The sequence below is a fragment of the Rhinolophus ferrumequinum genome, chromosome 19, assembly GCF_004115265.2.
Source record: "Rhinolophus ferrumequinum isolate MPI-CBG mRhiFer1 chromosome 19, mRhiFer1_v1.p, whole genome shotgun sequence".
Taxonomy (NCBI): Eukaryota; Metazoa; Chordata; class Mammalia; order Chiroptera; family Rhinolophidae; genus Rhinolophus; species Rhinolophus ferrumequinum.
Window position 1 is genome coordinate 8,342,959 of NC_046302.1, and position 251,572 is coordinate 8,594,530.

The 251,572-nt window shown below is 37.9% G+C and overlaps 2 protein-coding genes and 2 pseudogenes across 8 annotated transcripts; 3 read left to right on the top strand and 1 right to left on the bottom strand.

The window, feature by feature from the left end:
• Positions 1 to 59,127: 59,127 nt before the first annotated feature.
• On the top strand, positions 59,128 to 60,132 carry LOC117038765 (histone-lysine N-methyltransferase SETMAR-like; annotated as a pseudogene).
• A 3,738-nt stretch (positions 60,133 to 63,870) lies between these two features.
• PPP4R1 (protein phosphatase 4 regulatory subunit 1) lies at positions 63,871 to 132,189 on the top strand. 7 transcript variants are annotated; one of them, XM_033087248.1, is made up of 21 exons: positions 65,018 to 65,098; positions 65,307 to 65,351; positions 66,856 to 67,046; positions 85,367 to 85,502; positions 86,521 to 86,627; positions 92,517 to 92,659; positions 93,125 to 93,271; positions 98,369 to 98,476; positions 98,619 to 98,684; positions 99,781 to 99,939; positions 102,793 to 102,920; positions 110,366 to 110,889; positions 116,475 to 116,647; positions 117,939 to 118,034; positions 120,408 to 120,593; positions 123,227 to 123,388; positions 125,775 to 125,875; positions 129,138 to 129,258; positions 129,350 to 129,484; positions 129,987 to 130,128; positions 131,039 to 132,189. In XM_033087248.1, the coding sequence occupies exons 3-21, from the start codon at positions 66,968 to 66,970 to the stop codon at positions 131,200 to 131,202; spliced, it is 2,877 nt and encodes a 958-aa protein (XP_032943139.1). In that variant the 5' UTR covers positions 65,018 to 65,098; positions 65,307 to 65,351; positions 66,856 to 66,967; the 3' UTR covers positions 131,203 to 132,189. The 7 variants fall into 7 exon arrangements, with proteins under 7 accessions (XP_032943137.1, XP_032943138.1, XP_032943140.1 ...); XM_033087250.1 differs by having other exon boundaries at positions 85,418 to 85,502; XM_033087246.1 differs by lacking the exons at positions 65,018 to 65,098; positions 66,856 to 67,046 and adding an exon at positions 63,871 to 64,782.
• A 7,190-nt stretch (positions 132,190 to 139,379) lies between these two features.
• LOC117011817 (tubulin-specific chaperone A-like) lies at positions 139,380 to 141,090 on the top strand (annotated as a pseudogene).
• A 135-nt stretch (positions 141,091 to 141,225) lies between these two features.
• RALBP1 (ralA binding protein 1) lies at positions 141,226 to 204,115 on the bottom strand. Its single transcript, XM_033087521.1, has 10 exons — positions 203,940 to 204,115; positions 164,261 to 164,559; positions 161,852 to 162,310; positions 158,542 to 158,891; positions 156,938 to 157,099; positions 155,845 to 155,976; positions 151,775 to 151,882; positions 145,490 to 145,611; positions 145,120 to 145,243; positions 141,226 to 143,158 (listed from the first exon to the last, which is right to left on the bottom strand). The coding sequence occupies exons 2-10, from the start codon at positions 164,502 to 164,504 to the stop codon at positions 142,892 to 142,894; spliced, it is 1,968 nt and encodes a 655-aa protein (XP_032943412.1). The 5' UTR covers positions 164,505 to 164,559; positions 203,940 to 204,115; the 3' UTR covers positions 141,226 to 142,891.
• Between the last annotated feature and the right edge of the window lie 47,457 nt (positions 204,116 to 251,572).

Sequence of the window (251,572 nt, forward strand, 5' to 3'; positions counted from 1 at the left end):
TAATGGATACATGGGGATTCATTATACCGTTCTCTCTACTTTTGTATACTCCTAAATATTTCATAAAAAGTTTTTTTAAGGAAAAATAAAATTATACCAAGTAGAAATATGGATCTACACAAAAGAATGAAGAGCAGCAGATATGGTTTATTATATGAGTAATTACATAATTTGTTCTTACTTTTTAAATATATTTCAGAGATAATGGACTATTTAAATAAAAATAAGAACAATGAGATAAAAATGTAGGTGTGAGGTAAGCCTCTTGAAATTTCCCCTGGAATTTACAACAAATTGAACAGATATAATTCCACAGATGACTCCCTGTACAACAAACAGGCAAGACTAAGAGGCATGCAACTGAAATCATCTAAAGGTGGGCAAATTGGGCAAGTGGGAAAGTAGGGCAGGGGGAAGTGCGGAGACACGGGCCGCAGTGCTGGCTGCAGAACATAGATGGAGAGAGGAGCTCCGAGCTCCCTGCATTCTGCTCCCTGCATTCCGGAGATACCACAGTCCCAAGAAAGGGAAGAATTCACACTGCTAGTGCTCCCCTTATAGCCTACAGTCCAGCCTGAGGGATCAGCATATAACACTGCTGAACCCAACCCTCATGGCAGAGACCTCAGAGCAAAGACTGGGGGAAGAAGGGTGAAAACAGTGATTTAAGCCCTCACTACCAAGCGAAGGACAGAAGGCTTAGTCACAGAGCCTAGCCGACCCCTCCCTACCTTCCCACAGCTTGCCCCACCCCCACCTGCCTGGTGCTACAAGTGGAACAGTAGCAGTGTCAGAACAAAAAGAACAGAGTATTTGCAGTTCTGAGAACTGCGACCCACACCCACGGACTTGCAGCCCAACTAGTTCTGGCGAAGGGGAGGGAGTCTTGGGTGCAGGACTGGCTGTGCTGATGATGGTTGCCGCCATTGCTCTGGGTTACCTCTCACAACTCACCCCACCGCAGTCCCCACCTATCTGGGTGGATCCCTGCAGGAGTAAACAGAGCTGCTGAAACACACACAGGCTCTGAAACTGGTGCAGGAAGAGCTTTGGAATGTCAGAAGCTCTTCACATCCTCCCATGTAGGTGGTGCCCTGTGACTCACGTGACCTGTTCACAGAGGAGATGCCCGCCTTCCAGGGAACCCCACATTGTGTGAGGAAATGTAACACTACAGCGTGAGAGAGAATTAAATGCTGCAGTCAGACAGAAAATAAAACATTCTACCAATACCTACTGGAAAATTAAAGAAAGACCTCTTCCCATCAACCTGTTGCAGAACCCACTCCTGTAGATGTCTAAAAAGAGAAACAGTAATTCATTAACTGCCATGAATAACCAAGGTAACAAGACAGCTCAAGAAAAAAATGAAAAGTCTCCAGAAAATGAACTTAAAGACATGGAAATATGTGACTTAAATGACAGAGAATTCAAGATCACAGTTCTTAAAAAACTCAACAAGATGCGAGAAAACACAGACAGGCAGTTTAATGAACTCAGAAACACAATCAAGGAACAAAAGGAACATTTTACCAAAGAGATTGAAATTTTAAAAAAGAACCAAATAGAATTTCTGGAGATTAAGAACTCAATATAAGAAATAATGAAACAGCCAGCTTAGGTAATAGAGTTGACCAGGTGGAGGAAAGAAACAGTGACATCGAAGATAGAAATCTGGAAATGACAAGATGGAAGAAGAGCGTTAAAAGAAATGAAAGAACTCTACAAGAACTTTCTGACTCCATCAGAAAGAGCAATATAAGAATAATGGGCATACCAGAAGGAGAAGAAAGAGAGAAGTGGACAGAGAGTATATTCAAACAAATAGTTAAAAAGATCTTCCCAAACTTGCGGAAAGAACTGCATCCTCGAATCCAAGAAGCAAATAGAACACCTAATTACCTCAACCCCAACAGGCCTTCTCCAAGGCACATTGTATTGAAGTTATCAAAAGTTAATGACAAAGAAAGTATCCTCAAGGCAGCCATGGAAAAGAAGATGGTAATCTACAAAGGAACCTACATTTTTCAGCAGAAACTCTATAAGCCAGGAAGGAGTGGAATCAAATATTCAAACTATTGAAAGAAAGAAATTATGAGCCAAGAATAATATATCCAGCGAAGATATACTTTAGATATGAAGGAGGAATAAAGACCTTTCCAAATATACAGAAGCTGAGGGAATTTTCTAACACATGACTTCACTATTCGACTAGCACAAATAGGGATAATTTGTGAAAACAAAAACATAAAAGAGGGGAGAGTAAAGGCCTGAATCAGAATATGAGAATGGAGAAAGTAAGCATGTTGAAGAAAATGGAATACTCTAAATATGAAACTTTTTTTTACATAAACTTAATGGTAACCACTCAAAAAAAAAAAAATCCAGAACAGAAATATACAACGTAATAAAAGAAGAAACACAGGGAAAAATCATAGAATACCACCACACAGAAATAACGGACAACAAAAAGGGAAAGAAACAATGGAGACACAGTCTTAGCAGAAAACCAAAGATAGAAGAACAGGAAATCCTCACATATCAATAATCACCCTAAATGTAAATAGACTGAACTCACCAATAAAAAGTCACAGAAAAGCAGATTGGATCAAAAATCTAAACCCACCCATATGCTGCCTCCAAGAGACACATCTCAGCTACAAGGACAAACATAGACTCAAAGTGAAAGGGTGGAAATTGACACTTAAAGCAAATGGTATCCAGAGAAAATCAAGTGTAGCCATACTGATATCAGATGAAACAGACTTCAGGATAAAAAAGGCAACAAGAGACAAAGATGGACATTTCATAATGATAAAGGGGACTATACAACAAGAAGACATAACAGTCATCAATATTTATGCCCCCAATCAGGGAGCACCAAAATATACCAAGCAACTACTAACAAACTAAAGGGAGAAATTGGCCAAAGCAGAATTGTACTAGAGGACCTAAATACATCATTGACAGCTATGGATAGATCATCCAAACACAAAATAAATAAAGAAATAACAGCCCTAAGTGACACATTAGATGAAATGGACATAATTGACATATATAGAGCACTTCATTCTAGAACATCAGACTATACAATCTTTTCTAGTGTACATGTGACATTTTCAAGAATAGACCATATATTGAGACATAAAACTAGCCTCAGCAAATTTAAGAAGATTGAAATCATACCAAGCATATTCTCTGATCTCAAGGCTTTGAAATTGGATATCAACTGCAAAAAGAAAGCAGGAAAAATCACAAACATGTGGAGATTTAACAACATACTTTTAAAGAACAACTGTGTCAAAGAAGAAATAAGAGGAGAGATCAAAAGATACGTAGAAACAAATGAGAATGAAAATACATCCTACTAAAATTTTGGGGATGCAGCGAAAGCAGTTTTAAGAGGGAAATTTATATCATTACCAGCCTATCTCAAGAAACAAGAAAAATCCCTGATAAATAATCTCATGTTACACCTTAAAGAACTAGAAAAAGAAGAACAAATGAAACCCAAAGTCAGCAGAAGGAAGGAAATAATAAAAAAGAATTAAATGAAATAGACAACAAAAAGACAGTAGAAAAAATTAATGTGACAAAGACCTGGTTCTTGGAAAAGATTAATAAAATTGAAAAACCCTTGGCTTGACTTACTAAGATAAAAAGAGAAAAGACACAAATAAAGAAAATCAGAAATGGAAGAGGGGAAATTACCACAGATGCCACAGAAATACAAAAGGTCTTCCAAGAATACTATGAAGGACTATATGCCACCACATTCAATAAACTAGAAGAAATGGACATGTTCTTAGAAACATATAGCCTTCCTAGGTTGAATCACGAAGAATTGGAAAATCTAAATAGACCGATCACCAGTAAGGGAATTGAATCAGTCATCCAAAACCTTCCCAAAAGCAAAAATCCAGGACCAGATGGCTTCACTAGTAAATTCTACCAAACATTCAAACATAATCTAATACCTGTCCTATTCAAACTCTTCCAAAAAATTGAAGAAGAGACAATACACCCTAACTTATTTTATGAGGCCACCATTACCCTGAAACCAAACCATGGTAAGGATATCACAAAAAAATAAAATTACAGACCAATATCTCTGATGAATACAGATGCAAAAATCCTAAACAAAATTCTAGCAAATCAAATGCAGCAATGCATTAAAAAAATTACACATCACTACCAAGTGGGGTTCATCCCAGAGGCACAAGGATAGTTCAATATATGCAAATCAATCAATGTGATACACCACATAAACAAAGTAAAAGACAAAAATCATATGATTATATCAATAGATGCAGAAAAAGCATTTGACAAGATACAACGTCCATTTATGATTAAAACACTTAATAAAATGGGTATAGAAGGAAAATACCTTAACATAATATAGGCCATAAATGACCCTCAGCTAATATCATAATTAACGGTGGAAAACTGAAGCCCTTTGCTGTGTGTTCAAACACGACAGGGCTGTCCCCTATCACCTCTACTTTTCAACACAGTGTTGGAAATCCTCGCCAGAGCAATTAGGCAAGAGAAAGAAATAAAAGGCATCCAAATTGGGAATGAAGAAGTTAAATTGGCACTCTTTGCAGATGACGTGATGCTATATATAGAAAATAGTAAAGACTCCACCAAAAAGCTATTAGAAACAATAAACGAATACAGTAAAGTTGCCGGCTACAAAATCAATGTACAAAAGTCCATAGCATTCCTATATATTAACAACAAAATCTCAGAAAAAGAAATAAAAAACCAAGTTCTTTTGCAATTGCAACAAAAAGAATAAAATACCTAGGAATAAATTTAACCAAGGATCTGAAAGAGTTATGTAGTAAAAACTATAAGACATTTTTTAAAGAAATTGAAGCAGACACAAAGGAATGGGAAGTCTTTCCATGTTCATGGATTGGAAGAATCAACATAGTCAAAATGGCCATATTACCAAAAGCAATGTACAGATTCAATGCAATCCCCATCAAAATCCCAATGACATTTTTTTAAAGAAATAGAACAAAAAGTCATCAGACTTGTTTGGAACCACAAAAGATCCCGAATAGCCAAAGCAATCCTAAGAAAAAAGAACAATTTTGGAGGTATCATACTCCCTAACTTCAGCTTGTACTACAGGGCAACAATAATCAAAACAGTAGGGTATTGGCAGAAAAACAGACACACAAACCAGTGGAATAGAATTGAGAACCCAGAAATAAACCCACTTATATGTGGACAGATAATTTTTGACAAAGAAGCCAAAAACATACAATGAAGAAAAGGCAACCTCTTCAAGAAATGGTGCTGGGAGACTTGGAAAACAACTGTGCAAAAGAATGAAACTAGACTGTTATCTGTCACCATGTACCAAAATTAACTCAAAATGGATCAAAGACCTAAATATAAGACCTGAAACAATAAACTGCAGAGAGGACAACATAGGTACTAAACTTATGGAAGTTGGGTTCAAAGAGCATTTTATGAATTTGACCTCAAAGTCTAGGGAAGTAAAAGCTGAAATAAATGAATTGGACTATATCAAACTAAAAAGCTTCTGCACAGCAAAAGAAACCATCAACAAAATAAAGAGGCAACCAACTGAATGGTAGAAAATTTTTGCAAACACCTCCGATAAGGGGCTAATATCCAAAATATATAAGAAACTCATACAACTCGACAACAATAACAAAACAAACAATCCAATTAAAAAAATGAGCAGAGAACATGAATAGATATTTCTCCAAAGACATGTAAATGGCCAATAGACATACGAAAAAATGTTCAACATGACTAATCATGAGAGAAGTGCAAATAAAAACCACAATGAGATATCACCTCACACCAGTTAAAATGGCTATCATCAACAAGATTAATAATAACAAGTATTGGAGAGGCTGTGGAGTAAAATGAACCTACACTGATAGTGGGAATGCAGATTGGTATAGCCGCTATGGAAAGCAGTGTGGAAGTGCCTCAAAAAATTAAGAATAGTTACCATATGACCCAGCAATCCCTCTCCTGGGTATCTACCCAAAAAATCTGAAAACATTTATCCGTAAACATATGTCCAATGTTCATTGCAGCTTTATTTACAGTGGCCAAGTTATGGAAACAACCAAAGTGTCCTTTGATAGATGATTGGATAAAGAAGTTGTAGTATATATACACAATGGAATCCTAGTCTGCCATAACAAAAGATGAAGTAGCACCATTTGTGACAACATGGATGGATCTTGAGATTATTATGCTGAGCAAAATAAGTCAGACAGAAAAAGTCGAGAACCATATGATTTCACTGTTATGTGGTAAATAAAATTGAAAACAACAAAAGAACAAGACAAACAAATGAACAAACAAAAACTCATAGACACAGCCAATAGTTTAGTGGTTACTAGAGGGTAAGGGGGGAGGGAGGTAGTAGATGAGCATAAAGGAGATCAAATATTTGGTGATGGAAAGAGAACTGACTCTGGGTGGTGAACACACAATGGGATATATAGATGATGTATTACAAAATTGTACACCTGAAATCTATGTAACTTTGCCAACAATTGTCATCCCAATAAACTTTAATTAAGAAAAAGAACAATGCAGTGCAGGATATAACATGTATAAAAGCAAAATATATCACAACAATGGCACAAAGGTTGAGAGGGGAGAAATAGAAGTATGTACTATTACAGCACTATACATGCAGTGGTATAATATCACCTGAAGCAGATTGTGATAAGTTAAAGATGAATACTATAAACTCTAAAACAACTTTACTTGAATGACAGAAGAATTGTAGGTAATAATCCAACAAAAGGAATAAAATGGAATCATGAAAATACTCAGCCATTCCAAAAGAAGACAGAAGAGTGGGAAAAAGGAGCAAAGGGAAATGAGGTGTCATGTCGATATCTGAGTGGGTGGTATCCCCGGGGTAAGGTGTCTATGACTCTGAGAGCTGGAAGAAGATGCATGGAACCAAAGGCAGTGCAGACATGTTTTATTCACAGGCTTCCTCGGCACAGCCAGGGTTTCTGTCTCATTGCTGGGCACAGCTAGACATTTCGGGTTACAGCCCGCAGCCAGCAGCAGCCTTTGTCTCAGCAGCCCACAGCAGCAGCCCTTGGGCACGGCTCCCACAGCCCCATTTTTCAGCAGCCCTCACAAACTTTGGGCACGGCCCACATAGCCAGCCTCATCAAATGACTGGACCGTTTTATATGATACAGAAACAAAAGTGACACACAGCCAAGGTGCTTACATAAGTGTATACAAACAACAACATCTTTAAGATGGATGGCGCTTGCACAACATTTTATCTCATGTGTGCAGCAGGTCTCCTGGTCAGGGCCACCAGACAGCCAGGGAGGAAGCCTGACGAACTTTATTGTCCCTACATGAGACAAATAGAAAACTAATAGCAAGATAGTAATCAATCATCTCAATAATCACATTAAATGTAAATAGTCTAAACACTCTAATTCAAATACAGAGATTTTCAGATTGGATAAAAAACTATAGGATGCCTATAGCAAACACACTTTAAATATAAAAATAGAGAATTAAAAGTAAAATAATGAAAAAAGATACGCCATGCTAGTCTAAAGAAAGATGGAGTAGCTATGTTAATATCAGATAAGGTAGATTTCAGTGCAAAGAATATTACCAGGGATGAAAAAAGTTCATTTTATAACTAGAAACAACCCAAAGTTCATCAAGAGGTGAATGGATAAACAAATTGTGGTTGTGATTTGTAGTTTATAATAAGAAACATATATTTGGTCTTCATCCCTCTTCTTGGCACACAGTCTCTAAAACTCTTCTAATTTCCTAAGTGATAAGAGCCATAAAGGTGAAAGGAGAGTCTTCAATTATTAATAACAAGCCCCTTTCAAATACACTTGAATTTGTTAGTGAGGTGATGGAAAGCCCCTAGATAACTAAGGAGGGAATGGGGCTGGTTGCCAGAGGAACCAACCATGTGATTAGAGGGTTGGAACTTTCAGCCCCTCCACCCCTGACTTCCTGGGAGAGGAGATGGGGGTGGAGGGTGGAGGTTGACTTAATCACCAATGACGAATGATTCAATCAATCAAACCTATGTAATGAAGCTTCCATAAAAACCCAAAAAGACAGGGTTCCTCAGAGCTTCTGGGTTGATGAGCACGTGGAAGTGCTGGGAGGGTGGTGCGCCTAGAGAGTGCATGGAAGCTCTGTGCCCCTTCCTCATTCATTGTTTATGATTCCATCTGAATGTTCATCTGTATCCTTTGAAATATTCCAATAAATTGCCAATAGTAAGTAAAATGTTTCACTGAGTTTTGTGAGCAAAACTGATGAGTTAGAAGCACAGGTAACAACCTGTGATTGGAATCTGAAGTGGAAGGAATCTTGTGGGACTGAGCACTTCATCTATATAATCTGATCTCCAGATAGGTAGTCTCAAAATTGACTTAAATTGTGGGGCACACAGTTGGTGTCTGAAAATTACCTGGTGTGGGAAAAACATCCATTTGGTGACCAGAAGTGTCAGAAGTGAAGTAGTATTGAGAGTATAGAAGTAGGCTGTGAGTAGAATTGTGAGGAGACAAAGTTGAGATTTTCCTATTTAGTGTTATATATGCCAAATCTACTGCCCACTCCTCCTGCCTCCCACCCCAAATACAAGCAACCAATATTGATTATCCATCTGATATAAACATGGAGGCACAGCACTATTCGTTCATGCTATGCATAAATCAATTGCAAACTCTCGTGGACTTTCATTTATGTGGAAAAAGAGAATATTCAAACGTCATCAGAGTGTGGCATGCTGACTAACCAGTTTAAAGAGCATTTCAGAAGCTATTTCAAGTCTTCCACTTTGTACCATTTCAGGAGAGGACCTGTATCCCTTTCTAGCATTGAACATTCCCTTTTTCAGCTGGAATTCATTTTTCCCACATATTTTTGATAGATCTTCGCCTCACCTATTATTTTTAAAGAGGGAAAACTCACTGGGGCCAAACAATCTCCCTGATTTTGATCCAATCAGGGGATTTCAAATGCTATCTGTCAAATGAATATTGAAAAGTCACCAGTAACTACCCCAAGGTAAAAATCCTATCACCTTGATATTGAAATTCTCTCACTGACCTGATGTTGGAGGAATGGGGCAGTCTAGGAAATCAAATAATGGACCAGGGCTTATTATTTAAAACTTTGGTTAAAAATGAGTTTGATGCTTTTAATTGTTTTAAGAGAAATCACAAAGATGTTGTTCAGTGGTGGAAGAAAAGAGGCACACAGGGAGGGCTTCAGGTACCCCGGAATCTTCATGGCATTTCAGTGGTTAACCCACAAAGTGATATTTTTTTTAATGGAAAATGGAGCTTTACCTTACTGTTATATAAACTGAATAATGCTATGCTGTCTTAAATGATGTGCAAGTAGGTATATTTAATTAAAAACTGTGGGTTTACTATTAAATACTACTATGATGTCAGCCAGATTGCTACCTCTAAAAATTTCTTAGGCAAAAATGCTGCAGCAAGCCCATGGTTTCCATGAGATAAGTTAAAAGTACCTAAACTTCATAAATGATCAAAATTGATACAACCAATAAAAATATTAACAGGATTATTTAAAAGGAAACTACCTGATTCTAAATTTCATAGGAAAGATAAACAAACAATAATAGTCAGTAAAAGACAAAAAGTAAAAAAAAAACATATATATATATATATATATATATATATATATATATATATATATATATGAGAGTGGCCTATCAAATATTAAAATTGTGTGATACTGACACATGAACAGAGAGATCAATGGACTGGAACATTGTGAAGTCCAGACTAGAATCAAAGAAGTGTGAAAATTTAGTATGAGACAAGTGGCATTTCTAATCATGAAGGAAAGTTTTTTTTATCTAATACATAATGTGGGGGACAAAAATAATTCAAAGAAATCTTAAACTAAATTTATATTGATAGTAATAATGTTATTTAGTAGTATTGTTATTTTGAAATTATTTCATACTCATAGCAGGATATATATACATATATATACACTCGTATGTACATGCATATATGCATAAATACATACACATGTATTCATACGTATGATGTATGCACACATGTGCTAGTCAGAAATCTATTGGAGATGCACTTGATAAGTCCCAAGTCTCCCTTAGTCTTTTTTTCTTCTTTTTTTTATTGGGGAAAGGGAACAGGACTTTATTGGGGAACAGTGTGTACTTCAGGATTTTTTTCCAAGTCAAGTTGTTGTCCTTTCAATCTTAGTTGTGGAGGGTGCAGCTCAGCTCCAGATCCAGTTGCCGTTTTCTAGTTGCGGCCGGGGGCACAGCCCACCATCCCTTGCAGGAGTTGAGGAATCAAACTGGCAACCTTGTGGTAGAGAGCCCATGCTCCAACAAACTGAGCCATCTGGGAGCTCAGCGGCAGCTCAGCTCAAGGTGCCGTGTTCAATCTTAGTTGCAGGGGGCACAGCCCACCATCCCTTGCGGGACTCGAGGAGTTGAACCAGCAACCTTGTGGTGAGAGCCCACTGGCCCATGTGGGAATCAACCGGCAGCCTTCGGAGTTAGGAGCATGGAGCTCCAACCGCCTGAGCCACCGGGCAGGCCCTCCCTTAGTCTTTAATAATTTACTTCTCCTCTCCTTTTTAATACTACCATTTATTTGTTGAAGATGTTGGGACAATTTTCCTATAGAATTTCTCACAATCTGATTTTGATTGATTAAATCCTTATTGGTCATTAAATATGCCCCAAATTTCCTGTAAACTGATGGTTATATCCAGAAGTTTGTTGTCATTCAGGCTGATATGGATGGGATCAAAAATACTTCAAAGGTGGGACTGTACATTTCGTATTGTATCTCATGAGGAAGCACCCTCAGGTCTGGTTGTCTGACTCTTAGTCACATCAAGATTGATCAATCAGTGCTTCAAGTTTGGTCGACATGACCATCCAGTAGAACATTCCCCACTACTGTCCATCTACTGGTTTTAAGGCCATTCTTCATTCCCTGTCTCTATTATTTCATTAGAGGAGGCACATGGTGACTGTCTAATTCTACCTCCACCCTCACATCTCAATCATTAGCTTTGATCCTTCTATAAAGAACTCCAACTCCCATCAACTATTTGTTTACTATGTATTAAATGAGTTGTGATAAATGCTTGACCTTTTCCCTTATGTCTCAATTTTAGAAATAATGAATTGGTGCCTGTATCAAACTTAGGGCTATCTCACTTCTTGTTTTCTGTTTCCTGTTCCCTCTTCACCTAAGTTGACCCTTATTTATCCTTTAAAGGGATTACTTGGAGAAGTCTGTTGGTCAAATCCCCCACCATTTGGTTTCATAGTACCCACTGCTCCTTCTATGGTAGTTAAGAAACTTCTTTTGGTTGCAAATAAAAGACCTCAATTAGGGAAAGCCTAAGGAAAAAACATATACTTTATTAGAGATACTGGTTATTGCAGAATCAAAGGAAGAACTAACCCAAAAAGAGAAGGAATGAAGAAAGCTCTGAGAACCTCAGCAGCGGACGTTCGTGGACTTTCTCCTTATGTGACACAGCAACATTGACTCCCAGAAACTGGGTTCAGGAGTTTAGCTGAGTAGTTAGAGGGAACAGTCACCACAAGAGTTTGCTCTTACTTCTGACGCCAATTGCAAGTTTGATGGGGGTCCCAAAAACCACCCTCAGTTTTTATAATACTGATGGTTGTGGTACAGAGAAAAGAAACGCGTTAAGATCAGCCACAGAAGCAACACATTGGAGCAGAATCCAGCAGAGTCCAAACACGGAACTTCTGTCTGGCCATCCTCTTCATGTTTTTTATGGATGGCATTAACTCCTTCCAGCCATGATGCGACAATATGCATGGAGTACTATTAAACAGGGGAAGCTGACCGAAGCCTTTGTGTCCAGCATCTTTGTTGGAGCTTGATCACATACTTTCCACATGGCTAGCTGTTAGTCTCTAGCCCCTCCTGGAGGTCAGGCTCATATCTTTCATTTCCATCCCTTCCAAAGGCAGAACTGATACCACAAAACCCAAGGCTCCCATCATAAATCATATTGTTAGGCTGTCTGTGGCCAAAGCTTCCAGGAAAACAAAGACACTCCTATCGTGCAGACCATTCTGGGGGCCTAGAGATCACCTCCCAGTAGCAAAATGCAAAGGCCAGACCTCTCTTTGGGTTAATTCTTCACTGCACATTAGGTCTCTCCATTCCAAATTTAACATTATATAAGAAACAGAAACTGATTGGCCCAGTTTATACAAAATCACTTCGTTCAGACTTTGCCACTGGAAGAGACCATGAGAAAGAGCCTTCTATATCTTATATACACACTCTTTCCCTCCATCCTTTTAGAGATACTTATATCTAACACAGCTGAACTAACCTCCACTCCTCTTACCCAAGAAGACATAACCCCAAGTTTAACTCAGCAGCTGCCTGCGAAAGTCATTTCATGGAGCCACCTTCCCCAGGGTCAGCATCACAGGCCAGGCTCATGTAGTTCTGCTGAGATCCTGTTTTAGTGTTCTGCACCTTGGAAACACTTGTACATTCAGGCAACAATATCACATCCATTATCAAGTAGAAGAAAAATAAAATTTAAAAGGACAAATTATGATCACTTTTAAAAAGGGAAAACGGTAGTTTATTTTGGCAATAAGCAATGAAATACAGATGGTGTCATAGGTTGAACTGTATCCCCTCAAAAAGATATTAAAGTCCTAATCCCCAGTACCTCAGAATGCAACCTGATTTGGAAAAACAAGGTCGGACAATTAAGTTCACGAACTCATCCTAGAAAAAGTGCTACATACCTCATCGCTGAATATCACTATGGTTACCTTCAAAGTACTCCCCTTGAGAAGCTATGCACCGATGTCAGCACCTAGTCCCCCCTTCAAACAATTTTGGAACTCTTTTTCTGGAATGGCCATCAGAGCTGTCGTTGTATTACCCTTGATGTCCTAAGTGTCATCAAAATGTCTTCCTTTCAATATTTCCTTTATCTTTGTGTAAAGAAGGTAGGCACTGGGGGCTAGATCAGATGAGTAGGGAGGGTGTTCCAATACAGTTATTTGTTTGCTGGCTAAAAACTCCTTCACAGACAGTGCCGTGTGAGCTGGTGCATTGTCATGATACAAGAGCTATGAATTGTTGGGGAAAAGTTCAGGTTGTTTTCGTCTTTTTCATGCACCCTTTTCAGCACTTCCAAATAGTAAACTTGGTTAACTATTTGTCCAGTTGTACAAATTCATAATGAATAATCCCTCTCATATCAAAAAAGTTTAGCAACGTCACTTTGACTCTTGATTTGGACTGATGGAACTTTTTTGGTTGTGGAGAATTGGCTGACTTCCATTGTGAACTTTGACGTTTTGCTTCAGGATCATATTGGTACACCTATGTTTCATCACCAGTGATAACATGACCCAAAACCTCAACTGCCTCTCCAAAAGGTCTTGGCAAACTTCAACTCTCCTTTGCTTTTGTTCATCAGTGAACTCCTTAGGGACCATTTTTGTACACACCTTTCTCATGCTAAGATTTTCAGTTAAAATTTTCCTAACTGTTTCTCTATCGAAGTTTACTTGGTGTGTTATGCTTCTCACAGTCAGCTGACGATTTTGATGCACAATTTGATGAATTTTTCCTCAGCAATGTTTTCATCAGTTCTGCTCATTACTGGCCACCCTGACCTCTCTTCATCAGTAACGCATTCTCTACTCTCAGAAAAATGTTTAATCCGTTTGTGTACTGCCGTTTTCTTCATGGCATTACCCCCATAAACTTGGACTAGCTTGTCCCTGATTTCACTTCCACTCTTTCCAAGTTTAACAAGAAATTTAACGTTTGTTCATTGCTCTAATTCAAGCTCAGACATTCTCACGACAGCACACAAAAACACATAACAATAATAAACGCCACTCAGCAAGACACTGCCACATGTCGACCCGAACACAGCTGTGAGACACTGATATACCAAGGTTATGAAACCTTATTGAGCTGTTTGTACAGTGCTGCCAATGTAAGTGCACGGAGGCAAGTTCGCAAATGTAATTGTAAGACCTCGTATATAAGATGTTTTATTCAGAGAACCAAAAAACATTAAAAAACATATTGTGGAAGTAATACATATGAAACAATGTTTAAGTTATGATCATCGATGTATTTTTTTCAAATAAAGCTTTCATATTTATAACAGCAATAATAAAAATGTACATGTATATAGTGATTTACATCTAAGAAGAATATTCATAATCATTGTGTTAATTAAATGTTCTGATACTATTTTTAAAAAGAGTGGGCCGGCATTCAGAAGTCTATATTGATCAGGACAAATACAGCACAAATATTTAAAAAATACATTGCAAACACAGTGTCAAAGCCTAACTGTACTATAACCAGATTGTACTATAATCAGCCAGTTTTATATCAAAGGTCTTCAGGATTCAACATCTTAGAGGATAGACCAAAGAAAGACAGATGAGGTAAGCATCTATGTATGCTTCTACAAACAAACGAACTTTCTGGAAGGATGCAGAATTGAGTGCTAAGAGGAGTTACGGTAGTGAATATGAGGTATAAAGTGGAATAGAAGACTTTTTCTCTTATGCTTTTCTCAACTGTTTGAACTTCTGAAAATAAATATGTATTAGTTTTATAATTTTACAAAGGGTTTCTCCATTAATGGATGAATGGATAAACAAAATGTGATATATTCATACAATGGAATATTAGTCAGTCTTATAAATGAATGATATTCCAACCCATGCTAACAATATGGATGAACCTTGAAGACATTATGCTAAGTGAAATAAGCCAGTACAAAAATAGAAACACTGAATGATTCCACTTAATGATATACCTATAATAGGCAAATTCATAGACAGGAATTAGAATAGTGGTTGTCAGGGCTGAAATGGGGAATTGTTGTTAATAGGTACAGAGTTTCAATTTGGGAAGATGAGAAAGTTCTGGAGATGGGTGGTGGTGATGGTTATACAACAATGCAAATGTATTTAATGCTATTGAACTATACACTTAAAAATGGTTCAAATGGTAAATTTCATGTTATGTGGCATATGTGTTATGTATTTTATCAAGCTTTTTTAAACAATAACGTTTTTTTGTATTCCCTCTATAGTGAATTGTCTCATCTTGTCCTTTTCCATTAGTCCATTCATTTGAATGAACTCATATATGAGAGGATATTAAGGTTTTTCTCTTTCATATTTATTTAGAGTATATCTCTAAATTTATAATTTATTTCCTTTTTTATTTGGAAAATTTGATTTTTTTGAAACTTAGAAGCTTTTCATAATCATGTAGTTACTTAAAAACCTTTTCCTTTAGGATTTCTCCTACCACTTTAAGCTTCTGAAGTGCCCCAGTGTTTTGATATTTTTTTCAGATTTCTATGTTTATTTATTTTTTTATACTTAATTGTTTAATTCATCAATTGTCACAACATAATTAATTAAGTAACTTTCCTTTCCTATTGATTTGAGATGATTCTTTAATCATATATTTAAATGGATAATAAAATAAAATTTATAATAAATTCAGTTGTTTAGCTTCTTATTTTGTGCTATTGATAGGATGTTTTGTTTTAACATCACTACAATCCTTTTTAATTATTGTACTTTTATGTGGCAGATTATATTTTGCAAAAAATGATTACAATAATATTTCCCACCCCCCATGGTCTTCTAGAACCTTAGCATTCTTCCATTAAGAGGTAGAAGCTATGTTCCTTCCACTTAAAACTGGGCAGACCCTTGTGAATGCCTCAAAGAATACTATGCAATAGAAGTGACCCTTAGTGACTTTTGAGAATAGGTTAGAGAAGGCCATGAAGCTTCTTAAACTCTATAGAGACACTGGTCTTGGGAGTACTGAGCCATGCATAAGAAGTGCAGCTATCCCGAAACCACCATGTTGGAGAGACCAAATGGAAACAGAGAGAAATGCCCAACAGCTCCATAGTTCCAGCCTCAGCAATTTCAGTCTTCCCAGCCCAAGTACCTACCAGAACTGGCAGTGAGCAGTTCTTCAGATACTGCAGCCCAGCCATCATCTGACTGCAAAGTCATGCAGAAACCCAAATAAGAACCACTTACCATAAGCCCAGTCAACTTCCAGATTCATGAGAGATGATAATAAAATGATTATTGTTACTTAAGCTGTTAAATTTGGGATGGTTTACTATACAGCAATAGATCACCAGAACATTTTATAATATGTTTTGAAGCATTTCTGGCATTTTTTAAATTGTCATTACTGTTTACATCTATTTATTCTTCCCGTGAATTTTAGAATTATTTCATCACATTCCTACTTCTTTCTAGTTTCTTTTCTTGGAATCCATTATTATAGTTGTAACCATGTTTATATAGAATTTTATTATCTTTTTAAATAGTACATTGAAAATTTTTTTCTATAGCTACATAGCTTCATAATTTTACTTAATTAAATTCTATCTCTATTATTGGACATTTAAGTTACATCATCTTTTTCACAATTTAAATAATTCTATAACAAATAACTTCATGCATATAATCTTTTCAAATAGTGGTTATCTCTTTAGACTAATTTTTCTGAAGTGGAAATTGCTGGGTCAAAGAAGTAGGAGTATTTTTCAGGGTTTGGCACAGAATTCCAAGTTGTTGTCCAAAAAGGTCATAATAATTTATACTCCACACTAATAATGTATACAGATAGCACCATAGTTCCTCTAAAACTGCCTGTTTATAGTTTGTATATTTCAAATAGCAAAAACATTTATTTTATATTTTTGTTTGACTTGTACTTCTTTGATGTTGGATATTTTCTCATCTGTGAATTATGGATTGTCTATTCACATCCTTTATTAATTTATTCATTGGGGTCTTTTTTCCACTAATTTTGTGAATCCCTGAGTGTTTAGCTCTTTTCTTTTTTAGTGTTTAGCTCGTTATAGTGAATGTTATGATGCGCCACCTAGAACCCCAGGAAGATGGGAGCTCTCATTCCCCCACTGCAAGGAAGGCGGTCTAGCTGCTGAGAATTTACAACTGCTTCCCTCTCTGATTTTCAGGGAAGAGAGAGCCTCACCCGAGGTCAAGCTCCCCCTATGGGGGCACCCAAAGATGAATCCAGTGGAGACCAGCTCCTTTGCCTTAACTTGAGACAATTCTGAAGGGCCATCTGAGGCCTCAGCTGCTGCTGCCTCCCTGCTCATCTCCCCGCTCTGTCCAGTCCTGCCGCCCTCACTCCTCCATAGGTACTGTTTCTAGAACCTTCCCTAATAAACCTTTACCCCCAGCTTAATTGAGGTATAATTGGCAAATAAAATTGTAAGATACATGATGATTTGATAAATGTATACATTATGAAAGGATTTCCTTATCAAGTTAATTATCATAGCCATAACCTCACCTACAGAGGGCGCCAAAAAATGTATACACATTTTAAGAAAGGAAAACGATTAAAATTTGTGATACTCAATATATAGCAACAACAAAAGATGAATACAAGTCACGTTTGACTTCTGCAATTACAAGAGGTGCACAAAGTGGTTACCATCAGGGTCCAGACACTTCTGATTATGGCGAACTACTGCTTGGGCAACGTTGACGCAAGTGTCCACTTGTATACATTTTTTTGGCCCCCCTGTATTTACCTTTTTTGTTTGGTGAGAACATTAAGTTCTACTTTCTTGCAAATATCAATTATACAAATGCAGTATTATCAACTATAGTCACCATGATATACATTATATCCTCAGACCTTATTCATCTTATATCTGAAAGTTTGTACCCTTTTACCAACCTCTTCTATTTCCCTCACCCCCCAGCCTGTGGCAACCACTTTTCTACTCTCTGTTTCTACGAGTTTGACATTTCTTTTCTTTCTTTCTTTCTTTTTTTCAGATTCCACATACAAGTGATACCATACAGTGTTTGTCTTTCTCTGCCTGACTTCACTTGATTATGTCCTCCAGTTTCATCCATGTTGTTGCAAGTGACAGGATTTCCTTTTTTTAATGCTGAATAATATTCTACTATATATATATATATATATATATATATATATATATATATATATATAGTATTATTTCCCAATCTTTTTCTTCTTTTCTTGGACTTTTTTGTTATTTGCAGATGCTGGATTTCAAAATATCATACAATCACATCTTTTTTCTGTGTAATTTCTTCTAAACTTTAAAGACCTCCTCACATACACACACCAGAGTTTTGATTAACATTCACTTCTATTTTCTTCAAGTCTTCCTGTGGTTCCCATTTTAGTCTTAACTTCTAATTCTAATGAACTTAATTTTAGTGAAGGATTTAAAGCAAATGAGTAAATGCTACTTGTTGACTAGGCCTCTCTCCCTCCCTTCACTTGCAATGCCTCCATTATATTTTAAATGGAGGCTGTATTCTTACCATATTTGCAGCTGTAAGAAGACTACTGATGAACCACCTCTTGGAACTGATTTCTTCTGCTATCAACAATTTCCTCCCCATGCATGGGCTTCTCAAGTGTTCCTGCCCAGTTGATGAAGAGTTTTGGCCAAGTACCCCCTCTGCTCCCTTCAGCACAGCACAGCACGATACCATGTTTTAAAAAAACGCTGAATCCCAACACTGACCCTCGTTTACCTTCCAGGAAACTTACCCATACATTAATGAACTGGATGGAACTTTAAATTCAATACAGATGTCCATGTTTATTGACAAATTGCCAAGAAAACATTCACAATTTCACTTCTTAATTAAACCAAATATTGTAAAGGAGGGGAAAACAGAGTATTAAGGTCAGAATTTTATTGTCCAGTAAGTGTACTTTTTGTGCGTATTGCCAAGTGAGGATAATAGGCCCTTTTATCACACAGTCAGCATTCATGTTTTGCCAACCGGGCATGAGGCTTATTTCAAAAGATCCTTGTTATTTTGTGCCAACCAAGAAGTTTTTATTCAGATTTGGCTGCAGAGCCTTAGCCAATAGGTATGTTTTCACTTGTGTGTTTCTTCCTCATAAGTGTTCATGAGAACCTATTTATAACTTTTCCCAAACTAAGATTTCAGAACAGACCTGAATGGAATTCACACGTTCAAAGCTTAGGTGTGGTCTAAACAACCCCTGTAACCAAGTAAAGAGCCATAATATTCAGGGAGCTTGGTTTTCCACAAAGCCCCCTTGATGAACTGTGCACACCTGTGTAATTCACAGACTGTGTCCTAAGTGCTCCAGGAATGGAAGATTTGGTAAGGGGATGTGTAGTGCATTCAGACCCATCTGTGGGGACAGAGCCAGGAGTGCAGTTTCTAGGCTCTTGGCCTCACGTGGAAAGGTGCTCACTCAGGTAGTAAATGGCCATCAACTGTGATTGGATGGCCATAAGCTGTGGCTAGTTGGCCGTCAACAGTAACCAGTGAGCCATTGGCCACTAATATAACTGCCATGGCTACACTAGCAGAAAAAATAGGGGCTAGCAATAAGATGGTGGCTGAGCTAGCAAGAGCGGATTGCAGCTAGCGAGTGAGGTTGGTTGGTAGAGAGAAGTGGATGGCAGGTAGTGGATCGTGTGGCTCCTACCTCCTGTGTCTCCAACGCAGCCACCAGCGAGACTATAGTGATGTGACTCCCCTATGTATGGCTGCACGGGTGTGGGGACAGAGCCCCAGAAAGCAGTTTCCAGGCTCTCGGCCTCACATAGAAAGGTGCTGGCTCAGGCAGTAAATGGCCATCAACTGTGATTGCATGGCCATCAGCTGTGGCTAGTTGGCCATCAGCTGTAACCAGTGAGCTATTTGCCACTAATATAACTGCTGTGGCTATGCTAGCAGAAAATGGGGGCTAGCAAGAAGATGGTGGCTGAGCTAGCAAGCGCGGATTGCAGTTAGGACGGCGGGTTGCGGACAGTGTGGCTCCTTCTTCCTGTTTCTCCAACCCAGCCACCAGCGAGAATATAGTAGTATGACTCCCCTACCTATGTCTCCGTGGGTGTTCCTGTTTGGCCTCACCATGTCCTATGTTCTTATGTGGGGAGCGGGAGCAGAGACCCCACAGGCCGCCCTGTGCGACACATGGCTCAGCGAGCAGTGTGTGGTGCCGGACAAGGCTCTCCGAAGAGTGGTAGAGCAGTTAGTGTGTATGAGCACTCAGTCTCTAGAAGACCAGGAGGAGCAGCTGCCTGAGAGCTGGACCCTCGTGGAGGGGTGGGAAGACGTGGACGGTTCCCCAACCAGCAGAGGCCGGAGAAAGCGAAGGTCCTTGCCGCCCTGTGAGCTGGGAAGTGCTTGCTGAGGCAGCCCGGATGCAGGACTTGTAGTCCTAGGAGGAAACGCTTGCTGAGTCCTCTGTGGGTGATGCGGGTGAGGTCAAGGTCATCCCTCACCCCCAGGACAGCCCTGACGATGACTATGGACTATGGGGAATTGCCTTCCATCCCTAATTTAATGGACCGCTTGACTGTTTGGGAACATACCACCATGTAGTGGAACTGGCGGATGTTTGCTTTTGTTTCTTGACTCGCCGCCCTGCACGACACAGGGCGCAGCGAGCAGGGTCTCCCGCAGGCTGCCCCACACGACAAATTTTATAAACACACTGTTTAGGTTTTGTCACATCACACTTCACAGGATCTAGAAAATGTCCAGATAATTTGGAAGCTCATTTGTCGTGCGGGGCAGCTTGTGAGGTCTCTGCTCCCGCTCCCCACATAAGAACGCAGGGTATGGCTAGGCCAAAAAGGAACACCCACGGAGCCATAGGTAAGGAAGTCATACCACTATGGTTTCACTGGAGGCTGGGTTTACACGACGTGCAACCTGCTGTCCGCTTTGCTGCCAACTGACCGACTCTCCTCCACTCTCCTTCAGTGTCCTCCTCTCTCCTCGACTTCCCTCTGTAGCCGCGACAGTTGTAACTTCATGGATCCGTCGCCCTACATAAGGTGTAAGAATAGCAACCAAGGATCCAAAAGCACTCGCAGGTGCAGTATCCAAAACCAGATCTCTCATGCTGGCTGTAAAAAGCTCGTCATCCGGCCCCTGCATGTTAAAGTTAAAAATAACATGTCTCATACCCATTTCACGGATGATTTGCGTAAGTTCCGTATATGACTGCCATTGACTCACAGTGTCTGGCAGCTCGCCAGCCTGTCCCCATACTGTGCGTACCGCAGCAGTGAGCCACTCCATTAGAGAATGGTTACCCTGCTCGCTGTGCCATTTGTCATGCAGGGCGGCCTGCGGGGTCTCTGGTCCCGCTCTCCACATAAGAACGCAGGACATGGTGAGGCCAAAAAGGAACACCCACGGAGCCATAGGTAGGGGAGTCACACCACTATACTCTCGCTGGCGGCTGGGTTGGAGACACAGGAAACAGGAGCCACACAATTCTCAACCCTCACTGCGCCGCTTGCAGGCTCAGCCACCATCTTCTTGCCAGCCTTTTGTCCTGGGAAAGGAGGGTTGCTGCCACAACCTACCGAAGCATGGTGGAGCGGTTTGTGCATGTGACAGCCCAGCTTCGCGGGAGGCCCATGAGGAGTGACACCGGGAACGGGAGGCGCGGTCTGCCTGGGAGACCCAAGCCTCCAGCTGGCACACCACCTTCTTGGCCATGGAAGGCGTTGCCTTCATTTTGGTGATCTGCTGCGGCCTTAGGCTCCGAGGGTTGTGGACATCTTCCGCGGAGGCCTCCACCCACTCAGATGCCCTAGCACGGGTCCGATGGTTGGGCCTATAGCCCCATAGGGGGCCGGTTTGACTCATGATTTGCAAGTGACACCAGGGGTGGTGGCTGAGTGGCCACCGCAAGTGACTGGAGTATACGGAGGTCCCGATACACGGATGATTTTGCGGGTAGACTATGTGCTCTCACTATGGCCTATTATGGGGTCCCCTGTTCTGTTACATGTTGAAACTATGCAAGGGACCCCAAGCAGTGCCATAAAGGTCTGGTATCACAAACCAGGAACGGTGCCAGTGGCAGCAACCCTCCTTTCCCAGGACAAAAGGCTAGCAAGAAGATGGTGGCTGAGCCTGCAAGCCACGCAGTGAGGGTTGAGAATTGTGTTGCTCCTGTTTCCTGTGTCTCCAACCCAGCCACCAGCGAGAATATAGTGGTATGACTCCCCTACCTATGGCTCCGTGGGTGTTCCTTTTTGGCCTCACCATATCTTGCGTTCTTATGTGGGGAGCGGGACCAGAGACCACGCAGGCCGCCCTGCGTGACAATGGATGTTCCTTTTTGACCTCACCATGTCCTGCGTTCTCATGTGGGGAACAGGAGCTGAGACCCCGCCCGACGCCCCACATGACACCATCACGCAGAACTCAGGCAACTCAACGTCTCTAGCATTAAAACCCACATGTACACAGTTTGGAGGCATTAGGGAGAGGGTGATAAAACTGTTCTCACTTTAGAAAGCCATGTCTCACTGCCCAGATTTCCCTTAATAGAAATTCACCGGGTAAACACATTTTCTTCCCATGAGCCCCACTTATTCCTTCTCAGTGCCATTTGTCCTTTCAATTCCTTTTCTTCTCCCAAAATTCTGCCTTCCTTATTTCTTGGTAGCACTATATTCCCCTTCTCCAACAGATGTTAGCAGATCCCAACCGTTCTTTGGTGTCTTAGAAATTTTCCCAGGTCCCTCCTTGAGTTGTGAATCATAGCTGTTCTCATCCCTGCCTATATCTGCTGCTGAGTAGAGGGGAGGGACAAGCACAGGAGCCTGAGATTAGATGGGGTAGGGAGATTAAGGGGTTTGGAGTGATCCTCCACTTCCCAGATATAGTCTGGCTTTTTGCTCTTCTTTGGTAATTTCCAAGTATACATATATTTAAATTACACATAGCTTACACTGCAAGATTTAATCGTTTTATCATTGCCCTCTTTCAGTTTTCATATGGACTCAAATCTCTATCCCAACCCCTGCTGGCATGTGTGAATTTACTTATGAAAAAAGACCATTGGTTGCTCTATGAATAGACCTTGAATTACATGACTGACAAAGCCACTTCTACCAATTTGGCATTGATAGGAGCCAGGCCAAATTACCCTATCCTGATTCCTGAGTAATCCAACCATGTAATTTTGATGCCATCTGTATATAGAGGGTGCCAAAAAAAAAGTATACACATTTTAAGAAAGGAATAAACTGTATTAAAATTGCAATACAATGAATGACGCTCGCATTCATTTGGTTAATGCCATCTTTTGAGCAAATGTCATACTACACACTGTTACCATAATTCAATTCAACTTCAAAAAGTAATACATACCTAGATAACATCTCTTAAAATGTGTACATTTTTGGGCACATTTTTTGAAATGTGGCACATTTTTTGGTACATTTTTTGGAAATACCCCCGGTGTTTCCACTGAAAGACATATTCTCACTTCTTCCCACCTCATCATTTGCTCCCCTCTATAACTATTGTTTAAGTGTGTGGACTGAAGAAATTGGGGCAGCTGACTTTCGCTCACAGGTATCTGTGGGTAGCCACTGTACCCTGCCCAAGAAGTGGGTAAAAGCCATATTCATGGATGACCCAAGCAAGAGGCCTTGGTTGAGACACTAGTATGACAACTTCCTGGAAAAGTTTCAACATGCTTTTGGCAATCCTGTTGAAGAGTAAAGTGCCACGCGAGGTATTTGACAAAGGCATAACTCAGCCACCGGTACACCAACACCTTCAGCATTCTTCTCTAAGACCCAGTAAAACTACTTACCCTTGGGTCATGCAGTGACTTATTGACACATCTAAAATATGTCATACATCCGTTGTTGGAGAACCTCATGGACCTGATCTCCTTCTGTGTTTGCAAGCTCACATTAAGGGCCTGAAACCAGTGCTTAATTTCCCCAGGAGACTGCCTCAGACCCCAGCAATATACTGCTGGAAAGCAGGACAGAACAGCTAGGTCATTGACCCTGGGTGGAAGTCCATTTATGCAGCTGTGAAAGTTTACTCCACGAAAAAATTGCCAGGACTGTCATTACCATCTTGTGGTGGAGACTGCTAGTACTCAATCACCCTTACTTGTATGTTATTAGAATTTAGGCTGAGCACATTTACCAGATACCCAGGAGGCTAGGTATGGCCAAGTGACTAAGTTACTAAGTGACTAAGCAATGAGCAACTTCCTCCTTATTCCTTGAAAGGAAGTTGCTTGTCTTGAACTTCTGCTTTTTTGTACTAACCTTGAGTTGGAAAACCAAAGTTCCTAGCCTTGACCGGGCTTTTGACCAGGTCATAGTTTGACCAGGAATGTGATCAAATTCAGGAGTCTTAGAATCTCTTCTTTGAAAGTTTGGTGACACATATGAATCCCTAATAAGAAAAGTATTTTCAAGTGCATAAAACAAAATACACCACAAAAGAGCCACTAGAGTAGCTAAAGTTTAAAAGACTAATAATCCCTAATATTTGCGACAATGTGGTGCAACTGGAACATTGCTTGCTAGTAAGAGCATAATCTCATTCAACCATTTTGAAAAATAGGTTGGCGGTAGGTACTAAAGCTAACTATATGTTTATTCTATGACCCAGCAATTCCACCCATACATTTATACCCAAGAGAAATGAGTGCATAGGTATACCAAAGATATATCTAAGAATGTTCATAGCAGCTTTATTTATAATAGGCAAAACAGGAAGTAATTCATATGTTGATCAATAGGAGAATAGATAAGTCAATTGTTTCCATTCATAAAATGCAATACTACACAACAATTAAGGGAAGAGATTACCAATACACAAAACTTGAATGATATTAAAATCTCAGATATTATGTCTAGTGAAAGCAACACAAAAGTGTATACATGTTAGCTAGCTTTATTGTAGTGATCATTTCACATTACGTACAAATATTGAATCATTCTATTGTACACCTGAAACTAATATAATGTTACATGTCAATTATATCTCAATAAAAATTATTCTAAGTTCAAAGGAGAGATGAATAGACAGAGCACAGAGGATTTTGGGGGCAGTGAAAGTGCTCTGTATGATACTATAATGATTGATACATGTCACTATACATTTGTCCATGTCCTAGGATGTACATCACCAAGAGAGAACCCTCCGGTAAAACTATGGACTTTGGGTGATTATGTGTCAATGTAGGTTTATCCTTAGTAAAAAATGTGTCATTCTGGAGAGAGATATTGATAATGGGGGAGGCTATGCCTGTGTGGGAAGGGGGAATATATGGGAAATCTCTGTACCTCCTTCTTATTTTGTTGTAAACCTAAAACTGCTCTAAAAATAAAGTCTTTTTAAAAGGTATACACACTGTATGATTTCATTTATATAAATGTTAAGAATAGATACACTAATTAATGGTAAAGAAATCCAAATAATAGTTACCTTTGTAAGAGAGGCACCACAAAAGAACTGGGAAGAAACACAAGGAACTTTCTGAAGTGATGAAAAAGTTCTATATTTTGGTATCATGAAAATGTATAATTTCACCTAGCCGTACCCTTACCATTTGTGTGTATTTTGTTCACCTTACCATGTATATAACTCAGAAAAAGTATAATATACAAATAAATAAATAGAAAATAAAATTCTTAAAAGTATAAAGAAATATTGAAATAAACTGTTAAAAATATTATAAATGTTTAAAAAACTAATTTGTGATATAGTAATATATATGCTTCTTTAATGATGCATCAAATATTAATAAGTAGCAGCAGTTTTGCAATTACCATAATTTCAAAGCAAAGATGAATATAAATGCCCTATACATATAAATGTATCTTCTCTCTGAGAGAATGTTTTACCAGGTGAGACCCGTAGTGTCTGTGCCCGTCCTCCCCTTTTTATGCTTTCTCCCCATCTCAATCCCCAGGCATGGCTTCAGATATAAGACCCTGTTAAAGAGCTCTGGCTTAAAATTACGATACCACCTCTGAATGTCTAAAATTATTTCAAAATAAAAAGATAAAATATATGTAATTTGAAAAATTATAATCCCCCATATTATCTTCTGGTGCCTAGATCAGGTGGCTCAGACATACAGCCCTCCTATTAGCTAGTGTATCCAAACCCTGGGTTCTGTCTCCATATCACTACCTGTAGCAATGGTGATTATCATTGACCAAACAAGGACTAAGAGCTCTAGGTAAAAGTTTAAACACACACACACACACACACACACACACACACACACACAGAGTGATTGAAATTTCAAATGTATAACTATTTGATTTGTCATTATTTAGTTGAAATCTCACTATACTTTTACTCTAGTAGACTATTGAAGAGAATGTAAGTTTAATTGTTAGAATTTTCTTAGCTATTTAAGAACTTGAGAATGTTTTCTTCTGTTAAAGTTCGAGGTACTTTTTAAAATCAAGTATAATATCATTATACAGTTTGAAATATCTAAGGAAATTTAATTTGTAGAAGCCCCTCTAAAGGCAATAGCTAAAATGTAGTAAATTAACACATAGGGTACAATACGTAAACTGAATGTAAATGCTTGAGAGCTAGGTATTTACAAATTTTAGTTAATTACAATTAATTTTTAACATCAGAGTAAACCCCTGAAAGATCAGTAAAAACTCTTATTTAACTAAGACCAAATCCAGACACCATTCGTGATGACTAATGATTTGTTGCCCAAAAACTCCTGTTTGTGCGATTCTCGCACAGGGCTGGTTCTCAACGTCTCCTGGAAAGCTTTTTAAAATACAGATTGCTCAGCCTTCACTCCAAACTGAATCAGGAATTGGGGTGAAGTCTGAGAGCTGTGGACTTCCTTTTCATCTACCAAGGATGAGGAAACCTTTAGGGCCTTGAAGTCTATTTAATATTCGTTTCATTCATCACCATGCTTTCAATGAAGAACTTAAAATGTTTTGCATATGATATCTAATTTATGCTAACATCTGAATGTGTGGTAATCGTAAATCCAGGCGTGGTGGATTTACAAATGTCTCCATGGCAATAATTTACTCTCTGGTCTCCATAGTGAGGTTTATAAGGACCCTCAAATTTACTTTATTTAAAATTCTAAATTATTTTTCTGTCGATCAGACACACAAAATAACTCTACACCTTGTTCAGTTCTATGAAAAAGAAAAGGCAAAAAAGGAAATAGAAAGAAAAGTAATAGTAATAAATCAATTCCTCTCATGATCGCTCATTTTATGTGGCAATGAATTAGAATATCAAGGTCAAATGATGTAAAACTGAATTACATAGCCTACATATATTTTTAATCTGACACCTGTTTGTCAAAATTCATTTTATATTATTTAACATATAAAATGATTCATTGTTCAACTAGACATCACTTTCATGCATTAAAAACATATAAATCATTTCAACATCCTTTATGCAAGAAACAGATTTCTCTTTGTATAACACACATCTTACTCAGATATCTGATCATGGAAGAACCAAATGAAAAAAATGCTGTTGCATTAAAATGCCAGTCCTGATAGGGAGAATGCCTCACGATGAAGTACACGATTTAAAACAAGAAGTCGTACCATGAATTGTTACTTCAAAAATGTCACAAAGTCAGAGTACCATTTTTTCCCTTTTGTTAAGATTTGGGTTAATTTACAAATGGAATTGTTAAATAAGGAAGCACCCAGCACATTTCAACCTCAGGCCCCAATACACCAATAAACACGTATTTATTTATTGCTTGCCTGAGGATTGGTAGGATCTAACTCACTCAAAAGACCAAAATGCACAGAGTATAAGTGATTCATTGAGTTGTAACAACAGTTTCCAGGAGATGATGAAGTAGCCCTGAGCAACATGACAAACTCGTACTTTACTCTAAAAATCTGACCAACATGCCTGTCTAGATCCATCCTCTCAGGGTATTTGTCCCAGCATCTGCCTTCTTTCGGGATTGCCCTGGGGAGGATGTTCTGCCTTCTGCGCACTCACACATTTCCGAGGCTGTGTTTACCTCTGTGGATTATTTGACAAAATTCTGTTGTGTGAAAGTTTAATACTGTGAACGCCTGGACTGGACATTAAGGCTCGGTAAACCCACAGGATTATTCATCTTCTAATCATCTTCAGTCCCTAATGCACTACTGCACTGACTCTCAAAGCAGGTATTTATTACATGTTTGTTGACTGAGAATGAATGAATGAATGAATGAATGAATGAATGAATGAATGAATATAGACAGCATGAGCCAAGACATGGGGAGAAGTATTTGGATAATCTGTGTGTCACTATTTCCTTGGGCCAGCTGTTGGGACCATCAGTACTGGGGACAGCTGGCCTTATGAGTCCCCATCTCATACCAATATCCAGGGGGAGGGACGCACCCCTTTTTGGCCCCACTGCCACATCTGGGAGAACTCTTAGGAGGATGTACCACCTCCCTAAGCTTGGCCTGAGCCTGTGGAAGTAGTTTATTCTGAATACAGGCTTTATCATTATCTTCACTGTGTTACTTTTCTTTGCTTTATTTTACCACATCTTATCTTGCTTGTACTTTTGGAACAAAGGATTTTCATCCTTATGTTATCATGAGGCTGTAGTCTTGTAACACATAAATGACATTAATCTTTTTGTTAAAAACAAGTATTTTTCTAAAAGAGTTCTAGGTGTTACCAGTGGTGATTTGCGGGGAAACAACAGGATAGGCTCTGTCTGGCCCCTCAAAGATCTGATTCTGGTTCTGGTCTCTGCCATTACATACATGTCATTTTAAAGTCACCTGCATCCTGAAGCCTCATTTTCTTCATCTATAAGATAAGGAGAAAAAAAAATAGATCATCTCTAGGTTACCGTCCAGCTTCAGAGTTATCTGCGTGTGGGTTTCCTGTACCCATCACAATGTTGGACACTGAAGTCACTGAGGTTGGACTGGCTTGGACACTGAGGCCATGTCCCTGGGACATATGCCCTCAGGCAGCACAGCTGGTGCCCTGGGGCTGAGCAGAGAACAAGTCCAGGGTTGTGCTGGGCCAACAGCAATTAATGATAAGTGTATGTCATTTATTCTGTTATCTACAAGGCAGCATCATAAGGATCAGGAAGGAGTTCACGTGGAATCACAAGGTGCTCTTCTTGAAAATCTGGAGCCTATGGAAAAGCTGAGTTGGAAATCAACGGTGTTGGGAGCATGAATGGTTCAATCAACAATTTGTTTAGACAAATTTAACTGAACAGTATCTTGGTCATCTGTATGGTATTTATTAAAGCAAGCACTTCATTCCTGGGATAACTTTTTCCCTGACATTTAAATTGACACTTAATCTCTAATATGGTATCTGGTAGGCAGAATAATGCCTCCCACCACCCCCCCAGAAAAGATGTCCACATCCTAATCCCTGGAAACAGTATACTTTAGGTTATGTGGAAAGGGGAAATTAAGGTTACAGATGGAATTAAGATGATTAATCAGCTGACCTTAAAGAGATTATTCTGGATTACCCAGCTGGGCCCAATGTAATCAAAAGAGTCTTTTAAAGTGGAAGAGGGAGGCAAAAGTGCTCAGAATCAGAGAGATGCTTGAAGATGCTACACTGCTGGCTTTGAAAGTGGAGGGAGGGGACATGAGCCAACAGGTGGCCTCTAAAAGCTGGAAAAGGCAAAGTAACAGATTCTCCCCAAAACCTCCAAATGAACATGGCCCTATTGACACCTTAATTTTAAACTCAGACCTATTTCAGACTTCTGACCTCCAGAACTATAAGAGAATAAATGTATGTTATAAGCCACTAATTTTGTGGCAATTTTGTGGCAGCACTAGGAACCTAGTAGATGGTATATATTCTAATGCTCCAAAGATTTACTATAATGATTTCATTAAGATGGCTAAAAATTGATACATTTAAAGCAAAAGAAATAACTAAATTTAAAATTCCAGAATAAAACTACAAGGAAATGAAATGCTCATTATTCTTTTGAATTGAAAAAGTTGAGTTGTTTCACCTTTCATGATCACTATGAGCTATGAGCACCAATTGATCACGGAAGCAGGGTGAGGTACCCAAACTGAGAGAAAGGGGAGAAAAATAAGCACCTGGTATGACTGAACCTGCCTCCAAATTTAAAAGAGAACTCAGAAGGTAGGAAACATATGGGTACCAGAGATCTCAGCAAGGCAACTGGCTAAGCAGGTGAGACCATGAACCTGATCATACAGGAATCCTGAAGCTCAAGGCAGGGCCAGAAACTTGGAAGAAGATAATGACAGCAGACACAGGGCACCCCCACAGGGAAATCTGTAAAGTAAGGGGCTGTCTTTGTCAGCCAAGGTGCCTCTGACATGCTTCCTGCTGGGTCAACAGCCATTCTGGGGGCACAGAGGTGGGACCAGGTAAGAAGTGTTGGGGAGACACCAGTCAGGTTAGCCTTGCTGACAGGGAGTGTGGGGCCACAGCAAAGGACACATTTTGATATTTGCCCAATTATAGAATAAGTGATTTTATTTGTTTGGTCATTTTTAAAAACTTTTTATTGTGAAAATTTTCAGACATATACCAAAAAGGAGAGATAGCCAATTTTATTTGCACCCGGGGAAGTAAGTCCCAGACTATAGGAACCTGGTCCTCAGGCAGATAAGCTAGTAGTCAAGGTCTCCTGGCTCCATGGGAACACTGCTTATCAGACAGCCAGTTCTGCACGCTGGCCAGCAGTCAAGGTCTCCCAGCTTCTTGGGACGCTGTGTGCATGACAGCAGGCCTGCGGGGCCTGCCAGATGATTTCTCCCACGGAATGCTCTTTGTTTTGCTGTACCTACACAACCTTGCTTCTTTTCCATCTGGATGCAGGTCACTATGCCTGGGGCCCGCAACCGCGGGAGACTCCCCAGTCAGTAAGTCTCAATAGGCCTATGTCTCACACTCAGCCAGCTGGGGTGTTCTTTGGGCTTGCGGCTTTTCAGGCACAAATCTTGGAAGAACTCGGACTCAGTCCGAACACAGACATCATATCACTTCATCTGTAAATATTTCAGTATTTGTCTCTAAAAGGTAAGGAATCTACCTGGCCAGTTCTTAATATAAATACTCATGCTAAATTGTTTCAACTGTCTTGCTCAACCCGCTTCTCCAGTCCCTGCTCTCCCAGTAGTCTGTCTGACTTAACTTCATCCTTTGAAAACACTGTAATTATCTAGTGGCTGGGAAATCTGTGAACCGTCTCTGACAGCCCAACTCACATGAGCACTGGAATTTATAATTTACAAAGAACTTAGGCATATGTACATTCACCATCTCCAGAATGCTTTACATTACAGCCAACACTTCTTGCAGTCCCTTCATTTCAGATGTAGAGACAAGTGAACTAGACTTATGGGCAGGAAAATGGGGTTTTGCAAAGCTGTTTGAAATAGGTACATCACAATTTCCAGATGACTCGTCCCTCCACGTTGTTAAACATTTGTGGTGAGCCAGGGACTGAGCTAGGTATTTTAGGCATGTTCTTTCAATGAAACTGTCCTCTGAAGTTAGCACTGTTACAAATGATAATGACATTTCCCCCCTTTTTACAAATAAGAAACCTCAAGATCAAAAACTTAGAATCACTTGTCCAGGATCAACTCTGGAACATTCTGGATTACCAGCCAGTTCGGTCAGGCTCATACACCTGGGCTATCGTTGACTATACCCGGCCCCCTCCCACTTCCCAGTCTTCCTTCCCTCACCTTCATCACCATTCTTTCCCTTTACCCCAGTGTCAGCAAAGCAGTTGGCTGCTGGAACTGTAGTCCCTTTCCCCCCTAATACAAAACACTTCACCATATTTTAGTGAAGAACAGAGGATAAACAGGTTCCTGGTCTCCAAGCATTTCAAATCTCAGAGTCTGATTTTTCAGAAAGTTAATGAAACTTAAACTACAGGGTATCTATCGCATGTGCTGAGACTCTTGCAAGGCCTGGGAGGCACCCTATCAATATGTTCACACAGACTTACGTTTTTGTAAAATTGGCAAAAGGAAGTGATTTTAAAATTCTTTTTCTTAAAAAAAGCCCCCAAAGTTATGTAAGCTCCCTATAACCTGGATTCTCTGTTGCAAATCACCATCACAGAAGCCTTCACTATCCTTCTGTATTGGCTTGAGACCTGAGGGAGCTCCAGCTAGGAGGGAAGCTGAGGAGGGGGCCCTGATCCCAAGATTGGGCAGCAGGAAGTGGTGCACCTAGCTTCAACATTTGAACAACCTGAATTTTCCCATGGGAACCTTGACATAATATCTATGGGTCGTTGAAAGAATTTATTTATAATATTCCTCAGGTAACGTTGTAGGTTAACTGAGCTTTTGTGGACAGACCAGGGAGACAAAATACCAGATGGAATATTGTTTCTATGCAAAACATGTTCCAAATACCAATGGTCAACTTGAAAAAACTTGTCTATGCAGCACTGATGGAAGTGATTTTAATCAACTCTGCATATATGGATCCTGCCCACTCTTCAAGGCTCCGTCTAAATATCTGCTTTATTAGCCGTCCTAGATTGGCTCCAGGCTGAGTTATCCCTTTGTGTTCTGAAATTCCAACACATTTATCTCTACCTCTCTTGTGGCACATATCACCTTCTTCCTTGCATTATAGTTATTAGTGTGCATGACTTAGCTTGTCTACTACAAGTCGTAGGGAAAGGCCCCTTTCTTATTCATCTTGAAATCCCCTTAGCACCTGAATACTCACTCACTGAGTGAATGAATGAATTGCAGATTGAGTGAATGAAATTTGTTAGGGGGCCATCTCTCTTCTGAACTTCTAAATTACATTTCTCCTCTATCAGTTAATTATATTACATATTCCATATGACAGCTCTTGGTGTATTCACTTCCCCTCTACCCCCAAGAAATTAAGGTTCTTTAAAAAGGAATCATGACCTCCTTTATTTTTTTGTATATTCCACAGTAATGAGCACTGGGGCTTGTGCAGTGTAGGAGCTTAGTAAATATTGATTGGTACTTAAAAGTATGTAGGATCACACAATTATTAAACATAAATAGGCACTGACGTATCAGTCATTCATTCACTTTCAGGAAAAATGAGCTACTAGAAATTTAATACTGAGCAGCATAACTGAGAGTATCCCCCTTCTATTTAAATATCTTTACTGCCAGGTCTGGAGCAAGGTTGTCCTGGAACCCCTTGAACTGCTAAAAATAAAAGAGTAACTCCTTTAACTTTCAAAATGAAATTGGAAGTGAAAAGATAAATATCCATTATCAAAAAATTTAAAAAAAAAAAAGGTACTTATGTTGGCCTATGTCATTATCTTAGACTGAATTTGTTTCTTATAAGGAATTGGTACATTTCTTGTAGGGAATAGATACCTGAGTTTTCATCCCAGCAGGCACAGTAAGGTGTTGGCCGAATTAATTTCCTTTTTATGCCTTGTTAATTTTAAACACAGGGAGTCCTCCTGATCTTTGCCTGAGGCCCCTCCCACTACTATTTGAACAAGGACACGTGGGGATAGTTATAATGCCAAAATGAGGGCACCACAGGGCTCATGACCACAGGCCTGAATCACTGTCTCTAAGCCATTACCAGAAACTTCTTTTGCTTTAAAGTGGTCTGAAACAAAATTCCATACATTTCTAAGAACAAGATAAGAGTTGGTTAAACAACTACCCAGTTCAAGTTCTATAATACAATGTTCCAGGGGTTTCAATTAGTGACCCATGGGAGTGTCTCTATGTAGTCCAACAAGAATAGAAAACCCTGGGAGTGGCCGGTTATCTCGGTTAGAGCATGGTGTTGATGGCACCAAGGAAAAGAACAAAAAACTGAATCAGTGCCACAGAGTGTTAGCACATAGCTTGTCCATATCAAAGCTGTGGGTGGGCCTCACTATGCCTGGCTTACACTTGGGTCAGTGCTACCATTTTGTCACCTCAGTTTATAGATGAGGAAAGTCAGGTCCAGAAAACTTGAGTGGATAGCTAAAGATCCTGCCTGAACACTAAAAATGCTAGAGAGAGGAAAGAGGAAATGAAGACGAAAGAAAGATGATGGATAAGGGAACTGGAGCGTCACCTACACTCTGTCCATTTGAGGTCTATCTTTTCCATTCCCCTAGTCATGCTTCTAGTGATTAAAGCTGTTAAAGCTTCATAATCAGACAGATTTGGGTGAGAATCTTACTTCTGACTCTTGTGTACTTCTGTAACCTTGGGCAAGCTGCAATTTTCTCATCAATTTTCTATAATTGGAGGTAGTACTTCTTCATAGTATTATTGTGAACACTAAATGTAATGTGCATAGAGTCTGAGTTACGACACTCGATAAATGATATTTTTATCTCTTCATATCCAAAATGGTATTTCAAATTTGGAATTGTATATCCCACAACATCCAGCTTCATATATTTTTATTGAGTTTTTAGCCTGGAAGGATTTGGGGTTCTAGGGTATCAAGAAGTAGTGGACAGCCCCAGAATCACTTCTTTCTTTGCATTAGCACAATTTGCCATTTGTAGGAGCCAGGAGGAGACTGAAAATGACTGCAGTGGCTTCCCCTTCATTTCCAGCAGCCCCTTCAGTTTCTCCAGCCAACTTACTATTCACTGCCAATTCTGAGTAACTTCAAGTTTGACTTTCTGTTAAGAGATGATGGAGAAGCAACAGTGTTGCTCATTCATATTATTTGCCCTAGACTTTGAGATTTCACAAGACAGCCACATGGCACAGCCCGGTGGCCTTCAGTACTGCTCCAGACTGGAATTTCCTGGAGCACACTAGTGCCAAGCATTTATGTTCTGGCTGGAAGGGAGTAAATATGGCACAAGAGATACCCAGCAATTTAATTGTCCTTGCTGCCCAAGTTCACTGGACTTTTGAATTCTTCAGTTACTGACGCAATTGGAGCAGCAAAAACCTGATACAGTTGTGCAAAGAACCATTATCAACCAGGGTTTAAAAGAGACAAAGGTGCACAAGCAAGTGCAATAGGTCAAAGGAAAAATTTAATACAGAGGACAAATCAGATAAGGTCACTGTGAATACTAAATAGTATCACACATTTTAAAGGGACAAGGGTCAATATTCTTTTATGGATGATATAAATGGCTTGTTTTTGGTGTCCCAAGTTACAGCATGTTGGTGCCAGTCTATCATCTATGATAGTGCCTAAGTTTTACTTTACAGAAATTAAGATGATTGTATCTTGCCTACTTTCTTTTATCTGTTATTTGAGAGAATCTCATACGTATTAGGAACTTCCATTTTTTAACATTCTAAAAGATGGGCATCTTGAAATTACCTCGTTCAGTTCTGACATTCTTGGGCCTGAATTCTGGAAGCAGAGGTTGGGGGCTGGTCAATGAGAAACAATGATCGTTTGTGAAAGAGAGGGCACTGGTAGCTAGCTCAGTATGTTTATAACAGGAGGCAAAACCATGTTGACCAATAAGATTTAAAACCTTTATTTAGTGAAATGAATTGTTAGGAAACACAGAGTAGGTTTTTAAGAGAGTATACATCCATCAGAACAGAGCCACACCAAAAATTTAGCATAAAAGGAAGTGTGAGAAGAGAACAGCAAAGGGTAAGAGATTCCTCAAATACCATGGCTTTGTGTAAGTATGAATATATAATAAAGAAGTCTGGTATTCTACTGTAAAGTTATTTTAAATTGTTAAAGAAAATCTTGTTGACTTACAATGGGTACATAGTTCTGTGAGTGGTTCATTAAACTTCTAAATGCATTACTTCCAAAATAGTTGTATTTGTGCCTAGAAAATAATGTTTGTCGTACTAATTTTAGGCACATTTGCTTTATAGATGCACCCTTGAACATGTAGCATATAAAGCGTTCTTTATCTTGAAAAAAGGGCAGCATCTTAACACTAAAAGGTTGACCTTCTTAGGGGAGGGGAAAGCGTTTCAGTCTTTTCATCTCAACATTTTAATAGATTTGATTTGATTTAAAATATAAACACAAGAAAACTACTTGACCTCTAATAGAATTTTTTCTGATTCATAAAAATTCCCATCTATATAATCATTTTACTTTTCAAATCTCCCGTATACAAATTTAAAATTCCTTAGGATGAGCAACAGAAACTAATACTTGGAGAGTGTTGAAAATATGCCAGGAATTTTTGGGGGAACTTCAATGTATTTTTCCACTTAATTTTTACCACAACTCTAGGAGATGTGTGGTTAGGAGCTGCCCCAAAGAACGTGTTATTGTACTGCTTCTGGGTGTATCAAAGGTAAGACACTCATTTCTATCTATCAATTTCCAATGTCTCTGTTACCAAAAAAAATTGAATTAGGGCATGGAAATCCTTTTCTCAGAGAATATGACTTTATCACTATTAAACCATTTATTTGTACTTTGAGTGACTTTAAAACTAATAAAATATTGCAAAATTTTATCTGAGAAAGGGAACCAAACAGGAGTTTTGCTAGTCAAAATGCAAGTTTATGTATATCATCTCTGTGCAAATCTTGATATATTTTGTGTAATATCTGGTATATAATTTGAATGATGGATATTAAATATATTCATAATAGTCCTTAACATTCAAATAGGGAACATTAAACTATTCCTGTAGGGTTTTGGCTTATTTATTTTTAAAATTACGTTTCCCAGTGTAATATTTGCTCAAATGATAATATCCTATCAGAATCCATTAGTACAACTGTGAATTTATATAAACATTTCTTGGTTACGTTTTCTGTTAAATATATGGTTTTGACTTTGGAAGGTCTGATGAAAGAAAAATCTAATAGGTTTGTGAAAATGATCACCAAACCCCTGAAGTACTTGTACTCGTTCTTCATCCCTTAGGTCATTTTTTATATAAGAGTATAAACATATGGGTGAGTACCCTAGCAACCACAGAGAGCATGTCAGCAGAAAGTCATCCAACAGCATTCCACAGCCATGACTCCTGAGCATCAGGAGCTCAGAACATTGCTCTTCCTTTTATAAATGTGGAAACAATTAAATGATTTCTAATGTAAATCTAACTAAATGTATAAGAGGGAAAAAGAGAAATATACTAAATATAAACTCTATGGCTTTATGGGGTTTGAATCCTCTACTGTTATAAGGGCAGAATTGATGATGGAAAAATTAGAAAAAGTCACCACTATGGAAAAGAAACATGGGACATTTACTAACTGATGAGTTGGTTGTTAGATTGAGTTGATTTCTAAAGCACTAAGATGATTTAACATATTATCTTTTGTAAGATATTAATATTTGCGTTTTGATTGAGATTGCTGGAAAATTAAAATCCCCTAAAGATTCAAAGGAATACACCCCTAATGGTGGCACTTCAGGTATTTTATGCCCTGAGATCACAGTCAGGGAGATATTTTGGGAAAGGCAGTCCCACACCCCGTACAGTTGCCCACTAGTAAGCCCCAGGGCTGCTCCACTGAGAACTCTCACTAGAAACCGTTAAATGATTTCAATGTCTGGCATGTCATTCCATCCATATGAAAGATTTTATACATAATGTCTTTAAGCATGATCTTCATATTTTACTTAACAATTGCTACATCAATAAACCGGGTCTCCAAATGTCCAGGCAAGAAGTAAAATGTTTCAGATTAAACTGAAGTGGAATTTCTTCTGTGCATGTGGACGGATGCATATCATAGAATGTATACAGGTGATGTCTTGATCACACTTTACTAATTGCACTTTATATTTCCTGAGTGCCCAGCCTATGCCAAGCACTGCCCTAGTTACCAAACCTATAGTAGTAATGGAAAAAGAAGACCCTTGTTCTCATGGATCTTACATTCTTATTATTATGGAAAATAAGAAATTTACTAGATTCTGTTTGAGGGTAAATTTTAGATAGGAAGTTATAGGAAAGACACCAATTAAATTTAGGTATATATTTTTTTAAACCACTAAATATTTCTTGCTGGTTGGAAAGTTATGACATTGAATGACTCAGAATGGCACCAACAGCAGGCAGCTTTTGTGCAACTGCACAGAATTCTACAAAGCAAAACACTAGATACCTCACTAACCGATTATTTATTAAACACTGTGTTGATTAATTTTATGTGTCAATTTGGCTAGGCCACAGTACTCAGATATTTGGTCAAACATTATTCTAGATGTTGCCGTGAAGGTATTTTTAAGATGAGATTAACATTTAAATTAGTAGATGTGCGAAGCAGATTACCTTCCAAAATTTGTGTGGGCCTCATCTAATCAGTAGAAGGTCTTAATAGCACAAAGACTGAGGTCTGCTAAAGAGAAGGGAATTCTGACTTTGAACTTGAACTACAGCATCATCTCTTCCCTGGGTCTTTAGCCTGCCAATCCTGCAGATTTTAGACTTGCCAGGCTCCACAACCACCAATTCCTTAAAATACCTCTCTCTCTCTCTCTCTCTCTCTCTCTCTCTCTCTATATATATATATATATATATATATATATATATATATATATATATACACATATATATGTCATATATATACATATATATGTCATATATATACATATATATGGCATATATCAAGATACACACACACACACACACACACCATATGTCCCTCTGATAATTAAATTTGTGAACTTTGTTGCAATGATGTTACTAACCTTTTTTTTGATATCAGAGGGATTATTCATTATGAATTTATACCAACTGGATTAACAATTAACCAAGTTTTACTATTTGGAAGTGCTGAAAAGGCTGCGTGAAAAGTTGGACGACCTGAACTTTTGCCAACAATTCATGGCTCTTGCATCACGACAATGCACCAGTTCACACAGCACTGTCTGTGAGGGAGTTTTTAGCCAGTAAACAAATAACTGTATTGGAACAACCTCCCTACTCACCTGATCTAGCCCCCAGTGACTACCTTCTTTATCCAAAGATAAAGGAAATATTGAAAGGAAGACAGTTTGATGACATTCAGGACATCAAGGGTAATACAATGACAGCTCTGACGGCCATTCCAGAAAAAGAGTTCCAAAATTGCTTTGAAGGGTGGACTAGGCGCTGGCATCAGTGCATAGCTTCCCAAGGGGAGTACTTCAAAGGTGACTGTAGTGATATTCAGCAATGAGGTGTGTAGCACTTTTTCTAGGATGAGTTTGTGAACTTAATTGGCAGACCTCGTATATGTGCATCCTATTGGTTCTGTTTCTCTGGAGAACCCTGATTAATACACAAGCACCTACATCACTTTGAGAGATGATCACTCTCCTTTCAATCCAGAGTTTATTTCAAGACTTTAAAAAACGGTGTGTATAAACAAGAAGGGGAAAACTTGTGAGCTTTGCCCATTCATGAAGCATTTTCACATGCCTATTATTAAATCTTCATGAAACTTTGAATTTATTGGTATCATCACCAATTTACAAATAGGAATCAGAGGCTCAGAGAATTTAAATGACGCGCAGTCTCATACAGCTAATAAATGAAAAGGCCAGGAAAATCTTTAAACATAAATTTGAAATCTCATATATTTTAACCTTTTATTTTGAAAGATTTCAAACATCAGAAAAGTACAAAGAAGAATATAATGCAAGCTACCCATTACCTAGTTTTAACAATATTCAACATCTTTGCTTGTTTTTATTTTCTTTTTCTGCAAAATTTTCTATTATTGACATACCATCTTATCTTTAAATACTTTGAATGTACCTTTGAAAAACAAGGACATTTTCTTATAGAACTCTAGTAGCATTATCACACCAAACCTGATAAGCAGCAATTCCCCTCTCATCAGCAGATACTCAGCCTATGTTCAAATTTCGCCAATTGCACCAAAATTGTCTTTGGTAGCTGGTTTATTCAAACCAAACTCCAATTGAGGTTATGCCTAACACTTGGTTGTTTTAAAGTTTTTTCTTTTAATCTAGAACAGCACTCCTTTCCTCTGCTTTTTATGTTGACAATGACTTGTTGAAGTGACCTGCTATTCTGTTTAATCTCCCACTTTTCAAACACTCTGCTGTCTAAACATGCTGTTTAACTTGCTCCTCTGTGCCCTGTATTTCCAGTAACGGGGAAGTTAAATGTTAAAACTTGATTATATTCAGGTTAAACATGTTCTCACTCTACTATATCACCCTGATTTCTCTGCAGATAAATCTTACCCATAATAGTTATCCATTTAGATTTGTCAGTGACTTTTTCATTTTGGGAAGTTGAGAAACCAGGAAATACATTGTTAATGAAGACTGGGCATGCTGTGACAGGCTGTAGTGCTTATATAGATAGTCATGTCAGAATGGTTCTCTCCCTCTTGCTGCATTATCCACAAGTCTTGGTAACCTAGTGACAATCTGAACACTACTTATGTTCTAATCATTTTATATAATAAAAGAATAAGGCTTGAGAATCCATTTATGAGAATGAAAAGAAAGTGCTACTAATCTGCCAGCAAGTCGTTGTTTTCAGTCTAGTTGTGGAGGGCGCAGCTCATTGGCCCATTTGAGAACCGTGACTGTGGTGTTATAAGCACCGCGCTCAACTAAGCCAACTGGCCGCCCACCAGAGTCTCAGCTCCAAGCTCAAACCATTGCTTTCAATCTAGTTGTGGAGGGCACTGTTCATTGGCCCATTTGGGAATCGAACCAGCAACCTTGTTGTCAAGAGCTCATGCTCTAACCAACTGAGCTATGCAGCCGCCCGATAGTCAATCATTTTTATCATTAACTTAGTAAAACTCTAAAGTTTCAAGTTATCAAAAGAATTTGGGAAAATATGTTTAAGCATATAGGAGGTCTGCCAATTAAGTTCGCGAACTCATCCTAGAAAAAGTGCTACATACCTCATTGTTGAATATCACTACGGTCACCTTTAAAGTACTCCCCTTGGGAAGCTATGCAACAACACCAGTGCTTAGTCCACCCTTCAAAGCAATTTTGGAACTCTTTTTCTGGAATGGCCATGAGAGCTTTCATCGTACTGTGTTTCCCCGAAAATAAGACCAGGTCTTATATTAAGTTTTGCTCCAAAAGACGCATTAGGGCTTATGTTCAAGGGATGTCCTCCTAAAAAATCATACTAGGGCTTATTTTCCGGTTAGGACTTATTTTCAGGAAAACACCGTATTACCTTGATGTCCTGAATTTCATCAAAATGTCTTCCTTTCAACATTTCCTTTATCTTCAGGTAAAGAAAGAAGTCATTGGGGGCCAGTTCAGGTGAGTAGGGAGAGTGTTCCAATACAGTTATTTGTTTGCTGGCTAAAAATTCCCTCACAGACAGTGCTGTGTGAAGTGGTGCATTGTGATCATGCAAGAGCCATGAATTGTTGGCAAAAAGTTCAGGTTGTCTAACTTTTTCACGCAACTTTTTCAGTACTTCCAAATAATAAGCTTGGTTAACTGTTTGTCCAGTTGGTACAAATTCATAATGAATAATCCCTCCAATATAAAAAAAAGTTAGCAACATCGTTGCAACAAATTTCACAAACTTAATTGTCAGAGCTCATATGTATCATGTAACATAATTATTACTGAAGTTTTATCAAAAACCTTTTAAAGTTACATTGATTTATTAGTTCTTAACTCTATAAGCTTTCGAAGTTAATTATTACCCAAGCTATTCTCTTGACAAATTTCTGTAACAGAGATAACATAAACTTATTTTTGTAAACACAGGTAAAACAAAAATATATTATTTACTGTTAGTAACTATAAAAAGCAATGTCTATTTAATGAAACTAAACTTAAACTAGTTCTAATGTCGAATATTTTCTCATATCATATAATCTTGAAAAGCATCTGGGTTAGTTTCCATTGTATTTTTGAGTATATTCATATAAGCAATTGTTTGTTTAAGCCAATTTAATAGAGGTCCTCTTTTATAAATTAACAATATCATCTGGAGGTAGAAAATACCACACAACACTCATGAACATACAAACAGACGTGAACAGAAACCTCCTAGTCTCCGTTTTAAAGTTTTTGTCATAGGATGGATAAGATCATATAAAGGAACAGTTGGATCCAAACTGTTTCTGGCGGAATAAATTAAGGTTACCTGTGTAGCTTTTTCTTACTAGTATTCATGGAGAAAATGCTTAAGATTTGTATTTGTCCTTGGCAAAGATGCCTTGGAACAGAAGCAGTTTTTACTTTAAAAAACACCCTAATCTCCCTTTTTTTCCCTTCAGTCTTAGGAATTGGGGATGATAAAGATACAGGTGGACTTAAACTGCCTCCAGAGCTGCATTTCTGGGTTCACAAAGACTTGCAAGATAATAATTGCTCTCAGAATTTGGGTTGAAACTTAAAAGACATCATAGATTGATCAACCTGTCTAACTACATAATGTCTAATTTGCTTCTTTCCTTCTGGGTATATCGTTTTATTTTACACTTAGAGGGAGTAAAATAGGGAGGGGGTTCAAAATTAAAAAAAAAAAAATCCTATCAGACTCTGGCATTAGTTTCCAGTGTGGCCAAATTTTTAATCAAAAAGTTATTAATTCCTTTAAAACCTGTTGAAATATACCATTTCTCATAATTTTATATCTCAATAACCTTTTAAAATTTTTCATCTTGTTAGGAAATCTCTTGATTTTCCCTTCTGCCTTTTTAAAAAATTCTTTTGTTAATTAACCTAATGTTTATTAGCACCTGTAAGACCAAAGAAGCTAAAAGCAAATTCAAAAATCTTAAGACAAGTTATTTTAATTTGTACTTTTTTTTTTTAAGTGCAGGACAATTGTACTTCTAATGTCCTAATTTCTCACGGTATCTGCAAATGTCTGAAGGTAAATAGAAAGGGGTCTGGGTGGACTTTGGTTTCTGTTCTAATTTCTGTCCATCCATCTTATTAAGGGTGTTTCAATGGCTAGCTATGATACCAATATTAAAGCTCTCTGAAATTTTTCAATTTAGAAGTTTTTCCAATTCAAAGTATCCATCATCTGTACAGTGACAGTAGAATTTTAATAGTGATTCAAACCAATACACCTTTTATGGCCTAACCAGGGAAGCAAAATGCTTCCATAAAATGAGCAAAGGAGGCAGCCTCACAGATCCAACAGTTCATTCCCAGAGATAGCCTAAGAAAGATGGGGAGCCCTGTCTTTCAACAGCCAAAACACAGGGAATCATGTGTTTCCCCTCTTTTGAACAAAATAAGTTCCAATTTCTCCACATCTTGCCAATGCTTATTACTTTCTTTCTTTTTTAATCATAGACATCCTAATGAGTGTGAAGTGGTATCTCATTATGGTTTTGATTTGCACTTCCCTAATAATTAATGATATTGAGATCTTGACAAATGTTCGTTGGCCATTTGTATATCTTCTTCAGAGAAATGTCTATTCAAGGCCTCTGCCTATTAAATATACAAAATAATTTTTACTGTCATTCAAGGGAACTCATTTCTTATAGTTCTTTAATATTTATCAAAATATTTTCATCTTATCACAGGCTAGTGTTCCTTATCAGCCCACATTGATTTGGGAGATTTTGAGGAAAAATATAGTAGATAACTTGTGTGGCATGCATGTAAATAGTATGCATATACATACCATATTTACTCATGATGTACGTTCAAGCAATGCACTGAATACATATCATAGCCAAACGCCATGTTACCAAATCTTAAAAAGAATATTTAGCCAAAGCTGGGAGAGTTCCAAATTCACTCAAAGCTGAAGCAGACGCTGAATATCACAGATTAACCTTCTGGAGTACAGAAATAAATGGCATGTTGTCAAAATTTAATTAGGATTATAATTTTAGCCTTAAATATTTTAGTAAACAATATTTTAAAGTTTGACATTATTGTGTAGGAACAAAATTTGTCAATGTTGTCATCTGTGAAATCACTTTTGTAGTTGCTCTGCTGCACATTCCTGAGACTAGATTGTCACCAGGACATTAAACAGCGAATGGCACTGATTTTTTATGCATAACAGAATGTAATTTGAGAAAATGGTTTTCAGTACCGTATTTCCTCAAAGGAATTGTGTACCTAGAAAAATCTCAAAAATATGTCTTCAGTTACCAAAAAAATGGTTGCAGACCATAGCAAATATTTGACAAGGTTTTTATTTTGTGGGGCCTAAAAAAATAATTTTCCTCCCATCTTCTACATTCTTCTAGCTGGACTAATACCGTGTTTCCCCGAAAATAAGCCCTAGCATGATTTTTCAGGATAACATCCCCTAAACATAAGCGCTAATGCGTCTTTTGGAGCAAAAATTAATATAAGACCAGGTCTTATTTTTGGGGAAACACGGTAATCAAATTAACAGACAGATTTACAGGAGAAAATTTCCAAAGTATATTACAGATATAGATGCTGAAGGGTGTCATAAGATATGAGACCCCAAAATGCATTGGGCAGTTGAGGTATATATGTCATTGTGGACAAAGGAGAAAGGGGGTAGAGGTCTGAGATTTCAAAGAAAACAGGCAATTTACAGGTAGTTGAGGAAGAGCTGAGCACATAATGGCAGGCAAATTCTTGGTAGGTAACCCAGAAACAATGGGGCACAGTGGGTAATCTAGTTAATAGGACCCTGCTTGGAGACTTCCTATCTACCAAACTTAATTCAAATTAGGCTAAGGGGAACATGCTAAGATTTCCTTCGTGGAGCAGGTCTTTCCATCTGAATCTCTTGGCAGGAAAGGGGAAGGGTCAAACGTTCTTTCTGAGTCTTTTGTTTCTAAAGAACCAGCTTAAAACCACTATCCCAAAAGACAGTTTTAGGGTGGCAAATCTTTGTTCCCTTCAGTTTTAATGTTGAGTTTCAATGGTATCAAATATATAAGGAATTTTTTCCTGTAAGTATTTTTGTGGCATCTGTTTTTAAGTTTATTAGAAGAAACAAAATATACTTGGGATACCTACTTTTTCTTTAATAGTTTTTTATCCCTACTGTTTATACACTTTAGTGTATCTATTTGGATTAAAGATAGTTCATTATGGAGTTACTGTACGTTGTTTAGAAGGTGGCAAGTTGACATTATGATTTTAATGTCATTCTCATAAAACGTAAAGAGTTTTCAAATGGGACTTTTTTTTTTTGAAAGATTCTTAGCTTAAAGGGTATTTTTTAGAACTTAAAAGCAAATGCAGGGGGCGGCCAGATGGCTCAGTTGGTTAGAAAGCGATTTTTTAACAACGGGGTTGCTGGTTCAATTCCCACATGGGCCAGTGAGCTGTGCCCTCCACAACTAGATTGAAGACAACGAGCTGCCGCTGAGCTTTCGGAGGGGCAGCAGGATGGCTCAGTTGGTTAGAGCTCGAGCTCTCAACAATACGGTTGCCTGGGGTAGATCTTCCCCTAAGGCTGCCTTCGGGGAAAGTTCTCTTTCTTCACATCCCTGCAGCGAGGGAGGGTTGTGTTTATCTTGCTCTCTCTTGGCCATTTCTAGACAATTACCCTTCCACTTTCTTTTAAAAATTCTCCATCTTTTGAGCTTCATACTGCCTAGCATTTCCTCCCTGTAAGTGTCATTATTGAGCTCTCTGTTTACTCACTTTTAACGATCAAAGACTTTTTAACCAACCCAATATAAACCTAGAATATTTCAACGTCCATACAACACACTTAAAAACCTAGTCATATTAGTTAATATAGCTGCTATACATTATAATATACTGCTACAATCTTGGTGGCTTAAATATAACATAAATTTATTCTATCACCATTGTGGAGACCAGGAGTCTGAAATCAGCATCACTGGGCTGAAATCAAGGTGCCCTCTGGAGGCTTTAGAGGAAATTTTGTTTCTTTCCTCTTTCAGCTCCGGTGGCTGCCAACATCCCTTGGCTTGTGGCCATATCACTCCAATCTCTGCCTTTGTGGTCATACTGCCTCTACTGTTCGGAGTATGTAAAATAAAATCTCTTTGCCTCCCTCTTATAAAGATCAGCATTTAGGGCCCACCCATATAACCCAGGATAATCTCCTCATCTCAAAATTCTTAATTCAATCACACCTTCATAACCCCCACTCCCTCACCCCTTTTGACACATGAGGTGACATTCACAAGTTCCAGGGGTTAGGATGTGAAAGATGTGAATATCTTTTTTTCGGCTGGGAGAGGGCATTTAAAAAAAAACACAAGGTTGCGGGTTCAATTCCCTCATGGGATGGTGGGCTGTGCTCCCTGCAACTAAAGATTGAAAACGGCGACTGGATTTGGAGCTGAGCTGTGCCCTCCACAACTAGATTGAAGGACGACTTGGAGCTGATGGGCCCTGGAAAAACTGTTCCCCAACATTCCCCAATAAAAAATTTTTTAAAAAAAAGCAAATGCAGTTCTTACATATTATTTTCTTTTTTGAGTCATAAAGTTAATATAAATATGCAAAGAATAATATAACAAATTTCTTTTAACACTGCTATATGTAGTTCAAATATAATTTTATATAAAACGTTAACTTGAAGCTTTCTTTATAGCCCATCCCTAGTCTTATTTCTTTCCCCATTCCAATAATAAACCAGAATGCATCCTTCCTAGCTACTGCTAATGTTTTTACATACATGTGCCTCCACCAAAGGTAAATTATTTCAAGTATAAAAAAAAGTTATTTCAAGTATAATACTAAAACCTACTTTTTTTGCATTCAACATTCTATATTTGTGGTATTTATATATACACATAGATCTAGTTCATTTTTTTAAAACAGTTAAACAGCATTCTGTCACATATAGTATATTTTATTTTTTCTTTTGGTGGATGTTTCAGTTCCTTTATTTTTGCTGTTTTAAACAATGTTTTAAGTGAGGCCCATATACACATTTCCTTATGCACATGTACAAGAATATTATTAGGCTACATACCCAGAAAATCAATTGCTGGGGAGTTGTCAAATTTTTAAATAGGTATCTCAGAGATCATCTGATATTATGAATTCACTTTTCTGAGGCACAATTAAACCAATAAGAAGCGTAGCTAAAAGTAAATTTCAAGCCTTCTGGATCTTATCTGTGCCCTTGATACTGTGTCACTACTTTTAATCCATCTATGTCTTTTTATTTGCTACAGAGGTGCTTGTGCATTTATTTTCAATTAGACCCATGAAAGTACCCCTTTTATCTGATTATATGATACCATAATGTCATTGACTAGGCATTTGCATGAGGTTGCAAGGACACAGGACTGGGGAATCAGGAGACTTCTGCTGTGCTATCAGAGTTCGATACTCTGTGGTCACTGCACACCTTACTTAACTTTCATGTTTCCACCTCCTCCTTAGACCTTTCTTTGGCCCAAAAAACTTCCCATTTAACATCTCTAGTTGGCTATCTCACAGGTATATCAGATTTAACACATACAGAATTGAACTCTTATTCTATCACATCCCCTTTTGCCTTCTCCCCAGACTTTTCCATCTCAATAAATAACATCTCAATAGAAACACCCAATAGCTCAAGACAAAAACCTGAGAGTAATTCTTTTTCTTTTTTGAGGTTTTGATATTTTTCGTCTTGTTTTTTTTAATTTTAAATTACAGTCAATATTCAATATTATATTAATTTCAGGTGTACAGCATAGTAGTACTTAGACATTTGTATAACTTGCAAAGCGATCCCCTTGATGAGTCTAGTACCCCCCTGACACCATACATAGTTATTACAATATTATTGACTATATTCCCTATGCTCCACTTTGCATCCCTGTGACTATTTTATAACTTCCAATTTGTACTTTTTTTTTTAATTGGGGAACAGTGTGTATTTTCAGGACTTTTTATTGGGGAACAGTAGTGTGTTTTTCCCAGGACTCATCAGCTCCATCCAAGTCAATTTGTTGTCCTTTCAATCTTAGTTGTGGAGGGTGCAGCTCAGTTCCTGGTCCAGTCGCCATTGTTAGCTGCAGGGGGCGCAGCCCACGATCCCGTGCGGGAGTCAAGGAGTTGAACCGGCAACCTTGTGATTGAGAGCTCGCGCTCCAACCAACTGAGTCATCTGGCCACTCAGGAGCTCAGCAGCAGCTCATTGATTTCATTCTAGTTGCAGAGGGTGCAGCTGGCTGTCCCACGTGGGAATCGAACCAGCAGCCCCGTTGCCCAGAGCTCGCACTCTAACCAACTGAGCCACCCGTCTTGCCCCCAATTTGTACTTCTTAGTCCCTTCACTTTCTTCACCCAGCCCCGCAACCCCACCTGGCAACAATCAGTTTGTTCTCTGTGTCTGAGTGTGTTTCTGTTTTGTTTGTTCATTTATTTTGTTTTTTAGATTCCACATATAGGTGAAATAATATGGTATTCGTCTTTGTCCGATTTATTTCACTTAGCATAATATCCTTTAGGTCTACTTATGCTATCACAAATGTAAGATTTTATTTTTTATGGCCAAGTAATATTCCATTATTCATATGTATCACCTCTTCTTTATCCATTCATCTATAGATGGACACTTAAGTTACTTCCATATCTTGGCTATTGTAAATAATGCTGCAATGAATATAAGGGTGCACATATCTTTTAGAATTAGTGTTTTGGATTTCTTTGGACACATATCCAGTAGTAAAATTCTTGGATCATACAGTTCTATTTTTAATTTTTTGAGGAACCTTACTGTTTTGCATAGTGGCTGCACCAATTGCAATCCCACGAATAATGTACAAGGTTTCCCTTTTCTCTACATCCTCACCAACACTTGCTGTTTGTTGATTTACTGATGATGGCCATTCTGACAGGTGTGAGGTGGTATCTCATTGTGCTTTTAATTTGTATTTCTCTGATAATTAGTGATGTTGAGTATCTCTCCATATGTCTATTTTCCATCTGTATGTCCTCTTTGGAGAAATGTCTATTTAGATCCTCTCTGCCCATTTTAAAAATCATATTGTTTATTTTTTTGGTGTTCAGTTGTATGAGTTCCTTATATATTTTGTATATTAACCCCTTATTGAATGTATCATTGGCAAATATATTCTCCCATTCAGTAGGTTGTCTTTTTATATTGTTGGTTTCTTCTGCAGTACAAAAACTTTTTAGTTTGATATAGTCCCATTTGTTTTTTTCTTTTGTTTCTCTTGCCCTACGAGACATATCCAAAAAAAAAAAAAAATGATACTAAGAGCAATGTCAGAGAGTTTATTGCCTATGTTTTATGATTCCAGGAGTTTAATGATTTCAATTCTTACATTTCAGTCTTTAATACATTTCAAGTTTATTCCTGTATATGGTATAAGAAGGTGGTCTAGTTTCATTTTCTTGCCTGTATCTGTCCAGTTTTCTCAATGCCATTTATTGATGAGACTCTCCTTTCCTCATTGTATACTTTTAGCTCCTTTGTCATAGATTAAATAACCATATAGATATGGGTTTATTTCTGGGCTCTCTATTCTGTTCCATTGATCTGTGTGTCTGTTTTTATGCCACTACTATGCCATTTTGATTAGTATAGTCTTATATAGTTTGATATCAGGTATCACAATACCTTCAACTTTGTTCTTCTTTCTCAATATTGCTTTGTGTGTTCAGGGTCTTTCGTGGGTCTATATAAATTTTAGGATTATTTGTTTTAGTTCTGTGAAAAATGCCATTGATATTTTAATATGGATGGCATTCAATCCACATATTGCTTTAGGTAGTATGGACATTTTAATGATGTTAATTCTTCTTATCAATGAGCATGGTATGTGCTTCCATTTATTTGTATCTTCAGTTTCTTTCCTCAAATCTTATAATTTTCTGAGCACAGGACTTTTACCTTTTTGGTTAAATTTATTCCTAGGATTTGTGTTTTGTTTTTTTTTAATTTTTTATTGGGGAACAGTGTGTTTCTCCAGGGCCCATCAGCTCCAAATCGTTGTCCTTCAATCTAGTTGCAGGGGGTGCAGCCCACCATCCCGTGCGGGAACTGAACCAGCATCCCCGTTGTTCAGAGCTTGTGCTCTAACCAATTGAGCCATCCGGCCGCACCCCCTAGGTATTTTTTATTTTATTTTATTTTTAAATTTATTGGGGTGACAATTGTTAGTAAAATTACATAGATTTCAGGTGTACAATTCTGTATCACATTATCTATAAATTACATTGTGTGTTCACCACCCACAGTCAGTTCTCCTTCCATCACCATATATTTGATCTCCCTTACCCTCATCGCCCAACCTCCCTCCCCCCTTTCCCTCTGGTAACCACTAAACTATTGTCTGTCTTGTCTATGAGGGTTTTTTTTTTTTCTTAGACGTTTATCATTTATATCCCTCACACTGTGGACCCCCTCCCCCCATCCACTATCTCTCTGACATCGCACCGAGCCATCCCATTTCCACTATCTCCATTCCCAATGCTGTACTCTGCCTCTTGTAAATGTATACATACCTATATATACATACATATATATATATATATATATATATATATATATATATATATATAAAATATTATACTTGGCATTCATTATTGTTCAGCTTCAGGTGTACAGTGCAGTGATCAGGCATCTACATCTTCCCTGAGATGGTCTCCGAAATGGGACACATGTCTATCGGATACTCTACAAAATCTTTACAACATTATTGATTATGTTCCCCAGATTAATTTTCAAAACCCCGTGGCCATCTTGTGATTACTGATTGTTTTCTAATCCCCTTACCTTCCCCCTTACCCCCACCCCCCCCGCCCATCTAGCAACCCTCAGTTTTTCCTCTTTGTCTCCAAAACCGTTTCTGATTAGTTCATTCACTTATTCTATTCTTTAGATTCCACATATAAGTGAGATCATATGGTATTTGTCTTTCTCTGTCTGACTTATTTCACTCAACATAATGTTGTCTAGGTCCATTCATGTTGTTGCAAATGGTAAGATTTCTTTCTTCTTTATGGCTGCGTAGTACTCCATTGTATAAATGTACCACAGTTTCTTAATCCAGTCATCTACCGATGGGCATTTCGGTTGTTTCCATGTCTTAGCTATTGTGTATAGTGCTGCAATAAACATAGTAGTGCATAAAGATTTTTGAATTGGAGTTTTGGATTTCTCCAGATAGATACCTAGGAGCGGAATTACTGGATCATAGGGTAGTTTCATTTTCAGATTTTTGAGATACCTCCATACTGTTTTCCATAGTGGCTGCACCAATCTGCAATCCCACCAACACTGCATAAGCGTTCCCTTTTCTCCACATCCGCGCCAGCACTTGTTGTTTGTTGATTTATTGATGATAGCCATTTTGACTGGGATGAGGTGGTATCTCATTGTGGTTTTTATTTGCATTTCTCTGATGGTTAGTGAGGTTGAGCATTTCTTCATATGTCTGTTTGCCATCTGTATGTCCTTTTTAGAAAAATGTCTCTTCAAGTCCTCTGCCCATTTTTTAATTGGGTCGTTTGTTTTCTTGGAGTTGAGTTGAGTGAGTTTTTCATAGATTTGTGATATTAATCCCTTATCAGATATATCATTGGCAAATATCTTTTCCCATTCGGTAGGATCCCTTTTTGTTTTATTGATGGTTTCCTTTGCTGTGAAAAAACTTTTTAGTTTGATATAATCCCACATGTTTATTTTTTCTCTTACTTCCCTCGCACGAGGGGATATATCAGTAAAAATCTTACTCCGGGTAATGTCTGTGATGTTTCTTCCTATATTTTCTTCTAGGTGTTTTATGGTTTCAGATCATACATTTAAGTCTTTAAGTCATTTTGAATTTATTTTTGTATATGGTATAAGGAGGTGGTCCAGCTTCATTTTCTTGCATGTGTCTGACCAGGTTTCCCAGCACCATTTATTGAATAAACTGTCTTTACTCCATCGTACATTCTTGCTTCCATTGTCGTAGATTAAATGGCCATATAGGCATGGATTTATTTCTGGACCCTCTATTCTGTTCCATTGATCTATGTGTCTGTTTTTATGCCAGTACCATGCTGTTTTGATTACTGTAGCCTTGTAGTATAATTTGAAGTCAGGTATTGTTATACCTCCCACTTTGTTCTTATTTCTCAAGATTGCTGAGGCTATACGGGGTCTTTTATGGTCCCATATAAATTTTAGGATTATATGTTCTATTTCTGTGAAAAACGTCGTTGGTAGTTTGATAGGAATTGCGTTGAATATGTATATTGCCTTAGGCAGTATGGACATTTTAACTATATTAATTCTTTCTATCCATGAACATGATATGTGTTTCCATCTATTTATGTCTTCTTTCATTCCTTTCTTCAGTGTCTTATAATTTTCTGAGTACAAATCTTTTACTTCTTTGGTTAAATTTATTCCCAGGTATTTTATAGTCTTTGGAGCAATTGTAAATGGGATTGTTTTTTTAATTTCTCCTTCTGATGTTTTATTATTGGTATATACAAATGCAACTGATTTCTGAATTTTAATTTTGTATCCTGCTACTTTACTAAATTCATCTATCAGCTCTAATAGCTTCTTGGTGGAGTCTCTAGGGTTCTCTATATATAGTGTCATATCATCTGCATACAATGATAATTTTACTTCCTCCTTACCAATTTGGATGCCTTTTATTTCTTTTTCTTGTCTGATTGTTGTGGCTAGAACTTCCAGCACTATGTTGAATAGAAGCGGAGATAGTGGGCAACCTTGCCTTGTTCCTGATCTTAGGGGGAATGGTTTTAGCTTTTCCCCATTGAGTATGATGTTAGCTGTGGATTTGTCATATATGGCCTTTATTATGTTGAGATATGATCCCTCTATTCCCACTTTCTTAAGGGTTTTTATCATAAATGGCTGTTGGATTTTATCAAATGCTTTTTCTGCATCTATTGATATGATCATGTGATTTTTATTTTTCATTTTGTTAATGTGGTGTATCACATTAATTGATTTGCGGATGTTGAACCACCCTTGCATACCAGGGATGAATCCCACTTGATCATGGTGTATGATCTTTTTAATGTATTGCTGAATTCTGTTCGCTAATATTTTGTTGAGAATTTTTGCATCTATGTTCATTAGAGATATCGGCCTGTAGTTTTCTTTTTTTGTGGTGTCTTTGTCTAATTTTGGGATCAGGGTGATAGTGGCTTCGTAAAAACTGTTTGGGAGTCTTCCCTCCTTCTGGATTTTTTGGAAGAGCTTGAGGAGAATAGGTGATAATTCTTTATTGAACGTTTTGTAAAATTCACCTGTAAGGCCATCTGGTCCAGGGTTTTTGTTTGTTGAGAGATTGTTGAATACTGATTCAATTTCCCTGATGGTAATCAGTCTATTCAGGTTTTCTGTTTCTTCTTGAGTTAGCCTTGGAAGGTTGTACGCCTCTAGAAATTTGTCCATTTCTTCCAGATTGTCAAATTTGTTGGCATATAGTTGCTCATAGTAATTTCTTAAAACTTTTTGTATTTCTGAGGTGTCCGTTGTCACTTCTCCTCTTTCATTTCTGATTTTATTAATTTGGGTCCTCTCTCTCTTTTTTTTAATGAGTCTGGCTAAAGGTTTGTCAATTTTGTTTATCTTCTCTAAGAACCAACTCTTGGATTCATTGAACTTTTGTATTGTTTTTCTGGTTTCTGTTTCATTTATTTCTGCTCTGACCTTTATTATCTCCTTCCTTGTGCTCCCTTTGGGCTTATTTTGCTGTTCTTTTTCCAGATCCCTTAAGTGTGACGATAAACTGTTGATTAGTGATGTTTCTTGTTTCTTTAGGTAGGCCTGCAATGCTATGAATTTCCCTCTTAGGACTGCTTTCGCGGCATCCCATAGATTTTGGGTCATCGTGTTTTCATTTTTGTTTGTTTCGACATATCTTTTGATTTCTTCCTTGATCTCCTGCTTGACCCATTCATTATTTAGTAATAAGTTATTCAGCCTCCATGAATTGGTGTGTCTTCCAGTTTTTTTCCTGTAGTTCATTTCTAATTTCATAGCATTGTGATCAGAGAAGACAATTGGTATGATTTCAATTTTCTTAAATTTATCAAGACTTGTTTTGTGGCCTAACATATGGTCTATCTTGGAAAATGTTCCACGTGCGCTTGAGAAAAACGTGTATTTTGCAGCATTGGGGTGAAATGTTCTGAAAATATCGATTAGATCCAAGTGGTCCAATGTATCATTTAAGGCTGTTGTTTCCATATTGATTTTCTGTCTGGAAGACCTGTCCTTTGTTGTCAGAGGTGTGTTGAAGTCCCCTACTATGATAGTGTTACTGTTGATCTCTGTCTTTATGTCAGTCAGTACCTGTTTTATATATTTAGGTGCTCCTATGTTGGGTGCATAGATGTTTACTAGGGTTATGTCCTCTTGTCGGATCGATCCCTTTATTATTATATAGTGCCCATCTTTATCTTTTAATATGTTCTTCATTTTAAAGTCTATTTTGTCAGATATAAGTATTGCAACTCCAGTTTTTTTCTCATTTCCATTTGCATGAAATATCTTACTCCAACCCTTCACTTTCAGCCTGTGTGTGTCTTTTGTTCTGAGGTGAGTCTCTTGTATACAGCATATACAAGGGTCTTGCTTTCTTATCCACTCAGCCACCCTATGTCTCTTGATTGGAGCATTTCATCCGTTTAATTTAAAGTGATTATTGATAGGTACATAGTTATTGCCATTTTAAAATTTGTAGTTAGGTTGTTTTGATCTTTCTTCTATTTACAGAAGTCCTTTTAGTATTTCTTGCAGTGCTGGCTTGGTGGTAATAAATTCCTTTAGCTTATTTTTTTCTGGAAAGCTCTTTATCTCTCCATCAACTTTAAATGATAGCCTTGCTGGATAAAGCAATCTAGGTTGTAGGCCTTTGTTTTCCATCACTTTGAGTATCTCCCGCCACTCCCTCCTGGCCTTCAATGTTTCTGTAGAAAAGTCATTTGATAGAGTTATGGGAGTTCCCTTGTATGTAACCCTCTGTCTTTCTCTTGCTGCTTTCAGGATTCTCTCTTTGTCTTTCAGCTTTGCCATTTTAACTATAATGTGTCTTGGTGTGGACCTGTTTGGGTTTATCCTGGTTAGAACTCTCTGCACTTCCTGGGCTTGTATGTTGGTTTCCTTCATCAGGTTGGGGAAGTTTTCGGACATTATTACTTCAAATATGTTCTCAATCCCTTGCTTACTCTCTTCACCTTCTGGTATTCCTATAATGTGCATGTTGTTGCGCTTGATGTTATCCCAGAGGTCTCTTAAGCCATCCTCATTGTTTTTTATTCTTTTTTCTTTCTGTTGTTCCGTTTGGGTGATCTCTGCTGCCTTGTCTTCTAAGTCACTGATTCGATCCTCTGCTTCATCTAACCTGCTGGTAATTCCTTCAAGTGAGTTCTTAATTTCGGTAATTGTGTTCTTTAGTTCTAATTGGTTGTTTGTTATGATTTCTACATCCTTCTTTATGTCTTCTCTAAGCTCCTTAAACATTCTTATCACCAGTGTTCTGAACTCTGTCTCTGAAAGGTTGGTTAGCTCTGCTTCATTTTGTTCCAGTTGTGGATGTTTCTTCTGTTCTTTTATTTGGGACGTGTATCTTTGTTTCCCCATTCTGGCTGACTCTCTGTGTTTGCTTTGATGTATTAGGTAGATCCCCTAGAGTTCTTAGTTCTTGCTAGGTTATCTTATGTAGTATGTGTCCTTTATATTTGACTTGCACTACTTCGTTCTTCTCCTCTGCGTGTTCTCCAAAGGTGACTCTTGTGTTGTGTATATTGTCCTGTTCAAGAAGATCTTTAATTGCTTTTTGCTTGTGAGTAGGTTGGGTTAACTCCTAGGCTGACTCGTTGTGAGACTTGGCTCTGCCCACCGCAGGGCGTTCTGCTGCGTGAGGGTTGACCACTTAAATGTGGTTTGGCCTCTATGGGCTCTAGTGCCTAAAGAGAATTCCCTCTGGGTGTGTGACTTGTAAGTCAAACCCAGTAGTACTCTGGTTTGGTCTGGAGTTGGCCTCTGGATATGTTCAATCTTAAGCTGGGCCCTGGTAGGGCAGTTTCAGAACAAAGCAAATCACCAAGCACAACAACAACAACAATAACAAAGAAACATATCAAATACATTCACATGTAAAAACACCCGATAACCCCCACTCACACAGGCAAAGATACCAAAGATATAAAGACAAAGCAAAACAAAGCAAAACAAAAAGCAGCGCCAGTCTTGGCTTAAGCCCACCAAGTAATGTCCAGGTTGTCCTCTGCTGTACCAAAGAGCCCCCTGCTTATTGCACAGGCAGAGCTGGTCACCTGGTGCCCAGAGTGACTTTGGGACTGTAGATTTAAATGTGTGAGCCTGAGGGGTCTGGATGATAGTTTTACAAAGTAGTGCAGTTTCTGCCCTTGCCTGCACATATGCACACTGAGAGTAGCCCCACGAGCCCCGTGTCCAGTACTCCTGAGTCTTAGGGCACTTCTTCTGTATGTGTGCGTATGGGGGGGGTGCAGGCGGGAGATTTCTGAGCTGCTGAAAGCCCAGAGCTGAGTCTGCCTTACTGCTGATCCCTGGGAGTGTCTCTGCAGTTGCACTTGCCCCGCCCTAGGCAGGCCAGAAAGGGTGGGGGCTGGGGATGGAGGGGTCTTCTCTCTCCCAGCCCAGCCGTGCGTCACCCTCTTCCCGCAGGCCAGAAAAGGTGGTGGCTAGGGGTGGAAGAGTCTCTTCTCTCCTGGCCCAGCCAAAATCATACTCTTCCCAGCCTCTTCCCTGGGTCAGGGCTTCCTGTCAGTCTTCCCAGAGCCTGAGCACTACTACGGCTCCTCTGTAATCTGACACTACTGCAGTTTAAGTCTCTGGAAGGGTGGGGGTAGGATTGGAAGAGCGGAGGGGAGGGGCCCAGGTATGGAGTCTGTGTTCTTTGTCCACCCCAGGGTCCACTAGCCACCTGCCCGGCGGGAGAGATCAGCGGTGGGACGCAGGGAAAGAGCCCACCTCCTGGTCTCTGTGCTCTCCGTTCTGCCCTGGGATCCCGTGCGTGCCCGCAACTGCGGGTGCTACTTCGCTGCTGCCGCCACCGCCGCTGCCGCAGCTGGCCGGGACCCCGCCACGGCCCGCGCCGTTTTCACTCCGCTCCCTTCCTTCCTTCCCTGCTCTCCCAATTAGCGCACCTTCAAGTAATTCTTCCACGAGTCTCTTAGCTGTTCTGTGTGATGAGCAAAGAGTTCTTTGATGGGTTATAGGTCCCGTTTGTAATAAAATCCGGAGGAGAACTCAGAAAGTGCGCCCCGCTGCCGCCATTCCTATGACGTCCCCCCTAGGTATTTTTTTAATGCAACTGTAAATAAGATTGTTTTTTTAACTTCTCTTTCTGATTGTTTATTATTAGTGCATAAAAATGCAACCAATTTCTGAATATTAATTTTATATTCTGCTACTTTACTGAATTCATTTATCAGTTCTAATAGTTTTTTAGTGGACTCTTTAGGGTTCTCTCCAGATAATATCATGTCATCTGTAAATAATGACAGTTTTACTTCTTCCTTTCCATTTTGGATGCCTTGTGTTTCTTTTCCTTGTCTGATTCCTGCGGCTAGGACTAGATTATTTTCTTTAATGATAGAATCACAAGTACTGTATAATAAACAATTCTGAAAAGAATGGAATCATAATATAGTCACTATTCTATTTCCTTATATTAGTAATTAAGTTTTTATAAAAAACTTATTGGCTCCAAAAGTATATAATGTTCTTCTAAAATTAACTATATAAAGCACTCAGTTTTAATAATATTCATTAATATTGCAGCATTTACTCTGGCAATTATAAATTTATGTAGAACTTTTTAATTGATAGAATTTCAACATAGGAAACACATAAGGAGATTTTCCTTTACATTACATTTAGAATGTTTAATTATATTTGAAAGAGTATCTTCAGATAATAATAACAAATCCATGCCACAATTTTTTCAATTATTGAGATTGTCACACTTATTAAATGTGATAGGAACCTGTGCACACATATGATCACTGAGCAGCATTATCTCAGGGATGCTACATATGACATTGAAGCAAACATTGGGCTTTTTGGTCTTCTAAAGGCTGAACTCAAAGCTGAAATTAAATAGCTGATTTGGGATGAGCACCAGGGCTGAAGTCAAGTGCCATTACATCTCTAATATATGCATTATTTATTTTTAAAACAGCAGAAATATAGAAATGAGAGCTCTGTGAGCATGGGGATACCAGTCAACCTGAAGTGTCATTAAATTTGGGAGACTGTTATTCCCATTTCCTGAAGAGCAGTGACAGCCAACAACAGAAAGTAATCAAAGGCAAAGTTAATTGGAGGTCCACTAGATCTACTAATGTTACTATTTACACCAATAATTTTGGATGCTCAGAACGAATGATTATTTAAAATGTTCTCTCTTGAATTTACTTACTGAGGTTTTACCATGTGCCAGCCACTGCGTCAGTACTTTACAGGTATTAAATACTTCAATCCTCAGAGCAATGCGTGAGAAAGGCACTTTTATTTTTTTTTTTCCCATTTCATAAATATAAAAACCAAATTAGAAAGTAGTCAGGCAATGCTCAAAATCTACGGACATGTAGTGTCAAAGCCAGGATGCAGAGCCCAGGTCCCGATGACGCCACTACAGGGCCTGGGTATGTGTGAGTCCAGGGATTGTCTCATGATTGGCATTGGGATTTTCTTTCAAGTTTCAGTCTTGGGAACCTTCACCAGTGGTTTTTGCCTAAGGAGCTTGGAGGTGCAGTGAAAGACTGAGATTCCTAAACTTGCAGCTGAGGGAAACAGGGTTGAAGACGTAAAGGAGAGGGTAGAAATTAAAGCTAAGAGAAAAACAATAGATAGGGATAAAAGAAAGGATGTGCACAGGCTTCTCTAATTTTCTTTGGGAAAGGCAAAGTTTACCTCGACTATAGAAAAACACTTTGCTTCAAAATGCAAAATAATTATTAAATAATCTTATTAAGTAAGGTAAACATTTTCTTTTCCTTTTTCCCCCCTCCTTCTTCTCCTCCTCCTTCTCAGAAAGTACACAAAAGCATTTATTAGGTTGGTGCAAAAGTAATTGTGGTTTTTGCATTGTTGAAATTAGCTGTTTGATACTGGAATACATTCTCAAATAAATGTGGTTATGTTATACATCTTTTTTTTTTTTTTTTTTTTTTTTTTTAGGAGGGCACAGCTCACAGTGGCCCATGTGGGGATTGAACCAGTAACCTTAGTGATATCAGCACCACACTCTAACCAACTGAGCTAACTGGCCACCCCTGTTATACATCATTTTAATGCGCATTTTTCAGTTTATGTTTTTTTTCTAATGACTTATTACTTGTGGTTTATTTTATATTTATTTTAGACTATGGAAATGATGGTAGGCAAAAAGCAAATTCGAGTGATTTTCTTATTCGAGCTCAAAATGGATCGTAAAGCAGCAGAGACAATGCATTTGGCCCAGGAATTGCTAACGAACATACAGTGCAGTGGTGGTTAAAGAATTTTGCAAAGGAGAGGAGAGTCTTGAAGATGAGGAGCGTGGTGGCAGGCCATCGGAAATTGACAACGACCCACTGAGAGCAATCATTGAAGCTGATCCTCATACACAAGAAGTTGCCGAAGAACTCAACGTCGACCATGCTACGATTGTTTGGCATTCGAAGCTAACTGGAAAGGTGAAAAAGCTCAATATGTGGATGTCTAATCAGCTGACCGAAAATCAAAAAAATCGTCACTTTAAAGTGTTGCCTTCTCTTATTCTATGCAACAACAACGAACCATTTCTTGATCGGATTGTGATGTGCAACAAAAAGTGGATTTTATATGACAATCAGCGATGACCAGCTCAGTGATTGGACCAAGAAGCTCCAAAGTACTTCCCCAAACCATACTTGTACCAAAAAAAGGTCATGGTCACTGTTTGGTGGTCTGCTGCCTCTCTGATCCACTACAGTTTTCTGAATCCCAGCGAAACCATTACATCTGAGAAGAATGCTCAGCAAATCGATCAGATGCACCAAAAACTGCAACACCTGCAGCCAACATTGGTCAACAGAAAGGGCCCGATTTTTCTCCATGGCAACTCCCAACCACAGGTTACACAAACAACGCTTCAAAAGTTGAATGAATTGGGCTACGAAGTTTTGCCTCATTTGCCATATTCACCTGACCTTTCGCCAATGAATTACCACACCTTCAAGCATATCGACAACTTTTTGCAGGGAAAACACTTCCACAACCAGCAGGATACAGAAAATGCTTTCCAAGAGTTTGTCGAATCCTGAAGCATGGATTTTTGTGCTGCAGTAATAAACAAACTTATTTCTCGTTGGCAAAATGTGTTGATTGTAATGGTTACTATTTTGATTAATAAAGATGTGTTTGAGCCTAGTTATAATGATTTAAAATTCACAGTCGGAAACTGCAATTACATTTGCACCAACCTAATAGCTTAATGCCTGGTACATAGGTCTCGAAATGTTTCAAAATGTACCATATTACCTATTGGGAGAAACTAGGTGAAGAAGTGTACACAGATACTCCCCGTATTTTTTTTTTTTTAACTTCCTGTGAATCTTCAATTATTTCAATATAAAAAGTTAAAAAATGTATTAGTTATCTTGTATGTGAATTGTATTGTGTCATTGTGCTAATATTTTTCTTACCGAATGAAGGCTCAAGGACCAAGAACACAACAATTTTGTTACAAAGAGATACACAGAAAGATGAAATTAGGATGGAAACAATTTCTTCTGAGTTATAGAACCATAGGGCAGCCATTAGTGTGAAAGAATCTTAGAATCAAGACAGTTTAATCACCGAGCTTTTCTGGGTTTTAATGTGTGGTTTACTTATGATTTTTTCCTGGTTCAATTTGACTCATCCATTCAGATTCAGAATAATAAGCATTTCTTCAGCACTCACTCTGCTGGACAAAGTTGGGATAGGCTCTTCCACATTTCTTTGAATGTGATTTCAATTAATGTTTTCTGTATTTTAAGAGAAAGATATTTAATGAAAATCAACACTGCCATTTTTATTAATTTAATGCTATTTTCACAACTTAGTTTTTCTAATGAAATTAAAATATGTGGAACACATTTTATAGGATGCCTCACCTCTGCTGGGATAACTGCAAAATTGCTCAGTGGAGAATCCTTTTGGCTCTGCTAATCTGGAGCACAGTGAAAAGCACTGGAGTACTTAACAAGGTGGATAAGAAACAAAGGATTTATTTTCCTTTATATTCGATTTACAGTGGTGATTCTAGTAACAGGATGCACTATTCTGGTCAGAACAAGCCTATGCTAAGAAACTTGCAGCTATGGCTAACCGTGGGACAGAGCTTATGTTCTACTTCATTCTATGGGCCACCTTCAAGTTCTGTAAATTGGGAAGCGCAGCCTGAATAGACACCTCTGGATGGGGCTCAGTTCTGTAGCTACTTTTTTTCCTTCCTTCCTTCCTTCCTTCCATCCCTTTTCTTCCTTCCTTCTTTCCTCCCTCTCTCCTTTCTCTTTCTTTTCTTTCTTTCTTTCTTTCTTTCTTTCTTTCTTTCTTTCTTTCTTTCTTTCTTTCTTTCTTTTTCTTTCACTTTCTTTCCTTCCTTTCTTCTCTCTCTTTTTCTTTTTCTTTTTTTCCCAAGTCAAGCTGTTGTCCCTTCAATCTTAGTTGTGGAGGGTGCCATTCAGCTTCAAGTTGTCCTTTCAGTCTTAGTTGTGCAGGGCGCAGCTCAACTCCAGGTCCAGTTGCCTGTTGTTAGTTGCAGGGGGCGCAGCCCACCATCCCTTGCGGGAGTCGAGGAATCGAACTGGCAACCTTGTGGTTGAGATCCCACTGGCCCATGTGGGAATCCAACCGGCAGCCTTTGGAGTTAGGAGCATAGAACTCTAACCGCCTGAGCCATTAGTCCGGCCCTCTTTTACTTCCTTTTTTTTAGGATTGTGTGAGAAAATGTATCTGTAGCTGGTGTGAATAAAAAGAGATCCAGTGTTTTCGAAAAACAAAACTAAATTATGAAAGCTATAAGAAAGGCTAAGATTTCACTTTTTGGAATGTCATCTTGACATGGAGCTTTAAAAGGAGACAAGAAGCATAGAAGAAAAGATAAGAATAATTTCACACAAATATTTACCTGTATACCATTTACCAAAGTATGTATGGGAAGCTTTAGGTAAGAGATTACCTAAAGCAATCAATCAAAAAAAAAAAAAGAAAATAGTTGTTCTTTTTACTTGGGAATGTCAGTCTGTGAGTGATGTTTCATAAATCTGGATCAAAAAAAGAAAACAAAACACCGAGATGAATGAAAATAAAGGTTAAAAAAATTTGTTTAAAAAGTATTTTTACCATATAAGTATTTCTCCATTTTCAGATTGATTAATTTTTGTATTATTCAAAACAACAATTAATAATCTGCCTTTTATGTACGTTCAGCTTTAGGAACGATCAAGCTGAAGAAAAAAAGTAAAGAGTCCAAGGGGTGGCGGGTTAGCTCAGTTAGAGCACGGTGCTCTTAACAACAAGGTTGGCGGTTCAGTCACCTATGGGTCACTGTGAGCTGTGCCCTCCACAACTAGATTGAAACAACTCCTTGACTTGGAGCTCATGGGTCCTGGAAAAAACACAGTTACCCAGTAAAACTTAAAAAAAATATATATATATATATAAAATAAATAAATATATATATACATATATATAATAAAAATTTTTTTAAAAAGGAATAGTATCAAGCAACGCCAGGCGGTTTTTTTTGTTTATTTGTAATACTTTCCCCATTATGTTTATTATGTTTTTGTTTGAAGAGCAAAATCATCAATTTCCAAGGTTCCTTGCTGCTAATGAAAGTTTTCACTATCATTTGGAAGAGGACTTATTCTGAAACATTCTGGCCTTAGTAGCTACATAGTGGGATAACACTTTTTTAAAAGGTAACTTGTGACATTTCCTCTATTTCACAGATTTGAATGGCAGAGCAAGTTAAGGATTAAGACTTTGTGTTGTGTTCTGACTAGATAATACACAGCTTCTGGTATCCACAGGCTACATTGTAAGTGAAAATGGGGTAAGGGTCCATAGAATAATGATTGCTATATTTTTAGATATCATTTTTTTTTAAGGAGGGAACAGAGTGCATTTTATAAATACTGGTTTTAAAACCGTTGATCTTATCTTTGAGAAAGGAGTAATGAGAGAAAATCAAATGTAAAAAACACGTACTTGTGCTGAACTGTGAATGAAGATATTCTCACTGAAATGTCTAAACACCATACTCCCTAAAGGGACATGCTATAATGTGTAATGCAGGTAAGATAACCAAATTCATAGGTCTTGAGCAATATGGACAAAGTTACACAGACCCTCCTTCTTTGCTGTCTTCCCAGAGAATACTGAGATCAAATTTATTGAGGCCTAGCGACCAAGGGCAGTTAGTCACTCCATATCCTACCTAGGCTATCATTTGGTAGGTAACCTCTATTTTATGATCACGGAGAATTATACTGGGTAGATCGTCCAGATAGTTTTGTCTTTGCATGTACAGTGGCTGAAGAATAGTTGACACTCTGTAAATTTTGTGTTGTGAGATCACCAGTTAGTGTAAACAGCCAAATCATCTTCCTTCCTCCTTCTACCCAGAATTACTAAAGTGGTAGGTGTCAACAAGCCAAGTACCACAGCAGGGCAAAACCCTTACAGATTGAGTCAGCTGGGGTTGGTTTCTGTTGCTAGTTTGTAATTTCTAATGCCCTGTCATTTTGAGAGTTAGTGTCACAGTGAATTCACATAAGGGCATTCTGCAAGGTCAGGAGAGAATTACGACAATTTAGCCTTCAGTTTTACTTACTCTGTATTTGAGAAAATTAGACACATAACTGGAGTCACAGATTGTATTCCAATTTTTATTACTCTCAGATATTTAGTAGATACTATACAATTTGTTCTATGTTGTAATATCTGAAAGGGAAGTTTTTGGAATAGCTATGCAGAGCCCATTTTATCACACAGACATGAATTTCAGAGGATCTGATACACACAGCAGACGAAAGCTCATTAACTATTTATAATTCCCTCTCCTCCCCAAGAGTCCAGATCCCCAAACTGGCATCAATTAAACAAGTCCTTGTTTTGTTCTCCACTTCAAGAGATTACCATTTTGGAGGCCTTGGATAGAATTGGAGATAAGATTAGTCATGGAGATAGGAGTGTGAAATGGAATCAGAAAACCTAGGTTTAGCCCCCACTTTGCTCTTTCTTGAGAGCTTGAGCTACTCACTTAACACATGTAAAAAAAGGAGAATAATACAGATTTCAGTCGAGTGCAAGTGCTGCCAAAATTATTTAAACTATTCAAAGAAAAGAAAGCTAATCATAGGCACCCTTCGTCGAGCACCTCCTAGATATCAAGTACTGTGCTAGGTTGCTGACATTCTTCATTAATCCCAATAATCCCAAGAGACTGTTATCATCCTTCATTTTACAAATGGGTCACATGCCTACTAAGTAAATGGCAGAATCGAGATCTGAACTGAGGCCTGCCAACACTCTTGCTGGAGGATCTCCGCTTTGTCAGCTCAGGATTAGCAGGACATGGAGGTAATACTCTGTGTCTAAGAATTAAACGTGCAGGGTGGGAAAGCCGGGTGAACAAGGATGACTTTCTCACTCCACGACCAGGAAACCGGGCCCTCGGCTTTGTTACCAGCCACTTCGCAAGTGTCCCCGGCGCGCTGGGAGGCGGCGCTTCCTCCACCCGAAGGGTGGGACTCGCGGCCTCTGCTTGGCCCCAGATCGCCGCCGACGTACGTGCAGCCCTGGGGAGGGGGCGCGGGACCGCGAAGGGCGCGTCGGCGAAAGGTTGCGGCCAGCGAGGTTGTGGGCGAGGCTGGTGACCCAATAAAGCGGGCCGGGCCGCGGAGGCCCCGCCCGGTCCCGGGCACACACCGCAGGGTCCCGGGCCGGCGGCACAGCTTGCGCGCCTTCGACCGAAGCGCTCGGCTTGAGGGTGCCTCCGGCCGAGCCTGTGAGCGCGCGCCGCCGGGCCGGGCCTGGAGTGAGGGAGGCGGGAGGAGGGATCACCCGCCACCCGGGAGCCGCACGGTGCGGCCGGGCAAGGCGGGGCGAGGCCCGGGGCCCGCCCGCCCCCGGCGTCCGGGAGCCGCTCCGCCCGCGCCCCAGTCCCGGGCCCTCGGCCCGCCCCGCGCGCGCGTCCCCGCCGGCCCGTCCCTCCTCCTCGCCGCCCCTCCCGCGCGCGTCCACCGGCTCCCCGGCTCGCGCCGCTCCATGTAGCCCCGGATACCCGGGAGACCGAGGAGGAGGGGGCGACCACAAGATGGCGGGTACGTGGCCCCCTGTTCTCTGGGTGGCGCGGCGGCGGCGGCGCCTCCCCGCGCCCGCCCGTCTGCCGCCGCCCCGAGTGGCTGCCGGGCCGAAGCCGCCGGCGCGGGGAGCCGCCGCGGGGCCGGGAGGGCGGGTGGCGGGCGGCTGGGGCGGCGCGCAGTGTCCCTGAGGCGCTGACCGGGCCTTTCTTCTCTCCCCTCGGCGCAGACCTCTCGCTGCTCCAGGAGGACCTGCAGGAGGACGCGGACGGATGTGAGTGCGCCCGCCCTGCCGTTGCTGTCGCCGGCGGCCCGCGGGGAGCGGCCGGGAAGGAAGGGTGGGTGGCGGCGGCCTGGGCCCGGCCCGGCGGGGGAACTGCCCGGCGAGGCGTGGTCCTGGACCGGCGGGGGTCCCGATTTTGAGAGAAAGTCGCGCTTTCTGGAGGAAACGGTGTGCCCCCGTTCCACTGGCGGAGAGAGATGCCCTGAGTAATATTCCAGCTCGGGTTCTGTCCCATCGCCCACCCCTCTCATCACCTCCAACTCTCATGTGGCCCTGGGAGCTGCCTGGCCCTCTGTTTTTGAAGAAAGTGGTAGACAGAAATTTGAAATGGGAATTTGGGGTGTGTTTTCCCCTCTGTGAGTGCCTTCCGGGGGCCGCCCCTTTCCCCTCAAGCCTCCTGAGGAAGAAGGCTATAAGGAAGGAAGGTGTGTTTCCTTAGAGTTGCTCGCAAGTTAGCGGCCAGCTGTAGGGACGCCTGGTGGTCCCTGTTATCGTCCTGGGTTCGCTGGTCCCGTTTCTGATTGTAAGGAGGTGACTTACCTGTAATTTCACTTTAGCTCTTAGCAGTTTTTACGTTGCTCCACATCATTTGATTTGTGATTTACGGGAAGCTTAGAAGGTGTGGCCTTGGCAGGAATCGTTAGGTTTAGAAAGCATGTTTCTTTAATGCAAATGTTCACAAGTTATCCATACCTCCTTAAATATTAAAATTTCAGCTTTCCTTTGAGATAGTGAAGTTTTACAAGAGTTGATTCTTTTGTTTTTGTTTTTTATTTTAAGTTGATATTGTTTCCAGAATAGTGTTAGAAAGGAATGTTCATTTCCTATGTGCTTTTTTAACAACAGAAGGTAATTTGGAAATTATTCTGAGTTGAAATGATAGCCGTGGTAGAATGTGTGGTGTAGTTAGTGGAAAGCCTGTCGGATACTGAGATTTACTGTGACTAACATCTGTATAAGTAATTCAGAAATAGCTACAGTTTGAAATAGCTCTTTTAAATACTGTGTGATTAATCCTTAGCATTGTCCAATATGGTTTCCCTTGCCCAAATTAAGCTTAATTTTTCAATTCCTGGATGTTTTGAGTGAAGTAAAGGGAATTTATTATTTAGAAAGATTCTATAAAAAGAGTGATTATTTTTAAAGTAATTGAACCATATGCAAGCTTACCTTTTGCTAAGTTTGGGTTTATTTATTAAGTAAAAAGCTCTCTTAAACGGAGCAGTACTCATATAGCAAAGGACAGCTTTTACATTTCATTTACTGTTTTTCCTTAGAGCACTTAGCGGCCTACGAGTAAATTTAAATTGTTATTTAAAGCAGCTATTGATTTATTGCAAAGTTAGGATTAGAGAGATAGCTCTGGCTTTCACCTCCAAACAGGGGCTTCTCATTGTTGTATTTTGATTCAAGACTTTGTAAATAGAAGATACATTCATTCAGCATGTGTTTAGGAATGTCTGGAGCTTCTGCATATTCATTTATTTTCACTTAGGTGCCATGCACTCTTAAAGGATGAGCTGCAGTGTCACTTATGTCATTGACCCTTAAGGAACATAGTCTGGAGGGGAAGGCATACCTGTGAAGAACTCAACAATGATTTATTCATGAGCCTCAAGACTTCTCTGCTCGGTTCTGAGGATGGTCACAATCCATGCCCTCTAGTGGTTTATAAGCAATTTGAATGTAAGTGTGATAATGAAGGTATTAGAGCCAGTATAGCAGAGTAGTTAATAGAAAAGAGCCAGACTGCTTTGTTCCAATCTTGGCATTGTCACTTTGGACAGACTCTTGTAACTCACTCAAACCTGTGTACGCTTAAGTTTTGTTATTTGTAAATAGACATAATAATACATACCTTATAGAGTTGTTCAGAGCCTTACATAAATTAATGCATATAAAGCCCTTAGAACAGCAGCTGGTAAGTAGTGAATAAATATTACGTTATTATATAAATAGTAAATAAATATTATGTGTTGCTATGACTAAAGTGTAAGGGAAGATGGAAGGAAAGAGCAGAGAGGGAACTACTGATTGTACATTATATTACAGAATTAATATAGATGTTGCTCATGCTTGCAGTTAACTTTTTTAAGGTTCTGTTCTCAGTGTGTTTTAATTTAGGATAAAACGTTAGACATTTGGAGGCACAAATAGTTTATTTGCATATTTATAATTTCATTGAAGACTTTGTTAGAATAATTGCTTACTTTTCTCAGTTGTTAGTTTTTATAGGTGGTGCTGTTGTGATGGAGGAATCTTTCCCCTTACCCTTTTTAGTTCTTATGGCTGGTCAAATAAGTCAAAGGACATACAGCAGATTAACAGGAGAAAATCACATTTTATTACCTGTGCACGGGGAATTCACATAAGCATGAAAATTCCAAAGACAGTGAGGTAGAAGGGAGATATAGATGTCATTTTGGACAAAGGAGAAAGGAGGGGCTGTTTGGGAGTTCAAAGGAGACATAGGTAATTCACAGGTAGCAGAGAAAGTCCAAACAAATTCTTACTAGGCTACTCAGAAAGAGTGGGACAGAGGGGAATCTAGGGAACAGATTTTTGCATGGATCCTTCCTGTGCACCACAATTCACGTTTTCTGAAGTGAATATGCTAAGGTGATTATGCTAAGGTTCCCTTCCTGGAACAGGTTTTTCTATTTGAATCTCTTTAAGAAGGAAAGGGGGAGGTAAAACAAACAAACAACAACAAAAAAACTTTCCCTGAATTTGTTGGGCATTAATTATTTACACTTGAAATAATCTGCTTGCCAGGATGGCACATACCTGGGAGAGCTCCCTGCCCTGATAATACCGTTACCTAGAAATTCAGAAACGAGGGATCTTTGAACATCGCCAATTGAAGGACCAGTTGCCTTCTATTGCAAAGGGAGAAAGAATGAGAAATTTTCTGATGGTGCCTAGGTTGAGAGCAAGATGTTTGGTAAGGGAATGGAGTGAAAAGGTTTGTCACATCCTAGAGAAGCTGGAGAAGGTAGAGGACCAGAGATGTCAGCGGGAATGGTGCTTGGGCTGCCTTTACAACTAGGTTGTATCTTATGAATCTTATTTTCTGTCTCAGGGAACACTGTATGGAGGCCTGCCTCTGGAGTGCACAAGGTCCTGCCACTTCCACCAAGCGAGGTCTAAGTCAGCCCTGGGGATGGGTAGAAATTATTTTCTAGCCAAGCTCTAGAATCCTAATTACCTTTCCTAAATGTAGAACCTAGACTAAGGCAGAAGAGAGGGTAAATACTATTGTACAGGTAATCTGGAGCTGTGGAGAATACAAGAGGACCTAGGTAGGGTCTAGATCTTGAAAGGAGGGCATTGCCAGATCTTGATAAGTGTCTCAAGTCTTTTGATTGGTTTTAAGCCCCAAAGTCTATGTATAGAGTGAGTAGAAAGTGGGTAGAATAGGGGAAAGGGTTGGTGAAGGACTGATTTGACTGATACCCTGGGAGAAAAAGAAACAAAATCCTAGTATGTAAAAAATGGTGCGTTGTATGTCCATATTAAAAGGTCATAAAGGTAAATAAATAAAATTATTATTGAGTAATATTAAAATTAAGTTTAGGAAAATAATGCAATGAAAAAGTATGCTTGTTTTAATTTAAAAATGATACTTGAAATCCTGTATCATGAAACATACTTCAAATTTCAAAGTGAAAGCAAGACAGTGACTCCATTTGAATAGGTGTCTCAGCAGGGTGACTTCAGAGTTGGGTAAACCCTTCTGTTCCTTAAATAATGGGAGGCAATGCAAAATGACAGACTTTCAGAGAAAGATATTTCAAATTTATATTGTCAGTTTTCCAGAGATGAGATTTTGATTTACATTTAAGTTGCTGGATTTCTAAAATAGGTGAGATAGGACTTAAGTAAGATACAGTGTGATTTGATGACTTAATGATTGTAAAAATAATTTCATTGAAGGAGTTTGATTAAAATTTACATTTTTGAGAAAACATTGAAGAATGTTGTAAACGAATGATTACATAACACTTGACAGTTTATAGCTTTTATAAACAGTATTCTTCATAGCAGCCCTGTGATGTATAGGCTGTGGTAGTCTGATATTAATCAACTGATACACAAAGGGACTAAATTGTTTTCCGAAGAACAACATTCCTAAGTACCAGCCAGAATTTTAAGCTAGGGCTCCTGATTCTAAATATTATATTTTAAATATTATCTCTTCTTAAATTGCCCAGTTTACAACATTGAGCAGCCCAAGCTTCTTGCATAGTCCATTTGTTCGAACCATGCTTAAAATACCCTTGAAGATTAATCTAGTATGCTGCATATGGTTTAATTTAACCTAGAGAGAGATAATTAGAATGAAGCTTGCGTGTAATATAGCTTATTTAGTCTTTATGTTAACTTTTCTTTCATTTGTAACTAACCTTTAGGTCAATATTTATGTTACATATTTAGGTGCTCCTGTGTTGGGTCCATAGATACTTACTAGGGTTATGTCCTCTTGTTTGATTGATCCATTTATCATTATATAATGTCCCTCTTTGTCTCTTATTATAGTCTTTGTTTCAAAGTCTATTTTGTCCGATGTAAGTACTGCTACCCCAGTTTTTATTTCATTTTCATCTGCGTGAAATACCCTTTTCCATCCCTTTTAGTCTATGTGCGTCTTTCAGTCTGAGGTGGGTCTCTTGTAGACAGCATATGCAGGGGTCTTGTTTTCTTACCCATCCAGCTACCCTGTCTTTTGATTGGAGTATTTAATCCATTTACACTTAAATTGATTATTGATAGATACATAGTTATTGGCAAAAGGAAGGGCTTTTGGAACTGTATTATGGATATACCATACCACAGGATTTTTCAGAATGTAAATTTTGGAATCCTTTTACACTATATTATTTTTTGGGTTTGAGGGCAGTGGTGAAAATAGAATGAATTAACAACAGATCCAGAACTAACTGGGTATAACTGCCTAGACTGCACTCCTTTCAAAGAATCTCTGGGCCCTCTGACTACTTTTAAAAACTAGTTTGGATAAGCTTCTTTAAGTCCTTGCGACATGGGGAAGTGAGAAGTAAAAAAATATTGGGGCTGTCCAGTACCAGCCTGGGAATCAGTCAAAAACTCTAGGAAGGTGCCCTTGAAAGTCATGACATGATATTTAGAAGTGTTGTTAAATAGGGATTTGGAAGAGTGAGACATGAGACTTGGGAGCATGTTTTAATTGCCACCAACAAGACTGGATAGAAGAAATTTTTATTTAGAGACAGTATAATTGATACCCTAGAAAAAAGTGCTTAATGATTTTAATGGTACATAAGTATAGAATCAGTTAATGATGCCTTGGGTAACAATTCCTCCTATAGAATTTTTTTTAAAAAAAGAAAGAAAAAGGGAGGAGAACCCTTTGTAAATTATACATGTTGGCTGCCTGGGATTGTAGCTGTACCGACAAAAACAAACAAGAAAAACCCACCTAGATACATAGGTTTTTGTTTGTTCTTTCTGTCTATGAAAGGTAAATAGCCCTTATTGCTAGGTCAAGTTCATTAGTCTGCCACATTTGTTTGATCACAGGTTTATTATTTTATTTCTGGTCCTTTTACCTCTCAGTTCCTCTTATCAAAACAAAGAATTTATATTAATTTATTAAACTATTGTTACTTCTACATTTGCCTTATATTTTGGAATTTTGGATTGTTTTTCCTTTGATGGCAGTTTTTGCCATCAACTGCATGATAGGGTGAGCAGACCCTAAACTCAAACTAAGGTGTTGTTTTGCTTTTAGCTTGGATCTGAACATAAAACTAATTTAATGTTTTGGGAAGAAGAGTGAGGTGGCACACCTGTGGGATTTTGACTAGAGAGGTTAAAAGGCCTTCGTTCCCTATAACTTCTAACAAGGTACTTTTGTACAGATCTTTCAGTTGGCAGATCACCTAAGGATCCCCCTCTCCAAATCCATCCCCTGACTCTCCTATGTCAAGTCTTCTTAGCTCCTTATCTCCCTAGACTTAGGAACAGACTTGTTTTCTGGCCTAATTGATGTCACTTTGGTTGGTATTTGAGCTTTTATCATGCTATAATTCTGAAATAATATGCCTGTATAGGGGAAAAGAGCACTGGGATTTGTAAATCTTTAGACCTGTGTTCAAATTATAACTCTTGCCATTTATTTATTGTATAATCTTGATCAAGTTACTTTTCTCAGCTGTTCTGTCTTTAAATTGTTGATGGGGTTTTGGATTGTTTCTAGCTTTTTACTATTACAAATAAAGCTGCATGAGCATTCATGTACAAAGTCTCTGTGGATATATATGTTCTTTCTCTTGGATATACGCCTAGGAGTGGAATAGCTGGTTATCTTTTTTTTTAATTTATTATTTTATTTCTTTCTTTTTAAAGAGGGCACAGCTCATAGTGGCTCATGTGGTGATTGAACCGGCAACCTTGGTGTTATTAGTACCATGCTCTAACCAACTGAGCTAACTGGCCACCCCAGGGTATCTTTTTTAAGAAACTGAGAAAGTGTTTTCTCAAGTGGCTATACCATTTTACACTCCCACTGGCAGTGTGTACTTCATCCCCTTGTCAACACTTGGTGTGGGCTGTCTTCATTTTAGCCGTTCTATTAAATGGTAGTGGTTTTGCTTTGTAGTTTGAATTTGCATTTCCTTAATGACTAATACTGCTCATCTTTTCATGTACTCATTTACCATTTATATGTCTTCTTTGGTTAAGTGTCCAAATCTTTTGCCCATTTTTTATCGGGTTATTTATTAAGTTTTATTTATTAAGTTTTCAGAGATCTTTATATATTTCAGATACAACTCTATCATTTTGTAGATATTATTTGCCATCTGTGACTTGTCTTTTCATTGTCTTAACTGTATTTCAAAGAGCAGAAGTTTTGGATTTTGGTGTTCAACTTATATTTTTCACAGATGACCTGCATCAGATTGAGAAAATTCCCTGAATTTCCCGAAAGCTTTTTTAAAATTAGGAATGGATGTTGGATTTTGTCAAATGCTTTTTCTGCATTTATGATATTTATTCTTTTTCAGATTTTTAATATGATGAATAACACTGATTTTTATTGTTAATTTTTTTAGTGGGAATTTCAAATATATACAAAAGCTAATGAGCCATCGTAGTATATAGCCACCACTTAGCTTCAAATTCCACTTTAACATCTGTACTTTTATGGGTAGTCAGAGTACTTTAAAGATATCCATCCCAGGTGTCATTTTATTTTAACTAAATATGTCACAATGGATATTCTTGAAGTGTGATGTTTTAGTCGGTGAACAGAAGGACACCTAAGGTTATGGTAAGGCATGGTAATTTATGAAAGTTTAAATGATTAAATTCTTTAGACATTTGCTTTGCTGGTTCTACTACTATATCTGTATAATTACTACACCCACTTACATTTTAATCATATTGATCACCAGATTAAGAGAAGCAACATCTTGTTTATTTTTATCTTGCTAAAAGATTGCTAAAACATTTCACCCCTTTCGGTCAACCTTAAATTGTGGTAAAGGAATATTGGTAAACAAAAGTTGACTTTTTTATATTTTAAATTGGTTTGCTATATCTAGAGGGTCAGTAAACTTTTAAAATTTTATCTAGAGGATCATATAAACTTTAAAATTTGAGTTGTGCTATGTCTCTGGTAAGCCAGTGATCCCAGAATTACCGAAATCAAGAGCTAGAGAACAGATAATAGATTCGTCTTTTTCATTTTAAACACAAGGAAGTTTAGCCTTAAGGTCTCACAGATAAAGGTGGTGTGGTGGCAGAGGCTAGAATACAATTGAGACCTTGTAGGTTTTAATGTTTTCCTAGGTATCATCTAGCATAGTTCTGTAACTTGCTGCAAAAGGGAGATGGGAGAAATTTCTGGATTTAAACAAATTTTTAAGTTACCATTTATTGTCATACTGTATATTGGACATTGTGCTGTAACCTTATAATATTCCCGTGAGGTATGTAGTCCCACAATCGTGGTACCTGATGAGGCTTATCTAACGGTTAAGTAATTTACCCAGTTACCTAACTTGAAAGTGGTCAGTTGAATTTAAACCTGACATAATATTGATTACTTTATTACTTTTTATTATTGTTCTCTTACTGCCTTCAATTTTGGCTTCCCTTAATTTATCACTTATTTAGATCATTTAACCTCCTAAAGTTTCTAGAGGATATAAAATAAAGGTAATAGCATGCTTTAAGTATTTGGTGGATAAAATAATTTTTGTCCTAGGTAGGTCCTGTCTGTCATGGGAATAGAAGCAAAATATACCCTTTTCTTTGTTTAAAACACTAGTGTATGAGGGAGCCCGTCATTGGAGTAAAAGTGGGTGAGAACATCTCCTCCATCTGATGTGTCTTAATCCTATCACTAGGAATGACTTGAAGTGGTCATTCCAACATCTTACTGCAGAATTTAAATTTATATACTGCTTTGAATTTATATTCAAAGTCAGATTTGGTATAAATAATTTTTACATTGAAATCTATCAACTTAGTTTTTGGAAGAATTAAGACCATCAAGACTTCAAATAAGTTCAAGACTTCATTTATTGGGGATTGGCGGTAATTTGGACCTGAATTAGCTCAAATTTTATATTTGTATTCGGTTGGTGCAAACGTAATTGCAGTTTAAAAGGTTAAAAATAATTGCAAAAACTGCAGTTACGTTTGCACCAACCTAATATTAACCTATGGAAAAAAGGATTACTAACCAAAATAATTGGGTTAGTAGACTATAAAGAAAATATTTACTCACTGAAGTAATGTATGGGAGTGCCACACCTGCAAGTGCTTTTATATGCTGCGTATTTCTGTCAAATACTGTTCAGAAAGCATGGTCTTGGTAACTAATTTGAAAGCAGATAAACATACAGCTGCCTTATTTATTTACATGTATACTTTAGGGAAATCTTTTTTGAAGTATTCATAGAGAACTTGAGCAAATTCTTGCTTGAACTCAATTGTGAGATTAAACATGCTATAGGACAATTTTGTACCTGATTAGTAAAGGTCATTTCTAATTTAGTAAACTTTTAATATTTATATTTAAAGAGAAGACTTTTTTTGAACGAAAGATTTCTGATAAACGTCACAAAATACAAATTTATCTTTTTCTATTAGATTTTTTTTCCCCAAGCAATGACTTAATTGCATTTCTGCTACATCAGTAGACTAAGGATTTGAAAATTTCTGTAAAGGGCCAGATAGTAAATATTTTAGGTTTTGTGGGTCATGTGCTCTCTGTTTAAACTACTCAGATCTGCCCTTGTAGAATGAAAGCAGCCATAGAGAATACATAAATGAATGAGCATAGCTGTCTTCCAATAAAACTTTTTATTTACAAAAACAGACGTGGGCTAGTTTAATCTGCTGGCCATAGTTTGCTGACCTTGCACTATAATGTAAGTCCAAGGTCTATAACATTTTTCTTCTTACCCATAGCTGAGTGCCCAGCACACAGTAGGCCTTCACATACTTGTTGAGATGAATCTTGTTTTTTTCTGACCAAGCTAAATAAGGCCATAAACCTAACTTGCAATCAAATAATGAAATAATTTATTTTTAAATTAAACTTGTTACTTTGAAAACTTTCAGACCTATACAAAGTTGCACAGGTGTTATAGTTAATTCCCAAAACTCACTTTCAGCCATTAGCATTTTGCCAATTTGCTATATTTTTCTCTATACAATTTTTTATATATACATACACAATGGAATATATACATTATTATTTTTAAAATTTTATTTATTTATTTTTTTAAGGAGGGCGCAGCTCACAGTGGCCCATGCGGGGATCTAACTGACAATCTTGGTGCTACCAGCACCACACACTCTAACCTACTGAGCTAACTGGCCACCCCAAATATACATTATTATTAATCTTCTTTTCATCTTTTAAATTGTAGAGATTATGACCTTTAGCCTGTTATCTCCTAAGTGCAAGGCCATTTTCTCAGTCAGCAACCAAATGCAGAAAAGGTAACATTGACACAATTGAATTATGTAATATGTAGTTCGTTTTCAAATTTCAGCAATTATCCAGTAGTGTTCTTTATAGCAACTATCTCGTCAATCCAGGCTCCAGCATTTTATTCATTTGTCATGTCTCTAATTAATTTGGAATAATTTCTCAGTTTTTTGTCTTTCATGATATCGATATTTTTGAAGAGTCAATTTGGTTTTATCTGCTTCTCATGATTTGATTCAGGTTATGCATTTGGGAGGTGGGCAGGAATGCTATGTAAGACTGATTTTTCTCAGTGACTCATCTCAAAAGGCACCTGATGTCAGTTGTCCATTATTGGTGGTGGTAATTTTAACCACTTGGTTAAAGTGATGTCTTCCAGATTTCTCCACTTAAAGATTCTGTTTTTTTCCTTTTGTAATTAGGAAGGGAAATAATTTGGCTGGGGAAATAGCCCATTCCCAACCAAATTTTTATGGAGTAGTGTTAGAATGTGTTGATGGTTCTTACCTGAAGCAATAACATTTACTGACTGGCGTTCTGCTTTACAGAAGAGCTTACCCTCCCTCTCTATTCATTTATTGGTTTATTTATTTGTTATTAATAAAATATTATTTTGAAGCCCCAAATCTTAGGTAGTGCTAATAAAAATGATTGCATCTCTGTGGTGTATCTCGTTATCTTTCATTTTCTAAAATATAAAGACTTGGGAAACAGAAAAGAAAATTTGGCAAGTTTATTGTGGTCTAAGCAGTATCAAGGGAAAAATTGAAGGGGAGATCAGACCTTCAGCTTTTTTCGTTTTAGGGGGTATTGTTAGAGGCAGTGTATGGAATAGAATGTTATTTTGATCAAGCTTGGTGAAAAGTTAGGTTGTATAAATTAATCAGTTCTTTTTGGTGCGGTACTTCTTAAAGGCATTTATAATTAATATGCTAATGGATTGTGAATACATATCTTGGAGGATAAAGCATGGTTTAAAGACCCTTGTACCCTCAAGTATCTCTAGGGACTTCTTTTTCATTAATAAATATTAATAAATGCGCATTCTTCAGAAGATGCCTTAGACTTTGCTTTTTAGGTAATAAAAAGATTAGCAAGACAGTCTTTGTCTTCAGGAAATTTATCTGCTTTGAGGTGAGGGAAGGTAGAAGAAAATGAGAAAGAAAAAACTAACTCAAACATTGCAGTTGCTGGCAGAGTGAAAGCAAGGGCCCCAAGACTAGGGAATTCAAAGTGTAAGAGCTAAAAAATTTAATACTTTTCCTGCCACCTAAGTGGTTCTAGCTGGCTAATAATCAAATTAGAAGAGACAGATTAATATGAGAAAATAAAATGTTTAATACATACGCATGTGGAATTCATATAAGCATGAGAATTCCAGGCAGTGAGGCATTTCACATTTTTGGACAAAGGAGACAGGTGGGGCGGGGTATTAGATTTCAGAAGTGAGAATGGGCAATTTACAGGTAGTTGAGGAAGAATGGAACAAACAGGACAGGAAAATTCTTGCTGGGCAACTCAGAAACAATGGGACACAGGGTTTTAGCTGGCAGGCCCCTGCTATTTCCCATATTTAATTCAAATGAGGCTAAGTCGAACGTCCTAAGATTTCCTTCCTGAAGCCGGTTTTTCTGTCTGAATCTCTTGGGCAGGAAAGGGGGAGGGTCAGAGTTTCTTTTTGAGTCTTTTTCTTAATAAACAGCTTAAAATCAATATCCCAAAAAGGCATCTTTGGATTGGCAAAACTTTGGTTCCTTGCAGAAGGACGAGATCTTCATTTGAAAAATAGAAAACGCTTCTTTGATGGTTTTGTAAATAGGTAAATTTAAACTGAGATCTCAGATGATAAAGAGGGCAGAAATAGGACAGATGGAATCACATGACAGGAAAGTAGGGGGCACTCAGACCCTAGCATGGACTATGTGCAGTGGAGGAAAATAGGTCGCAGCCGGATCTTGAAGACTCTTGAATTACAGCATGAGAAAGTTGTACCTTAATTCATATTGCCTGGGAGGTGGGAGTGGGGAAGGGGGAGGGAAGAAAGAAAGCGGGGGTATATTGCAGAGTAGTACTTCAGGAAAATTGAAGTGGTTCTTATGCACAAACCAGATTAGAATGAGAGTAGACTGGAAGTAGATGGTTTGAGGCAGTTGTAATAGTATAGGGCAGTGGTCTTCAAACTTAATTATACCTCCTAAAATATTTTTGTATACTCTGTATCATACATTTTAAAGTTCAAGTTATTTTTAAAATAATACTGTTATACCATTTTAAAAATGGAGTCTACATACCACAGCACTTCCATACCCACTATCATCCATTTTAAAAAATTCAAGAATATACTCTTTAAATTGGGAGTTTTATATTGTTCTTTTTTCTTTTTGATGTCTTTTCATTTCCTACACAGAATTTAAAATATATTTTTATGCTTGAAAGTTTTATTGATTACCTTGTTACAATTCTTTGCACCAAAATATGTATGTGAAGAAAAATTTAAATTTTTAATTTCCTGCAGCCATAAAACTTAATTTTTTGTTTCCATTAATTAATACTCGGTTGATTAATTAGAATGCATTACAAATGATGATAAACACTTTGTAAACAAAATTTTATTGATTAGACATCTCAATGAAATGGATGAGGTTTTATTAAAAATAATTATGTATTCGTGGATTATTGCCAGAATGAGACAATATTTAGCATCAATTTCTACATTTTAAGAGCTATAAGCACTGAGAAATTTTGTTGACGTAAGTTGATGGAAAGGGTTTTGTTAGCAGTGCCACTGATTTCCTTGAACTTCTTCCAACATGTGCTGAAAATTACAAAAGTTATTATTATTATTATTATTTTTAAGGAGAGCACAGCTCACAGTGGCCCATGCGGGGATTGAACCGGCAACCTTGGCGTTATTAGCACCACGCTCTAACCAACTGAGCTAACCAATCCCCCCTACACAAATTATTTTAATGAGCTATCTATCAGTCTTTCAAATTTTTTTGAAAGCAAAGGATTGAAAAATACCTTACTGGTAAAAGTGTTTATTACAGTCTTTAGAGAGTTGATCTCATAAAACTTTCATAAGTACTTCAGAGGGTCCCTTTGTTTGGCAATGTAGGTTTCTGCCTTGGCTGTGCATCAAGTGGATCCTTGTGCATCGAGTGGATCCTTGTGCATCAAGGGCATCAACTGTAGCCTTGAGATAGTTGAGAGATATGCCTTTCTTTGTCTAAGGGGAGGAAAGAGATTGTGATCCAAAACACCCAGGCACATTTTTGGGGTAGAGTACTGTAAGTTGGGGTCCGGAATATCCTTTAAAATTATCCATCTTATTTATTCTCAGGAAAATCTTTGTCTACCTCACCATGTAGTTTGAATACCCTAGTTTGCTCTAAGCAAAATATACCAGAGCCTCTGAATTAGGGTGTTGGGAACTGAGAGGTAGGAACACAGAATACTTTATAAAAGTAGAATTTATAGTTCTTAACAACTGATTTAGATACTGGGGCAAGAAAAGATATGGTAAAAGTAACTAAACCTCATGTTTGAGAACTCAAGGTTATTGGGAAGAATGATGGTAATTGAAAAGTCATGAGGAAGAGCTGATTTTATAAGATCAGTTTGGACACTTTAATTTTTCAGAACAAATGCAACATTGAGGTGGAGATTCTATGAAGTACTTCCAAGTGTGGATCTGGGAATCAGGGCAGGAGAATTTTGAGGGTCGTCTGCATTGTGACTGTTGAAGCTGTGGATTATGAAAGGGAGAGGGGGTGTGTGTGTGTGTGTGTGTGTGTGTGTGTGTGACGGGGGGGGGAGAGGGTAGAAGAAGAGGGAGGCGTGTATGAAGACAAAAGTAGAGGGAAATTATTTACATAAAAATAAGAGGCAAGAATAGTTCAGAAAAGTAGAGAAATACTCAGGATTTTGTACCTCCAGAGAACTAATGAAAAGAGAATTTGCAAGGAGGCTGCTGGGATAGGAAGAGTCCGCCTTATCAAATGCTGTAGGGAAGTAAGACAGTAGATCTAAGAAGGGCCCCCTAATTTTGGCAAATTATTGCTAATCTTTGAGAAGAGACTCACAGGAGTGAAAGAGAAATAGGTGGGGAAGTGAAAGCTGAGAAGGAACTACACCTTTAAGAAGTTTGATGAAAAAGTTGTTTTAGAGAATAGCAAGCTTATGTTCTATATTTATTGTGTCAGGAAAAAACACCATGTAGTCAGAATTGCTCTTAATCACCATTACTCGTACGGTATACATGGCCATATTTACAAGTCGAAACAGCCAAATTTTCCCTCCCTCATTGTAACATTACTGTTTCTGTAGTTGAGTCCTAGATGAGGTGGTTGGTATTTAAAGGCCATGTTGTTGGAAAAATACATCTTTAAACAGTGGTTGTGAAATGTTCCATTTTGAGAAGCATGTGAGAACAGCTGAAGCACTTTTTATCTCCTCCTGCTTCTTTTAGGCATACATACATGTATGTCATTAATTTTTGCTCCAAAAGACGCATTAGAGCTGACTGTCCAGCTAGGTCTTATTTTTGGGGAAACACGGTAGTATTGATGCAGGTAGAGAACTCTGTCGCCATTGAGTTAGAATGTTGTATTTTTGAGGAGACTAGGGCTTCTGTGTACCCCTTCCTTCCTTTGTTCTTTGACAACTAGTAGTGGAGGATAATTGGGAGAGAAGTGAAATGAGGCTTGCAGTCCTCTTAGAATGCTGTGTAAAGACAGGTTGCTCGGCTTGGAAAAGCCATCATGATCTTTGCTTCTTTCTTAATTTAAAAAAAATAAATGATGGTTTTAATTAATAATTGATAATTTAAATCAAATTTTATTATAGCATAGTAAAATAAGAATATATGCTGCCCGGAGTTGTCTGTTGTTTAAAGGAGGTAACTTGAATTTAACTAAGTCGTTACTTAGAAAAATTTCAAATGCTATTCCAAATTACAGGGTGGTAATGTGATTTCTCTAGTCAGGTAAGAGGATTTTGTACAATGTAATAATATTACTCTTTAAAAATTAGAAGGCTAAATTGATTTTGGTTTGTCACCTTTCCCTACCCCTCTTGACTCAAGTCTCTGTGAACCCTTGTGCCCCACTAAATTACTTGTCATTTTCTAAACATGACATGGTTTTCCTTGACTCTCCCTGTCTTTCGATTTCTATGCTTAGACCCTCTTCCTGCCCTCTATCCTGCCTTGGCAAACTCCTGTATCTTCCAAGAATTGGCACAGTAAGAGATTAACTGCAATTAACTAGTAATAAAATACAACAATTCTAACAATATACTGAAATAAAAGTTATGTGAACATGGGAGTGGTCTCTCGAAAAATCTTATTGTACTGTACTCACCCTTTTTTTTTGTGTGATGATGTGAGATGATAGATACAATGCTTACCCTACGTGATGAAATGAAGTGAGATGAATTGTGAGGTAGTGTTAGGCTATTTATTGACTTGATGATAAATCGCCTAGGTGGTTGGAGAGTGTGTGCAGCATGGATGTACCGGACAAAGGTATGACATCCCAGGCAGGCAGGATGAAGCGGGACGATTCAGGATTCCATCCTGCTGCTCATTCCATTGTAATTTTTTTAGTATTCCATTTTAATTATTTGCTTGACTTTTTAGTATCCATTCTTGTATGTTTTAGAGATTACTCCTAAGGATTGTATTTGCATCTTTAATTTATCATAATCTATTTAAAGTTAATGTACAACTTTGCGTAAGCTATAGGATTCTTGTAGCAGTATAGCTAAATGTACTTACTCCCGCTGTGCTATCTGTTTTATCTGAGGATATTATTGATTGTACCATCACTTAGGGTACATGCTGTAGGATTTTTTTCATTAGCGATGGTAGTTTTTTAAAATTATTGATTATATTTGTATATTTTTTTTTTTTTTTTTGCATTTGATTTTTTTTTTAATTTATTTTTAATTTATTGGGGTGACAATTGTTAGTAGAATTACATAGATTTCAGTTGTGCAATTCTGTATCACATCATCCATAAATCACACTGTGTGTTCACCACCCAGAGTCAGCTCCCCTTCCATTTGATCCCCCTCACCCTCATCCCCCACCCCCCAACACCCTTACGCTCTGGTAACCACCAAATTACGTTCCCCAGATTAATTTTCAAACCCCGTGGCCATCCTGTGGTCACCGACTGCCCTCCAATCCCCTCACCCTCCCCCCCACCCCCCACCCCCCCCGCCCATCTAGCAACCTTCAGTTTTTCCTCATTGTCTCCCAAACTGTTTCTGATTAGTTCATTCACTTATTCTTTTCTTTAGAATCCGCAAATAAGTGAGATCATATGGTACTTATCTTTCTCTGTCTGACTTATTTCACTAATGTTCTCTAGATCCATCCATGTTGTTGCAAATGGTAAGATTTCTTTCTTCTTTATGGCTGCATAATACTCCATTGTATAAATGTACCACAGTTTCTTAATCCAGTCATCTACCGATGGGCATTTTGGTTGTTTCCATGTCTTAGCTATTGTGTATAGTGCTGCAATAAACATAGGAGTGCATAGAGATTTTTGAATTGAAGTTCTGGATTTCTCCGGATAGATACCTAGGAGTGGAATTACTGGATCATAAGGTAGTTCCATTTTCAGAATTTTGAGATACCTCCATACTGTTTTCCATAGCGGCTGCACCAGTCTGCAATCCCACCAACAGTGCACAAGCGTTCCCTTTTCTCCACGTCCGCGCCAGCACTTGTTGTTTGTTGATTTATTGATGATAGCCATTTTGACTGGGGTGAGGTGGTATCTCATTGTGGTTTTTATTTGCATTTCTCTGATGGTTAGTGAGGTTGAGCATTTCTTCATATGTCTGTTTGCCATCTGTATGTCCTTTTCAGAAAAATGTCTCTTCAAGTCCTCTGCCCATTTTTTAATTGGATCGTTTGTTTTTTTGGAGTTGGGTTGAGTAAGTTTTCCATAGATTTGTGATATTAATCCCTTATCAGATATATCATTGGCAAATATCTTTTCCCATTCAGTAGGATCCCTTCTTGTTTTATTGATGGTTTCCTTTGCTGTGAAAAAACTTTTTAGTTTGATATAATCCCACATGTTTATTTTTTCTCTTAGTTCCCTCGCGCGAGGGTGTATATCAGTAAAAATCTTACTCCGGGTAATGTCTGAGAAGTTTCTTCCTATATTTTCTTCTAGGTATTTTATGGTTTCAGACCTTACATTTAAGTCTTTAAGCCATTTTGAATTTATTTTTGTATATGGTGTAAGGAGGTGGTCCAACTTCATTTTTTTGCATGTGTCTGTCCAGGTTTCCCAGCACCATTTATTGAATAGACTGTCATTACTCCATCATACATTCTTGCTTCCATTGTCGTAGATTAAATGGCCATATAGGCGTGGATTTATTTCTGGACTCTCTATTCTGTTCCATTGATCTATGTGTCTGTTTTTATGCCAGTACCATGCTGTTTTGATTACTGTAGCCTTGTAGTATAATTTGAAGTCAGGTATTGTTATACCTCCCACTTTGTTCTTATTTCTCAAGATTGCCTTTGCTATTCGGGGTCTTTTATGGTCCCATATAAATTTTAGGATTATATGTTCTATTTCTGTGAAAAACGACGTTGGCAGTTTGATAGGAATTGCATTGAATATGTATATTGCCTTAGGCAGTATGGACATTTTAACTATATTAATTCTTCCTATCCATGAACATGATATGTGTTTCCATCTATTTATATCTTCCTTCATTCCTTTCATCAGTGTCTTATAATTTTCTGAGTATAGATCTTTTACTTCTTTGGTTAAATTTATTCCCAGGTATTTTATAGTCTTTGGAGCGATTGTAAATGGGATTGTTTTTTTAATTTCTCCTTCTGATGTTTTATTATTGGTATATACAAATGCAACTGACTTCTGAATATTAATTTTGTATCCTGCTACTTTACTAAATTCATCTATCTGTATAGTTTTTTAAAATTATTGAATATATTTGTGTTTTTCCTTGTAACCTATGGCAGACATTTGCAGGATGAGGGTAAGATTTAAGTGTGGAGTATTTTTGTGGCCTCCATAAAGATGAAATCCAGACCCTTACTAGTCCAATCAATTGTGAATCTGGAGAGGATGATCTAGGCCAGAGTGACAGGAGGCGGCAGTACAGGGAAATGGAAATTAACTTTTGTCACCAGTGCGCCTGCTAGAGTGGAACATCTTCTTTTGTATCAAAGTAATTATCAACCATGATAGCGTGGTCACAAAAGTTGAAGCAAGATACAATTTTGTTACCCTCTCCTAAGAGTATGTTTCTCAAATACGGTTGTTCAACAATCTGCATTTGAATTAGTGGGGGTATTTATTAAAAACGAATGCTTCTGGGCCTTACTCCAAGCTTGCATCATCAGTGTCTGCATATGAGATTTGGGTATCTGCGTTTAGAGGTAAGTGCTCCAAGCTTAACTTGAACACAGCTATGTTTGACATTCACTGCTCTAGAAGTCTTCCCCGCTCCCCCTGGCTTTCCCTGGACCAGAATCAATGTTATTAATGTTAATCTTTAAGATTAACAAGTGTAAGTCTGACAAAAACAGGTTTGGTCATAATCATAGAATTCTAGAGCCTAAAGTACCTTCAAAGTCATGCTTGTTCAACAGTCTTAGGTCACAGAGGAGAAAACTGAGGCCAAATGAGAGTGTCTGAGTGGTTTTTACAACTCTGGTTTGTAATTAAGGTACTTTGCTGTGAATTGTAGATCAGAATAACCTGTATAAAACTTTTCTGCACTTTGGAAGAAATTATTTTGTGTTAGGTGTTATTTTTAATCCAGCTTGACAATCTGCCTTTTAATTGGGCTATTTAGACCGTTTGTACTTAGTGTTATTATTGATATGGTTGGGCATAAGTCTCTCATCTTAGTATTTCCATCTATTTGTCCTCTTTCTTTTATCCTCCTTTTTTGCCTTTCTTTGGATTGAGTATTTTTTATGATTCATTTTATGGCCTTTATTGGCTTCCTAGCTGTATGTCTGGTTAATTTTTAATGGTTGCTACAGTTTATAATTGGTGTACATCTTTTAATTTATTACAGTCTACTTTCAAGTAATATGTATCTTTTCACATTCAGTATAAGAGCTTTAGGACAGTATACTCTTTTCCTGCCTTTGTGCTATTGTAGTCATACATTTTTTTTCTGTATATGTTACAAAGTCCAGGGTACATTTTTTAACTTTTTATTTTACAGTACATATTTTTGCTTTAGTCAATTATCTTTTAAAGAGATTTTTAAAATAAGAAGGCTTTGTATTTACCCACATATTTACCATTTCTGATACTCTTCATCTCTTTGTTATAAATCCAGATTTCCATATAGTTTTCTTTTTGCTTGAAATCGTCCTTTTATCTTATAGTGCAGACCTGCTGGTGATGTCTGTCAGCTGTGGCAGATCTGAAAGTCTGTTTCACCTCTGCATTTGAAAGATAGAATTTCAAAGATATTTGAAAGATTGCTATTTATTGAGTATAGAGTTGTGGGTTGACATTGTTTTTTCTTTCACTGCTGTAAAGATGTTGCTCTGCTGTCTTCTGGCTTGTATTGTTTCTAATGAGAAGTTCGCTGTAATTCTTATCTTTGCTCTTCTGTATGTAACATTTTTCTCTCTGCATTACAGAATTAACTATCAGTGTTTGACATTCTATTTATTTACAAGTTATTAGTGTTCTGATTGAATGTGTAAGTTCTCAGGTCTCTGTGATCATGTTTTTGAACACTGTTCTGTAATCACCCCATACTGAGTTTCTACAGCCTCTTACCCCTATGTTTCTAGAGGCAATTAGAGTATATCTGTGAAGAGGAAGCATCCTTCCATTATTCATAGCTTCTGAGTTGAGTCTAAGATTCTCCCATGATGTGTACCATTCCAGACTCATTAAGGGCAGTTTCACTTATGATGCTTCAGACAAGCAAGGGGTACTTTTTAGTTTCAAAGTGTTATAAGGAGTATTTCTGATGTCTCTGATAGTTGGTGTGGATGACTACAGCTCAGAGTCTGATGTGATTATTATACCTTCAGCCTTGGACTTTGTCTCACAAGATGAAATGTTGACGCCACTGGGGAGATTGGACAAGTATGCTGCAAGTGAGAACGTATTTAATAGGTACGTGTGTATTCTTTTCGTTAAAATGGAAGTGTAAAGACGATTTTTATTACATTAATTTCAGTAGGGAAAATGAAATTATCCAGTTTAAAGTTGGTATTATTAACATATGCAGTCTGAGTCACCAAGTTCTCTTAATAATCACAGCCATGGCCTGGTTTATAGTTCTTTACTCCTTGATCCTAGTAACCTATACGGCGCTCTTAATTTGCTTTTCGGCAAGGGAAAAAAAAAGATACTGTTGCCTTTTTTTTTTTTTTACTCGTTTTTAAAATTTATTTTAAGTGTGTTTTCCCAGGACCCATCAGCTCCAAGTCAAGTAGTTATTTTAATCCAGTTGTGGAGGGTGCAGCTCACAGTGGCCCATGTGGGGATTGAACCACCAACCTTGTGAAGAGCACCGCGCTCTAACCAACTGAGCTAACACTGCCCCCATATACCATTGCTTTTTTTGCTGTTAGGCATAATTTTGATATTCATGTATAGTGATTATTGAGGAGTATATTATTCTTTCAGCAGATGATGTTGTATACCTACTGTGTGTCAGATAATGTTCAATGGGATTGGGACATGGCAGTGAACAAGACCCAGCACTCTTCCTAATGCATTGTTTTTCTAACCATGGTCCCAAGACGAAGTCTGAAAGTGCCTAAATTTTTTGAGTATAGATTTGTATAAAACTCATTTAGTAAAAATATATAAAGATAATATTTTATATAATAAAGAATGAGTAAATTTTCCCATTACTATAATTGAAAATAACTGAAATCAACTTTCAGTCTCCTTAGAAATTTGTTAAATCAGTTAGATAAAGATGAAAAATATTAGTAAATATTCAATTTCATCTTGTTAAAATAAAATCCATGTTGGCATTTGTCACTTAGGAAGTTAGGGACTTATATATGTTGTAAAATGTATAAGAAAAAAATTTTAAAACTGTATGGATTCTACTTTTTGAAATTATGAATATTAACTATTGATGCCACTGAACACTATATAATTTTCTTTTTTTGTGTAGACAAATGGTGGCCCGGAGTTTGCTGGACACATTGAGGGAAGTCTGCGATGATGAAAGAGATTGTATTGCTGTTTTGGAAAGAATTAGCAGATTAGCTGATGATTCAGGTATGTGTTTATGCAGAGAAAGTTTTATCAAATTTCTTTATTTAAAACTAGCAAAAAACTGTGTGTGATAAGAAATTTCTTTAAAATTTTTCCTAATTATCAAACCAATTAGTAACAAGAAAATAATAACTTGTTACTAAGATTCAGACATTTTATAATAGGCCCATTTAGTTTAACTTTGTAAATTTCTCAATAGAAAAATGTTAACATTGCTTTGCATCATCAATGTTAATATTTTAGGATTAATAAAAATTTTAAAAAATAATTTTGAATAAATTAAGAGGGATGGAGTAGGCTGTAAATTTTTTTAGTCATTTTTTAATATGCTTTCTCAATTGCAAAAAATGTTAATCACCCATTGTAAAACTAATGCTGTTTGTCTCCAAAGTGAAGATAGAAGGGTTTGCTTAAGAGGTAAACTTGATTTGAGGCTTGGAATACACTTATATTAAGTATTTCTGAAAAAATGTTTTTTGGTATGGTAAAATAGATACAAGAAAATTTATCATTTTAACTTAATACTAAATTTTAAGTATATTTTATTATTTGATTTTAGAAACAAATAAAAAATAAATTAAAATATTTTTTTCCTAAACCCATTATCTTTATGAAAATACATTATCTTTCAATTTTGAACAAACTTTGGCATTTGAGCAAGTCCTTTCACTTTTAGATGTGCTCATCTTTTGGTAAGCAATTCATTTTATGGGAATATGTTTATTATTTACATAAGCCTTAAATAATTTTTATTTTCTTAAAAGGTAGAAAAACACGTTTGTAACTTTACTAATAATCTTTCTCATTATGACTTTCTGTGTACATAATTGCTCATGCATATGCTTGTTCCAGAATGATTTTACTAGAGTCTCATCAAATGTAATTTGTACTTTTAGTTTTTGATTTGGTAGAGATGTAATTTAACTTAAACTTTTGTCAGTGTTGCATCCCATTGTGGTTACTACTTTCTTAGTAGAGACATAGGTATTTCTTAAGGAGGAATTTGTATTTTATTTTACCTGTTTACCAATCATAGTGCTGGTTTTTATAAACATACATGTATATTAATTTTAAAAAAATATGTTTTCAAGTTGTTGAGTTGATGGTAAATATTTCTGTTGATTTTTACACTTTACATTCACTCAGTAAACATAAAACACTGCATATTCTATGCCAGGTTCTATATTAAGTATTAGAGCAATTACTAAAATGAATAAAATTCCTGTCGTCAAATTAACAGTTTAATGAATAAAACATACAAATAATAAATTATAATGGGGAGGGTTGGGGCTGGCTTGAGAAAATTAGTGGCATTTGAGTTGAATTTGATGGAATAATGAGGTACAGAAAGGGGAAAGAACATACTCAGGAGAGGCAAAGATAGGTTTAGAGGCTTGAAAGTTCAAGATGTTGACCTATTTGGTCAACAGTGAGTTTGCTGAGTCTACAGTTAAATGAGACTGTTAAATAAGATAATTGAAGGCTAGGATGTAAAGATTTGTACTGTACCCTGCTAGAGAGTTTGGATTTTTTGTGGTTTAGAACAGTAAATAGCGGTATGGATTGACTTGATGAAAAAGATAGGTGACAAGAAGACCAGTTGGGAGACTACTAATAGGAGTTGTTTGAGAGAACTTGAATTGCTAGGGACCAATTTCAAAGCTACTGTGATGGTTGAAGGGAGTGAAGGAAGAGAGGGAGTTGACCCTAAGGTTTCTAACTTGGTAGGTTTGTGATGGTCAAGTAAGATAAGGACAGTTGAATATACAACTCTAAAGTTATGCATATAACCATCCTCCTAAGCAAATAAGGAGCTTACAACCTTTAAATCTTTGTTCTGCCCTATTTTTATCAACTTTTATCTTTTTATATTCCCCTAAATTTAGCATTCATATTTTTATGATATTATTCAGTAAATGTTTGTTTAAGTTTACGACTAAATTTTTTTTCTCCTCAGTACCTCTTTGACTGTTTTCTGGTTTCGTTTCCCCTTTCTGAAAGGACATGTATTGATGAGGGTCTGACAGTGACATCCTTTTTCTGAAAATGTTTTTATTTCACCATTACTCTTAAATTATCATTTAGCTAAGTATAAAAATCTAGTTGATAATTTTAATATTATTCCATTTTCATTTTACTGTTATTATTGGGAAGTCTGCTAGTCTAATTTAGTCTTTGCAGGTAATCTTGTTTTTCCTTCCTGACTGCTTTTAAGACTTTTTTCCTTAGCATTTTTCAGTTTCATTACCATGTGTTTAGGTACAGATTTATTTTACTTTATTCTACCCAGGACTTTGCCTCACTTCTTGAATTTGAGGATTTGTATCTTTCCATCAGATAGAGGAAATTTTCAGCCTCTTAACATTTTGATATTATCTCTCTCCCATCTCAAGCCTCTTTTATTTTTAGTTTATTTTTTGTTTTCGTATATATTTTGTATGTGGTTCAGAATATAAAACTCCTGTTAGATAAATGTATTTTCAATGGCTGTTACCTGTTACTTTCCCACCCTTTATCTCCATTTTGGTCATTTCTCCCAGCAAAGTATTTGATACCAAATTCTAACCTGCCATCTGACTGTCGAGTATTTCATAGCCATTAACTCTGTTTTTCATTTTCAGGAGCCTTAACAAATGCTTTGTTTTTATATCCTCTTGTTTTTCTTTCCCTATTACTATGTTCCTTTTCAGTATATTTCCTTTTATTACATCTTTAAATAGAATGTTTAAAATAACCTCTAAAGGTTGTTTATAGTAGCTGAAGTTCTTGGTGTTATAATCCTTTGGTGTCTTACTCTTTTTGCTACTGAAGGATTGATTCCTTGTCATTTTTTTATAGTTTTGGATTGTGAGCTCAACTTGAGTGGGTCTTCGTACTGTACTTGTTTGGTGTTTGGGTCAGCTTTCATTGTGGGAGTGTCCCTCGAGTGGTTTTGAGTTGTTCTACAAGACTCAGGGTTGTAAACAGCTAGTAGTAATTATATGTTAATTTCTCGTATGTGCATGTGTTTGTAATTGTTTGGGTGGGGGAGATGAAGAGAGGCAGTTTTCCAACTTTCTTGGATGTATAAATTTGGATCCCAAACCAGTTACAAGTATATTCCCAGCATTTCAGAAATAACGTATTTGAAGCAGATTTTTTCCTGTTCTATTAATATTGAATATAACACTATAAAAAGTACATTAACTATAAATGTACAGTTCCATAAAGTATCACAAAATGAAGACCCATGTAATTAGTACTCAAACCAAGAAACAGAAGTAGCATCCCAAAAACACCTCACTTCACCTCCTAATTTCTGTTCCATCCTTCTTCCCCAGAGGTAACCAACATTTTGACCATTAACATTTTGACTATAGATTAGTTTGCCTGTCTAAACTTTATATGGAATCATACTGAATGTATTCTTTTGTGTCTAGCTTTTTTTAATACCTTAAAGCTTATCATGTTGCATGTAACTGTATAGCTTTTTAAAAAAATTATAATACAATGATTACTGTGTGAATATACCGCAGTGCTTTATGAATATACTGCAACTTATTTATCCTTTATTCTGTTAGTAGACCTAATACGGATTACTTCTAGCTTTGGGCTGTTAGTGCTGCTGTGAGCCAAGGAGTCACATGGAGCACATGTGCACTCATTTCAGTGGGTATATACTTGGAATTTAGAATTGGCGTTGCTGTGTTATAGGGTGTGCATATATTCATCTTTGATGTGCCATAGAGTTTTCCAAAGTGGTATGACAATTTATAGTCCCATCAGCAGTGTATGAGAGTTCCTATTGTTTCACATCTTAACCAAAACTTGTTTATTTTAAATTTCCAAAGGGGTAGTAATTTAAATTTTATCCCATTGTAGTTTTAATTTACATTTTCTCAGTGTCCAGTAAAAGCTGAGCACCTGGTTATGTGCTTATTGACAATTTGGGCTTCTTTCTTGAAATATCTGTTCGTCTTTCTCTCCACCCCTCCCCTCCCTTTTTAAATTGGCGCCCTTTTTATTACATATTTGCAGAAATTCTGTATTTTGGATACAAGCCCTAAGTCATATAGGTGTATTATAGGTATCTTTTTCACTCTGTGACTTGTCTTTTTACATTCTTAATGGTGCCTGTTAAAGAAGAGTTATTTTCTTTCATCGGTAGTACTATTTGTATCCTGCCTAAGAACATTTTCCTTACCTCAAATTCATGAAAATTTTCTCATATCTAATATAGAAGCTTTGTTGTTTTTGCCTTTGACATGTGGATCTACATTCCACCTAGAATTTATTCTTGTATATAATGTAAAGTAGGGGACAAGTTTCTTTTTTTTTTTTTAATGTGACCATCCAGTTAACGCAACATTCTTTGTTGAAAAGACCATATTTCCCTTTTCATCTTTTAATAAATTAGTTATATATATTTGCATGAGTCTGTTTCTGTAGTCTGTTCCATCGATTTATTTGCCTAAGCAGGGCTTTGAAGAAGAACACTTCCTGATTTTATTCTTAACTAAAACCATAATTTGTCTCTTTCTTTTGCTTCAAAGTATATGTAAGTATTAGATTAATATTAGCATATTTAGAGTCAGTGAGGAAAAATAGAGACCATATGTACAGCAACTCTGTTTTGTTCAAATACTGTCTTAACAGTATTACATGGTACAGCCATGTAATAGAAATTCCCAATATTGGTTTGTTGATAAGACTCTTAGCTTTGTAAAATGCTAGAATAGTACAGTTTCTAATTTATTAATATCTGTTTGTTGAAATCTAAAGTTCCTTAGGACACATTCGTAGATATTTACCTTCATGTAACTTTCATAATATCCTTAATAGGTGCCAAAGTTCTAATTAGGTCTGAGTAGTGAATTTTATTGATAATCCATCATGTCTGTATGTGTGCCAGTTACTTGCATTTTTTCTGTGAATTGCCTATTTGTGTCCTTATTTTCTTTCTTGTATTCATTTGAACAATAGGTTCTTTATATATTTAGTTGTTAATACTTCATTATAACATGTATTTTCTCTCAGGAGGTTCTGCCTTTTAACTGAGTGTGGTACCTGTTGACTATAATGAAGTCTTTATAAAGTAAAATTTGCCGATTTTTTTAGTTGGCTTTTTGATTTGTTTGCCTTGAAAGTGCTTCCCACCTCAAGCTTAAACATTTTTTTTAAATGTTGTCTTTTAATGCTTTTGATTTTTAAAAAAAAGTTTGGAACTTTAGTTCACCTAGAATTAATGTATGGGTGTGCAGTATAGGTATCTTTTTTTCTTCAAATAACTAGCTGATTTTCCTACTATTACTTATTGGGTAATTCATCCTTTTGAAACTCAGAAATTTGAAATGCCATGTATGTCACATTTAAATATGCCATATATACTTGGCTCCTTTCAGATTTTTTTTTTTAATCTGTTGGTCTCCTTTAATATTCACTTAACTTTTTAGTTCTTAGTTAAGTCTAATCATATAAATCCTCCATTTGTTGACTAAACTTAGATTAGAAGCTAGTCCTTATGACTTATCTTAGAAGGTTTTTAAATAGTAGCCTTTATACATAGTGCCATATTATAGTTGATGTGAAAATTGGATATTTAACACCTAGCACTAATTAGGTCTGATGCAATGGCACAGTGTAGGTGATGAATAAATTCAGTCATTATAGGAAATGATTGCATACTCGGCGCATACTGTGAATATACAAACTTGGGGTGGGGAGGAGGTCCTCCTTTAACTCATGGGGTTGACCTGTGTATGATTGTGAAAAGAATCGCAGAGTAGAGAACATCTTGTAAGTTCTTTTAATGCTGAGGATGAAAGTCCAAACCTTTCCTAAATAGGCTCAAGCCCAGGCAAAGATTTTGTTACTGTGGGAAAATGTTTACTCACATTTCTATTATTTCAATAGAACCAACTGTGAGAGCAGAGCTGATGGAACAGGTGCCTCATATTGCCTTGTTTTGTCAAGAAAACCGGCCTTCAATCCCATATGCTTTTTCCAAATACTTACTGCCTATTGTGGTTAGATATCTTGCAGATCAGAATAATCAGGTAAGAGTGCCATTTACATGTTCTTAATGGAAATGTATATAGTATAATATATGTAGAATGGCCTATCTTAGGTGGTCTCATTTTCCTCTTTGACTTTGTTATTCTATTTTTCAAAACTACTATTCATGTTAGACAAGATGTGCTGAAAGCCTGGCAAATCTAGGTCTCCTTAAGGCCGTCATAGGCCGTGCTTCCTAGCTGCATCCTCACTTGGGTGCTTTTACAGATGTCCCTCAAAAAGTTTCCTTGTGAGTATATTTTAAAAGATGGCGTTTTTGTTCCACTTCTGTTATAACACAACCTACCAGGTTCTATCTTTGCAGTTCTTGAAGAAGATAGCCACAGGTTTCTATTTACATGATTTTGCCAGTTATAAATTGAAGTCTTCAATTTTCTGAAAATCAAGTAAATAGAGTTTTGTTGTATCGTGTATATACTTCATTTATAGTGTTAATTTTTTCCTAGGTAAGGAAAACAAGTCAGGCAGCTTTGCTAGCTCTGTTGGAGCAGGAGTTAATTGAGCGATTTGATGTGGAAACCAAAGTATGCCCAGTTCTTATAGAGCTAACTGCCCCAGATAGCAACGATGATGTGAAAACAGAAGCTGTGGCTGTAAGTAGAACGTGACTTTTCTTTTTTTTTTCTTTTTAATTCAAGTTTATTGGGGTGAAAATGGTTAGTAAAGTTACATGGATTTCAAGTGTACAGTTCTGTAATACATCATCTATTTATCACATTGTGTGTTCACCACCCAGAGTCAGTTCTCCTTCCATCACCATATATTTGATCCCATTTACCCTCATCTACCACCCCCCACGCCCCTTACCCTCTGGTAACCACTAAACTATTGTCTGTGTCTATCAGTTTTTGTTTGTCTTGTTCCTTTGTTGCTTTCAGTTTTATATCCCATATATCAGTGAAATGGTTCTCAACTTTTTCTGACTTATTTCGCTGAGCATAATAATCTCAAGATCCATCCACATTGTAGCAAATGGCACTATTTCATCTTTTCTTATGGCAGAATAGCATTTCATTGTGTATTTATACCACATCTTCTTTATCCAGTCATCTCTTGAAGGACACTTTTTGGTTGTTTCCATGTCTTGGCTATGTGATTTTTCAATTTATGTATATTGACTAATAGGAGGTGCTCATTAAATATTATGCTGCATTATATGCTATAGGGTTTGTACATGTTACATACCAAAGTAGCCACAAATCACTGAATTTGAAATACAATGCCAGGCTAGAAAGGGACATAGGTTTACAAGGGAAAAGGTGTATTTTCTGTGGGCCCTCTATTATGTCAAGCCACTGGTAATTAGATAGCTCTGTTGCTGGACTCTGACAAGCAAGATACACAGCAAGAAAATAAGTAACTAAATTTATGTCAAAATGGAAGAATAAGATGGGATAAAACCAGTGCAGTTACACACACACACACACACACACACACCCTGTATTGAATGAAGAAACATTTGAACCCCTTTAATTATTATTGAACACTTTTCTAAGCATTGTGTAAGAACAGTAGAAAAAAATAATACTTAGCTCCTGCCCTTACCAGTATGATCTCTTTGGGGGAAGGATGGGAAGGCAAGTGATTTTACTATAATATGATATGTGATGTAAATTATTATCAGAAAAATACACAGATTAATTGATTATGCACATAATAAAGTCAAGTATAATAGTAAATTTTCTAGGTTTTTATGACCTGGTTGGCAAATATTTTGATAGAGAGCCATCAAAAATAGGGCATGAATTAGAAATTATAGTAATATCGGCTGCAGTTCACATCTATGGTTCCTGTGTTCACGTAGTAAGAACTCTAATAAATTAGAAAAGTGAAAAATCCACCTGAAAATGTATCCAAATCTATTTGGATAGTGAGAGTTTACTACTTAAACCTAAAATAATATAATTGCATCTTGGTTGATACGAAAAATATTGCAACAACATTTTATAGTGCTTCTGAATCATTAGTAGGATGAATTTGATCATCTCTCTAGTCCCTTTCCCTTGGAAATTCCTGGATTTCATTATTTTATTTTTTATTCAGGTACCAGTCATAATTTAAATGCTTTTCCCCAGTAACACCATTTTTATAGAAATGAAACCCACATAATATAAAACTAGCCATTTTAAAGTGTATAATTAAGTAGCATTTAGTATTTTCACAATGTTTTACAACCACCACTGTCAAATTCTAAAACAGAATTTTTTTTTTTTTTTTAAATTTAACAAGTTCCCTTGTTAAGGGAAATCAGTTTTGGCATCACTGTTGGTTTATATTGAGCAGGGTTTAACTTGTTCTATTATAATCTTTGATGTGATTTAATAATAGTAAAACATTATAATTACAATAAAAAGACTATCCACTGCTAGTATGAAACCCATGATTCTCTCACACTTAGTTTATTTTGTCATGTTTTACATTCCCTGGCTTCACTGCTGTTTTCTATCTGGTAAATAATTTATTCTAATGATAGATTAGTGATGCAGTATAACTTTGGATCTTTAACCTAGGGCTTAGAAATGCTTACCGTATTTCCCCCAAAATAAAACCAGGTCTTGTATTAATTTTAGCTCCAAAAGACACATTAGGGCTTATTTTCAGGGCATGTCTTACTTTTTCATGTACAACAATCTACATTTATTCATGTACAAAAATCTACCTTTATTCAAATACAGACAGTCATGTCATCCTCTTCTGGAACTTCATCATAACTCTTCCAAACCCCGAATTCCTGCCTGAATTTCTTGCAACTCCATTTCCTCTAGACCCATTGGCCCCATTGACCCATTCCTCTCTCAGTCCAGCAATAGAGCTCTCCTTAAATGAGCACTTCCTGTCCATGTAGCCTGCTCGTAGTGCATTGGCAACACAGCTGTCAGTGATTTTATCCCATGAATTCTTCACCCAAGTCACGACCTCTTGCAGTCTAGGCTTCACAAAGTTTCCATGCTGTTTTCTCTCCATTCTATTTTCAATGTAGTCATTGATTTCCATGATCAAATGGTCCTTGAATAGCTTGTTTATTGCAATATCAAGAGTCTGGAGATAGGCAGTCATTCCTACGGGAATCACTATTTGATCTATTCTTCTCTCTGCAAGGAAGTTCTTCATGTCTTTAGCGCCGTGCATGCTGGCTGAATCCCAGACTAGCAGGCCTCTTTGGCCCCCTCGCAAAACAAGTGGCAGCATTAAATCGACCCACTTCCTTATAACTGCTTGTGTGGACTAGGCTTTTTCGATTTCAAGAACATAAATGCCTGAAACACGTTCAACCTTATCTTTCTCACCCTTAGTGATGATTAGAGGTGGGGCTTTCTTTCCATCCAGGCTAATTGCAAAAATACAGGTAACACGTGCACTTTCGTAACCAGTGGAGGGAATGTAGATTGACGAGGCACCCCTGTGATCAATTGTTTGAGATCCTTGGCCTATAAACACTGCAGCTTCATTCATAGCAATCATGTTGGAGAGTTGGTATTTAGAAAAGTCGATGCCATCAACAAAGGACTTGAATGCAAGTACACGTTTAATAACTTCAGTGTCTTCCAGCTTGAGTAGTGTTGTCGATCTTAGAGACAGTTCATATCGCAGAAGGAAGCCATCCAGCCAGTATTGTGATGCTTTGAATTCTTCTGGGGATATTTCTAACTGTGGTGCTGTTGCAAGGGCAAATGCTTGAATATCAGTCCTGCGCACAACCAAAGCCTTTGCTGTCCTGTTCCACACTTGTGCTTCTTAGCATTTCCCTTGTCCACCTGTTGACTGAGGTTATCGTACTGTGCTCGCCGTTTTTGGACCATTAAGAGATCCAGCTGCTTCTTTTTGGAGAAAACCATAAGATTCTTGCCCCGGGAGTCCTCCATGATTCCTTTCTTGTACTCAACAGAATAGCTCTTTCTGTTTGCACTCATCTTGTCTGGGAGTTAAAATATTATTCCCTTTAAACCTACCATTAAATCAAGTGTGAATTGAAGACTTTCGAGACAGGAGTGGCAACAAAAATGATGACAGTTAAGAATGATGGTCCACACAAAAGTGACGAAAAATTGCACACACCAAAATTCAGAAAACGTTTCTTTATTTCACACGAGTGCATTAAGTAAGTCGGTTACAACACACGATGTGTTGAATTATGAAGATTCATGTTAGACACAACCACGTCTGTTCGTTATCAAGTGCGCACGTTATTCATGCATTGTGTCTGTACTCTGATTGGTCATTCGGCAATAAGTCTCGAGTTCATCTGTTTACATAGGCATTTACCTCTTGTCCAAAGGCGCCCTCTTGGGTATTTACAAATAATCATAATTTATTATCATTTATTTTAAGTATTAATGTCAATATTACATGTCTATATTTAATTATATGTTATTTTATAATTCAGCATGTCCATCGTGTGTTGCAACAGGCATACTAAATGCATTCGTCTGGCTGATGATCTTAACTGGGGCTTATTTTTGGGGTAGGGCTTGTATTACAAGCATCCTGAGAAACCATGCTAGGGCTTATTTTCCAGGTAGGTCTTATTTTTAGGGAAATACAGTAGAAACAGTATGGAGTCAAAATATAAAAGTGGCTTTGGGATTTGGGAGATCCCAGTTCTGAGAAGGCAGGGGCAGGGTTTTGGTAGGAATTGTGTTGAATCTATACATCAATTAGGGGAAAATTGCCAGCCTAACAATCCATGAGCATGGTAGATAGAACTCTCCATTTATTTAGGTTTTTTACTTATCGTGTTTTGTAGTTTTCAGTAGATAACATGTGTTTTGTGAGATTTCATGTTTTTTAACACAGTTGTGAATGACAACTATTTTTAATGTTTCCATTTGTTCATTGCTAATTTACAGAAATGCATTTGATTTTTGTATTCTGACATAATGCCCTGCAAACTTCCCAAGCTCACTTATTGTTCCAGTGGCTTCTTTGTAGATTGCTTGGTATTTTCTATATAGACAATCATGTCATATATGCATATGAATAGAGCTTGCTTTCTTTTCAATCTGTGTGCCTTTTACTACTTGTTATATTTGCATGGCTAGGAGTAGATGTGATAGATAAATGATGACAAATCATCAGATTTATTTCTATACCAACTGTGGGGGGAGTTTATTTAAATAATGTTGGGTTGGTTTTCAGAAACACAGTTCATCTTCATTTTGCCTAGTACTGTGTTAACTGAAACGCGCATATCAGAATTGTGTCCTTGCCTTGACCTGCCTTGAAACCTAGGCTTTGCAGAGTAAGGGCACAGTTGTAATACGCACAGGTTTCATTTAAAACAGATACTTTGTAAGGTAAGGACTGCCCCTGTATAGTCTTTTCTTAGCAATATAGATGTATTGAACCCAGATCTTTCCTATGGATAATCTTTCCCTTGGAAGAGTCACCATTTATTTTCTTACTGGAGAAATGTAGGGCTTTTTTTTTTTTTACTTTTAAAGCTATCAGGCAAAATGATTAATAAGATTGAAATTGTAGACAAAATTGAAATTTTTACAATTTTCTCTGTGTTTATTATGCATTTAGTAATTATTGGTTCATTTTATTGGTAGTTAATATCTATTTTTCATCAACTCAGATAATTAAGATGCTTTTTGTAATGTACATGGTATAAATAAGTTAGCAAACTTAACTGGAAAAGTCTTAATTTGAAGATAATTTCAGTATATTTTTGTTCTTATTTGTTTTAGATAATGTGCAAAATGGCTCCAATGGTTGGGAAGGACATTACAGAGCGTCTTATCCTCCCTAGGTTTTGTGAGATGTGCTGTGATTGCAGAATGTTTCATGTTCGAAAGGTATTTTTTAGTCTTTTTATTTGTTTGTTTAAGAACACATGGTTCGAGTGGTTACGGTATTGATATGTGAAATTTAAAAGATTATTTTTTAAAGAACGTCACGTGTAATATTTTGAAATGTCAGTGATGCTTTTGTTATCAGGTCTGTGCTGCCAATTTTGGAGATATTTGCAGTGTAGTTGGCCAGCAAGCTACTGAGGAAATGTTGGTAAGTGTTACGGAAACAAAGGAGGAAGCAGTGCATTACAAAGTAGCACATGAAGTTTGAAATGCATACTTTTACCCCCACATTTTATTAACACAACTTCCTGAATGTAAACCAGACAGATAATAGGATTTGGAGTTTAGGAATTTAAATTTCTATAATCAGAACTGTGTTTTGATAAAGAAAGTTTGTTAAAAATGCAAATATGTTTAAGAACCATTGATCCATTTTTACCTCTTCCATTTCTATTAAACAAATCAATTCTTATTTATTCAAATGAATCTCTAGTTTTATTGCTACCCTCCAGTCTTTTAGTGACAAATTAAATCTGCAGCAGGTTATTTTTAAATGGTAGTACATGGGATATATGTGTGTGTATATATATGTGTGTGTGTGCATATATATATATATGTATATATATATATATATATGCTCAATGTGCAAGTTAACACACTTTAAGAATTTCTGAAACCATCTGTTACCAAAACAAGTTTAGGTACAAGCGCTTGGATTATAACATTTAAACTGTATTTGTTGGGAGTGTTTTACTTTTCCATAGCCAATAGTATTATAAATTAGGTGTAGTTTATTTTAAATTACTGAGTGTTAATACTAAACAGGTCTTCTAAACTTTAAGAATATCTAACATTTTCAAACACTGAGAGCAGAAAATGAAATAAAAGTAACTGCAGGCATACCTCAGAGATATTAATAGTAAGAGTTTGGTTCCAGACCTCCACAATAAAGTAAATAGCACAATGAAGAGAATCACATGATTTTTTGGTTTCCCAGTGCATATAATAGTTATGTTTACACTGTATTGTAGACTATTAAGTGTGCAATAGCAATATGTCAAAAAAAGTGTACATGTCTTAATTAAAAAATACGCTATTGCTTAAAAAACTGCTAACCATCATCTGAGCCTGCTGGAAAAATGGCACTTGATAGACTTGCTTGATGCAGAGTTGCCAAACCTTCAGTTTGTGAAAAATACAGTATCTGTGAAGTGTAATAAAGCAAAGTACAATAAAAGAAGGTATGCCTGCATTAAACCTTACTCTGTTTGTCTGCCTAACAAAACACTGTCCTTCTTGTATAGCTGCCCAGGTTTTTCCAACTTTGTTCTGATAACGTATGGGGAGTCCGGAAGGCTTGTGCTGAGTGCTTCATGGCAGTTTCATGTGCAACATGTCAAGAAATCAGACGGACTAAATTGTCAGCACTGTTTATTAATTTGATCAGTGATCCTTCACGTTGGGTAGGATCTTGTTTAATTATCATTTGTAAAATAATACATTTTACAGCAAACATGATTTTGATTTCAAAATTTAAGAAATTTATAATTTAAGGTATGTTATTGTTAATACTTCTAGGAATAAACAATAGACAACTGTATTAACTTTTTTAAAAACTGGTCAAAATTACTATACAAATTAAATCATCTTCATTATATTGATATGATATATCATATGATTTTCAGATGGTAAACCTTCAGTCTCTGGGATGTCTCACTTGATCATATAATTATATGTTGCTGGATTCTGCTAGTATTTTGTTAAGGATTTTTATATTCGTATTATAAGAGATAATGGTCTGTTGTTTGATGGGTTTTTTCGTTCTTTTTTATTGTTATCAGGATAATAATGGCCTCATAAAACAAATTGGGAAGTGTTTCCTATTCTTCTATGTTTTGGGAGAATTTGTGAAGAATTGGTAGTAATTCTCTTTTAAATGTTTAGTAGAATTCAGCAGTGAAGCCATCTGGGCCTGGACTTTCCTTTGGGGTAGTCTTTTTTATTACCAATTTAATCTCTTGTTATAGGCCTGTCCCGAATGTCTGTTTCTTTCAAATACATTGTTTTCTCTTTTCTCCTGGTATTCCCATTACACTCATGTTGGTGTGCTTAAAATGGTGCCCCACATTTTTCTGAGGCTCTATTCATTTTTCCTCATTTCCTTTTTCCTCTCTGTTTTTCGGCTTGTATAACTTCATTGATATACCTCTAGTTCACTAATTCTTTTTTCTGCCAGTTCTGTTAAATCCAGTATCTTACTGCTCTCACACACAGTTTCTGTTGCTTGATTTTTTTTCCAGTGTATGGATCACACTTTTTCCTTTTCATGCTTTGTAATTTTCTGTTAGAAACTGGACATTTTAGATAATATATTGTAGCATATTTGGATACTGATACCCCTATCAGGGGCTTGTAATTGTTATTTGCTTGTTTGTTTAGTGACTGGCTAGAATACTTTAGTGTGGACTCTTGTTGCCCCCTTCCAGGAAGCACAGCTTTGGGTATGTCCTTAGTCACCCTTGGGCTGTCAGCATTTTGGTGGGAGTGGAACAGACAGCAAATTGAGTTTCTCTTGGCTTGTCTGTCCTGGTTCTTGGGGCCTCAGTATTATAAGCCACATCCAAGGTAGAGCCTCCAATACACGAATGGGTGTTAAGTGGGAGAAGGGAGCCCTCAGCATTCCACTGCACTTGCCCAGGACCTGGCCTGAGTAACAAGTAGCTAGTGGCAGAGTGAGAAACATTGAAAGGCCTCTGGCTGGGAGAGAGGGAGTCCACTGTTCTTGGCTGCAGCAGTCTGGAGTGGAGTCTCTGCCTCCCTGAGCTAGTCTTGCTTCAGATACCTCCGGCTTTCGGCTTTTTTAACTGAATTTTTGTGGATTTTCTTGAATAGATATTCCTTAATTTGTTGTTTACCTTTAGGACCATTTCCAGAGGTGTTGAATGGTGGGCTTTTCTTTCCTATTTCACTGGGGAGTGGGTCACTTGAGGTCCTCACGCTTTCATGCACTATCATGTGAGAAGTTGATCTCAGGATCTCACCACATTCATTTTCAAAACAAAATCTACATAGAGGGAAAGACTGTTAAAGCTTTAGTACTACTTTAATGTTTTTAATAGTACCTTGTATAAGATTATTAGAAAAGACTATGTAGCTTATTTGAAGTTTTCATTTTAAAACTTTAACTACTTTGTCATTGTTTTGGCTGAGTTATACAGTATTTCCTGTTAATTTGGGAATATGTTTATGTTAAAATGAAGGATTCCTTAAATCTCACGTCATTTGAGGTATATAAATCCTATGCCTATTTGAGATAAGCTCAGAGTTTTAACAACATCCAGAGTAGACTAAACTTGTGCATATAATTTTAAAAGTTAACTTTATGCTTTTATGGAAATACAAAGGGAAAAAAATCTGTAAGTTAACATATACACACTATTCTTTTTGCCATCATCACATAATTCAAGCCTTTTTTTAACCAATTGAATTAACTTTGTAACTGCTTCTCCAAGCAAGTAAATAATACATATCTTTCCCTTTGTATAATTTACACAAAGCATGTAATCCTCATTTTAAAACTTGGAAAAGGTATTATTATGCCTAAAAAGGCATAATCTCAGAGAAATTGGTTTGTAGTTTTCACCATCATAGTTACCTTTGTCAGATTATGTCCATCCTTCTACTTCCTCTCATGAAACCTCTCCTTTCCAAATGTGTTTTTTAAATTTTGATTACAAACATAATACAGGAATATGATATGAAATAAAATTCTCTAAACTTTTTAGCTCTACTACTTGAGACATTCTTTAATAACAGTAATATATGCTTCCAGATTTTAGTGAAATATATTTTGTCAATGTTATATTTCTGATGAGTATGTATATAGTTCTGGTACACCTGCTTGCTACCTTGTAGTGAACAAATTGCAGTATGTCCTACCTGAAAACATTAAATGGATTTATCACATTTTGTGACTTTATTGCTTTATATTTTCTGTTTGAAATCTTGACTTCATTCTTTTTATTCTTGAGAACATTATAGGACTTTCTTTAATTTTGTTCCATGTAAATGTTTTATAGGATCTCATATTCATATTTTCATGGTTTAAATATTCAAGCCAGGATAAAAAAATTAAAAGAGAAAATCGTTTATAAAGAATTTTAAATTCTAGCTGAATAATGATTTATAGTTCTGAATCTGGGTTTCATTTAGAAAAAAAATTACTGTCTTAAACATACCTCATTCAGTGTGTGGAAAGTAGGTTATTAATAATCCTGTATTTTTATGTTTTATTACGGTCCTTTTTTTCTTCCTAGGTTCGCCAAGCAGCTTTTCAGTCTCTGGGACCTTTCATATCTACTTTTGCTAATCCATCTAGCTCAGGCCAGTATTTTAAAGAAGAGAGCAAAAGTTCAGAAGATACAGCAGTAGAAGACCAAAATAGGTACAATTTTTTAAAACTTTGCTTTCCAGTTTTACTGCTTGTGAACATTTTTTTCATTTTCACTATTTTATAATAAGCGTTCTTTTTGGAGAGTACTGTTTCCCTTGATTATACAAATTGGTAAATATTCTTACAGCGTTTTATTTTAAATACATTTGTTAAACGTCATTTTGGTTGGTTATATATTAGATGAGTAGATGAAGATGCACGTGACACTGAACTTGATGCCAGGCACATAGAAAACTATAAATGATAGATTTGATAATAGTTTGAAATAAGTTTATTTAATAAGTTATTTACCTAGTAAACCATGTGTTGACATTTAGAATATATGAGGTAATGGTTATTTAATTTAAAGGGTTTTTTTTTTTTTTAATTTAGGATATGTTTTAGTATATAGTGCATTTCTTACAATTATTTTTCCTTCCAGTCAATTAATTTAATTGTGGGCCTTGGATTCTCTGTATACAGAATGATGATTGTAATCTCCCAATTGAAGGGGAAAGTAATTTAATGATTAACACCAAATTAGTATACTTATTAACTAGAATATCAATTTTAAGTGTATTAATCTAATAGGGCAACAGATTTTAAAATGAAGCTTAAAGAGGACAACTCTTGATTTTTATTTTAAATTTTTTTTACATTTAAAAATTTGAGTTTTAGACTTTTAAATTGATTATAATATTTACTTATGGAAAAAACAATTCAAACCTTACTTAGTGCATGAGAAATAAGCACAAACTTTTACAGGCATGCACTTGAAATAATTGAGTAACCTGTTTTTGAAACAGTCCCTAGTGTAATGCTTGAGTTACCATAGTGTCTTGTCCCTCCCTTGTCATGATGCTAATGGACATTTTCTTCTGTAGGTCTTGATACTGTGATATTTGCTTTCTTGGTGTTTTGATTTGGCAGTTCTTCCTTTCTTCTCTGCTGCCTTGTTTTACCTTTTTGCCCGTTCTCCTACTGTCCTGCTGAATAGCCAAACAAACCTGAGGTACTGTTTTTTGTAAAGGAAGAAAAATCACTAAACCTACCTTCCTAGCAAGCAAAGTTTATCATTTCTTTTGAAAACAGCTGCTACAAGGAGTTTCACAAAAACAATGATTGGGGGTGGGGTGTTATCTGTTTTTCATTTTTAAAGTCAGTGTACCTTTTCACTATCAAATTTGTACAAAGATTATTATGCAACTTTTATTTATTTTTAAAGTTAGAGTTTAGTAAGTGAAAACAAAAATTTACAGAGAATTATATAGGACAGGGGTCAGCAAACTTTCTGTAAAAGGCCAAATAATTAATATTTCCGCTCTCTGTCACTACTGCTCAACTCTGCCTTTGCACTGTGTAGCAGCCATAGACAGACAATACATAAACAGATGGGCTTGGCTCTGGTCCACTAAAACCTTGTTGACGAAAGTTGGTGTGGATAGCGTGGCCAGTAGTTTACTGACTGCTGGTATAGGACGTTATTGGAAGAGCTATTTAAAGGTAGTTATCTTTTAGCTACAAATCTTAATTTCTCTTCCATTGTAATGAGGTATGTCTTAATGTCAAGTCAATACTATTTATGGAATTGGATTTTCACTATATTATTAGACTATTGAATTGTGTTAATGGTGTAGGGGAGGGAACAGAGAGTTTCTGGCTAAGGAAGGAGTTGTGTTACACTTTTGTAAAAGATTTTGTGTAGTTTAATTTCCTAACTTCAAGAAGAGTTATCCTACACATTATTAGAATCATTAGTTTGTTCAACCTCTTTAATACTTCACTGGCTTTTGGTTTAAGCTTTGTTAGAATTGTTTTGTTAATTAAGATTGATTGATTGTCCGAAAATTAATTGAGCACCTACTAAGAACCAGCTCCTGTAAATATTAATAGAAATAGAAAACTTGGTTCGTGTTCTCAAGGTCCTCTTAGTTTTTTAGAATTCAGATTTCTCAAATATCTCAGAGTGGGGAAGGTTTCGGCAATATATTTCCACTACTACTTACTTATTATATATTATTTCATCTGACCCTGGAATCATTTAATATCAATTAACACTATTTGAAGCGTTTATTGATTATAAACATCTGACTTTATATACAAAATTTATGTTTCACTCACCCTCGATCAGGCTAGTAATGGTTCGTTTTTTTTCCTTCAATTTTTTATTGGGGAATATTGGGGAACAGTGTGTTTTTCCAGGGCCCATCAGCTCCAAGTTGTTGTCCTTCAATCCAGTTGTGGAGGGCGCAGCTCAGCTCCAAGTCCAGTCACCGTTTTTCAGTCTTTAGTTGCAGGGGGCTCAGCCCACCATCCCAAGCAGGAATTAAACTGGCAACCTTGTTGAGAGCTCGTGCTCTGACCAGTTGAGCCATCTGGCCACCCCTCTGGAAGCTCCTTGGCAGCTCATGGTCTTCAGTCTAGTTGTGGAGGGCGCAGCTCACTGGCCCATGTGGGAATGAAACTGGCAACCCTGTTGTTCAGAGCTTCTGCTCTAACCAACTGAGCCCTAGTAATGGTTCTTTGAAGGTGTTAATAAAATAAAGGCTATTTACAGAAGCAGAATTAAACATTCAAATTTGAATTTCTAAATTATGTAAAATAAGCATTCTCTTTTTAAGTCAAACCAACAATTACACTGTTTTTTGAATACATTATGTCCTTTGGGTTCTTCCTGCTTCTGTTTGGGAAGCCCTTCCTATTCCATTCATACCTCATTTAACAAAGTCAGTGTCAGCGTGTTTGCTGTCTCTAAACTCGATACATCTGAGAATCTTTCCATTAGTTTTTCAGGAAATTCACAGCTTTTGCATCTTGGCTGTCAGTAGGACTGCAATGAGAGCACTAATTTTTAATCATATCTTTTCAGTTGTGTATTTGCATATATCACCCAGTAAACCACAAGTCAATCTGGTGTAACTATCTAGTTTTTTATCTCTCTGTATACTAACACCTTCTAGGGGCCTGGCACGTAGGTTGCACATAACAAATCTTGAGTGAATTATTATAAGGAAATAATGTATTTATTTTATTAATATGTTTATTTTGAAAATAAAGTCTTAAGTAACTGAAAAAGCCTTAAGTAACTAAAAAACTAGTATGCTAGTTTTTGTCAGTTTTGCTTAATGCCAATTATGTGAAAGTCAAATTGATTGTTATTGGTACAAATTCACCAGTATTTCACTGCTGTTAAACTTCATTTAGTTAATTCACAGTACTTGAAAGCTGTATCTTGGAAAGTGTTCTTTCCATTTTTCTGCTTCTTTAACCAGATGTTCTATAGGTCATTTTCTCTTTGAAATACATATAAGTACTTATTTTTTTAGGCCTGTGGTCTCAGTTCCTAGTCAGTAACTCTGAGGATATTAATTGTGAACTATGTAGACACTAAAGAAAACTTAAGGTTCTTTTTGAGAGAAATTCTGCTTTACCCTCTGGTGCTCGTTACCTACACTCTCATAGGAGCTAGGATAGTCATTCTCTCATTATGTAGAATCATGTCTCCTCGAGTTTCAAAACACTGTTTGCTTATATAATGGTATTTAGAAATCTGACAGTTAAAAATGTCAGAATTTTGCCATTGACTGTTATCCAGCTCCAGGAAAAATCAATATTTAGAGAATTTATATTTTTGACATTTTGAAGCAACTGTTATTCATACATGTAGTAATTCTTGCCAGAATTGATTCTAAGGAAAATTTTTGTCTCTTTAACTACTAAGAATTTGAAGTTTGGACAAACTAGTAATTTTACATTAGACAAATAGAATGATTTGGTCATTCTTTGTTTTTGCTGCTAAGAATATTAAAATTTAATAGTCTTAATTAATTTTAGTATTACAATTTAATCTGAATGCTAAGGTGAAATAGTGGTCAAGGAACTTCAGCCCTTAGAATAGTTTTATATACTAAATGGCCTTTTAGTTGTGTTCTTTTTGTATATTTTAAATGGAACTTTCTTAAATTCATTAGATGCTAGATGAAGTCTTAATAGGTTTTACCCATTTGTTCCTCATCCCCACCAAACAATACCTGTTCATAATTTTTTAAATATAATTTGAATGATACCAGAAAAACTGCAAAATAGCACAAAGAATCCCATATACCTTTTACCCAGATTCTCCAAATACTGACATTTCACCATATTTCCTTTATTTTTTTCTGACTTCTTTGAGAATAAGTTTTAGACATGATACTCTTTTTATCTTCCTTAAATATTTCACTGTATTTCCTCAAATCACAATAATACATAACCACACAGTCTACCAAAATTAAGAAATTACATATATACAATACTGTCATCTAATCTAGAGACTTCATTCAAATTTTACCAATTATGCCACTAATGTTCTTTAAACAAGAGACTAAATATCTTTTAATAAGAACAACATGATTGGAAAATATTATATACAGGAGTGCCTCGGTTTTCGAACGTCTCCATTGACGAACATTTCGGTTTAAAATGCCATAAACTGGAAGTAAATGCTTCAGGTTTTGAACACGCCTCGGAAGTCGAACATGTCACGCGGCTTCCTCTGAGTGCAAGATCCTGAGGCCTAGCTGTCGGCTGTTTTCCAACGTTTCAGAACTCGAACGGTCTTCCGGAACGGATTATGTTCGAAAATCGAGATACCACTGTAATTCATACACGTATGGAAGGCATTTATTTTGCATAATAGCACTAGGTTCAAGAACTATTTGGGAGAGGGAAAGGATCTTATAGGCCATCTAGGCCAATCCCTCATTTTTATGAATAAAGTGGAATCTGAGTCCTTAAAAAGCTTGGAGTTTTATATTAATGTAATGCCAGTGTTGAGATAAAAATCTTAAGAACTTGTAGTGAAATATTTTCATAGTTGTAACAATTTTATTATATATGCATACTATATATTTTATAGAAATAAGAATGGAAGGGCAACATAAGAATTGAAAATGCTATCAGTGTGGTATGTTTTCAGATGACTTATTAAATATTTTTATCTGTATTTAAAAACTTTTTAAAAATCAACATAGCCTGTTTTTAAAACAGATTTCTGAAAATAATGTGAACATTGCTATGAGATAAAGCCTAATCAGAGGGAAATTGATAATTTCATGAGAACATTTAAGGTGGCTGTTCAGCTGGGATATTACATAAGTGTCAACGTCACCTTCCTTTTGCACAGTCCTGGCACTGTCCTGGCAGGCCTTCTGTTTAATATCTTTTGCTGTTTATATGTAAAGGCACAATGTTTCAAGGGAGCACCTTTAATTTTTTTCCCCACACTCACCTTACATATTTACCTACATATCCATCCTTCCTTTTCTTTCATGTTTCTTAGAAAGAGGTATCTCTTCATCGGTCCACCTGTGTTCTAGAGCCCATCATCTTTCTGCTTTATCAGTTGTTTCATAAATCTGTGTCTCCAGTTCCTTCATCTCTTATAACCTCTTTCTCTAAGCCTAAAAATATGCTCATCTTTACCACCTTTTTATACAAGAAAAATGCCTTCACTCTGTTATTCTATGACTGTCGTGTTTTCCTTCATTCGTATTTCTTGCATCACACACATCTGAGCCCTACACATGTCCCTCTGAGTTGATGACCTCCAAATCTGCCTCCAGTGTCCGGCCAGTTTCGCATGGATATCACCACCACTTTCAACATAGCTACCTAACTCAGCCTATCCAAACTGGAACTCATTAGCTCTCTCGTTAAACTGTTTGCGTTTTGTACCAGCATCTAATCCAGGGGTGTCCAAACTTTTTTCAACGTTTTTCACCAAGGGCCATATGCGGTAAAATACACAAACAGCCGGGCCACTCACTCGAGGTGAAGTACGTATTGCCTCACCTGGTTTATTTAAGTAAACTAAATATATTTTTGGAATTTGCTGTGGGCCAATTAACAGTGGATCTGCGGCCCACGGGCCGAAGTTTGGACACCCCTAATCTAATCAGTTGCTGTAGCCAGAAATCTGGAAATCTTTCCAAATTTCCTTTTTTGTTTCTCATCTCCAGCATGCTATAAGTCAACAAATCTGATTGGTTTTATCATCATATGAATGTGTTTATTTCTTCTGTAGCCCCCAAAACACTGCCTTCATTCAGAAAGTCATCACTATCTCTCACCTGCTCTATATTTCTGCCTCCTGTTTGACCTCCAACCAATTTTCTATACTGCTTCCAGACTGGTCTTTCAAAAATAACACATCTAAAAATGTAAGTCTCTTAATTCCTACTTTATTTCCTGTAGCCTGTAGGATTAATTCCAGAGGTATTTAGTATGGAATGCAGTGGTTTCTGCAGTTTTTCATCCTTGTTGTCCATCATTTCCTTTTCTTAGCCATAATAAACTCATTGCTGTTTTCTGAAAGTGTTATACCTCCTCTACCACCCTTTGCATATGCTATTTCTTTCAGTACATTTTCTTCCCCTAGCCTCATAAGCATTATTGGTTCTTCTAAACACAATTCATATCATTTCCTCTAAAACCTTTTAATTTCAATTTTCATCTGTACCTTGTGTGTTCAGTGTTCATACTTTTGTATTTACCATTCTTTCTGGCAATTATTTGCTTATAAATTCGCTTTTCCTATTTGCCTCTAATTATAATCTCAGGAGCAAGATGTGCATCTCACTTGAGTATGAATCCTCAAAAACTGTTTCATTTCCTGGCTCCTAGTAGGTGCTCAATACATATTTGCTAAATATAATTGAATTTAATAAAATGTAGGGGATAAACATCAAAACTTGTTGTAGTACTTTAGTTTATATAGTGGATGGCGGTAATCAGTGGGTTTTAATTTAGGAACTTGTACCATCTGTCCTTAGCAATTAGGTCATGACTCCATTTTGGGAAAACCTTGGAGTAGAACTAGAAACTGGAAAAATTAAAAATAACTTTTTACTTAAAATACATAAGTAGGTTGTAATAATATTTTGTGAGATAGTAAATAAAATAAGATCTTTTGTAATGCTATAGAGGTTGTTTTTTATTGTTTTTTTTTATGTAAGCAAATAGGTTTTAATTCTCAACTTTTCAGTATGTCATTGGAACAGAGTGGCAATACCATAATCCTAAAAAAAATCAGATAATTTTTTAAATGAATCTTAAAATACATTGTAGGAATTTATGTTCCTACTATTACTTATTTATTTAGGAAATTATCGTGGTATTGTAGAATCCCAGGATTCTTAACTTTTATCTTCTCCAACTAACATCTAATGCTTTAATATCTAGACTTAGGCTTAACAGATGTTTACATCTCTGAACACAGAACAACTGATGGAAAAAGAAGCATTACCAGTAATTTACATAAACTACTCAATTTGTATGGATAATCTGTAATTTTTAATATTTAACATGTCAAAATGCTTTATATAATATCCTTTATTGATTTTTTTTCAGTAATTATTTTTATACTTTCATTTTTTCCCCCCAAATGAAACAATAAATAATAAATGAAACAATAAAAGTATCGGAGATCAAGAAGTCCCAGAGGATGTACAACTCAGGCCAGAGGATGTTCCTTCAGATCCCAATATTAGTAATTCCAGTATCAAACTGGAAAACACGATGGAAGATTGTGCTGAAACATCTAGGAAATCTCCAGGTGAAATAAGTGTTCCAGTGGACAGGTCTTTATTTTGTACTTTGTCCTCAGACTCTCATCAGGAAGCAGCTAGTAATGAAAATGATAAAAAGCCTGGTAACTACAAGTCCACATTATGGCCAGAGGTTGGCACCAATTCACAAGATTCAGCTCTCATAGATCAGGAATTGTACAACTCCTTCCATTTCTGGAGGACTCCTCTTCCTGAAATAGATATAGATATAGAGCTTGAGCAGGGATCTGGGAATAAACTCAGCCCAGAGAGACCAGAAGAAACACCCGAAGTCACCATGCCAAGTTCTTCAAACATAACTATGGCCACCAGAAAGGAACTTGAAGAAATGATAGAAAATCTAGAGCCACATATTGATGATCCAGATGTTAAAGGTATGGAAGATTCAATCAAGTTCTTTATTCTAAAGTTGATATAGAATGTTCTTTTTTGATCTTTTTTCCAGAAAAATTGCCTTTAAAAAAATTTATGTGGACCATTATCATCATGTCATGTCTTGATAAATATCTGATTTTTAGGAAATTTCATTTAGATAAACTCATCACTGTGTTCCTAACTGTAGTATACACAGAATTGTTGATAACATGGATCACTCTAGCTGAAATTTTGGCAATCATTCAAACAATGTTTAACAATTTTACATCTTGTTCTGCCTTAACTATTCTTCTCTGGGTCTCATTAGCTTTTTTATAAAATAGGAATGGAAATGGTGGTGTTTTTTTAAGGAAGGGCTATATATAGTCTATTAACTGTAGACAGAAATACAGATTTTCTTATGGAATATGTTGTTTTAAGAGCTGTAGACATCTACAAGAATTGATTAATTCCTCAGTTTTGACTTTTTTCCATTGAGTTACATGTGTATCACCTAGATTCTTTCATTGTGAATGATAGTCTTGAAAGTTGTTCTATGTTAAAATCAAAAGTTGCCTCTTACGAAGTGCAGTACGTGTTCTAAATTGTGGGAAACGTGATGTCCTGAAGCAGTCCCATTGTTCTGCTGGTTGGGAAGTGGTGTTAGGTCCATGGGGCTAGAACCTGATGCACATGTTATCTTTCTGCTGCTTTGAAGACGAAGGCCTTCCTAATGACTCTCAAAACCTTATTCTGTGAACTTGAGATGTTATTTAAAACAAAAACAATTTTGAAAAATCCCATAATTACAAGTCTTCAGAACTAATATCTCTTTGTGGGTTTTTTTCTGGCCTTGTTAGTTCCAAAAGCTAAAATTTATAAACTATTCGTTTGCTCATTGCTGGTAAATACCCATTTTTAAAGTAAATAAAGTGATATCTTCAGTATCCTTTTAAAACATATAAAACCTTGTATTTAAACTTTGAAAATTACATCAGTGGTGGGTGGTTAAGTTGGCAGTTTATTTGCCTTTAATTTACCATGATTTTTTAAAAGATAGTCTATTACAGGGGGTGGCTGGTTAGCTCAGTTTGTTAGAGGGTGGTGCTGGTAGCACCAAGGTTGCCGGATCGATCCCTGCATGGGCCACTGTGAGCTGAGCCCTCCTTAAAGGAAAAAAAAAAGATAGTCTATTACAATTTTGCACTTGGAGAAAAATTAAATGATTTGATTTGAGGAGGCAAATTCATATCCTTGATTGTTGAAAGTTATTTTAACTTAACTGGTAGATGGCCAGTTTCATTTTTTTAACTTTTGTTTTTTTTTTAGGTTTATTGGGGCATAATTTCTATCAGTAAAATTTAGCTTTTTGAACAGACATTTCTATGAGACTTGACAAACATACAGTTGTGTGTAACTATCACCACAGTCAAGACACAGAACAGTTCCATCACCCCAGAATGTTCCCATATCCCCCTTTCTAGTCAGTCCTTTCTTTCATGCGCAGCATGTAGCAACCTCTGATCTGTTTTCTGTCCCTATGATTTTGCCTTTTGCAAAATGCCACATACATAGGATCAACTGATGCAAACCTTTTTGAGTATGACTTCTGTCACTTAGCGTAACGTATTTGAGATTTATCCTTGTTTCATGTATCAGTAGTTCGTTCCTTTTTATTACATTCTGAAACAAAGGCAAGAACAGAGGACTGAATATTTTCAGTAGCATATCCTATTTTTTAATCTCTTGTAGATTATTCTTTATGAAAACCTCACAGTTTCACTTTCTTTGCTCATTCCTCAATTGTGGCTTCTCTCACTGATTTTTACCCCTTTGAACCAGCATTCTGCATTTTATGACAGCTTAATGATGAAGCAAGTACCGAGGTTTTTGTTTTGTTTGACAAATTAGAATCTTCATCAAAATCTTGCCTTTTTAGTCTCCCTCCATCCCTCTTACTCTCTTCCATCCCCAGACGAGGAGAACTGAGATGCAGAGAATTATACCTAAAACTAAGGATGTTCACAACTGAGGATAGTCAAATCTTGATAACTGTTTGTCTTTACAGTGGTTAGATTTTTGTTTAAATAAGCTTTATATAATTTATCAACTTAAGTTTTATTCAGTTGATGAAACTTCAATAACTTTCATACTTTTTCTTACACTCCATTTTTATGGAAAAAGGCTTTAATTAAGCCTGTTCTGGAAACTCTCGTTTATAGCACCTTCTAGTTCTCTGACACATAGTAGGCACTTAACAAATATGAAATGTTGAATAAGCTACTTTAATTCTTTTTAACAAATCAGCTAAAAGTAATATGCATAGTTTGCTTTTTAAAAAGACCTACATGTACATATAAGTTTCAATATATGACTTTGCGTTTCAGAAGATGGCTAATACCATGTTTGACTTAAAATCGTATTATAAATTTACAGGGCTCAATTGAGAGATTTCAACACAAATACTACATTGTCATTTAATCAATTTTCTTTCTAATTTACCTCTTAAACCTACTATGTCTTATAAATTTGTCATGTTCTTTCTGTCCATAAGGATACTTTCATAACATATCCATTGATTTATTTATTCATTCATTCAGCGTTACTTACTGAGCGTCTGTTGTGTATCAGATACTCCCCTAGACACTAAATACATAGCAGCAACAAACCAGACAAAAATCCCAGCCCCAGTGAGCACAAAGGGCGAGACAGTACATAAACTGCCTACAGTAAAACATAGGTGGGCAGTGTTGGGGATTTTATGCTTAGGCTACAGAATTCTTAATCATTCGATTTTATCGAAATCTGAGGGTGTGTTTAATCCATCTTAATTTCATAGTTGAAAATTAATTTTCTATGCCTTAATTTTCCACTGTATAAGAAGGTATTTTGAATTTTTAAAACGGTATACCTTAGTTTTGGGTACTTTTGTTTTTCTAATTCTGCCATTGTGGGCAGTCATTTCTTTCAAACTGTTAGAAAATGTCTACTTTTTTAAAAGGCAGAACTTTAATCCAAAATTGGAAACTAAGTTCTTACCAGGGACTAAACTAGTTATGTTTTATGTGTAATTTTTTTTAATTTTTTTTTTTTTGTCAGGCCGTAAAATCTGGGGAGGCTCTGCCTAGAGAAACTATCTTAGGGCATCTAAGAAGTCGAATTTCAGCTTTTGCAAGCCTCTGTGCCACTTGTTCTTTACGCTTATTACTTTTGGGTGGGAAATATCATGGGGAAAAAATAGCAAGACTTAGGGTTTTTTCTTTTAAGGCAGACTTTGCTTCATAGTCTTGCTAATTTAACTCTTACCTTCCTCAAAGCATTGATGTTTTTTTTCTTTGTGAGTTTTTGGCCAAAAAATTTAACTGTTACCACAAACTAGAATGAAATACTCCTGTCAGGAAAAGAAAAGTCCATTCTCAGTTATAGGACAGAATAGATCCTACATGAAAGGCCAAATAGGGAAGTGGTAAAATATGAGGAAGGTATAAGAGATCCTTTTTTCCAAATTACTTACCTAGGGAATTTGATGTTTTTCTGTCTTTGTTCAGGACAGTTTCACATCCCTGACATTTAGGATTGCCAAGCTGATTCAGGATTGAATTTGAACAGTGACCAAGTAGAATTATTGATTTACCCTAGCTGGGTTCATAGACTACAAAAGGAAAAACTGCCTAAGCTCACAAAATACACATTTCTTTCCAATTTGGGCCCACTGGAAGAATTGGGACCTTTTGACAGTCAGAAAAATCATATTGTCACTGACTGAAAGCAATAAATTGTTAGGAATTTGTGACTAATCACCAATATAATTTGTGGAAGAGTTAGGGATTATAAAGGTGTGTAACTCAGCTGTACCAGCTTCTTCAGGGAGGGAGTAAAATTCTAAGTTTCCAGATGGTGGTTCCTGAGCATAAACCACTACAGACTTTCTTCACAAATCTGTGGTTAAATTATCTCTGGTTCCTGGGATTTCAGTCAAGATTGTAAGAAAATGGAGATCTTAATAAAGACCTATGTGTTCAGTTTTCTTAAATTCGTCGTGGTGGTATATCCTACCAAAATTTACTCATTATCTAAGCATTAAATAGATACCACCTCATTCTCTGATGGGGAATAGAAGCATCAGGTTTCCTGAGAAAGCGTTAGTCTCTACCTCAATGATCTTTTATATCAATATTTTGACGAAACTAAATTCAAAGTGTAGCTTATTTAAACTTTCATGAACATACAAACCTAAAGATGAAAATTAACATAGACAAATAGAAGTATGTAGTCCATTTAGAGACAGATGTTCTCTGTAAAGCATTTTCTGTGAATGGCTCTGATTTATTAATTACTTCCCTGGGAACAGAATAGAGATGCGTTAGGGATCATCCCCCCACACACACCCCCAAACACACACACCCATGCATTTTATGCGGGACAAAACATTTTAACTTTTATGTATTGTGCGGTCTCCTTTAGTACTATTTTGATTTCACTTTGGAAACTTAAAAGATTCTAACTGATTAAATAGCCAAAGTGATTAAAAGGGTTAGTACACATTGCTGTTGAAATACTCAAAAGAATGAAGATACTTTTCATGAGTAACTTTCCATGATTAAACACCTTCAATTTGCTTACTTAATTTAGCAAATAATGACCTAATATAGAATAGAAACCTCATTCTGTATGTTTACTGTATCTCTATTGCCAGGTACCTGATATACTTAGACTAAAATTGTATAAATGTGTCAGTATAGTAGTAGGTTATCTTAATAAAATCGTTATCTGATTGCTTTTCTTATAATCTTTAAGTAGGTGCACACCTTGTCATTTTTGTACTAAATAAATTTGAAGTTAAAATTTTATAAATTTTTATATTTTTGAGCATTCAGGTAGATTGTTACTTGAAGTAATATTAAACAATACTTTTTGCTAAAGTTCTCATTTTGGGGGAAAGAAGAATGCCTTATTTGAGTTTGAATCACTTTTATAAAGAAGGTTTAACTCAAACATAGGCAGTGCTATTTGCCAGATTTAAGAACCACTTTTTGGTAAGTCATTTTGATTTGCTGCAAATAAGACAGTGCTCATTTGGGATCCCTGTGTTTGGGACAAGGCACTGATTTCATTTTCAAAAATAGAGAATAATAAACTGGAATAAGATATGAGATGCTTAAATGTAACTGCAACAAAAATCTTTGTAATTACCATTGTTTTATGTTGGCAGGGTTTGTGTGACTGCTCTTCTGCTAAAATAGCTTAGTAAGTAAGCCTTGTAAGTTTGATTCATGCACTACCAAAATATAGTTAACTGACACTGAAATTGACTCCTTTTAATAAACTGGAGGTACCTCCAAAACTAGATAGCCTTCCTGTTTTCATACTAACGCAGAATAATGTTCAGTAGTGGATAAACATTTTTAATCCCATGAAAGCATATTAGTGTTCTACTTTTTCTCTTGGAGGACTAATGATTTACCACGGTAGAGGTTTTTTTCAGCTTTTTGGTGGCAGTGTCAAAAAAGTATACATTTCATTGTTAACATATAATACAAACGGAGAAAAAACTTGCAAGCATATTGTAATTCTGCTTATTTGCCTTTCCCTGTTCTGCTTATAGCGCAAGTGGACGTGCTGTCTGCAGCGCTGCGTGCTTCCAGTCTGGACGCACGCGAAGAAGCCAGCGATGCAGGAAAGAAAAGTGATGTGCAAGATGAGCTGGGTGTCAGTGAGCCACCAAACTGTAAAATAAATCATGATGCCTCCGTGCCTTTAATCAGCAATGCTGTTGAGGTAACAAACTCATAAAGTGTTTGTCAAGTGAGAGCAGTTTGAATTAGATTTGTTTTATTGGGAAGTAGTTGTAACTAATCACTTTCTAGTTAGTACATTCTGGTGCTGATTTTCTCAGCTCTCCCATTTGCATAAAGTGAAAGTAACTGTCACCACATCCTATCTATGTGACATTAGTGTCATGTTCAATGCTTGGTAAAAAGTGCTGTCTACGTGGTCATTTTAGTAGCCTCAATGTTAATGTGGCTCACTGCAGTGAAATAGTCTTACTGGAAACAAAGCCCTTTATCAAGAATAATTAACTCTTCCTTTTCTTTTTGGAGAGGTGCTTTGTTTCTGATCGGACCATTTCACTGCAGCAAGCAACACAGTATTCTGAGCAGAAGATCGGGACTTGAGGCCATGTTGCGGAGGGCCAGTGACATTATCTGGACTGTGGAGTGTGAGGGTGGGTACTGTTACTAGCATCATCTTCGCGGTGTCCTTGGAGCTGTTCTGTATGATCCTTTCTTAGTTTCTTACTACATCCCACCAAGCCAGCATCGTTTAGTCTCAGTATTTCTGATCCCTTGTTCATATAAACAGGGAAAAGGAATATGCCACTGAATGCCAGAATGAAATGGTCACTAATCACAGTGGCTTGAATGAAAAGCTCAGGAAAGAGTGCCTACATACATACACTGGGGAGAGCAAGAGGTTTCTCAGACCTTTAGTGGGTCTTAAAGGTTCACAAACCTTTCCGTTTTTGTTTTTTGTTCAATGATACCTAGTATAGTTAGAAATCTTGTATAATAATATCAGTGGTTCAGAATGAAACCCTGACCACTTATTTGGAGATTTGAAAACTGTGATATCTCTGCATTTGGGAAGGTGTTTTGTTTGTTTGGGGGTGTGGCTGTTAAAAATGTACATTTGTGAAATTAAAAATAGGCAAGAATAGAAACAGTAGAAGAAAAACTACATATGACATCCCAAGGCCTCTAAAACAGTTGACTGAAAGCACCCTTTAAATACTATTTTTATAAATAAGCTAATTTTAGATATTTGGGTAATTTCAAACTTCTAAATTTTTAATTACTTTCATTCAAAAATTCAGTTTCATACATTTAGCAAGCTTGATTTAAGGTAGGTGAAGTTCTTATGAGGCCTTAGGTATGTTTATGAACTTTTAAAAGCATGAAGAATGTCTGTCTTTGGCAGTCTTGAAAGGTAAGTAACTTAGTGAGATAGGTTAAATAAAGGAAACTTACAAGACAGGACAGTTCTTTAAGTAAATATTTTTTCCTAACAGAATATGGACTCGACCCTTCGCTATATTCATAATGATTCAGACTTGAGCACCAATAGTAGTTTTAGCCCTGATGAGGAAAGGAGATCTAAAGTACAAGTAAGTGACAAAAAATGCTTTTATTTGGTGTGGGTGTTAATTCCTGTTTTAAACTCATTTCTCACTAAATTTGTTCTATTTTATGATATTTTTTAAAAAACTTAGTGTGTCACCCTTTCTTTTTTCCCCCGTTTTTCCACCTCCCTCCGCCCCCCACTCCGTTCAAGCCGTTGTTTCTCAGTCTAGTTGTGTAGGACACAGCTCCCTGGCCCATGCTGGTATTATGAGCCTTGCGCTCCTCCGGGCTGAGGCAGTCGGTTGCCAGTCGCTGGTCGGCTACTTACGGCAGCTCATGGCAGGTCTCGCCGGCTGCCGGCCACTCACACTGGCTGCTGGCCACTCACACTGGCTGCCGGCCACTCACACTGGCTGCCGGCCACTCACGCTGGCTGCCGGCCACTCACGCTGGCTGCCGGCCACTCACACTGGCTGCCGGCCACTCACACTGGCTGCCGGCCACTCACGCTGGCTGCCGGCCACTCACGCTGGCTGCCGGCCACTCACACTGGCCACCGGCCACTCATGGCAGCACATGGTAGCCCACAGCAGCACACAGCCGCACATGTCACACTTTCAATACGAAAATTCAAATAATGGAGTAAAATATAAGTAAAAACCTTCCTCTTCCCACCTGTAATCCCATTCTTCATTCAGAGTTACCACAGATCACAGTTCCTTCTGTACTTCTTCATAAATTTATTGTGGGTATATAAACATGTATGTACCCCTTTTTGTCTTTCAAAGACAAATAGAATCATACCATCATATCAAGGTATGTCAAAATACCTAAGTTGCCAAGAACTCTAAGATGCAGCTCGATTTCAGAGATAAAAACATGAAAAAAATGGATCAAAGCCATTATAAAGTGCCTTCAGTGACAAGTTGCCCTCCAATTTTAGAGGGTTTTTTTTCCTTCCCTCTTTCCCCCCAGCTCTGAGTCAAGCCATTGTTGTTCTCAGTCTAGTTGTGGAGAACGCAGCTCACTTGGCCCATGTTGGTATTACGAGCATTGCGCGTTACCTGGCTGAGCTGCCCGCTGCCCACACCAGCTGCTGGCTTCTCAGGGCAGCTCAGAACAGCTCACGGCGGCCCTGCTCCAGGTGGAGCCGTTGTTCACTAATCTAGCTGTAGAGGGCGCAGTTCACTAGAATCGAAACAGCGACCTCTGTGTTAGGTGAACAGCGCTCCAACCATCTGAGTCACTGGGCTGCCCTATTTTAGTGATTTTAATGTGGGAAAATATGTTCATGTAATCGGAATATGATACTTTGTGCTTTGCCTTTTTTCTCTTTTTTAAAAACAATTGTGTCTTGGAGATCTTTCTGTATGAGCACATAGGACTCCCTCCTCCCCACAGCAGCACAGCATGCGAACAGCCTGGTGTCGTGCTCCATTAGAAGAAGGTGCTGTAACTGTAGTAGTTCCTTATGTGCTCCAGGTTTAGTTTGTTACCATATTACAGGCAGTGTTACGTTCATCATAATTATGTATGTTGTTTCTTCTGGAACTATATATATATTATTGTAAGTAGATTTCTGAGGTGAAACGGTGTATGTTTTTTATTTTTCTATTTATTAAAAATGGAGTCAGTATTCATATTGTTTTAAAACATGCTTTCACCATTTACATTGTAGATATATTTTCAAGTCAATACGTATGGATTGTCTCGTTCTTTTAATGAATTTATTTCAATTTTATTTAAAAAAATAGATAAGTTCACATAGTTCAAAATTCAAAAAGTACAAAGGCATTTAGTGATATTTCCTTCTCAATTTTTCTCCTCTACCATCCATTTGCTTCCCCCAGAGCAACCAATTTTACCTTTCTTTTGTATATCCTTCCAAAGCTATACACGCATAACCAATATTGTATGCATTCTTTTTCTCATATTTATACAAATGGTTAGGTGTATATACACTTTAAATTTTTATAGGTAATTGCTGAATTTCCATATGAAGGTGGATGGTACTGTTTTTCTTAAAATACATATTGGTTAGAATTTTTTAAAGTGCCTGTTTAACTAGGTTATATCAAACTTTATGATCTTTGCCAACATTGAAAGGTGCTGGTTTTATTTTTAATGTGTCTTTTAAATTTAGTAATCAGTTCTAATTGTCCTTTAAGCGGCTTTCTGTTTTAAGATTTTATTCATTGTTTTTCTCCTGGAGTGAATTTTATTTAATACACTCATATGCATTCCTCTTACCGTGTTTTTCTTACCTCTTTTCAGTTATTAGATAAGTGAAATTTTGAGATTGGTGTTTCTCTGCTATTTGAGAAGCTATATTAAATTCATACATTTAAAAATAAGTTTACCTGATTTATAGCTAAACTGCCCAGAGTGCATCACTGTTGTGTCTCTCTCTTCATTAGGATGTTGTGCCTCAGGCTCTGTTAGATCAATATTTATCTATGACTGATCCCTCTCGTGCACAGACAGTCGACACTGAAATTGCTAAGCACTGTGCATATAGCCTTCCGGGTGTGGCCCTGACACTCGGCAGGCAGAACTGGCACTGCCTAAGAGAGACTTACGAGACTCTGGCATCAGACATGCAGGTGAGTAAAGCAGCCACGGAATTAACAAAACATGCTCATGGAAGGCACGGCGTTTTGCCTTTCAAAACCTAATAGAATTTCTATTCATGTTCTAACAAGCTCTTGGCCTTACAGAAAATTATGTGCAGAAGAGCTTGAAAGTAATACGAAAGAGCTTGCTTTTTTGCATGGTCCACGTACCATGGTTTGGTGGCTTTTTTTAAAATCTAAAGTATTACAAATTATCACATTTGACATGTCTAAGTCCCTAATTTACTAATGTGTTGTCTAAAGTTTATGTATAGATTAATTCTTAAGAATATAGGATTTAGTTTTCTCCCTAGAAACTGTGTTATAAATGCTACTCAATATTTTAAAACCTTAATAGAATTGTAGTAATATTAGTACTGATGAGTTCTGGGCCCAGAGTGCAGTGAGTGTTGCTGTGCAGGTGGGAGAAGGCTAATGGGGGCAGGGGTGTCTGTGTGTGTGTGTGTGTGTGTGTGTGTGTGCATGCGCACGCACGCGCTCTTCCCTCTACCACACACCTCCACCACGCCCTCTGAGAGAGCACAACATGTAGGACATTGACCATAGGTCATTTTTCTGGATATCTGACTTTTTTGTGGCTTTTTTCTTAGGCTTTGTTGACTTACCTTTAACTTCCCCTGCTGTTAGGTCTGATTTCCACATACCAAAATTTTGCCTGCCTTCCACGAAACGTATTTCTTCAGTGAAATTAATGTCAGTTTTTAAGAAATCGTCCTGGTTAGACTAATTTATACTGGGATATGAATGATTTTCCCTTAACATGTCTTAATAATTATTGCATTTTTCAAGGAATCAGTGCAATCAACTCAGCAAATTAAAAGTTGAAAGTAGTCTTGAGAAACCATAGTTTACATCCCTTCTCTGACCTGTGAGGTTAGGAAACCAGAGTGTGGGCAGAGTGAATTAACCCATATTCACACACTTCAGTGGTACAGCTGGGCGTGGGACAAAAGGCCCAGTTTCCACAGCATGCTTCATCTATGTTAGTGGTTTTCCATCTCACCTCGCAGAACTCGACAGGTTCCTGTGGGGCAGGTACCCCAGGACTCCTCGACTAGGAAGGCTGTGGATGGGCAGGGCTTCATGCCTCCTGTCCCCTCCTCCAACAAAACATCTCTGCCTTCATCTGTTTGCTATGATGAACATGGAACATGGGTGTTACATTTTATTTCAAGATCTGTTCTGATGTTTGCGATGGGGATAAAACCTTTGCTCTAAATATTTTCTTAGCAGGTAAAGTTTTAAACAGTAAAAATTTTAAAATTAAGACAGCATGAAGATGCTTTTAATGTAAAGTTTCCTGTAAATGCAAGGCATTTTTTAATAGGAGTTCTTTTCCAGGGCTATTCACAAAATACTTTCCTATTTTTGTATTACTTTAATTGCCAAGTCATTAAAAGCTAGTTTTGTTTTGTTTTAATCAAAAATAGGCTGTAGAGGAATCAGAAGGGGAGCAGGAAATAAAGGATGATCCTAGCCAGCCTTTTGGTCAATGTGGGACATCAGTAAGTTGGGCATCCAGTGTTCAGAAAACTACAAAAACTATGCCATTAATAATTTCCAAATAGTTTTTTTCTTCATAAATGAGAGAATACATGCTGTGCAGGGATTTTAATTTTTTCTTCCAGTTTTTGATACATAGTAGGCACTTAAAACAGTATTTATTATTACTATTACTTTTATTATGATTTAATTTTTTTGTGATTAATAACATTCAGATGGAAATTAGCCTTGATATACAGTAGTTCGTCCCCCTTTATCTTTGGGAGCTACATTCCAAGACCTCCATTGGATGCCAAAAGTGCTGATGGTGCCGAAACCTATATATACTGTTTCTTCTCATACATACATATCTAGGATTAAGTTTAATTTATAAATTAAGCACAGTGAGAGATTAACAGTAATAACTAATAATAAAACAGAACAATTTTAACTATACTGTAATAAAAGTTATGTGAATGTGGTTTCTCTGAACAAACCAGCACAGATTTTCTTCATCGTTACCATAGATTTTTAGCAACCTCGGCATATGATTTTCTTTTGCTGTCCTTATTAAGTCGAGAACTTTCATGTTTTCACTAAAGGAAGCTCTTTGGCATATCTGAATTTCCAGCATCACTTCTCTTGTGCTTCGGTGCTATTAAGTACAATAAAAGTTACTTGAACACAAGCACTGTGATACCACGATAGTCATCAATATGATAACGAAGAAGGCTAAGTGACTAATAGACGGGGAGCATCTACAGTGGGGACACTGGACAAAGGGATGATTCATGTCCTGGGTGGGATGAAGTGGGACAGCGTGAGATTTCATCATGCTACTCAGAATGGTACTCAACTTAAAACTTACGTATCATTTATTTCTGGGATTTTCCACTTAATATTTTTGGACCATGGTTCACTGGAGGAACTGAGACCTCAGAAAGTGAAACTGCAGATAAGGAGGAACTACTATTAGGTTGGTGCAAAAGTAACTGTGGTTTAAAAGGTTAGAAATAATTGCAAAAACTGTGATACTTTTGCATCAACCTAATATATTGTCTAAAAGTTGAAGTCTTAAGTACTTTGTGTTTAACTTACTAATGCAGTTTTCATTTCTGCAGTGGAAAGTTCGAAGAACTTTAGCTTTCTCCATCCACGAGCTTGCAGTTATTCTTGGCGATCAGTTGACAGCTGCAGATCTGGTTCCAATTTTTAATGGATTTTTAAAAGACCTCGATGAAGTCAGGATAGGTGTTCTTAAACACTTGCATGATTTTCTGAAGGTAATTTTTTAAATCCTTTTGCATAAAAACACACTAAAATTCCACTGTAGATCTAAAATTTTGATTTTTCTGCTACTACCAAGATTGGTTCTGTACGTTCTGTGTAAGAAAATGTAGCCACAAGTTGATGGTGAGCTGTGACTTAAAAAAAAAAAGTCCTATTGTGATCAGTGTTGCTGGTGTCATTTTAATTTTTAATTTAAAAATAATTATATTAAATTTCATTTTTAAATGACGTTAGAACATGTTTACAAATATTTGTACTTTTTTCAGAATTGAATTAAATATAAAGAAATTTCATGAACATTAAATTTAGAGGTTTTATGTGGTGTTTCAGGAGTCTGAGAATTTAACCTTAGTCCTCACGCCTTTAGTCTTCTGCCTTGAAATTGGCTCTCTTGTCGTTCTAAGGTATGAGGTACAGAAGTACCTCAAAAGGATTACCTTGTAATCCTACTTTTTAAAAAACATTGATACCATGTTGTTATATTTTATACAGATCATTCTGAAATTTCTCTGATTGTCCCAATGTCCTTTATAGCCTTTTCTTTCCTCAATTCAGAATCCAGTCAGGAACTGCATGTTGAATTTAAAGATACTAAATGTATCTTTAGTCCTTTTAAATCTAGAACCATTTCTGTGACTTTTTGTCTTTAATGTTGTTGGCAGTTTTGAAGAAGCCAAGCCAGTTGTTTTACAGAATGCCCTTCAATTTGAAATTTTCTGAGTGCTGTTACACAATTAGATTCAGGTTAAACAGGTGTTTTTTTGTTATTGTTTGTTTTGTTTTTTTCAGGAATATTACCAATCTGTATAGGTCGCCAGGTGTTTTCTGAAGGTATCCCATTAGGGCTAACCTGATGTTGGCTCTTATGATCACTGGTGATGCTGGTCACTTGGTTATGGTGGTTTGGGCTCAAATGACCTTTCTCCTGTGTGATTCATCTTACTGGTGGGGTGATGCTTTAAAACTCTGTGAACATTTTTTCCCCCAAGTCTTTACCCAATGTTTTTTCATCCGTGCATCTACTTGTGGTTCTTCCCTGAATCAGTTGTCACTGTGTTGTGCTGGTTGTAAAGTACTGATTTTCTATTTTTGTAATTCCTTCTACATTTATTAGTTGCCCTTCTCATGTAAAGATAACGTTTCCCTTTTTCTCTCTCCCCCTTTTTGGAAATTTTTTTAATATCAGTGTGGTCTCTAGAATTATTTTTTTATTCATTGTAATGTAATCCCTGTTTATCATTTGTTTTAAGCATCAAATTTGGCTAATAGAAACCTCTAAAAGCTACCTCCTGTGTTTTTTTTTCCTCCTCATTTTTAAACATCATTATTTTCAGACCCACCTTCTTTCTCTGCCCCAGCCTGGAGTCAGCTATTTCTCCAATGAGCCCTGGTGTTTTTGAGTAAAGAGTGTTATTTAGAAGCCAAGATCCAGCATTAGTTGTACACATTGCCCCAAGGGTGGCGTTTCTTTTAGGCCTTTTCAGAGCAGAGGAGCTAGGAGGGACTTTTTGTTTGGAGGTGTGTTTTTTTAAATTATTGAATTCATATTCATACCTCTACTTCCAATCCAATACTTTTATTCACTTCTAATTTTTTCTTTTCTCTCATAGTCAAAACTGTTAACAACATTAATACATTTAGTCACTTGTTCAACTCTACTACATACATGAAATAGTTTTGGGATTACACTACCAATTATTATTTCAACATCAAATCAACTAAGTAATGTTCAAGATTTCCTTCAGCACTTTCTGTCCTTAGAACATATCCCATGAAGATGTATGGTCAGAGTACTAAGTTCAAACTTAGACTTTTTTTCCCTGTGTGATTCTTATCTATTTGATGTATGATTATGCTGATTTGTTTCTGTTTATATCAAATTTTAGGGTTTTCCCTTATGTTGACTATAAAACCTACTTTTAAATATTTGTAGAGCAAATATTGGGATAAATTTCTTTTTTTTCATGCAACAAATATTTATTGAGCACCTACTGTGTGCCATCATAGTGCCATCTGCTGGGCTCACATATATGAATAAGAGCACAGTTACTGTCTTCAAAGAATTTGTGGTTTGAGGGTGTCGTATGAATGAAGTGGATGAGTGCTATAATAAAGCTATGCTGAAGTACTGTAGAGTTCAGTGCAGGTCACTCACTGGCTCAAGAAACATCTTTCAAAAGAGGATAATGACTCTTCAAGGCTAATGGGATTATCAGGGAAAAATGAACTTAATACCAATTTTGAAAACAAATGTACCTACTACATGTGTACTCCTTCAGAAGCATTAACCATATTATTTATAGTCTTTTTTAAGCAGTCTAGTAAAAGAAGTAATGTCTATACCTTGTCTTAGTGAATATTTTTATTTTGTTACGTCAGCTTCTTCATATTGACAAAAGAAGAGAATATCTTTATCAACTTCAGGAGTTTTTGGTGACAGATAATAGTAGAAACTGGCGTTTTCGAGCTGAACTGGCTGAGTAAGTTCTAACGATTTTTTAGACTATGTTTTGGATGGGTGTATACGTACTTCATCTTCACCTTTTCTGGATTTGTCCAGTACTTTGTATAAATCCAGGTTTCTGTCTGGTGTCCTGTTCCTGTAACATTTCTTGTAATAGAGGTCAGCAGTCAATTTTCTCAGCTTTTTAAGAGTCTGTTTCTTTAAAAAAAATGTGGTATGACACACATAACCAAAGACACTGTTGGTTACATTTAGTACGTTCCCAGTATTATACAACCATTGCCACTGTCCAGTTGTAGAACATTTCATCATCGCAGAAGGAAGGCCCAGGCCCTGTAAGCGGTCGTTCCGCATCCCTCCCTGCTCCCGTCCCTGGCGTCATCAGTCTACTTTCTGTGTCTGGATTTGCCTCTTCTGAACATTTCATATAAATGGAATTACATAACATGTGGCTTTTTGTGTCTGTCTACGTCACTTAGCATGATGTTTTCAAGATTTATTCATGTTGTAGTATGTATCAGAACTTTGTTACTTTCTGTGATTGTATAATACTCCATTGCATGAATATACCACTTTCTAAAATCCATTCATCTGCTGATGGGCATTTGGGTTGTTTCTACCTTTTAGCTGATGTGAGTATGGTGCTCTGAACACTCATGTACAAATTGGCATTTGAACACCTCTTCAGTTTGTTTGGGGTGTATTAACTGGGTAATTCTTTGTTGAATTGGTGGAACCGCCAGACTTTTTCGTAGCGGCTGTACCATTTCCCGTTCCCACCAGCAATGCACGGGGGTTCCAGTTTCTCCCCATCTTCCCTCACACTTGCTATTTTCCTTTTTAAAAATGGCAGCCATTATTATAGTGGGTGTAAAGTGTCATCTCATTTTGGTCTTTATTTGCATTTCTTTAATGCCTAAAGTGATCTTTAGCACCTTTTTATGTGCTTGTTGACCACTCGCACATATTTTCTGGAAAAATGTCTATTGACCTTTTTTAAATTGGGTTATTTGTCTTAAATTGGGATGTTGAGTTATAAGGATTCTTTATATAGTCTGAATTTTAGACCTCTCCTGCATTTTTTAAAGATACTTTTGCTGGCCGTAGAATTTGAGGCTGACTGTTTTTCTTTCAGTACATTAAAAATGTCATTCCATTGAGTTCTAGTTTGCCTGGCTTCTGACTGGAAATGAGCACACCTCTTCTGCCATTAGTGTGAAGGGTTGAATCCATGTAGCCAGGAAAGGCTGGGTTTGGGTATATTTGTTGCTGTGGTTACCTTCAGTGCACCAAAAGCTTTAATTATATCTGTGGGCGGCGTTGCCTCTTGCTGAGTTGGGAGCTGGAGTGCTGGTGGACCTTTTCATGTGTTAATATTCTGACCTCAGCTTTCAGCTGCTCCTGCACCTTTTGGAAAAAGGTGGGTCTCTTGCCCCTCCCCTAACTGCAGACTACTGTTACCAGGTGGTAGGCTTGTGCTGGGAAAGGGGAGAATCTCTGTTGTTTTGGTTCTGCTTCAGTCTCTGGGAGGCTCTGTGTGCCTGGGCTTGCTCAGAATCTCTGCCCCTTCCCTGTGGCATCCAGTCTCTGCCTTATAATCTGTAGGCAGTCTTGGCCAGAGGTTTCCTGCCCCTCCTCAGCAGGAAAAGCTTGGTATCAGTATACAGTCTTAGCTCAAGAAGATTTGGTGCCCCTCTCCATGGGATAGAGAGTTTTTCCCTCTCTGCCACTTTTCAGTATGTCTGTAGCTTAAGGCTTTTGCTTTGTGTGAGAAAAGGGCCCAGGGGAGTACATGGGGTTTCACACCTGTCCCCCAACGTCTGTCAGTTACTTTCTTGTTTCATTCCCCGACCTCATTCTCTTGCACACTAAGGGGAGGCCAGTGAGAAAGTTTGTAGTGTCAGAAAATAGTCAAAAAGTGCGCATTTCTCTTTGAGGATTTGTTTTTATGTATATATATAGGTGCATGTCATGACTACATTGTCTGTATTTATGGTTATACAGAAGTGCCCCCTTATCTACGAGGGATACATTCTAGACCCCCAGTGGATGCCTGAAACCGCAGATAGTACCAAACCCTATATGTACTGTTGTTTTTCTATATATACATATCTGTGATAAAGTTTAATTTATAAATTAAGCAATTTCATAGATGATTTGTTCTTACTGTAGATCTTAGCAACCTCAGCATAGGATTTTTTTTCTTTCCTTGTTAAGTCAAGAACTTCCACCTTTTCACTTAAAGGAAGCACTGTACAGCTTCTCTTTGGCATATCCAAATTGCCAGCATCACTACTCTTGCACTTTGGAGCCATTATTAAGGAAAATAAGTGTTACTTGGACACAAGCACTGTGATACCATGACAGTCAATCTTACAACCAGCTACTAAGTGACTAATGAGCAGGGAGCATGTACCGTGTGGAGCTGCTGGACAGTGGGACGATTCATGTCCCAGGCAGGAAGGAACAGGATGCCTCAAGATTTCACCACACTGCTCAGAATAGCGTGCAATTTAAAACTTATTGTTTATTTTCGGAATTTCCATTTAATATTTTTGGACTGTGGTTGAGCACTGGTAATGGAAACCGTGGATAAAGAGGGACTGCCACAGTTCACTTCCTGTTGATGACAAATGTAAATAATCTTGAACATAAAATCTGAAAGGCCAAAGTCTCATTCATATTCAAGGTATTTCTCCATGAACATTGTTGCATCTACTCAAATTAGCCTGGTGGCTGCTGTTAGTCTTCAGTTCTCGTCAGACATAATAGGAACAGTTGGTAGAGGACCACTTACTTATGTTCTCCCTAGTAAATGTATCATTCCCTTAGAAGCAGCATAGAGCCTTGACAAGTACACATCAGGCTACTTTAAACTGCTAGAACTTGCTTATTTAGATAACTGATTTGTAGATGGAGGTTTCTCAGCACATTCTAAACAGTTAATTATGGGGAAAAAATGTGTTCCTTGTTCCTATTGAACATAACTGGGAAATGTTTTGCTCTGTCTCGGTCCCTGTGGACACAGCATTCCACAGGATTTGTTTTCTTTACATTCTAAGGGGAAGAGATACTTACTGAACTTGAATAATGTTTAAATGCATTTCCAGATATACAGAGATAAGGTAATTCTCTGAGAGGCCAGGTTAATCACTAGTTTTTGCATGTGCTCATCTTACAAATAGTATCCAGTATTACAAATTATTCAGATGATTAACCTATTTTCATTTTGTCTTCTTTTAAAATTTTAATTATATTTTTGTAATTCGTTTTTGTAGACAACTGATTTTACTTCTAGAACTATATAGTCCCAGAGATGTTTATGACTATTTACGCCCCATTGCTCTGAATCTATGTGCAGATAAAGTTTCTTCTGTTCGTTGGATTTCCTACAAGTTGGTATGTGTTAAAATTTTTACAATTTTAGATCAGCAGAGTATTCAATAAGATCATAAGATATTCTTTTACTTCTCTATGTTCGCATTCCTAGGTCAGTGAGATGGTGAAGAAGCTACACATGGCAACACCGCCAACATTTGGAGTGGACCTCATCCATGAGCTTGTAGAAAATTTTGGTAGATGTCCCAAGTGGTCTGGTCGGCAAGCCTTTGTCTTTGTCTGCCAGGTAAGTGAGGACTTACCCATTTGTGACACATTTTCCTATCTAGAACTATTTTTATTCTTTATTCCTTGCCTCTCTCAACACCCTCTTTCTTATCCTTAAGGAACAGAACTTTGCCACCTGGCTGTTTATAGGATCCCGTTCCTCAGTTGGGTATCTCTGTCAGGCTCACCCTTTCTCTCCCAAGTCCACTGAGCTCTTTATAAAGCTGGCATGTTCACAGTGGTCCCCTAGAGGGCGCTCAGGGTCTGAGGCCCATAGCACAGGTGTGAAAATGAATATGACGGTGAGTACTCCAGGTCTCTGTGGAGCATTTTAAAAACTGTGTCTCAGTGGGGACTTAATTATATCATTTTTGTTTTTGAGTTCCCAGGTGACTAGAATATTGGTTTAAAAAGCAGTAACTAAAATCTGTAGCAGTGGCATTGTTACTAAAAAACTGTTAGATAGTATGGCTTGGGTAGAATAAACTGGCGAATCTAAAGCAGTTACTTCTTTTCCACAGACTGTCATTGAAGATGATTGCCTTCCCATGGAGCAGTTTGCTGCACATCTGATGCCACATTTGCTGACCTTAGCAAATGATAGGGTTCCAAATGTTAGAGTGCTACTCGCGAAGACATTAAGGCAAACTCTACTAGAAAAAGGTAGGTAGGTGACTCTTAGGAAAAGTGTCTGTAGTGGGGAGGAGGTTCACAGCCTACATGAATAGAAAAGTATCTAAACTGAAATAGAATATGTTCACAGAAATAATCCGATAGAAGAATATATTGTAAGTTGTTAGTAGTGGTTCCCTCTTTGAGAGGAACACAGATTAAAGGGTCAGGAAAGGGACTTTTAATTACTGCCCTTCTGTTCTAATTGAATTTCTTTTTATAATTTAAAAAGTAGTTTGAAAGATTGGACATTCACTTATGACTGTGAAAAATCACTGCCTTTGGTACACTCCCCTTCACATCTGTTATGTTGTTTGAGGGCCAGGAGGCAAAAGACAAATGCCCCATGTTATTTGCTTTGATGCAAATTACAAGCTCCTCGAGATTCAGGTTGTTTTATTTATTGTAATCCCCTCAAAATGCCTAATACCATTTGAATATACGAACTCATGAATGAAACACGGAAGTTTATATAATAGACTTCAAAGAATATGGGTAAATATATATCGCTTCTTTTTTCTCCGTTTGAATTCATTTAATTTTTTTTAATAACAATTACAATAAAATAGCTAGAGAAGACTGGTTTTTAGTGTGTGTGGTTGGTATTTGAAAGTTTCCTTTTACTGAGTTAATTAATAGCTACAAGTTAATGGCTTTGCTGCTATTGAACATCATGAGATTTAGTCTGTTGTAAAAAAGTCAAGATAAATCTGATAATTCTCTTATGTTTGGGGATTTTTTTCATATAACAAATCAGTTTGGATTACTATGTATAATTCAACATAGCTTGTATTTGTACTTGTAGAAAAATCATGTTTTATGACTTCAAACTTTGTATGCTGCACTTGACAAAACTAAATTGTTAGACTAATTATTTGTAAATTGCGCTTCTCTTTTCCAGAATATTTCTTAACCTCTGCCAGCTGTCATCAGGAAGCTGTAGAACAAACTGTCATGGCTCTTCAGATGGATCGTGACAGTGACGTCAAGTACTTTGCAAGTATCCACCCTGCCAGTACCAAAATCTCTGAAGATGCCATGAGCACAGCTTCCTCAACCTACTAGAGAGCTTAAACCTCGGTGTCTTTCCTGCTTCCTAGGAAGCTGAGGTTCGACACGTGCTCCACACGTGTGAGCTGGGACAGCCGTGGGGAGGGGAGACCTTCCTCTCTGCAGATTTAATCGCAGGTGCAAGTTGCCTACACCAACACCAGGGATTTTAAGAGTCAAGAGAAAGTACAGTAAACACTATTATCTTATCTTGACTTTAAGGGAAAATAATTCTCAGAGGATTATAATGACACCGAAGCCTTAAATCCTTCTGTCTTCCTGACCGAGTGAAACTTGAATTGGCAGAGCATTTTCCTCTTGGAAGGGATGGCATTCCCAGAGATCTGCGTTGCTTTCTCCTGGTTTTATTTAATGACTGATAGATGGAATTATAGCCAGAAGGTGGCTGCGAGCCAGGACGTGAGAGACCTTCAGTATTAGGCCTCACTGTTTCCACGCAGGCAAGGGCCTGTACGGTCGTGGCCAGTTGCCCAGTCCAGCCCTCAGTGTGAATAGTTTTTGACGTGTTAATGGGAAAGGAGATTTTTTTTGGTTTCTCCTAAGGGCTTGATGATAACACTAGAGTCTGATTTTAACTCTTCAATGCAGCATATTGCTGTACACATTTACAGAACGTTTGCTGAGTATCTATGTCCTGCATTTTTTTCATGCTGGTCATGACCTGAATGAAATTTATTAGCACGTGTACTGTGTGTCGGGTGTTTTTAACTTGATCATGATCAGCTCCGAGGTGCAACTTTTTCTTCACATACTGTACATACCTGTGACCGCTCCTGAGAGTGTCGCAGTCTTTAATCATGCTGTTGAAACTGTTGTGGCACAAGTTCTCTTGTCCAAATAAAATTTATTAAGATCTGTATAGAGAGATATATACAATTTTGATTGTTTTCTAGATGTCTGAAAATAAATGCAATTTCTGACCTGTATTAATGATTTAGTATAAAATGGAAAAACTAGATTAAAATATTTGTCTTTTAACTAGTAATTTCTTTGAAATCTGTATATGCCCCCAGGGCCAGGTTCTGCTCTCAGCAGACGGCAGGGGCCTCCTGGGCTCCGTGCTTCCCAGGCCGGTCACAGGGCGGCCTGTCCTTCTCACAGTGTGTTACATGAGGTGGCAGCCAAACCCTGCGGACAGGCAGGGCGTTGAATGGATCGGGTCTAACGTGCAGCCTTTCATTATGTAGGATCTTCTAAGGGGGAAAATTGGATTTACAGAGTCAGCATAAAAGCAAGCAAATTTAGAAAATTGGTGATTCAATAGTTCTTTGAAATCCCCAGGAGGCAAAAACAAAACAATTCATAAACTGTTAACTTCACAATAGAAAAATGAATACCGTGGTAATAATTACATCCTCCAAGGTATTTAATTTTGGGTAGCTAATCTTAGAAGATATCCTGTGATGTCTTAGGACTTTTGAATAACCAAGGTGAAGAGGAAAACTATTTTTCAAAAATTAGAGCAATTCCTCAGCCAGTGTACTCGGTCATTGCCCGGTGGCCCTCCCCCTGCCCTCCCCTCACAGGTCTGCACGGAGCGCTCAGCCCCCTTCCTCAGCAGCCTGCCTGCATCCTAGCTCATGGCACACTGTTGCCCTTCCTCTTTTCTGGGACAAATGTGCTTGCGAGCCTTTGTGAATTTTCAGAGTATCCTTCACTGAATTCTGAATTTACCCAGCCACCAGACTTTCTGTGGCGTGGCGGAGGGCATTGCCTGTGACTTTCATTCCTAAGTCTTAGGGACATTTCTGTGATGCCAAAGCACCATAGTTTTACTAAAACCGTCTAACACTGAATTGGGCAAGTGCTGAGTTCTGAGAGAGCCACCATGCTAAAGCGCTAAGAGCTGTTCAAGCTGCTGGCATCTTGTCAGGGAGTACTGCACTGGGCGATTCTTAGTCTGCCGGGGAGGCACTTGGGTGCCCTGCATGTTACGGATTCTTTTCACACCTGTTCAGTCCAGATCCCACGTTATTGGGATGAGTTCCTGGTGCACTGGAAGCTGAATATGCCAAAGGAAATGTGTCCAGAATCTCATCTCCCCTCCAGCGTCAGCTTTCCAGGGGGACACAGAAGCCTGAAACACCAGGCTGGCTTAGTGTATTTGGGAAACGTTAGGGGCAGATGCAGCTCAGCAAAGGAGCTGCAAGGAGGGGCAGCAAGGTTTTAAACTGACCATGTATAGGAAACAGTGCTGCGTCTCAGGCTCTGTGACACGTGATCATTTCCATGTATGGTAACGTTTCTGTGCAAAATTCCAGGAGACAAAGTGAGCGAATAGGAGGAAAAGAAGGACCCTCCCAGCAACTCAAAGCCAAGCAAATGGCTCTTTAAAATTAATAATCCTCTGACTCAAACCAGAGGAAAAGTTGAGTCTGGAAATAAATGTAAGTAAGCAAGACTTTGTAGTTTCTGTTGTATTTTTTAATTTCTGCCTTAAGCCTTTATAAACTTATTATACTAGATGTAGAATGTCTGGCACGGCCCCCTGGGAAGAGTTATCACAGGAAGGAGGTACCAGTGGGAGGGAGGTTGGCCGGGCTCAGTACCCCCAACTACACCTTACACTAGAACCCATGGACAGATGGACTGGGGGACCCCATATGGAGGGTGGCCAGGACCTTGGTGTTTTTTAAGTGACCCGAATAGGTCAGGGCCTACAGAGTTCTATACTATATCTCCTTCCCACTAGAAAACCAGATTTCCTTTTAGGTGAGGTGAGGAATGAGGCCCAGCTCTCCAGTCGCTCCATAAGAAACTCCAAAACTGAAGTGATTTTGTCATCCCTTGAATATGAATGTTTTGACCCAGTGGAGGTTTTGGGTTGAGAACTTTTTGACTAAAACACAGAAATGCCAACAGTGATAGATGTCTGATGAAGGAAATTTTCTGTGGTGAACTCCATTAAGCCAATTTAATTTCTGAGTCCATTTTCTATAGAGAATTTAAAAACTCATTTTACTTTTATCTTACAGAAATAATTTTTATAAGAATTTTTTGCCTAAAACTTGACAAATATTCCCATTCAGGGATCAGATTTTAGTCCATGTGAGATTCTACAGCATGTTGTGGGTTAACTTCTACCAAGTCTTATTTATATTTTAGGTTAAATTTTGATGATTTAAATTTGGCAAAATTTGTTAGGTAGTGTTTTAGTAATTTTAGCATGTGAATCTTTTCACCGATCAGCTGTATTTATTTGTTTTTTAATTAAATTGGAGTAGCATTGGTTAATAACATAAATTTCAGGTGTAAACCTTTGTAGTATGTAGTATTGTTTATTGTGTGCTCACCACCCCAAGCTCAGTCTTCCATCACCATGTATTTCATCCCCTTTAGCCTCATCTTTACTCCCCCTTGGCCATTCTGTTATATCTTTGAGTTTTTGTTTGTTCATTTGTAGCTTTTGTTTTATATTCCACATAATGAACTCATACGGCTCTTGCCCTGTGCCGTCTGACTTACGTCATTGAGCATGCTCCTCTCGAGATCCATTCATGTCACAATGGGCAATATTTCATCTCTCTATATTGAGTAGTACTCCGTTGTGTGTGTGTCCCACATCTTTTTATCCAGTCATCTGTCAGACACTTAGAGGTTATTTCCATGTCTTGGCTATTTTGAATAATGCTGCAGTGACCATAAGGGTGCAGACAAGTATATCTTTACAGATACCTATTTTATATATATGAATAAGTGATTTCAAATTTTTTGGGTAGATACCCAGAATAGGGATTGCGGGTCATATGGTAGCCGCTATTTTTTATTCTTTGAGGAAGCTCTATACTGTTTTCTATAGTGGCTGGATGACTTCACATTCCCACCAGCAGTGTGCAGGGTTTCCCTTTTCTCTACATTCTCTCCCAACCCTTATTTCTTTTTTTTTTTTTAATTAGTTTCAGGTGTACAAAACAATGTAACATTTATACCCCTCACCAAGTGATAATCCCTCTCCCATGTACTACCCCTCTTACATTGTATATAGCTGTTACGATTCCATTGACTCTATTCCCTATGCTGTTCTCCACATCCTGTGACTACCATGTTTCCCTGAAAATAAGACCTAGCTGGACAATCAGCTCTAATGCATCTTTTGGAGCAAAAATTAATATAAGAATGGGTCTTATATAAGACCCAGTCTTATTTTACTGTGTAAGACTGGGTCTTACATTAATTTTTGCTCCAAAAGACGCATTAGAGCTGATTGTCCGGGTAGGTTTTATTTTCGGGGAAACACGGTGTGTGTGTGTGTGTGTGTGTGTGTGTATTGTTATAGTTGACATTCAATATTGTTCAGCTTCAGGTGTACAGTGCAGTGATCAGGCATCTACACCATCCATGAAGTGGTCTCCCTAATAAGACAAGTTCCCATCCGACACCCTACAAAATCTTTACAATATTATTGATTATATTCCCCAAACTGTCTTTCATATCCCCTAGCAGTATGTGGCTACCAATTTGTGCTTTCTAATCCCCTCCCTCTCTTCCTCATCCCCACCCGCCTCCCATCTAGCAACCATCAGTTTTTTTCTCTATATCTGACACCATTTCTGTTTAATTTGCTCGTTTATTCTGTTCTTTAGGTTCCACATATAAGTGAGATCATATGATATTTGTCTTTCTTCGTCTGACATATTTCACTTAGCATAATGTTCCCTAGGTCCATCCGTATCGTTGCAAATGGTAAGATTTCATTCTTTTTCCAACCTTTATTTCTTGTTTAACAGGTGTAAGTGGTAACTCATTGTGATTTTGATTTGCATTTCTCTGCTGATTAATGGTGCTGAGTATCTTTTCACGTGCCTGTTGGCTACTTGTATGTCTTCTTGGAAAAAATGTTTATTCAGATCCTCTGCCCATTTTTAATTGGTTTGTTGTTGTTGAATTGTGTGAGTTCATATATTTTGGATATTAGCCCCTTATCGGAGGTATGTTAGTTTGATATAGTCCCATTCATTTTTACTTCCCTTGCCTTTGGAGTCAAGTTCACAAAAACCCCTCTGAGACCAAGGTCCGTAAGTTTACTGCCTGTTTCCTTTATGTATTTTGTTTCAGGTCTTATATACGAGTTCTGACAATTAAGTTAGCAAACTTGCCACCATGTATACTTCCATTGGCAGCATTGGACAAACAGCTCAGTAAGGTTTCATAACCTTGGTATATCAAGTGTCTCACAGGTGTGTTCATGTCGACGTGTGGTGGTGTCTTGCTGAGTGACATTCATTATTGTTGCATGTTTTTGTGTGCCGTCGCGAGAATCTCTGAGCTTGAATTAGAGCAATGAACAAATTCTTGTTAAACTTGGCAAGAGCGGAAGTGAAATCAGGGACATGTTAGTCCAAGTTTATGGGGATAATGCCATGAAGAAAATGGCAGTGTACAAATGGATTAAATATTTCTGAGGGGAGAGAACACGTCACTGATGAAGAGAGGTCAGAGTGGCCAGTAACGAACAGAACTGACGAAAACTGCAAAAATTCGTTTAATTGTGCGGCAGAATCATCGGCTGATTGTGAGAAGCATAGCAGACCAAGTAAACATCTACAGAGAAACAGGAAAATCTTAACTGAAAATCTTGGCATGAGAAAGGTGTGTGTAAAAATGGTCCCAAAGGAGCTCACCGATGAACAAAAGCAAAGGAGAGTCGGTCTGCCAAGATCTTTTGGAGAGGCAAGACGATTTTGGGCTGTTATCACTGGTGATGAAACATGGGTGAACCAATACAATTCTGAAACAGAACGTCAAAGTGCACAATGGAAGTCAGCCAATTCTCCACAACCAAAAAAGTTACCTCAGTCCAAATAAAGAGTCAAAACAATGTTGCTAACCTTTTTTGATATCAGAGGGATTATTCATTATGAATTTGTAGCAACTGGACAAATAGTTAACCAACTTTACTATTTGAAAGTGCTGAAAAGGCTGCATGAAAAAATTAGATGAAAACGACTTGAACTTTTCGCCTACAATTCATGGCTCTTGCATCACGACAATGCACCGACTCACATGGCACTGTCTGTGAGGGAGTTTTTAGCCAGGAAACAAATAACTGTATTGGAACACCCTCCCTACTCACCTGATCTGGCTCCCAGTGACTTCTTTCTTTACCCAAAGATAAAGACAGTATTGAAAGCAAGACATTTTGATGACATGCAAGACATCAAGGGTAATACGACAGCTCTGATGGCCATTCCAGAAAAAGAGTTCCAAAATTGCTCTGAAGGGTGGACTAGGCGCTATCAGTGCATAGCTTCCCAAGGGGTGTACTTCGAAGGTGACCATAGTGATATTCAGCAATGAGGTAGCGAGTACTTTTTCTGGGATGAGTTCACGAACTGAATTGCCAGACCTCATGAGTGTCTTTAGTTGTGCTGTCGTGGCTGCCTCAAGGTCCTGAATCAATGTAAAACATTTTCCTTTCATGGTTATTTCGACTTTGGGGAAGAGCCAGATCCAGTGAATAAGGTGGATGAGGACACACCGAAATGTTTTTGACAGAAATTGCCATATTCCAGAAGCGATGTGTGCCAGTGCGCTGTCATGTTGGAGGATGAAGTAAAGACACTCAGAAAGAGGAATCCCAGAACTGCTAAAGAAACTGGCAAGAACAAAGGGAAAAGTGTGTTCAAAGCGAGGGGGAATATTTTGAGGGAGACTAATGGCAACGTGTCTTTTACTATAATACATTTTTTTAAAACATTCACCATATCTCTTGATACCATTTCGTATATAGGAATGCAGCAAAATTTTGTCCATTGATTTTATATCCTGTAACGTTGCTGTTTTTGTTTCTAACAGTCTTTGGGTGGTCATTTATTCTGAGATTTTCCAGGGTTTGTTTTGGCTTTTCAATATCGCTAGTAAAATATTGGTAATTCAGAACAGTGCCTCTCAAATATTAATGTGTATCTCAATCACCTTGCATCTTGTTTAAATACAAATTCTAATCCTGTGGGTCCAGGGTGGGGCCTGAGACCCAGCACTCCCAACAAGAATCAAGGTGCTTTTTTTAATAACAAGGCTCTAGTAGAATTAGTTGCTGTGGGATCTTACCTTTTCCAGATTAACCCTCTTCCCATAATTTTGATATCTGAACTCCAATAGCACCCTAATCAAAAATATTAAACAGTTACTATTTGCATTTTATTTCCTCAGTTGCAAATGAATGCTCTAAGATGCATTTGTTGTCGATGCCCACACGATTACTGGCCATTGTGACAGGTGGCCATGACCATGTCAGCTGTGATGGCAGCATCAAGCTGCTAAACTGGGTGCGAGCCTGAAGCCTAGGAATATCCAGGGGCAGCTTTCGTGCAGGTGACCTAAAGCAGCGAGGGACAGCCAGGTCCAGGGTCATAGGACTAATGTAGCTGTCGGCTCCAGCTGCCCCAACTGTTATGTTTGGGTTACCATCTTTTATTCTAGAGCTACTTCCTTTTGTGGGTGCACAGCTATCAGCATCAGAATATGTGCATGTTGCTTATTGAGTGTCCCCACAATTTTACACCTGAGGCAAAGAGCCAAACCTGATCAATTCTAAATCCTTCCTTCCTTCCCACTTCTGCTTAATACTATCAGCTTTTCATGCATTTTGTCCTACAATTGATCCTCTTCTGTTTCTCTCAAGAAATGATAACTGAGTTATCCAGTATTTAGGATCACTTTAATCTTTTGTAGTAGCCATTATCAGCCCCATTGCTAGTTGAGAATCTAGGGCAGGGTGGCCAGACTTAAAAATACAGGGGATATAGGGGCCGGCCCGGTGGCTTAGGCTGTTAGAGCTCCATGCTCCTAACTCCAAAGGCTGCCGGTTCGATTCCCACATGGGCCAGTGGGCTCTCACCACAAGGTTGTCAGTTCAATTCCTCGCATCCCGTAAGGGATGGTGGGCTCGGCCCCCTGCAACTAAAAAACGGCAACTGGACCTGGAGCTGAGCTACGCCCTCCACAACTAAGACTGAAAGGACAACTTGAAGCTGAATGGCACCCTCCACAACTAAGACTGAAAGAACAACTTGAAGCTGAACGGCACCCTCCACAACTAAGATTGAAAGGACAACAACTTGACTTGGAAAAAAGTCCTGGAAGTACACACTGTTCCCCTTCCCCAATAAAATCTTAAAAAAATAGAAATAAAAAAATACAGAAAAAAGAGAGAAAAGCCAGGAAATGGTATGTTAATAAGGTCACACTGTTTTAGGCAAAAAGGCAAAAAAAAAAAAAATACTCAAATATGGATTGCATGGAACATCCTTGGACTCAAATATTAGTCACTGTGGATCTGAAGTTCAAATGTAAGAGTGTCTGTATTTCACATGGGAACCACCCCCACAGTAAGGCCAACCTAAGTCAACAGATTGAACCCAGGTTGCTATGCAGGGCGGGTCCTCCTTAGGACTCTTTATCCCTTGAGGAGTTGCCCTCTGGTCACAGGTGGGCATGGGTGGCCCCAGTGGGGCCAAGTTAATGTTTTATTCCAGACAACTTACCATTCCTTCTCTACTACTACTACTTGCTTATGGAGGTTGGCAGCCAGTTTCATTGGCAATCTTAACAGTAAATTTTATATATATATCCCCATGTGAGAAACTCAAAAGTTACTGGTGCTGCCTTTTCAGACTGATACAGACACCCTTCCAAAGAGACCGTTCCTGCTTTCTCTATAATTGTACCTGGAATTTTCAGCAGTCTCTTGCCTTTTGTTGGAGCTGTGGCATTCTGGTTCAGATGAAGATCATACTTGCTTACTCCTTCCCTATGTCTGCTTATTCTGAACCCGTCAGAACTTCTGGGCCCAGGGTGCCTACATAGACACCGCTTCATTCCCTCTCAGTCTTGGCTACATGGTGACAGACATGCAGGCAATAATCACCAAATCACCAACTGCGGGGTTCACCACTGCTTTGAGTCTGTTTCCTGTTTGTTGTGAAAAACAAGACAATAGGCGCCAAATGGAGCTGCTTATGCTAAGCCCCACATCACCAAAGTCTTCCATAAATTCAATCTTAAACCAATCACTTGGTGCAAGTAGGGGCAGCTACCGCTGACAGAACCACCTCCGCAGCCACTCTCCCTGCTTCGTCACCCCAGCCCCCTGCCCCTCCTTCCCGCAGCACTGAGAGGCCATGGCCCTTCCTTGCATGAGGCAGAGCAAGATCGAAAGTGGTGTAGTGAAGCGATTGGTCCAAGAAAAAAAATGTATGAAAAAGAAGCAAAACAACAAAAAGATTGAAAAAATGAAAGCTGAAGAGGTGAAAATTACACCGTTAAAAAGCAGGCGGAGATCCTGAGAGTCCCAGATGATGATCCCAAATTGCCAGCGCACGTTGGAAGGTACGTATACTGATCTGCAGATATTAGAGAAAAAGAGTTGGAAGAAGCTGAGGAATATAAGGAAGCATGTTTAGTACTGGATGCAGTGAAGTTAGAAGCCTGAAGTTTTCTGTACAGGGTGTTTTTTGTATTAATCCTGGGATTCACACCACAATTCATTATTTTTGACCAATGCTCAAATAGTATGAGAATGTGATTCTTTTTATGCAGTTGCGTATCTTTTTATTTGCCTAATTTAAAGTCAAATAAATGAACTTCATCTAAAAAAACAAACCAAAAACACTCAGGAATCACCTGATCAGCACTAGTGAGGTAATCTGCCTGAAGACTCCTGCTGTCCCCTATAAGAAAAGCAACTTTGCAATAACCAACACACTTTTTTGCCAAGTTGGGTCAGCTGACTTGCCCATCATGCTAGAAGGGCAAAACTCACTTTCAGTTGGAAGCAGGAAGTCACAGAGGAAGCTGCAGCCCAATCCCAGTAGCTCCTTCAGCAGCAAGCACTGCTGTGGGGAAGGAGGACAGCTGCGCAAACCCTAGTAACCAGCGAGTGGACATCGAGTGCCTAGGTGAGGAACACGGAGTTAGATTGTGTTTTTCTCTCTTGGACCTTAAAGAAGTTGTAAGCCCACTCCTTGACAGCCACAGGACACTCAATTACTTCCAAGGTACAAAAAATGAGAAGCATTTTTTTTTCTCAAATGGCTGTTGAATTTATTTGCTTGATCAATAATGGGTCCTGGCAAAAATTAGTTAGCCAACACTGAGACACTTGTAATGAAATACTAAATTTTAAAAATCCATGACACCTTGATAGAAATTAGAGTTTACACAAACAGAAAAGAAACCTCCAATATTGCCAGCAAATATAAAATGAATATAATATGACCGACAGAACAGCAAGAAGGCTTTTTATACATTTATATTTGACACCTGACCATATTTTCAGTCACCATAATAACTTCTCTCCAGATTTAAAAAAATAGTATGCTGATTTCTATAACAAAGCTTTTTTTCCGTACAAAAATCAAATAATGGCCAACAAGTCACAACAGTGCAATAGGTAGAGGATAAAAAACCGCATCAAACAGGTGCTGAAAATAAATACTAACTAGGAGGAAGAGGAAGACAGAGCCCTCGGGGGGTTGTTTCCATCACCTTGACTGTGGTTTGTCTTCACAGCCATGAAAGCTGACCTACCTCGTGGGTGCCATTAATTCGGACAGAGGATGACTGAACAAGGTGCCTGACAGCAAGGACCCCAGGTGCCTCAGGTCACCAAAGAAGTGACTAAAGCAAGAAAACGGGGTTGGGGATCACAGCTATCATTAAAAGGAAAAGTTACTTTTTTCTATTGCTCAATCTTGTCAATTGGGAGTCCATCAGCAGGTTCACTGATGCAATACGGATCATTGAAAACTTTTGTTTAACTGTATATATATATGGCTTATTCAGGCAAAGAGACGTTTACCTTCTAGCCCAAGCAAGCAATCTAAGTCATTCTGTTTGTAATGGAAGCTCAGTCACATAGAAGCTTTCAGGTTTGAGACAGATCCTTTGTGTGGATTCCTGAGGTCAGGGTGGCTACTTTAACCAACCCACTGAAAAGCATGTGCTGATCACGAGCAGCAGAGCGGCAGGTGCCAGGAGTGAGGGGGCCCCTCCTCCACGCTGGGCCACACTGCCCCAAGCTGGCAGGTGGGCTCCACAGGCAGCTCTGTCTGCAACCAAGTAGGCCTTCCTGGTGACTCAGGCTCAAGGACTGGTTTAGGACGGTCAAAGGAGAGAGTGACATGGGTGCATAAAGGTAACCCCGGTAAGAGCCATTCTGGCCAGTCAGGAAATATGAGGCAGCTCCCCATGACATAATCTGCACCAAAAAGGTGTAAAAGGCACAAGCAAGAGTGACTAGGTAAGCAGTGACCCTGGAGGGTGAGACTGGGGCGAGCCACAAGGCAGGAACAGTATTTACCTTGTTTGGTTCCTCCCCTTGAACGAGAGAAAGAGATCCTGATTCTGCTATAATAGAAAAGCAAAGATGATTTTTGGTTTCAAAAGAAGCCACTCAAGGGTTAAAATAGTTATTTTAAGTTAAGAAAGAAAATTAATCTTCAAAATAAGCTATCTGGAAAACTCATCTGTCCCCTACAAGCCTACAATGCGTCCACTGCTTTGTCCCCTGTAACCTGAGCCTGATGCGGAAAAGTCATATGTGTGAAAGAAGGAAGAGTCTCTGAGAAGAAAAGACATCTTTACAGAATATACAGCAGAGAGTGTGCACTCTGACTCTCAGGATTACAGTAAGATGCACAGGTCTTGTTAGTTCTGGAGGATTCTATGACCCACAGGATGCTCAGATGGGCGTCTCCTTCCTGTCTCTGCTTGGCGACGGCTTAGCTTGCTCCTTGCCTGCCTTTGGCTGCTCTTTAGCTGCTTTTGTCTCTGGGGCGCCGTCTTTAGGCAGCTGGACGGCACCCCCTCGCTTCTCGGGCTCGTCGTCCTCCTGTGCCTGTGGCTCAGGCTTGGCTCGCTGCAGCTGGAGCAGGCGGAGCTGCACGCGCAGTTCAATGATGGCCTCTCGCTCTTCATGAATTGCTTGATTCAAATGATTGTTCTTTATCTTGAGGAATGACAGAAAGAGCCGTTGTCACTCAAGAAGGTGAAAATGACTGATTCAGGAGCAGAGTACAGTTAGCAAGGGTATCCTACGTAAGAATCTATTTTTGTCAATTTAGTTGTGACACAGAAGACATGAACACAAATGTGCAAGTGAGACACATAAACAACTTGACCCAGAATGGATATAATTCAAGATATAAAACTCTGCTTCTAAATACAAGAGTAATAACCATATCTGGAAAGCAAATATACCAACAGAAAATAATTATTTTAATAAATTAAGTTTTCTAATGTTTAAAATAGATTTATATTTTTGAACTGGCTCCTCAGCAGTCCTTGAATGAGGGGAAGATAAAAGTGACTTTAGTAGCAACTAGAGGGAGAATTTAGAGGCAGGAAAAATCCTAGATTTGTCTCAAAAGTGAAACTTTTTTTGTCTTTTGTGAAAGGCATTATCTTACATCTGAACTGTGCTACTTAGTCAAACTACAGAAAACTGTTAGTTCTAAATTATAATCAGCAAAGTTGAGGTCACACAAACCAGTAGCGAACCTCAAACTCACACCAACCTCCCTCCCTCCTCTAGTGACATTTCTGAGCAGCCGTATTTCCCAGCCTCCCTTACTAGCTGTGGCCACGGCACTGAGCCTGTGCTAATGGGGTATGAGCACAAGTGCTGAGTCCCACTTGTGCATCTTGCCCTTGTCAACTGGGAATTTCTTCATTCCTTTTCTCCTTCCTGCTGATGAGAGTGCACAAGACTTAGAGCATCCGCTTTGGACCCCAAGTGGAAAAAAACCTGTATGGAGGATGGCTGACCTGAATGTCTGCTGGACGAGAGAGGTAACTATCTTATTCAAACCACAAGGAAACAGGGACAACTGCACAGTGAAAAGAAAGCAACAGATTTAAATGATAAGAATTTCCCTTACCCAAATAAAACATTGTTTCCAGATGTTTTACCTAACAGTTGAGAGAGAGAAGCCATTCTCTTACAAAGGAATCTAAGAATAGTGGGATAGCTTTGTTTCCCTCATTCAGGTGCATTCAGCTGCTGGGACAAACCAGAGCTACCACCACATAGAGAATTAAAAAAACTCCACACAAAACCACCACCCACAAAATCCTCTCCATAGAACCTGTAGACAGTTCAGAGAGGCTGCCCTAAGAGGCTCAAGGAAAGACACTTGCCGTAGCCAGGGTTGTGCTGTGGGAGAAGCAGAGTAGTGGTTACAACCTAGGCCACCAGGGAGCTTCCACTCTTTAGAAAGGTTTTATGTTGGCACCTTATTTTGCTTTAACATTTTATAGATCGTATTAAAATCCTAAGTAGGAAAACTGTTCCAGAATTACAGTACTTGGGATGCAGGCTAAGCTGCTGTGACCAAGAGAATACTCTCTTGGCTTGAACAAGATAATTACATCTCTCATCCAGCAGACATTCAGGTCAGCCATCCTCCATACAGGTTTTTTCCACTTAGGGTCCAAAGTGGCTGCTCTAAGTCTTATGCACTCTTACCAGTTTATTCTCACCTGCTGCTTTACAGGTGAAGGACTAAGAGAAAACTTTGTCCCTCATTTCTCCGAGGGAAATTCAGGAGGCTTTTCCTTCTTCCACTAGTATTTCTTTTTCTGTTCATCATCTCTGGGAGCACAGTTAAGATCATTCAAAGGTGCTCAAACCAGCACAGGAGAGAAAAATCTGTGTGGTACATACTACAGTGAGGAAAGCTCATCACACCTCAGAGACGGCTGACGAGGCCACACCTGTGCCATTTGTCCGGCCAGCAGTCAGCTTGTGCCCTGCATGCTCTTGGGTGAGACGTCCTCCTAAATTCCTCTCTACTCAATCTCCCTAGTTGGTTACCAAGGAAAAGAAGAAAACTTCTAAGGGGAAGTATGTAGTTGCTACCACTTTCCAGAAGTTAGTATGATTTTTGGTTATTTTCCCCCAAAACTCACTTCTAGCTCTTCATTCTGTCTCTGTAAATCTTCCAAGATGATCTGAAGCTCTTCTTCATCCTCACTCTCACTTTCACTTTCAGAGGAGTATTCCTCAGTTTCACTTCGGCCATGTTGCTGACGACTTTAAAGGTAAGAGATCAAGAAAAACTTTACAAGTAAATAAAATAAGTAAAGGTATGCTTCTTTTAGATTTACCAGGTTTTCATGATTTTACTTACTATACTTAATATAATACCATTCTTAACACTTAACAAATAATAACTTACATGCCTAATTCTTTTACATGAAAGTCTGAGAGTTGGAACAATTATGCTTATGTTTAAGTAAACATTCTTGGAAACTATAGAACCCTTGACTCTCCTTTTACCTCTGAATTTCAGCAATCTCAGCTCTGAGGCGTTCAATCTCTTCTTTTTCTGAGGCAATCTGTCGGCGCAGAAACTGCTCCATGGCTAGAAGCTCCTCCTGTTCAGTCAGGATTTCATTCTCCTAAAATAATGATCATCGTGAACACCTTTGAGAATATGAGTCTAAGGAAATGTCACTTTTTGGGTTCTCAAATGTTGCCCTGAATTCTTTAGACCCGTACACATTATATACAAATTATGGCAAAGCTTGTTGTACTACACAAGCAAAAATCCTGTTTCCTTAATGTCAAGAAAAGGTAAATTAAGTTATTTGGGAGGAATGATGAGATTTTTCTCAAGACAAAATGCCACTTAAGAGTCCCATGTCCTCATTTTGCAAAGGCTCCCTATGAGGCTAACACTGGGCACAAAGCCAAAGTTCAAGTTTTTGCTTCACAGTCCTTTCCAAATGCCGTCCCACCTCTCAGTAAAGAGAGTGTCTATTTTAGGGCCAAAGTGGCCTCCAATAATGTTACCAAGAAAAAAAAAAGACCCAGGAGATGAAGAACTGGTGTTAGCATCACCTTAGAACAGATCTAGTGAAGGGAAGATGTTCACAGAAAGAAATCTTTTCTCCTCGCCACAAGCCACCGTCCTCAACCCATGTCTCCAGAGGTATTTTTTAAATAGTAAATATTCTGCTTTAAAAGAATATGCATTTCTAAAAATTGATAGGATTACCAATTGATAGGGAGAAAATCCCTGTGTCCAAGATTTAGCCTCTCCACCATAAAGAACCAATGCAGAGAAAACTTAGACGGTAGCAGAGATGTAAGGCTATGGCAATGAGAAGTTGGAGGCAAAGGTCTACAGCATTTCTTTCCAAACTACCGTATTTTGCCGTGTATAATGCGCACATTTTTGCCCAAATTTGTGAGGGAAAAATCAGGATGCACATTATACATGGGTAGTACTAATTCCATATCTATATATATGTTTTTAATTCTTTTATTTATGCTTAAGAGTTAAAAGTGTGACTAGAAATTAATAACAATACCCGTACGTAAAATAATAACCTGGAATTGGTTTTGTTGAACTTATGACAAACTTGCAATGACGAAGAATTCTTGGCCTTCTATGATGCGTTAAATTTGTTACCGGTACAAAAAATTTCTTGTACCATAATATGTTAAAAAATAAATACTAAAATTCCTTTTTAATACAAAAAGCAAGTACCTAAATAAACAAATAAAAATTTGAATTAAAAAATTAAAACGGAAGATATTTTTCCCTGAAAGTTTGCGCCAAAAACGTGGGCACACATACACAGGAGTGCATTATACACAGCAAAATATGGTAATAGGTGCCAAGAGTAAAAGTACCTGTGATCAAACTTCAAAGACACTACGATCAAGTTTTAAAATGAACTACTCAGAGCCCCCAATATGCATGAAGAATCTCTCAGAGATATAATTGTAACATTCCCCAGCCGTTTCTAAATACAGACATGTTTATGTTCCAAGAAATATGAGATTGAAAAATTCTGAAGTAAAGGCATAATCTGGAACTTCATTCTCTCTTCAGGGGAAAAGGGTGATGTGTCCCTGCTAGGCAAAACAGTATTTTTCAGAAGTGACAGAAAAGGACTTAAAATTGGTAGGCTTTTGGAATCCCACATACATGAGTTTCTGGAAGCACAGACAGACAACATTGTCAAAGCCTAGACCTTCATTCTGGTTAAACTCGGAATTTCCAGAACAGAGTAAGGTTGACTTGAGAAACTCAGAAAGAAAAAAAAAAACTCATCTTCAGCTCTATTCCTGGAATACAGTAGATACTCAAGAGCTATCTGTCAAACCGATGAGTGAAAATAAGACAACTGATCTCCAACAACTGACTGACTTTCACCTGTGAAGAATAAAATCAAAGTATCTAAAAAGTGATATTAGCAACAACTACCCTGTTTCCCCGAAAATAAGACCTAGCCGGACAATCAGCTGTAATGCACCTTTTGGAACAAAAATTAATACAAGACCTGGTATTATATATATATTACATTATATTATATTGTATTACATTATATTTTATATTAGACCAGGTCTGATAGTAAAATAAGACCAGGTCTTATATTAATTTTTGCTCCAAAAGACGCATTAGAGCTGATGGTCCAACTAGGTCTTATTTTTGGGGAAACGATATCAATTAAAATCTGTATCATTACATTGTATCATTACATTTCAAGGATCCCAAACTTTGATATTAGGAAGAACATGTTTTAAGTATTAAAGTCCAATCTCACTAATATGGAACAAGTACCACTAATCTGTAACTTAGGGAAAATACCTATATCTCAGACCTCTGTGGACGAAATAAAATTAAGTAAAGCATGCAGAACAGTGTCCAGTAAGAAGTTTTCATTCAGTAGAAGATAGTTTCTCCAGCTGAACATTTAAGCAAATACCATATAAAGGTAGGGCCAAACAGCAGGCAGTCCCTCTAAAACCTCGAAATCATTTTATAAGCTTGATTAAAAGACTCAAACCTCTGTAGGTGACCTTCTGAAATTATAATATAAGATGACCATAAAGGGTCTTGCAATACACTGCTGAATAACCAATGGATCAAAGAAGAAATCAGTATCTTGAAACAAATTAAAAATGGAAATACAACATACCAAAACTTATCAGATGCAGCACAAGCAGTTCAAAAAGGGAAGTTTATAGTAATAAATGCCAACATTAAGAAAAAAGAGGCTGGCCCAGTGGCTCAGGTGATTGGAGCACCTGCCGTGCTCCTAACACTGAGGTGGCTGATTCAATTCCCACATGGGCCAGTGAGCTGCGCCCTCTACAGCTAAGATTGTGAACAACAGCTCTCCCTGGAGCTGGGCTGTCGTGAGCAGCTGGAGGTTGGCGTGGGCTGCCATAAGCTGCTGTGTGCTGCCAGGAACGGCCGGCAGCCAGCGTGAGCAGCCGTGGGCTACCATGTGCTGCCATGAGCGGCCGGTGGGCAGCGTGAGCGGCCGGCAGCCGGCGAGAGCTGCCATGAGCTGCTGTGAGTGGCCGACCGACGACTGGCGACCGACTGCCTCAGCCGTAATACCAGCATGGGCCAGGGAGCTGTGTCCTACACTAGACTGAGAAACAATGACTTGAACCGGAGTGGGGGTGGGGGAAGCAGAAGAAGGGGAAAGAGAAAGATCTCAAATAAACAACTTATCTTTATACCTCAATGAACTAGAAAAAGAACAAACTAAACTCAAAATTAGCAGAAGGAAATAAAGATCAGAGCAGAAATAGGTCAAATAGATTTGAAAAAAGATACAAAAAGATCAATGAAACTAAGAGTTGGTTTTTTGAGAAAATAAAATTGACAAGCCTTTAGAGAGGATTCAAATAAAATTGTAAAAGAGGAAACATTATAATTGCTACCACAGAAATACAAAGAATTGTAAGAGACTACTATGAACAAACAAACTGGATAACCTAGAAGAATGGATAAGTTCTTAGAAATATCAGCCTATCAAGACTGAATCATGAAGAAATAGAAAATCTGAACAGACCAATACTGAGTAAGGAGATTAAATCATTAATCAAGTATCTCCAAACTAACAAAAGGCTTGGAAAAGATAGTTTCCAAAGTGAATTCTACCAAATATTTAAAGAAGTAACGTCAACCCTTCTCAAACTCTGCCAGAAAACTGAAAAGGAGGGAACACTCCCAAACTCATTTTACGAGGTCAGCATTATCCTCATACTACAGCCAGACAAGGACCTTACAAGAAAATTACAAACCAATATCCCTGGTGAACATAGATACAAAAATCCTTAACATACTAGCAAACCAAATTCAACACATTAAAAAGATCATACACCATGACCAAGTGGGATTTATCTCTGGGATGCAAGGATGGTTCAACATACTCAAATCAATAAACGTAACACACCAAATTACAGAATGAAGGATAAAAATCATATGATCATCTTAATAGATGCAAAAAAGGATTTGACAAAATTCAACATCCTTTCATGTTAAAAAAAAAAGTCTTGCAGCAAAGTGGTTATAGAAGGAACATCTGTCAACATCATGAAGGCCATATGTCAAGCCCACAGATAACATCATACTCAACAGTAAAAAGTTAAAGGCGTTCACTCTAAGATCAGGAACAAGACACCGATGCCCACTCTCACCACTTCCACTCAATATAGTGCTGGAAGTCCTAGCCAGAGTATTAGACAAGAAAAAGAAATAAAAGGTACCCAAATTGGAAAGAAGTAAAATTTTTTGTTTGCAGATGACATAATCCTATATATAGAAAACCCTAAAGACTCCACCAAATAACTGTTAGAACTAATAAACAAATTCAGTAAAGTTGCAGGATACAAAATCAACATTCAAAAATCAATTACATTTCTTATACACTAACAACAAACTATCTGAAAAAGCAATTAAGAAAACAATTACATTTACAATAGCATCAAAAAAAAAAAAAACTTACAAGAAATTTAAGTAAAGAGGTGAAAGACCTATACACTGAAAACTATAAAATGCTGAAGAAATTGAAGACACAAGTAAACGGAGAGAGGTCCCATGTTCATGGATCAGAAGATATAAAATGTGCATACTACCCAAAGCAATCTACAGATTCACTGGAATCTCCATCAAAATTCCAATCGTGTTTTTCACAGAAAAAAAAACAATCCTAAAGTTCATACAGAATCACAAAAGACTGATAATAGGCAAAGCAATCTTGAACAAAGTGAATGACATTGGAAATATCATACTACCTGATTTCAGTATATATACTACATAGCTATAATAATCAAAACATTATGGTACTGGCATATAAACAGACATATAGACTAATGGAGCAGAATAGAGCGCCCAGAAATAAATCCACATATTTATGGTCAATTGATCTTTGACTAAGTTGCCAAGAACACCAAATGGGAAAAGAGCAGTCTCTTCAATAAATGATGTTGGTAAACTGGTTTTCTGCATGCAAAAGAACAAAACTGGACCCTTATCTAACGCCACATAAATCAACTCAAGATGGATTAAAGATTTAAATGTAAAACCTGAAACTATAAAAACTGTCGAAAGAAAAGATAAAGTTCCTTGACATTGGTCTGGGCAATAACTTTTTTAGATATGATCCCTACAATACAGGCAACAAAAGCAAAAATAGACAAATGAAACTGCATCAAGCTAAAAAGCTTCTGAACATCAAAGAAAACAATCAACAAAGAGACAACCGACGGAATGGGAGAAGATATCTGCAAACCATATATCTGATAAGGGTTTAATATTCAAAATATATAAGGAACTCAAACAACTCAATAGCAAGAAAACAAACAACTGAATTAAAAAATGGGCAAAGAAACTAACAGACATTTCTCAAAAGACACACAAATGGCCAAGAGATATATGAAAAGATGTTCAATGTCACTAATCATCAGGGAAATGCAAATCAAAACCACAAGGAAATATCACCTCATACCTGTCAGAATGGCTATTATCAAAAAACAAAAGGTGTATTGGCAAGGATGTAGAATTAAGGAACCCTTGTACACTCTTAGTGGGAATGTAAATTGATACAGCCATTATGGAAAACAGTTAAGAAGGTTCCTCAAAAAATAAAAAATGTAACAGTAATAATCCAGCAATCTCATTTCTAAATATATATTCAAAGGAAATGAAAATAGGATATTGAGTAAATATATGCACTCCCTGTTCACTGCAGCATTATTCACACGACTCAAAATACGAAAATAACCCAATTACCAACAGATGCTATTTGTGTACACACATACAAGGGAATATTATTCAGCCATGAGAAAGAAATTCTCCTATTTATGATAACATTGATGAACATGGAAGACAATATGCTAAGTAAAAAAGCCAGACAGAGAAAGACAAACATGATCTCACTTATATGTGGAATCTTAAAAAAAAAAGTCAAATTCATAGAAGCAGAGAGTAGAAAGGTGGTTACCAGGAGCTGAGGGGTGGGGAAAGTGGGGAGATGATGTTCAAAAGACACAGAGTTGCAGTTATGTAGGATGAGTAAGTCTAGAGATCTAAAGTACAGGCATGTTGACTATAGTCAATAATACTGTATGGAATACTGGAAATATACTACGATTTCAGCTGCTCTCATCACAAAAGAAAAAGGAGATAATGTCAATTAGTAATCATTTCACAATGTATAGGTATACCAAATCATCATGTTGTACATTTTAAATATATACAATTTTTGTTTTTTTAAAAAAGCTTGCAAGATAGAGAAAAAGAATTTAGCCTACCTGGGCAAGGAGAATATTTATAACTTCTTCATTTTCATTCATTTCTTCTTTGGAAACATCCTCTTTTGAAAGACTGGCTATCTCTTGTGCAATCTTGGTTTCACATTCCTGTCAAGTAAAACAAATGAAAGAGAACTGGTCAGCCTATATGCAACACATATTCAACAAATTCACACCATAACCATTCTAGAAGTTTCATTCTTTCTTAGATTTGAAAAAATAACACTAACAGTCAGATGAACCATCTGGATAGATGGGCATTTGTTATCTGGGTTTGGAAAGTACACTGAAAAATGTGCAATCCTGTTGAATGTGCTCACCATTTCTGGAACCCGTCCATGTAAATTACCCTTCTGTGATACTTTTTTGGGGGTAGGGGGTCGATTTTAAGCATACGATTCAAATAGTTTTGACAAATGTATACAATCAAGTAACCCCCATCTTAGTACAGAACATTTCCACCACCACACAAAATACCCTTGGGCTCTTCCACCATCTGCTGGCCCCCAGCAACCACTGACATGCTTTCCATTGCTATACTTTTTCTTAAGTTTCATATAAATTGAATCTATTAGTAAGTAGTCTTTTTTATTTGGCTTCTTTCACTCAGGATAACGCTTTTACGATTCATCTATTTAATTGTTTGTATCAGTAGTTTGCTGAGTAATATGCCATGATGTGAATGTACCCCAATTTGTTAATTCACTCACCAGCTGATGGATCCTTCCTAGTTTTGAGCTATTATAACTAGAACTATTATGAACATTTTGTATATGCTTTGTGTGTGTATATACTTTCTTAAATACGTAAGAGTGGGATTACTAGGTCATATGGTAATCATGTTTAACTTTACAAGAAACTGCCAAACTGTTTTCCAAAATTACTGTAGTATTTCGCATTACCAAGAGTAGTATAAAAGTTATCAGTTGCTCTACATTCTTGTCAACACTTGGTATTTTTAATTTTGGCCATTCTGGTTGGTGTGTAGTGGTATTTCATTGTGATTTTAATTTGTATTTCCTTAACGACTAATGATATTGGGTATCTTAGCACGTGCTCATTTATTTGTCATCTGCATATCATCTTTTGTAAATTGCCTGTCCAAATTTTTGCCTTTTTAAAATTGAATTCTTACTGTAATAAATATACCACTTTAGTGAGGGATACTGATAATAGGAGAGGATATACATGTGTTGTCAGGGAAGGGGGTATACGAGAACTCTGTACCTTCATCTCAATTTTGCTCTGAACCTAAAAATGCTCTAAGAAAATGAAGTCTAAAAAAAATTGAATTGTTTTGTCTTCTTATTAAGTTGTAAGAGTTTTTATACACACAGGGTTGCCAAAAGAATGTATACAAGTGGACACTTTGGTCAACGTTGCTCAAGTAGTAGTTCGCCGTCATCAGAAGTGTCTGGACACTGATGGTAACCACTTTGAGCACCTCTTGTAATTGCAGAAGTCAAACATGACTTGTATTCATCTTCTGTTATCGGTATATATTGAGTATACAATTTTAATAGTTTTTCTTTCTTAAAATATATATACATTTTTGGGGGACCCTCTGTATATATTCTAGTTCAAGTCTATCAATATGTGTTTTTTACATGTATTTTGACACAGCTCTGGCTTGCATATTCTTTTTTTTTAATAGTGTCTTTTGAAGAGCATGTTTTCAATATTTGATGAAATGTAATTTATCGAATGTTCCTTTTAACAGTCCTATTTAAGAAACCACTGCCAAAGCCAAAGTCAGTAAGATCTTTTGTGTTTTCTCCTGGAAGTTTTCTTTAGGTCTTGGTGTAAGATTCATTTTGAGTTAAGTTTTAATATATGATGTATGGAGTCAAGGTATTTTACATATAGATATCCAATTGTTCCAGCACCATTTGTTAAAAAGAAAATCTCTCCCCACTGAATTGTCTTAGCATCTTTGTTGAAATTAATTGCCTTTATGTGTGTGTGACTATTTCTGCATATTCTATTCTATATGTCTACCCATGATTACTGTAGCTTTACAGTCAGTCTTAAAATCAAATAGTGTGAGTTCTCTACCATTGTTCTTTTTCAAAACTGTTCAGGCTATTCTAGGTCATTTGTAATTCCATGTAAATTTCAGAAGAAGTTGTTAATTTCTACAAAAATCACCAGTTTAGATTCTGATTGAAATTGAATCCACAAATCAATTTGAGAAAACCTAACATCTTCACAATTCTTCTTTTTTTAGGTTCAATATCCAACTGTTCATTGCTAATATATAGAAATGCAACAGACTTTTGCATACCTGATCTTATATCCTACAACCTTGCTAAAAATTCACTTATTCGTTTTATAGATTCCTTAGGATTTCATCTATGGATTGACTTATTTCTGTCTAATCTGTATGCCTTTTTTTTTCTTGCTTTATTGCACTGGCTAGAACAAATCTTCACTACAATGTTGAACAGAAATCCCTGCCTTGTACACCCAATCTCAGGAAAAGCATTCAGACTTTTACCATTAAGTATATTAATCGCAGATTTTTTTGCATGCAATCTTTATCACGCTGAGAAAGCTGTTTGATATGAACTTTTTAAAATCATGATTAAGTGTTGAATTCTGCCAAATATTTTTCTGTATCTATTTGATGTTATCTTGTGGTTTTTTTCTTATTTTTAGTCTGTCAATATAATTAATTATTTACTTCTATCTTTAAAAGTACTTTATTCCTCTAAATTGAAAACAACTTGACAGACATTTTGAGTATTTTGTGAATTAATGAGCAGGCATGAAAATATAACATCAAGAAAATTGGTAAAGGTAATCCATCTCTTTCTGTTATTGGCTCTGGTTTGCTATGTCACGATTCCTTTATTCAAGAGAGATGTAGAAGCAAGACAAATGAAAGCCAAGCCTACATTAACCCTGTTCTAGGTCAGAGATCCTTCATTTAAAGACTGCTGGGCGGGCAGCCGGTTAGCTCAGTTGGTTAGAGCGTGGTGCTCTTAACAAGGTTGCTGGTTCGATCCCCACATGGGCCACTGTGAGCTGCGCCCTCCACAACTAGATTGAAACAATTACTTGACTTGGAGCTGATGGATCCTGGAAAAACACACTTAAAAAATAAATACACGTTTTTTTAAAAAAACGACTACTAGGCAATGCTATATGGTTAACAATTACAACCATGAGGTCTGGTTGGTTAGTCTAAAACCCAATTCTAGGCTGGATCATTGAAGGGAATTAATAGTAATTATAATAATAATGGGTATAGGAAGCAAAATAAAAAGATAATGTAAATAGGAGAAAAGAAGGAAGAAAAATACACAGAGGGCTTCTGTTAATCTGCTAGTTCTGGAGTGCATAATGTGAAAACATCTTATGTTTCCTTTCTGACAACACTATCTTCTATATAAATCTCTAACTTCATAGCAACAAAAGCACACGGGTGTCTTTGTCTTTTAGCACAACCACAGTGGCTCTCCCAGTCTGATAAATGCTAACTAATGTTTCTTGGAAGTACTATTTGGGTTCTGCCATTGAATCTGCATGCAGGCTATAAGAGGGTACAGAGACTTGGGATCTCACCCTTGGTGTGGCTGGGAAACTCACAGTTGCAGAGCCAAGCAACATACACTAAACTAGAAGGGAGATCAAAAGTCTGACTCATGTAGCCCAAACTTAACAGGAGCCATGTGCCACTCTTCCTATTACTAGGTAAAGAAAAAACCCGTGATCTTCAGTACCTCCACGTGTTCCCAAAAAGCTGACACAAATTCCCCAGCAATCTCTGAAATGAATCACTCTCCAGCTGCTTCTCATGCTTGGAAAGCTCTATTAATAAGTACAACCAGGAAATGACAAAACATCTTTTAATAAACTAATTTGTTTAAGCGAAACATTTGCCTGATACCAAACTGAAGGATCAATAATCCAGAATTGGGAACATGAATAAATTTCAGGGACCTTCACTTAAAGAGACATTTGTATTTGTATTTTTTAAAGAAATAAAAGAATATATAAAAGATTCTAGCACATTCTTTTTGTATTTTATTCTAAATATGATGTACCAAAGTAATAAATTCACTCACTTGTCTTTTAGCTTCTCTCAGCTTTCTTTTGAGGGCTGTCAAAATTCTTTGTACTTCCCATAATCTTTCTTCTTTAGATAAATCCTTTACCCCGCCCTGCAGATCTCGATGTAAACAATTCAAAAGAAACTCCTAGAAAACAATACAGCACCCTCAGTAGCAGTCCATGCCGTATCATCTTAATAGCACAAATTATTTTTTGACAATATGACTGAAAAATCATTCTTTCTCGTTTTGCCTGGGCATTGGGTTCTCATTAATTCACATTAGTTCAACAGTAGTTAATTTACACTTTTTCCTCCAACACATCATCAGCTAATCAGAAATGGGAGCTCAGAGCACATAAAAGGGAAGAAAAGCAGGGATTTGATAACAGGTATGCAAATAAAAGACGTAATAATCCAATGTAAGTAAATTTCTTATTTAGTCCTGACTTTCTTATTCAGCTGTGAAACACACACACAGACATAACCAAATAGCAGTTCTCTTTTATCACGTGGGCTGTAAGAGGAAAATGCATAGTGGAAAAGCACAGGATTTGGGGTCTAATCTGGTTTTGCAGATTAGTAACCATGTGACACAGGGTAAGTTATTTAAAATTTTGGTATTCTTATCTGTGAGATATGGCCAATAATAGCAGTCTCATGTGGATAAGTTAACATTTTTGGACTGCCCTGAAACTGTGCTGAGCATCTTTAATGCGTGATCTCATTTATTGTAATCCTCACATCAAAAGAGCCCATTTTAAAATGGGCTCACTGAGGCTTAAGGAGGTTAAGTGATTAGCCTAAAACCAGTCAGTTAATTAGAAGGAGAGCAAGAAGTTAAAGCCACGTCTTTTTATTTCCAATCCTGTGCTCCCTCCACCATCATATCCTACTTAACTGGCATGTAACAGTGCCAGATGAAAATTTCTGGCTTGCGTATGCCGTGAAGAATTGCCTAATATAGCTCCAGAAACACTTTACAAAGTACTCAGTGAACAAGAGTTCTTCATCATCATCATCATCATCATCATCATGTCTCCAAAAGGGTCAGAGTAAAGGTAGGTTCTTTAGGGCTAAAATAAAGCACACAGGCTGAGCTCACAGACCTGTCTTCTGATTTCCTCCTTGATGCTCTCCTGAGTCTCGGGCAGTGTGGGCATAGTGGCCATGTTAGACCAGCGGAGAGGTTTTGTCACTTGCTTTAGTATCACATTTCCAAAGAGCTCTTGCACATGTGTGAAAAACACATATAGGACACGATTGCTAATCTAAGAAAAAATAAAAAGATTTGCAAGAAAACCATTAAAATTATTATTTTATTTCATTTCATTTGTCTATCGCATAGTACGTCCTTCAATCCTGGACCCGTGAATGCAAGTTTTCCTCAGTAGTGACCAGACATGCTTTGCTAAGTAGCAGACAATTTAAAGAAGACAAGGGGAAAATATGAGTTAAGTCATGAACTCAAGCACTCTAAGAAACTAAAAAGAAAAGGATGCAGAAGCTCGTGCCCATCAATTTGTTCTTTCTCAGCACTAAAAAATCTTGTTCTTTTTTCAAGTTATCTTGAGACCGTTTAACACACACAACTAGACCTACTGAAAAATGTGAAGTAAGAGTTACTTCCCCAGTTTTAAAGCTGGGCTGAGAGTTTGCTCTCCAGAAACAAATGCCTTCCGGGCGAATTTGCATAGGCAGTGTTTAAATACGATGCTCATCTGCTAGATCAGGATACTAGGTTGGCTGAAAAGCTAGTAAAAGAAATTACTTTCTACCTAAGATTTACTCTTACAACACAATTGAATCTTCTATGATATTATCATCCTTATTATAATAATATCAAGTAACATTTTTTACCAAAATTGTTTAACAACATTTACCAAATCCTGACTAATCTGAATGATTACACTGAAACCTGAGAAAGATTTTGCTTCCAAAATATTATCAATGAGCAATGAAAGAATCTTTAGTAAAAGAAAACACACTCTTACACAGTGTGTTAACAATGACTAATAATAACACAGTATGCTGGCCAAAAGGAAAGCTTAAAATAAAAAAATACAGCCATCATCTCATTTTTTTGCTTTTTGCATTTGGCCTGAGTCAAGTATCAGTAACTCTAATTAAAGGAAAACATACGCTCCAAGGCAGCACCAAGTGAGCAGCAATACATTAAGGCAAGTATTTTTGTTATAAAGAGATACCAATTAACACAATACCCAATTCCCTGAAATGCCTCCTCAGATTAAAAGTCTATAAAAGATTTCTCTAGGATCCATCTTTATGAATGAAACCCTCAGGTTAAATCCCGGACCAAACAAATGTTAGGTTCCTTTGTGCCTGACTCTGATATGTGTGTGTGATATAATTAAACAATAAGACTGTTTGAAGAAATAATTGGAATCTTTAAAATTCTAATGATGAATTCTGTAACTGCAGCTACCACGGGCTCCTCCTCCAGTAATGACAGACCACGGTCATTAAAAACGGGTTGATAAGCCCACACCAAATACTGTACAATATTCATATTACATAGTTCAAGCCAAAGGGCAAATAAGCTCATTATCCTATATGTCGACACTGTCCATATTGTGAAAGAAAAAGACCAATATTCAGGCTAAATAAACCATTATCTACTTTCGCCATATGCAACTCAGTAATGAGAATGTTCCCCCGACTCCCCAGGGCCAGCATCAGAGGGCACATGTACCTGAACGGTTGGGCTGAGCACTATAGAAATGTTCTGTATATTCATTTTTGTTTCCAGTTCCTTCGCAATAACATGGTCCATGTGCACGATCAGCCAGGAAATCAGAAGATAGTTACATTCTGGCAGTTCTTTCAGTAAGCGCTGGAATTCCTGCACTTTCTCACTCTCTGTGCTCCTCCCACAAGCCTCTTCAAAGCGAGGCATAAGCTCTTTGGTAAGCAGATTTTCCGGAAGGTCTCGCAAATACTGCTTCAGCAAACTGGCTACAGTATTAGGCTCATATTCTTCCAAATTTGGAGTCTCCTCTCTGTCATAGGCTGCTTTCAGCTCATCCACCTTTGATTTAATTCCTTAAAACATTCAAATTCAGAGAGAAAAAAAATCAAACAGCTTTCTTCACCACTGCACCCACCGGTGGGGTGGGATCTGAGAAAAGCTAATCTGACAATAACAAATCTCTAGTTATGAAATATTTATCTGCACAAGGTTCACACAATTCCTCTGTAAACAAGATAATATAAATGACTACACATACTTGGAGGGTGAATTTAACCATAAGCTAAATGATAATGGAAAAACTCAACATTCAGAACAACAGTCATAGCAACCATGAATATATTACGCAAACACGCCAACTGACTCAGGGAAAAAAAATTGGTTTTAATTTAAAGATAAGTGAAACTTCAGGCAAAAACTATAATCTAAGCATAAATTTTGCTCTACACAGACGGCCAAACTGCTTTTTCTAACTAGTCACAAGACTGACAACATAAAACTAACTCAGTGTATATAAACATGTTTCAAAAAAGTTGTGGGTACTTTTTTTAAAATAAAAATTGTATCACAAATGCAAAAGATAAGTTTGCTATCTAAACAAACTTCTTGCAAATTATTCTCCATTAAGTAATTCCCATCTAATTTCTATTTTTTAAATTTGAGTCCTTTACATGTTTTCTTAATCTGGACCAAAAAAAGGTGAAATTTGTGTTTCTAAAATAAAATTGTTTTGCTTTTGTTACTGGACAGAAAGAAACACTGACACACAAAAACGAACGTTTTTCAAAATTATATAACTTTTTAAGTCTCTAGTCCAATCTGCATTTAAATGACACAATTCAGTGACAGTGCACTCATAAGAGTACAAAGTAGCTTTCGTTGTTTTCAATATTTAAAACTTTGGGCCAATTATTTGAAACAAGCCACAACTTAAAGCTGAGAGACTATAACAGTAAATGTGAATACTCAACTGTCATTTAATCTGAACAGTATTTTAGAATCAATGGTACTTATATCTGGGCTTTGGCATTATTTTATGTGAAAACCTTTTAATGGCATCACAATAAATCTGTAACTTATTTATCCAGCATTGACAAAAGAAATCAGTAACTCCAAATTTGAAAATAATGAATTTTATTTTTGTATAATTTCTATTTTGAGGCAGAAAAGTTAGAAAATAATTTCCATTTTCTTATTATGAAAATATGAGTGAAAACACAGTGAATGCTAACTGTAGTTGAAATTCTTGGCAAAGACCTCCTCTCTCTTTCATGTATATTTTATACATATCTACTTTGTCTCCCAACAGTGCCTACCCAGAAAATTACACAAGTGAACAACTGGAATATGTCTGGTTTGTCATTACTCTGAAACTGTTATCAAAATGGACCCTTCAAATAAAGCATCCCAGGTAGAGAAAGAGCGTATGCAAAATGATATATTAGCTTTAAACTGGAACTTACATATGAATAAGTGAGAACCAAAAATTTCCAGGAGAAAATATTATTAGCTTTCAAAATGAAAAGTCATAGCCATAAACTGTAGCCATTGGTGCGCTGAACGCAGCACACTGCCAGAGCTTAAAAATAAAAAAACTGATCCAAGCAGGAGTTCAACCTCAGGGAGTCAACAATCAGGGAACAACTCAGTTTGCATGCTTTGACACACAAAGAGGAGCTCTGCAACTTTAATTCTCCAAAAGAATACAAACATCAAAAATATAATATTGTATGTCAACTGTAGATGAAAAAATTTTTTAATTCAAAAAAAAGGTCAAAGACAAAAGAAGTTTTTGAAAAAAGCTATAGAAACTCTTCACAAACTTTTACCTAAAACAAAATTTCTTCATCCCTATCAAAATGATGTGAGAGAAATAGCCTATGTTAGTACTGTCTAAATCTTTAAAAATCAATTCATCATAAATTCTTAAAAGTAAAATTTTTAATTTCATGTAATTATGTTTACTTTTATGTTACTAAGGAGTTATAGATTCAAATTCAATTTTTAATTTATTTTCTATAAAATAGTAGCATTTTAGCCAAAATACTCTTAAGTGATAACTTGCTATCTATGGGGTTATGTAAAGGTTTCCCCAATTATCATAAATGCCTGCCCTTTCTCAACAAAACTTAAATATCAAATCTACCTTGTAGAAACGAGTATGAACCAATTAAATGAAAAAATTAAGTCTAATTTCTTTATATATTCTAAATGTGTATGAATACTTCATCATGAAAATAGGTGTGACCGACAATAAATTGTATAAAATAAATCTGTAGTACCAAGACATTGAATTATGAAAATGTAACGACTTGGAACACGTTGCCACAGGTCAGGACTTCCATCCTATACCAACACAAGTCATGCTGCTTTGTAAGAAATGAAATCTTTTTACTTTACATAGCATACATTTTGCTTGATTTCAGACACCCAATATGAATTACATTCTTGCCAAATATGAAATTTAAATTTTCATATATGTGGAATGCAGAAAAATGGAAAATCAATTTCACTAACATATGTAATAGCTGCACACGGCTGACAGAAGCATTCACATTTGGGGCCTCAAGAGTCAGCAAATAACATTTCATGTCCCTTAGCTAACTCAGAAAATACATCATATGATTGTGTCAATAAATGTATCTCTTGGCCAAGAAGCATCTTTAACCCGTATTTCCTGCCGTTTCCTGCGGAGCTCCCTCACAACACTGAGCCCTGGCTCCGAGACGGAAGAAGGTGAGAAGGAAAAGCATTCTGAGTGCACACAGCTAAAGGACACCACTGTGTGCTTCGCTTCTTCTCACTCCAGGCTGCTGCAAGCTGTGATCAGCTCACGTGTAAAACTGCCTCTCTCTCTCTCTCTCTCTCTCTCTCTCTCTCTCTCTCGGATTTTTGTTCAACTGGAAGAATCAAGGAAATGACTAAGGCTTAGGACCCATGTCACAATTTTCCTCACAAGTTAATATTTTTCCTTCCTTTGAAAAATGGTAATGAATTTAATTTTTAAAAACCACCAAGACCATATCCCCAATACCTGAAACTCTGTAGATGCCTTCACACTTCATGCCATACTTCTCTACATAATCTATACATTCACGGAAAACTGCCGGCAGTCGAATGCCGTCATACGTCATGGTCCTCTCCGCTGCATCAGCCAAAGGAATTCCAAAAATGGGTTTGAGATTCAGAACATCAATCTGAGGCACCTCTGGCTCCTGAATTGGCTTCTTCTTTTTCTTCTTTTCCTTCCACTGTTTAACAACATCAGCGGCTGTCAAGTCTTTTGACTTCTTCTCTTTATGTTTTTCTTCTTTGTGCTTTTCTTCTTTATGTTTTTCCTCTTTAGGTTTCTCTTTTATTTTAAAATCCTTCTCTTTCTTTTTAGAAAAGCTGGGCTTCTTGAAAACATGGATTCCCTTGGATCTCTTCATTTTGGAAGGACTTTCAGCTTCATCTCCAGAGCTATCTTCCTGAAAGGCAGCATAGCCTTCAGCTGCCAAAGAAATGCAGAGTGTACGTTATATGTCTGTTTAACATAAAATTGTCCATATGCTTTTTAAAAACAGGACCGAAAAAAAAAAAGTGCCACCTAGCAATAGCTAACTAGTTTTTCACTCGACGGCCAAGCCCCCCTGGGTACTCCCAGCAAAATGAAATACTGACATGAAATCTCCTGACCACAAGAGGGCGACATACACAGAACCAGTTATCCTCGCAACAGTAGGTGGTGAAAACTGGTTTTTCTTTATATATGTGCTTAAGTGGAATTTTGGCAAGCCAAGTATTATAAATATACAAGAAAGGCTCTACACAGAATTGCTAATGGAAAGAATCCACCTATAAAAGACAGCACTCTTTCATCATCCAAATCATCTCCTCTAACTTTATTTAGCTCAGATTTTTTCGTATTTGGTCTCTTTAATTTTAGAGTCCATTTCAAACCATGACAAACTGCACTGCTGTTTAGATGCTCTAGTCATTCCCGTATCACACTTCGCTCTCCTGTCACTAACTTTTAAGTTCCTTGCGGAGACTGCAGCAGGAACTGAAAACTCATGTGGGTGAAGGACAGAACCAGGAAATTCCTTAATCTCCAGAGGTGGCCGAACAAGGCAGCCCACTTCCCTGCCTCAGAAGCCCTGGTTTTCACACACTGACAATTGCTTTCTGTCATATCAGAGTTATCCTAGTTTTGTTTTTTTAACATCTATAACTCTATTTTATTTAGCCAGCTACTTTACTAGCTATTTTATAACAAAGATTAAAGATATTTCCTAAATACCTCTCTGATCAAACCCCACACTAACCAGGATGGCAGAAATCTTAATACTACCATGACATATAGTAACTGGAGTTCTCAGACACTGCTGGTGGAAGTGTAAACTGATATAACCACCCTAGGAAATTGTTGTAGAATCTACTAATGCTGAAATAAGCAGAGCCTATGAGCAAGCAATTCCACTGCCAGGCATATACACAACAGAATGCATAAACATGTACAACAATGTTCACAGAAGCTCTATTCATGACAGTCAAAAACTGAAAACAACCCAAATGACTAGTAACGGTAGAATGGATAAATAAATTCTAGTGTTTCTATGTATTAATGTAATGAAACAAAATCCAGCAATAAAAACGAACAAATTACTGCCACATGAAATAACATGGATTAATCTAACAAACATAACATTGGGCAAAGGAAATTAGACACAGAAGAAAATCTGCCTCTATTTACATGAGAATAAAACAGGCAGGATCTGGCTATCCTAAAAGAAGTTTCCCTTTGGGAGCTGTAGGGGATTCCCTTTGCAGGGGCAATGAAAGGGAATTTCGAGGGTGCTCATAACGCTCCATTTCCAGATCCCTGCCATAGTTACACAGGAGTATCCATTTTGTGGTGACTCATCAAGCTGTACACAATTTGTGCAATTCTATCTGAATATTATGCTTCAAACTAAGTTAACTTAAAAATACTGTGAAACTCAAAATAAAGCAATACTTAAACCACTTCATTTGCTTTTAACATACTAAAGACCTATGCTTAAACAATTCATCCTCCCTATTGAACAGAACTATAAATGAATGCATCACGGCATTTGCTTAAGACAAATGAATAATTACTTTTATCACAGTTCCAATAAAGTGTACCCCAATTGGCCTATACAACCAATCCAAGAAAACAAGATTCAATAAAGGCAAAATGCCAATAACTCCTTTTCATGCTATTTTACATGACGACTTTAAGAAACTTCCACCAGAAAACTATACTATTTCTGGAAATACGGCATTTTTGTGAAAGACCCTAAAATGTAACTCTAGTATACAAAAATTGAGACCTTGAAAAATAAAGAACAAAAAATACCAAGCAGGCATCTTTGGACATATTTCTAGAAGATGGCAGGTACATTAGTTTATCTAAAGCATAGAGAAAAATGACACTTACTCCTTTTTTCCTTTTTCTTAAATTTTCCTTTTTTCTTCCCATAGTCTTTCTCATCATCAGACACTATATCAGGAGGCTCATGGAGGCTGTCATGGGGAGGCGAGGGCTCACCAGTGCGGTACAATCCAGGAAACTTCGTGGGGCTGATCTCCTCAGAGCTGGGGGTTCGGGTGAGACCACTGCCATGTTCCACCCTGCGGTGTTCACTGGGGCTGCTGGTGGGGGGCAGGAAGCACTCAGTCATTCTGCCTCCCTGATGAGACAGTGAAGAGGGCTTCTCTGTTACCTATCCATTACACCTAGACAGACAGACGGAAAAAAGATCATCTGAGTCATCTAACACCAACCAAAGCAGAAAACCACCACAAACACACAACACGGCAATTAACCTTGCCATTTACAAAATAGGTTTTCATTATCCTCCTTTAAAAAGACGCTTTCATTTTATTATCTCAAGTTACATTCCATGCATCATATATGTTAGTTCTCAAAGAGTTAAAAGCCCTGGGATCTGCAAGTATTAGAAAAATAAACCAAATGAAAATCAGAGCACAGTACTCAAAGTAGAATACAGAGTTCCTTTTAAAAAGAACTCACGGTTGTAAAGGACTTCATGTTGATTGCTATCCAATATAAAATCTTGTTTTTCTTTAAGCTATGACCAAACAATTATAAATTACAAAGACTATTTATATAACTACACATGAATAGTTTAGTATCAAAATTAAAATTTACAATACAGTTAAAATGATATATTTAATGATTCACACAACTACAGATCATTACTACAGGTCTATGTTGCAAGCAATTAGTTCATGTGTCGATAAACTTTTATTTTGTATTACAGTTACCTCATTTGCTCAATTTAAAATACAAACAAAATAGATTTCACTAGAATGACACTACAAACATTAAGAATTCAAGGCCTGTTTGCATTTTTTTCTTCTTTAGATGGAGGGTACATAGTCAAAGTACTGTGTTCATAAATTGCCTAGATTATTTCTTATGATATTCAATTGAAATACTATTGGAATCATTTGCTTCTCTTTGTACTCACTTTTAAGGTTATTTTGCAATTTAAAATACTCATAAGCTTTAAATAACAAGACTGATAAATCTGACCGTAACAAAGTCAAAAGACAAGCAAATGTAAAAAAAAAAATGCAAATTGTAACCAAGAGCTAATTTCTTTAAAAAGCAGAGTTCTTACAAATCAATCAAAATATAAACAAATCAAGAGACCTGCACAAAGCATGTGAACAAGTGAACAAACAATTCATAGAAAAATGACTCATACCTGTACGACAACAATGTTCAACTACAATTATAATCTTTAAAACACGTTACTATTTTTCTAACATCAAACTAGCGAAGAACAAAAAAGCTGTGTAACAGCCCGTGTTGGTAAAGATATGAACAGGGATTCATATCTACTAACAGGGCAAGTATAAATTAGCACAATCTTTTTTGAAAAGCAAGTTGGTAATATCCATCAAAATTTTGAATGTATTTTCTTTGACCCAGGAATTCCTTTCAGAAACTCTCAGATATACTTTTACAAGAATTCAAAAATGCACACATGAAAATATTCACTTCAGCACTGTAAAAGCAAAAACAAAATAATCTAAATGACTATCAATAGATCAGTTACGTTATAGTCTATCCAAATACAATACACAGAATTTCTGACAGCATGTAAGAAATAGTTAACCACTGTTACAATGGAAGTGGTAAAAGGAGAGGGAGAGAGATATTTCAATTTTCCATTTTATCCCTTCTATATAGTTTGAACCTTACCATGTCCGTGTTACTTTTTATTATCATTTTTAAAAATGAACAGGCCATCTTTTTTTTAACCTTATAAAAATACAGCTTTAAAAATCACGTTTTTGATAATATTTAATAATGTGGGGGGAAAATTTTATTTACAGCACATCATCAATTTTTTTAATATATACATATGCAAAAATTGTAATAAAAGAACATTAATAATGATTCCCTCTGAAATCGAAGATTATGTGACCTAATTTTTTTCTTTACTTTTCTGCATTTTATAAATTTTCTACCCAATATGCATTATTATTTGTATAATCACGAAAAGCATTAAAAATAGGAGGAAGTTCTATTAAAGGATCTATTAGCATCACTATAATTCTTCTGTTTTTCTTGATGAGCCCTGACTTTTACCTATCATTAAAAAAGAAAAACACATTTTATTTTTCTTTTAATTGGAGGCATTCTAATTTTTTACAGTCATGAGATTTGAGAGTTTAGAGGGAGCTAGAGCCAACCAGCATTAACAGTTACATGGTATGTTACAGATGAGGAAACTAGAGCTCCAAAGACCAAGGAAGCCAAAACACAGCTGCCGACAAGGAGCACAGCTTTACACTCCAGATATAAAACAGCTTGTAAGCATCCCATGCACATGGATCCATTTTGTTTTATGCTTCTCCCACTTGGCATTGCTGTCTTCACTCCCTGAAACCCAGTACTTCCTCCATGGCTAATTCATACTCATCGTTTAATATTAAGCCTGCAAATGGGCACAAAAAATCTTTCTGGAATGACAGAAATGTTCTAGATTTGGATTGTGGTGAAGGTTACATAAACTTGTAAATTTATGAAAAAATCATTGAATTGTATAATTAAAGTGGTTCAACCTTATGGTATGTAATTTACACCACAATAAAGCTATTCAAAAAAAAAAAAAGTACCAGCAACACTTTCTCCGGGAATCCTCCCTCATGACCCTCTCTGTCCAGTCTAAGCTATAGATACTCCTTTTCTGTCCACCCAGAATCTCCTGGACACACCTCTACAATGCATGTATCATGATGGATGTATGTGTTTTAATTACCTATGCACGTATCTATCGTGCCCAGTAATTTGTAAGCTCCAGCATTAACACAACACAGGGCATACAGGAAGTACTCAAATGTTTACTTAATAAACTAATTATAGTCTCTTCTATGTTCTCAACATGTTGTGTGTGTACTGCTGATGAGACAAAGATTAGAAGAAATAAACCTGGCCCTTGGCCTTAAATTTTAATTAAAGAAACAAAGAAAGGGTATCCAAATTTTACTTGAGTTCCTGTGACTTCAAGAACTTTCAGATACGATAAGTAACCTTAGCACATTCTGAGAGAAACATAGTATTTTTCCATGTTTACAAACGGGAACTAACTAAGGCTCAGAGAACTAAAGCAACTTACCCTAAGTCATACATCAAGTAAGTGGTAAAACTGGGATCTGTTTGACTCGAAACACACATTCTTTCCACTAAACTGTCATATAGCTATACATACACAAAAGGGAGTAAGTATATTTATGCCAGGAGGAACCGCGTGGTTATACACAAGCAGAAACACGGGGCTTATCATGAGAATGGCAAGCAGGCTGGTCTGACTGGAACAGTTTCTGCGAAGGAACAATGGCAAAGGAGATGAAAGACAAGGCAGGCTCTCAACTGAACGCCGAGATGAGGAGTTCAGACTTGATATGGGATTCATTTCCAATTCCAAAGCCAGAAATGACAAAGTTAGGGCTAAAAGTAGTTAAGTGCAGGAATACAAACAATTTTTTTTTAATTATTAATTAATGTACCCTTTCTTCCTCCCCCCCACCCCGCCCCACCCCGTTCAAGCTGTTGTTTCTCAGTCTAGTTGTCTAGTTGTGTAGGACCCAGCTTCCTGGCCCACGCTGGTATTAGGAGCCTTGCGCTCCCCGCAGCGCAGGTCGCAGGTCCCTGGTCTGCTGCTCACAGCAGCTCATGGCAGCTCACGCCCAGCTCCAGGGAGAGCCGTTGTTCACAATCTTAACTGCAGAGGGCGCAGCTCACTGGCCCATAAGGGAATCGAACCAGTGACCTCAGCGTTAGGAGCACAGCGCTCCAACCACCAGGGCCACCTGGCCGGCCACACCAGATTTTGATCATTCCCTTCTCCATGTTCCTACAGCATTTTGCAAGTTATATGTATGTGCACATGTCCTCCTAGTTCACAATTACCATTATTCAGTTTCCACACAAGATTAACAAAGAAGTTTTACACAGAAAGCGCTTACTAAATTATCTTGCAAAAACTATTCAAAAGAAATATTGACTTGATTCACCTATAATTGTGAATGAATGGAAGAAGGGCAAGCAGCTAAAAGGAAACAGGAAGGAGTGAGAGCCTGAATGTAGGATTTATTAAGGAACAACGTGTTTGCATTAGAACACACTGTTTTGAGCACTAGGAATTATAGCAAGTCTAAACTTCACTGAATAAAAGTGCAGAAGAGAGAGGCCTGTATGGTCCAGGGTAAATTTAAGTATAAACAGCCAAAGGTAAGAAAATAAAACAAATCACAAAAATTATAAATTCCTACTTCTGGCAAGAGAACAGCTGTAAATTTACCTACATCTCAAGAAAAAATACTTAACCCTATTCCTCCTAGTAAACAGAACAAAAACTCCTGGATAACAGATTTAAAAAGAAAATAAAAAACAAACTAACAGGTAAAGAGAAGAAGACAGACAGGATAAGCATCTCAGAATCCAAGAACAACACATTCGTGAGTTCCCTGAATTTTATTTCTGCATCTACATCACAGACTTGGACCTCAAGAAGCCAGAAACCCAAAAACACTGATGGGCACAGATAAAACAACCACAACAAAAGACTGCTCCCTCTAGCCAAATTGCCAGGAAAGAAACTGCTTTGCAAGACAGAAAACTTTTAGATAGTAATGGTCTACTCCAGCCAAACAGCACAGTAAGGTTAAAAGCAAATAAATGGAAAAAACCATACAAACACATACAAGAAAGGTGAAGTGACTATAATTTCAGACAAAGCAGACTTCAAAAAGAGAAGTATTGTCAGAAATAAAGAAGGTATTCCCACAATCACAACAGATATAATTCTACACATGTACATGCCTAATAACAGAGCTTCAAATACATGAAACAAAAACTGACAGAACTAAAAAACAGATGAATTTCCAATTATTATTACAGAACTACTCTCAGTAAATGACAGAACAAACAGACAAATATCTGAGCTAGGACACAAAAAACACAAATCATCAAAGCTCAAGTTGATAAATTAGATGTCATCACAATTTAAAACTTCTACTCTTTGAAAGAAAATCAAATTAGGAAAGCTAAATGGCAAGCCACATACTCAATGAAAATATTTGTAATACATATAGCTGCCAAAGAACTCATTTCTTCAGAAAAAATGAGTGTGTGTGTATAAATACTATATATAACTGATTTATAAGATCTTATATATCTGTAAGAAACATATCTTATAAATCAGTAAGACAAGTAATTCAAAGAATAATGAGAAAAATATATGAACGGACATTTCACCCAAGAAAATGCACAAATAGTCAAAAAGCACATGAAAACAATGCTCAATATCAATACTCATTAGGGAAGTGCAAATTCCAACCACAACGACCCAAAATCTATGGGATGCCGCGAAAGCAGTCCTAAGAGGGAAATTCATAGCTTTGCAGGCCTACCTAAAGAAACAAGAAACATCACTAATCAACAGTTTATCTTCACATTTAAGGGATTTGGAAAAAGAACAGCAAAATAAGCCCAAAGGGAACACAAGGAAGGAGATAATAAAGATCAGAGCAGAAATAAATGAAATAGAAACCAGAAAAACAATACAAAAGATCAATGAATCCAAGAGTTGGTTCTTAGAGAAGATAAACAAAATCGACAAACCTTTAGCCAGACTCATTAAAAAAAAGAGAGAGAGGACCCAAATTAATAAAATCAGAAATGAAAGAGGAGAAGTGACAACGGACACTGCAGAAATACAAAGAGTTTTAAGAAGTTACTATGAGCAACTATATGCCAACAAATTTGACAATTTGGAAGAAATGGACAATTTTCTAGAGGCGTACAACCTTCCAAGGCTAACTCAAGAAGAAACAGAAAACCTGAATAGACTGATTACCACCACGGAAATTGAATCAGTAATCAACAGTCTCCCAACAAACAAAAGCCCTGGACCAGATGGCTTTACAGGTGAATTTTACAAAGCGTTCAAAAAAGAATTATCACCAATTCTCCTCAAGCTCTTCCAAAAAATCCAGGAGGGAAGACTCCCAAACACTTTTTACGAAGCCACTATCACCCTGATCCCAAAATCAGACAAAGACACCACAAAAAAAGAAAACTACAGGCCGATATCTTTAATGAACATAGATGCAAAAATCCTCAACAAAATATTAGCAAACAGAATTCAGCAATACATTAAAAAGATCATTCACCACGATCAAGTGGGATTCATTCCTGGCATGCATGGGTGGTTCAACATCCGCAAATCTATTAATGTGATACACCACATTAACAAAATGAAAAATAAAAATCACATGATCATATCAATAGATGCAGAAAAAGCATTTGATAAAATCCAACAGCCATTTATGATAAAAACCCTTAAGAAAGTGGGAATAGAGGGATCTTATCTCAACATAATAAAGGCCATATATGACAAACCCACAGCTAACATCATACTCAATGGGGAAAACCTAAAACCATTCCCCCTAAGATCAGGAACAAGGCAAGGATGCCCACTATCTCCGCTTCTATTCAACATAGTGCTGGAAGTTCTGGCCACAGCAATCAGACAAGAAAAAGAAATAAAAGGCATCCAGATTGGTAAGGAGGAAGTAAAGTTATCATTGTATGCAGATGATATGATACTATATATAGAGAACCCTAAAGACTCCACCAAGAAGCTATTAGAACTGATAGATGAATTTAGTAAAGTGGCAGGATACAAAATTAATATTCAGAAATCAGTTGCATTTGTATATACCAATAATAAAACATCAGAAGGAGAAATTAAAAAAACAATCCCATTTACAATCGCTCCAAAGACTATAAAATACCTGGGAATAAATTTAACCAAAGAAGTAAAAGATCTATACTCAGAAAATTATAAGACCCTGAAGAAAGGAATGAAGGAAGATATAAATAGATGGAAACACATATCATGTTCATGGATAGGAAGAATTAATATAGTTAAAATGTCCATACTGCCTAAGGCAATATACATATTCAATGCAATTCCTATCAAACTGCCAACGTCGTTTTTCACAGAAATAGAACATATAATCCTAAAATTTATATGGGACCATAAAAGACCCCGAATAGCAAAGGCAATCTTGAGAAATAAGAACAAAGTGGGAGGTATAACAATACCTGACTTCAAATTATACTACAAGGCTACAGTAATCAAAACAGCATGGTACTGGCATAAAAACAGACACATAGATCAATGGAACAGAATAGAGAGTCCAGAAATAAATCCACGCCTATATGGCCATTTAATCTACGACAATGGAAGCAAGAATGTACGATGGAGTAATGACAGTCTATTCAATAAATGGTGCTGGGAAACCTGGACAGACACATGCAAAAAAATGAAGTTGAACCACCTCCTTACACCATATACAAAAATAAATTCAAAATGGCTTACAGACTTAAATGTAAGGTCTGAAACCATAAAATACCTAGAAGAAAATATAGGAAGAAACTTCTCAGACATTACCCAGAGTAAGATTTTTACTGATATACACCCTCGTTCGAGGGAACTAAGAGAAAAAATAAACATGTGGGATTATATCAAACTAAAAAGTTTTTTCACAGCAAAGGAAACCATCAATAAAACAAGAAGGGATCCTACTGAATGGGAAAAGATATTTGCCAATGATATATCTGATAAGGGATTAATATCACAAATCTATGGAAAACTTACTCAACCCAATTCCAAAAAAACAAACGATCCAATTAAAAAATGGGCAGAGGACTTGAAGAGACATTTTTCTGAAAAGGACATACAGATGGCAAACAGACATATGAAGAAATGCTCAACCTCACTAACCATCAGAGAAATGCAAATAAAAACCACAATGAGATACCACCTCACCCCAGTCAAAATGGCTATCATCAATAAATCAACAAACAACAAATGCTGGCGCGGATGTGGAGAAAAGGGAACGCTTGTGCACTGTTGGTGGGATTGCAGACTGGTGCAGCCGCTATGGAAAACAGTATGGAGGTATCTCAAAATTCTGAAAATGGAACTACCTTATTATGATCCAGTAATTCCACTCCTAGGTATCTATCCGGAGAAATCCAGAACTTCAATTCAAAAATCTTTATGCACTCCTATGTTTATTGCAGCACTATACACAATAGCTAAGACATGGAAACAACCAAAATGCTCATCGGTAGATGACTGGATTAAGAAACTGTGGTACATTTATACAATGGAGTATTATGCAGCCATAAAGAAGAAAGAAATCTTACCATTTGCAACAACATGGATGGATCTAGAGAACATTATGTTAAGTGAAATAAGTCAGACAGAGAAAAATAAGTACCATATGATCTCACTTATTTGCGGATTCTAAAGAAAAGAATAAGTGAATGAACTAATCAGAAACAGTTTGGGAGACAATGAGGAAAAACTGAGGGTTGCTAGATGGGCGGGAGGGGTGAGGGGTGGGGGGGAGGGTGAGGGGATTGGAGGGCAGTCGGTGACCACAGGATGGCCACGGGGTTTGAAAATTAATCTGGGGAACGTAATTTGGTGGTTACCAGAGCGTAAGGGGGTTGGGGGGTGGGGGATGAGGGTGAGGGGGATCAAATGTATGGTGATGGAAGGGGAGCTGACTCTGGGTGGTGAACACACAGTGTGATTTATGGATGATGTGATACAGAATTGCACAACTGAAATCTATGTAATTCTACTAACAATTGTCACCCCAATAAATTAAAAATAAATTAAAAAAAAAAAAAAAGAGTAATGACAAAAAAAAAAAAAAAAAAATTCCAACCATAATAGAATACCACTATACACTCACTACAATCACTACAATCAAAAGCAGTGACAATACTAAGTGTTGGTGTGAATGTGGAGCAACTATTACTCTTATCTGTTGTTGGTGGGAATCTAAACATGCACGACCACTTTAGAAAAGTGCTTACCAGTTTCTTATAAAATTCGTACATACTTTTATCACCTAACAATTCCACTCTCAGATATTTACTCAAGAGTAATGAAAATGTAAGTTTACACAAAGTCTTGTCAATGAAAGTTCATAGTACCTTTATTCACAGTAGACTGGAAATAACTCAAATATCTGTTAACAAGCAAACAATTAACATAAATTATAGTTTATCCTTAGAACATTACTCAGCAAAAAAAGGGAACAAATTACCGATAGACACAACATAGATGAGTATCAAAAGCAACGAGCAAAAGAATCCAGACACACAAGAACACACATTGTATAAGTCCATGTATATGGAATTCCAGAACAGCAAAACTAATCTGTAGTGACAGAAAGCCAATCAGTGGTGCTGTTGGGCCAGATGTGGCCAGCCAGGAAGTGCATGCAAAGGAGCATGAGAGAATGTTTGGGATGATAAAATGTCCCACGTCATGATTATAGTGGAGGTTTCACAGTTATCAAAACCCAAAGAACTGTACACTTTCAACTGGGTGAGGTTTATAGTATGTGAATTATACATCAGTAAGGTAGGAAAAAACCTTTTGAAAGAACTTGATGACTGATCCTAAAATTTTTAGAAATGAAAAGAACTTAGAATAGCCATGCCATCTAGAAAAAGAACAGTTACTAAAGCAAAAGTAATGAAGACAGTATGGTATTAGAGTAAGGACAGACAGATTAGTGGAACAAACCAGAAAATTCAGAAAGAGACCCACGTGTATACAGTCGATTGATTTTCAACACTTCCTGGATGGTCACATCTGGCCCTACAGCACCACTGATTGGCTTTCTGTCACTACAGATTAGTTTTGCTTATTCTGGAATTTCATATACTGGGACTTATACAATGTGTATTCTTTTGTGCCTGAATTCTTTTGCTCATTGTTTTTGACACTCATCTGTGTTGCTCTATCGGTAATTTGTTTCAACAAAGGTTTCAATGGAATTCATGGGGGACAGGAAAGTCCTCAACAAAAGGTGCTGGATGAACCACGTGGAAAAAAAGAGAAGCTTAGCCCCCTCTATCACATCACACACAAAATGTAATTCATGATAAATCACAGACCTAAAATGTAAAAGCTAAACACTGCAAAACTTCTAAAATAAAACTTTTTTTTTTTGACACCTTGGGGTAAGAATTTCCCATACAGGACCAGAAAGCATTAAGTACAAAATTAAAAACTGCCAAATTGGACTTTATCGAAAGTAAAAACTTCTGCTCATCAAAAGACACTATTAAGAAAATGACTAGTCAAACAAAATGACTTTGTTCTCCAAAGGCCTGGAGATCACATTACAAGACATACAGAGGGTGACAAAAAAATGTATACATATTTTAAGAAAGGAAAACTGGATTAAAATTGTAATACTGTATACCGATAACAAAAGATGAATACAAGTTTGACTTTTGCAATTACAAAAGTCAAAGTGGTTACCATGAGCGTCCAGACACTTCTGATTACGTCGAGCTACTGCTTGAGCAATACTCACCAAAATGTCCACTTGTGTACATTTTTTTTTACACCCCCGGTATATATATATCTGACAAAGGACTTATATCTAGAACATATGAAGAATTCCTGTAATTCAATAATAAAAAGACTAACAATCAAAAACAAAAATGGGCAAAAGAGTTGAGTGAACAATTAACAAAAGAATATATACAACTGGTCAATAAGCCTATGAAAAAAGCTCCACATTACTAAACATTAAAGAAATGAAAAATAAAACCACAATGAGCTATCAATAGACACCATCTAGAACGGCTAAAATTTAAACAGAAAGACGATTCCTAACACCGATGAAGATGTGGGACATCAGGAAGTTTAATGTGTGTGATGTCAGAGGGGTAGTAGATTGGGGTGGGGGTTGTCACTGTGTGAGGGAGCTAAATGATAAATGTCTAACTATTACACTGTTTTGTGCACTGGAAATTAATAAAAAAATGTTATAAAAAACAAAAAAGAAAGATAAATGGAGACCTATGATCTCCATTAAGAAAAAAAATACATTGCTGGTGGGAAAGTAAAGCTTAACCACTTTGGAAGGCAGCTATGCTCACCACTATACCACCAACACACACAGCTTAACCACTTTGGAAAAGTGTTTGGCAGTATCTTTTAATTAAGCCCTGACACACATGACCTCAAATTCCACTCCTGAATATTTACCCAAGAGAAATGGAAACATATATTCACAAAAACTTAATGATCAGAGTAACTTTATTCATAACAGCTAAAAAGTAGAAACACCTACATGTCCCTCAGCCACAGACTGGATAAACAAGCTGAAATACATTCATACGTTGTAATATTAGCATTTTTTTTTAAAGGAACAAACTACTCATACACACATCAAAATAGAAGAATCTCAAAAGACAACACACCCAGACACAACAGATTATACAACGTATGTTTCTATTTACATGAAGTTCTGGAATAGGCAAACTCATCTGTTAAAAAATTTTTTAACTGTGGTTGTGGGGGTGTGGGGAAGAGGCAGGGATTGAGTACAAAGTAGCAAGAGAGAACTTTCTGGTTGATAGCTATGTTCTATATCTTGACAGGCATGTGGGCTATATGTATGTAAACATTTGTTAAAACTTATTAAACTGTGCATTTCACTGAATATAAATTACATTTCAACAAAATTTCTCAGGGTAAAAAAAACCTGTGGGTGCCATACAGAGATGACTGATCATAAACCATTGAAAAAGCGACTTTCCCTTTGAAATGTTGCTACTCTCACTTTACCATCTACAACTCACCAACCCCAACACCCAAAATCAGTACAACAGAAACGTCTATTTCTAGTCCTTCCCAAATGAAAATCTACGGTTAATTCCTATGCACAACTTAATTTCTCTCCAGAAAGAAATGAAGGTAAAAAATATTACTTCTGCAACACTAACAAAAAGTATTGAGTTAAAAGTATAGCAAAAAACCACACATCTAGAATTTTACTTTAGGACCAAAAACAAGTTATAACTTTGAAACTGAATAATATTTCAAGTCAAAAATAACACTTATGACAGTCATAATTGAGGTAAAGCAAAAAAAAAAATCATAAAACTAGACTCAAACAACTAAACAATGGTTTAAAAACATTCACTTCTCCAAAGAACTACAATATGCATTGTCCTTTATAGTCTTTTCTGCTCATGTATCAGTATTGATCAGCACACGTAAGAATCACTTGGAAAAAAAAAAAAAAAGAATCACTTGCCCATGCAAAAGGACAAAGCAATATAAGTAGGGAAGATTGCTATATTAAAGTCTCCAAGATGAACTTTGGCGAATAAGTCTAATGGTTTATTAAACTTGATTAGTATCTACACAGAAAAGGGCCTATTCCAGAAAACCAATAGCTTGCTTAACTAGCTTATAAGTTAAACAAATTCAATATTTTCTAAATGCTCTTTAATAAACACTCGGCTGAAATTCATTAGAAGCAGCTTTTCCTCATTTTTATGGTTTTTAAAATCCTCTGTAAATTAAAAGTCTCTAACCTAAACTACTAGGGAATCCAAATACTGGCTTATTAATACACTACATACTGAACAGTAACTAATATTAATCTACTATTTGGGAATGTCAAATTTTGTAAGCAGTATTTACATGTACAGTACATTCTTGTGCTTCAAATGAAGTGGAAAGAAATGTTCTCATAATTAAAGGACAAGCGTGTCCAGATCATAAAGCACTAGGCACCCTGCACAGTAAATGAAGAGACCCACATCAAATACACCATGAGGTTTCTGAGGACAGGGAGATAGAAAGATGATATTCAAAGATTCCTGTCAGGTAGGGGACAGGGTAAACAACTTATTTACAAAGGATCAGGACCAACTTGCCAACACTGGAAACTTAAATACAATAAAGGAGTATTTTCAAAACTTTGAAAGAAAATTAGTTCCAACAGTCATTCAAATGCATAGGTATAATAGAATATAGACATTTTCAGACACACAGTGGCAAGCAATGTAGTTCCCACAAACTTTCTCAAGAATGTTGACGAATGCAACCCTGGAGACCAACAAAGGAAGCCCCAGAAAAAGCAGGCCTATCACCAACATATGACAGAGTCCACAGTGATACTGAGGAAAGAAGAGCTCCCAAGGGACAATGGGATTTACAGACACACCTGACCATATGGAAAAGAACAGTAAGATGTGGTAAAAAGCCGCTAGAGGATTTGGAATAAATTTCTCATAAGAACAGAAAAAAAAAGCAAATAAAAATGAGACAACCATTAACTCAAAGAAAAGGGTAGATGAGAAAATGAAAATGTAGTCTACTGTCTGGCTCAACATTACACAATATTGGTCCAATTACCACAATGAAAACAATGAATACTGATTTAATCAAACAATGTGAGCAACACGATTCTATCAGAAGACTGAGGCAGGGAACTAACTGGGGGATGGGTATGAGAGACCTAAATCCAAATTTACCAGAATGCCTGGTAACAGATAATGTCTAAAACAGTATCTTAAAAAATAGCAGCGTAAGTATATTATTTATAAATACAGAAATAAATACCCAAAGAAGTACCTGAAAGAAAAAAACTAAGCCTGAGAGGGGTGCAAGGACGAGGCAGGGAACAGCACTTTCCATCGTCTTTTAGCACTGTGTTGGGGGTCCCCAAGACAACCCCCAGAACTAATTTTCTAGAAGGACTCAAATAACTCAGCATATAGTCCTATTCATGGCTAAGATTTATTACAGTGAAAGGATACAAAGCAAAAAACAACAAAAGAAAAGGTACAAGCTTCCAAGAGTGCTCTCACAGTGGAGTCACAGGGACAAGACGAATCATTCCAACGACAGTGACAGAAGTGCTGCCTGTTGGGCAGCTCCTTAGACTCAGAGGCCAAAGTCTTTGTGGCACCTGATCGTGTAGGTACCCTCTGTTTAGCATGTACCAAAATTCCGGACTCCCAGAAAGAAAGCAGGTATTCAGCATAAACCACACTGTATAACAGTTTAAGCACAGTGAGCCACTCACCATTTAGGAAGTTTTACATGATGTGAGGAACTTCAGCAGTCAAGTTCCCAGCTGCCAGCCAAAGGCCAACCTTACCAGCAGGCCTTTCTAAAGACAGCAGTCTCAGGCCTACTTGGAGTAACTCCACAAGAGTACTATTTGATTTCTTAAACTATGCTTATGAATTACTCTGATAAAATTTTAAAAGATTGTTGCAAATCTTATTTTAAATTCAAATAAGAGCAGCCGGTTGGCTCAGATGGTTAGAGCACAGTGCTCATAACACCCAGGTCGCCGGTTCGATTCCCACATTCACCAGTGAGCTGCGCCCTCTACAACTATATTGAAAGCAACGATGACTTGACTTGGAGCTGATGGGTCCTGGAAAAAAACAGTTCCCCAATTTTAAAAAAAGAAAAAAAGAATTGCTTCCCTTTCCCTTTCTCAGTTTGCAAAATGCAAGAAATACAGAATAAAATAAAATTAAATGACTGTATTTGTTTTAAATAAATAAAATCAACAAACTAAAAAATTCAAATAAAAGAGAAAAACAGATTTTTTCTTAAAATATGAATATTACTATCCAAGAAAAAAATTTTTAAGTTCACAAACTGAAATGGGAGAGAAAAAATCCTTCAGAAGAAGCAGATTAGGTTTAAAGGATTTCGTATCATCAATAGTGACATTCTTCCCATGGTATTTCAGGTTTATGACCTGTACACAGTAAATGCGTTTGCATTTATCAGTATTCATTTATCAGCTTGACAATAATTTCTCATGCACATCCCCACAGACCAACTGCCATCCAATTTAACTGTTATATAATTAGTCCTTTCAAATCCACTAACATTGGTTTAGCGCTGTACTTTAATAGGGATTTTACTCTTGAGTTACTGTTTTTTTCTATACCCTTCTTACATATCACCAGACTTAATCTTTATTTTAACTTCTCCCCTGCCCCCATGTGCTTATGCAAATGAACTTTTAATTACAAGCCCATATACCACTCATAAACATGCATCAAATGACAGTGAATTAGTATTTTCCACTCAGCTTCCCAACATTTTCAGTGTCACTGACTAAAATATGCCTGAGACGTGTGCAAAATCAATTTAAAGAATGTGAAATTCTAAAGTTCATTATAATGAATATGGATGCCTTTTTTAATGCTGACAACTATTATATGACTAATAACAAGAAAAAAACATTAACAAATTATTTTAGTAGACTGACATGATGAATATGTAAAATCAACGTATAGATGAGACTGAGATCTAAAGAGCACAGATTATGTCCATTATTTAAACTGAAAGTTCAAACTCTCAGGATTAGAATGTCAAGTGTTGGAAAACAAGCAGCCTAACACACAGAACACGGCAGACAGAAATAATTCCGACGTCTGCCAACAAGGCGACAGCTGGGAAGGACCCAAGTCAGTTCTACAAACAGCTGTCGGCATCAAAACAGAGTGTATATTTATGTGCATCAAGTACTGAAGAAAAACCCACACTGGACTCTTACCTATAAACACAATGAAAAGTACTATCACTAGCAGTCACTCTAATACAGAGGACAAAACAGAAGTTCTCTTATTAAAAATATCATAATTAATATCATTCAGTACTTAACGGTGAAACGGAACATTTTTAAAGGGATGGTACATATAAGGGATATATAGCATTTTGTGTGTGGGGGGGGGGGAGGACAGGCCTCTTTCCTGCCACATTTTATAATCACATGATCTATTCTCAAGTAAATCTTAAATTAGAACTCAACTGGTGGTGGTGGGGAACCAACAAACTTTATTTAATAATACTTTTTTTAAGAACCACACCATTGGTTACAATAGAAACGGGATAAAAGTATGTAGGCCATGGTTCCCAAACAATGCACTGAGACACCTGAGCTCCGTGAGCAACCTCACACAAAAGCCATGAAGTTATCCTAAATTTGAGGAAGACAGAGCAGTATAGCAGTGCTCCCCCTTATCCGCGGTTTTGCTTTCGGTGGTTTCAGTTACTCCCAGTCAGTGATGGTCCAAAAATATTAAATGAAAAGTCCCAGAAATAAACAATTCATAAGTTTTAAATTGTGCACTGTTCTCAGTCGTGTGATGAAATCTCGTGCCACTCGGCTACATCCCACGCAGGACATGAATCATCTCCAAACTGCATATACCCCCCACCCATTAGTCATTCAGTAGCCTTCTCAGTTATCAGAGCAACTGTTGCAGCATCACAATGCCTGGAAGTTCAGGTAACCCTCATTTTACTTAATAATGGCTCGAAGAGCAAGAGTAGTGGTGTGTACAATCCGCACAGAGAAGCAGTAAAGTGCTTCCTTTAAGTGAAAAGGTAAAAGTTCTTGACTTAAGGAAAAAAAAGTCGTATGCTGAGGTTGCTAAGATCTACAGTAAGAAGGAATCTTTTATCCACGAAATTGTAAAGAAGGAAAAAGAAACTTGTGCCAGTTTTGCTATCACAACTCAAACTTGAAAAGCTACAGCCACAGTGAGTAATAAATGTTTAGTTAAGATGGAAAAGGCAGAAAATTTGTGGGTGGAAAACATGAACATAAAATGTGTTCTGGCTGACAGCAGCCTGTTGTGCCAGAAAGCACTGAGCCTATACAGACTTCAGCAAGGGATCCTCTGAAATAAGTGACCACATTCACATGACTTTTATTACAATATATTGTTGTAACTGTTCTATTTTACTATTAGTTATTGTTGTTAACCTCTTACTAATTTCTAAATTAAACTTTATCATAGGCACGTATGCACAGGTTTGGTACTATAGGTGGTTTCAGGCATTCACTGGGGGTCTTGGAATGTATCCCCTGTGGATAAGGGAAGACTATCATACTCAACATCTGTCAGACACTGTACAAACTATTTGCTAAAAGTTCAGTTTCAACATTAGATTGCACTACATTCCTTTCGCTGACATATCTTTATGAAACTGGGTTTTCTGTGTAGCTATGATAAAACAAAAAAACAAACAAAAAAAAGTACTATGTAAAAATCAACATAAAACAAGAAACAAGGGTAGTAATGTCCAATCTGACTGCAAAGCATTAGAAGTTGTGCAGTGTCCAGCAGGCACACACAAACCATTAATTTTAGTCATTTAAAAGTGAAATAAAACCATTATTATGTATATTATTAGCATTGTAATGTACTAATATAACATTACACTAATAACTATGATTAGTATAATATTATATGATGAGTACAGTTGACCCTTCAACAACACAAGTCTGAACTGCATGGATCCACTTAAATGCAGATTTTTTTCAATAAATACTTGTACTATTTTCTATCCATGGTTGGGAGTCCGCAGATACAGAGGGCTGACTGTATACGCATCGATCTATACTTTTTTATATTGGGGACTTGAGCATCTGCAGATTTGGGTATCTACTGGGAGAACTGGAACCAATCTCCTGCGGATACCAAGGGACAATTTAAGTTTTGGGGAGTCAAAAGTTACATGCAGATTTTCGACTGTGTGAGGGGCTGGTGTCCCTAACTGCTACACTGTTCAAGTTTCAACTGTATTATACATTAGAATATATGCGTGTCTATTAAGATAATACATTATTAACATAAAAACATTATCTTTCTCAATTTACATGTAATATTTTTTCAAATGGCTACTAAACTGCCAACATATAAATACATACTAAGTTTTGTGAACCTAACAAAATAATATATGGAACTATTAGACATTTTCATTAGGCTGATGCCAGGTCGAAAAGCAGGACATGTACAAGAGGAAGCTGAAATATCATGTCATAAATTAAAGTAAAAAGTTACAAAAGATGCCTGGAATAAAGTCAAAAGGACTCAGAAGTCAACTAGAAGAAGCTCCCACTGACCAAAGATGAGACAGTATGAACGCCAATAATATTAATAACGGTCATAAACTAAAATGTATCAAGTATATTTAAATCTATAAGTTTATAAAGATACTCAAAAATAAAATTCGTTAGTCATTTTGGAGATTGTAAACAGAGACTATCACCAGTTAATAAACAACATAAAAATGGAGACTGGCAATGATTATCTAGGCTGCTAATATCACATACAAAAAAGAGAGAAAAATCACATCTTATTTGCTCACTGATAGATGCACAGACACCAGCCTTGCAAAAATAAAACAATCTGATTATGCTTCAAAATCTATAAGACGTACAATTTAGTTTCTTTAGTTAATACTCTGCAAGAAAGAGAGACAGGAAGGAGGGAGACTGGGAAAGGGAACATAAAAATTAAAAAACTTAAGACCAGAAATGAGAAGATAAACTACAGACTATGAAAAAATATTTGTGAAAGACTATTTGAAAGACTATTTGTTACCCAAAATGTACAAAGAACTGTTAAGACTAAACAATTAAAAACAAACAAATTTAAAAACGGGCAAAAGGCCACAACAGACACCACCCTCCAAAAAGATACACAAAAGACAAATAAACACATAAAAAGATGCTCCAGGGAGGTTCTGGTCAAGACAACCGAGTAGGTAAACACTATGCTCACCTCCTCTCACGAATACATCAAAATTACAACTAAATTATAGAACAATCACCCTGGGAACCAGCTGAAGACCAGCCGAGCAGAACTCCTGTAACTAAGTACACACATAAGAAGCCACGTGGAGATTGGCAGGTGGGGAGGAGACTTGAAATGGGCTGGTCCCACACCTATGTGTAGCAGCTGAAAATTGGGAGGGATACCTGGGCTACAGAGCAACCCCCAAGGGGTTAGCGGTCCCAGCCCCACACCAGGAAACACAGCCCAGAGCACCAGTGCCAGGAACAGGAGTCCCCACAACATCTGGCTGTGACAATCAGCAAGAAATCATCCAGGTGAAATGGAGGGTTGCTGGAAAGCCAGGTGTCCCCTTAAAGGCCCAGCACACAAACTCACTCACACTCACAAACCTTAAGCTCCAGCAAAGGGACAGCAGCTCTAAAGGCACCAAAAACATATGGGGAGAAACTAAATTGTGTGGCTGCAGTGTGAGGGCTGGAGGGAGCAGCCACCATTGCTCCTGGGTTATGCCCTCCTCCCACACAGCCTGCAGGTGCACGTTATGTGAGTGCATGCTCTCAATACAAGAGCCCTCCGCTCACACAGCATGCATATGCAGGCAGAATCCAAATCTGAATCTGCATTAACCTGGTAAACACTGCTCGCTCCCACCCTAGTGAATCCCTGAGACCCAGTCCCACACAACTCATGCACAGCCCGAGCCACTTTTAAACAGTTGTGTCTCACAGGCAGTTGGTGGCTGGCCTCGGCATTCCCTGTGACTCTTGCTAAGTGGCCCCAGGCCCTGCACTGGTGGCAGCAGGCCTTGGTTCAGTCTGTCCCCTCCCACATGTCTCTGGAAAAATACAGGCAGCTACCAACCCCAAATTGCTTTGTAGATCTTACTAGATAGCCCTGGGCCAGGCACAGGCAGCAGCTAACCTTGGCCTGCACTGGAGTCCTTCTCAAGATGCCCCAGAACTGACACACCCCGTGGCCAGCTTCAGACCACAACAGAGCATCACCCCACTTGCTCCACAAACAGCACACTTAAAGGGTGATCTCGGCAGGCTCCAGAGCCCCAATGGGGCAAATCCTGCTCCGTGGGGTCAGGCCCCAAACAGCACCACATCTGCTGTGTTCGTGGCCAGTCCTCACAGCCAGTCAGCCTGAGTGTCAATCCCACCCACTGACATGCCAACAGCAATCAAGGCTCAATGACAACAGCATGGGACACACACCCACACAAGGGACTCTGGAACACCTGGCTCAGGTGACCAGGAAGACTGCACCACTGGGACCCAAAAGACACCTACTACATAAAGCCACCATGCCAAGACAGGGAGATGTACCAGAAACAAACATAAAGAGGCAACCAAAATGAGAAGAAGACCAACATTTTCCAAATGAAAGAATAAGACAACGCTCCAGAAAAAGAACTAAACACAATGGAGACAAGCAATGTACCAGACAGAGAGTACAAAACACTGGTTGTAAGGATGCTCAATGAACTTAAGAATAGATAAACTGAGTGAAAACTTCAACAGAGAGATAGTAAACATAAAAAAGGACACAAGAGACATAAAAAAGAACTACTAGTCAGAAATAAAGAACACATTAACTGACATAAATAAAGTGGAAAGAATCAACTGCAGATTAGATGAAGCAGAGGATCGAATCAGCAATTTGGAAAACAAGTTAATACAAAACACCCAATCGGAACAGCAAAAAGAAAAATAAATTTTAAAGAGTAAGGATAGTTCAAAGGACCCCTGGGACACATCAAGCATACCAATATCTGCATCATAGGGATACCAGAAGAAGAGAAAGGAATTAAAAACCCATTTTGAAGAAATGACTGAAAACTTCCCTAACCTGGCAAAGGAAACAGATACACAAGTCCAGAGAGCAAAGTGTGTCAAAAAATATGAACTCAAAGAGTCCCACACCAACACACATCATAATTAAAATGCCAAAGGTAAAAGACAAAGAGGGAATCTTAAAAGCAGCAAAAGAAAAGCAGTTATTACCTACAAGGGAGCTTCTGTAAGACTGTCAGCAGATTTCTCAACAGAAACTTTGCAGGCCAGAAGGGACTGGCAGGAAATAGTCAAAGTCATGACAAGCAAGAACCTACAACCAAGACTATTCTACCCAGCAAAGCTATTATTTAGAATTGAAGAAGAGATAAAGACCTTCCCAGACTAAAATAAAAAAGAAAGGCTAAAGGAGTTCACCACCACCAAACCAGTATTACAAGAAATGTTAAAGGGACTTCTTTAAGAAGAAAAAACAAACATGAATATAACTTATAAGATGACAATAACTACATACCTACCAATAATCACTTTAAATGTAAAATGTATTAAATCCTCCAATCAAAAGACATAAGGTGGGGGTCGTTAGAGCGCGGTGCTCTTAACAAGGTTGCCAATTCAATCCCCATATGGGTCACGGTGAGCTGCGCCCTCCACAACGAGAATGAAAGAATTACTTGACTTGGAGCTGATGGGTCCTGGAAAAACACACTTAAAATAAATAAAAGTAAAAAAAAAAAAAAAAAAAAAGACATAGGGTGGCTGAAGGGATAAAAAAAATGAATAGCAAGACCTATACATATGTTGTCTACTAGAGACCCATTTCAGATCAAAAGAGACACAGAGACTGAAAGTAAACGGATAGAAAAAGGTACTTCATGAGAAAGGAAACAGAAAAAGAAAAAAGAGGGCCGGCTCTGTGGCTCAGGCAGTTGGAGGCCGTGCTCCTAAGGCCGAGGTCACTGGTTCGATTCCCTCATGGGCCAGTGAGCTGCGCCCTCTACAGCTAAGATTGTGAACAACAGCTCTCCCTGGAGCTGGGTTGCCGTGAGCAGCTGGAGATTGGTGTGGGCTGCCACGAGCTACCGCGTGCCAACGTGAGCAGCCGGCAGCCAGCATGGGCTGCCGTGGGCCACCATGTGCCGCCATGCGTGGCAGGTGGACAGCGTGAGCAGCCAGCGAGAGCTGCCGTGAGCTGCTGTGAGCAGCCGATCACTGACTGGCGACCGACTGCCTCAGCTGGGGGGAGCGCAAGGCTCATAATACCAGCATGGGCCAGGGAGCTGTGTCCTACACAACTAGACTGAGAAACAAAGGGCTTGAACCGGAGTGGGGGAGGGGAGAGGTGGAAGAAGGCAGGGGAAAAAAAAAAGCTGGTGAAGCAATACTTACATCGGACAAAACAGACATTAAACCAACGTCCATAACACAAGACAAAGAAGTACATTACATAATGATAAAAGGATCAATTCAACAAGAGGCTATAAACTCTAATAAAAATTTACACACCCGATGTAGGAGCACCTACACATATAAAGCAAATACTGACAAACATAAAAGGAGAGATCGACAGTAATACAGTAATTGTAAGAGATTTTTAACACCCCATTGACATCAATGGATAGATCATCCAGACAGAAAATCAACAAGGGAACAGCGGCTTTAATTGACACATTAGACGTCATGGATTTAATTGACATTATTTTAGAGCATTTCTCCCCAAAATAGCATAATACACATCCTTCTCAAGTGCACATGGAACACTTTCCAGGATGGACCACGTGTTAGGCCACAAGGCAAGTCTCAATAAATTTAAGAAGATGGAAAGCTTATCAAGCATCTTCTCTGACCACAAAGGTGTGAAACTAGAAATTAATTACAAGAAAAAAAACTGAAAAACACAACACATGAAGGCTAAGTGGGTTAACAATGAGATCAAGGAATCAAAAATATCCTGAAACAAACAAAAATGAAAACACAATTCAAAATCTATCTGACACAGTGAAAGCAGTTCTAACAGGGAAACTTCATAGCAATACAGGCCTACTTCAAAAAACAAGTAAAATCTCAAATAAACAATCTAACCTCTTACCTCAAGAAACTAGAAAAAGAACAACAAACAATGCACAAAGGGAGAAGAAAGGAAATAATAAAGATCAGAGTAGAAATAAACGAAACAGAGGCTAAAAAAACACAATACAAAAGATCAATGAAACCAAGAGCTGGTTCAGCTGGTTCTTTGAAAAAAATAAAACTGATTAACCTTTATCAAACTCATCAAGAAAAAAAGAGGACCCCAATAAATAAAATCAGAAATGAAAGAGAAGACACCACAGAAATACACAAAATTTTAAGAAAATACTAAAAGCAATTATGTGCCAGCAAATTGGACAATCTGGAAGAAATAGATAAATTTCTGGAAGCATACAATCTTTCAAGGCTGAATCAAGAAAAAACTGATTAGTACTAATGAAATCGAATCAATAATCAATAAGCTCCCAAGAAATAAAAGTCCTGGACCAGACGGCTTCAGAGGTGAATTTCAGAAAACATTCAAAGATTTGCTGCCTATTCTTTTCAAAATATTCCCAAAAATCCAAAAGGAGGGAATGCTCCAAAGCTTATTTTATAAGGCCCATTATCCTGAATCCAAAACCAGACAAAAACATTACCAAAAAAAAAAAAAAAAAAAAAAAAAAAAAAAATCTATAGGCTGATATTCCTGATGAACACAGATGTAATAACCTTCAAAAAATATCAGCAAATCAAATTCAGCAATAAATTAAAAAGATGACACACCATGATCAAGTGGGATTTATTCCTGGGATGCAGGTTGGTTCAATATCCTCAAATCAATTAACATGATACACCACATAAACAAACTGAAGGATAAAAATCATATGATCATATAAATAAATACAGAAAAAACATTTGAAAAACTCAAGCATCCATTTCTGATAAAAACTTAGCAAAACGGGAATAGAGGGAACATACCTCAACATAATAAAGGCCATGTATGACAAATTCACAGCTAGCATCACACTCAAAGGCGAAAACCTAAAAGTGTTTTCCTTAAAATCAAGAACAAGACAAGGGTGTCCACTTTTACCACTTTTATTCAACATAGTATTGCAAGTCCTAACCATAGCAATCACACAAGAAATAAAAGGTATCCAAATTGGAAAAAGAAGTAAAACTGTCATTATTTACAGATAACATGATACTATATAGAGAGAGCCCTAAATAGTCTACCAAAAAACTATCAGAACTGATAAATGAATTCAGCAAAGTAGCAGGGCACAAAATTAACCAGAAATTATTGTATTTTTATACACCAATAATGAACTACAGTGTTTCCCCAAAAATAAGACCCAGCCGGACCATCAGCTCTAATGCGTCTTTTGGAGCAAAAATTAATATAAGACCCAGTATGTATTATATCGTATCGTATCGTATCATATCATATCATATCATATCATATCATATCAGACGGGCTTATATTATAGTAAAATAAGACCGGGTCTTATATTAATTTTTGCTTCAAAAGACACATTAGAGCTGATTATCCGGCTAGGTCTTATTTTCGGGGAAACACGGTATTAGAGAAATTAAGAAAACAATTCCACTTACAATTGCATCAAGAATAATACTTATGAATAAATTTAACCAAGAAGGTAAAAAACCTGTATTTGGAAAATTATAAGTCATTGAAGGAAGAAATTGAAGAAAATACAAATAAATGGAAGCATAGATCATACTCATGGAGAGGAAGAATTAACATTGTTAAAATGTCCATACTACCCAAAGCAATCTATAGATTCAATGTAATCCCTATCAAAATACCAATGGCATTTTTCACAGAACTAGAATAATCCTAAAATTTATATGGAATCATAAAATACCCCAAATTGCCACAGCAATCTTGAGAAAAAACAAAGTTCGAGGTATCACGCTACCTGATATCAAACTATACTACAAGGCTATGTAATCAAAACAGGATAGTATTGGCATAAACCATGCCTATATAGTCAAATAATCTATGACAAACGAGGCAAAAATACACGATGGAATAAAATCAGTCTTTTCAATAAGCGGTATTGGGAAAACTGAGCAGATACATGCCAAAAGAAGAAACTAGACCGCTTTACTACACCATATGCAAGAATAAACTCAAAATGAGTTTATTAAAGACTTCAATGTAAGACCTGAATGGAGCCATAAAACTTCTAGAAGAAAAACATAGGCAATGAACTCTGACATTGCTCTTAGTAATATTTTTTTATTGATGTATCTCCTCCTGGCAAGGGAAATAAACAAAAATTAACAAATGGGACTACAGCACCTAAAGGTTTTGAACAGCAAAAGCAACCATCAACAAAACAAAAATACAACCTACTCGATAGAAGAGGATATTCATTCATCAATAACACCACTGATAAAGGGTTAATATCCAAAATATATAAAGAACTCATACAACTTAATGCCAAAAAAACCAAACAATTCAATTAAAAATGGGTAGCGGGCCTCAACAGGCATTTCTCCAAAGAGGACATACAAATGGCCAATAGACATAGGAAAAAACATCACTAATCATCAGAGAAATGCAAATTAAAACTACAATGAGGTATCATCTCACACCTGCCAGAATGGTCATCATCAATCATCAACAAACAAGTGTTGGCGAAAATGTGAATAAAAGGAAACCATCCTGCTTTGTGGGTGGGATTGCAAATTGGTGCACCCATTATGGAAAACAGTATGGAGGTTCCTCAAAAAATTAAAAATAGAACTACCTAACGACCCACTAATTGCACTTCTGGGTAGTTAACCAAAGAATTCCAAAACATTAATTCGAAAGATATGTGCATCCCTATGCTCCCTGCAGCATTATTTACAATAGCCAAAATATGGAAGCAACGCTTCTATCAATAGACAAACAGATAAAGATGTGGTACATATATGCAATGAAGTATTATTTGGCCATAAAAAGAATGAAATTTTACCATATTTGTGACAACATGGATGAACCAACCTAGAGGGTATTACGCTACATGAAATAAGTTAGAGAAAGACAAATACCATAGGATGTCACTTGTATGTGGAATCTAAAAAAAAAAAAAAAAAGATAAATGAACAAACAAAACAGAAATAGACTCATAGATACAGAGAACAAACTAATGGTTGCCAGATGGGAGGTGGATTGGGAGCTGGCTGAAAAAAGTGAAAGGATTAAGAAGTACAAATTAGCAGTTACAAAATAATCATATAAATACAGCATAGAGAATATAGTCAATAATATTGTAATAACTATGTATGGTGTCCGGTGGCTCCTGGACTTATTGGAAGAATCACTTTGTAAATTATGTAAACGTCTAACCTCTATGTTGTACATCTAAAACTAATATTGAATGTCAACTATAATTAAAAACTTAAAAAATGGAATGAAATTAAAAAGTTTAAAAAAATTATCCAAAGGGGGAAAAAAGATGCTCCACATTATGGAACTGCAAATTAAAACAATGAACGTGACAAAACAAATCTACATTTCTTTAAATTATTTTTCTTAAAAAAAATTTTGTTACAATGTTTGGTCACAGATAATAACTAAACTTACTATAGTGATTATTTCTCAATATATACAATTATCAAATCATTATGTTGTACAGCCGAAACTAATATATGTCAGTTATAGCTCCATTTTTTAAAACAGACCTAAAAAAATGAGCTACCATTACACTTACTAGAAAGGCCAAAATCCAAGACACTAACAACATTAAATACTGGAGAGAACGTGGAGCAACAGGAACTCTCATTCAGTGCTGGTAGCAATGCAAAATGGTTGGAAGACAATTTGGAGGTTTCTTGTAGAACTAAACATAACTTTCCACATGACCAGCTATCACACTCCTTGGTGTTTTGGTATTTACCCAAATGAACTGAGAACTTATGTATAAACAAAAACCTGCACATGGAAGTCCATAGCAGCTAATTTACAGAATTGTTTATTCATAATTGCCAAATCTTGGAAGCAACCAAGGTGTCCCGTGGTAGGTGAATATATACTGTGGTATTTTCAGATAAGGGATTATTCAGCACTAAAAAGAAATGAGCTATCAAGTCATTAAAAGACATGGAGGAACCTTAAATGCATATTACTAAGTAAAGGAAGCCAATCTAAAAAGCCTACCTACTGTATGATTCCAGCTATATGACATTCTGGAAAAGGCAAAACTATGAAAACAGCTAAAAGATCAATGGTTCCTAGGGGCTGAAGGAAGAGGGAGGGATGAACAGGCAGAGAGCACAGAGGATCTCTAGGGCAGTGAAAACACTTTGTATGGTATCATCATGATGGATACATGTCATTATACATTTAACCAAACCCACAGAATGTACAACACCAAGACTGAACTGTAATGTAAACTATGGTTTATACTTTGGGTGATAATGATGTGTCAATGTGGGTTCAATTGCAACAAATGTACACTTTGGTGGGGCAAGTAGACAATAGGGAGGCTATGCATTGTGTGAGGAGAGTAGTTGGGAATTCTCTGTACCTTCTGCTCAATTTTGCTGTGAATTTAAAAATGCTCTGAAAAAATAATAAAGTCTTAATTTCTTTTAAAAAGTAATGAGAAAAACTTGAAAAAGCAAAATCCAGTATAATATGTTCATTTTCTTAAAATGCTAAACTTAGCTGAAAAACTTAGAAGGTATCTGCTGCTTTCAATTGTTACCAGAAGAGTTGAACAACAAAATGGACTTTAGTGAGCTTTTTCTTCAGTTTTATAGTCTTACTTTATTTTCCCATAATTTTCCTAAGGAGAACGTCAAAGTTCTTGATTCACTATTATTACTTTGGAAGGAACTCAATTGCTAACACCTTAAAATAAAGCTTCAATTTATGAATTTTCCTTAAAATGCTTTCTTCCCAGTAAAGCGGGGGAAGCTATCTTACCTCATCTTCCCCCTCCCTTTTTTCTCAAGATAGTAGTTCATTATCCAAATATATTTATCCGATGGCACCTGTCACTGACAGGTTGGTAAAAGATCTCAATCTACAAAAAGGATAAAGTCCCAGTCACATAAAAACATTGTTTTTATAACCGACAAACACACCCCATTTTTACACAATGGCGATGGTATTGTTTTATTCTCAACCAGTCACAATATCTGGCTCTCGAGTTTTACTGCTTTCAAATTCATTTAACCTTCAATTGATACACCATGCTTCATTCATTACATCATGATATCAGTTCCGAAAGCAATTCCAAATGAGTTTTACTAGTAGTTTTGTTTTCAGTAACCTTTTATGCAAAAGCTTCATATTTAAGTATCTGTACAACCTTTCAAGGTGATCAATTTGAAAGACTTCACTAAAATATAAAGAAACAGGCCTATTAAAGTGCTCGATAAATACTGGTTCCCTTACTGTTACATGACTGTTTACAATAGAATGTATACATGTTTACACATACATCTTTGTTCGTATGTGTATAAAACATCTCTAGAATATAAAAGAAAATAGTTGTTAAACCTTCAGCAGTATCTTTAATGGCTAAGAAAAACACAATCACATTATTTCTGTCTAACCCAGGCCACCATCCCTCTGTAAGGAAACTCGGAAATATCCTGATGGAGAGACAATTTGGTAAACAGGAAGAATACAGGCTCGAGAGTCTGACAGATGGTCTGGGTTCCAATCTTAGCTCTGTCTGTAACTTAGCTGTAGGTTTTAACTAAGTGCCATCACCTTTCATCGAGTAGGTTTCCTAATCTGTAAAACAGAACATTGACATCTATGTGGCATTGCCAAGATTAAACAAAATGCTATTCCTGGTATACAGTACATACTATGTAGTAATAATTATTATTAGTCAATATTTAACCAGGCTATTAACTATACAATAACAAGACTATAAAAATATATGGCCAAAACTTGAGATTTTCTAAACTATATCCCCCACCCCTTAAAAGACTCCGATAAAAGAAGTTTTACTGCTTTTTTCCCCTTGATTCTCCATTTGAAAAAACTTTCAAAAAATCTTAAGTACATTTTTTAAAACACAATAAACGAAATTTTAAAACCAAGAAAAAAACTAGAAAAAAATTACCAGTACTAGACATGACAAATATTTTACCAATTAAAAAAAAAATGGTAGAGAATATGAACACAAAGTATACACACAAAGAAGACATTTTAAAAAATGAAAGAACAGATCATTAAAGATATGCTCTTTTTCACTCAATTTTCTAAAGATGAACAAGTTTGACACCCAATATTGAGGAGGATGTGAAGAAAGAGACACTCTCATACACAACTGGTAAAAGTGTAAAGTCATACATTTAAAGGGGCAAGTTAGCAATACCTATCAAATACTAATATTCTGACCTAACATTTGCACTATTAAAACCTTATTCCCCATACCACTGCACTGTACCCCTGAAACTAATATAAAATAATATTGAATGTCAACTATAATTAAATATCTAGTTATATGGTCATGGAATGTAAAATACAGCATAGGGAATCTAGTCAATGGTACTGTAATAGCACGTACGATGTCAGATGGATAGTAGACTTGGAGGGGTTATCACTTTTTGAGGGGTGTGAATGTCTAATCATTATGATGTTGTTTTTGTACACCTGAAATTAATATAAATAATCAAAAATAAAAAGTTCCAAAAAAAACCAAAAAAAACTTTATCCCCCAAATACACAAAACTAAGCAGAGATATAAGTTAAAGGATGCTTATCGCAGCACTGTTTATAAGAGCCAAAAAATGTTTATTCTATTCCATCTCTGTAAGTACCTAAAGTCCTTTAGAAATAAAGCAAGGCACAGAGAAAGAGAAAATACTGACCAGCTGTGTGCTGCCTACAAGAAATTCCCTAAAATTATACTGATACAGGTAGCCTAAAAACGAATGGAGTATTAAATAGATAGATGAAGTGATGTTGGCAAAATGGTAGCATAAGGAACCACAAAAGTCCACCCCTCCATAAAAACAAATAAAAACTGTCACAATCAACTTTTTTTTCAGAACACTGGAAACTAACCAAAAGCTTTCAGCAAGCCAGGAAGTACTTATTCAAGAAAACCACCTTAATCTTGGTAAGAACATATGAGCTTTGTTTGTGACATTAAACTTTCTCTAGTGCAATCCTGGGCTCCCAGATCAGTCTTAAAAATAACACCCCCATTCCCAGTACTGGTACAGCAGAACAAACCTCATTTGCAAACAAATTAAAATTACTTGTTTCAACCTATCTAATGGCTCCCTAGAAGACCTGCTGAAAGCTTGCTTTACCGACCTTTGCTGCTAACTATCAACACCCCTAGAGCTAACGCTGCTAAGAACTCTGCCAGGGCTAAAGCCACTATGGGGCATGAAGAATGTTTGTCAAAAACATTTACAGACAATGTTTTTTTTCACTGCGGCCGCCTAAAGCAATGGCTAATAGTTGGGGCAAACACAATGACCAAAAACCTAGAGAGGAAAGGCTGAGCAATCAGATGTTTTTTGGGAATAAGGACTTTGAACAGCTTCAACAAATTCCTAGGAATCCAGGAGACAATGTGCATGCCCAGGTATGTGCTCAGGTATTTTGCCAGATAAAGAATTCTTGGTTGACAGTTTTTTTCTTTCAGTATTTTGACTATGTCATCCCACTGCCTTCTGACCTCTATGGTTTCTGATGAAGAAGTCATCTGTTAATGATACTGAGGATCCCTTGTATGCAATGAGCCATTTCTCCCTTGCTTCTTTCACGATTTTCTGTGTTTGTCTTTCAACTACAGTGGTACCTCAGTTTTCTAACGTAATCCAGTCCACAATACCATTCGAGTTCTGAAACATTCGAAAACCAAGGCACGGTTTCCCCATAGAAAGATTAATCCATTACAGACCTTTAAAATCAACCCCTAAAACTGCAAATTTAGCATGAATTTTACTATCTAATGATATCATGGATCCAGAAAATTCACAGCATTCGTAAACCGAAATGTTCGTCAACGGAGATGTTTGAAAACCCTAGGTATCACTGTATATGATTAAGATGTGGTGGGCCGGCTGCGTGGCTCAGGTGGTTGGAGCGCCGTGCTCCTAAAGCCAAAGGCCGCCAGTTCGATTCCCACATGGGCCAGTGAGCTGCGCCCTCTACAGCTAAGATTGTGAGCTCTCCCTGGAGCTGGGCTGCCGTGAGCAGGCAGAGGCTGGAGTGAGCTGCTGTGCGCTGCCATGAACAGCCGGTGGCCAGCGTGAGCTGCTGTGTTCCCGTGGGCTGCTGTGTGCTGCCATGGGCTACCAGATACTGCCATGAGTGGCAGGTGGCCAGTGTGAGCTGCTGTGTGCTCCCGTGGACTACCGGGTACTGCCATGAGTGGCAGGTGGCCAGCGTGAGCTGCTGTGTGCTCCCGTGGGCTGCTGTGTGCTCCCGTGGGCTACCGGGTACTGCCATGAGTGGCAGGTGGCCAGCGTGAGTGGCTGACAGCCATTGTGAGCAGCCGGCAGTCTGTGAGAGCTGCCGTGAGCTGCCGACCGACGACTGGCGACTGACTGCCTCAGCCAGGGGAGCGCAAGGGTCATAACACCAGCATGGGCCAGGGATCTGTGTCCTACACAACCAGACTGAGAAACAACAGCTTGAACCGGAGTGGGGGGGGAGGCAAAAGAAAGAGAGGAAAAAAAGATGGGTTTTGGTGTGGATCACATTTAGTTTATCTTACCCGAGAAGGCCCTACACATTCTCACCTCTGGATGATCTTGCCCTCTGCACAAACAGGAAATGGAGCCAAGACAGAATTGTAAAATGGCTCAATACTGAAGGTATACCCCAAAAGATGCACAGCACCCCTCTGAAAATACTGGGAGATGTTTTTGGTACCAAATGTTTAAGGAAATCTCTGTCCAATCATTAGCTGACCAATACAAAACAGAGACTTCAATAAGCACACATGATAAGAGTGCATACTTTACAAAATTATTTAAGAAAAGTCACTAAACTAACGACGACAGCCACAACAGCAGCAAGGACACTACTAGGGACAGGGGAGAACTTGATTTCCAAAGGTGCCATATTATACTATTCGAAATGCCCAATTTCAACAACAAAAAATTACATACATGTAAAGAAATAAGAAAGAACAGCCCATATACAGGAAAAAAGCAATCACTATGAACTCTCCCTGAGGAATCCGCACATTAGAGAAGGGAAGAAAGACTATTTGAAGAAATAATGGCCAATAACTTCTCAAATTTAACGAAAGAGACTCTATATATCCTAGAAGCTCAACAAAATCCAAGCAGAATAAACTCAATGAGATCCACACCAAGACGCAGCTTAATCAAATAGTTCAAAGACAGGGGCTGGACCGGTGGCTCAGGTGGTTGGAGCTCCGTGCTCCTAACTCCGAAGGCTGCCGGTTCGATTCCCACATGGGCCAGTGGGCTCTCAACCACAAGGCTGCTGGTTCAACTCCTCGAGTCCTGCAAGGGACAGTGGGCTCCGCCCCTGCAACTAAGATTGAACACGGCACCTTGAACTGAGCTGCCTCCAGGATGGCTCAGTTGGTTGGAGCATGGGCTCTCAACCACAAGGTTGCCAGTTCGATTCCGAGAGTCCTGCAAGGGATGGTGGGCAGCGCTCCCTGCAACTAAGATTGAACACGGCACCTTGAGCTGAGCTGCCGCTGAGCTCCCGGATGGCTCAGTCAGTTGGTTGGAGCGCGTCCTCTCAACCACAAGGTTGCCGGTACGACTCCTGCAAGGGATGGTGGGCTGTGTCCCCTGCAACTAACAACGGCAACTGGACCTGGAGCTGAGCTGCGCCCTCCACAACTAAGACTGAAGGGACAACAACTTGAAGCTGAATGGCACCCCCCACAACTAATATTGAAAGGACAACTTGACTTGGAAAAAAGTCCTGGAAGTACACACTGTTCCCCAATAAAGTCCTGTTCCCCTTCTCCCAATAAAATCTTAAAAAAAAAAAAAAAAACTATTAAAAAGAAATAGTTCAAAAACAAAAAGAAAATCTTGAAAGAAGCAAGAGAGAAGTGGCTCATCACATACAAGGGATCCTCAATATCAATAGCTGACTTCTCATCAGAAACCAGAGGCCAGAAGGCAATGGGATGACATAGTCAAGGTACTGAAAGAAAAACCATCAACCAAGAATTCTTCATTTTGCAAAATTATCCCTCAAAAATGAAAGAAAATTATCCCTCAAAAACGAAAGAGAAGGTAATACATTCTCAGGTTAAGAAAAATCTAAGAGAATTCATTGCTAGTAGATCTATCTTATAAGAAATGCTAAAGAAAGTCCTTCATGCTGAAATGAAAGGACACTAGACAATAACCTGAATTCACATGAAGAAATAAAGAATACCAGTAAAAGTAACTACATAGGCAAATATAAAACACAGTATAAACATATTTTTATTTGTATCTTTTCTTTCTCCTATCTGATTTAAATCACAACTGTATAAAGCGACAATTGTAAATCAGGCATACAATGTATATAGGTTGTGACAACAGCACCATAGAGGAGAGTGAAACTATATAGGAGTAGTTTTTGTACACTACTGAAATTAAATTGGTATTGATCTGTTGCAAATTAAGATGTTAATTGTAATCCCAGGGCAACCACTAAGAAATAACTCAAAAACATACAGTAAATGAAATTTAAGGGAATTAAAATGGTATGCTGGAAAGAAACCCAAAAGAAGGCAGTAACAGAGGAACTGAGGAACACAAATAGCAACAGGGCAGAAGTAAGTTCTTCCTAATCAGTAATTATTTTAATATAAGTAGGTTAAATTCCCAAAATTAAAAGACAGACATTGGCACAATGGATGGAACAACAACCAAAAATAAGATCCAACTATATGCTGCCTACAAGAGAGTCACGTTAGGTTCAAAGACAGAAAATAAAAGTAAAAAGATTAATATATACATATACATATACATATACATATATATATTCTCCATGCAAACAGTAACTAAAAGAGAGGAGGGATGACTATCCTAAAACCAAACAAAATAAACTTTAAGACAAAAATTGTTAACAAGCATCTGTCAACAAGATATAACAATTATGAATATATAAGCACCTAATAACAAACGCCCAAAAGACATGGAACAAAAATTAAATTGAAAGGAGAAAAACAGTTCAACTTCAATAATGGATAGGCCAATAGACAGAAGATCAATAAGGAAACAGCAGACTTGAACAACATTCTAAATCCACTAGACTTAACAGGCATCTACAGAACACTCTACCCAACAGCATAATACATATTCATCTCAAGTGCACTTGAAACCTTCTCCCAGATAGATCACGTTAGGCCACAAAACAAATCTCAACAAATTTTAAAAGACTGAAAGCATACAAAATATGTTTTCTGATCACAATGAAACGAAATTGGAAATCAGTAACAGGAAATATTTTTTGAAAAGTTAAAAAATATGTAAAAATTAAGAAACACACTCAACAAAATTTCAACAAAGCATTTGACAAACTAGGAATAGAACTTCCTCAAACTGATAAAGAGGCAAAAATAAAAAACCCACAGTTGACATCATACTTAATGGTAAAAGACTGGAAGTTTTCCTCCTAAGATCAGGAAGAAGACAAGGAGGTTTGTTCTTGCCACTTCAATTCAACACTGTACTGGAAGGTCTAGCCAGGGCAATTAGGCAAGAAATAAATAAATGTTATTTATATTGGCAAGGAAGAAGTATAACAGGCTCTCTTCACAGATGACATGATCTTACCTATAAAACCTAAAAGAATACACAAGAAAACTACTGAAGCTAATAAATGATTTTAGCAAAGTTAGAGGATACGAGACGAAGACAGATTAAGATAGAAAGGAAGCTGTATAGCAGGTCCTTGCACAACGTAGTTTGAACTGCATGAGTCCACTTACACCCATGTTCAAGGATCAACTGTATATTCGATCCATGGTGGTCAGAATCCTTAACTCCTCCGTTGTTCAAGGATCAACTGTGTATCTACATACCAGCAATGAACATTCCAAAGCTGAGATTTAAAAAAATTCCATTTGCAATAACATCCAAAAGAATAAAATAAATAAAACCAAAAAGATGAAAGACTTATACACTGATACCTCAAAACATTGCTGAGAGAAATTGAGGACCTAAAAAATGGGAAAACACCCTTTTTTTATTTTTTTACGAATAATGCAGATTATTTAATGACATTAAAAGAAACACATCATGCTTCTGTGGCCAACACTACTTTTAACCTTACAACAAGCCTTGAAAGATTACCCAACATTTACATATGAAGAGGTTTGAAACAAAGAATTTAACAAAGGTCACACAATTAATGAAGCCAGGATTCAAAAGGCCAACTCAATCTTGAGCCCACCAGCCTTTCCAAGCCCACACTGCCTTCTAGCTTTTGTGCAGAACGGGAGTAGATCTACCTTGTAGAGCTACTGTGAGAATTAAGTGAAATAATAAACAGAAAGTTCCTGGAATACAGTGGACATTCAATATTCGGAAGCTACTAAATAACTCTCAAGGTCACCCAATCCGTGGTGAGACCAGGATTTAAACCAAGACTGGAACCTTGTATTCCCGGGAGAGCGAAGGAGTTCAAGAAGGTTTTCTTGGCTTCAACTCCTAACGCAGTCAGTATGACCTTTCCCTCTGCCCCATAAAGCGCACTGCAGAGGTCAGAGAACACATTAACAGGTCTCTTCAGAAAGAAGGGAACGCGCTTTTGCAAGACTTCAGTTCTGTCAGCTTTTCTCACCTCCCAGCCTCCATACTGTCTTCACTCGCCACCCAATTTCTGGAGCGGAAGTGACGTCGATATCAGGAAAACACCCTTTTTAATGGATGTAAGACTCAATATTGCTAAGACAGCAAAGTATTCCTGTAACTCAAAGTGATCTATAGATTCAATATAAACCCTATCAAAATTTCAACAGCTTTTTTTTGAAGAAATGGGAAAAGCTGATCCTCATGATGTTGAAGGATGTTTAGCGCTGGCCACCAGCAAATGCAAATCAAACCCACAATGAGATACCAACTCACCCATTAGGATAGCTAAAATAAAAAAAAAATTAAAAGTTAAAAAAAACCCAAAACAGAAAATAACAAGTGTTGGTGAGGATGTGGAGAAATTACAGTCCTTACACCGAAATTACAATCCTTACACAGAATAGTGAAATGGTTCAGCTCATTTGGGAAACAGTCTGATAGTTCCTCAAAACATTAAACATAAGAGTTACCATATGATCCAGCAATTCCACGCCTAGATATATATCCAAGGGCAATGAAAACATATATCCACACAAAAACTTGCAAATTTTCCTAACAGCCAAAACTTGCATTTCCTAACAGTCAAAACTTACATTATTCCTAACAGTCAAAAAGTAGAAACAACTAAATGTTCTTCAACTGATGGGGAAATAAAATGTGGTATAATCAGACAACAGAATATTATTCAGCAATAAAAAGGAATTAAGTCCTGATATATGCTACAATATCAATGAATCTTGAAAACATGCTAAGTCAGTCAGTCACAAATGATCACGTATGTGATTCCATTTATATGTTCAAAATAGGTAACTCCACAGAGACAGAAAGTAAATTAGTAGTTGTTAGTGGGTGAGAACAGGGGGGATGGTGAGTGACTGATAATGAGAAAGAAGTTTCTCTTTTGGAGTAATGGAAATGTACTAAAATTGATTGTGGAGATGGCTGCTCAACTCCGAATATACTAAAAACCACTGAACTGTACACTTGAAAAGGGTAAACTTTATGTTATATGAATTGTATCTCAATAAAGGTGTTTTAAGAAGAAAGCAGACTCCAATCTTGCCTGTTAAAAATCCCTCCCTTAACCCTTCATCCCCTCTGCTAACACCTCCTACTCTTCCTTTTATAACTAAGACTTGTTTATTCTTGAAGTAATCTTCATTTGCTTTCTCCTTTCTCTGACCACCAAATTACTCCTCAATTCAATGAAAGGTAGCTTCTTTCCATTGTTAGCATTAAGTAGAATGCCACAAAGTTTCTCAGTTATCAAATTCAATATTCTTAATCCTTGCTTTACTCAAATTCTCAAAGCATTTGAAGTATAGCTTCCTTTTTTTAATTTTTATTTTTTTCTGGAGTCAGTTATGAAATATAGCTTCCTTTTCAAACAATCCCATTTGGGATTCTACATTTTTGTCATGATTTCTCTGCATCTCGAAACAGGAAATTTCCTTTTCCAGTTCTTCCTCTATCTGGCTCTCAATGTTGTTCTCCATGTCCTATTTCCAGAACTACTCTCCATCAGTAAACTCTTCCTAGTTCACGTAAATCAAAGGGTTCAGCTACCACCTGCAATAATATACAGCCTGATGACTGTTATCAAGACCTCTCTCTTGTACTCCAAACCCACATACACAACTCTGCAGATGTTTCCACCTGGATGTTTTACAGAAAAACTTCCACTCCGTATATCCAAAAGCTAAAATACTATTCCTCCCCAAATATGGACCTCTTCCAGAATTCCATCTCATTGTTTATTCCATTACTATTGTTTATTCAATCACCCAAATGAAAATCCAAGTCATTTTACCCTACTATTTCTCACTCCCCAAATCCAATTGTTACTGAATCCTATGACTTCTACCTTCTAAATATTTGTGTTATTAACCTAATCCTCTGTATCTCCACTGACACTACCTTTGTTTAGGCCCTTATCTGTCACCTCAAGTATTACAAAAACTCCTAAGCAGTCTTTCTGCATCCTGCCTTATTGTTCCTCTATCTCTTCTGAAATCTATACAATAGCAGAATGACCTTTCTAAAATAAACCTTATTATGACTCTTTCCTGATTAAAATTCATATATTCTATTATTATCTACAGGAAAAAACGTCTACCATCCTTAGAATAGCATGCAACATTTGAAGGATCTATCTGCGCAGCCTCATCTTCTGCTACTTACCATAATCCCAGTATTTATAATTAACTCAACGCTATAGCTGTGGAGAGCTTCCCATTCTTAAAAGTGTACCATGCTCTCTCTAATTATGTCCCACTTTCCCTCTGCCTTAAGTTGCTTTCTCCCCATTTTCTTCCTCAGTCATGCCTAAGCCTTCCTTAAGTTAAAGGACATAGACTATAAAGCACCTGATATAATACTTAACACATCAGGGAGTGGAAATGGATGGGGCTGGCTTAGGCCTCTCTTGTTTATCCAGTCTCAATGACTCCTATGTGCTTACAAGGTAAAGCTGAAATTACTTCTACTGTATACAAGACTATCCATAATTTGGTCTCTGCCTACCTCCCCAGTTTCATGTCTTGCCACCACCCTACATTCTTGCTGGTTACACCTGCGGATCCTACAACTCATTGTGTAAGTTTAGACTCCTGTGCTTTTGCTGGCACTGTTCCTTCTACCTAAATGGCCACCTTTCTATGCATGTATACCTGTTGTTTTCATCCCCTCCTCTACACGCTGTCTCCTTACTACTGCCCCTTCCTCAGTCTCTCCTTCTCTTCCTTAAGAAACTGACCACTTCCTCATTTCTACACCCACTGTATCCGCATACTTTCTCCAATCAAAGCAATCTTAAAAACATATTGTACTTGTTGACATTTCAAGTAAGAGATAAAGTCTTACCACCCTGAAGGCAGGCTACTGCCTTATCCATTTGTAAGTCCTCATCTCCTGGCACAGTACCTGCTACAAGTAATTCCTCTACACTAAATGACCTGCATTTTTCTTTATTGTCTCCTTGTAAACTAACATAAGTTTCTCTTGGAATTTTTCTTTCAGAAAAGAAAGAACATACTTTTGGGTTACGTTCGGGACCCAACCTCTCCTGGTCAAGCATACAACTGTGCAAATAGAAATTAAAGTTAATATGTGTTTTTTTTATACCACTTCTGTTTTTCTAAATGAGGGGAGAAATGGTCCCTCCCAGATCTAAAATGAGAAATACTATTCTGAAGAGATAGCATTTAAGTTATGTCACATTGCTTGAAGGTACTTTGTTTAAAGAATTCTCAACTGTTACTGTTAAACTAACCTACCCTACATAAATTTATGGGTCACTTATGAAAAGTGGGAACCACTCTACTTCCTTCCTACATCTACTACTGCCAATACAGCTTATGGCAATTACTCATCTTCAGCAAGATACTCAGAAAGTAATAATCAAATCACCAAAATAACTCCAAAGGCAGAAAGTGAGGTTACCTTTCTCATTCACAGTCCCATTTAAAAGTGCTGCCTCCGTGACCACCAAACCAAAAGTGGGCCTGTTGCTTATCACCACTTAAATATTTTGTGAATAGCTGCCAAGTATGACGGAATGCTACTCAAAGTGCTCCAGCATTTGAACATGACCACTCCACTAAACAAAAAATTCAGTGATAACTTTTCTAATGAGGCTAGATGGTGTGTTAACTCAACGTCCAAACGACTGTACTTCTTTGACACGCACATTCAAACTATCTCGAGTTAACATTTTAATTATTATCTAGAACTCTTTTAGGCCCTACGGGAATCCTGATGCTTGCTCAAGAGGGAGGCTCTGTAGTAATGAATCCCCAAACTTGAAACAGCATGATCACTTTAGATAAGACTGAGATGTGAAATATTTTGCAAAACCTGTTTCACTCACACAACGATTTAAAAAAAAAAAAAAAAAGCTGACCTCAATAACAGCATTTTGGTACAAGCATACTTGAAAGTGCGCTGTGAAAGGAATTCTGAACCCCAGACTGTCCGTCCATTCCCACTGAAACCTGAACTAAGGACCGCAGCACCCAAAGGAGCCCCACTGCTTCCATGCCAGCGGTGGGAAACATCAAAAGCGTGTTCCTAGTCCACTGGGCAAGCACTAGAGACGGGTCAATATTCCGGATGCGATTAGAAAATAGCGGTTATATAAAAGACAGTCCTCTCCTCCGTTCCGGTGTGCCCCAGAACTGCCCTGAGGCCTGGAACCCCAAGGAGGGAGGGGTTCTGTTCCTGACTCCCCTCCTCCCGACCCCAGGAGCACCAAATCACAAATGCGGCTGCCATGAGGGAGGCCCGGCTGGCAAGTGGGAGGAACGCACAGCGAAGGGGGCGAGAACTGAAGAGAAGCCTGCGGGCTATGAACCCGCAGTGGGGCAGCCACGCCCCCCACCCCCAACTCCAGCCCGGCGTGCGGCTAGCGCCCAGCCCAGCACGCTGCCAGATACAGACGCGGCTGCGGAGAGGGCTCTCCGGACACGCGACTGGCAAGGCTGCGACCCCGCACGCCACCGCTGACCGCTACCAACCTGAGCCCGCCGCCGCGCGACCGGCCGCCCCCGCCACAGCCACCTCCTCCTCGCGTTCACGCTGCCACCGCAGCCACCGTAGCCGCCTCCTGCGCTGCGCCCCAGACCGGCCTTGGGAGCCCCATTCCCAACCCGCCCCAGCCTCCGCCTGTTTACAATGATTGGGACAGAACAAGACGAGCCGGCCCAGCGCGCAAGCGCATTCCCTCCTCCCGCCGCAGCCGGCTTCCCGGGTCCTCTTCTGTGCGTTGACGGCTAAGGCCGACGAGGGTAAACGCCCTGTGCCGTCGCGCGGGGCACACTGGGAGGCGTAGTTCTCGAAAACCCAAGCGCCCAACCTACAGGAGGGCACTTCGTCGAGGAAGTATACTACAACACCCAGGAAGAACCGCGCCTCCTTCGGCCCAGTAGCTCGCTGAGGAGACTGAGGGAGCGCGAGAGAACGCGCCGCGCTAGCGCTCTGTGGGAGCCTGCGCAGTTCCTGGTCTTGGGGGACTGGGTGGGACATACACCTACCCCAAGCAAATACTGTCCGCGTAGGTGGTTTGGGGGCGCTACCTGTGGTGATCTTGAAAAAGGAAATACCTTTCGTCTCCATGCTGTGGCAAGCCTGTTCCTCAGCTACTGAAGTTCAGACCTTTTGTGCCAGCGGGCTTCTGTTGTCCTAACCAGTTAAACCAGCCTAGGAGGCCGGCCCAGCCTGCGGCTGGGTGGGACATCTTCCCGGCCTTGGGCTGGGTGGGGCATCTTTTGCTTGGGGTGGGGACTCCTGCACTGGAGGGAGAGGGAGGTTGTTAAAGCAAGCGCTGTGGGTCTTTAAGGAGAGATTTACATAAAACTGTCGGGACCTTCTTCAGAATTCCCAAAGTGGGTGCTGAAAAAGGAATAGTCCTTGGTTCTTGTGTAACAGCAGGACTGCTGTCTTCCATCGCCCTTTTTGGTTCAACATTTACAAAGGAACATCTGAATTAGAACCGCCCAGAGCATGGTTAGCTTGCAACTAGAACTGAGCCATGAGGAAGACTGGAAACAACTGGGTTTCTGGAGGAAATCCTGCACAAAGGGGTCGTGCGGGGCGGCCTGTGGGGTCTCTGGTCCCGCTCCCCACATAAGAATGCAGGACATGGTGAGGCCAAAAAGGAACACCCACGGAGCCATCGGTAGGGGAGTCATACTACTATATTCTCATTGGCGGCATCCGCCTCTCTGCAATCCACTCTTGCTAGCTCAGCCACCATCTTCTTGCTAGCCCCCATTTTTTACTAGTGTAGCCACGGCAGTTATATTAGTGCCCAATGGCTCACTGGTTACAGCTGACAGCCAACTAGCCACAGCTGATGGCCATTTGATCACAGTCGATGGCCATTTACTACCTGAGCCAGCACCTTTCCATGTGAGGCCGAGAGCCTGGAAACTGCTTTTTGGGGCTCTATCCCCACACTCCACCCCTACGGGGTCTCGCCTCACAATCTACGCGACAAGCGTCTTTCGTGAGGGGCCCTGTGCGAGGAGCCTGGAGGTGAATGCTATTTCCTGGACACAGCCAGGCTCTCTGGGCACAGCCAGGGTTTCTCAGGGTACCACCAGTACTTCTGGGCACAGCCAGACTTCCTGGACTTCTTAGGGTACCACTAGTCTCCCTGGGCACAGCCAGGGCTCTCAGGGCACTGCCACTCTCTCTGGACACAGCCAGACTTCGACTCAGCCAGGGCTCTCAGGGCACTGCCACTCTCTCTGGGCACAGCCAGACCTCCTGGACTCAGCCAGGGCTCTCAGGGCATTGCCACTCTCTCTGGGCCTCTTGGTACCATGGTGGAACAACAGCGACTCACAGTCAAGGTGCTTACATATTCTTGATGGCGGCCGGTCAAGACACAAAAGCAAATATCCGCCAGTACCACTACATGGTGGTATGTTCCCAAACAGTCAAGTGGTCCATTAAATTAGGGATGGAAGGCAATTCCCCACAGTCCACAGTCATTCGCCAGGGCTGTCCTGGGGGTGAGGGATGACCTTGACCTCACCCACATCTCCCACGGAGGACTCAGCAAGCCTTTCCTCCTGGGACAAGTCCCGTGTCTGGGCTGCCTCAGCAAGAACTTCCCAGACCACAGGGCTGCAAGGACCTTTGCTTTCTCCGGCCTCTGCTGGTTGGGGAACCGTCCACGTCTTTCCACCCCTCCACGGGGGTCGAGCTCTCCCCGGCAGCAGCTCCTACTGGTCTTCCTAAGACTGAGTGTTCATATGCACAAACTGCTCCACCGCCCTTCGGAGAGCTTTGGCCGGCACCGTACCCTGCTCACTGCGCCATTTGTCGTGCAGGGGATCCTGCCGACTACGCCATGTGTCATGCGGGGCGGCCTGCGGGGTCTCTGGTCTCGCTCCCCACATAAGAATGCAGGACATGGTGAGAAAAAGGAACACCCACAGAGCCATAGGTAGGGGAGTCATACCACTATATTCTCACTGGCGGCATCCACCTCTCTGCAATCCGCTCTTGCTAGCCCAGCCACCATCTTGCTAGCCCCCATTTTTTGCTAGCCTAGCCACGGCAGTTATATTAGTGCCCAATGGCTCACTGGTTACAGCTGACGGCCAACTAGCCACAGCTGATGGCCATTTGATCACAGTCGATGGCCATTTACTACCTGAGCCAGCACCTTTCTATGTGAGGCCGAGAGCCTGGAAACTGCTTTTTGGGGCTCTGTCCCCACAAAAGGCTTGAAGAATTGTTCTATTAATGCATGGCTGGAAATCAGAGGTCTTTTGAAGTGTTCTTGTTTTATAAAATTTAGCAACTTATTAGGGGAAATACGATTGGGATCGTTGGTCCTTCCCAAACCCTTCCATTCCTACATGCAATGCTCTTTAGAACTTCATTGCGTATTTAGATTGACCTCTGTAAGCCATCCTGCACTATACCTCCCAGATCAGCTTCTCACAAAACTGACAGTAGATCTCTCTCTCCGTTGCACTCTGCATTTCCTACCTCATAAAGTTCAGCCACTGAGCTTGACATTCAAGAGCCTCCCACAATTGGATACCAAGATGGTCTGTGGTAACCACTGTTTTCTGATTGCTTGAAGTTTTTTTTATTGCCCTTTTGGCAACAAAACAATGTCCTCTGACTACTCAGACGGGCATGTCATCATGATAGTTACTCTGCCTCGGGCAACACTGATCGGGCCAAAAGATAGACACTGACTCAAGTTGGTGCATTTCTGAGCCCTTGCTTGAAATTGCTAGACGGATAGGGATGAGAGGGGAAGAAGCTTTTTACCGAAGTAACTGCAGCTGGCCATGTTCTTCACAACACTAAGAAGCCTGTCTGAAGTAGGAAGGGATGAGGCCCAGAGGTGGGGGATGGAAAGGGAGAGACACAAAGAGCTGGCAGCATGAAGACTATAGTTTCAGTTTCAGAGGCCATGATTTTTGTATGACTCTTCTTTAAGTGCTTTGAGTGTGTGAGCCTAGCTAGGTGAGCCAATGCATTTATTTATTATTATTTAGGGCTAATTTGTATAGTTATAGAATATATTTGTTGGTTGCCTCCTGAGCATTTGTTCCTCCCGTTTAAGTCATGTAACATAACCATTCCCTCTAGTGGCTGAGAGTTACAAAGATGATCACACAACCCAATCAGAACCAATGAGCCCCCCAGAGACTTGAGCTGGGACTTCTAGTAAACTGCAGCACACTTCCTCTTCTGGTATGGTGTAAGTATATGAAGTCTGAAAATGTAGCAACTATTTTGTTTCTTCAAGAGGAAAGCCTAAAGGGATAGGGTTCAGGGGAGAGGCACCTGTAGAGACTAAAGATGAAGTCAATACTGTCAAATGAGTGCTGGAAAGGAGAGGAACCTTGTGTTTGGTGGCATCATTAGAGCTGCACTATCAAATCTCACCTGTTTGACCTATAGACTAACCTATACACTACGTAGAATTGTGAGCCATAAATGTCCTGCACTGTTTAATCCAGTTTGTATTGGGTGTTTTCTGTGACTCAAAATTCTAAAAGTTCTAACTAATTCAGTTGGATTTCTTTTATATGATATTTAAATGTCATGACTAATACAAGTTCCTACTTAAAAAGAAACTGGAAGAGACTTTCAGTTATGGCTATGTGATATGGTCAACAATTCCTCTGCACACAAAACAGGTATAATACTGGACAAAATTGTCTAAAACAACCATTTCAGGGCACTAGACTATTAATAATAGACAACAATTTGAGAAACATCTGTTCTTGAAAAACTTCTAGAAATTCTAGGAGGAACAATAGATGTCTATGACCTTCTGCCTGAGACTGCTTTTTTACTGCCCTGTCGTCCAGAACTGTAGTTTTATCAGTGGGTAGCGCTAGCCAAGAAAACAAGCAGCTTTGCTGCCAGAGAAGACCGACTAGATTTGTGGTGGGAGGTAAAAAAAAAACCCATGGCTTTGCCAGCTGGAGGGAGTATAAAATGGTGCATCTGCTGTGAAAGACAGTACTGTTTTTCCTCAAAATATTAAATACAGAATTACTATTTGATCCAACAATTCCACTTCTGAGTATGTACCCAAAGTAATTGAAATCAGGGACCCAAAGAGATATTTGCATATTCACATTTGTAGTAGCATTATTTGCAATAATCAACAGGTAGAGGCAACCCTGGTGTCCACTGATGGGTACATAAAATGTGGTATACACATAGAGTGGAATATTATTTAGCCTTTAAAAGGAAAGAAGTTCTAACTCATGTAAAACAAAAGTCATGAGAATTGAAAGGAGAAATTGACAATTCAGTTATTGGTGGAGGTTTTAAATTCCTCTCTCAGTAAGTGATAGAATAAGACAGAAAATCACTAAGGATATTAAAAATCTATCAACCAACTTGAAGTATGTGACATAAATAGAAAACTCCATCTAACAACAGCAGAATGCACATTCTTTTCAAATGAAACATTGTCCAGGATAGATCATATGGTAGGCCACAAAACAAGTCTATAAATTTTAAAAGGATTGAAAACATGCAAAGTATGTTTTCCTTCCACAATGGCATTAAATTGGAAATCAACAACAGAAAGAAATCTGAGAAATTCCCCAAGTATTTGGAAATTAAATAACCCATCGGCCAAAAAGAAAGCACAAGAAAATTAGAAAATACCTGAAACCGAATGAAAACAAAAATACTGTAAGGGTAAAACTCTGAAAATCAATCACATAGTTAGACTTAGCTAGTTTGCAGATTGATCCACCCTGATATTCTGCTGTTTTCTCTTTGTTTCTCCCCCTCACTGCCCGATTCAATTGCTCTGCTTTCCTAAGGCTAGATGTATACCTTGTTAATCTACCTAATCAGCAGAACACTAACTTGCAATAGACTGAGTCAGCCCTCAGCCTTCCAGACACCGGCAACCAAGCTACAATTCTTGACTGTTATTCTCTGTAAGATGATATATGAATCACCCATAAGACCGGGTTCGAGATAACCATCGCAAAACAAACCGGACCCCAGGAGATGTTCTACCAGAAGAGTCACATGACTAACTCCCCTTTCCTTTGTTCTACTTCTTCTTGTGTACCTATCAAACCTTCTGACCATTCTAGGAACAAGGAGATGTACTTTAGACAGGAGTCCACCATCCTCCCAGTACGCTGGCATTCTGAATAAAGCTGCTTTTCTTTCCACCAACGTTGTCTTTCGATTTTTAACTTTTTCAAGCGGCAGGCAACCAGACCTTAGCATGGTAACTATACAACATATCAAATTTAAGGAAAGCAGCTAAAGCTATACTCAAAGGGAAAATAATTGTATCAAATGCTTATATTAGAAGGAAGACAATAAGCTTCCACCTCAAGAAGGTAGCAAAAGAGGAGTGAATCAAACCTAAGTTAAGATGAAGTAATGAAATAGTGAAGATCAGAATAAAAATCAATGAGTTAAAAGCAAGAAGACAGAGAAAAGGACCCAAAAACTGGTTCTTTGAAAAGATAAAATTGATAAGCCTTTAGCAAGACTAGTAAGAAAAAGAGAATATGCAAATTACCAAAATGAAAAGAGAAAAGAGAGACCCTATAGACTTAATAGATTTTTTCATTTGAAAAGGATACAAACATCACAATTCCAATAATTTTAAAAATAGATGAAAATGGAGGCACTCCTAGAGAGAAAAAAAATCACCAAAATTAACTCAAGAAAAAAATAGAAAATCTGAATAGACATATATTGGGGTAAAAAACTTGAATAAGTAAATACAAATCTTCCCACAAAGAAAAGCCCAGGTCCTAATGTTTTCACTGGTGAATCCTAGCAAATATTTTAATAAAAAAAAATACCAAACCTATTAATACCCTTTCAAAAAACAAAAGAGTAAGGAGCACTTCCCAATTAATTTTATGAGGCCAATACACATCATCCCAGTACCAAAATCAAGGACATCACAAGAGAGATATAGACTGATGTCCTTTATGAATTGTACACTTTAAAAGGGTTAATTTTTTGGTGTGTGAATTATATCTCAATAATGCTGTTATTTTTTTTAAAAGAACATATGAGAGTTTGTAATGCAGGAGCTGAACTCCTGGCAGGTTCTTGGAGTCCGTGAGGCCGAAACAAGACAACAGAGCAGTAGGTTACGGGTTGATACCACCGGTATATTCTCAAAGGCGGCAGTTGAGACCAGGAACAGCAGCCTCAAGGTCCGCTGGGGCAGCCCCGACAGTTAAATAGCATGCAGAACAAGGGTGGCTTACAGCCAGCTGGTAACATAAGGGGGGACATCCAGGTGGGCTGAGTGGGCATGGGAACAAACCAGTGACCTTGTAAGCAGGGCTGAGAGCCTGGAAAATGCGCTCCTGGCCCTTTCCCTACAGAGGTGGATAAAATATTCTAAAGACAACCCCACTCTAGGATGAACAGAGTAGAAGAATCCAATGTCTGTTCCCATATCCTTAAGAGTGGCACCTGAGGCTTGACCCCTAAACAATTCACTGGTTTATAGCACTATTACATAATTGAAACTTCCTATTTTTATATATTTAAAAGATAAGATATTTAGAATTTATTACAAAAACAAGTGTCAGAACTGTATGAGTTCACCTTTGCTTTTTGCAACTATTCACCCACAACTTAATGGCTTTAAGCTATTTTGCTGCTCATGCAACTAGTCACGTGGTGGGTTGGTGGGAGTCTGGCTCACCTGGGGCGGTTAGGGTGGCTGAGCCTTTCTCTGCAATGGTCTTTCATCTTCCAAAAGGCTAGCCTGCATTCTCAGAGCACAAGCACTTTTCAAGCGTTTCAATGCCATTTACTAATGTCACATTGGCCAAAGCCAATCATATGCCAAGCCCCAGGTTCAAGTGATGGAGAAATCTACTCCACAGATGGGAGACACTGAAAAAATTTGTGGTTATTCATTTGCAATCTGTGACAAGAACTCTTGAAACTTCTTGGCTACTGAAGGAATGATTTTATGTCCTCTAAAGATCTGTAAATTGCTGTGAATTACACCTCTTTTGCTGAACCAGCTGTCTCTTAGGTGGACAGCTACTAATACTGTGGAAATAAGTCCAAGAACAAAAATGTTAAGTGTATTCACCATTCTAACAATGATGACTGATAGAATGCCTGGCACATGATAGATGCTTAATAAATTTTTGTGCAATACGCTGTTAGAACTCTTTCAGTAGCAAGTGATGGAAATCCAATTCGGTTTTGCTTAAATAAAAAAGGAGAATTTATTGGCACACATAACCAAAAAGTCCAAGATACTGACTTCAGGCACAGCTCATTCTTGGGCCTCAAATGCATCATCAGAACTTTTCCTTACCATCTTTTGGTTCTTCTTTCTTTGTGTTTGGGATTATTTTCTGGTAGACTCTTTCCATGTGGTAACAAACGCACCGCTAAATTTATATTCTTGGATGGTGCACTCTATAACTGTACATGTCTTCTTCCTCTACTTGAAATAATAACATGTGCTATTTATGGACTGATTATTCTGTGTCAAGTACTGTATATTTCAGCTAAATATATATTTATTTTCAGTTAAATAAATATTTACATCATATAGTGGTTAAGATCATGGATTCTAGAACCAGTCCACTTGGATTTAACCCTTTATTTATACAAATCCCAGATTTTAGCAAATAATTTCTAGTTAATAATAGAATGCAGTTTATACTTACATTTGAAATTAGGTAATGTTTGGATGTTCTTTGCATTCATTCAAATTAACAAGAAGCTACATTAAACGATGTGACTCAAAATTCAGTGGGGTGAGGGGGTGCTGGAAAATTATTTATTTTGTGCTTCTATACTTCTGTCAGATTCTTCTTTTCTCTTTCGTGCTAAAGTTAAGATAGCATTATCTCTAAAAAAGTCCCTTTTCCTCCTGAGTTTTTGATATAGCTTGTCAAACCTTTTCAATAAAAGAAAGCATGGTAAACCTTTTTGGTAGTTGTGTTCACTAAACTTGCAGACTTTTTTTCTGGCACCACCACTATAAACTGAATACAAAAGAAAAATAGAACAGATTATTATGCTGACTGATTTGTTGAAAGTAAATGAATACTGTCCTCCCTCCAGTCCACTCTAATCCTAAAGATTTTCCCGGAAGTAAATAAACTACAAAGCTGATTCAGATTTTTTTAAAAAGTTACCTTACAAACATCTATATGGTATAGCAAAGTGATTTCTGTATGTTGTGAATACAATGCTTTGTTTAATCATTTCTGGGTGGCGGGGGAGATGGTAAAATTCATAAATTTAAATAACATTTCTTTTTAAAAGTTATTATTGATAACCATGAGATTATTTAGAATATTAATAATTTGGAACTTGAGTTTACAGGTCAGTTTCAATGTTAGATAAACCTCAACATCCAAAAATATGTGACTGACTTCTATGACATTTTTTTAAATTTCATCTTCACTTTTATCAGTTATCCACATACACAGTTAAAGAGTCAGATAGTTCTTCAAGTCTTGTGATGAAAACAGTAATCATCTGCCTAACTCCCCTTCCTAATAATGCCACATGTTCACTCCCCAGGAGCAACAAATTTCAACTTTTTTAACTTATTCTTTTGATATTTACTTCTGTATTGCTAATAGTGTCCTTATATTGTTATTCCTTGATGTTGGGAGATAATTCTGCATGAGTTTCCTGCATTTCTCATTGTGAATGTCTCACGAGTAGAGACACTGACAGTTTTTTCTTTTTTCCAGAGCTACTTTTTTCATGTCTGTCTATATAGCAAACATATGATATATTGGTTCCTGTATTTGTTTTCTCGGGCTGCCATAACAATGTACCACAGACTGAGTGGCTTTAGAAACAGAAATTAATTTTTTTCACAGTCCTGGAGGCTAAAAGTAGAGATCAAAGTAGTAGCAGGGTTGGTTTCTCCTGAGGCCTCTCTCCTTGGCTTATAGATGGTCATCTTCTCCCTTTGTCTTCCCATGGCCTACCCTTTATGTGTCAGTATCTTAATCTCTTCTTCTTATAAGGACACCAGTCATATTAGATTACAGCCCACCCATATGACCTCATTTTACTTTAATTATTAGGTTGGTGCAAAAGTAATTGTGGTTTAAAAGGTTAAAAATATTTTCAACAAATATAGTCATGTTCTGAAGTACTAGAGGTTAGGACTTCAACAGTAGATTTGGGGGAGGACACGATTCAGTCCATAACAAATCCCTCTGTCCTGAACTATCTTACTCTTTCTTGGTTTACTCTTTCATTTGGCAGAGCACATCCTTTAGTAGCTTTCAAAGAATGGATGTGTAGAGATTCATTTTGTTTGAGACCTTGCGTATCTTAAAATATCTTTTTTTCTATGCTGACAGTTAGTTGACTTGGTTTGACGAGGTATAGATTAGAAATCATTCTACCTCAGAATATTGAAGACAGTTCCCTTAGCTTCTATTTGTTGCTGTAGAAAAACCTAATGCTATTCTGATTTTTAATGCTTTGTAAAAACAACAACAAAAACAAACAAACAATACTTGAATTTTTCCCTTCTTTAAGAAAAAAATTTGTTTTTAATTCTCTATGTTGTCCCTGGTTTTATGAAATTTCATAATAATACGTCTTGAGCTGGGATTAATTTTATTCTTTGTGTGTGTTAGGCATTATATGAGCCCTTTCAATCTGGGGACTCCTACACTTCAGTTCTGGGGATATTTGCATGAATTATTTTATTAATGGTTGTTCTCCCTTCTGCTTCTCTATTTCTGTAAGTCCTATCATTTGCTATTGAATATTTATACTGCTCCTCTACTTTTATTGTCTTTTATCATCTATTTTATTTATTTATTTTTAAATTATTTATTTATTTATTTATTTAAGTGTGTTTTTCCAGGACCCATCAGCTCCAAGTCAAGTAGTTGTTTCAATCTAGTTGTGGAGGGCATAGCTCACAGTGGCCCCTGTGGGGACAGAAGCAGCAACCTTGTTGCTAAGAGCACCGCGCTCTAACCGACTGAGTTAACTAGCCGCCCCTTATCATCTATTTTCTGTCTCTGTCTTTTTACTTTAAATTTTGAAAAATTTCTTCAACTATATTTTCAACCTATTTATTGAGTTTTTTCATTTCTGGTTTCATACTTTTAATTTCCAAAGACTCCTTTTTGGATGCAATAACCTATCTTTCTGAGGTTAGCAATCATATATTCATATATAATATATGTATATTTTTTTTCTTGTTTTTTCTTCTCCTGGTATGATCTATGATTCTTTTGAGGTTGTTGCTTTTATGATTTTGTGGTGGTTTTTTTTTTTTTTTTAAGATTTTATTGAGGAAGGATAACAGGACTTTATTGGGGAACGGTGTGTATTTCCAGGACTTTATTGGATAACAGTATTTTTTCCCAGGACCCATCAGCTCCAAGTTGTTGTCCTTTTAACCTTAGTTGTGGAGGGTGCAGCTCAGCTCCAAGTCCGGTTGCTGTTGTTCAATCTTAGTTGCATGGGGCACAGCCCACCATCCCTTGCAGGAGTGGACCAGGCAACCTTGTGGTTGAGAGCATGTGCTCCAACCAACTGAGCCATCTGGCCACCCGGGTGGGAGCTCAGTGGCAGCTCAGGGAAGGGCACAGCTCACTGGCCCACGTGGGAATCAAACCGACAACTAACCACTCACACTCTAACCAACTGAGTCACCCATCCGCCCTGGTTGTTGTTTGTGTTTGTCTTTGTCTCTTATTTTCATATTAGAGATTTCCCTCAAATGTTCGATGACCCTTGGCTATCTAAATATACTTATGCATAAAAGTGGGGAATGTGTGGGTAAGGCTTGGGACTCGTGGACCTCCTTTATTGCCAGGTGGTCTTGCTGGACTGTTTTGCTGGGCATGTCAAACTGCTGATTTCCTCTAAAAAATGTTTCCCCTGGAGGTGTTAATTAACCTTATTGTGGTAATCATTTTACCATATACACATGTATGAAATTATCACATTGTACATCTTAAACTTACGTGTTCTATGTCAATAATATCTCAACAAAGTTGGAAATAAATTATTGTAAAAAACTGTTCCCCCCTTCTTCCTTTGCCACGTGAGGTCTGACAGCAAAAGAATGTACCTCTTAGCTATCTGCCAGTAGGGATCCTAAATGACTGATGGTCCCATATGCTCTGTTTCAAATGCATCACTACATTTTTCTCAAGGCCACATTTCCCACATTGGCTGCTTCTCAGTCAATGAGTAGGAGCAGCAGGAATATTAAAGCAAGCCCATTCCTATAAAACACAGGATTCCACTCATGGGCCTCTTTGACTTGAAGACTCCTTATGGCTTTGCCACAACTTTCTTAGAACTGCAATAACTGGGATTAAATCCCAGCATAACCTGGATGGGGACATGATGGATCTGAAAATGAAGGAAAGAGACTAGTGATAGGAGCCAAGAGAGTAACCTTAGGATTGGATTTTGAGGGGTCTTTTCAAGGGGGTCAGAATGGAAGAGTAGATAAGCAAGAATTTATTATGTTGGGATATTTTTTCAAGACATGAGATTTAACAACATGGCAAAACCCCCAAAGAATAGGGCAAACTTGATGCTTCAGTACCTCTGAAAAGAAAGTAATGACTAACACTCACTGAAGCTGAAGTATCTGAGTTTCCCTGGCAGATGGTAAAGGAAAGAATAGAAAGGCTGAGGGAAGTGGGTACGTGATGTAATGATCAGCGGGGAAAAGAAGGAGGAGGGACACACGCTAGAGAGGGGATTAATCAGTTTATTTAGCAATATCTAATCAATTAAGTTAGCAGTATTCAATCAATCCAGTTAGCAGTATACAATAGTAAAAGTCAAAGGCACTCAAGGCAATCAAAGAATACAATCACAAGAATGTGCAATGACAGAAAGTAAAATGCAGTTAAGATTAACGTGTACACACATTAATAACAATGTTATACCAAAGAAGCTCACCGAACCATAGGAAACAACTCTGGAAAGATCGGGATCCAGCCAAACCTCACCAGGTCCGCAGTTGGAGACTGGAGTGTCTCCCAATGCCGTTTTCAAGTTTCCAAGAATGCCAGAATGATGATGAATTACCAAAGAATCTCTCTCTCCTATTGCAATCTCTCTCTTTTTCAACTGACGTCTGTCTTATATAGCTTTTCAAATGTACCTTAGCGCCAAGCTCCTTGTCCCTGCCTCCTATTCTGGGATTAGCCAGTTCTGGGAGGGTTCGGCAGTTACTATGATAAAAACATTGCTTATTCGGCTGAAGGGCTAGTTCATCCGGACAAGCAATATCTACTGTTCCTGTTTGGGACCATCGGCCCAAGGTCTTCCAAAGCCTGGCAACATGTCTGTCACGTCATCCTGACATAACTTAGCTACTTCTTCACTTCATCTGCTGATGCGGGTAAAACAGACAGAAAGCAACATTATCCCATAACTCCCCTACTCAGGAGGATGAGACCACAGGGGGAACTTACTCAACCCCTAGTCACAGCACAGACTTCTTTTAACCCTAAGCTAACCATCACCTCACATGCAGTAACAGACAAAAGCTAATAGACAAAAACTCACATCAACCAATGAAGGCAAATTTTCTTCAACATTTTCCCTACAGTTGGATATATTATAGGCAGTTGGAAGACCCACCAGAGAATTACGTTTCATAGGAGGGTCCCAGGATGCACCATTCACTGAGGCCATCAGAAATGTGTTTGTTAGAGGGGTACCAAAACAAGAGCTCAGTGGTCTCCTCTGCGTGTCAGGGATGAGGGTAGAAGAGCACAGAGCTGGACTTGTCAATACCCGTGGAGAAGATGGGGCCCCAAAGTAATAGAAACCTTGGGCCAGCACTTAACTTACAACAGCCAGGAGACTATAATTACTATAGTGAGCAGCCAGGGGGCTCAACCAGCCAGGAGCGGTAGAGATGGTTAATAGAGCATGGTGTTCCTAAGAGAGAAATTAACAAGCGGCTAATAAGCTGCTGCTTGCAAAAGGGGCAAGAATGAACCAGCAGAGGCTGAAGGAAGTTGTCCCCAAAACGTCTCTTACTCAGTTCCCCCACCCGAGCCAATTTCATGGCTGACTGGTCAGGGACCTGGAAGGAAGACTGGAATATTGGAGACAAGAAAGTCTGGAGTGGAAGCATATGAACGAACATATAGAATGGGAGTAGAATGTGAAGTCTAACTCTTAAAAAGACTTTCAACCAATTCTCTTGGTTTTGGTTCCTGAGCCTTTAATTTCTGAGCTTTTGGAAATTTTGCAGTAAATTGGCTTGCTTTCTGGCTTTCCCATGGACAGCTTAGAATTCATCTTTCTTGGGTCTGCTAAGGCAGTTAATCTGTTTTCTATCTTCCAAATGTCATTATTTTTAAAATGTCTCTTCTCATTCTCTTTGCCCTGTGGGCTTATGGCTTTTATTCCTAAAACTCTCTTCATTGTCATTTTATTGGATTTTAGGAGAGATTAGAGGCCTTTAATTGGAAGTTGACAAATTTCTTACCACATAGAATCCTATTCAAGCTTTCCCTGTCTTAATCGGTAACGAGAAAACTTGATTAAGTTATAGTGCTTTTATGGGAAGGTTGAACTTGACTAGCTCTTGACTGATAATCAAGAAAGAATTCTCTTCAGGTTTTCTACCAGTCACTTAAGCAAACTCCCCTCAACTCCAAGAAACCACCAAAATAATGTCTAGTTGTCCCTCCTTATCCATGGTTTCACTTTCCATGGTTTCAGTTACATGCAGTCAACTGTGGTCTGAAAATACTAAGTGAAAAATTCCAGAAATAAACAATTCATAAGTTTTAAATTGCATGCCATTTTGAGTAGAGTGAGGAAATCTCTGCACCATCTCACCAAGGATGTGAATCATTCCTTTGTCTAGAGTATCCACACTGTATACACTACCTGCCTGTTAGTCACTTAGTGGCCGTCTCAGTTATCAGATCAGCTGTCGTGGTATCACAGTACTTGTGTTCAAGTAACCCTTATTTTATTTAGTAATGGCCACAAAGTCATCCACATAGCTTATAGTATATTGTTATAATTGTTCTATTTTATTATTATTCATTTTTATTAATCTCTTACCGTGCCTAATTTATAAAGTTTACATAGGTATGTATGTATAGGAAAAAATATAGTACGTAGAGGGTTTGGTACCATCCCCAGTTTTAGGCATCCAGTGCTGGTCTTGGAATATCCCCTGCCAATAAGGGAGGACAACCATATATATAAAACCTACATGTGCCTGACGAGACAAGCTCAGTGGGGATGACTATGGATGACCTTTGCCCACAGACATTAAATTAACATGTAACTGTATTATCATGCAGGCCACAGTACTCTACCATGTGCAAAAGAAAAAGAGAAATACTGTCAAACCCTTGGCAAAAATATGTATACATAATAAGCAGGTATAATTAGACTAGGTAATGGGGCACAAATTATTTGGAATTTGACAGAACTGAGTTTGAATGTTGGCTCTAATTCCTACTGTATGTCAGGGTCAACAAACTTTTTTCTAAAAGGCCTCAGAGTAAGTTTGTTAGGTTTTTTGGGGCCACACGGTCTCTGTTAGAACTACTTAACTCTGCTGTTGTAATGCAAAAGCAGCCATAGACAATATGTAAACAAATGACTGTGGGTATGTGTCTAAAATTCTTTATTTGGAAAAACAAGTGAAGATACTTTGCTGACCTCTGCTCTACAAAAATATTTTCTTTCTTTTTTTTTTTCCTTTAAATTGAAGTTTATTGGGTTGACAATTGTTAGTAAGATTACATAGATTTCAGGTGTGCAATTCTGTAATACATTATCTATATCTCACATTGTGTGTTCACCACCCAGAGTCAGTTCTCCTTCCATCACATATATTAGACCCTGTTTACCCTCTTCTAGAGCCCCTCTCCCCCCTCCTCCCTTACCCTCTGGTAACCCCTAAACTATTGTCTATGTCTATGAGTTTTTGTTCATTTGTTTGTCTTGTTCTTTTGTTGTTTTTGGTTTATACACCACATATCAGTGAAATCATATGGTTCTCTACTTTTTCTGTCTGACTTATTTAACTTAGCATTATAATCTCAAGATGCATCCATGTTATCATAAATGGTCCTATTTCATCTTTCCTTACTGCCGAATACTATTTCATTGTGTATCTATACCACAACTTCCTCTTTTTTTTTTTTTTTAAAGATTTTATTGGGGAAAGGGGCAGAACAGGACTTTATTGGGGAACAGTGTGTACTTCCAGGACTTTTTCCAAGTCAAGTTATTGTCCTTTCAATCTTAGTTGTGGAGGGCGCAGCTCAGCTCCAGGTCCAGTTGCTATTGTTAGTTGCAGGGGCAGAGCCCACCATCCCTTGTGGGAGTTGAGGAATCGAACTGGCAATCTTTTGGTTGAGAGCCCACTGGCCCATGTGGGAATTGAACCGGCAGCCTTCGGAGTTAGGAGCACGGAGTTCCAACTGCCTGAGCCACCGGGCCGGCCCCAATACCACAACTTCTTTATCCATTCATCTATCAAAGGGCTTTTTGGTTGTTTCCATGTCTTGGCCACCGTAAAGAAAGCTGCAATGATCATTGGAGCACACTTGTCTTTATGGATAAATGTTTTCAGATTTTTTGGGTAGATACCCAGGAGAGTGATTGCTGGGTCATATAGTAATTCTATTCATAAATTTTTTTGAGGAATCTCCACACTTCCTTCCATAGTGGCTGTACCAATCTGCATTCCCACCAACAGTGTATGAGGGTTCCTTTTTCTCCACAGCCTCTCCAATACTTGTTACTATTTGTCTTGTTGACGATAGCCATTCTAACTGGGGTGAGGTGATATCTCATTGTGGTTTTTATTTGCATTTCTCTGATGATTAGTGATGTTGAGCATTTTTTCATATGTCTGTTTGCCGTTTGTATGTCCTCTTGGAGAAATGTCTCTTCAGGTCCTCTGCCCATTTTTCAGTTGGGTTGTTTGTTCTTTTGTTGTTGAGTTGGATTGTTCCTTGTATATTTTGGACATTAGCCCCTTATCGGAGGCACTGTTTGCAAAAATCTTCTCCCATTCAGTTGGTTGCCTCTTTATTTTGTCGATGGTTTCTTTTGCTGTGCAGAAGCTTTTAAGTTTGATATAGTCCCATTCATTTATTTTAGCTTTTACTTCTCTTGCCTTTGGAGTCAAATTCATAAAATGCTCTTTGAAGCCAAGGTCCATATGTTTAGTACCTATGTTTTCTTCTATGCAGTTTATTGTGTCAGGTCTTATGCTTAAGTCTTTGATCCATTTTGAATTAATTTTGGTACATGGTGACAGATAGCAGTCCAGTTTCATTCTTTTGCACGTGGCTATCCAATTCTCTTAGCATCATTTGTTGAAGAGGCTGTCTTTTCTCCATTGTACATTTTTTGCTTCTTTGTCAAAAATTATCTGTCCATATTTATGTGGGTTTATTTCTGGATTCTCAATTCTATTCCATTGGTCTATGTGTCAGTTTTTCTGCCAATACTATGCTGTTTTGATTATTGTTGCCCTGTAGTACAAGCTAAAGTCAGGGAGTGTGATTCTTCCAGCATTGTTCTTTTTTCTTAAGATTGTTTGGCTATTCGGGGTCTTTTGTGGTTCCAAACAAGTATGATGACTTTTTGTTCCATCTCTTTAAAACATGTCATTGGGATTTTGATGGGGATTGCATTGAATCAGTACATTGCTTTTGGTAAAATCAGTACATGGCCATTTTGACTATGTTGATTCTTCCAATCCATGGACATGGAAAGACTTTCCATTCCTTTGTGTCTGCTTCAATTTCTTTTAAAAATGTCTTATAGTTTTCACTACATAAGTCTTTCACATCCTTGGTTAAGTTTATTCCTAGGTATTTTATTCTTTTTGTTGCAATTGCAAAAGGAATTGTTTTTTTAATGTCCTTTTCTGAGATTTCATTGTTAGTATATAGGAATGCAATGCACTTTTGTATGTTGATTTTGCAGCCAGCAACTTGACTGTTTTCATTTATTGTTTCTAATAGCTTTTTGGTGGTCTTTAGGGTTTTCTATATATAGCATCATGTCATCTGCAAAGAGTGCCAATTTAACTTCTTCATTCCCAATTTGGATGCATTTTATTTCTTTCTCTTGCCTCATTGCTCTGGCAAGGATTTCCAGCACTGTGTTGAAAAGCAGAGGTGATAGGGGACAGCCCTGTCGTGTTCCTGAACATAGAGAAAGGGCTTCAGTTTTTCACCATAAATTATGATATTAGTTGAGAGTTTGTCATATATGGCTTTTATTATGTTAAGGTATTTTCCTTCTATACCTATTTTATTAAGTGTTTTAATCATAAATGGATGTTGTATCTTGTCAAACGCTTTTTCTGCATCAATTAATATAATCATATGAATTTTGTCCTTTATTTTGTTTATGTGATGTATCACATTGATGGATTTGTATGTTGAACCACCCTTGTGCACCTGAGATGAACCCCACTTGGTCATGATGAATAATCTTTTTAATGTATTGTTGCATTCGATTTGCTAGAATTTTGTTTAGGATTTTTGCATCTGTGTTCATCAGAAATATTGGTCTGTAGTTTTCTTTTTTTGTGTATTATCAGGTTTGGTATCAGGGTAATGTTGGCCTCATAAAATGAGTTAGGGAGTATTGTCTCTTCTTCAGTTTTTTGGAAGAGTTTGGGTAGGACATGTATTAGACCCTCTTTGAAGGTTTAGTAGAATTCACTAGTGAAACCATTTCATTAGTCCAGGACTTTTGCTTTTGGGAAGGTTTTGGATGACTGATTCAATTTCCTTACTGGTGATCAGTTTATTTAGATTTTCCAGTTCTTCATTGTTCAGCCTAGGAAGGCTATATGTTTCTAAGAACTTGTCCATTTCTTCTAGGTTATTGAATTTGGTGGCATATAGTCCTTTATAGTATTTTTGGATGATCCTTTGTATTTCTGTGGCATCTGTGATAACTTCTCCTCTTTCATTTTTGACTTTGTTTATTAGTATCTTTCCTTTTTTTTATCTTAGTGAGTTTATCCAAGGGTTTGTCAATTTTATTAACCTTTTCAAAGAACCAGCTCATTGTCACATTAATTTTTTCTATTGTTCTTTTGTTCTCTATTTCATTTAGTTCTGCTCTGATTTTTATTATTTCCTTTCCTCTGCTGACCTTGGGTTTCATTTGTTCTTCTTTTTCTAGTTCTTTAAGGTGTGACATCAGTTGATTTATCTGGCATTTTTCTTCTTTCTTGAGATAGGCCTGTAATGATATAAATTTCCCTCTTAAACTGCTTTTGCTGCATCCCCAAAATTTTGGTAGGATGTATTTTCATTGTCATTTGTTTCTATGTATCTTTGGATCTCTCCTCTTATTTCTTCTTTGTGGTCATTTTTTAAAAGTATGTTGTTTAATCTCCACGTATTTGTAGTTTTTCCTGCTTTCATTTTGCAGTTGGTATCCAATTTCAAAGCTTTCTGATCAGAAAATATGCTTGGTATGATTTCAATCTTCTTAAATTTGCTGAGGCTAGTTTTATGTCCGAATATATGGTCTTTCCTTGAGAATGTTCCATGTACACTAGAAAAAAATGAATAGTCTGATGTTTTAGGTTGAAATGCTCTTTAAATGTCAATTATGTCCATTTCATCTAATGTGTCATATAGAGCTGATATTTCTTTATTTAGTTTCTGTTTGGATGATCTATCCGTAGCTGTCAATGATGTATTTAAGTCCCCTACTATAATTGTGTTTTGGTCAATTTCTCCCTTTAGTTGAGTTAGTAGTTGCTTGGTATATTTTGGTGCTCCCTGATTGGGGCCATAAATATTCATGACTGTTATGTCTTCTTGTTGTATAGACCCCTTTATCATATGAAATGTCCATCTTTGTCTCTTGTTACCTTTTTTATCCTGAAGTCTGTTTCATCAAAAATATTTTCTTACCTCAGTTAGGTCCTTTGCAAAAATGGTCTTAATGCTAGCTACTTTATAAAGTTGTCCTGGCACTTATATAAAATAATAAGATGGATTTTAAAAGTTCTCATCACAAGAAAAAAATTGTATCCTGATAGCAAGAGCCCTAATTTCGGCTTTTGTTGTGAGGACTGAGATCTGCCATCCATAGCACCCACCAGCACTTCCTCTAATGACACTTTGTCCCGTCAGCTTCCCCATGCTGCCTCCTTCCACACTTAACTATGTAACCTGCCCACCAAACCAGATCCCATCACCCCTTAGTTTTCTGCAGAGACTCTCCTCCCCAACCTTCTCCCTAGCCCAGAGATGTCACCAGCCTCCTGGTCTGGGTCTGGAGCAGGCTTGTCTGAGAGAAGTCACTAACACTTGGTGTAGCACTCAGAGCAGGGGAGAGGGGGCTTCCTCCTCACGTCACACCACCTCCTGTGGGTCTCTGAGCCCGTTTTCCTTTGTCCCTTCGTTCCTGACCCTGGCAACAGATGACAACAGTGGGGGTGCTTCTAAATGCGAGGGCTACCCTTTCCATGTCTTGTTGGTAGAATGAGAACTCTTTAAAACTACACGTGATTTTTTGTAAGGTGGAACCTAAAAGGGATTACTTAGAGATAAAATTCCAAACTATCTGTAGCTTTTCCATGGAAATCTATCTAGATAGATAAAAACCATCAAGTTCATTATTTTTTGTTTTCTTCTTTTTCAATCGTTGTACTTTTGTGGACATTTTGATACATCTTTTTCAATTACTGAAAAAAACTGTAACTATGTGTCATGATGAATGTTAACTAGACTTATTGTGGTGATCATTTTGCAATATATACAAATACCAAATTATGCTATATACCTGAAACTAATATAATATTATATGTCAAGCATATCTCAATAAAAGTAAAATAAAGCAAAACTCCTATTCTAAACTGGAAAAAAAATGAACCAAGGCAGTGAAATAGATCTCAAAGTCAGATAGATTTTGGGCTGAGTCTGGGATTGTCACTTATTACTCACAGGTGACCTTGGGCAAGTTTCTAATCCTCTCTAAGCTCTATGGTCTAGCTGGATTAGACAATACCTGAAATAGTTTAATTTGCACAGGCTTATTTAATGGAGCATTAGAATTTCTGGTTCACTAATCTATCTATGGTTCTGGCTCTGATTGTAGCTATGCTTGTGGAGACATGCCTTTAATGACTGAAAATTTAGTTCTCAAGAAAAGGGATCGGATATTTCATCTTTTTACTGAAACTGAAACAAAAAGAAAAGAGCCTTAACCAAAACAAGGCTTTGAAGTTTGCCATCAAAAGGATTTCCTTATAGTGGCTGTTGAAAGCTTTTAAAACTAGATAGGCTTTAAAAAATATAGTGAGTTACCATCTCCCTGGGAAGTTTATGTATGGGTCTAATTACAACAAAGGAGTATCAATTGTAATAACCTTTACAGAGTCTTTGATTGAAATATCTGGGAGTCTTTCTGGTAAATAAAGGATGAGAAATCTCTCTCTAGTGAATATTTAAGAGTTCCTTTATTAAATACTTCACACGATAGGAACTGCAGGTTTCTAGAAGTTGAGGTAGTAGCTTAAAAACTTTTACACTGTTGGTGGAACTATAAATTGCTACAACCTTCCAAGAGAGAAATTTAGGATATCTAACAAAATTTAAAGTATACATAAACTGTAATCCAAAACCTTATTCCAAGATTTTATACTAGGACAAGTGTGGCACACACAAGAATATTTATAATGTCATTTATTTTTTTATTTTATTTTATTGGGGAATATTGGGGGACAGTGTGTTTCTCCAGGGCCCATCAGCTCCAAGTCGTTGTCCTTCAATCTAGTTGCGGAGGGCGCAGCTCAGCTCCAAATCCAGTTGCCGTTTTCAATCTTTAGTTGCAGGGGGCGCAGCCCACCATCCCATGAGGGAATTGGACCTGCAACCCTGCTGTTAAGAGCTCGCACTCTAACCAACTGAGCCATCCGGCTGCCCCTCCAAAAGCTAAGGGGCAGCTCGTTGTCTTCAATCTAGTTGTGGAAGGCACAGCTCACTGGCCCATGTGGGAATCGAACCAGCAACCCTGCTGTTCAGAGCTTGCGCTCTAACCAACTGAGCCAACCAGCCGCCCCTATAATGTTATTTTTAATAATGAAAACATTGGGACCTAATGTTCCATCAACAAGGGATTGATTAAATCAATTATGTATGAGACATCCATTTCAGTAGAATATATACCTTGTCAAAAGTACTATGTATTTTTATGTTTTGGCATGAAATATGTCCATTATATACAACAAACAGCAAACTTAGTTATCTGGACAAAATACGTATGAAAAAGTATTCAGTGTCTCTGTATTATGTAAATTATTTACTAAAATGATGTATTTTGAAGAAGGAAAATAATGATGCTTTATGTTTGGGAAAAAAACAGCTGTAATTTGTATTTTCACTGTTAGGAGACAAAGCAAAGAGCAGAATATTGGGATGAAGAGATCTATGGTGATCCAATTTAGTTTCTTCACATAGGATATAGATAGTAGATGTAGGGAGATGTAGGGATAGATAGTAAGACACTTGAAGAAGCTCATCTGACATAATTCTTTACTTAAAAATACAAGTGTAGGGGTGGACAGGTGGCTCAGTTGGTTAGAGCGTGAGCTCTGGGCAAAAGGGCTGCCTGTGATTCCCACATGGGCCAGAGAGCTGAGCGCATGCTCTCAACCACAAGGTTGCCGGTTGGACTCCAGAAAGGGATGGTGGGTTGCCCCCCCCTGCAACTAACAACGGCGACTGGACCTGGAGCTGAGCTGTGCCCTCCACAACTAAGATTAAAAGGACAACAACTTGACTTGGATGGAGCTGATGAGACTCCTGGGAAAAACACACCACTGTTCCCCAATAAAAAGTCCTGGAAATACACACTGTTCCCCAATAAAGTCCTGTTCCCCTTCTCCAATAAAATCTTTTTAAAAAAAAAAAAAAAAAAACAAGTGTATTGTCTCTGGATACCCCTGTTCATTTGCAGAGTGTGAAAGGATTCACAAGACTCAGGACAGTGAGAAAACAAGGAGAGATTTTATTAAAGTCAGGAGAAAGGAACCCAGGGGCATTGTCTAGGGAAGACGGTTGCCCTGTATTCTAGGCTAGCTTTTTCTTATGTAGAAAAGGGTAGGTAAATTTTTCTTACAGCAGGAGATGTGGAGTCCCTTTGAGGTCATTTGACTGACATATGCAGGTTGTATAACTAATTTCTTTCTGTGCATGCTCTTACCCATAATGCATACAGAAAAACCCACCATGGGGGGCAAGCTTTAATGTTAATTTTATTCTAATTGCATCGTAATGAGGCTTAAGTTCAGACAGCAGTCAGGATTCAGCAATCTGAGCAGGTGTCAGGAACTAGCTAAATCAAGTTGGGGTCTAAGCTCCCCTTTTTAGCAGTGTTTGACAGCTTAATTTATATTTAGGGGATGAGCCTAGGCAGTTCCTGTGGAGGGGATGCAGGTGTGGGCAGTCCCCCGTGGGCCCACTGTCATTAACCCTTTTTCTGCCTCATCAAAAAGTAGTAACTCTTTTTTTGAAAATGTGTTGCTAAGAACTGTTATACAAAGTAAATTGTATTTTTTCCAAATGAAATAATATAATAATTTATTTCAACATTAGAAGCATTACAGATATGATCAAATGTATGTCATAAATTCAAAAGGATATGAATAAAACATATAAAAATATAATACAACAGTCATAAATTTGACTCTGTTGTATTATAAATTTGTCATAAATTTATCTAAACTTGCACAATCATAATATATGATAAATGTCAATTATTTAATAAGATTTTGATTCACTTATTAGAATTTTTTTGGACTTAGGGGATGACGGTTATGGATCATGTTACTAATAAACTTGTGCATGATCATTTTAAAAGATACCTTCTTTATTAGTAAAGTGTTATGTAGCTAACGGACACATTTTAAAAATTGTATTAATACTGAGCTAGAGGCCTTCTCATCATCTTTCATTTCTCTGTGTCTCTCTTGTCTGAGAGACATTCTGGGTTTATAACTTATATGTAAGAACTGAAAAGACCAACATATCTGGCTTTGAGTAATATTTCCCGACATTATTTTCATTAACAAACTCTTTTCACAGTAAAATATAGAATCTCTAACCCCATTAGAATTTTAAGTGTATTTCCCCATTATTTTTAATGAAAAATATTGTGCATATAGAAAAGTTGAAAGCATTGTACAGTGGTATACCCAACTATTAGATTCTACAATTGCTAATATGTTGCTTTCTTTGTTTTATCACATATCTACAGATTCTCCATCCATATATCTTTTCACCCATCAAACCATCTTATTTTTGTATACATTTCAAAATAAGTTGCAGACATGAATACTCTTTATCCCTAAACATTTCAGCTTGCATATACTTAACTAGATCTTAATATTTGTTCTAAAATTTTCTTTTTATTTTAAGGTAAAATTTACATACAGTGAAATAAACAAATATCAAGTGTACCATTCTATCAATTTAGAAAAATGCAACACTCAACCCAACACCTATCTAGATAGAGAAATTTTCATCACCCAACAAAGTTCCTTTATGTCCTTTCCTAGTCAGTCTCCAGCTTTATCCTCACCAAGAAACAACTGCTGTCCTCATTTTTTACACCATAGATTAATTGTGCTTATTCTAGAACTTCAGTTAAGTGCAATCAGACAGTTAGTACCATTTTGTGTAAGATTTCTTTCACTCAACCTGTTTTTGAGTCATTCATGTTACAGGTTTCAGTATTTTGTTCCTTTTTATTACAGAGTGGTATTCCCCCATGAAGTATATCACAATTCATTTCATCCATTCTCCCAGTGATGGACATTGTGTTATTTCCACTTTGGGGAAATTAGGGGGGAAAAGCTTCTATGAACATGTTGAGAACTGTGCCGGATCTAAAGTTTTACCCCACATTCAGGATAGCAAACTAGCCACGCACAGTTTCTTGGATGCTGGCAGAAGACACCAGACACTTGAGTCAGACACAGGGTTTTATTGCTCATAGCAATTATGGTAGCCAGAGTCTCAATATTTGCACCAGTTCCCAAAGCCTCATTTCCACAGGGTGAAGTAACAGAGCCAAGTGACACCTGGTACACAAGTTACGTCACAGGAGACCAACCCTGAGCTTAGGGAACTGAATCATTTGTACTGCTCTGAAGAAAGACACATCTTGATCCTCCAAGGCTGTTCTCTATACAAACAGATAGCTCAGAACAAAGGCACCCAGTGCTTCTCCTCACAAGACATGCAAAAAAGAGACCCATGAAGAATTGTCTCCAAACAAAACCTTGCACAATTCTTTTTGTGAACATGTTTTTAATTACTATTAGGTAAAATCCTGAGTAGAAATGCTGAGTCATAAGGTACATATTTGTCTAATATCAGATTTTTTTCCCAAAATGATGCACCATTTTACACACCCACCAACAATGTCTGAGAGTTCTTGTTATTTCACAATGGTAGTGTTGTCAGTGTTCTTAATTATAGCCATTCTGGTTGGTTGTAACTTAATTGTAGTTTAATTTGCATTTTCCTGATAACTAATGAATGATTTTGAACATTTTTTTCACTTGCGTATTGGCCATTAGTACATTTTCCTTTGTAGGTGTCTGCTCAAATCTTTTGTCTTTTTAAAAATAGGTTTTTTGTCTTTCTATGATTGAGTTGTAAGAGTTCTCTATATATTCTAAATACTCATCCTTTATCAAGTATATAATTTGCAAATATTTTCTTCTTGCTTGCTTATTTATTTTAACAGTGCTTATCAAGGTGTAGGATTTTTAAATTTTTGTTGGAGTCTAATTTATCAACTTATTATTTTATGATAACTACTTTCTGGGTGCTGTCTAAGAAATCTTTGTTTCCCTCATGGTCATAAAAAGTTTTTTTAAGTTTTCTTCTGGAAGCTTTATAGTTTTAGCTTTTAAGTCTAGGTCTAGGATGCATTTTGAATCATTTATCGGGTAAGGATGAAGTACATGTGGAAATTCATTTATTTCCATATGAATATCCAGTTGTTCCAGCACCATTTATTGAAGAGCCTTTCTTTTTCTTCATTGAATTGCTCTGGTCAAAAATTCAACGACTGTGTAAGTGTGGGTCTTTTTCTAGGCTCTCTATTCAGTTTCATTGATGTGTCTATCATTACATCAGTGCCACACTGATTACTGTAGCTTAATAGTAATCTTAAAGTCAGATAGTGTAAATTCTTAAATTTTACTCTTTTTCAAGATACTTTGGATAATCCAGGTCATTTGCATTTTCATGTATGTTCTAAAAATCAATCCTTGGAATATTAAGGTAGATGATAGACAGATAGAGAGATACATAGATATTTAGTTTTGTGAGGTACATAATAGATAAATTATTTTAAGGGTAATAATAAGAAAAACATTTTAATAACTGTATTATAATTTTTATAATTATTCCATATTTCTAAATCCATTATACAGAAAGCCAAATTGGATTTTTAAATTTAACAAGTGATATATGCCATGTAATTTGGTTAACATTAATTAGGTAAGAAAGACCTAACAATGTGATGTGTTTGTTATGTTTTAATTCTTTAGAATAGAATATTCTGATTAGACTAATTAGATTAGCCTGATTACTCATGCTCCAGAATGAGTCAGTCAGTATGTTGTTGATGCTCATCTAATTATAATACGTATTTGAATCGCTTTCCTAACGTCACATTTCTAATTAAAGAATTTGTTCATTAGTAAACAAAAATAGAAAAGTAAAATTATGGAAATACTCTGAAAAATTATTAGGAGTTAAACATGTACTTTTGAAAGTTTAACAATTGAAATATCTGAAAACGTTGAGAGATTTAATTGGTTAATATTAAAAATCTACAATAAATATCAAGTATACAGACAATTAAGTTGACTGATCAAGAAGCTGATCTAGATACAAAAATTAGGATACATAATGCCAATATAAAATTTTTCAATCATTTCATACTGTTTTAATATTTGTTATTTTACTTAAGTTGCTTAACATACATTTTCTCCTTATCACTTCAAATTTCTATCATGAAAACAATAATTCATTTGCCTAATGTTTTGAAATAGCAGGCTTTTCAGTTATTATAATTATCTTATTATTGAATAAAATTTATATCTTTATGAAATACTTTTCATTATCTTAAAAGTTTCTGGGGACTTTGATGCATTGACAAGTTTATCATTTTTACTACCTATAGAATGTTGGGACATGCATAGGTAAGAATGCAAAACTTTTAACTGCAAAACTTCCAGTACATTTGGTTTAGGTTTATCTTTTCTGTCAGAAAACCTTATTAATGAAAAATTGACTTGACTATCCAAAAGTCTCTGCTGCTATCTTTTAGTCTATGGCAACCCTTCATAAAATCATGAACAGTAGTTTGCCAGAGACTAAAATAAGAAGTAAAAATCCACCCCCCCACCAAAAAAAGAAGTAAAAATTTCTAGATATATAAGAAAATAAGCAACAAAAAAGAAAATGCCAAAGTAAACAAACTTATTTTGAAGCAAAAAGTGGTAAATCAAGGTATCCTGATTTATTAATTTAAAATAATTTTTAATTTAAAATGCCATATATACTCTGTCACCAATTAAATGAGAAAGCAAAATAAAGGTATTTGCACACATACAAGAATTTTTTTATATGTATCTCCCACATATTCTTTTTCAGGAAGTTTCAGTGAGATAAGTAGAAAGCCAAGAAAAAGGAAGACATGGAATACAAGAAAGACTGAAACTGACCTAGAAGCATATTAAGAAGAAAGCTTGTTTCTCTTTTTTTTGACAAAAGAAAGGCACTTAGAAACTCCAGGAAAAACAGAAAGTTCTACAAGATAGTCATGGTTCAAATAGGAAGCAATCTAGAAGATAGCATGATTTTGAGCAATTGGTAGAGTATTAGAAAAAGAGAAACTTTTTTGCTTATGATTCTCGGAACGTTTCTTTCAAGTGACACTGGAGTGCTGACATTGACCATGTACAGAAGTAAATAGAATCCTAGCATTTAAAAACAAATTTTAGAGTTAAAAATACCTGTAAAAATAGTGATAATGTACATGCTGTTTAGTGGGTTTCAACTTTGAAAAATAATCTACAGACAATCCACAGAAGATTTAGTTTTTTAAAAAAACCCAAAAACCCTAAGTTTATAGGTGAAATTTGGAGAAATCTAACCTTACATCCTGGAGAGGCAAGGAATATTGTATAAAATTAATTAGACAAGCAATAGAGGTCTAAGTGTATTATTTCAAGTTGCAAAGGTTAAAAAAAGAATAACTATAAAATAACTACCAAAATAAAATAACTGTCAAAAATGAAAAGAGAAGGGCAATAGCGTGAGTTAAAACCCTTATCTTTTGAAGAGATGTGATAATTTTCTCCACAAACCCTTCTGTACTCTGTGATTTTTTTTTTTTGAGAAGGGGAACAGACTTTATTGGGGAACAGTGTGTATTTCTGGGACTTTATTGGGGAACAATGTGTTTTTCCCAGGACCCATCAGCTCCAATTCAAGTTGTTGTCCTTTCAGTCTTAGTTGTGGAAGGCATAGCTCAGCTCCAAGTACAGTCTCCTATTCTCCTATTTTAGTTGTGGGGTGTGGGGGGGCACAGCCCACCATCCCTTTGGGGGGGGGGTTGGGAGGGGGGGAAGGAAAAGGAGGGAAAGGGGGGAGTCCAACCGGCAACCTTGTTGTTGAGAGCATGCACTCTTAACCAATTGAGCCATCCGGTTGCCTGAGAGCTCAATGGCAGCTCATTGTCTTCACTCTAGTTGTAGAGGGCGCAGCTCACTGACCCATGTGGGAATCAAACCGGCAACCTCGGCATTAGGAGCACGGCACTCCAACCACCTGAGCCACCGGGCCGGCCCAATAACATTTTAAATGAAAAAGAAATTTAGATTGAAATGTTCTGCATTATAGCATCAAAAATATACCAAAGCAGCTGTCTTACGTGCTTATAGTTTTTGGTTAGAAAACATCAATTGGCTTATTAGTATAATTTTGCTGTTTAGTTTCTAAATGAGGAGATAGAGAAGATTTCAAACTGCTAGTTTTTATTATTTGTTCATAAATCATGCATTGTGAATAGTAGACTTTTTTCTCCACAAGTGAAAAGCCAAGCTGGATTTTTTTTTTTACTATATTTTCTCATTTAACGTTGATTTTTTGAAGAACCAAAAGTAGTTTGATGTGCTATGTAAGAACTGTGCTCAGATAAATACATGTTATAGATCTAGTGGAAAATATCTGAATATCTTCTTTGGAGAAATGTCTATTCAAGAACTTTGTCCACTTTAATTGGGTTGTTTATTTTTGTCATTGAGTTCTAGGAGTGATTTATAAATTCTGGATATTAATTGCTTATCAGACACAAAATTTACAAATATTTTCTCCCATTCAGTGGGTTTCCTTTTTACTCTGCATCCCCACTTTGATCAGTAGTTTTATGCAGATTGGATTAAATGATACATAATTAAGGATAAAATAATGAAAACTACATAATGGTCCACCCCACCCAATGAGCCAACTGTGTCCACTGAGTGATATCAGTCCCCCAATGAACTGACATATAAGCTGGTTTATCTGATCGGTTCATTGGATAGGCATTTTGGTGGCTCTCAAAATTTGTTTTAAGACTGAAATTTTTAAAAAGTAATTACAGCATTATTTGTAAAAATTGAAACAAAAACAGTGACCATTCTATCTTCTAACAAAGTGAATTCCTTTAACCCATAGTTGGGAAATGTTGCCCTGCTACAAGAAATCTGATTTATGAAATCACTGCTTTGAGATCATCCAAGACTCATCAGGGGGCTCACTCCCAGGGAGAGGGAAATGCTGCTCCAGAATTTTCAGGCCTCTCATTTCCCCCTATCAGTTCCTCCTTCAGACTCTATGGGATGAGCCATTGACACGGTCATCTCTTACACCCATGCCTGTGAGAATTTGGAAATACAGTTTTACACTTTAAAATCGGCATTTTCGCCAAGAGAATTACTCTTTGTGAAATCCCCTCTGCACTAATTTGAGGAAAATTCAAGTCTCAGCTTTCAATCTCTGGTTCATAGGGTCTTTCCTGACTTCTCAGCAGTTGTTAAAACCAGTAAATTCTGAAGCCAGGAAAGCAGTACTGCCCTGGAGAGGCTCCAAGCCGGGAGGTGGGACCACAAAAGTCACATCTGCTTGGCTCCCAGCCCTGAGTCCTGCCCCAGCCTTCACAGTGTTGTCCCATTTCATTAACTTATGCAAGCTAGCTACTAAGCAGATTCAGTGCCATTCATATGAAAAACAAATTACCAGTTAACATTAAATTTGAGGTTGTTTGAACATTCTGTGAAACAAAAGCCCACCAGTGATCTTGGGACAATTAATTTTAAGAAACGTGATTTTCAAAGATGATAATTATATTTCAAGAATATTGCTGACCACGGACATTTGAAATAAGCTTTTTTTTTTTCTTTCACACAAAGATGATTTTGACGTTTGCTTCTGGGAATTTCTTTCTCGGCAACACATATAAAAGCTTAAAACCGGATGAAGTTGATGTTCTGAACATTTGAAGTTTTTCTTTGATTCTTTCAAAACAGAAGAAAAGAAATAAAAGGAAGGGAAGGCCATTTAATATCATTAAAATGTCTCTGAAGATTTGATAGGCTTGTACTATGGAAATCTAAGATGAAATGGCAACAGTTTCAAAAGGTTGGAATTTGGGGATTTTCTCCAACTTTCCCCACCCTTCCTTTGCAGAACTGTAGAGACTGAGGCTCAGTAATATTCAGTGCTTCCCATCCCCACCTCCACCCCACCCCCTTAGGAGGTCGCCTGGCTAATAGCAAGTTTTCATCAGGACAAGTCACCACATGTCCAGGTAAGTGCCCTCATCTGGCTCCCTCCAGCCCTCTCCAGGCCATTCTCTAATTGGCCTGCCTCCTAATCCGAAATCAACAACAACAAAACAAAAAAAGCACAAACAAACAACCAGCTTTTAATTTTATAAAATAAGCAGTATGTGTTCAAAAGAATCAGATGGCTCTACCTACACTGACATGGAATACTACAGCATAAGTGAAAAAAGCAGGTGACAAAAATTCAGTGTGATTCCATTCATGTTTTTTAAAAAATGTATGTGTGTGTGTGTATACATGATTCAAAAAAAAAATAAATGGAATCTCTCTCTCTCTCTCTCTCTCTTTCACATGCACACACATACACACACACACACAGAGGGCTTACATGGTGTGTGTGTGTGTGTGTGTGTGTGTGTGTGTGTGTGTGATTCCTCCCACCCCAAAGGAGAGCTGAGCTGCCCACACTATCCTCTGAGCGTGTCCTGTTTGAGAATGCTCTCAGATTTTCATGGTTCTCCCTGTGCTCCCAGGGAGCTTGCCATGGGGCTGCCTCCTGAAGCCTATTAGAGGACCCAGTGAGAGAGGGTTACCTTGGGTCTCCCCAAACCTACCAACCAAGGTAGTGGAGAATGGATTCAGTTACCAAAAGAAATTGAAGCATGGAAGAGTTCAAGTTCGTGCTAACTTTTACTTTTTCCTGAAATTGAAAGGTTGATCCTAAGAGGAGGCTGTTCCCTGGGAGGATGTGATCCATGGGTGTCCCCACCTTTGTCTAAGCAGACTCCCCTCAGATTCTCATCACCTGCCCAAAAGAGGGTGAACTCTTCTAGTTCCTCCATGAGAACCTCCTCCCCCACACACCTTCTCTGCACAGCAGTGTTTGGGATTTTCCCCTTTTCTTCCTGAAGTATCTACTAAACCTTTTACTTTGCAAAATCACACAATTTTTCTTTCTGACAGTTCATTATTAGTGTATAAAAATGCAATCAGGGGCTGGCCTGGTGACTCCCTGTGACCCCACCCCATCTAGTTACTGAGGCATTGTCAGGGCACTCTCAGCTCCTGTGCAGCCAGCCCCACCCTGCAAGCAGTGGGAGAATTTTACAGCAGCAGGAGGCCCACGATGGCTTGGGAAACTCAGTGGTGGATGGTCAGCCCCATCTCATGCTGCAGCCTTTTTTGGATGGCTCTCAAGGCCTGAGGTGAACAGCAGCTGGACACGGTGTGCTCTGGGTATTTTGCAGAGTGGCCACAGGTTCAGCACCAGCACAAGAACTGAATCTGCTTTAACATTGTGAAAACCACCAGCCCCCAACCCTTTTGTTCCCTGGGACTCTGCTCTGCCCAACTCAGGTGGCATCTCCAGGGGGCATTGCCAACACCGGGTCAACTAGCCCAGCCCATGCACTTAAGGAGGCTCTTCCAGTTGCTGAGTCTCAGGGACAGCGGCAGATGGCAACAGGCCTAGAGGTGCCCTGGACCTTTTGCTAAGCTGCCCCAGGCAGTTGGCCTCAGTTCACAGCAAGGCCACCTTCATATGCTTCCAGGTCCAGCACAGGCAGCAATCAACCGCATAGAGCTTTGTAGCTCCTACCACATAGTCCTTGGCTGGTGACAGGCAAGGCTGAAATTTGTTTGCACAGGAGACCCTCCCAAGAGACACCAGATACAACACACCCAGAGGCCAGTTTTAGACCACAACAGAACACTACCTGATTAGCCCTGCAAAGGACACACCCGAAGGGTAGTCTCAGTTGGCACAATCCCTTGGTCTCATTTGCTCTAACTACCCATGTTGTTTGGCATTCTTGGGTTTTCATTAAGTTCTAGGGACTGGCTTTGTTTAGAGCAATATTCCAGTGTTTGTCATGCAAATGTCATGCAAATGTGGTTTTGCTTTGAACATGAGTTCCTGCGTTTGTTGCTTTACAGATGCTTTATTCATCATGCAAACCTAGTTTTGGGAACGTCATGAATTCTGAAATGGGTCATGCTGTTAAACAAGGGAGCTTGTCAAAACCCTTTTGTACTCCTACTTCCAACATATTTGTTTCCCTGCAAATTGCCAGTATCCATGTTTTCAGTAATTTCCAGCTGTTGAGTGGCATTTCTTTTTCTTGACCCACATATTTGCAACCTGAAAGGATTCTTGACCCAATAGCTTCTCAAGCTTCCATGGTTTGAGACTGGCATAGAATATTGACAATTCGCTCCCCTCCCCATATTTTGGTACTAGGTCTTGGACATCTTTGGCTACCTATGATAACCGGAGTCACTATTCTGTGTGTGTCTTTCATTTGGCACACAAAATGATACCGGTCCTGCTCAGAGACATGTGGAGTCTCTTGAGGGAGTAAAATATTCCAAAGTGCTAACAGTCAGAAGTTTACTGAAGTTAAACAAAGCCATGACATTCCAAGCCATGCAACAATGTGTGGCCAAGAAATGCCCCGTGTGTGGAAAGACAAATTGAGTCTTCACTACCTACCTAAATGGAAACAGCTTACCCCTGCCCAATTCTCTGGTGCATATAGTTCATTAGGGCACAGAGTTCTCTGGCCTTCACAACCCACTGGTGCTAGTCATGTTGGATTAAAAAATAAGAGTAGACAATAAATGCACCCAGACAATCATGCACTGTGGGAAATGGTCCATATTGGCTGAGGCTTGTTGGATTTATGTGATTTATGCTGATTTATGCTATCGCAGCATGAGCTGCATTTTTATATGTTTATCTTTTTAAAAAATCGGACAGATCTCATTCCAAAATGAGAGTCTCATTTCCCCGGTTGAGGATCACTGCTTTAGAGAACAGCAAAGGAAATCTACAAACATCTGAAGAGGAGAGGGAAAGGAAGGAGCAGGAGGCCGGGAACGTGGATTTCCTTTCTCATGTGACTCAAATCCTGAAGGACATGGTCTTCCAAAGAAAAATCTGGTATTAGATTCAAACTCATTGTTTTCAAGTAAGTATTACCAGTTACTTTTTCACATGAATGCCTGTAAACATGTAAACGTTTGTCCTATTAGAATCCTTTTGGCTTAGTCAGCTTGGTTGGTCTGCTATCAAAACACCACAGACTGGGTGGCTTAAACAACAAACATTTATGTCTCACAGTTCTGTATGCTGGAAGTCCAAGATCAAAGTGCCTGCAGGTTCTATGTCTGGTGAGCGTCCTCTTCCTGTTTGTGGATGGCCACCGTCTTGCTGTATCTTCATATGGCTTAGAGAAAGAGCTCTGGTCTCTTCCTATTTTTATAAGGACACTATTCCCATCATAGAGGCTCCACCCTCATGACCTCATCCAAATCTAATCACCTCCCCAAATGCCCACCTTCTAACCCCAGCACATCAGGCATTAGGATTTCAACATACGCATTTTGGGAAGACACAACACTATTTATAGCAGGTGCCAACCTCTGCTTTCTCCTTTCCTCTTGGAATTTCCTCTTGGAATAATTTCACTGATTCATCTTAGGGAAGGTTATTTTTGTTTTATTACAGTAACAAAATTTTCAAGAAAAAGGTGAAGTAAAGCAAAATTTTGCAATATGTGACTTTATTTTGTGTGTGCTTTTTAACAAATTGAAATGTTTATTATTTAAACTTTTCGTCATTATGGAACATTTAAAAAATATCCCATAGTAGAGAGAAGAGTGTAAGGAAGTCCCACGTAGCCATCACCCAGCTTCAACAATTATCAGTACATGGCTGATCCTATTTCATCCACTCTAACCACACTGGAGTATTTGAAAATGAGTCCCGACACCATACCACTTTATCAGTAAATACTTAAGTGATTATTTTAAAGAATAGCTAATATAAACAGAAAGCACAAAATTCAGAGGTAGAAAAGTTAAGAAGTTAGTCATGATTGTCCCTTGTTCCCCTCTAGTAAAGCCCAGCTCCCCACAGGCAATGATTATAACCAGTTTCTAACTAAAGTAGCCACCCCCCCCCCACCCCTTATCTACAGGGAATACATTCTAAGATCACCAGTGGATGCTTGAAACTGAAGATGGTACTGAACCCTTTACCATATTTTTCCATGTATAATGTGCACCCACATTTTTGGCCCAAATTTGCCGGGAAAAAAATCTTTTGTTTTAATTTTTTAATTCAAATTTTTATTTGTTTACATTTAGGTGCTTGTTTTTTGTATTATAAAGGAATTTTAGCATTTTTTTTAACATATTATGGTACAAGAAATTTTATGTAACAAATAATTACAAAACACAAGAACAGATACAAGGTGCAAGAAATTTTATGTACTGGTAACAAATTTAGGATATTTACACATCATAGAAGGCCAAGAATTCTTCATTGCAAGAATTGCAAGTTTGTTGTAAGTTCAACAAAACCGATTATCGTATTCCAGGGTATTATCTTGCATACGGATATCGTTATTGATTTCCAGAGTTACACTTTTAACTCATATGCATAAATAAAATAATTAAAAACATTTATATAGATATGGAATTAGTACTACCCATGTATAATGTGTATCCTTATTTTTCCCTCACAAATTTGAGCAAAAAAGTGGGCATTATACATGACAAAATACAGTATATAGTATGTTTATTCCTACACATACATACCTATGGTAAAGTTTAATTTATGAATTAGGAACAGTAAGAGATTGACAATAATAAAAAAGAACAATTATAACAATATACTGTAAAAAAAAAAGTTATGTGAATGTGGTCTCTCTCTCGCTCTCAAAATATCCTTTCCCCCCCCTTTCTTCTGCTTTCCTCCCCCTACTCTGGTTTAAGCCTTTGTTTCTCAGTCTAGTTGTGTTCCCTGAACCATGCTGGTATTATAAGCCTTGTGCTCCCCCCCCACCCCCGCCCGGCTGAGGCAGTTGGTCACCAGTCGTCAGTAGGCTGCTCACAGCAGCTCTTGTCGGCTGCCAGCCACTCACATTGGCTGTGGGCCACTGCAGCATCTCTCACCGGCTGCGGGTCGCTTACGATGGTGCTGGCCACTCATAGCGGCATACGGTAGCCCGCAGCAGCACACAGCAGCCCACAGCAGCTCCTGCCAACCTCTGGCTGCTCTCAGCAGCCCAGCTCCAGGGAGAGCTGTTGTTCGCAATCTTAGCTGTGGAGGGCGCAGCTCACTGGCCCATGTGGGAATTGGGCCGGCGACCTCGGCATTAGGAGCACAGCGGTCCAACCACCTGAGCCACCGGGCCGGCCCCTCAAAATGTCTTATGGTACTGTACTCACCCTCTTTTTGTAATGATGTGAACTGAAAAGGTGACTACATGATGAGATGAAGTGAGGTGAATGACATAGGAATTGTGTGGTAGCGTTAGGCTACTATTGACCTTTTGATGGTAGCAGGCACTTTATGGCTTCTCTTTGGCACATTTGAATTGCCAGCATCACTACTCTCGTGCTTTGGGGCCATTATTAAGTAAAGTAAGGGTTACTTGAACACAAGCACTGCTATACCTCGATAGTCGATCTGATAACTGAGATGACTGCCAAGTGACTAACAGGTAGTTATGCTGTGTGGACACACTGGATAAAGGGATGATTCATGTCCTGGGCAACAAGAAGCAGGACTTTCAAGATTTCACCACATTACTCAGAACAACGTGAAATTTACAACACATGAATTGTTTACTTCTGGAACTTTCCATTTAATATTTTTGGGCCACGGTTGACCATGGGTAACTGAAACCATGGAAAGTGAAACCTGGAGTAAGTGTGGGGCGGGGACTATGGTAATTCTTTTAAACGGAGGCACCACTTAGTCCCACAAAAAGGAGATTTCTTCTAAGAAGTCAGCATCCAAATCGACTGAGCTCTGACTCATGTTTCATTGATGACTCCTCTACTGAGAATGGTCAGATTGGACTATCTACTGAGCTCATTGTAGATCAATATTTGTGGTTTGATTGATCCTGGAGCTACCTAAAGATGTAGGTTACTCATAACTCAGTTTTTAGGGTTCCCATTTTGCACCACTCTTTCTTGGCCATACATAGAATGTAAAAACTAGCACTAATTTAGTCAAGCCCTGGGAGGTGAGAGAATTGAGACAGGGAGGTCAGGCTGGTGGTGCAAAATGAATTAGAACCTGGTTCTCCTGCATCCAGCACTCTGTCCACTGTATCTCCTAAATCCCGACCCCGCTCTCCCAGCCTATGTGTGTTGGAGCACACCATGCCCATGTTAGAGGCATCAGCATTACCCATAATTGAGGGCAGAAGCTGCGTCTCTTAAATGTGCCCTTGGAGAAAGAATCCTTATGGTGTTGATGGAGCAGCGAACAGTGTGTTTTACATGCCAGGAACTGGCCATAGAAAGTTCTTCCCAGGGTTCAAGACATTCTTGAACAAAACTCATCCAGCAAAACATTGCCACGTTCCCACAATGGACTCTAGTCCTCTCTGCTTACTACATGCAATTGCCTTAAGCTCAGAATGCATTTGTGCAGCACAGAAGAGTACGTAACACTCCCTCTCATCAACAGTGTCTGTGCTCTTCCTCCGTTAAGGTGACTATTTGTACCCCTGGCTTTACATAAAAAAACATGAGATTCATAATCCTCAGTGACCAGCCCAGGGACATGCTGGACTAGTGCTCCGTGTTCCTATCACCACCGGCTCAAATACAAAACTGGAGATATATCCCTATTTAATGAGAATATGTAAAACTTGACCACTGTTTTGGAAACCCATAAACGCAGTATATTTGCCGTGGCATCAAATTTAATTTAGTAATTTTGGAAAGGGCCTTTCCAGCAAGGGGAAAACTGGGTGTGTGGGGAATTATAAGCAGTTTACATTTCTGGAGCATACAATGGGAGTCAGGCAGTGGTGATAGCATAATCTGGAGAGGTGGCCAGTAGCCAGCTCATGGAGGACAGCTTTGTGTATCCATGAAGAACTTGGATTTTTACCCTGTAACTAGCAGATGGGGATTTTAAGCAAGGAGTAATATGGAAATATTTACATTTTACAAAGGTCATTTAGGGGGCCAAGAGGATGATGGATTGAAGGTGCCAGAACGAGAGGCAGAAGGCCCAGTTGGCAGGCTCCACATCAGTGAAATGAGAGATGGTAAGACGCAGGGGTGTGAGGGAAGGAACACATGGCCCCAAGGTCCAAGGCACAGAGCCCAGGGGAAAGGCTGATTTATTTGCACCTTCTTCTAATGTTATAATGTAGGATGTGGCACTGTTCTCTGGTTTAATTTTTATTGAGAAAAGTTAAGACATAACGAAATACAACCAAATGCATAAGTATTAATTGTTCAGCCAAATGAGTTCTGACAAACCTCTGTGATCACCAGGTGCGGACACTGTGAGAAGTGAGCAACTTTTTTCCTTGCCATACAAACTAAGACACGTTGCTATGGAAGAATGCAAGCATCAGTCTTCCGATTTCTTTATTTTCTCCAGTCTTCTGGATGTCCCAAGATAAATTACAGGAAAAAGCACTGGTTGGGCACCAGTGTGAACTGCATGCTGCGTGGTGACAAGCATCATGGCATTTAAGTCTCCCAGTGACACAGCCTGACAACCAAATGGTGAAACAGGAATCATGGAGCAATTGTCCTTGGAGGCCGTGTGTGTTCTTAGACAAAGCAAAGGAAAGAGGCTTCTGAGGAACCCGGAGTGACCAGCTGGAGGTCAAGTACAACGGACGTTTCTTAGAAACTTCCAGTTCAGAGTGCTCACCCATTAGCGCTCCCAGCAAGGATCTTTGAAACAGTGACGGAGCAATGCTTGTCACATCCCTTTAGCACAGAAATCAGGATGGAGCTTTGCCCAGGTCAGGTCAACACTGGCCAGAGGAAGAGGCCACGAAGCAGCTTGTGCAAGGAACCCACCACTGGCGAGGAGGACTCAAGAGACAGGTGGTTCTTCCATGAGACCCGAAAGGACATGGGGCTCCCTGCATAGGGTCCTTCGGTCCAAGGCTGCAGGGACTCTAATGAACCTCCTAGCTGCCGCTGCCATCAAAAAATGCTTCAAGAGCAGATGCTTAAAGCCCTAGGAGCAGGAAAGTTGTAGGCAGACGCTGACTAAATGTTGTCTGAAAGGCTCATTTCTCTTGACAGCCCTATGAAACGGTTCAGTGGCGGGATCATCTTCGCTTGAGTTATATCAGAGTGCTCAGAGTTTCTGTTTCAGTGTTTTATCTTGAAGACAGATTTGCTATTTTTAAAATGTCACAGAACAAATAGTTATGCTTCATGCTTTTTTTTTTTTGGCTCATTTTGTGTTTTTTTTGACAATTCCAATATGTTTCTGCTATTAAAAAATTGGTTTAGGACTGAGAAAGTAGATCTGTTGCTAGAACTCTCTGGGGACCTACTGGACAGGCAATAAATACCCAAGGCTAGAGCTGGAAGAACTCCAAGGATGGCAAACCTGGGAAGAATTTCACTCAACTTTGAAGTTGGTTTCCGTGGCAGATGATGATTATTATTATTATTATTTTAGTAGGATGGTAGCAAATTCAACCTTGGTTTGTGATGACAGCTATCCAGAAGTTTGGGTAACTTGCAAGGAAATTCTGTAAAGTGTTAGTGATATTTAGGAGATTTGTCATAATACGTCGTCTTAAATTGCAGTTCAGTCTGATCCAGTTTTGTGAGAAAAAGTACATAGATTTGCACAGAGGGAAAAAACTAGCAGAACACTGTATTGTTTGGGGCTGTGAAAAATGGAGACTCATGGAAATTTCTCAAGAAATGAAAAGGTTCATTGCAAGGAGACACCTACACAAGGATTCGGGAAAATCTGGGAACCATCAAGATCGAGGATTATTCTGGAATCAAGGCAGTTGGAGGAGTCTGTGCTACTGAGGGTTTGGGCTGCCATTGTTACTGGCCACCTTCCGCACAACTGCTTCTGCACCTTCTCTCTTTCTCACAGCTTCTACTTAGATTTTCTGTCCCCTCACAATTTCGGCTTGCACTGGTGGACCCATCACGGCTGCACTGGTGGGTCCGAATGTCCTTCTTTCAGCTGAGTCCCCACTGCTAGCTTCCATTTTCTCAGCAGCTCTTACATAGTTCTAGTACCCAGGAGAGAGTATCCATGGCCCACCTTGTTTGTGCCCAGCCTCATTATCGGCCCAGCTGATGGAAATCAGGCTGCTGTGGGCTAACTGTGCTCCCTGGTCCAGTTAGCAAGGTGACATGGGTTCCTGTGACTTAGCCCCTCAGTGCTGTGGCCAGTGGGACAATTTAAGAGGTAATCTACATGAGTAACACAGAAATACGTACAACATGCTAACATAACTGAAATGGGAATGACAGAAGGGATGCGGTTCCACACTGGTGCCGTGGACCAACTTGGAGTGAAGTCTTCAGGCTCTAGATCCTGGATGAGCCCTCAGGCATCCACATCCGGCAGAATCTGCAATGACACCGCTTCCCACGTGTCCTGCTCCACATTAGTTTGGGCTTGAAATATGCAGAGAAGAGCCCCACCCTGGCCTGCCAGGCCTGTCTGCTCAGTGTTCCTGTTTCCCAGCAGACATATCTGAATTTGAAAATGATCGGATTATGGGCTGTTGCTTTTTCGATCTGTTTTGTGAAAGCATTATTATCAGGAAAATCAAGCATTAAATGAAAAATAGATTTCTTTCTCCCCTTACTTTCAGTGAATATTTTTCTTTTTATCTAGATTTCAAAGAGAAAAAGAATGGGGGAGGGGGTTCTTTGACAAGAAGACACGATGTTAGGTGATCTGTGTGCAGAAGCGCCTGAGTGCCCCTCATTTCGCTGACACGCACCTCTGTGCAGCGACAAGGGAAGGCATCTGCTGTTTCAATTTTGTCTCCAGAATTGCTTAACACCTGCACCTCTCTAATTTCATTCCAAATTCCTAACCAATAAGAGAATGTGTTCCTTCAGATCCATTTCTGGAGCGTGAGTACTCCTGGCACCCTGCCACTGGCCCCAGGAATCACTTGAGAGAATGGGCCCTTCTGGAATGCGGTTTTTGCTCTGAGTTCTGTACTTGTATAAAAAGGTCCCTCGGTAGAAATCTGGTATGTCTATTCAGAACAATTCTCAAAAGGGGAGATCTATAAACACTCTGAAGACAAGGTTCGCTTTAATAAATTAACAATTACCTTAAAATGATTACACTCTCGTGCTTCCTCCTCCTCCACACCCTGGGAGCACTAGGTCCTGCCAAGTGTGCTGAGCTCTTTATAACACTGGCAATAGCAAGGAAATTCCGTATCAAGAATGTAATGGAGGCCCCATTATTGGGGCAGGAGGAACGGGAGGTACAAAAGGCAGTAGTTTCAAAGATTATAAATGCAGCAACAGATGGAGCCGTTGGTTCGTGTATTTTATGTGATCATAAATACATTCTTCTTAAAGGTCATTTACGTGGAATTTTAAAATCAAGGTTTGCAGTTTCTTGCTGATGTTTTTATTGTTCTGATTAGTTTAAGGAAATGGAATGCAGCTATTTAAATGAATGCTATGGACTGAATTTATTCTCTTGAACTCTTCTACCAGGAGAAAGAAATAAATCCCATGGCAGTAGAAGGCACAAACCACAGGACTACCTGTCCTAAAATCTTGTTGCTCAAATCTTAGATCCTATTTGGAAGCTATTCATTAGAATTTGATAACTGAATATATATGTCATTGTCCATCAAAGACAGGACCAGATCAACAGTGTAGGAGCTATCAGTTATGATCAAATTCCTGGGGCGCATTTTGTCTCCATCACATGTCAACATTTTTTATTAGAGACTGTGGGTATCTAGTTACTCACAGAGACCCATTTTTTGGGGGATGCTGCAAAATTGATACTTTTAGGAAAAATATTTCCGTTCCTGTCTTTTTAAAATTTAAATTTTAGTTATTTATTTTTGAAAAGTAATACATTCTCATGGTTCACAATTCAAAGGTACAAAAGGATAGAGCACGAAAGACTCCTTCCTATCCTGTCCCTCAGCCTGTTTCCCCTCCCTGGAGGTGGCCAATGTTTTTGTGAAAGATTTTGTGAATCTTTTCAGATATTTTACTTGTATACAAGCAAATATGAACATAATTTTTTTTTCTGTTTTAAACAAATTTAGAATATTATACATAGTCCTACTCCTTGCTTTTTTTCTGTTAACAATATATCTTAGAGATTATACATTACTCTGCATAGTATTCCACTATAAGAATGTACTATAATTTATCAACTACCACTGTTAGACACTTAGCTACAATATTTTGCATTACAATGCTGAGTGGATGCCCTGTACCACATGTATGAGTAGTATTTGTAGGATAAACTCCTAGACATGAAATAGCTGGGTCAATACCTATGTGCCAAACGCATCCCTCCTTTCCCAAGCGGTTGTGGAAAATTGCATTCCCATAAATGTCGTATGGGAATATGTACAGGAAGGTATGAAGTATGACTCGTTTCCCACAACCTCCTCAATGTTATATGTTATACGGCTTTTTAAACACTGTTGTAAAAAATAATGTAAACAGAACCACTTTAACATGGAGTCAGTTGGAGCTGCCATCCCAGGGGAACTGCCTTATGTGCCTTTGGAATGTTAAAACCGGGCAAAATAACCTTTGGACAATGTTGCCAACATTGTATCCCAAACAACTGTTTACAAAGTAAACAAGAAAGCAGATATAATGGACTGAAAATTATAAATATTCTTTAGAATTAACATCACTGTTAGCTTCTCTGCACTAAAGGAAATGTCTTCCTTCCATTGATGTAACTTTCCCCCTTCATTGATATCAGTGTTTCTCTTCATTGATGTAATTGTTCCCCTTCCCTTTCTTATAAATATCTCTTACTGTTGGCTCCTTCCTGGAGCACTATTTGAGTTTCTGCCCGAATCCATGCTTCAGCTGTTCTTTGGATCTCAAATAAATGCTTGTTCCTTCTCACTTCTTTTAAGGTTAACGGTGTCAATTTCATAGATGAAAAATGTTGACCATTGTCAATTCGACAGAGGAAAATCATATTTCCATGTTTTATTTTATATGCTCATATTCTAATTTGCATTTCTTAAATTTTAACAGAGGCTGAGAATCTTTTATAGTCATTGGCATTTCCTATTCTTTGAACAGTTTGTTTATATACTTCAACTACTTTTCTTATCAGGTTGTCATACTTTTTCTTACTGACTTATCAAAAAATATTTCCCATTTTATCATGTCTTTTCATTGTTAATGATTTTTAGTTCCAAAATTCATAATTTGGCTTTGTAGTAAAATGTATCAATTTTCTCTTTACTGCCTTTAAAATTTTAAATTGTAATTCAAAAAGTCTTCCCTATAGTAAGATTAAAAACCAATTCTCTTTTTTTGGGTAATTTTGTGGTTTCAGTTTTTTATATTTAAATCTGATTGATATGGAGTTTCGGTATAAAGTGTGAAGTATGATTCTAGTTTTATTTTTTTTTAGATGTTTAACACTATAGATTGAATGTTTGTGTTCTTCCCAAAGTTCATATGTTGAAGCCCTAATCCTCAATGTGATGGTATTTGGAGATGGGGTCTTCGGGAAGTCATTGGAGTTAGACAAGTTCATGAGAGTACAGCCTCCATGATGAGTTAGATGCTCTTCTTAAAGAAAGAGACAGAAGATTACTTCCTCTGTGTGTGCACAGCAAAGAAAGACCATGTGAGTACATATCCAGGAAGAGGAACTTTGCCAAGAACCTGACCATATTGGCACGCTGTTCTCAGACTTCCAGCCTCCAGAACTGTGAGAAAATAAGAGTTTGTTTTTTATGCCTTCCAGTCTATGGTATTTGTTATAGCCGCCCAAACTGACAAAGACAGTTATCCAGTTGTTTCCACATTTATTTAATAAAAATTCCCCACTGGTATATAAACCACCTTTATCTTATACTTCACGTTTTATGCATTTAGAACTATTTCTGGACTTATTTATACCGGATATAGATATATCTGTTAATATGCCAATGCCACACTGTTTTAATTACTATACCATTCACAACATGTTTTAATATCCTTAACCTGATTTTACATGTACTTTGTAAGCAATTTAGTATTGGTGCAAACAACAAAAATAGATTCTTAAGCAAGACAAAGCATTTAACTGGAAGGTTGTTGGGGGTAGTAGCTCTCAGAATCAAAGGAATCAAATTGGAAAGGGCAGGGAGTAGGCCAACTCCAGAGAATTTCATTGGTAGAACTTCTCTCCAGAGCGGTGCCATCAGTGTGACTGGGTTGTGGGTCACTATCTTCAAGTTCCAAATTCTTAAGCTAGAGCGGGGCTATCCTAGCTCAGGTCAGGTGTCTTGTTCACAAGATCAATCAGCTGTGACTGAATCCAGGGTGATTACAATGCAGAGGAGACCACCAAGCGGTCACAGCGAGAAGTTAGCCAGGTTAATGTCTACTACACATTTGAATTTTTGACACTATCCTCCTCTGAATCCTCAATTTTGCTTATATGTACATTTTTATAATGAAAAGTAAATGTTCAGACCTCAATCCCCAGCAAGTTTTCAGCTTGGAAAAAAACTCCAGATAAAAAATAACAAGAAATGCTGATAAAACATAACCAATCTTTTAAAAATGTATAGCTGAGCTTACGAAAAATTAAAGAAATTCCCCAGGTCAAGAAAAGAAAAAGAAAAAAAACAAAAACACCAAAAACCTGATGATGAAGCTAAAAGCCAGGCTGGCACAGCTGTGATTCCTGCCCTGGGGGTTTTAGCTAATCTCCGTAACCAAGAGATTTTTAACTTAAATGAGGCAAGAAGAAGACAGAGGATAAGGTGTAGGTGCACACAAAGTAGGGATTATAGTTTAGAGGCCCTCCCCAACTGCCCAGGAAGCTAAGACCCTTTCAAGAGTCCCAAAAAAATAGGGATTGGAAAAAACTCTCCCTCTGACAATGGGGGAAAAAAGGACCATTGTCAGTGTTGGTCTGGGCTCTGAATGGGGCACATGTGTCTCTTAGAGTTCATGATCCTGAGTGAACCTTCATATTGCTCTGGAGGTCAAACGTCTACTACTGTTGTACTCCTATACTTCCTCCTGTGAGCCAAGAATGTCACATCAGGGTTTCTGGGTTGGTAACACCCTGGAGCAGCTGCAGATGCAAATAAAAAGATTCCCAGCCAGTATAGATCCACAATCCAGGTCCCTTAGGACTGGCACACAGTCCTGGTGAACACATGCTTACACTCCAAAAGTGTAAAACACGTGAAATAGGCCATCATGAATGAACCAGACATAAAAGTTTAACCACTGAAATCAAACACATCAGAATGCTACTCTGGCAAAATCCTTAGCTACAGAAAGACCCCAAAGTTGTGCCACTAGTTATTCAAAGCCATCTGAGATAACCCAAATCCTGTATGATATCATTTTTAAAGAGTTGTATGATCTTTGGAACATGGAAAGATGCAAGATTCAATCAGGTTCAAAGTTCTTGAGAAATTTTCCAAAAGACATTTCCATTCTTTATGATTTCACCAAAGGGTACTTAGAGAAAAAGACAAAAACATATCTTAACAGCCAAAGATATGCCAAGTCCAATTCAGTCATTACCTTGGTGGGACATGCAGACCGCTCTAGGATGTAGGGGATGTAGGTAACAGGAGTGCATTTCATTTGGACCTAAAGAACTGGTTTATGGGGCTACCTGTTGAGAACACTTTTTCCCTAACCCTGATGTTTCTTTCCTGCGTGGGAAATCATTTAGGAAAAAACCTCTGGGCTTTTCTCTGCCCTGCGTTTTCCTCTGCCCTAAAACCCCTGGAGGGTGGGGGACAGAGGAATAACTTGACTGGCAAATTTGGGCAAAAACTGGGCATTTTCTTCCTTTTGGTAGTCAGCTGTCCATACAGAATACGTATTTTGTCCTGCTCCTTCAGGGGCAGGCCTTCCTTCAGGCTGTGTCTGTGGGGGCATGGCAGGTTAAATCTCCGCTCAAGTCTTCTTCTAATTTGGCCTCTATCCGTTTTTTATCGGTTTTATCAGTTCTCTGGTATCCATTTTTACAGACGTCATAAGAAACCACAGTTATTAACTGTCTTACTTAATAGGAGCCTGTTTTCCAGCCTTGGAATGGTTTAGAGGATTTAGGATAAGGGCATCAAAACCATATAATCAGTGTTTGTGTGAAGAGTTGGCATATTTGAACACTGTAAAGGATGTGGCTTATCAGAGCACAGCCTCATAAATCCAACTGAAAGTATGTAATTGAGAAATTTCATTAGACTTGATTTTAAGTTGCAAACTTCCTAAGTTTATGGCAGAATTGGAACTTTCAATAGGTTCACCTTACTAGTGAATTTAATTCATTGGCTGTGTAAGTACTCTGCAAGCATTGAATGAAGGCCCTAAAAAAGTGATTGTTAGATATATAGCTAGTTAACTGCTGTCAGATAAAAATATTTGTAAACTTTTTCTTTCCACCAAAATTAAGGCTAAGTTGAGGCCTTCATGAGTGGGTCAGCGAAAGAGATGCGGGGTGGGCACAGAGGGCAGAGCGTCCCGTGCTGAAGAAACAGCGTTTCCAGGGGGGCTGCCATTGGACGGGGAAGTGAAGAGGCCTGAGATGGGCCTGGCGCTGCGCAGGACCGCACGGCGGGGCCTGAGAGGCCTGCTGAGGACCTGGGCTGGACGGGAGTTCAATGAGAAGCCACCATGTGAAACAGAAGTATGGGAGGAGGTGCTATCACTCACTCATCCATGACAGTTTGTGCCTGCCACATGTCACACACTTTAGGATTCTGGGGAACTGTGTTTACGGCAGTGATGAGCAAGAGAAACAAGGTCCCTGCTCTCATGGGCTTCACGTGCTACCAGAGAAGGGATGATAAAGAAGTAACTAATAAATACTTTCGGAGAGTTACCTATTGAAAAAATAAAATAGGGCAATAGGATTGGGATGACAGAGGGAGGGGCTGCTACTTTAGAAATCTTTAGAAATGGCGGTGGAGATGATATTTCAGCTGAGATCTAAAAAAGAACAAGAAACCAAAATCTGCATAATAAGCAGACACATCTGAGGAAACGCATGCACAACCCGAGGGTGGAATGAACTTGGTGTGCTAGGGAGAGCACAGCCAGCAGCAAGGGAGTGAAAGGAAGAGAGAAGGCAGTAGGAGAACTGAGGTGGTCCAGGATGTGAAGTGATGAGGCTAGGAATAGCAGAGCTTCATCAGACCCAGGGGTACAACATTTCACACCTCATTGTTTTCTTTAAATCAAATAAAATCTGACTCTGAGCCTCAACCCATCCAATGTCTGCCATGAGAGAGATTCTGTCACCTATCTTGCCCGGGTCTCACATAATCCTAGAGGCAATTCTGAACAACGGGTGCTGAGTTGGGCTGATAATATTAAGTTAAAACCTCTAGAAAAAGGCAACTGCAGGCTTGGGAGCCAGGCCTCCTCATGAGGTTGGAGCTCTACCTTCTTCTAGAGCATGCTGAGGTTTAGGGTAGTCCCCAGTCTGGGAGACACACACTTCCTCCTGTCTTCTCTCTCAGGGCTCCAGAGGCACTGCCCCACCCCCTCCCAAATCCCCTGGAGCCCTGAGGCTTCTGGAAAACAAAAGGCAGGTTGTCTGTGCTGCTTTTACTTCCTACTGAGTAACTCAAATCCTCTGAGGCCAGGAGCACAAAGGCCATGTGATTTGCTCAGAACTGGAACAAGGGCTGGGGCAGTAACGACCTGCACACAGTCATGGCTACAACGTGGACCAGGGAAATTAGGAGGGCAGGAAACACAACCATTTTTACCCGAAAGATATTTAGGATGATTGTGTCTAACTTCAGTGGCTACCTTTCAATTAACTGAGGAAATTTCTGTGCTGTAGACTGGCGGGGTTTCTGCAGTTTTCCAGGCTTCACTCTGAGTCACAGCACCAATGTGGGAGGGCAGAAATCTTTTTCTCTTTGTTTTTGCACTGAGAATTGCATCTCAGGAGACCTTGGAATTATTGCTGACTTCATCCTTCCAGCACAGGCTTCAAAGTAAAAGAATGTGAAATGAATTTATTTATTATTGGCTAGGGAAAACCTATTATAAAAGGTCTCAGTCATAACACCTAACACCCACGAGCTAAGGGCGTATCTATGGGTTTAAGAGCTCAAAACACGCCAGGGGATGGAGCAGCCTGATGGAGCCAGCACACCTTGGCGCCTTGGCGGCTGCTGTCTGATGCCTACAGACTTTTCGAGCTTAGAGGTATTTCCTCTCTGCATCCTCAGATTGGCCTTCTGTCTCTCAAATACACATGTCTGACTACCATGGAACACCTTCAGCAAAAGAACAACTTTC

Bases quoted from the DNA above. Each gene is read 5' to 3' on its own strand.
- PPP4R1 (XM_033087246.1), top strand. From the start codon at position 64,413: ATGACTTTCTCACTCCACGACCAGGAAACCGGGCCCTCGGCTTTGTTA. The intron at 93,272-98,368 runs GTAAGTAGAACG...TATTTGTTTTAG, and splicing joins TGAAAACAGAAGCTGTGGCT to ATAATGTGCAAAATGGCTCC. The intron at 118,035-120,407 runs GTAAGTGACAAA...TCTCTTCATTAG, and splicing joins AAAGGAGATCTAAAGTACAA to GATGTTGTGCCTCAGGCTCT.
- RALBP1 (XM_033087521.1), bottom strand. From the start codon at position 164,504: ATGACTGAGTGCTTCCTGCCCCCCACCAGCAGCCCCAGTGAACACCGC. The intron at 145,612-151,774 runs GTAGGCTAAATT...TCATTATTTTAG, and splicing joins TAAATATTCTCCTTGCCCAG to GAGAATGAAATCCTGACTGA. The intron at 145,244-145,489 runs GTAAAAGGAGAG...TTACCTTTAAAG, and splicing joins GAGATTGCTGAAATTCAGAG to TCGTCAGCAACATGGCCGAA.